Source organism: Rhinoraja longicauda, chromosome 14 (genome assembly GCF_053455715.1).
Source record: "Rhinoraja longicauda isolate Sanriku21f chromosome 14, sRhiLon1.1, whole genome shotgun sequence".
Lineage (NCBI taxonomy): Eukaryota > Metazoa > Chordata > Chondrichthyes > Rajiformes > Arhynchobatidae > Rhinoraja > Rhinoraja longicauda.
The window spans coordinates 12226634-12514991 of NC_135966.1; the positions used below are offsets into that span (position 1 = coordinate 12226634).

Sequence of the window (288358 nt, forward strand, 5' to 3'; positions counted from 1 at the left end):
CCCCCTCCTATAACCCCCCTCCCCCAACCCCCCCTCCTATAACCTCCCTCCCCCAACCCCCCCTCCTATAACCCACCTCCCCCAACCCCCCCTCCTATAACCTCCCTCCCCAACCCCCCCTCCTATAATCCCCCAACCCCCCTCCTATAATCCCCCAACCCCCCCTCCTATAATCCCCCAACCCCCCCTCCTATAACCCCCAACCCCCTCCTATACCCTCCTCCCCTAACCCCCTTCCCCTAACCCCCCTCCCCCGACTCCCCCTCCCCAACTCCCCCCGTAACTCCCCCTCCTATACCTCCTCCTCCCCCTCCTATAACCACCTCCTATAACCCCCTCCCCTCCTATAACCCACTCCCCCTCCTATATCTCCCCCTGCTATAACACCCCTCCCCCTGTTATAACAACCCTTTCCCCTCCCTTCTCCCCTCCCTCACCACCCCTCCTTCCTTCCTTCACCTCCACCCTCATTAGTGCCAAGCTTGGATGTGTGACTGGTGCCAGAACTGGGTCCCGGCCACAGTTTCTGGGAATTTCGCTCATTGCCCAATGATTGAGCCCATGTAATCACAGAGAGAGTGGGAAGAAGTGGGCTTGTCGGTGATTTTGTTTTCACTCTGAAACCTGATCAGATGATTTTTCTTTCCTCTGGAAAGGGGGAGGGGTGAATTGGGGGTGGGAATGTTGGTGTGGGGGTTAGTGGTTCGAGAACCAGATGAATGTCGAGTTCTGTCTTCAACAGGAGAAAAACAGCTGACTTTATATTGAGCGATACTAGGATCTGCCAAACTGAAACCAATTCACTTCACAGATGTTTACGTTGTTTTAAAATGTAATCAGTGCAGTCATGGGTTGAGTTCCTTTCTTGGATATAATAAAGTGAGGATATGTCGACTTTTAAATTCATTGACATACATACAGATTTATTTGATGCGCTGATATTGGAAGTCCTGTTGCATTGAGGTTTATTTTTTAAATGCAATGTAATTGTATGTAAAATGAACAGCATTTTAGAAAATGCACATGCATGTTGTAACACTATAAATGTTTAAGAAACATTTTTTTTTAAACTGCAGAGATAAATGTTGGGTTAAAATGTGAAGAGCTAGCACGATTTATCCATGGAATAATTTACGAAAGCAAAAGTATCTCAATTTTCTACTGTAAATGCAAAATAATCTACTTTTCTACTGGAATCATTTGTACATCCAAAAAAGACCCAGATTTGTGAAACGTTACTTTGCAGGGAGCATAAAAATAGAGATTGTAATATCATGTAACAAAATATGCTTTAGAATGTTCAAAGCATTAATTGCAGCTAATGTTGTTAGATTTTTAAGCATTCAGTTATAAATTATTGAGTGCTTTTATGTTTCCTTTTTTAAATTTGATTGCTCGAATACAAGAATAAGTTAATTGTCATAAGACTGGGTTTGAATGAATTCTGAGTTGCAGCTTTAAAAATACCAGCAGTAATTGACTGTAATGCTAATATCTGAAAATGTTGCATCCATTCAATGAATAATTTTAATTGCTGGAGTGGTTTTGTGGTATTTCAATCATGTTAAATTCTTTAATTTGAATAATTAAATCTTTTGCACATAAGCTCTGTATTCTAGTTCCGCAGTTATATTGTCCAGTACACCTTGATGCCACTCCACCTCCTTTGCCCATAGCTCCTTCATTCTTTTTCGCTTAATTGTTTTTATTAGGGACTTAATATTCCAAGATCTTCGGCACTTCGCTATTACCATTTTGCTAGCTCCATTTTCTTTTGCAAATTGGCTAAATTTGCTGTACAATTTATTTATAAATTTGAGTTGACCCAATCAGTACCTAATCAGTGGTCTGCATGTGTAGGAAAGAACTACAGATGCTGGTTTAAACCGAAGATAGACACAAAAATCCTGAATAACTCAGCGGGTCAGACAGCATCTCTGGTTGACGCAAGACGGCACCGATTCCTTTTCTCCAGAGATGCTGTCTCACCTGCTGAGTTGCTCCAGCTCCTTTCCATCTTCAGTGAAGTCTGCATGTTCTGTTTGTCTTGATAAACAGCTGAAATCATGGGGTATCGCGCAAATGTTTCCAATATTCTGATTCTGGGCCTGGAACAAGAGTAAACCAATCAAATGAATGAAGAATATAATTATATTTTTAACTTGCAAGAGTGACAGAAACACCATGATGCAGTGTTCCTACTCAGCGGCAAGCAAGGTTCACTATTTGTTTGCATTTTGTATGTTGCAACGAGAAGTATTCACGCAGTGAATTATTGAATAGAAATTGCACATTTTTAAACTATGATTATGCTTTCTAATCTGGAGATTTATGTCCTATCAGTGTTAACGGAGAAGAAAAACTTGAGGCACATTGGTGATTTGGTTAGTGAATATACGCATTTGCTGGAGCCCCAGCTTTTAAATCTTTATCAGAGATGTGGATGAGGGAATCATGTGTAATATATCCAGGTTTGTGGCTGATGGAAGGTTAAATGGAAGTGTGGATGGTGACGAGGATGTAAGTGACAGAGGGACTAGTTAAGTGAAGGGGGAAACACTTGACATATGCTATATGTGGAACGATGCAAGCTCGTCCACTTTGGTATAAAATAGGATCTTGGATAAATGTTGAGAGATTGGTGATGTTTAGTGGGACCCAGGTGTCTTTGTATTGAATTACTGAAAGTTAATGTGCAGTTTCAGTATGCAGTTTGAAAGCATGTTTAGGAAGGAACTGTAGATGACATCGAAGATGGTCACAATCTTCAGATAGACAAAATGCTGGAGAACTCGGCGGGTCAGGCAGCATCTGGGGAGAAAAGGAAAAGGTGATGTTTTGGGTCCAGACACTTCTTCAGATTGAGAATCGGAGCAGAAATTACTACACCAATCTGTACAATTCTGTACACAACAACTGTGGAAACTTGGTGTAGACTTGGAAATCAATATTTGCAGGTCTCAAAGTAATGGTGATAGGGGGGTTTAGTGTAGTGAAGTATGAGGTGAATAAACTTATTGAATGGCAGAACATGTATGAGTAGTTTCATAGGTTGAGACATTTGTGATGGTTTTGTCTTGTTCCAGTGATTTCACACGCAAGTTAAATTGCAGGAGTTAGCTAAAGAATCGTGCAGCACAGAAATGTGTCTTGTGGCCCAACTCATCCATGCCGACCAGATGCCCCACCGAAGCTATCCTATTTGACCCATATCCCTCTAAGCCTTTCCTATCCATGTACTTGTCCAAATATCTTTTAAAATTTGTTAATGTAACTGCCTCAACTACTACCTCTGACAGCTCATTCCAGTTGCCCACCACCCTCTTTGTGGAAAAAGTTGCCCCTCATTTTTCTATTCTATATTCTCCCTCTCACCTTATGCCTATGCCCTCTAGTTCTTGATTCCCCTACCCTGAGTAAAAGACTCTGTACATTCACCCTATCTATTCCCCTCATTATTTTCTACACATCTATATGATCCCTCACTCAGCCTCCTATGCTCCAAGAAATAAAGTCCTACAACTCAGGCCCTCTAGTCCTGGCAACATTCTCGTAAATCTTTTCTGCATTCTAACCAGCTTAATTGCATCTTTCCAAGGGCAGGGTGATCAAAACTGACCACGAGACTTCAAGTGTCGCAAGTTAGTTGTGTGATAAAGACAACATTGCTTTCCATTAGTGTATATTATTTAGTGCTGTATATGACCTAGAATTAGTAGTGATTAAATGAACCTTTTGAAAACATAATTTAACTTGTAGCTGTCTGGCATACATTATGCAAATTGAGGTTGCATGCAATTTACAAGCTGAAAGCATGAATTAAAATCCTATTATATACCTATTGTGAAATGATTCGCTTGGAGTTATCTTTGTAAAGCTTAAACATTGAAAACAACTTTCTGATACATTGTGCATCTCTATGGCACTGTAGAAAGTACATGAACATGACCTGCAGTATGCATATTAACTTCTGAAAACTCAATGTGCTTTAAACAGTTTACACAACATTTTGTTTATCTTGCCCCTTGCCATGTGAGCTATTATTGTTTTAACTGCTTTCTGTGTGCTACTTTCATCAAGTGCATTTTGAAAGATAGATAACAATTTTTTTGCCTTCAGTCCAGGGTAGTAAAGTAATTACATAAGAGGATGAATGATCCAGAGGCCTGGGTTCTGATTTGGAGACATTAGTGCAGTTTGAAGTTATTGGCTGGAGAAATTAGAATTAGCTTAATGCTCTTTAACCAGTTCTGGTCGTCCCATTACAGGAAGGATGTGGAGGCTTTGGAAAGGTAGAAGTGTACCAGAATGATGACTGGATTAAAGGGTATTAGCTGTAGAGAGAGGTTTGAAAGTATATAAAATTAAGGTATAGATAGGATTGACAGTCAGAACCTTTTTTTTCATGATGAAAACATCAAAATACTAGTTTAAGATGAGAGGGGCAAAGATAAAGGTAATGTGCAGGGCAAGTCTTATTACACAGAAGGTGTGAGTGCCTGGAACGTATTGCTAGGGGTGATGATGGAAGCAGATACGATAATGTTATTTAAGAGACTTTTGGATAGGCATATAGATGTGCAGGGAATGGATGGATATGGATTATGTGCAGGCAGATAAGAGTTGGTCTTGATATCATGTTCAGCACAGACATAGTGGGTCGAAGAACCTGTTCTTGTGCTGTTAACTTAAATTTGTAATCTATAAGATGATGATATTTCTGGGATTTATTAGGAATCCGTAATTGCCACCACCTTAAACCACTGCTTGTTTTCTATCTGGAGAGGTGTTGGGTGGAATTTATAACTAAATCTAGAATAAAAATATCTCTGGCCCTATTAGCAGAGTGTTATAAAAATATATTTGGTTAATTTCTTAAGGAAAGAAATCTGCAAGAAATCTGGAACAGTAGATGAGGTTGGAGGAGGTGCAAGTGAACCTCAGCATCACCTGAAAAGACTATCGGGGTACTTGGATGGAGTCGAGGGGGAAGGTAAAGGGACAGGTGTTGCATCTCCTGCGGTTCGGGAGAAAGTACCTGGGGAGGGGGTGGTTTGGGTGGGAAAGGACGAGTTGACCAGGGAGTTGTGGGGGGAACGGTCTCTGCGGAAAGCAGAAAGGGGTGGAGATGGGAAGATGTGGCCAGTAGTGGGATCCCATTGTAGGTGGCAAAAGTGTTGGAGGATTATATGCTGTATGCGACAGCTGATGGGATGGAAGGTGAGGACAAGGGGGACTCTGTCCTTGTTGCGAATGGGGGGGGAGGGGGAGCAAGAGCGGAGCTGCAGGATATTGAGGAGATCCTAGTGAGAGCCTCATCTATAATGGAAGAGGGGAACCCCCGTATCCTAAAGAATGAGGACATCTCTGATGATCTAGTATGGAAAACCTCATCCTGGGTGCAGCTGCAGCATAGACGTAGGAATTGTGAGTAGGGGATAGAGTCTTCTATGTCTTTTTTGTGTCTATCTTTGATTTAAACCAGCATCTGCAGTTCTTTCCTACAAATTAAGTTACCATAATTCCTTTCCAACCCAGCATAATGTTTAAATTGCAGGTGATGGTGATTGTATAATCTAGAAGTCAACGTTCTGGCAAATGTTGTTTAGAAAAACATGCATGGCATCTTGTAGATGATGCATTCTACAGCGTAGGAAAATAACTGCAGATGCTGGTACAAATCGAAGGTATCACAAAATGCTGGAGTAACTCAGCGGGCCAGGCAGCATCTCTGAAGAGAAGGAATGGGTGAAGTTTCAGGTGGAGACCCTTCTTCAGACATGATGCATTCTACAGTTATCGTCCACCCATGATGCAGAAAATGAATATTTAGCGTGGTGGATGGAATGAAAATGAATGGTTTGGTAATTACAAGTTCATAAATTATAGCAGTAGAATTAGGCCATTCGGCCCATCGAGTCTACTCCCCCATTCAATCATGGCTGATCTCCACCTCCTAATCCCATTTTCCTGCCTTCTCCCTGTAAGCCTTGACACCTGTTCCAATCAAGAATTTGATTTCCATCATTTCATGGAATGTGTTGAGCTCATTGACTGCTCTTGGAACTGCATTCAGCCGGACGTTTGAAAAAACATTCCTTCTCCCTCCTGATTTATTCCTTGTAGATGGTGGAAAGACTTTTGCGCACCAGGTGGTGAATCACTTGTCAGGATATGGCAATCTTGCTCTTGTCTGCTCTAGTTAAAGTTCAAGTCAGAGGGTCTCCTGGATGTTGTGGCATTTGATGATATAATGACATCAAGAATAGTTATTTTGCCAAGAACAGTGACAATTGCTTTGGAATTTGGTTCTGTTGACCATAATTCAGATTGGAGCTGAATGTTCTGTCAAGAGTTGAAAATGACCAATGGTTGGCTAGCTGTTGGTGGTTTAAGTGCTAGTAATTGTTGATGTTGTCTTTGGTTCTGTTGATGATTGAGAATAGGCTAGGATTTGTCCTCTGATAAGTTATACCCAGGCTAATGGTTATGTTGCCTGACAAATATTAGTGTTGTAGTTGCCCAGGGATATCTTCGCTGGCCAGTTCTAAAACATTAACCAGTATGTTGTTGTGGTATATTGCATCTAGTATGCTCAGCCTGTTGATATAATGTGGAGTGCATCAAATTGGCTACGCCAGTTGTTGTGCTGCAGTAACGTCTCGAACAGCAAGCCTATATATCTCCATTTATGTCACTTTATTATGTCTCATTAGGTATGGTCCTTAAATTTAGACGATAGACCTTTTCATAACTTTTCATCTTTTTCCCTTTATTAACCATGTTGATTGCATTTGAAGTTAAATTCACTTTCCTTCTTGCAGCATTCTGTCTTTCACAATCCAAATTGTCACACGAAGAAGGGTCTCGACCCGGAACGTCATCCATTCCTTCTCTCCAGAGATGCCGCTGAGTTGCTCCAGCATTTTGTGTTTACCTTGCACTCTACAATACATGGTATTGACTTTCCTATTTAATTTTACATTTCCCTCGCTTTTACCTCTGCTTTTGAACGTAAAGCTCTTTCAAGGCCTGCCTGAGCATTAACATTATACAATTCAATGTAAAGCCTTCCTATGCTACACTTGAAAACCTTCAGTTGCTGAGATATCACTCACCTGGCAGTGATCCAACCAAATTAACACAAATTAATGTAGTATAAGAAAATAACTGCAGATGCTGGTACAAATCAATTTATTCACAAAATGCTGGAGTAACTCAGCAGGTCAGGCAGCATCTCGGGAGAGAAGGAATGGGTGACGTTTCGGGTCGAGACCCTTCTTCAGACTGATGTCAGGGGGGCGGGACAAAGGAAGGATATAGGTGGAGACAGGAAGATAGAGGGAGATCTGGGAAGGAGGAGGGGAAGGGAGGGACAGAGGAGCTATCTGAAGTTGGAGAAGTCGACGTTCATACCACCGGGCTGCAAACTGCCCAGGCGAAATATGAGGTGCTGCTCCTCCAATTTCCGGCGGGCCTCACTATGGCACTGGAGGAGGCCCATGACAGAGAGGTCAGACTGGGAATGGGAGGGGGAGTTAAAGTGCTGGGCCACCGGGAGATCAGTTTTGTTAATGCGGACCGAGTGCAGGTGTTCAGCGAAGCGATCGCCGAGCCTGCGCTTGGTTTCGCCGATATAAATAAGTTGACATCTAGAGCAGCGGATGCAATAGATGAGGTTGGAGGAGGTGCAGGTGAACCTCTGTCTCACCTGGAAAGACTGTTTGGGTCCTTTGATGGAGTTGAGGGGGGAGGTAAAGGGACAGGTGTTGCATCTCGTGCGGTTGCTCGGGAAAGTGCCCGGGGTTGGGGTGGTTTGGGTAGGAAGGGACGAGTGGACCAGGGAGTTACGGAGGGAACGGTCTCTGCGGAACGCAGAGAGGGGAGGGGATGGGAAGATATGGCCAGTGGTGGGGTCCCGTTGTAGGTGACGGAAATGTTGGTGGATGATATGTTGGATCCGCTGGCTGGTGGGGTGGAAGGTGAGGGCGAGGGGGATCCTGTCCTTGTTGCGAGTGGGGGGAGGGGGAGCAAGAGCGGAGCTGCGGGATGTGGAAGAGACCCTAGTGAGAGCCTCATCTATAATGGAGGAGGGGAAGCCCCGTTTTCTGACGAACGAGGACATCTCGAAAGCCCTAGTGTGAAACACCTCATCCCGGGCGCAGATGCGGCGTAGACGGAGGAATTGGGAGTAGGGGATAGACTTTTTGCAGGGGACCAGGTGGGAAGAAGTGTAGTCCAGATAGCTGTGCGAGTCGGTGGGTTTGTAGTAAATGTCCGTCACTAGTCTGTCTCCTGTGATGGAGATGGTGAGGTCCAGAAACGGGAGGGAGATGTCAGAGATAGTCCAGGTATATTTAAGGGCAGGATGGAAATTGGAGGTGAAGTGCTTTAACCTCACTCAACACGTAAATTTTCCCACCCATAACCGTGGGCACATTCTGGACCTTGTCTGCTCCACTGGACTAAATCTACATCACCTCTCTGGCTCCGACCCCACCCTCTCTGATCACTTAGCCATCACCATGTCCGTCAACATTCCCACCCCAGCTCCAAAGCAAAAACGCAAAATAAACTTCCGCAAGCTGAACTCTGTTTCACCTACCTCGCTCTCATCCTCCCTCTCTGAAATAATGTCCGCCTCTCCCTTCGTTGACCTCCACAGCCCCTCTGACCTCACTGACTACTACAACCGCACTCTCTCCTCCTGCCTCGACCAGCTTGCACCTATAAAAACCAAAACAGTTTCCTTCACCCACTCTGCTCCCTGGTTTACCCCTGAACTCCGCGTGATGAAAACTCATGCCCGTCAACTTGAAAGACTCCGCAACAAAACAGGTCTCACAATTCACTCCCAAGCCTACAAAGACCACATACAGCACTATAAAGATGCCCTCTCCCATGTCCACTCCACCTACTACTCTCAAATAATTCACTCTGGCTCCGGAAACCCCAAAACACTCTTCTCTACAATAAACAAACTCCTCAGCCCCCTGGACACCATCTCCCAATCATTCACAGTTGACAAATGCACCACTTTCCTTTCATTCTTCCAAAGCAAAATAGACAACATCTACAGCACCTTAACCACCAACGCACCTGCTCCCCCTCAAACCACCTGCCCCCCCTTATCCTGTCAGCCCCTGCCTCAGTTCTCCCCAATCTCCACCACCGACCTCTCTGACCTCTTCACAGGAATAAAAACTGCCACCTGCTCTCTGGACCCCATCCCCTCCAGCTTTGTCAAGGCCTGCCTTCCTGCTCTCTCTCCACTTATCACTGCAACAATAAACTCCTCCCTGTCCACTGGCATCGTCCCGCCATCCCTCAAAATCGCTGCTGTCACCCCCATTCTGAAAAAACCTGGTCTAAACCCTGACACCCCAAACAACTTCAGACCAATCTCCAACCTACCCTTTCTGTCCAAAGTTTTGGAACGTGCTGTAGCTTCCCAACTAAAATACCACCTCTCTACCAATAACCTGTATGAAACTTTCCAATCTGGATTCCGCTCAAACCACTGTACTGAAACTGCGCTCCTCAAAATCACAAACGACATTCTCCTCTCCTCCGACGCTGGCAACCTCAACATCCTCATCCTACTTGACCTCAGCGCCGCCTTTGACACCATAAATCACTCCATTCTCCTCACCCGACTTGAAACCTCCCTTAACATCACCGGCACAGCCCTATCCTGGTTTAAATCTTACCTCTCTGACAGACACCAGTTCATCTCCATTAACAACTGTAAATCCCCCACCGCTCCCCTCCCCCAAGGTGTCCCCCAAGGCTCAGTCCTTGGCCCCCTCCTCTTCATCCTCTACCTGTTCCCCCTTGGTCAATTAATCCGCCGTCATGGTCTCAACTTCCACTGCTTCGCCGATGATATCCAGCTCCTCATCTCCACCAAGTCAATCTCCTCCACCACACACTCTACACTGACAAACTGCATTACTGAAATAAAATCTTGGCTTCAATCAAACTTCCTCAAACTCAATTGCAACAAATCTGAAATCATCATCATTGGTCCAAAAATGCTCACCAAATCCACCCAAAACTTCATCCTCAACATTGATGGTCTCCCAGTATCCACCTCACCTCGCATCCGGAATCTTGGAATCATCCTTGATCAAACCCTCTCCTTCGACAAACACATCAAACACATCACAAAAACAGCCTTCTTCCACCTCAAAAACATTGCCCGTCTCCGTCCATCCCTCTCCTCCACAGCTGCAGAAACCCTCATCCACGCCTTCATCACCTCCCGTCTGGACTACTGCAACAGCCTCCTCTATGGCGCACCCTCAAAAATCATCAATAAACTTCAATACATTCAAAACTCCGCTGCCCGTCTACTCACACACACCTCGATCCGTGACCATATCACCCCCGTCCTTTATAAACTCCACTGGCTCCCCATCCCCCAGAGAATCCAGTACAAAATCCTCCTCATAACCTACAAAGCCCTCCATAACCTGGCCCCATCCTACCTGACCGACCTCCTGCACAGGCACACTCCCACCTGCACCCTCCGCTCTGCCGCTGCCAATCTCCTATCCCCCCACATCCGGACTAAACTCAGATCCTGGGGGGACAGGGCTTTCTCCATCGCTGCTCCCACCCTATGGAACTCACTACCCCAAACCGTTAGAGACTCCCCCACACTCACCACATTCAAAACATCGCTGAAGTCTCACCTGTTCAGTACTGCCTTCAACCACTGAAGGTCACCTCACCTACTGTCTCCTTTCTCTGTTCATTTATTTATTTACTTATTTATCTATTTATTAATTTCCCTATGTTCTCAAAATCTCTGTAAAGCGTCTGAGTATATGAAAAGCGCTATATAAATAAAATGTATTATTATTATTATTATTATTAAGTGTATGAAGTCAGTGAGTTCTGCATGGGTGCAAGAGGTAGCACCAATGCAGTCGTCGATGTAGCGGAGGTAGAGTTCGGGGATGGGGCCAGTGTACGTCTGGAACAGGGATTGTTCGACGTACCCGACAAAGAGGCAGGCGTAGCTAGGGCCCATGCGAGTGCCCATAGCTACGCCTCTGGTTTGGAGGAAGTGGGAGGAGTCAAAGGAGAAGTTGTTGAGGGTAAGAACCAGCTCTGCTAGGCGGAGGAGAGTGTTGGTCGATGGGGATTGGCTGGTTCTACGGTCGAGGAAGAAACGGAGGGCTTCGAGACCATCCTTGTGGGGGATGGAAGTGTAGAGTGACTGGACATCCATGGTGAAGATGAGGGAGTGGGGGCCTGGGAACCGGAAGTTATCGAGGAGATGGAGAGCGTGTGAGGTGTCTTGGATGTAGGTTGGGAGGGATTTAACCAGGGGGGATGGGATGGAGTCGAGGTAGGTAGAGATAAGTTCGGTGGGGCATGAGCAGGCAGAGACAATGGGTCTGCCGGGACAGTTGTATTTGTGGATTTTGGGTAGGAGGTAGAATCGGGCTGTGCGGGGCCTGGGAACTATGAGATTGGAGGCACTGGGGGGTAGATCGCCGGAGATGATGAGGTCAGTGATGGTGCTGCTGATAAAGGTCTGGTGTTTATCGGTGGGGTCATGGTCCAGGGATAGGTAGGAAGAGGTGTCTGATAGTTGTCGTCTGGCCTCGGTCCGGTAGAGGTCAGCACGCCAGACTACCACAGCCCCTCCCTTGTCAGCGGGTTTAATGATTAAGTCCGGGTTGTTGCGGAGTGAATGGAGGGCTGCACGTTCAGGAGGGGAGAGGTTGGAGTTAGTCAGGGGAGTGGAGAATTTGAGGCGGCTGATGTCACGCCGGCAGTTTGAGATAAAAAGTTCTAGTGAGGGTAGTTGGCCACACAGGGGGGTCCAAGAGGAGGGGGTCCATTGGAGACGGGAGAAGGGGTCATCAGTGGGGGGTCGGGACTCCTTACCATGGTAAAAGGCTCGGAGGCGGAGGCGGCGGAAGAAGAGCTCCACGTCATGGCGGACGCGGAACTCGTTGATGTGGGGGCGGTGGGGAACAAAGGTAAGGCCTCTGCTGAGGACTGACCGTTCGGTGTCTGAAAGGGGGAGGTCAGGGGGGATGGTGAACAACCGGCAATGGTGGGGGTTGGGGTCGGATGGAGGCAGGGGGGCAGGTGGAGTGGATGTATGGTGGGGGGGTGGTGGGTTAGCAGGGCAGAGGGGGGCATGAGGACCGATGTGGGGAGTACTTGGGGTCAACTGGCTGGAGGGGGAAGGGGGAGACCCAGTGGAGCCCCTGCTGCAGTTACCTGTAGTAGGGGGTGGGCAGTAGGACCCAGCAGTGCTGAAGGGCTCTGCCTGGTGGGGGCTGTGGGCCCAGCGCGGTGTCTGTGAGCCGGGTGGAGCTGCAGCCTGTTGTTGGTCCCGGGGGCTGGGTACAGCGACGGCTGTGACCCGCTGCTGGGCAGTGGAGCGGTGTGGGTCGACACGGTCGCTGGGGGAGGCCCGCGGGTACCCGGAGCCCGGGTAAGTGGCGGTCGGCTCGGTCGGCGGACGGCCGGGGAGGGCGTGGGCGGCGGTGAAGGGGTCGGGAAGGTCGGCGGCAGCGGTGAAGGGGTCGGGAAGGACGTGGGCGGCAGCGGCGGTGCAGAGGCCTCGCTCGTCGGCGGCAGCGGCCCCGGGGAGGCGGTGGAGGTCGGCGGCGGCAGTCTCAGGTAAGCCTCGGCAATCGGCGGCCCCGGGGAGGCGGTGGAGGTCGGCGTCGGCGGCAGCGGCCCCGGGGAGGCGGTGGAGGTTGGCGGCAGCGGCCCCGGGGAGGCGGTGGAGGTCGACGGCAGCGGTGGTGGAAGCTTCAGGGGGGCCCCGGGGAGGCGGTGGAGGTCGACGGTGGTCGCAGCGGACCCGGAAAGGCGGTGGACGTCGGTGGTGACGGCCTCAGGTAGGCCTCGGCAGTCAGCGGCCCTGGGGAAGTGGTGGAGGTTGGCGGCGGCGGCCCCGGGGAGGCGGTGGGTGGTGACGGCCTCAGGTAGGCCTCGGCAGTCGGCGGTGGCGGCCCCGGGGAGGCGGTGGAGGTCGGTGGTGACGGCCTCAGGTAGGCCTCGGCAGTCGGCGGCCCCGGGGAGGCAGTGAGGAGCGGTACTGCACCTGGTGGCAGTAATGGCGCCGCGGGCCTCTGCCTCGTGGTGTTCCAGCCGGCGGTGCGGACCAGCGGTGGAGTTGCGGGCCTGCGGGCGGTCGAATCGCTGCCGAGGAGTGTCGGTGGAGGCATCCGTCTGGAGGCGGGATAGTTTGCGAGCCTTCGTGGAGTCCAGGTAGGTGAAGAATCGAGTGTTGAGGGCGTGGATCCGGCGTAGGATGAAGTATAGTTGGGGCCCGTTGCAGGTGTGGGTTAGTGAGGCCCGGAGCTAAGGGAGAGTCAGAGAGAGGGCCTGCTGGTGCCTGCGCATCCCAGCCAGGGTACAACGCAGGGCATGGAAAGAAAACTGCTCAGAGAAGTGGGAGATGGTCTGTTGGAGACGGTAGTCCGGGTTGGGTCCGAATTGGGAGGTCTGGAAACGGACCTGGAAACCACGGGGCAGAAGATGGAGGCGCAGGCAAGTCCCAAGGAAGCAGATGTGGCTGTGGTAGCGAGTCTGGGTCAAGATGTGGTCGTAGAGTAGAAGGGCAGGAGAAATCACAGAGGGGCAGCAGCGAGAGAGCATGTTGCTAAACTCGTCGAAGAGAGGAGGAGAACTTCTTCAAAGTGGACATACCTCGAAGAGAAATCGCAGTGGAGCAACCAGTAGTATAAGAAAATAACTGCAGATGCTGGTACAAATCGATTCATTCACAAAATGCTGGAGTAACTCAGCAGGTCAGGCAGCATCTCGGGAGAGAAGGAATGGGTGACGTTTTGGGTCGAGACCCTTCTTCAGACTGATGTCAGGGGGGCGGGACAAAGGAAGGATATAGGTGGAGACAGGAAGATAGAGGGAGATCTGGGAAGGAGGAGGGGAAGGGAGGGACAGAGGAGCTATCTGAAGTTGGAGAAGTCGACGTTCATACCACCGGGCTGCAAACTGCCCAGGCGAAATATGAGGTGCTGCTCCTCCAATTTCCAGCGGGCCTCACTATGGCACTGGAGGAGGCCCATGACAGAGAGGTCAGACTGGGAATGGGAGGGGGAGTTAAAGTGCTGCGCCACCGGGAGATCAGTTTTGTTAATGCGGACCGAGCGCAGGTGTTCAGCGAAGCGATCGCCGAGCCTGCGCTTGGTTTCGCCGATATAAATAAGTTGACATCTAGAGCAGCGGATGCAATAGATGTCTACAAATTAATGTAGACCAGACTGGCTGGATTGGGAGTTCTGCAGAGAAGCTCATTGGTGGGTTTGCATGTTTAGTGAGTCAAGCATCCAATTTCTGTACAGAGATATAGAACTCTGATTCACATATTTTTGCAGAGAGGTCAACTATCACTCATTAATGTACATTGCTGTATTTAAATGAATGAAAACATGTCTCTACAAAATAAGCCATTTGTGGTCATCAAACTGAAACACTCATTCTCATTTTCCACAGATATCATGTGACCTGTTGAGCACTCCCAGTTCTTTTTAGTTTTATGTCAGATGTGCAATATCCAAATTGTTGTAATCTTTTCAATTCTCTGAAGATATACAATTATTTATATCTATATAAAATATAAAATAAAGTGTAATTTTTCCCTGATGGTTTGGATATTAGGTGCATCTTTTAGAATGATCAAATCTAAGTTCACTTAAAATATTGATTAGCTGAGTTAGTGCATTTGTTCACGAATTTGCTCTCTGATTATGTTTTTCAAGCCTTTCCTGCCTACTTTTAAATATTGGTGTACATCTAGGCCTATGTTCCATATAGAGATACAGCATGGAAACAGACCCTTCAGCCCACTAAGTCCATGGTCTCCATTGATCACCCGTTAACACTAGTTCCGTATTATCCCACTTTCGCATCCACTCCCTACATACTGGGGGCAATTTGCGGCAGGCAATTGATGGTGGCCAATTAACCTACAGACCTGTATGTCTTTGGGAGGCGGGGGGGAAACTGTCTTCTGGTGCCACACCAGAAGAAATCCATGTGGGCACAGGGAGAATGCATCCCCCGCAGAAAGCAGCCGAGGCCAGGATTGAACTATATTCTGCACTCTGTAGCTTCCCCTTTGCTCTATCTATTGTACTTGAGTTTGAACTATATCCATGTATGGTATATCTGATCTGTTTAGACTCCGTGCAAAACAAACCTTTTCACTGTACCTCGGTACATGTGACAATAATAAAACTGGATCTTGAACCTGGGTCTTTGGCGCTGAGAGGCAGCAGCTCTACCAGCTGCAGCACTGTGCTTCCCTCACGTGCACCAATAAAGTCAGTTTCTTTTTTCCAAAGCACCACTTGAATGGCTTCTTAGCCATAGTCCAGAATATCTTAAGGTACCTTCGTACTTTGTGAGAGAACTTTGGTACTGATCTCTTGTGGAAATTGATAGTTGTGTCTTTGTTGTTTTTAGATAAAGTGGTTCTGTTTTGAAGTTGTCACCGTTCAAAAATCTATCAATTTTATAGCAGATGTAAGTAAATATATAGCTTGCATCTGCAGTGATCCCCTCCTTCGCATTTTCCATCACACGTCTAAATAGAAACAAAAATGGTGCAGACATTAATTATTTTACCTCTTTCATATGCTCTCCTTGCATGCCATTTTTTTGACACCTCCAAACTAAATCTTCCATTATTTGAACTTAACATAATAGCTAATGCACCATATATGTGCATGTCACTCTCTGCTCTTTACTTTCTGTGGCAAAATAAAATGTTGCCACCTGGAACATGACACTGTTAAATCTGCTTCACCATTTGTGCACTGAACAGTAGTGAAGTACATATTCTACAGTTTGAAGTACAGTGCATTCAGAAAGTATTCAGACCCCTTCCACAGTTTCCACATTGCAAAAATTTCTAAACACCTGTTTTCGATTCTTCATTCTGGTGTATTGTGTGTAGATTGATGATAAAAAAAAAGAATTTAATCCATTTTAAAATAAGGCTGTAGCGTAACAAAATGTAGAAAAATTGAAGGGGTCTGAATACTTTCAGAATGCACTGTAGATAGGGAGGGTGCAGAAATTAGTTTCATTATGGGCAAGCATCAAATAATTCAAGCATATTATGCAAATCAGTGTCATTTTAAAGGTAATAGTTGTAGTATTTATTGATTTTTTTGGTGTCTGCTGGCTTAACAGTGTAAAGTAAATAAACAGCATAGCAAATACTGTTACATTTGTCTTGCCTTCCAGCAGACCAGAACAAAAATGGTGATCTAGAGATCTTTAGATGTACATCTAACACATGCTAAAAGCCCAAATGGAGGCATAATTTAACCTTTATAAATAATGCATACATTCTCTGAATATAATCTCCCTGGAGGTCAAGTGAAAGCAAAAATATGACATTTTCTGACCTATGGAAATCGTCTATTGATTTTGCAGCAAGGGACTTGCCGGTTGGAAAATAAAACTTTGTTTCCCGTTAGTATGATTCAGGAAGTCTGATCATATTGTCCTAAGATGTCTGAATAATTCATGTGACATAGCAGAGTTCTACTTGTGTTATTGTAAAAGGAACAAATACACGTTTTAAAATTGGAGTGTGCACAAAGAAAATCTTTGTATTCCTGCCAGTGGATTCTGCTGCCAATTTTTATTAAAACGTCTTGTGCATTTTATTGCTTGAGCATCTTTTCAAATATTTATTGCACATAGATGCATCCAAAAGTAATTTGCTAAAATGAAACAATACATCAACATTGACTTCAGTTGTTATCTTCAAAATAGCTGCTCTGGACAAAACGTCAGTTTAATGGTAATGACAGCATCGTGCCTTGAATACATCATTTTAGCCGGTGATCTTGCAGTTTGCAAGTAAAATATGTTGACGTATCATTTGTTGATATCTGGCAAAATATATTTCCATATATATATAAATTGTAAGTTGCACTTGTTTATAGTTATTGCCATGGTTTTAAAACCATCTAAGTGTTCTGAATGAAATGTGAAGTTGAATGTGTAAAGAACCCTTTTGCATTTGTTACATGGGTAGGTAAATAATTTCATGGTTATTATAGGGCTGTGAATTGTAAGGATCTGTCAAGGTTGAGGGTGATTTCCTTCCTATTCCATTGTTGGTTTTGAGGTGGCTGATGCAGCAGATATGTATGGGACTAGCAGATGTTGCCACAGGTGGTGGGAATGTGCTTGATGGGATGATCATTTTGGGAGGTGATGTACCCTGCTATTTACACTAGACTTCAGTGCAAATAGTTACAATGTGTAGTGGAGTCTGTTCACACAAAGATCACATGAGTGTTCCCTAACCAGAAGCCTTGGGGCTAGGAGATCTACGATATGAAATCTACTGTGGACCAGATCAAACAAGTCAATTCAGAATCCTTCAAGAATTCCACGTATGACCTCCAGAAGGCCTTTGAGTATGCAAAGAGACACTTTTGGACTAAACAGGAGGCTCAGATGGACACTGATGACTGTGCCATCACTTCCTACAAAGTAAAACCAAAGAGCTCAACTGACAGTGATGCAATGCTCCCAGTGAAGCTCATTGCTTTTTGTACTCACTTCTAAAGGGAGAACTGATATCTTAGCAGGCCTCCATGTTCTGTAACGTCCCTGCAATTCCAGTCTCCAAGGCTGATGTCAGAAGATTATTTTTGAGGGTGAACTCTTGGAAAGCATCCGACCTTGATGGTGATTTGACCACTATCTTAAAACCTGCACAGTCAAACTGATGAGAGTTTTTGTTGACATCTTCAACCTTACTCTAAGGTCCAAGGTCCCTGCCTGCTTTAAAAGAATGCCCATTATAAAGCTGCACAAGGTGACATGCTTTGACAAGGTGGCACTCATAATCATTGTGATGGTGGTTTTGAGAAGATGGTTATGACACAACTCAACCCCTGCCTCGGTAATTGCTGGATTGCCTTCTGCCACAGTCGATTGACGGTGGATGCAATCTAGCTGACTCTGTGTTGTGTGCTGGGTCATTTGGACAGTAGAGGCATGTATGTAAGGCTGTTGTTTATCGGTGCAACTCTGCAATCAGCTCTATCATCCCTTCCAAACTCATCGTCAAACACAGCGAACATTTCCAAGACTATCTTTAAATTTGCCGATGATACCATCATCATTGGATGAATAATGAGTAACATTGAGTCATTGATTTCAGGAAGGGAAAGCCGGGGGACCATGCAACTGTCTTCACTGGCAGGTTGGCACTGGAGACTGTAATCATCTTTGTTCTGGGTCCAGCAGATGGATGCATTCACAAATAAAGTCTACCTATGCCTTTTCTTTCTCATAAGTTAGAGGAAATTTAGCCCGTTGTCCAGTACACCATCATGGTTGTATCATGTCTGGTTTGGAAATTCGAAGAACAAAGGAGACAGATAAGTGGATATTCCCTGGTGCATCATGGGGACTGACCTCTCCACCATCAAAGTGATCCACAGGAATGGCTGCCTCAAGAGGACTGCTAATATCAAAGACCCACACCTCCATAGCCATATTCTCCCTGCTTTCATTGGGAAGGAAGGTTTCAAAGGTATTTTATTGTCACATGTACCAATTAAGGTACCGTGATATGCAAATTACCATACAGCCATACGAAAAAAAAGCAACAAGACACACAGCTACATAAAAGTTAACATAAACATCCACCACAGCAGATTCCCCACATTTCTCACTGTGATGTTAAAGTCCCGCAGGCTCCCACGGTGGAGCTCTCAAAATCGGTCTCCAGCAAAGGCCGCCAACTCCTCGATGTTAGGCCGCAGTGCGGACGGAGGTACGATACAGAAAAAAAAATTGCATCTCCGTTGAGGTAAGAGATTAGAAAAAGTTTTCCCCAATCCCCCACATAAAACAAGCTAAAGAACACTAAAAACATACATATAATGCATACAATTAAAACACAAAGAAGGAAAGGACAGACACACTGTTGGCGAGGCAGCCATTGCTGGCGCCACCCAGTGGACTTGTACAGGAGCCTGAGAACCATTAGCTCCAGGTTTAAGATCAACTTCTTCCTATCAATCATCAGATTCCTGAATCATCCTGCACAACCCCACCTCAGCACTGGGCTAGCACAGACATCACACTACTATGGTTGCTTTGCATACTTTGTTTTCACAATCATGGCCAAGTTTACTTTAAATAACTGAAATTGCTGCAGCTTTTACGGTGCATGTGACAAATAATCCCTTAACTATTGAGGAGTGAACTTATTCTGAATGCTCCTCTGCAATGCTACTTGTTGGCCAGAGATTACTATATATTGGTGGGAATGTACACTTTTTAGAGGAAGCTTTAAGAACATCCTTGTTCACCATGGTAATCTCTTACTGTGACCGCTTGGAGTTGTGGCTATTTCAGGAACCTGGTGTCAGGCATGTGAACAATATGATTTGGTATAATTAGGACTGTGATACTGGAAATGTTACCTAGGTACAGTATTAGAGTTAGAAGAGGAACAGTTTTGTAGCACGTGCTATCTTTGAACCATATTATCACACCTATAGATTATTTGGTAAGTATACTTGTCTCTGCATATTCTGTTTGTTTGCCTATGAGAATGACATTTGTGTTGAAATGTTCATGAATAGTCAGCTCCAACTCCATTTAAACATTTGACTAACATGCTATTGTGTGTTAAATGGCGGCATTAAAATATCTGGGCTATCCATTTTGCCTATGATTGACCAACAAGTGTCACATTTGGATCAGATTAGTTTGTCACAAACACCACTGAAATTCCTTATCCACTGAAGCTCATAATGCAAGTCCACATGATAATGATAAATACAACAATAATTCCAAAATATATCAGACTGGTGCAAATATTGTAGTGCAAACAGTGCAGGTATAATAACAGAATAGCTGAATAAGGTAGTTAAAAGTGAGTGACAGCTCGGGGGGAAGGGTGTGTGGCAAATGTGATTGGTTCAGGAGTCTAATAGTAGTGGGGAAGAAGCAATTCTGGAGTCTGGAGTTTCAAGTTCCTGTATCTTCTCCCAGAAGGGCATCCTTGACAAAACTTCCAACTTTCCTGATGAAACACATTGCAAAGATGGACTGGATGGAAGGATGAGCCTGTGATGGACTGGGCTGTGTTTACCAATCTCTGCAGATTCAGCCTGTTAAGAGCAGAGCAGTTGTCACAACACGCTGAGATGCATCCCATCGGATTACTTCATGTATTTAATTGGTAGAAGTCTGGAAGAATCCTCATGGACATGCTGAATCTTCCCCCATCCCTAAGAAAGTAGATACACTGATACATTTTCTTGTTATGAATGAGCACTGCATGAGCGTGAATTTCCTTATTTTCATATTGTTGTATTGAATCACAAGCATATTTTTAATCACTGCATTTTAGTTTGATTTAATTCCCTGTAAAATCCACAATTTCATAAAAATAATTTAAATCCATAATTTAAAGTAATGCGAAAAGAATTTAAACTATTAAATCAGCATATTACATCTATAAGTATGTCAAAGCTTTACTTAGCTAGAATAAGCAACTTAAGCATTGATTTTGCTAAAATGCAGATCAATATGGATACTCTGAAAGATGACCTTTTTTGAAAGTGGTTGAAACTAGATCCACTGCCCTTTAGATACCTTTATAATCATTAGTTGAAAATAGAGCTTTAAAATCTATCTTTGAGGAAGAGAAATTGGGGTGCAAGAATTTTGTTGGTTAAAACAATGCTGTTAACCAATATGTTTTGCCAGTTCTTGGCAAGTAAAGCCAATTGACCAAGAAAATTAAGATATAAAAGTAGATGCTCAAAATCCTGAATTAAAAACTAAATATTGGAAACACACAAGATTAGGCAGATCTGATGGAAGGGTAGTCAACTTGAAAGTTTAACTCTGTTTCTATTTCTACCTGACCTGCTTAGTGTTTCCAGCATTTTGTTATTATTTAGAAAATAGTCTGCTTAAAGTTTGCATGAAATAAAACTTGAGAGAAACTAGAGGAGCTACTCCCAATAATAATGTTAATTTTGCCACTAAATAGACAAAAAGATACTCTTCAATCTGAATCATTTGTTTGATTTTAAAGTGGACTTACCTAAAAATTCCCACTCTGAAGAAGGGTCTCGACCCGAAACGTCACACATTCCTTCTCTCCTGAGATGTTACCTGTCCCGCTGAGTTACTCCAGCATTTTGTGTCAAATCCCCACTCCCATTTGGGAATCGTGTCATTTGTTGAAATTAATGGCAATATGTTAGTTATCATTGATGTAAGATTCTTTTGGCAGTTTCGTTTATTGTTTGCTGAGATTTTACTGTGTATTTGGCCCTACTGTGTGAAAAGGATTAATGAATAGGTTTCCAGAATGCCCGCACTGTTTTACCAATGCAGTACAGCTTGGAGAAATCAACTTCTTATGGACCATTTTTTGATAGAACCTTCGTAGGGTGTTATGAATTTGTCAGCACGTATCATTCTATTTTTTACTGTCAGTGTGTGTTTAAAATATGTGTGTTTTAAAATACTTATGCTGTTCACTTCCATGTATAATTTCATTTCCTGTTTCTGGTTTGGTTATGTTTTGTCAAATTAATTGTAAATATAGCCCCATTTATAATTTTTTTTTGTCCACATAACCGATGATTTTTGAAATGATAGTTCCAAACTTTTTGAATTTACGTAACCTTTTCCCAGTAACGGAATTCTAGTATCTAGATTCTGTTTTGAGTATGTGCAGTGCACATTATTTCTCAGCATGCATCAATATTCTGTCAACTCATATTTTTGTAGGCTATACTTGAAATATCCTCTTTTACAAGATTAATAATTTTAAATGTCTCTGGACTACAGTTGCAGGCTTAGTGTTCACGCAGGAGTGAAATATGTCCTTATTTATATAAATACTCTGAAGTATATAGATCTACTTATTTTAACATGTACACGTGAGACATGGCTCCAGTAACATTGTGTTCCCTAAGACACAACCCTCCTCTTCATATTGAACTTGCTGCAAACTTCAGTGATATTTTAGCACAGCCCTAGAAAGGATGTCAAACCAAAGCTTTTTTGGTCTATTTGGACCTCTCATGTTGGTGAATTTTCTGGTTCCCGGGCCAGCATTTGTACCTTTTCATTAACACCCTAGCAGAAACTGATTATATACTATTACAGTGCTGACAGCATGATGTATAAAAAGCGGAATTGGGCCATTCAGCTTCACAACACTCGTGTGACCCTCATCCTATCCTTTATCTAATCTCAGCTCTATTTGTTTCTCCTTCCCGTTTATCTGGCTTCCCTTTGAATTATCCATGCAAATGGCATCAGTTATTCCTTGTGGTACCAAGTTCTGGATAAAGGAGTTTCCCTAATAGTGACTTTTGTATTAATGACCTCTAGTTCCAGTCTCCTTGCAAGTGAAACTATCTATCTCCTTTTCATTAAGAATGCCAGATCTGTCTACAGTACTCCAATAGTAGATTTGCTCCTGTTCTTCAACTTTCACATTTCATTATTTATTCAGTGTTGATGAAAGGATACACATGGTCAGGAAGTGTTAACCTATTTTTAGTGAGTTGTGCTTTATACACCCTACACCTTCCTTCCCCACCACTCCCTCTGTTCACCCACCCTCTGGTCTGGTACCCCATTTACATGCATTCTATCAGAAGAATATCAACTGAGTCATGCTGACCTGGAGCTGCAATACAGGAAACTGCTAGCTAATAGCTATTCCTGCCTCACAACGTCCCTGATACAAACACACTGTCTGACTGACAGAGGTTAGATAATACTGCATGTGATTGTCCTTTCCATCACTGGACGTTCGCCAGAGATGGAACAGTAATTTGATTAAAGGGTTTAGATGGACTTAACATTCCACCCTCAGTTTTTCAATGGCCAACCAGTTTAAAAACAAAATGGTAGGCACAGACAAGTTTTTGGCTTTACTCTCTTAAATAAAATAGAACGTAGAACAGTATGGACACAAAGTGCTGGAGTAACTGAGCGGGTCAGGCAGCATCGCTAGTAAAAAGGATGGGTGACATTTTGGGTCAGAACCCTTCTTCAGATGTCAGTCATCCTTTTTCTCCAGAGATGTAGCCTGACCCACTGAGTTACACCAGCATTGTGTGTCTATCTTTGGTATAAACCAGCATCTATAGTTCCTTGTTTCTACTCTATAGAACAGTATGGCACCAGTACCCTCCAGTGAGTCCTGAGTGTCGAAGTGACAGTCTCCCTAATCTGTAGTGCAACTCCTTTTGGCTCCATCTCAAACACATCTAAGGCATCGAAACCCTGGAATATTTGAGCAGCCGGTTGTTCCCGTAATGTTTCCGTTATGGCTGCAGCATCACAGTCCCAACACACTAGGCTCTAGGTTCATCTGCTTTCTCCTTTTATTGAAATAAACACACTTCAACCCATCAGGTTCACCATATTCCTTCATCTCTCCCTGCCTGTGCATTCCTTTGAGTCTTGCTGGTGCTAACAACTACCTTCCCATCACTCCTTCCAATTTCTGACCTACTCTGGACATTTAAGTTTCTGAAATGTTGGCCAGCTGTCAAGATGTTATTGTTTTACAACTTCAGGGTATGAAAGTAGCAGTGGCCAGAGCAAGCTTCACCTTCTGGAATGCCCCTTTGCGTGTGTGGCGATGCTCGGTGTTGGGCCTCGTACATCTGGAAAAAGTAAACGAGGGAAGGTGAAAGGACTGGCAATAGGTTGGAACTCTGGGACTGGTTCACCTCTTTGCACAATAATGCTCACAACACCAAATTCCCCTTTGCCAGCTTGATTCTACTAGTGTTCCCGTTTTGTGGTTATTCTGTGTCTTATTAAAGCCTTTTTGGAGAATCTAAATGATTATGACACAGTTTCTTCTTTGTTACTTTGTTCAAACAAATTGAATATGTTGGTTATATGTATGATGTTTAAATTTGTTAATCGTGATTACTAGGTTAATTCCCGGAATGGCGGGACTATCATATGTTGAAAGACTGGAGAGACTAGGCTTGTATACACTGGAATTTAGAAGGATGAGAGGAGATCTTATCGAAACGTATAAGATTATTAAGGGGTTGGACACATTAGAGGCAGGAAACATGTTCCCAATGTTGGGGGAGTCCAGAACAAGGGGCCACAATTTAAGAATAAGGGGTAGGCCATTTAGAACTGAGATGAGGAAAAACGTTTTCAGTCAGAGAGTTGTGAATCTGTGGAATTCTCTGCGTCAGAAGGCAGTGGAGGCCAATTCTCTGAATGCATTCAAGAGAGAGCTAGATAGAGTTCTTAAGGATAGCGGAGTCAGGGGGTATGGGGAGAAGGCAGGAACGGGGTACTGATTGAGAATGATCAGCCATGATCACATTGAATGGCGGTGCTGGCTCGAAGGGCCGAATGGCCTCCTCCTGCACCTATTGTCTATTGTGATCATATTTTTAGTTACATGTACGATTTTCTTGTACCTGTTTTGAATAAGGATTCTCATGATTCTTAACATCTTTAAAACTTTCATTTGTCAGATCTTGCCGTGTGTAATTTTATTAGTAGTGACAAAATCAATGTTTGGGCAGCCACTTATTTGAAGCATTCTAGAAATGTGAAAGGCTTGATCAATTTTGGGTCTTTCTGATAAAGGAGAGAACTTGAGGAAAATTATTTGTGCTACTGAATTCTGGCCAACTTTAAAGCTCAGCCATGTTATGTTAAATATTTTATATTTGTTGATATAACTAGATTTACAAGATGGTGTGAAATCCTAAAAATAGTAAGATCCTAGTTCATCAAGTAACACAGCTGTTGTTTGGAACATTATCACACGCTTTTAAAGTTGTTCACTTGTTCTGGTGAAAAACAAGAATGTAAATTCATGACTAATTATTTGAGTCGAAACAATGCCTGTCAGCCCTGCAACAACAAAGGAAACATCTTTATAGAAGACATCCTCTTGCCAAGTTTCATATGTACCTCTGCCAGTTTTAATTGTTCATACTTGCTGATGCAGTCGTTCATAAGGGAATCTGGATCAGACATTGCCATTGCTTCTTAACACAGTGGCAGAGCGCAATGCTTCTGTCTTATCACCATACAATCTGAAGAAGGTTTTCGACCCGAAACGTCACCCATTCCTTCTCTCTTGAGATGCTGCCTGACCTGCTGAGTTACTCCAGCATTTTGTGAATAAATACCTTCGATTTGTACCAGCATCTGCAGTTATTTTCTTATACCATACAGTCTACTTAAACTAGGGCTGTTTGGGTACATACCAATAATTATTTCTTGAAAATGTGTTCAGAAGAGCACATCCATTGAAAAGTATTCAACTTGTATTTTGGATCCTATGATGAATAAATAGGTTCACCTAATTTCAGAAGTTTCCAACTAACTTGGTTTCTTTATTGTCACATTAACTAGTTAATGAGTTGTTGTATAATCCTTTTCATAGCATTTGGTTATTCTGTTTAATTTCCATACATCAACATAGATGTGAATGCTGTATTGAAAGAGTGATCTGAGGGAAAGAAAATGATTGACAGTCACATCCTATTTCTGAACCACAATTTATTTTTATCTGCAAATATTATTGAATTATGATCAAACAAAAACATTTAGACAGGGAGAGTGTTGCCACAAAAATCTTCATGGCATGGTGTTGGCATGGAAAATTAAAAATCTTCCTGTTTAGAAACCTCACCTGAATTATTTCGAGGATGAATTCTACCTTGTCATTGCCATTGAACCAAGAGGGCTATGTTACCGAGATAATTAACTGACCATGCTGAATTGAATGTCTTCCTGAGAAATCCAGGTTGCCTGTGGAAAGGTTGGCATCCACATACAACCATCAGAAAGGTTGAGAGAACCAACCAGCATGAGCATGTGCTGATGTTGCACAACAGTCATTCCAGCTGTATTCTCACATGGAGTGCCATAATTCTTCTAGTATTCTCACAGAAAAGTTTGCCACTGATTAGACCTAGTACAGAGTTAGCGTCATAGTATTTGGTGAAGAGGAACTGCTGCAGGATGAAAAACGTTTCAAATTAACTTGGAGTGTTGAGCATTGATGGGATAGGTGGCCATTGTACTGGATGCATATTTGGAGCAGATTATTTACATTCTTTTGCTCTGTTTTTAAATCTGACAGAATGGAATTGTGGTTTTTGCAAGGGACTTAGGAAGGCAAATGCAATGTTAGCATTTATTTCGAGAGGACTAGAACATAAAAATGGATATAATACTGGGGCTTTATAAGGCACTAGTCAGACCGTATTTGTAGACTTGTGAGCAGTTTTGGGCCCCATATCTGAGGAGGGATGTGCTTGCGTTGGAGAGAATTCAGAGAAGGTTAACAAGAATGATCCCGGGAATGATTGGGTAAACGCCAGATGAGCATTGGACAGCACTGTGCCTGTACTTGTTGCAGTTTAGAAAGATGATGGGGGCACTCATTGAAACTTATCAAATAGTGAAAGGCCTGGATAGAGTGGACGTGGGGAGGATGTTTCCATTAGTGGGAGTGTCCAAGATCAGAGGAGACTGCCTCAGAATAAAAGGATGAACCTTTAGAAAGAAGATGAGGAGGAATTTCTTTAGTCAGAAGTTGGTGAATCTAAAATTCATTGCCACAGATGACTGTGGTCAAGTCATTTGATATTTTCAAAGCAGAGATTGACATTTTCGTGATTAGTAAGGGTGTCAAAGGTTATGGGGAGAAGGCAGGAGAATAGGGACGAGAGGGAATGATAGATCAACTATGATTGAATAGTGGAGTATACTCGATGGGCCGGATTGACTAATTCTGCTCCTATGTCTTATGAACTTCTATCTAGAGAATCGTGCAGTCTTGTGAAATTGTGTGGCCATCATCCTTGGCTTGGCCAAATAGAGGCCCAAACGATTGTTCATTAGCGTCTTCAATCCTTTCACTTTTTTATAGTAAGAACACTTTTTTGAAGCTTGCTTTCATTCTTCCTGTTTGGAGCCTTTTCCCTCATCACTAATGCTTCAGGTTTCATTTCTTTCTTTCACTTCTCCCTGTCAAAGTCTCTTGGGTGGCTCACATTTAGATCAAGAGAGGTATCACTCCTTGAGAGATTCATGATGGGTTTGGAATTACAGTTGCTTGCTTTTTGAAAATAAGCACTGTGGCGGCATGGTGGCGCAGTGGTAGAGTTGCTGCCTTACAGCGAATGCAGCGCCGGAGACTCAGGTTCGATCCTGACTACGGGCGCCGTCTGTACGGAGTTTGTATGTTCTCCCCGTGGCCTGCGTGGGTTTTCTCCGAGATCTTCGGTTTCCTCCCACACTCCAAAGACGTACAGGTATGTAGGTTAATTGGCTGGGCAAATGTAAAAATTGTCCCTAGTGGGTGTAGGATAGTGTTAGTGTGCGGGGATCGCTGGGCGGCGCGGACCCGGTGGGCCGAAGGGCCTGTTTCTGCGCTGTATCTCTAAATCTAAAAAATCTAAAATTGTGAAATGGCATTTCAGTCATTGGAGGAAGTGAGGCTTCAGATTTTCTTCTTTTAAAAACAATGATCCAGAGAATTTATTGCAAATGGTAATGACTAACATTTTTGGAGGCTAGGTAGTTCAAGGTCAGCTTTTCTTTTTCTCCAAGGAATAATTTTAAACTACTTCCTGTTGTATGAAATTAGGAAGGTTAAATGTTCAAAGATGGATTAGGAATGACGATGGATTCTTCACTTTTCAGGCTATATTCCTGCATAAGAAGAATAGTAAATCATTTTGTTGTGCTTTGCTTATTGATGATATAGCATATGTTTCTTTATCAAATGCCATTCTTGTGATGTCTGATAACTTTCTGATATAGCCCTGTGTTGCAAGGGGAATTTATCTGTAGTGATGCAGAGGAATCCATAACATAGATACAATTACTTGAGAAGAAAATACAAGTTTGCATAAATTTTGCCGAGTCAAATATTTTATTGTCATGTGCACCAGGACCAGAACAATGAAATTCTTGCTTGCTGCAGCTTTACAGGCACATTAACCGCAACAACACAACAAATAAATACACTAAATGATCAATTATGAGGTAAACCAAACCATAAGAATTCTTGTTGGAGTTCTTAGTGGTACAAAGTAGTCAATGCTGAAGTAAGTTGGCAGTTATTAGGGTTGCTCAATGTAGCTCAAGAGCCTCATGGTTGATGGGAAGAAGCCATTCGTGGATATGGGGGGTGGGGGGGGGGGACGGTTCTTAGGCTCTTGTGCCATTATCCTGATAGTATTGAGATGAGAGAGTGGCTAGGGTGATATGGGTCTTTGATATTATCTGCCTTTTTGAGGCTGCACCTTCTGTAGACACCATAGAGATCAGTACCCAAGAAGGACAGGGATCTATACACCACTTTCTGCAGCCTCTTTCGTTCTTGGACCTTCAAATTTCTAAATTGGGGCACAACAAATTAGTCAGTTCAAGTCAAGAGCGTTTAACTATGTTCCGAAATCCATATATCTATATACTAAAACGCTTGTTTGTTTGTTTGTTCCTGAACTACAGCCAAAACGGTTCACGATAGCGCGACAATTATAAGCCCACCTTACTCACCGTCATCCCTTGGGTGCTAATGGAAGAAGTTTCATTGAAATCAGTGTTAAAGTTATTCACATTTTAAAGCTTAAATCTATCTCCTAGGGAGGGTGGGGAGGAGGGAGGATAAGGGGGGTTGAGGGGGATGGAGTGGGGGGGGGGGGGATGGGGGGAGAGGGAGAGAGAGGAGGGGGAGGAGAGGGTACTGCACCAATGCAGGAGAGGTTTGGGCCCAACGGGTACACATGATCTAGTATATTACTAAAACTGTTATCTTGCATGTGTGTTTGTGGATATATTTGTTCTGGAAAGACAGCCAATACGGTTCACAATAGCGTAACAATTTCAGGCCCACCCTACTCACCATTCCCCTGCGGTCTCAATAAATCAAGTTTTGTTACTTTTTAAAAACAATTCACTTAAATTCACTTGGTGTCAAGTTAGGAAAAGGGGAAGTACAAAGAAATTGGGTATCCTTGTTCATCAGTCACTGAAAGTAAGCATGCAGGTACAGCAGGCAGTGAAGAAAGCTAATGACATGTTGGCCTTCATGACAAGAGGAGTTGAGTATTGTAGCAAAGAGGTCCTTCTGCAGTTGTACAGGGCTCTAGTGAGACCGCACCTGGAGTACTGTGTGCAGTTTTGGTCTCCAAATTTGAGGAAAGACATGCTTGCTATTGAGGGAATGCAGCGTAGGTTCAATAGGTTCATTCCTGGAATGGCGGGCCTGTCGTATTTTGAAAGACTGGAGCGACTAGGCTTGTATACGCTGGAATTTAGGATGAGCGGGGATCTTATTGAAACATATAAGATTATTAAGGGATTGGACACGCTAGAGGCAGGAAACATGTTCCCAATGTTGGGCGATTCCAGAACCAGAGGCCACAGTTTAAGAATGATGGGTAGGCCATTTAGAACGGAGATGAGGAAAAACCTTTTGACTCAGAGAGTTGTGAAGCTGTGGAACTCTGACTCAGAAGGCAGTGGAGGCCAATTCTCTGGATGCTTTCAAGAGAGAGTTGGATAGAGCTCTTAAAGTTAGCAGAGTCAGGGGATATGGGGAGAGGGCAGGAACGGGAACGGGGTACTGATTGTGGATGATCAGCCATGATCACAATGAATGGCGGTGCTGGCTCGACGGGCAGAATAGCCTACTCCTGCACCTATTGTCTATTGTCTATAATAAACTTTAATAAATGCGCTGCCCCCCTCCCCCGGCCGGGAGGACCCGGTGTGCCCCGTGCCTAACTTTCCGTGGTGCAGCGTGGCAACAGCGGGTCAAACAAGATGGCCATCGCCGCCGTTCACCGCCGAGCTGCAGGAGACGTTTTGGGTCCACGGCTCGCTCTGGCAGCAACGCTGGCCTGACGGGGCCGAGGTGAGTGGCTCCCTCTCCCCTTCCCTGTCCTCCCTCGCTCGCCCACGGCCCCGGGGGACTCTTCCCCGTCCAGCAGCAGGTCCATGGATTGTCAGTTGGGGGAGATTTGGCCCCAATGTCCGTCTAGTGGAACAATTCCTGCAGCAGCACAACCGGTTTGTGAACGCAGTAGTTGGGAAATGCTGAAACTCATCAAACCTCTGAGGAAGTGGAGGTCTTAATGGTTTTTTTTTTTGTGATAGCATCAATAGTTGGGCCCGGTACGGATCATTAGAGATGTGCATGTCCAGCTATTTGAGGCAGTTGCTCCTCTCCATTGCTGATGACAATCGGTTCTTGGTTCCTTAGCTTTACCTTCCTGAAGTCAATAATTTTGTCTTGCTAACTTTGAGCACAATATTGTTCTGGTACCACTCAACCAGATTATGGATCTCTCTTATTCTCGGACTCTGGATTTTAAGTGGAAAAATTGCTTTACTTGTTTGTTTACCCACTTGCTGCTAACCAATTATTTTTCTAATCGTAGTCCTAAATAGCCATCCCTTTACTAGTTTCCCAGAATTTGGAACTATTTGGTTACAAAGGTGGCTCAGTCCCTAAAGCAGAATTTGTCTTTTTTTTTCATAAATCCTTACAAATGTTTTCTTTTTCGTCCCAGGTCGTGTTTGCTGAAGAAGCCAAGACGTGGATGCCAGATTTCAATTTTGTAAATCAGATAAGAGATAATTAAAGAGGCCGAAGAGAGAATACTTCTTCACTTTGCATAGACTTGAGGAAAAAACAAAGTCGCCATTTTAATCGGTGTATTACTGCTCACAGCTGCTGACTTTGCCGTGGGAACATTTCTTGTGTGTTTTGATACCATTTAATCTTTTCACAATGACGATGGCAAGCCTATTCTCATTTACCAGCCCAGCTGTAAAACGTCTTTTGGGCTGGAAACAAGGGGACGAAGAGGAGAAATGGGCAGAAAAAGCAGTTGATGCTCTGGTAAAAAAGTTGAAGAAGAAAAAGGGAGCCATGGAAGATTTGGAGAAGGCATTGAGCAGTCCTGGTCAGCCCAGCAAATGTGTCACCATCCCACGATCTTTAGATGGCCGTCTTCAGGTATCGCACAGGAAAGGCTTGCCGCACGTTATTTACTGCCGTGTATGGCGCTGGCCAGATCTTCAAAGTCACCATGAGTTGAAGCCGTTAGATATCTGTGAATTTCCATTTGGATCTAAACAAAAGGAGGTTTGCATCAATCCGTATCATTATAAGCGAGTGGAAAGTCCAGGTATGTTCTCAGCCACATGGCCTTTGATGGATATATATTTTTGTAATTGTGATATTTTAAGCTTGAAATAAAACTATGGTTATTTGCAGTGGAATGAAATTATAACTTGGAAGGCCATGTTAGAGCGGGATAATTCTACAAAAAATGCTTTTAAATTTAAAAAAATGGAGACAACAGTGTTAATAGCACTAGTTTAAATTAAAAAATACCTACCAGCCATTGTTTCCTGAGTCAGTCCCTCCTTCTCCCCAGCTCCATCTGCCCATCATATCCTTCCTCACCTGCCAGCTCCAACTCACTCCTCCCACTCACCTCTTTAGACTGCTCATCTATCCACTCTACTTTCAGACCTGATAGCAGAGTCCCAATCAGAAATGTTGCCCATCCCTTTGCCTCCACAGATGTTGCTTCATCCACTGAGATCCTCCAGCAGTTTTATTTTTGCCATCACATGTATGTTTGCTCAAATGTTTGTTTCAGATTTTTGCAGAGCTCCAGAAGAAAAATGGTAAATGTAGCTTTAGTCCAGATCTTTAGTATGGTTTCATCTTAAATTCTGATTTGCGCTGAATTGGCTCACAATCTAGGGCATTTCCAGTAATTTCTGTTGGTGGCATTAACAATATTTGACTAATTTCGATGTTGGAGCTTTATCTGGACACTTGGGAAAAGAATGCATGTTTTTGAACATCTGATTGGGGTTGACTGTGATGAAATTGGACCCTATTCCATAAGTTGAAGCATAGCCACTAAGTGTTGATACTGGAGGACCATTGGTAGCTTTTGAAATCTTACCAAAATGCAGGGTGCTTTGGAACAGTGTGGGATAAAACCGTGGAACAAGTCTCTTCAGTTTATTTAAGTCTCTCATTCTCCATCTGAAGTTGCAACACTTTTATATGACACCATAGTAAAGGGGGGAAAAGTAAAATTGAATTTGTGATTTGGCTTCAGGAAATGGGTAAAAACATTAGATGAATTAGCCTGCTTGAATGGTTTGGTCTCTCTACCTGTGGAAGGAACAAATTTACCTGATCAATTCCTGATGTTCTTTAGAGGGGGTAGGAGGGCTGTTTGGGATGAGGGAATTGTTCTGCATGGAGACATTAATCAGACTGGTTATGAAGAAGGAAAGCTTTGGAAAAACTAGTCTTGCAAGGCTTGGATTGGATGAGTAAATGTCGGATGGGGTTTCCCTGGCTGAAGTGTGTGAAACTGCGACACAGTCTCAATAAACGGGTGGTTATTCAGGACTGAGACAAGAAATCTCTTCACCCAGTGGATAGTGAATCAATGGAATTCTCTGCAAAAGTGTTTTAGAAGCTTAGTTACTGAGGGGTCATGTGATATTGGGTTAGTGCAGAAAAGTGGAGCAAAGGTCATTGATCAGCCATGCCCTAAGTGAATGGATGAGCAGGCTGGAGGCCTTTCCTGCTGGGTGGGAAGAATAAGTTGTAGAGACAGTTTAGTGGGGAAAGTGGATAGATTGATGAGCTGAATAACCTGTTACATTGTACTGATGCAGGGAACATTATAGTTTGTTTTTAAATGATTTGTCTTTGAATCAAAGCTCAATGGTCTATTGTTCTGGGAGTTAAATGCAGTGATTTATTGAAACGGGAAAATCTCCAAGCCATTTTTCCTTGCCAAAAGATCTAGTAAAGTATCTGAAAAAAGTAATCTGTAATCTGTCTGGTCAACTTAGTTTCTTTGAACATGGCAAAATCGCATGTCGGCTGTCATCTGGATGCACTGTAGGTCAGCAGCTTATCTTTATTTTGCTGCAAAATATGTTCTGTTTCAGTCTGCAGTCTTGGGTTTTTCTTAGATCTGGATCTTGGCATTGTGATATATTTGGTAACTGTGACCATTAAGCTCTAATCTTTGTAGGAAAGAACTGCAGATGCTGGTTTAAATCGAAGGTAGACACTACTGCAGATGCTGCCTGTCCCGCTGAGTTACTCCAGCATTTTGTGTCTAAGCTCTAATCTCTGTTTTTTTTTTAATAGGCCCTAGTTTATGAAATTGAATGGGTTAAGCAATTTCATTTTTAACATTGAAATTTACCTTTTTCCTCCCCAATAAATAACTGCATGCAGGGCACATACTAATTAACAATGTACAGTACTGTTAGGACAATCAGGCAGAAACACTTCAATATAATTTAAAGAGATACAATTTTTTTTATGGTATGTCGAGTTTTGAGAATGGCTGTGGATGCATAGCAGACGAACAATGGAAATCTTTTAGTTAAAAGTCCTCTTTACAATTAGTATGTAGTATGTCTCCCTTTAATTTTTTTTGAGAAATTATTATTGACAAACATCTTTATTGTAAATCAGATATTGCATCCTCTGCAAGGTCAACTATTATCTGTACAGACCATGTTGTTCAAGTGCACATAGCCACTTGAAATTTTATGCTGATGTTAAAAAAAACTCTAGCAACATTTCAACAAAGGCTGTCCTTTGTGTACACTCAGCAAATCTATGGCATTTCAATTCTTGCAGGGACATGTTTGAAATTGATGGTATTCTGTTAATTTATAACTTTTGAAAGGAAATAGAATGTCCTGTCTAAATACTGCTGCATATTGTTTTGATGGAGGTAAGAGGAGAGGTGCTCCTGAACATTGCGGACAAAATAATGTGCCCAATATACCTAGAGAATACTGATTATTGAATAATGCTTAAATGTGCACTGCTGAAAAATTATACAAAAATGCTTTCCAGTGTCTGCAGTTCCCTGTGTTGCCAGATATACTCTATCCACTTGCTTGTTTCTTAATGCTGTTCTTCATTAATTTAATCAAACACATTTTTATATTTGCACATTTTCCCCCTTGTTTTGCAATGTTAAATCTTATTTTATCTCGGTAAATAACATGCTATGTTTGAATTAGAGTGTCTACATTTGTGGAAGTAGAGGAAAAGCAGAGTTAGTGGCAAAGTACCAACTTTACATTTTAAGTGAGTTTCATCATTTCTGGGCCTATATATAATCAAAAACACTCCCTGACTTGCTTGAACATATTCCCTTTTTCTACTTTAGATTTGTACCAAGTGCAAAACATTTTTTTTTGTGCTTTATTTAAAGCCATAATTATTTCAATGTGATTTATATAATTATAATCAAGATTAGGCAATAGACATTAGGTGCAGGATTAGGCAATTTAGCAATTTGAGCCAGCCCCGCCATTCACTGTGATCATGGCTGATCATCCACAATCAGTACCCCGTTCCTGCCTTCTCCCCATATCCCTTGACACCATTATCTTTAAGAACTCTATCTAACTCTCTCTTGAAAGCATCCAGAGAGTTGGCCTCTGAGGTAAAGAATTCCACAGATTTACAACTCTCTGAGTAAAAAAGTTTTTCTTCATCTCCGTTCTAAATGGCCTACCCCTTATTCTTAAACTGTGGCCGCTGGTTCTGGACATGTCCCCCAACATCAGTGACATGTTTCCTGCCTCTAGCATGTCCAATCCCTTAATAATCTTATATGTTTCAATAAAATCCCCTCTCATCCTTCTAAATTCCAGTGTATACAAGCCCAGTTCTGATGCCCCATTCTGTGGCATACATAATTAGATTGGAGGTCTTGGAGAAATTACAGAAAATAGGAAATAGAGGAGCTAGCAGGCGAGCTAATGCTTGAACTGAAGTGTCTAATAAAAGTACAGCGGCTGTTTAAATAGAATCATTTGTGGTTGTGAAACTGTTTGATTGGTTTGGTCATTGATTTTTATTGTTAAATATAATTTTAAAATTACAGACGACCAAATGAGTTGGTATTTTGTATTTAAACATTTAAAATGAAGTCCAATCGATAATCAAATGTTCATTTTTCCAGGATAAAGCAAACTTTTTTCTACAGTCAGCACTTGATTATTAAGATGTCCACCTCTTTGTTTTTGTGTTCTAGTTCTGCCTCCAGTTTTGGTTCCAAGACATAGCGAGTTTAACCCACAACACAGCCTCCTTGTCCAGTTTCGGAATTTGAGTCACAACGAACCACATATGCCGCACAATGCCACGTTTCCAGATTCTTTCCAGCAACCGAATAATAATCCATTTCCAATTTCACCAAATAGCCCATATCCTCCATCACCAGCCAGCAGCACCTATCCCAGCTCTCCTGCCAGTTCTGGGCCAAGTAGTCCTTTCCAGCTGCCAGGTAATACGACTTTGCATGTACTCTTGTAATATATTCCTCAAAAACATCTGTTATGGAATAGTAATTCTTCTTTAAACTTTGCAGTTAATTTAAGAAAAGGCGAGGTTGATAGAGGTACAAAAGATGTTATGGATTCTCTCTGAATAGTTTGCATATAGATATTTTTATTTTTAAATATTAAATATATATACAACCCAATATTAAACTTGTATCACACCAGCTTTGTTATTCAATGGAACTGCTTACGACTAACTTGAATTTCAAATGCTTTTGAAGTTTGAAACTATTGAGAAATGTTTTCAGTATTTTTCCAGGCATCATAGTATTTAAAAATAGATTGAAGCTGTTTTATGAAATGTGTGTTTTACTATTATAACTCAATTTGAAATATTTCTTTGTTAACAAATGTATCTAAGGTGGGATAATGCATGCTGCTTACAATTCCTGCAGCTTAAAAATTGCTGGAGTTTGTAAAAGAATGTTAGTTTAACAGAATTAGGCTCTAAACACTTTTTCCACCTGTTGTCTAATTAAGTCAGATGTTTAAATTCAGCATTGCCACATTTGACAAATTTTGCTTATTTGTTTTTGTGACCAACATGTTTATTTTATCAGCATTTTTCTGATTTTTGGTTTTAGGTTTCCATACCAAGATTTAAACCATTAGTGAACCCAATAAGATGGAATCTGTTTTTTAAACTAAAAACATTAAATGTCATGGCATGGTATAAAAACATTTTTTTTTCCAGTCAATACAATACAACAGATTGACCATACAGTTGTGAAAGTTAAATACTATGAAATCATTGTATCAAAAATAAAACAATATAATCACACATGATATTTTCTGACAGAACAAAAAAAAGTGTAGGCAGAAGCCAAAGCTTACTGTGCCTACTACCCTTAATACTTAACAAAATATAATTTTAAAAAACAGCATCATAAGTCAGAAGCAGATAAACAAAACATAGAACGAAACACAAATATAGTCAAGAACTATCATTTCTGTCATGTCAGTCATGCAACTTTGCGGCTGTTCTGGAGGTTCAAAGTTCTATGACTCATTTGTTTCTGACTTATAACTTCAAATGGTGAAGATGTTTGAGCTGGGAGTTGAGCTGTTTGCTTAAGAAAACACAGCATTAGATTCACATCAGTAACCATGGCACTTTCTAGTCCATTGAGTTTCTTTGACAGTGGACATGGAATGTTGATAGTGGAGTTGAAGATCATGATTTCAGTGAATTTTACGTCCGTGTTCTTGCTAGGGAAAGTCAAATCAGGCAATTGCAAAGAAAATATCTTATCAGCCTAAGCATGCATATTGTTCACATTTTATCAGTTTTTCCATGGGTGTGCTTCAAATCTGAGAAATGTATGAATGAGGCAGAACACAACAGAATGATCAGTTCATAACCCTATTTCTGACTTTAATGACAGGTGTATGGTCATTTATGAAGCAACTGAAGTCAAGTGATATTAAAAAATGCTCCCTAGGAAGTTCCTAACATAATATCCTCTGGTTATTGGTTTTTTGTTAAGTTGTTCTCATGTACCAGATTTGTTCCCAGATACTGAAGTTTCTAGGTGATTTTAGTTCCATGTTCACTAGCATAAAGGTTATTAAATAATGGCAGTCCAAACAAATTACAAGATTAAATCCTCAAATTGTAATTTCCTGGAACAAAATATAACATTTCTTCTTTGTCTTCAGTTTTTACAAGAGTGTAAACTTTTGTTACAATTCACAAGTGAATCTTCTGTGGTTTTGGATATTTGCTTGGACATTTCAGTTTCAAATTCCAAGTCAAGAATCTGGGCAAATAACTTTGATCTTTCTTTTCGACGATTATCAGTGATGCTGATGGCTCGACTGTCACAGATTTGATATGCAAGAAGATTTGATCAATCACTGGTTGTGACGAGTGATCCTAATGCTCATTTTGAACTCTGGTATATGGTCTTGATTTTAACTTGTTCTCCTACACACAGCTGACACCCCTCCACCTGCTTACATGCCACCAGAAGAGCAGTTAAATCAAGATAGTACGCAACCTATGGATACAGGGAATGTCATGATGACCTCTAGCATTCCCACTCTTCCTATTATCTCTGCTAGAGGTAAGATTCCAAAACCGAGGCTTACTTTGGTACTATTGAACAATTGGTTGACGTGTTTAAATTTACATTAGAACTGTAGATTTTTGACATGTTTGTGTTGCACAATATGTAAAATAGAAACTTGCCACGTGAATGCTGAGACCTTTAGGATCGTATTAATTGTGTTGTGCATTGCAATGTGTCAAATGTTTGCAGAAAGTAAATTGAATTTGAATATTAATGGTACAGATGATTCATTCAAATTTCTCAGTAGTATCATGACAAAGAATGTGAGCTGGGGAGGAGTTGGTGGGCATGTGTATTTTGGTAATAAATAGAGGACTGATAGGGATCCTTGGACCTGTACAAATGGCCTTCTGTCTGCTCGTCACCATAGAAGAAGTGTTGGCAGTCAATGTAGTGCTCAACCCAAGTTTGCACTTGACTTGCAGTTAGCTCCACAACTCTTCATCTACAAGGTACTTTTTAGGAGGGAGACATTCTGCAACACCTTCTATTACCAGGCAAGGAAAAGACTTGCAGCTCAGACTTTCATCTCTGGTGAAAGAAGCAACAAAAGTGCAGATGTTAAAAGTAGGGGTGAGAATTATGAAGGGATTAGTCATAATCTTCTGCTCATTTAAAGATATGAGAATAGTGCTCAAGGACTGTATAATTACATTTGGTACATCCCTGTTCAAACGGGGTGAAAGGAAAGTTTCAGCCAGTTAATTTAACCTTGTTTGTAGGGCAGTTTTTGGAAACTCTTATTGGGGATATTTGGTAATTGGACAAGTGTGGATTGATTGGGGGAATGCCTGCATGGATTTGTAAAAGACAAATTGGGTTTAACTTCCTTTGGTAACTTTTTGACAATGTAACAAATACTGTTGTTGATGTGATATCAATGGGCTTTCACAAGCACTTCTTAGAGTTCCATAATTCTGCCTTCACAAAGGCAATAAAATGATTGCAGCATGCATAGAAAATTGGTTAAGTGACATGAAAAGGGGACTGGTAATGAACTGTTATATCTCTACAAGACCACCCCTGAATGCAATGAACCAAGTGTGGCCAACTGTAGTGTCCCATCTTGTATACTCAATTCCGTGACAGAAGGCAAGCATGCCTAAAGCCTTTTCACCATCCTATCTACCTGCGATTCCACTTTAAGGAAACAATGTACTTGTACTCCAAGATCCCTCTTGGATATTTCAACAGATTTACTTCTGGTGTTCAAAAGAATTTGTACCAATATTAGAAAAAAAGTTTGCAGGACCCTTGGAAGAGACAAGGCAGGTGTATGGGACTAGCGTGATTGTAGAGCTAGCGTATATATGATGGGCTAGATAGCTTGTCTATTAACCTTTTATTACAAATGTTACTAAACGTAAAAATATTTTTAAAATTATTTTGTTCAATATAAATATGCAATATTTCAAAGAGATTTTTAAAATTGTCCTGTAGATTGGAATGTTCTCAGAAGTGCAAAACACTTCATACCCACAAGTTTGATGTGAATATAGTTTATTATACTTACGATAATTAGAGGAGTAACTATACTTCAAAAATATTTCCACTTATTTTATCTGGTACACCCATTTCATCGTCATAGGCTAAAGTTAGTAAATTATAAAACAGGTAAATTTTAAGCAATCTCTGGTTCATTGTTTTTTTTATTCAGTATTTTTCTCGTCTGCATTGAGACTTAACTAACTGACCAATTTTTTGAAAAGATTGTCATAAACAATTGAAATTTCAACAATAAATGGCAATACCACATTGAGGTCATACTGCCAGCCAAGTGGGGCTACACTATGGGACTATATTAGCCAGAGATTTGACTGGAACAGAACACGAGTACCATGACTATAAGAGCAGCACAGGCTGGATATCCTGCAGTGTGACTCACCTCCTGGATACCCAGGCCTTTCCACCTTCTGCAAGGTGCAAAGTCGGGAGTGTGGTGGAATGTCTTGCAGATGTCTGGGTAAATGCAGTTCCAGCCTGCCCTCAAGAAGATTGACATCCAAAGCTAAGCAATCCGTTTACCACTCCAGATCTTCAGTCCCTCAAGTACAGATGCAGTGGCTGCAATGTCTCTGTAAAATGCACTGCAGTTACTTATCCATCCTACTCTCACAGCATCTCCTAAACCTGTGGTCACCGCAACCTAAAAGTAAGAATGGGAGACCCATCAGCTGCAGATTGCTCTCCAAGTTGCACATCATCCTGTTGTTGTTACTATGTCTAATATTCCTAATTTCCTAATATTCCCTACAAAACCGCACTGTGGGAGTATCTTAATGAGAGACAATACTACGTTTTAGGAAGCTGACTCATGGGCAGTAAGTTTCATTGAGTGGGAAGAGGTTGTGAGAAGAATAAATCTTTACATGTGATGCAAAATATGTCCATTTTAATCTGCTGCTCCTTGGTATATTTCAGATGTGCAACCTGTTGCTTATGAAGAACCAAAGCACTGGTGTTCCATTGTTTACTATGAGCTAAATAATCGAGTTGGAGAGGCCTTCCATGCTTCCTCCACCAGTGTTTTAGTAGATGGATTTACCGATCCATCCAACAACAAAAACAGATTCTGTCTTGGTCTTCTTTCCAATGTAAACCGCAACTCCACCATTGAGAACACCAGGCGGCACATTGGTAAAGGTATGCTTAATGTTCAAACTAGCTGGACCAGTACAGGATCAACGTGTTGTAAAAGGTCGGAATTGTTCTTAGTTCCTGATTGAGAGCTTAAAATTATCATTTGGCCATTTGTATACATCACCTATTGTGAATTTGATTTGATGCTTATTGCAGAAAATTATAGTTTAAATATTTTAAGACTCAAATACTTCTGTTTTCTGTTTGCTCCTTGCAAGGCAACACCACCATAATTATTTGAAGTGATGTGGGAATGCGTGTAAAACAAATGGTTACCTTCAAATTTGTCTTTCAGAACAATTTAGATGCTTTGGCAAAGTGGCATTGCTTGCTTCAGAAGTTTAGAATAAATAACATTTGCCCTTATGCATTCATTATTCATCTTTCTTTCACAGTAAAATCGTTGGTCGTAGACATATTGAATTAAAATGTCTTCATTAGAAATAAATTGTTGTTATGAATGAAGCAGAACACAACAGAATGATCAGCTGATAACCCTATTTCTGACTTTAATGACAGAGGTGTGTGGTCATTAATGAAGCAACTGAAGTCAAGTGATACATGGAAGTTCCTAACATAACATCCTCTGGTTATTGGCTTTTAAAATAAGTTGTTCTCATGTACCAAGTTTGTTCCCAGACACTGAAGCTTCTAGGTGAATTTAGTTCCATATTCACTGGCATAAAGGTAATTAAATAATGGCATTCCAAACAAATTCCAAGATTAAATCCTCAAATTGTAATTTCCTGGAACATAGGAACTATGGAACAGAACTAATCAACCTGCCCTTTGAGAGAAATATCCTGTTTTTCTTTGTCTTGTCTTTTCTTTCTTTTCATTCTCCACCCCCTCTCGCCTAACTTTCACTCATACTTTTGCCCCTGCTCCTCTCGCTCAAGAAACTGAGAATTTATGTGCAGAAGCTGGTAATGCAATAAAATGACTGCTATAATAAATATTATATTTATTTTGCAGGTGTCCACTTGTACTATGTGGGAGGTGAAGTCTATGCCGAATGTCTCAGTGACAGCAGCATTTTTGTACAGAGTAGAAATTGCAACTATCACCACGGCTTCCATCCTACCACCGTCTGTAAGATACCAAGTGGTTGCAGCCTGAAGATATTCAACAACCAGGAGTTTGCTCAGCTTTTAGCTCAATCTGTCAATCATGGCTTTGAAGCAGTTTATGAACTGACCAAGATGTGCACCATTCGCATGAGTTTTGTTAAGGTGAGGAAAAACACATGAAATATAGTTTAAAGCTTTTGACATTCAAACTAACTTCTCAATGTTTTTTAGTAGAACTGATCACAATGTAATTGAGCACTTTGCAAAAGGTAAAATTTAAGTCAGATATCACCTCCCAACTGCAAAGGATCTTGATCTTTTATAATGTACTAATTGGTTGATACCTAGTTGCTCACTAAAATAATTTATTGAAAAAATATTTTTCTCCCAACTACTCAATTTGTTTTTTCAACAAAGATAGACACAAAGTGCTGGAGTATTTCAGCAGGTCAGGCAGCACCTCTGGAGAAAAAGGATATGTGATGTTTCGGGTTGGGAGTCTTCTTCGGTTTCACTCCTCTTTCATGGTGCACCTCCATCATCTGGTCAAATGTGGCATGCTGCTTTTGCCCCTTGAAGTTTCCCCACTTTTGAAGAACATATCCCCTAAAGGTTCTTAGTGAACTAGTTTCCCATAAACTACTCCCAAGGCAGACCAGGGAGTCATCTTTACTCCAGCACAGTATCAAGGAGATAGTGGGGTGGGAGTTGTCAATGCACTGATTATTTTCTGTCTTCTTCTACTGTTTTGGAGATGGTGCAGAAACCATTGAATGTTAGTTGGTAAAAAATATTAGAAAGGAAAGAGTTGATGAGAATTTTGAATGAAAAATCAAGATGATAGAAAAGGACAAGCTGAATAAATTGGGTCGTGTAATCAAAATGTAGGCAGGCTTTTGCGGGGGGACATGGAATTATTTGCAGGTAGTTTTGTTTGCTAAGTGGTTGGATTGACTGGTTTTGCCTTGGTGCTTGGTACGTAATGGAAAAAATGGGTGCATCTTAAACTCAAGAGTTTAGTGGTCTGTGAAGCAAATAGTATAGGGGTGCAAATTTTGTTGACAAGCATATCATTATAGTTGCTTCTCATCTGAATCCTAAAAGTTGCACAAAAAATGTCAAAGCTCTCTGGATTTTGTTTATAACTAATTTGTCCTCCGGGACCAATAACATCCTTTTGTCAGTCCAGTAATTGTTTTTTTTTGTATTTTTCCTCATTTCCACAGGGCTGGGGTGCAGAATACCACCGCCAAGATGTAACCAGCACACCATGTTGGATAGAAATACATCTTCATGGTCCATTACAGTGGCTGGACAAAGTTCTTACCCAGATGGGCTCTCCTCATAATCCAATCTCATCTGTATCTTAACAGTGAAATATGATCAACAGGGTTGTGGAAAACACCAGTGGGATGAAACCTTATTTAACTGGACACTGTGAAAGATTACTGGAAGAACAATAAGAAAAACTCAAATGGCAATCTTTAAGATTTTATGACCAATCATTGATTGCTTTGCCATACTAATACTTTCAGTGGTATTTATAGTTTATTACCATCTGCTTAATGCAGCTGTTAATGTTAAATACTGTTGATGGATGACATTAGAACTTTTGTGATACTTTAAATCTGAATGCTTCAACATATTGCTTTGCTGTGAAGTCCAACTGTATTGAATGAGTTGTACATACATTTTAGGTGGTTAATTATGGGCAGTAAAAGTAGATCTTGAGTTGTAGCATGATGATGCTAATAACATGTTTTTTTCAATTATGTTAGCATCTTATGAAAATTGATTTTTTTTAAAGCGGTGGTTATTACAATTCTAGGGAAATTAACTATCAAATGGGATTCTGATCAGCTGTGAGGTTTCTCCATTTGGAACACGATTTCTTGCATTTGCCAAAATGAATATGGTAATTTCTCAGAAATGCAGCAAAATGCAAGCCTGTTCTGAGCATTGTTTTTTGAAACATTGAGCTGCCTGTAGAAAAGCATTTCCATTTGTCATCTTATAGATGACATTTATTACATCTAGTGTTGGGACGAGTCTTAAATTTTGTATTATATATTCACGAGCTTGGAGTTGTATCATAGTATGTAGAACTCTTTAGTCCAGCAGGCATTGTAGTGAGCTTTTACATAACTAATGAAGATGGTCTTTGTTGGACGGCTATAAGCATTACTGATCCTTAATACTAGGGAATGTGCTGGTGACCCTAAGTTTGTAGTGCAGCATGTAGTCATTGCAGCAGGACCATACTTCCATAACTGCAAGTATTTCTGTTGCTATCTAGATGGAGACAACTAACAAATTTGCAAGCATTAAAACATTGCATATTTTAATTCATTCTTGCCTATCTATTCCTAACAATAGATGCTGTAAGAGAGCATTAAAATAATTTGTCGAGTTCCTCTCTGTCTTAAATTGATTGAACAACAGCCTGGTTTGGAATTTATGTATCAAATAAGCTAGAATTTATCTCTCGGCAATGCCTTTCTGATATCACGCTATTTACACAAATGTAGGTTAGGAACGTGGATTGTTATCAGGCATGCTTCTGTTAATTTCATCTGCAACTATACTTCATCTGCTCGTCACTTTGACATTGCATTAAAGAGCAGCGCAAACAAAAAAAATGAAGAAAATCTTCATAATACAGGTAATGTAACTATTTATTTTTTTGGGGGGGAGGGAGATCTGGGTGTCATTGGCAAGGCCAACATTTATAGCCCGTCCCTAATTGGCCTTGATGGTAAACTGTTGTCTTGAACTGCTGCTATCCTTCTGCTGAAGGAACTTCCACAGCGTTATTGGGCAGTAAGTTACAGGATTTAAACCTCGAGATGGACTGACGAAGTATGGTGCTCAGCCTAGAGAGAGACCTACAGGTGGTGTTTCTCCCTGTGTGCTGCCCTGAACCATATCGGTGATAGAGAGCGAGGATTTGGGCATTTACGTCACGTGATATTTTCCACAGTAGATGAATGCTGCAGGCAGGAACTCGGCATAAGATGTTTCCTTCAGGTGCTAGGTCTTTATAAAGCCACATGAAACTCTCACTAACTTGTCTGGTGATTTGCTGTTATTGGAGCTTGATCTGCTTGAGATATCAGCAGTATTGGCAGTGAATCCTCTCGATAGTATAAATTGTTAGATCCTGCATTATGTGCTCATTAATTCATTGTACTTGTTCAAAATGTATTTTTGTCATTATTTTACATCTGTTTAGTGTGTGATCAGAAATCAGTGTTTTTTTTTAAAGCTACCATTCATTGACAAAATTGTTGAGGAGGGCGTTAGTAAGTTTTAAACAAGAATTGTCTGTAGAAAACGGTACTGTTCTATGTTCCATGTTTGTGCATCATAAGATGTTCTCCATTTCTCTAGCGACCCCCATTTATAAAACAAATGCTGAATAGGACATGAGTGCTGATGTAAAAGTGGTGGTTGATAAACTGGATGAGACATTCGACTCTTGTAAAGTTAGCTCTTTTTAAAGAAAAAGGAAACTGGGAAAAATATAGGCCATTGGACAGTTGTTTTCCTAAAGCACCTTCAGCTCATCAGCACCATTCTCTTTACCTCCCCCAGTCCCTACAAAAAATAACCTATATTTAGAGCTGGTCCGGGTTCAGAGGTAGGTTTATAAATGGGATTGACCATATCCTAATTAAAATCTGGCCATTGGCTTCTGGTATTCTTCACTGTCTTTCACTTTTGATCTCAATTTTCTGGCAGTACAAATTGCTTTGGTGCTGATAAACATTTTGCATTTTAAAATATGCAAATCTGTCTCGAGCTTTATTTTACATACACGCAGTGGGAAGATTTGAACAGGTTTGAGTCCACACAGCATAACAATTTGTGTACTGTCAGAATTCCTTAAATAAAGACAATGCATTTGCCTGTAATTGGTGTTTCATTCTGTGAAGTGTGGGTTGTTTTGAAATTTCAGCATGACATTTTAAAGTTGGATAATTTAATGTCTATCGGTATGCTGAATATCGGGGGGGGGGGGGGGGGAATGGTGGTCCAGTGGTAAATTTGCTGCCTTACAGCGCCGAATACCCGGTTTCGATCCTGATAAAGGATGCTGTTTGTACGGATTTTATACATTTTATACATTCTCCCTGTTAACGTAGGTTTTACATAGATACATAGACAATGAGTAGGAGTAGGCCATTCGGCCCTACGAGTCAGCACCGCCATTCAATGTGATCATGGGTGATCATTCACAATCGGTACACCGTTCCTGCCTTCTCCCCATACCCATTGATTCCGCTAGCCCTAAGAGCTCTATCTAACTCTCTACTCAGACCATTGGTTTTCCTAATTCAGATCGCTGACTTGGAATTGACTACATTTTCAAATCTGCAGGTGACATAAAACTGGAAACTGGTAAAGTGTTTCATGCACCCTCTAAGCTTGTTAGCCCATCAGTTAGATCACAGCTGTCCTGTAGCTACCTGCTTTGACCCTCTAAGCTTGTTAGCCCATCAGTTAGATCACAGCTGTCCTGTAGCTACCTGCTTTGGATCCACAACACTTAATACCCACCAAAAAACATTTCAATTTGTTTTTTTATTTTCAGCTTTATTCTGCCTCAATTGCTTTTTTCTGAGAGTTGGGGATGGTGGTCTAGAGGAGGGAAATAACAACTTCTGACTTTTGGTATTTGTTGCAAAGAATTACCTTTTAAATTTTATTTGGGGGGGGGGAAGTATTATTGTGGTTGTCAGCATATCAATCGGTTACCAGGTTGAACTAAAAAATGCATGTTAACCCATTGCAAATAGATCATGTCAACATCATATTACAGATTGGGGAGTATCAGATGAAACTACTATTATGATTAGATTTTTTATCAACTTCACTGATATTAGTTACGTGTAGAATCAGAGCACCCGTCTGATTCATTTTGTGACACTTTCAGTTTTCATTCTTAACTGTTAAGTTTCTATTTCGCAAGAAGACAAATCTGCTGGAGGAACTCGAGGGTCAGGCAGCATCTGTGGAGGGAAATGGATATATAACGTCCCCGGATTGAGACCCTGCAGTGCAAAGGTTAAACTGACAATTTAATCTAAAATGTGGAATGGAGTCATCAGCTAAATTAGCAGCCCTACATTCCATATTCTCCAGCCAAGTTTCCAGACGCGTTATCTCCTCGCACATGTGATCATTGCCTGTGAACGTAGCCTTTCCCATATCATTCTAAGGCTGCGTTGTCCAACTCAACACAACAGCAATAGTTGGGTAGATCACTCGCTCCCCCTGCCGCTAGTAGCACAGAAACGTTGCAGACAGGGAGGGGGCTTATGATTGATTTGGGGAGGGGGCAGTGGCGTGGTCTGCTCTGATAAGAAATGCCATAATGATTGGTGTTGGGCGCCCTTTCGGGGAGAGAACCTCAGCCTTGGACCGTGTCGCGAACGCTGCCAGGTGATCAAGAACGAAACATCCTGTGGCGGCAGTCGCCTTAAAAAACGCCTAACTGGGAACAGAGCCTTTAGTCTGACAATGGGTCCCACTTTACCGGAATCAAAGTACAACAGTGGGCAGCTGATAATGGGGTGCAGTGGACTCTCCATATCCCGTATTACCCGCAGCAGCAGCAGGGCAGGTGGAGCGTATGAATGGTCTACTAAAAGAGCAGATACGTACACTACACGCTCAAGGGGTGAGCCCTTGTGTTACAGCAAGCAGCAAACAACTTGAACCAACCGTGGAAGGGGGGTAGACCCATGAGCCGACATCTGCCTGTTGCAGTCGAGTCAGTTGACGCCACACTGATGAAAGAGATGCCCTGGAGGTGTGGGTTTCGGACCCCGGCGGGGGGGGGGGGGGGGCAGCCTCGCAAGGGGGAAGTTATTGCAGCTATACGCGGTGGCTTATGGTGACCAGGGAGGACCTCTACAGCACTTAATCAGGCGAGAGTGAGTGAGCCTGCTCCGTCCTCTCTCCAGAGTAACCGTGAGGCGCATCATGTATACCGGATAATGACGTGGGCTGATACTTCTGACAGCGCTCCTGCTGCACAGAATCAGGCCCCTGTCTCTCACTTCTGCATCCGTACCTGTGTAAACTGAGTGTGAACACCTCACGCTGGGTTTGTGCACATGTCCCACATCACAGACAATAGGACCACTCTGGGGCTTGTAGAGGCAGGGCAAGCTATCCAAGTGCCGAAATGGTGGCAATACGAACTGTCGCCTTGCAGAATCGCATGGCCCTGGTCTTCCTACTAGCCGAAAAAGGGGGGACTTTGTGCCATCATAGGGAGAGAAAGTAGCGGGACTTTGTGCCATCATAGGGAGAGAATGCTACACTTACATGCCAATGAAAACATTACATATCTGATGGCACATGGAAACATTACAGGTTGAGGCCTTGAATAAAGTTGGTAAGCAGTTGCACGATGAGGCCAGGGAGAGCGCATGGTGGTATTAGGGGTTTAGAGGTTGGGGGCATATTATTATGCAATGGCTGGTGACTGAGCTTTTTTTTGGTGGTGGTTGGCATAATATTCTGCTATTGTGTGGTTCCCCACTGCCGCGTGAGGAGTGCCAAGAGGGTGGTATTGAGCATGTGGGCCGAATGTAACGGGATTTGGGGTGTATGGGGTTAATACGAAGTTAATTTGTGTTCAAAACACCACTTTGCGTGCTTGGGCTGATTAAAAGGGGCCAGTAAACAACAGGGATGCTTGCAAGGCCATTGAGATAAGCTTTGCTTTTACAGAGACATCCAAGACTAGCTTGGTGTCTGATAGAACACATAACTCACGCCAGTAGGGCATGGATAGTTAGCTCGACGCATAAGCACCTCACATTCACAGAGATATAATTATTATACTGCACTTTTGATTATTATTGTTTGTATACTCAGTAACATGCAGTTAGATGGGCGCTAATGTAGACTGATGACTCCAAGGGGTGTAGTGTAAGGGTTAAACTGACAATTTCAGCTAAAATATTTCAGCTAAAATATTTCAGCTAAGTTAGCAGCCCTACATTCCATATTCTCTCGAAGACAAGTTTCCAGACGCGTTACCTCCTCTCGCCTGGGAACGCAGTCTTTCCCATGTCATTCTATGGGGGGAAGGCTGCGTTGGCGAACACAACACAAAGTTGGGTAGTTCACTCGCGCACCCTGTCGCTAGTGGCGCAGAAACGTTGCAGACAAGTGGGAGTGGGGAGTGGGGCTTATGAATGGCTCATGGAGGGGGCAGTGGCGTGGTCTGCTCTGATAAGAAATGTCATAAAGATTGGTGTTGGGCGCCCTTTTCGGGGAGAGAACCTCACTCAGCCTTAGACCGTGTCGCCAGGTGATCAGGAACGAAACATCCTGCAGCGTGCTCTGATGAGTTTGCCAGTGTGTATGGGTTTACGTGAGTGTTTGTAGAGACACTCTGCGATGCGCTCTGCTGTGTACTCGGGGTTTGCGAGTGCGTGCGGGGATACGCGAGTGTATGTGCCTTATTTAGTAGTGCAATCAATTACTGAGTGAATCAAAACTGTTATCCGAACCCAGTAATTTATCGAACACAATAGATCCTTTGGAGTGGAGGGGAGAAAACCAGTGTACTGAGGAGGGCCGTGGGCAAGAGATGGTATACGATAGTTTCTCTTTGCCTGCTTAAAGGGCCTTATGATTTTTAGACATTGTTATTTGCTGCAGGTGCAAAGTTGCAAGACTGGAAGAAAAGCCACCAGCCTTTCCAAAGTAAATGTAATATTAGCATATGTGCATGTTAAAAGTGATTTGATTTGATACTACGTGATCAAACCACCAGGAATAGCTCCGATAGGTCTGGCAAATATATTCCTGGATTGCAACTGCGAAGCATTTGCAGCCTACGTTTTGACCCCATGCAATTGAGGAATACTGGAGGGAGCCGGCAACGACAGTCTCGTGCAAGGAGCAAGGCCAGGAGGAACGTGAGCCGGGGTCTTACTTCCAGCACCCTCAAGGTCAGCTGTGGGAGGCATCCCAGGGGGCACAAAGGTGGCCAGGCAAGAAGAGGAATGTCGGAACGCTGAACAACCCAGGGGCCTGGATCAAGTGCCGCTCCACAAGACCTGGCTCGCAAACTGGACTTTGGAAATGACGCCAAATCTGATGACTCAAAAAGAATTTCACGGTGCTTTGCACATGTGACAATAAAACATTATTGAACTCTGGACTGTGCAAACAAGATGTGGGAATATTTTGAAATATTGGATAGAATTGCTCTCATTTGTAATTTGGTTTACTTGTGGATCAGATGTCTATCTAAATTGTTAAATAGCAATGTTGAGAAAATACAAAGGGTCCCGAGTCAAAACATTTCCTGTCCATTGCCTCCCCAGATGCTGCCTGAACAACTGAGTTCCCCCAGAACTTTGTATTATTCTCAAGATTCCAGCATCTGCTGTCTCTTGTGTGTCTTTGTAATATTGGGAAAGTGTGAATTTCATGGTTTCTGGAAATGAACGTGGGTTCTTGTGACGTAAAATGCTTTAAATATTGTAAGTTTAAATTGATCTTTTTACAGGATTTCTGGGTTTTCACATGCTCTGCACAAAGTGTTCAATGACATTAAAAAATCACTCCAAAGGCTACTTTTATTTGGTTTAAAAACAATACAATATACAAGAGACTTTCAACATTAACAGTTAAATATTGGTATACTCAAACAATGTTTTAAACGGTGCTAGCTACGGACAACTTTTGTATTTGTGGCCACAGCTGTAAAGGTTGGCACAGTGTTACAGCTAATGGAGCTGCTGCCTCACAACGCCGGAGACCCAGGTTCAATCCTGACCTCAGCGGTCTCGATGGTGTTTGCTGCATGGATGTTCTCATGGTTTCCACTTTCCACCCACTTCCAAAAGATCTGGGGGTTAGTGGGTTAATTGGCCACTGCCATTGGCGAGTGGTAGAATGTGGAGGGAACTGAGAATGTAGGCACAATGGGATTAATGCTGGATCAGTGCAAAAGTGTGGTTGATAGTTGCTGCGGACTCTGGTCTGAAGGGCCTTTATCTCTGCTTTGTATCTCTTATGACTCTAAATTTAAAGAAAAGCAGACTTGCTCCTGCTTGTTACTATCTACCTCATTGGAGACCCTCAGACTACCTTTGATCGGACTTTACTGGCATTATCTTGCACTAAACATCATTTATGTTATTCCCTTTAACTTGTATCTGTACACTGTGGATGGCTTGATTGTAATCCTGTATTGTATTTCCGCTGACTGGTTAGCACGCAACAAAAACTTTACACTGAACCTTGGTAAACGTGACAATTAACTAAACTCAGAAATAACAATGTTCTATTTATATTTTGCTTTCTGAGGAGTAATGTTCTTAAATAACTTGTAAATTAAGAGTTAAACAGTTTCAGAAGAATAAAAATAAACAGAGACCTCAAATCCAAGTTAATAGTATGACCCAAACAATTATGAAAACACAGACTACAAAGGGAGGAGTGTCAGTTATCCTTTTTCTTAATCCAAAACTGAACAAAGTAACTAAGAATAAAATGCAAAGATGTAAGACAAAAAAATGATTTCATAGCTTGTGTTCTGGTATTTACTTTGTTGATGAAAGTTAGTTGGAAGTCTTGATAGCTTTTTCCATATCACAATCCTCAAAAGTGGTTTAAAAGATGGATGGATGTTTTTAATTTGAGAGTTTTCATATTTAGTAGTATTTTTGATGTGTCCACAGTAGGATCCAAACCAGGATTGATAGTCTTAAATACCAAGAAAAGTAATTGATTTTCTACCAGTTTCCAGTGAACCCTAGTATATTAGGAGCGTTCAGTTACTCCAGAACTTTGTGTCCTTTTATGTAAACCAGCATCAACAGTTCCTTGTCTCTATATATATTAGGGACACGCTCCTTTTGTGATTTAAAATAAAATGTTGTGACCTATTATGCAACCTGCTGCTACAAGCCCCATGTTTTTCTGGAATGGATACATTTCGGAGCAGGAGACAGTCAGCAGTTACGGAGCAGGTACCTGGTGTACATGATTACTCATTGCTACTGAGTGCACAATTCAGCTAGAGATACCACCAATACACTCTCCACTTCCTTAATGCTGATACCATCTCATCCTTCCCTCTTGAAGTTCAACCTATTTTCATTCTTTCCCTCTTTGCTGCCTTCTCGTAAGAAGGCGATCTAATTGTGCACAGCTAAAAAAAACTGATTTCAAAAATACCAATGTACAAATTGACCCACTTCGTTGCATTGTCCCCGCCAATTCCTTTTAACCAAAGATCCAATTTCTTTCAAAGTGCACTGCGATTGACGTTCCATTAATCTCAATTATATTTTCATGTTTTTGCCAAATTTGTCACCTAGTTGCTGAATGAGCTGTGCTAAATCTCCTGTTGCTTGCGACTTTTCCTCCAGGAGTTCGTAGCGAAGACTAGAAATGTCCTGTTTGATCTCCTTAAGTTCTCCTGAAATACAAACAGAACATTTGGATGCTGTTTCTGTAAATGCAGGTATAATCAAAATGTATGACGTCCATCTTCTTGAAAACATGATGAAATACACTGATCATTATTTTCTATATCAATGAATGATCCCTTGCTCTCTTGCTATACACTTTGCTGCTGTAACACTGTAAATTTCCCCGGTGTGGGACGAATAAAGGAATATATATATATCAGCTGTGAAGGCTCGCCACTTGTTGTTCATCTCAAGTAAACAACAATAAACAAAATTGTTTTGGAGCGGGTGCAGAAGATGTTTACCACAATGCTGTCTGCATTAGAAGGCATATTAACTATGGGTAGAGGTTGGACAAAGTTGGATTGTTTTCTCTGGAACATCAGAGGTTGAGGGGAGAACTGATAGAATTATGTAACACTATGAGAGGCATAGATGGAGTAGATATTTGGATCCTTTTTCTCAGGGTGGAAAGTCCAAGATTAAAGGGCATAGCTTTAAATTGAGAGGGTCAAAGTTTAAAGGAGATTTGCGAGGCAATTTCTTACACAAGGGGTCTGGAACGGTGATGGTGGTGGAGGTTGATACAATAGTGGTGTTCAAGGGAGATTTTTAGATAGGCACTTGTATATGCAGGGATACGGAGGCAAATTACTGTAATTTGGCATCATGTTCCACATGGACATTGTGGGCCAAAGGGCCTGTTTCTGTATTGTACCATTCTTTGTTCAAATGTACTGCCGGGGGGGTGGTGAAAGCAGACACAATAGTGACATTTAATAGGCATTTAGATAGGTAGATGAATAGGCATGGAATAGAGAGAAATGGATAATTTGTAGACAGATGGGGGTAGGTTAAGTTGGCATCATAATTAGCACAGATATCATGGACCGAAGGGCTTGTTCTTATTCTGTTCAATTTTCGAAGGCTGGAAAGCTCTATGTTTCCTTCTGGCACAAAAATAGGTCTTTTGTCCCACTGAGTCCATGTCAATGCTTTGATGTACAATCCATTTAGTCCCAATGTCTGGCTGTAATCCTGTAGTCCTGTTTTTTTGTTTCCTGTGTGACTGTCCAAGTCGTTTCTATCACTCCTTTGTGGAGCAAGGTCATTACCTCTTTCTGCATTAAAAAGACCATTCTCTGTCCTATTCCCCTTTAGATCCTGACTGAAATCTTAAACCTGTATCTCCCTGTCCATGTAAAATCTGTTAATGGCCACAGCTATTTTTTCTCTACCTTGTACACATTTATTATATCTGCCCTCAAATCACCTCTGCTCCAACAACCCCAGCATCTCCACCTGGTAGCTGAACCATGATGGTTGCCCTGCACCTCTATTTATCCGAGTGCTCTTTTTCACTTGCACAATCTTAATAGGAAATTTAGAATAGGTATATGAAGTATGCATTTGAGCATTTAGAGTCCATTTATTCCAGGAAGGACGTGCAAGTGCCAGTCACATGTAATATTTGCAAAAAGCTTGGCAGTGCACTCAAGAATCAAATAATTATCCTATAGAGCTTGAAATTCACAAAAACAGTAAATTGTTATATTTTCCAATTGCTTTCTTCTGGGGTAGCTATTTGAACAGGATTGAACCTTGCCAATTGTCCAAGTACAAACATTCAGGTGCCCCTTTATAACTCCCTTTAAGCCTAGATTCACAAGAGGAAACCATTCAGCCCATCATGTGCAGGAAGGAACCACAGATGCTGGTTTAAATCGAAGCTAGACACAAAAAGCTGGAGTAACTCAGCGGGACAGGCAGCATCTCTGGAGAGAAGGAATGGGCAACGTTTTGGGTTGAGACCCTTCTCTCCAGAGATGCTGCCTGTCCCGCTGAGTTACTCCAGCTTTTTGTGTCTATATTCAGCCCATCATGTCAGCTCGTTATGGAGTAATCCAGTTAGTTCCATTCATGCTGTGGCCCTGCATATTACATGTGATCGAGTAGGTGTCCAATACTCTTTCAAATGTCCTAATTGAAACTTCTTCCATCATCATCACTGTCATCAAATTTTGAGCTTTAGTTTTGCTAACCAGCCTTAACCAGTGCAACACGAGAAGAGGCCTTTCAGCCCACAATGGTCTGTGCTGAACATGATGCCAAGACCACTTCTTATCTACCTGCACATAATCTATATCCTACATTCCCTGTATATCCATATGCCTATCCACGAGTCTCTTAAATGCCATTATCGTACCTGCCTGAACTGTTACCCCGGAAGCACGTTCTGCACTTACTGTGATGCATGATTAATTTTAAAAATAAAATTCATTTGTGAATGTGAGCTTCAATGGCAGAGTTGATTGAGCTGGGTGCAGAGGCAACCACATATTACTCTCTGGGTTAGGATTTGCATCAGATTGGGTAAAAACTGTTGTGAACCAATTTCCTAAGTGGCTATAATGAACAATCCAGTGGACACACAGTCACCACTATTGAGATTAACAATTAAAAAAAATCATTGACAATCCTGCACCTATTGTCTATTGTCTATAGTCCAATAAATGACCCCCCACAGCATACTTGCCTTCATTAACTTCATCATTTTCTCTATCAACCTGTGCTTTCAGCACGTATCGCTTTATTAACCGCTTCATAATTCTCTGAAAATAATTAAAACAAAATGTAGTTAATTTCTTATGCTGTATAGTTCCATGTCCCACAACATATGGAAATGCTCCCATAGATCTGTGAAAGCTTATGACATTTTAACACAAGGATATGTTATTCTTGATGTATACTCATTTATAACTCCTGTAATGCTAATCTACATTCTTTGTTTACAATTCTAAGATGGATTATTTGCTTGTGATATCACTCTCAGAGAATCTTAGACAAGACAACTTATTCCAAACCCTAGACAAGATCCTCTCGGCAAATATCCTATGATTCACCAACAAGGCCCTTCATAAAATAAAATTCAAAGCAACATTTTTTAACTCTGTCTGAATTCAGAATGAGTTTTTGTCTTTAATGCCCAGGTTTGACTGGAAGGAGGCCCTAGCAGGGAAGACGGTAGAACAGCAATGGCAGGTATTCCTGGGAATAATGCAGAGGTTGCAGGATCAATTTATTCCAAAGAGGTGGAAAGACTCTAAGGGGAGTAAGAGACACCTGTGGCTGACAAGGGAAGTCAGGGACAGCATAAAAATTAAGGGGAGGAAGTATAACATAGCAAAGAAGAGTGGGAAGACAGAGGATTGGGACTCTTTTAAAGAGCAACAAAAGTTAACTAAAAAGGCAATACGGGAGAAAAGATGAGGTACGAGGGTAAACTAGCCAATAATATAAAGGAGGATAGCAAAAGTTTTTTTAGGTACGTGAAGAGGAAAAAAATAGTCAAGGCAAATGTGGGTCCCTTGAAGACAGAAGCAGGGGAATTTATTATGGGGAACAAAGAAATGGCAGACGAGTTAAACCGTTACTTTGGATCTGTCTTCACTGAGGAAGATACACACAATCTCCCAAATGTTCTAGGGGCCGGAGAACCTAGGGTGATGGAGGAACTGAAGGAAATCCACATTAGGCAGGAAATGGTTTTGGGTAGACTGATGGGACTGAAGGCTGATAAATCCCAAGGGCCTGATGGTCTGCATCCCAGGGTACTTAAGGAGGTGGCTCTAGAAATAGTGGAAGCATTGGAGATCATTTTTCAATGTTCTATAGATTCAGGATCGGTTCCTGTGGATTGGAGGATAGCAAATGTTATCCCACTTTTTAAGAAAGGAGGGAGAGAGAAAACGGGTAATTATAGACCAGTTAGTCTGACATCAGTGGTGGGGAAGATGCTGGAGTCAATTATAAAAGACGAAATTGCTGAGCATTTGGATAGCAGTAACAGGATCATTCCGAGTCAGCATGGATTTACGAAGGGGAACTCATGCTTGACAAATCTACTGGAATTTTTTGAGGATGTAACTAGGAAAATTGACAGGGGAGAGTCAGTGGATGTGGTGTACCTTGACTTTCAGAAAGCCTTCAACAAGGTCCCACATAGGAGATTAGTGGGCAAAATTAGGGCACATGGTATTGGGGGTAGGGTACTGACATGGATAGAAAATTGGTTGACAGACAGAAAGCAAAGAGTGGGGATAAATGGGTCCCTTTCGGAATGGCAGGCAGTGACCAGTGGGGTACCGCAAGGTTCGGTGCTGGGACCCCAGCTATTTACGATATACATTAATGACTTAGACGAAGGGATTAAAAGTACCATTAGCAAATTTGCAGATTATACTAAGCTGGGGGGTAGTGTGAATTGTGAGGAAGATGCAATAAGGCTGCAGGGTGACTTGGACAGGTTGTGTGAGTGGGCGGATACATGGCAGATGCAGTTTAATGTAGATAAGTATGAGGTTATTCACTTTGGAAGTAAGAATAGAAAGGCAGATTATTATCTGAATGGTGTCAAGTTAGGAGGAGGGGGAGTTCAACGAGATCTGGGTGTCCTAGTGCATCAGTCAATGAAAGGAAGCATGCAGGTAAAGCAGGCAGTGAAGAAAGCCAATGGAATGTTGGCCTTCATAACAAGAGGAGTTGAGTATAGGAGCAAAGAGGTCCTTCTACAGTTGTACCGGGCCCTGTTGAGACCGCACCTGGAGTACTGTGTGCAGTTTTGGTCTCCAAATTTGAGGAAGGATATTCTTGCTATGGAGGGCGTGCAGCGTAGGTTCACTAGGTTAATTCCCGGAATGGCGGGACTGTCGTATGTCGAAAGGCTGGAGCGATTGGGCTTGTATACACTGGAATTTAGAAGGATGAGGGGGGGATCTTATTGAAACATATAAGATAATTAGGGGATTGGACACATTAGAGGCAGGAAACATGTTCCCAATGTTGGGGGAGTCCAGAACAAGGGGCCACAGTTTAAGAATAAGGGGTAGGCCATTTAGAACGGAGATGAGGAAGAACTTTTTCAGTCAGAGAGTGGTGAAGGTGTGGAATTCTCTGCCTCAGAAGGCAGTGGAGGCCAGTTCGTTGGATGCTTTCAAGAGAGAGCTGGATAGAGCTCTTAAGGATAGCGGAGTGAGGGGGTTTGGGGAGAAGGCAGGAACGGGGTACTGATTGAGAGTGATCAGCCATGATCGCATTGAATGGCGGTGCTGGCTCGAAGGGTTGAATGGCCTACTCCTGCACCTATTGTCTATTGTCTATTGTCTATTGTCAAATTGAGAGGATGAAAATAATTTCAGATCAACTGTACAACTACCTGCCAAACACAGTTGATTAACCAAAGAGTCCTGGTAACTTCACCCGTCCACTCACCCACACATCCAAAATGTCACCCATCCTTTTTCTCCAGAGATGTTGCCTAGCCCATTAGTTACTCCAGCACTTTGTGTCTATCCCAGTAACTTAAATCAATTAAAAAAATACAGATTGTGAGTCATAGAGTGATACATTGTGGAAACAGGCTCTTCGGCCCAACTTGCCCACATCGGCCAACATGTTCCAGCTACACTAGTCCCATTTGCCTGTGCTTGGTCCATATCCCTCCAAACCTGTCCTATCCATGTACCTGTCTAACTGTTTCTTAAATGTTGGGATAGTCCCAGCCTCAACTACCTCCTCTGGCAGCTTGTTCCATTCACCCACCGCCCTTTGTGTAGAAAAAGTTACCCCTCAGATTCCTATTAAAACACAGTTGGAAAATGTATATGAAAGATTAAAAATATAAACTAAAGATTTATTTTTGGAAAGTAAAATAATAATGTAATGGGAAGTATCTTTTGAATTTGGGCAAAGAAAATGGAAGCTTCTGGAGAAACTGACCTGTTGCAGCATATTTGAGGGTGCTTTTTTACTGTTTAAGTAGGCAGCGAAAATGGGGAAAAAAATCTCTCCCATTTCCCACTCACTATACCTCCTGCCACAATGAGTAACAATCTTCAAAATAATTCTTTTTCAAACTGTAATAATCAATTTAGTGAAGAGATGACATCGCATTTTGGGGGAGAAATGGACCTGAAGGTAATTAGTTTCATGGGTGGATTTAGTCACATTAAATATTTTAATTTTATTATCGTTGATTCTGTGGCAGACCAAGGAGAGACTTCTCTATCCTATATTACGACAGGATAATGCCCTGGAGAATGCTTCCTACAATATTTATTTTTCAAGCTTTTGGCGACCTGCCAAATCAACAAAATTGAGAAACTGCTCGTCTTTTTAGGCTAAACTCACAGCCCTGAATTTTGTTGGGAGTTTTGGCAGTCACTGGCTAGGCTTAGAGGAGACATTGGTGGTATCCTCACATAACTGCAGGGCCTATGTCTGTGTAGTAATCAAATAATGTCATTGTAAGATGCAGATGAAAGCGCTCTCGTCTTTTGTGAGTCGAAGTGGCAAATTCATGCTTCACTGCCATGCTTAATCGTACAATATTAGGGACACATTTCAGCGCCAAACTGAGAGTGTGCCTTCTTGTCAGGACTGCTCTACTTTTAGTGAGACACTAAACCAAGATTCCCCTCGGCGAATGGTAAAGATCCTACAGAGAGAAGTTTTCTCTCCCTTTACCTTCGCCATTATTCCTCAAGATCATAACAAAATAAATTAATCCGTCATTCAACTGAGTTCAATTTGTAGAATCTTGTTTTGTCATAGGATTTTGTCTCTGCAAGCACCATTACTCAAAAGTAATCATGTGTTTATGAAACCCTTTCGGGGCAATGTGTTAATATAATATGGCATTGAATAAATGCAAGCTTCTTGTAAAATATCAGGATAAACTGATTATAGAAATATTCATGTAAGATCATTGTATTTAATTATTCTTTTTTTGTTTGAAATGCCAATGACCATGTGTTTAATTCAATACGATGGAGAAAGAGGATTGTTTACCATTTGATATTGGTGCGATCCTCTTAGCTCCAATAAATTTAAATAAAAAAACATATGGAGGTAATCCCATTATATACAGTGTTATCCGTACCTGGAAACAATTAAATCTTACTTTAAAATTGAGTAAATTATCTGTTTTCCTTCCTATTGCGAATAACCCTTCTTTTAAACCGTCTGTCTTAGATAGAGGATTTGCTCAATGGAAAAGTTATGGAATTAAAAGGGTGGGAGATCTTTATCATAAGGGAACTTTTCTTTCTTTTCAGGATTTACAGCAGAAGTACGGATTACATGTTAATAATTATTTTAGATATTTACAACTTAGAGACTATGTAAAATTACACATGCAAGAATATAAGTTTAGAGGTCCAGAAACACTTGATGTATGCCTGAATCGACATTATAATTCAAATAAATTAATATCCTTTATTTATAATACTCTCCTAGACACTGACATTCCGTCATCAGAATCTTATAGACGAGCATGGGAGGACGAATTGAATCAACTCATAATGCAAGATATATGGGATGAAAGTTTACAACATATACACCAATGTTCATTAAATACTAGACATTCCTTAATACAATTTAAAATAATACATAGATTACATTATTCGAAGACGAAATTAAATAGGATTTTTCCTAGTATCTCTCCTATTTGTGATAAATGTCAATTTCAAGAAGCTAATTTAACTCATATTTTCGTAACTTGTATAAAAATGCAAAACTTCTGGTTGGAGATTTTTTAAATAGTTTCTAAAGTTATCAACAAGCAATTGGATATAGATCCAAAATTAATTATATTAGGATTATCAGAACATACTACAAACTTTACAACAAGTCAGGTACATTTTCTTGATTACAGTCTAATAACTGCGAAAAAATTAATACTTAAATTTTGGAAAAAACCAATAACCCCCACAATTAAAATGTGGACTGCGGAAATGACAGAGACCCTGCATTTGGAAAAAATAAGATTTGCCTTAATTGACAAACCTATTTTTAAAAATATGGTCTCCATTTATTGAATTTTTAGAAAAGTAAATGGGTTTGGCACAGGACTAAAATAAAAATTTAAAATTAAAAGTTGAAACTTGAGTTAAGGGTTGGATGTACAACTGTGGTTATTGTCTCCCGGATCTACTCCCTTTAATTTTTATAGTTATATCTTTTTTTTAATCCTTTTATTCTCTCTTCCCAATAGTTTATAGTTTTTTCCTTTCTTCTTTATTTTTTATTTTCTCTCTTTAAAAATTTAAAAATTGAAGCTATGTAAGAACTTTGTAACAAATGTGTCTTTTATTTCTATTTGTACATATGCTTTTCAAAACAAAAATAAATAAATAATAATAATTCAATACGATTGATTTTTATACATTGCAATCACTACATCTTTCACATTGAATTATATGAAAGCCAGCCTGATGTCTCCCTCTTGAGGTAAGTACAAGCAACTTAATGTAATTGATGGAGTAGGTGGGTGTATGGAAAGAGGTGCCAGAGGAGGTAGTTGAGGCAGGGACTGCAATGTTTAAGAAACAATTAGACAGGTACATGGAAAGGACAGGTTTGGTGGGATTTGGGCCAAACGCAGGCAGGCGGGACTAGCGAAGATGAGACATGTTGGTGGGTTTGGGCAAGTTGGGCCAAAGGGCCTGTTTCCACACAGTATGATTATGACTCTGAGAATACAATGCAATTTACTCAGTTAACTAACCTGATATCTTGTTGGATTGCTAATCGGCTTTTTTAGACCATATCCCTCTGCATGTCCAGGGTTTGATTGATAATGTTGGCCTGGCTGGAATGAAATCAAATGTAGATTTATCTTGTAATAAAGATACGCTGATTACAAAACCAATGTGGCTCATTTAAAAAAATATTATTTCATTTTCAAAATTAATCTTACTTTTTTGCATATCTTTTATTCATTTAGGTCATAAGGTCACAAGAGATAGGAGCAGAATTAGGCCATTCGGCCCATCAAGTCTACTCCGCCATTCTATCATGGCAGATCTAACCCTTCCTAACCCCATTCTCCTGCCTTCTCCCCCTAAACCGTGATACCTGAATGTTCTATATCTCTCTATCACCGTCTATATCTCTGATTTCCCTTTCTCCTGACTCTCAGGCTGAAGAAGGGTCTCAACCCGAAACGTCACCTTTTCCTTTTCTCCAGAGATGCTGTCTGTCCTGCTGAGTTACTCCAGCATTTTGTGTCTATCTTCAAAAAAACAACTAGGCGAATGTGAAAACGTGTGAGATTTGTTTCATGGTATGAAAAGGATCAATACAGATCCTTAAATTATCAATTTAATTAGAGGAAAGCACTAGGAATAGAGTTAGAATTAAAATATTTTAAAACTAATTTGAATTTGTGATCATGGTTCCATATAGAAAATGCATAATTGTGTACTTTACCTTGGAATTCAGCATACCCATTTCAAAGTCGGCTTCTGATTTTTGCACATTAGATTTGCACAAATGAATAAGGCAGATTTTAATTTTTAACATCAAGTAGTAAACTGACTTTGGGCTTGGCACAAGGTTAAATGGAGTGGGCAGAGTTCTTCCTTCATCGAAGTAAGAAAGCCAGAGCTTAGCACGAGCAAATTTCCACTCAACATCTGCATCCTCCTGTGTGAATATAAAGGGAGATGGATCTTTTTTTTTCAATCAGAACCACTTTGAAAAGAGACCACCCATGCACTACTGCTCACCCCCCCCCCTGAACCCCCACCATCCCCTCATGTTACCTCACCTAAACCTCCATCTGCTCCCCTGACCCCAACTCCCACCCTTGTTGAGTTTTCACCATTCCCCCTGACCTCCCCCTTTCCGACGCAGAATGGTCTGTCCCCTCCACACCCACCTCAACAAGTGCCTGGCTGCCATGATGTAGGAAGGGTTCCAACCCGAAATGTCACCTGTTGCTTTTCAACAGAGATGTTGCTTGACCTGCTGAGTTGCTCCAGTACTTTGTGTCAATCTTTGGTATAAAACAGCATCTGCATTTTCATACACACTTTAGTCAGGGTGGCTAAATTGTGCTATCCTGTGTCTTCCCACTTCCCAACTCTTGGTCTGTAGCATGGTAGGTTGCAGTCTATCAATCACTCTTCTCAGTGCCTTCCCAATGTGATTGTGTTTTTCCCTGTACTAGCCTTTCAGCCAGCGAGTTTATTTTTCCTTAAATCCCTTCTACATCTTCTATCAATTACCTAGGTCATTGTGCCTTATATATCAAAAGAGGGAGATTGCTACATGTAGAAACAAGGAACTGCAAATGCTGGTTTACCAAAGAAAGACACAAAATGCTGGAGTAACTTAGTGGTTCAAGCAGAATCCCTGGAGAACATGGAATAAGTGATGTTTCATGTTGGGAAGCTTCTTCAGGATTGCTGCATAATCCTTTTCATCATGTAAAGGCTCTCTTGATTTTGTATATCGCAATATAACAGGGGAATGGTTGATGGAATTTAATACAGAGAAATGTGAGGTTTTGGTTTTGGGAAGTCTAACATGGGCAGGACCTACACTGAATGATGGGGTTCTGAGGAGTATTGTAGAGCAGAGGGATCTAGGAGTGCAGGTACATGGAAAGGACAGGTTTGGTGGGATTTGGGCTAAGCTCAAGTTAAGTATTTTACTTGAGTTTATTTTCTAAAGAGAAACATTAAACATACCTCAATTTCTTGATATGAGCTATTGATCATAGCTATCAGCATATTGAGTAACACCACCACCATCATAACATTGTACACTCCATACAGAATGTACCCTATGTTCTCAATGAACTTGTGATCGTATTTGAGGACAACGGATATCACCTCTGACAAGCCAAATATTGACCAGAATAACGTTTTGAAACTCTCCTCCACACTAAAACAATAGAAAAGCACACTGAACACACAATAACATCATCATTTCAATCATTTCAAAGACTGAAAAAACAGCTTTCCATATATCTCTATCTTTAAAAGCAATGATTGAAAGCACAGAATTGGGCATTTGAACAAAATTGGCGCTCATTTGAAACAGCGGAACAACGGTAGTGGACATCAACACATCGCCTGGCCAAGCCAACCCCTGCAACCCCACCGCCAGGGCAACAGGCCTTTATGACTAACGTAAGACTCTAACATTTTTTTAAACATTGACCTTGAAGGTCAAGGTGGTGCATAAAGTGCGGCGACCCTTGTATATTGATTAAGTGTGGTCTATGATCTTACACTCTTGTATTTAGTATGTTTGTGGCTAATATATAGGATTGTTACTGAACTGTATGCAAAATAAAAATCACTGTGACAATAAAGTAACATTGTAGCTCATTGAAATGGAGTTCTTAAGTATAATCGGTCCAGTCAGTATCAGAAATCCAATTGATGATATTTAAGTGGGATTGAAACCCGGCATTAAAACTAGTCCACTGGAAGTTCTGGGATGTGCTTATTCAGGGCTTTTGCCATTTACTCTGTCAATACCTCGGGACAACGTGAAAAGTCTCTTAAATACTACCTTGTCCACCTAAAGTGGAGGCTGGTCTTATTATTCCACACGCAGTAGGAAGTCAGGGGTCTGAGAAGAACGAGAAGATCTGGATTCCCACATGACCCATTAACACCAACATACAGAATTTCGAAGTATCCAGAATGAGGAAACTGAAATATATTTCTCATAATCAGTATATAACCTTGCTTCTATCTGGATATCCATATTTTTCACTGTAACAACTCCAGACCCTCAACCACCTGCATTTAATCAATCTCACTGACTTATTTTGTTTTTTGCTGAGGGAAGAGGCTTTTACTAACTTTTAACAAACCAAAAGTCAGGCAAAACATATCACTGCACTTTCCCAATTGGGAAGAACTTAATTCCATTACTGAAAAAGTACAGAATTTGTAATCACATTTTACCAGGCTTCAGAGATTACAGTTGGGTTTTCTCCAACTGCTCCGTTTTCCTCCTACATCCCGGAGACTTGTGGGTTGTAGGTATAATTACCGCTAGTGTGTAGGGCGGATGTGAAAGGGGGATAACATAGAAGTACTGTGAATGGGTGATCAACGGTCAGCACAGACTCGGTGGGCCAAAGGGCCTGTTTTCATACTGTATCTCTCTCTAAACTAAACTTCTCGATGGACTGATTAACATTTTCTTGCTCTACGTTTTTCTATTCCTAATAGATACTCCAGCCATGCTTTTCTCCAACAAGAAATGTTGAATCCACTCTGGACTCTGATCCTAACGGCTTTCGAGTCATTTCGTCTTCAAGGCAGTGCTTTAAATGTGCAGCAATTAATCTTTTTGGGACATTATTTTAGTTTTAGTTTAGTTTAGAGATACAGCAAGGAGACAGGACCTTTATCCTACAGAGTCCGTGCAGACAAATGATCATCCATAGACTAGTTCTATCCTACATATCAGGGACAACATACACCAGACAATTAATCTACAAACCTGCATGTCTTTGGGGTGTGGGAAGAAACCGGAGCACCTGGAGAAATCCCACACGGTCACGGGGAAAACGTTCAAACTCTATACAGACAGCACCCGTGGTCAGGATCTAACCTGGGCCTCTTGGCCCTCTGAGGTAGCCACTCAACCTTAGTTGCTACCTTAGCTGCGCCACCATGCCACCCCATTTTCTTGATGTTACGGTGCAGGGAACTCTCTGCATTTATTAACTTTGGCTGTGGACAAGTACTGTTCACACATAGTTGTTCATACCACACATAACAAACAAAATATGTGGTGCAATCAATAAGTGACAATAATGGCCATATTTTTATTTTTAAATGAGGAAAATTGGATTTTCATTTGCATTTTACAAATATATGCCACATAGTTAGAGAAAAAGAATTAGGTAGAATTCAGCCACACATGTTTATGACATTGCATAAAGTCTTTTCCTACAGTTCAAAATTAGATATTATTTTCTGCATCACAAATTGGAAACTGTGCATTTACTTACGTTGTAAAGGCTGGGTTATACTTTGCGCCTAAATAGTAGGAATAAAGGTTGAACATTCCAATCATGAAAGCAACAAAGACCATGATGAATATAACCATGAACTTGAAAATGTCTTTCACTGTCCTTCCCAGGGATATCTGCAGAGGACCAAAGCTTTCATTTGCTGGTAGAATGTAAGCAATCCGAGAGAAACTTAACACCACAGCAATTGCATAAAGTCCTTCTGATATGATTTGTGGATCAGATGGAAGCCATTTATTCCTAGCTGGGAAAAGTGAAAGAGAAAACACATTTCTGATGAGACTTACTGGCTACTGAGAAAGAAAGAGATATTCGAGTTCAGTTTAGTTTATTGTCACATGTACCGCGGTACAGTGAATAGCTTTTGTTGCGTGCTAACCAATCAGCGGAAAGACAATACCTGATTACAATCGAGCCATTTACAGTGTTTAGATACATGATAATGGAATAACATTTAGTGCAAGGTTAGTAAAGCAATACTACTTTGTATATTGTTTTTCATTTTCATATTTATTGTGGAAAATATTATAACTCTGACAGCATCATAAGTGTACCTTTTCACTTATTTTGCATTTTCGTAAAATTATATTGAAACTGGATCAATATCTTTACACTTGAGGTTTGAGGGAGATTTTCTTATTTTTGAAAGGAGGTCATCCATTTTGGTACATAAAAGGAAAAAGCAGAATATATTTTGAATGGTGGGAGACAGATGATATCTACACATTTAAGGGCGGCACTGTGGCGCAGCGGTAGAGTTGCTGCCTTACAGTGCCAGAGGCTTGGGTTTTCTCTGGGTTGAAGGGCCTCAACCCATAACATCACCCATTCCTTCTCTCCAGAGATGCTGCCTGTCCTGCTGAGTTACTCCAGCATTTTGTGTCCATCTTTGATTTTGAAGAAACATAGAAAATAGGTGCAGGAGGAGGCCATCCAGCTCCGCCATTCATTGTGATCATGGCTGATTGTCCCCAATCAATAACCCGTGCCTGCCTTCTCCCCATATCCCTTGATTCCACTAGTCCCTAGAGCTCTATCTAACCCTCTCTTAAATTCATCCAGTGATTTGGCTTCCACTGCCCTCTGTGGCAGAGAATTCCACAAATTCACAACTCTGGATGAAAAAGTTTTTTCTCACCTCAGATTTAAATGGCCTCCCCTTTATTCTAAGACTGTGGCCTCTGGTTCTGGACTCCCCCAACATTGGGAACATTTTTCCTGCAACCAACATCTGCAGTTTCTTCCTACACTTTTCTCCGGGATCTGTGGTTTCCTCCCACACTATAAAGACCTACAGATTTGTAGGTTAATTGGCTTTGCTATAATTGTAAATTGTCCCCAGTGTATGTAGGATAGTGTAAGTGTGCGGGATCATTGGCCAGCGCGGACTCAGTGGGCTGAAGGGCCTGTTTCCGCGCTGTATCTCTAAATTAAACTAAACTAAACTAAAAATTTAGTCCGGGCTTCATGAATGCGAGTCTGGTAACAGGACCACAATGCTATCAACCCTCCCTGTGAAATGTGGAGTATGTGTGGTATCACTCCAAAGAAAGAGTAGGTGTTATAAATCATAAATGAGGTCAATTAAAACATTAATTTGTAATATTTTTGCCAAATGCCACTCTGAGAAGCTATAAAAGTACGATTGCCTTGAGGGGGATGAGACAAAGCAGTTCATTCTACAAATATAGGGGACAACCAGTGCCTGTTGCTCGGCAAAGCGGAAGGAGGAATTGAACCAGACTGTCTGATCTGTGCCCTGGGGAGCTGCGTACTATTCTTTTCAAAATCTGACGTTCTCTTTGTCCCTGTGGTGCCATGTAACACTGTGAGAGTGGTGCAGTGAAACTTGGTCTATAACGTGGAGACAACTCTCTCCCTGCTTTCTCTTTCTCATCAGTTCCAGTCATTGGTTTACATTTTAGTTTAGTTTAGAGATACAGCCTGGAAACAGGCTCTTCGGCCCATCGATTCTGTGCCGACCCTCGCTCACCCGTACACTTGTTCTAGGTTATCCCAGTTGTGCATCCAGCACACTAGGGGCAATTTACAGAAGCCAATTAACCCACAAACCAGCACGGCTTTGAGATTTGGGCGGGATTTCTTTAGTCAGAGAATGGTGAATCTGTGGAATGCATCGCCACAGAAGCCTGTGGAAGCCAAGTCAATGGATAATTTAAAGGTAGAGATTGATAGATTCCTGATTAGTACGGGTGTCAGGGGTTATGGGGAGAAGGCAGGAGAATGGGGTTTGGAGGGAAAGATAGATCAGCTATGAATGAATGGCAGAGTAGATGTGATGGGCCAAATGGCCTAATTCTGTTCCTATCACTTATCAACTTATGAAACCGGAGCACCTGGAGGAAACCACCGCGGTCACAGGAAGTTGCATAGTTGCAAACTGGGAAGCTAGTTAATGGACATTTAGTGGAGGGAGGGGGAGGGGGGGGAGGGGAGAAACTGTTGCAAGATCAGCCAGGGTTCAGGAGAAGGAAGTGGGAAGGAAGGATTTGTCCTGCCTCTTTTTGCTTCCAGTTTTCCGCACGCCCCCTGCCACAATCAATCTGAAGAAGGGTCCCAACCCGAAAAATCACCTGTCGATGTTCTCCAGAGATGCTGTCTGACATATTCCAGGAATTTGTGTCTATCTTTGATCTGCAGTTCCTTATCATTACATTCTTCCTCTTTACTAGTTTGTCCCCTATCCCTTGATTGAAAGTAGTAATTTCAGATTTACAATTGCCACTCCATTTACTATTCCAGACCATTCTATAATTCACCTGCTGAGGTCTCCCTTCTGCCTTGAAAGGGCAGCGTGTGTGCATTACTGTATGTGTACGGTACCGAGCCGGCACAAGCTTGGAGAACCTGGCGACTGTGGCCTGGAAGGGGGGAGCCCGCCGAGCTGCCTGTCCCCCGAAGACCAGATGATGCGAGAGGAGAAGGGAGATAATATAGAACATGTGTGAACAGGTTGTGTAGGAAAATAACTGCAGATGCTGGTACAAATCGAAGGTATCTCAAAATGCTGGAGTAACTCAGCGGGTCAGGCATGTGTGAACGGGTGATCGATGGTCGGTATGGACGTTGGACCTGTTTCAATGCTGTGTCTCAAAACTAAACTAAGCATGTTATATTCAAGACACAAAGCACTGGGTTTCACTCACTAAGTTACTGCAGCACTTTGTGTCTTTTTATGTAAAGCAGCTTTTGCAGTTCCTTGTTTCGCCAAGTTAAATTCAATCTTCCATGAATTGTTGAGTTCAGCAGGAAATTTGCAAACATCAAATGAATCACTGATTGGACGAAGAGTTTCTAAGGATGGTGATGAGGGTGGAGGATTAGTTTATGACACTGGGAATGAATAGTGCTCTGCATTCTTTTATATTTACTGAATGGTTAGTATGGCGGAGATTGATAGACCCTTGATTAGTAAGGGTGTCAAGGGTTATGGGGAGAAGGCAGGAGAATGGGGTCAAGAGGGAAAGATAGATCAGCCATGATTGAATGGTGGAGGAGACTTGGTGGGCCGAATGGCCTAATTCTGCTCCGATAGCGTACGAAGTTCATTGGACTTTAGTTTAACGTTTTATTGCAATGATGGATTCTACCACAGGGTGGCGACCTAAGCATTATAGAAACATAGAAAAACATAGAAACATAGAAAATAGGTGCAGGAGTAGGCCATTCGGCCCTTCGAGCCTGCACCGCCATTCAATATGATCATGGCTGATCATCCAGCTCAGTAGCCTGTACCTGCCTTCTCTCCATACCCCCTGATCCCTTTAGCAAAAAGGGCCACATCTAACTCCCTCTTAAATATAGCCAATGAACTGGCCTCAACTACCTTCTGTGGCAGAGAATTTCACAGACTCACCACTCTCTGTGTGAAGAAATGTTTTCTCATCTCGGTCCTAAAAGACTTCCCCCTTATCCTTAAGCTGTGACCCCTGGTTCTGGACTCCCCCAACATCGGGAACAATCTTCCCGCATCTATTGTAAGGGAACAGTTTTGACTCGGTTACTATTGTGGCACCAAGCTGTTTACTATTAAATTAATTCAACCCAAATCAAAGAAAACATTACTTTTCACAACTTTCAACTTCATGAAAGACAAAATGTTTGAAGTGGAGCATTTTATTACACCTCCTGCCAGTGTAGTGCGGTAAATAACAACCAGAGCGGGCACAGTGCCAGATACCCGGGTTCGATCCTGACCTCGGGTGCTGTCTGTGTGGAATTTGCAACTTCTCCCTGTGACTACATTAGTTTCCTCCCATATTCCAAAGATGTGTGGGTGTGTAGGTTAATTGTCTTCTGTAAAATTGCCCCTGGTGTGCAGGGAGTGGATGAGAAAGTGGGATAACTTAAAACTAGTGTGAACGAGTGATCGAAGGTTGGCATGGACTCGGTAGGCTGAAGGTAGACAAAGTGCTGGAGTAACTCAGCCGGTCAGGCAGCATCTCTGGAGAAAAAGGATGGGTGACGTTTCAGGTCAGGACCCTTCTTCAGACTCGGGCTGAAGGACCCTGGTGTATCTCTAAAACTAAAACTGAAACACAAAAGTTGAACTTACCATAAGTGAAGTACGCAACTTCTGGAGGCAGCAATACCTTGGAGAGATCACTGGCGTTGATGCGCAAATCCACATAGCGTTGAGCCTCAGTGGCCTTCAGAAATGCCAAAAACCTTGCAGTGAATGAGGCAACAAAGATGGACAACATCCCAAAGTCTAAAATGTTCCACAGATGCATGACATACTCTTTGGGCCCTTCTGCCCATATTTCTTTGCATTCTGTCCATATCATACCTGAGGACAAGAAATATATGACTGTATTGAGAGAAGTCTAACAAAAATGTGACTAACTCAAATCTAAATCAACCTTGAATGCTTAGATTGGAAAATAGAAGTTAGTTTGTACACATTTAAATAAACATTCCAGTGGTTTGTTCCAATTGTGGGATGGTTGCAACAGGATAATGCCGATTGTAAAAGCATATTGTGTGTTCAATTGCTCCTTGACCAAAGTTACCTGAAAAATACTAGACTGGAAATCTACTGGGTTGTTTCTCAGGTTTTCATGAAAACTAAATGGTAATTTACTACTGCACATGAAGAAGGAAGTCAACAACTGTATCAGGTGCTGCTCTGGAAAGCAGATGAATTCTTCAGCCACCCACCCATACTCACCCACCACTCTTGCTTGCTCTAAGACTTCAAATGGAACTCAGATCAGAATCAATGGTGGCTAGTCCAATTAAAAACATTAAAACGTGCCCATCCATTCCTTACACATCCAAATGTCTATCCAAAAGCCTCTTGAATGCCACTATCGTATCTGCCTCAACCACCAACCCTGGCAGCCTGTTCCAGGCACTCACCACCCTCTCTATAAAAAGGTTGCTCTGCACATCTCCTTTAAACTTTGCCTCTCTCATTCAAAGCTATGCCCTCTAGTCTTTAACATTTCCACCCTGTACATAATCCATATACCTCCATTCCCTGCATATCCATGTGCCTATCCAAAAGCCTCTTAAATGCAACCATCATATCTGCCTCAACCACCAACCCTGGCAGTGCGTTCCACCCTCTACGTAAAAAAAAAGTAGTCTCGCACATCTCCTTTAAACTATACTAACAATGTCATAGAGTCATACAGTGTGGAAACAGGCCCTTCGGCAAACTTGCCCACACCAATCAACATGCCCCATCTACACTATTCCCATCTGGCCCATATCCCTCTAAACCTGTCCTATCCATGTACCTGCCAAATGTTTCTTAAAAGTTGCAATAGTACCCACCTCAACTACCACCTCTGGCAGCTCGTTCCATACACCCACCACCCTTTGTGTAAAAAAGTTACCCCTCAGGTTTCTATTGTCTTTCCCCTCTCACCTTAAACCTATGTCCTCTGGTTCTCGATTCCCCCACTCTGGGCAAAAGACTGTGCTTTCTATTCCTCTCATGATTTTGTACACCTCGAAAAAGATTACCCATCATCCTCCTGTGCTCCGAGGAATAAAGTCCCAGCTTGCTCAACATCTCCCTATAGCTAAGGCCCTTGAGTCCGGGCAACATCCTTGTAAAATTCAAGTTCTTGTACTTGCATAAGAATTATTGAAAATTAATATGCAGATATACCAATCAATTAAAAAGGCAAGCAGTACGTTGGGTTTTATTGCTAAAGGATTTAAGTACAAGAGGCGTCAGACTCCAATTTTATAGGACTCGGTTGTGACCATAGTTGTATTATCTACAGATCTGGTATTGATGCAACAGAGAGAGTGCAATGAAGATTCACCAGATCGATCACCTGGAATATCAATTGAGCAGAGATTCAGCAGATGGGACCTATACTCCCTGAAGTTCGGAAGAATGATCAGTGAACTCAATGAAACATACAAAATTCTTACAGGGTTCAATATCCCCCCTCCCCCCCAACCGGGGTGCCTAGAGCCAATAGTCACAGCATCAAAATATGTGGTTTGCTATACAGGACTGAGATAAGATCAAATTTCTTCACACCAGAGGGATCCTCCACCCAAGAGAGATCTGGAAATGTATGTCCCTATCGCTCAGGCCATTGACTCCTGGCACTTGCCACTCCTTACAGGGGTGGCACGGCGGCGCAGCGGTAGAGTTACTGCCTTACAGCGTTTACAGCACCAGAGACCCGCGTTCGATCCCGACTACAGGTGCTGTCTGCACGGAGTTTGTATTTTCTCCCCGTGACCGCGTGGGTTCTCGCCTAGATCTTCGGATTCCTCCCACACTCCAAAGATGTACAGATTTGTAGGTTAACTGGCTTGGTATAAATGTAAATTGTTCCTAGTGATGCAGGATAGTTGTTAGTGTGAGGGGATTGGTGGGCCGAAGGGCCTGTTTCCGTGCTGTATCTCTAAAAACTAAAGTCATAGGAGCAGAATTAGGCCATCAGATCTACTAAGCCATTCAATCATGGCTGATCTTTCTTCCCCTCTCAACCCCATTCTCCTGCCTTCTCCCCATGACCCTTGACGCCCTCACTGATCAATCTCCGCCTTAAAAATACCCAGTAGCTCAGTCTCTGAGTAGAGTCAAGCCAGAGGTTGGTAGAATTTTGGATACACAGGATATCAAGAAAAGTGTTGTAAAGTAGAACTGAGGTAAATGAGGAACTGATCTTTTAGAATGGGGCATAAGCAACCAAATAACCTACTTCCATTTCTGTTCCTTTTGCTCCTAGTGAAAAAACAACGGCAAAATTAATTGTAAAGGACAAATGAAAATATTTCAAATGGTTTTCATTTAGATTGATTATACTTTACCTAAAATCCACTTCATTATTAATAATTCAGTCCAGGTAAACCTCGTCGTTTTCACCCTGAACACCTGTCTCGGGTTGTCTGTGTCAGTTTCATTGGGCAAATTCTTAACACCTTCAAATCTGTCCGATGCATTTAACACCAGAAGTCCTAGAAAGATGGTGAATGATACTGCATGTGCTACAAACTTCATAAAAGGACTTCTTAAAATTTGTCCCAGCTGAAAACAAAGAAGCAGCAAGAAATATATTATGATAAGCAACGCAAGATTAAATTCTTTACGCTATTTGTATATGTGGCTGTGATTTCAGTCATAGGTGTTATTCTACACTTGTTCTAAACAACACAAAAAGGATGTACACACGAGCAAGATGATTCTTGGAGCCACAAGAAACTGCAGATGCTGTAATCTGAGCAAAAAGTACCCGCAGGAGGAAGTGGGGGAACAAGGAACTGCAGATGCAGGTTTATAAGAGAAAACACAAAGTGCTGGAGTAATTTAGCGGGTCAGGCAGCATATCTGGAGAACATGAATAGGTGATGTTTCGGGACAGGACCCTTCTTCGGACTCTCTGGTGAACAAATTCAGACTGGCTAGAGTCCATAGAAAGGTCACCTATCGATGTTCTCCAGGGATTTTGGTGGCAAGATGGTACAGGGGTAGAGTTGCTGCCTTACAGCGCCTGAGACCCGGGTTTGCTCCGGACTATGGGTGCTGTCTGCACGGAGTTTGTACGTTCTCCGCGTGAACTGCTTGGGTTTAATCTGGGAGCTCTGGTTTGCTCCCACACAGCCCAAAGACATACAGGTATGTAGGTTAATTGGCTTGGTAAAATTGTAAATTGTCATAGTGTGTGTAGGATAGTGTTAGCTGGTCGGCATGGCTGGTCAGCGCGGACTCGGTGTTTCCATGCTGTATTTCTAAACTAAACTAGACTAAAAAAGATGCTGCCTGACTTTGTGTCTTTTTTTGCTGGAGGAATTGAGTGGGTCACTGAGGAGTGAAATGGACAGAGGAGGTTTGAAGAAAGGTCCCAAACCAGAAGGTTGACTGTTCATTTCGCTCCATGGATGCTGCCTGACCCACTGAGTACCTCCAGCAGTTTGCTTTATACAAAAAAAGTGATTTAATAGAGTCATAGAATCATACAGCGTGGAAACAGGCCTTTCAGCCCAACTTCCCACGCCGTCCAACATGTCCCACCCGCCTGCGTTTGGCCCATATCCCTCTAAAACTATCCCATCCATGTCTAAATGTTTCTTAAACATTGTGATAGTCCCTGCCTCAACTACCTCATCTGGCAGCTCGTTCCATACACCCACCATCCTTTGTAGAAAGAAGTTATCCCTCGGGTTCTTATTAAATCTTTCCCCCCTCACCTCAAACCTGTGTCCTCTGGTTCTTGATTCTTCTACTCTGGGCATGGGTCCCTGTGCATTTACACGATCTTTTCCTCTCATGATTTTGTATACATCCAGCTAAATATAAATGGATGAGGCACCAGGGGGAGTCATAGGGTTATTGTCATGCAGCACAGAAACGGGCTCTTCTGTTCAACTCGTTCATGCTGATCAAGATACCCTGTCTAAGCTAGTCCCATTGGCCTGCGTTTGGAATATATCTGTCTAAACCTTTAATATTCGTGAACCTGTCCATGTCTGAAGAAGGGTCTCGCCCCGAAATGTCACCCATTCCTTCTCTCCAGAGATGCTGCCTGTCCCGCTGAGTTACTCCAGCATTTTGTGTCTACCAATCAATGATCACCCATTTTATCCTACACACTAGGGACAATTTACAGAAGCCAATTAATCTACAAACCTGTACATCTTTGGAATTATGGGAGGAAACGCGAGCACCTGAAAAACCCCCATGTGATCCCAGGGAGAACGTACAAAGTCCGTACAGACGGCACCCATAGTCAGGATCGGACCCTTGTGCTGTAAGGCAGCAACTCTACCGCTGGGTCACTGTGCCACCGTGCAGATATTGAACCTGTGCAGATATTGAATGCACACATCAGCTAAACATTTATTCAAGCAAACACCTGAAAAAAAAATCTTACCTTGCTGCATGGAGCAAACCAGTATCCAATGGCAAGAAATGGAAGTCCTAGGGTGACACCAAATACAGCCAGGCACTTCATTCCCATTGACTGTTGACGTAAGCCTGAGAGGTTTTCATACCAAATTGTAAGCAATTGCTGCTGGCAGTTCGGATGAGCAACAAACTGGTGTGGTCAAAGGGAATATTACAGTTAGCTCCACGTAACATAGAAACATAGAAAGTAGGCCATTCATCCCTTTGAGCTAAATATCATGATCATTCAATATGATCATGGCTGATCATCCAAAATCAGTACCCTGTTCCTGCTTTTTCCCCATATCCCTTGATTCCGTTAGCACTAAGAGCTAAATCTAACTCTCTCTTGAAAACGTAGGTGCTTCCAATTGTGCAACAGGCCTTTTTAATAAACCCAACTTTTCAAATTATGTGAATAAGATCATTAAATGCATTTTAACTATTTTGACCACTAACTTCAATGTTATATCTTGCACTGAATATTGTACCCTTTATCTGTGCATAGTGGACGGCTTGATTTTATTCATGTATAGACTTTTTCTCTGACTGCCTAGCACGCAAAAAAAGGCATTTCACATGTGACAATAATAAACTAAACGTCAGCAGAATGTCTGGAGAAAAGGAATAGATGACGTTCTGGGACGAGGCCCTTCTTCAGACTGAAAGTCAGGGGAGAGGAAAACGAGAAGTAAATAGAATTACCTTTAGTTTCCCTCTCCCCTGACTTTCAGTCTGAAGAAGGGTCTCGACCCAAAACATTACCTATAACTTTTGATTGTGTTCTTCAGTGCACATAGCCAGTGTACACATGACACTGGGCATGGAATAATGATGGCAATCATCAATCAATGCATGTTGGATGTCAGTGTTGTGCATTACATGAATAAGCAGTAAACATCATGAACAGGAAACCAGGCAATGTAAAAATAAACTGGCCTAGCTCTACATTTCCTTACATCCTGTCAAGATAATTCTTTACAGAGAACAAATGCAATAACTGACTGGATTTCTGAGCATTATTAAGTTACGGGCTTCACAAGTTTGTTCTTGTTTATGTTTTATTTCAAACATGTAAAACAAAAAAGTTCCCAAGTTTTGGATTGCCCTGAGAAATCCACTCCTCTCCCAGTGTTCACCCCCTATATCCCAACATCTGAATTCTATTACCCCTGATAAGTTCATGGGTTCATAAGTGATAGGAGCAGAATTAGGCCATTCAGCCCATCAAGTCCACCCCACCATTCAGGCACATTTGATCTATCTTCCCCTCTTCACCTCATTCTACTGCTTTCTCCTCATAATGCCAGAGACCTTACTAATTAAGAATCTATCTATCTCTGCCTTAAATACATCAATTGACTTGGTCTCCACAGCCTCCTAGGGGAATCCACTCTGGTTCACCAAACCTGCCCTAATTTTCCCTGCATCAGTTCTTGTTGAGCGTTACTGCTTAAGAGCTGAGACATCACCCAAATTGGTTTGCAGTTTGCGTATGACGCCTGAAATGGATGAGGACAATCATGAAAAAGACCGTGAAAGATGCCACTTATGTGCACAATGCCTTGGCCAACCTGGTGCCAAGTCTTGTACGCAACTCCATTTCTGCGTAGGTTTTGAGATAAGTTTACTTTAATTTAGTTTTGAGATACAACGTGGAAACACCGAGTTCGCACCAACCAGCGATCCCTGCACACCAAAATTACCCTACACACACTAGGGACAATTTTTACATTTATACAAAGCCATTTAACCTACAAACCTGTACGTCTTTGGAGTGTGGGAGGAAACCGAAGATCTCAGGGAAACCCCACTCAGGTCACGGTGAGAACGTACAAACTCCACACAGACAGCACCTGTAGTCAAGATGGAACCTGGGTCTCTGGCGCTGTGAGGCAGTAGCCACCATTGAATAAGGTTAAATTTCAAGGCTAGATTGTGTGACTTTCCATTTCAGTGCCATCATTGGAAAGGTAAAATAACCAATGGTTGACGTACAATTGCCTGGAAATTTATCTCTACGGGTAATACTGAAAACTCTACCTTGCAGCAGTTGCACACACGGCTCCATTTTGAAATTTGGCTTGTCTGAACTTCGTGGAGCCAAATTCTGGAAGTGAAATAGGATCACGGATACCTTTAACACAACTAATGCTTCCAATGGGATGGTTTATACATTAGCTGAACTTGAAAAACAGGAGGAGCTAATTATAGTTATAGAGTCATACAATATGGATACAGGCCCTATGGCCCAGCTTGTCCACACCGGCCAACATATCCTAGCTACATTATTCCCACTTGCATGCATTTGGCCTATATCCAAACCTGTTCTATCCATGTACCTATCTAACTGTTTCTTAAATGTTAGGATAGTCCCTGCCTCAACTACCTCCTCTGGCAGCTCGTTCCATACATCCACCACCCTTTGTATGAAAAAATTACCCTTGAGATTCCTATTAAATCTTTTCCCCTTCATCTTAAGCCTATGTCCTCTGGTCCTTGATTCCCCTACTCTGGGCGAGACTGTGCATCTTCCCGATCTATTCCTCTAATGATTTTATACATCTCTATAAGATCACCCCACATGCTCCTGCACTCCAAGGAATAGAGTCCCAGCCTTCTCCTCGTAAAGTTCTTTATTTCTACTGGTGAAAAGTCCCATTATCTCGACTAACTGCTGTGGAAAATGTTTTAGTGTAATAATTATCTGTTAGCGGGAACAGTAAAAGCATTGATAGCCACAATAAAATAACAGGTACTACAGGTATTTCTACGATAACAAGTGTTTCCACAACACGAATCGGATATAACATGAGTGATAAATTAAGGACCACTGGTTGCATATGTGGCCAAATTGATTATAACACAATTTCGGTCAGGATATAGAGAACCACTTAAAAGGTACTTTGAAAATTAATAGGCAGGAAAAACAACAGTCTGATGAAGAATTAATTCTTGGGGGAAAAAAACCCTCTTTTCCTGTAACCTCCCCACAGCAATCAAACAAAATTGTTTCTTCAGAACACAATTGCTAATTTGACCCCAGGTGACAATTGAAGTTGACAAGCAATATAGAAGAATATTTGAATTAAAGCTGCTCTAGAATTTTTTTATCAAATTAACTGGGTCTCCTGCCCTTTGGTGAATTCCAGACCCACTGTGCTCTCTGCACATCACAACGTTAAATGCCACCCATCCCGTAATAAATCAAGCAATAAGAACAAATGAAGCACCTCATATTTCGCTTGGGAAGCTTACAGGTGTGAACGGTGGTGTCTCTCATTTCAAATACCTCCTGCATATATATATATATATATATATATATATATATATATATATATATATATATATATATATTCTCTCTCTCTCTCTCTCTCTCTCTCTCTCTCTCTCTCTCTCTCTCTCTCTCTCTCTCTCTCTCTCTCTCTCTCTCTCTCTCTCTCTCTCTCTCTCTCTCTCTCTCTCTCTCTCTGCTTCTTCACTGTATCTCTAAACTAAACTAAACTAAACTAAGGTATTGGTATAATTGTACAGGGTACAGATGAGGCCACCTGTTTTGGTTCCTTTCTACTCCAGAGTCTCCAAGTCTCTACTCCAGAGGCTAGATCTTTGGAGGAATTTAAAGAGGAAAAGGATATGCTGACAACTGAGGCAGTCCAAAACAGATTTACTATGCTAACTGGGATGAGAGTGTTGTCCTATCATAAGCTGCTAAAAAAATAGATCGATATTCTTTGGAGTTTAAAAGAATGAGGTGTGATCTCATTGAAATTTAATATCCGGGAGCGGGGGTGGGTTCCAAGAAGATGTTGAGATGTTTCTATTTTTGCGAGAGTCTTGAATCAGAGAATATATCCACAAGATTAAGAGTCATTTAGTTTAATCTAGAGGTACAACATGGAAACAGGCCCTTCGGCCCACCGAGTCCATGCTGATCATCGATCACCCATTTACAATAGTTCTATGTTATCGTACTTTCTCATCCACTCCCTAAACATCAGGAGAAACTTTTCAGATGCCAATTAACCCACAAGCTCACACATCTTTGGGACGTGGGAGCAAACTATTGCACCCGGAGGAAACTCACATGGTTACAGGGAGAATGTGCAAACTCCACACAGGCAGCAGCCGAGATCGGGATCAAACATGGGTCTCTGGCGCGGTGAGGCCGCAGCTCCACCAGCTGCCCCACTTTGCCACCCTGAAATGTGAGTTGCGTAGGAAATTCTCAGAAGGCTCAAACCTCAGGAAGTCTCTACTCCAGAGTGTTACAGAGGCTACATCTTTGTAGGAATTTAAAAGAGGAAATAGATACATTTTTGGAAGATCATGAGTTTCAGGGGATGGGAACTGGGAAAGAGATGAAGCCCGGAAAAGATCAGCCATGATCATACTGAAGGGTCTCGACCTGAAACGTCACCCATTCCTTCTCTCCTGAGATGCTGCTTGACCTGCTGAATTACTCCAGCATTTTGTGAATAAATACCTTTGATTTGTACCAGCATCTGCAGTTATTTTCCTACACGAGACTGAACAGCAGGGCTGGGCTGGCCTGCGGGGCCAATTACCCTATTCCTCGTCCTTTAAAAAAAAATCTTCTTAGCGTTATATTGCAGAGCCTTCCTAATTTCATTGACAGACTATAATTTCTTTGTTGGGTGAGCCTTCCATTATTTTTTAAATATGAAGTTTAATGATGCATTTTGGGCTAGAAATATCCAATCATGAGAACGTGGTCATGTTGTTTGAGCCTGACATATTCTTGCAGAATATTTGAACATTTGAATCTTTTCATTCATTTGGATATGATAGTCCATATATGATGGATAGTTGGATAGTCATATGGACATGCAAGGAATGGAGGGATTTGGATTATGAGCTGGTAGATAAGGTAAGAGTTGGTATGGCATCATGTTCGGCACAGACTTTGTGGGCCAAAGGACCTGTTCTTGTTCTGTACTGGTTCATTCTCTAACAAGGAAGAGGCTGTCAAAGATGTCCAAGTTGTCCAAGATGTCCAAGAACAGAGCTGGGACTAATCGCAAAGCGGGGCAGGTAACAAGGAGGATTTAAAATAATTTGATTGGGGTACGGCACCAATATCCAGTTTTCAAGAGAAGCAACTAGTTCAAAGACCGCAGCAGAAAGACAATCAGAGTTTAATCAGAGTTTAAAATAATAAATTAGGCAGCTCTCCCACCCATTCCAACGTGAGCAAATGCTTGCCATCACAAAAGACAGTGCAGCAATCCTACATCCCAACTAATAGAGCACTTCAGACAGGCCACACCACAGGTGCAGTCTTTGAATTACATTTTGTGCATTGAGACCTAAGGCAGCAGGGTGGCGGAGCGATAGAGTTGCTGCCTTACAGTGTCAGAGACCTGTGTTCGATCCCCACTACAGGTGCTTGTCTATACGGAGCTTGTACATTCTCCCCGTGACCTGCGTGGGTTTTCTCCTGGAGCTGCGGTTTCCTCCCAAACCAATGACGTACAGGTTTGTAGGCTAGTTGGCTTGGTAAAATTGTCAATTGTCCCTAGTGTGTGTAGGATAGTGTTAGTGTGCAGGGATTGCTGGTCGGTGTGGACTCAGTGGGCCGCAGGGCCTGTTTCCGTGCTGTATCTCTAAACTAAACCTCAAACAACCTTTATCAGAATATAGAAGAAATTCGACATGCTACATCAATAAAGCATAATTCAAAATGGTATTAGAAGACTTAGTGAATCGCGTTTCAGAATTCAACTTCAGTGTGCAGTTGATTATTTGATCCTTTAACAATTTCAAACAGTAAAGACGTTACCTTCTTAACTTCATACTTAATGGAAAGTTTCACTCTGCTGAGAGAAGGCCGGTGATGATCTCCCTGTGGCTGGGAATCCACATCGCCGTTTAGAATGGCCACCACCTCCTCTGTGTCCCGGCAAAGGTCTAGTACGCCGACAGCAAAGTCCTTGCATTGCATAGATAACTTCCTGTAGTCGTTCTAAACAGAAGAAAGCAGCACCCGCTGAGAATTATTGCAACAATAATGCATCTTATTTAAAACCAAGAAGTGGAGCAAAACCTAAAATGCAGTGAGGAACAAGTAAGAACTTTGAGGGTGCTGTCGGAGTTCAGGTAATTAATTTGAATCTTCAGGATCACTCAGTTTTTGGGTTAATTAAACAGTCCCTTAGATTAACAATAGTTTGTTGGTTTACTGTCAAAGAGATCAACTGGAGGTGCTGCATCAAAAAGTCAGCTAATATCATCAAACCCACCCTGGTCAAGCTCTCATCTCGCTACTACCATCGGCAAGGAAGTACAGGAGCCTGAGAAAAGTAACTACAGGTTCAAGAACAGCTGCTTCTCATCAACTGTCAGTCTCTGGTCTTTGGGGCAAGCACGGTGGCACAGCGGTAGAGTTGCTGCCTTACAGCGCCTGAGACCTGGGTTCGATCCTGTGTGCTGTCTGAACGGAGTTTGCACGGTCTCCTTGTGACCACGGGGGTTTTCACCGGGTGCTCCGGTTTCCTCCCACATTCCAAAGACATACAGGTCTGTAGGTTAATTGGCTTTGGTAAAAATTGTAAATCGATCCTAGTGTGTAGAATAGTGCTAGTGTGTGGGGTGATCGCTGATTGGATTGGACTCAGTGGGCCGAAGGGACTGTTTCCGCACTATCTCTAAACTAAACCACTGTCAAAGGGATCGACAGGAGGCCCTGTGTCAAAAAGGCGAATAATTTTATCTAAGATCCACCCTGCCATGGCCACACTCTCATCTCACCACTACCATCAGGAAGGAGGTACAGGAGCCTGAGAACAGTAAATCCAGTTTCAAAATCAGCCTCTCCACATCAACCATCAGGCTCGAACACTACACAACACTAACCACAACCCTACCTCAACAACTGTATATTTATCTGGGCTAATGGGCCAATAGACAATAGACAATAGACAATAGGTGCAGGAGTAGGCCATTCGGCCCTTCGAGCCAGCACCGCCATTCAATGAGATCATGGCTGATCATTCTCAATCAGTACCCCGTTCCTGCTTTCTCCTCATACCCCCTGACTCCGCTATCCTTAAGAGTTCTATCTAGCTCTCTCTTGAACGTATTCAGAGAATTGGCCTCCACTGCCCTCTGAGGCAGAGAATTCCACAGATTCACAACTCTCTGACTGAAAAGGTTTTTCCTCATCTCTGTTCTAAATGGCCTACCCCTTATTCTTAAACTGTGGCCCCTGGTTCTGGACTCCCCCAACATTGGGAACATGTTTCCTGCCTCTAACGTGTCCAACCCCTTAATAATCTTATACGTTTCGATAAGATCCCCTCTCATCCTTCTAAATTCCAGTGTATACAAGCCTAGTCGCTCCAGTCTTTCAACATATGACAGTCCCGCCATTCCGGGAATTAACCTAGTAAACCTACGCTGCACTCCCTCAATAGTAAGAATAGAGCTGTAGAGCTGTAGCAAGTAATAATTTTATTGTTCTGTTGCAAGTACATATGACTATTATAAACTCGTGACTTGAGGAAACTAGACATCTTTTAGCTGTTTGTTTAGACTCAAGCTTATTTTCACCTTGACTTTTAAGGAAGCTCGAGATGCTAAGGCCACATGGGGAAAAAAATACAATTCAATTCAATGATTCAACGATACTTTATTGTCACATGTGCCTGGGTAGAGTGAAATGCTTTGCTTTGCATTCAACCCGGTAAAATCATACAGCAGACCTCAGCTAGGCAGTATACACGGTCCACCTCTCTTGCTGGTCCCACCTCACTCTTGGCAGCGTGGGTCTCATTGACATTGTAGGTTCAGGGCTGAGTTTGGACTCTGCCGTGGGCTAGCCAGGCCAACCCAGCGGGTCCTCCGTCTTCGTCCACAGTGACTGTGTCCTCGGTCCACCACGGGCAGGTGGGCCAGGCCGACTGAGCAGGTGCTCTGTCTTTGGTCTGAGGCAGGTGGGCCAGGCCTACTGAGCAGGGCCTCTGTCTTTGGTCTGCGGTGGGCCAGGCCTACAGAGAAGGTCCTCTGTCTTCGGTCTGTGGCAGGTGGGCCAGCTCTACTGAGCAGGTCATCTGTCTTCGGTCCGCGGTGAGCCAGGCCTATTGGGCAGGTCCTCTGTCTTTGGTCCACGCCAGGTGAGCCAGGCCTACTGGGCAGGTCCTCTGTCTTTGGTCCGCGTTAGGTGAGCCAGGCCTACCGGGCAGGTCGTCCGTTGTCGGTCCACGGTGGGCGAGCAGGACCTGCTTGCCAGGACCTGCCTTTTCTCAACATCAAACATAATAAAGCAGTCCAAACTATCAAAATGTCTACATAGGGAGTGCTAACTGATGATTCAGTAATAACGTTTGATGAGATAGTGTCATGGGAAATAAAAGAGGAAAGACAAGCATATATATTGTGCTTTTCATGACCACAGAATATCCCAAAACTCTACATTCAATCAAGTGCTTTTTAGGTGTAGTTGCTGTTGCAATACAAGAACTGTAGCTGGAATCTATGCGCACTGGTGGCAATGCATCATTTGATATCATCTGTGTGAGTGATGTTGGTTGTGTGAAAACTATTGTTCAGGGTGCTGTGGATATCTCTTTGACTTTTCTTTGACTAGGATCTCATGCGCAGTGGTAGAGTCGTTGCCTTACAGCGCCAGAGACACGGGTTCGATCCTGACTACGGGTGCTATCTGTACGGAGTTTGTACGTTCTCCGCCTGACCTGCTTGGGTTTTCTCCAGGTGCTCCAGTTTCCTCTGGTGTGATTTCCAGAAACGTGGCAAGCAAGTACAAGTTTGTAGGCTAATTGGCTTGGTATAATTGTGTAACTGTGTGTGTGTGTAGGTTAGTGTTAGTGTGCGGAGATCGCTGGTCGGCGAGGACTCGGTGGGCTGAAGGGCTTGTTTCGGCGCTGTATCGCTAAACTAAACTAAACCTATGATCACTTTGTGACCACCTTCAGAAGGAAGATGGAGCCTCAAGTACAATGACTTCACTGAAAGATGGGACCTTCATCAAAGTAACACAATCTGTAGTGCATCAGAGTGACTTAAATTTAATTAACCTCTGCACACTAGTGTTATTCCCAACGATTTGCTGACTAATCTGAATATCCAACAAACAGGTTCTTCATAACTGCAAATCGTTAATCACACTAATCAGTTAATATTAAGTAAATAACAAATATTACTAATCTCCTTCCTTGAGCTTGGGTAACCGTGACAAAGAATAATGTTCAAACATTAACACCATATTTTATACTGAGCTTTATTCTGATGTATACGACCAATTAATCTTCAGTAAATGTGCCTTGAAAATGACAGGTTTGTACTGAGACCTAATGTGATAATCTTTTCAGTATTCAACTCCATATAGCTGGATTAATAGCACTGACCCTGCATAGTGTTGGATATCAGTGGGTGAGATTCATACATATTGCAAACCATTAATGTGAATGCAAATACCAAAAACTGAATGCACGTTAGCTTTTACGTGCAATTCATCAGTCTGCGCTATTTCATCCTCTTTCTTAAGGATGTGGGAATATTTATGAGCAGTAATAGTTGGTTGAATGTAAAATATAAAATGAGATACCAGGTCATAGAGTTATACAGTATGGAAACAGGCCCCTCAGCCCAACTTCCCATGCCGATCAAGATGCCCAATTAATGCCACTCCCATCTGCCCATAACCCTCTAAGCCTTTCTGATCCATGTAACCCGTCCAATTGTCTTTTAAATGTCATTATAGTGCCTGCCTCAACCACCTATTCTGGTAGCTCATTCCACATACCCACCACCCTCGGTGTGAAAAACGTTTAACCTCCAGTTTCCGATAAATCTTTCCCCTCTCACCTTAAACTAATGTCATCCGATTCTTCTCTGGCCCACTCTGGGGAAAAGACTGTGCATTCACCATATCTATCCCCCTTGTAATTGTATACAGGAATTACTTACAACCACTAACACTTGATACTGACAATCACTTGGAAATTCTGAATAAACACCATCTTAACAATGCATCTGTCAATTAAAACTATTTCCAAATAGAATTCATATTATTTCCTAGAGCACAAGGGTGGAAGCAAAAGAAAAGTAACATTATACCATAAATGACCCTCAAAGTTCCTCAGTGGTAACAGTAATAGTAGCCAGGAATAAATACATCCAATAAAAAACAGAAAAGCTACCACGCTGACATCAATAGCTCTTTCTTTCCTTGTCATGATATGTATTTTAGATGTTTCAAGGGAAAGCAAAGCAATCAGGAATTTATGAATTCTGAAGAAGGGTCTCGACCCGAAAAGTCACCCATTCCTTATATCCAGTGATGCTGCCTGACCCACGGAGTTACTCCAGCATTTTGTGTCTATCTTCGGTGTAAACCAGCATCTGCAGTTCCTTCTTACACAGGAATTGATAGTGATGACTTTCCTCTCACACATCAAAAAAATGTGGGAGAGCCTGTGGCTTCAAATGAGACGTGTAGAAAGGAAATGCAGATGTTGGTTCAAACTGAAGATAGACACAAAAAGCTGGGGTAACTCAACAGGTCAGGCAGCATCTCTGGAGAAAAGGAAACTTTCCTCTGACTCTCAGTCTGAAGAAGGGTCTCGACCTGAAACGTCACCTATTCCTTTTCTCTAGAGATGCTGCCTGACCTGCTGAGTTACTCCAGCATTTTGTGTCTATCTTCCCTTTAAATGAGACTGCAGTTTGGTGAAATTCCCAGGAATATGACAATAGACAATAGGTGCAGGAGGAGGCCATTTCACCCTTTGAGCCAGCACCGCCATTCAATGTGATCATGGCTGATCATCCACAATCAGTACCCCGTTCCTGCCCTCTCCCCATACCCCCTGACTCCGCTATAATGAAGAGCTCTATCTAACTCTCTCTTGAAAGCATCCAGAGAATTGGCCTCCACTGCTTTCTGAAGCAGAGAATTCCACAGATTTCCATCTCTCTGAATGAAAAAGTTTTTCCTCATCTCCGTTCTAAATGGCCTACCCCTTATTCTTAAACTGTGGCCCTTGGTTCTGCTTTCTTAAATTATATATGTTTTGATTTTCTGCTGACTCCTGGGCATACTAGGGAGTTATAGGATCCACAGATTCTCATTAGGACGAAGCACTGAACTCATCTAACATGAAGGTTGTATTTGGCCCATTAAGCACAATCAGCTGCAACGTGGCTCCAAAGCATTCTTCACATGAGACCTCACTAATGTAGCTGTTCCCTCCATCATTTTGTTTCACAACCTTTTACAATCTTTTGTCTACTGCTTTCCGAATGGAAGTACGGAGATGGTATAGATGCTATTTTTGTCCTAAATGCATGAATTTTAACTGTCCTTGTTTGTACAGGAGCCTGAAAACTGTAACGTCCAGGTTCAGGAACACCTTCTTCCCAACAGCCATCAGGCTATTAAACATACAACATTACAAGCTAAATAAGCTCTGAACTACATAGACTTGAGTGCATTGGATATGGAGATATGGATGTGTGTGTCCATGTATATTCCTTGTTTATTATTTTGTTTACAGTACAATGTTTACATATTCTGTTGTGGTGCTGCAAGTAAGAATTTCATTGTTCTATCTGGGACATTTGACAATAAAACACTCTTGACGACTCTTGTGATTGTCAGCTAGATGCCTAGTTGTATTTGTCCTGCAACAGCTTGGCTAGAGATGCTGGAGGCACAGGAGACTGCAGATGCTGGCACCTTGAGTAAAAAGCAAGATTGATCAGTTTGAAGAAGGGTCCCGAACGGAAACGTTGTCTGTCCATTTTTCTCCACAGATGCAGCTTGGTCCACTCTGGTAGAGTTCTTCCAGCAGTTATTTGTTTATCCAGGGGTACTGCTGGTTTTGAAGGACAGATCTTCTGCACTACGGCTGAGATGCTGTGTGGTTCCATGGTCTTTGCTGTAACCAGTGCCCTAGACCATCACTTTATTTCATTTGAAGTGAATCATTCATGTTCGGGCAGCACGGTGGAACAGCCATAGAGGAGCTGCCTTACAACGCCAGAGACTCAGGTTCGATCCTGACTGTGGGTGCCGTTTATACGGAGTTTGTACTTTTTCCCCATGACAGCATGGGTTTTCTCCGAGTGCTCTGGTTTCCTCCCACATGCCGATGGTGTACAGGTTTGTCGGTTAACTGGCTCCTGTAAAAATTGTAAATTGTCCCTAGTGTGCAGGATAGTGCTAGTGTCCGGGGTGATCGCTGGTCGTTGTGGATTCGGTGGGCCGAAGGGCCTGTTTCCACGCTCTATTTCTAAAGTCTGAAGTTGGCTGAAGATATTTCATATTTGTATATGTGCTGGATGTTAATTAAAAATTCACCAACTTAAATTATCTATAAATTATCCGGCTTAAATTTTCTGAAATGATTAAGAATAACCATGAAATTGCAATCTTACAGTCATTTCAACAACGAGCTGCTGGATGTGATACTGCTGTAATACAACTTTCAAAGAAAAGCAACATCCAGATTAACTATGCTGTGGATGGTCTGATTCAGTCCACTCTGACAGTGAACACTGATAGCTCTGTCCTTGTCATGTGTGTAAACCCCATGTCTTTATTTGAGTAAAATAATTTCACTGTGCTGTGCATATGTGACAATAAAGAGCCATTGGCCATTGCATGAGGAAAAGCTTTTTCACCCAGAGAGTTGTGAATCTATGGAATTCTCTGTCACAGAAGGCAGTGGAGGCCAATTCACTGGATGTTTTCAAGAGAGAGTTAGCTATAGCTCTTAGGGCTAAAAGAATCAATGGGTATGGGGAAAAAGCAGGAACGGGGTACTGATTTTGGATGATCAGCCATGATCTTATTGAATGGCGGTGCCGGCTCGAAGAGCCGAATGGCCTACGTCTGCACTTATTTTCTATGTTTCTATGAATTGAATAGATCATCATAAGTCATAAGAGCAGAATTAGGCCATTCGGCCCACTGAGTCTGCTCCACCATTTGATCGTGACCGATCTATTTTTCCCTCCCTCAGAGGTCACTCTGATCCCTGTCACTGGCTAACAGGCCAGGAGTGGCCAAACCCCAGCATCATTGGTAACAGCTGGGTCCAATTAGCTGAAACTCGTCAGCCTAGTCCTCATAAACAGGCATTTTATGCCTGAGGGAGAGAAGATGAGAAAGTGGGAGAGAGGATGATTCCCCTCCCCACCTCTCCCCACCCCTCCCCACCCCTCCACACCCCTCCACACCCCTCCCCACCCCTCCCCACCCCTCCCCACCCCTCCCCACCCCATCCCTCCCCATCCCTCCCCATCACTCCCCATCACTCCCCACCCCTCCCCATGCCTCCCCATGCCTTCTCCTTCGAAGACTAGGACTGAGCTGCTGGGGCAAACCCAAGATTGTCCTGATGGTGAGGGACAGTGCCCCCATGTGGTCTTGGACTTTCTTACCTCTGTAAGTAAAATATATCTCATGAATTCACCTTAATGTGAGTCTTGGTGTGATCACTGATGTCATCCCTGAAGCCACACACCTTTTCTAAAATCTTAATGTATAAGCCTGAGTTTTGTTCCTCATTGAACTAATTAACAAGTAAGTTCAGTGTGGTTTCAGTGAGATCAATATGTTGTGTCATTAATTACTGACCACAAGAATTTACAAACAAATGTATCTGGGTTATAAATATTTTCTAGTAACTTGGGTTTATAATCAGTTTTTAAGGTAAGGTACTTGTAGTGGCTTGCAGAGATGGGGACAGTTTATTTTTAGAAAAAGACTTGACTGCTTGGGGACAGGTTTGCTAAACATGGTGGCAAAGAGAAACTTGGGAGCTCGAGGTTACAACTGATTGGAACCCGGACAGAACTGTGAACAATGGTCCCTTCATTGTGCCAGGGCGATGTATCTCTTGATGTAGATAAAGAAGCCTGTTTATTTCTGATTTGTATACAAGGGGAACTATTTTAATCAACGTATTTTTTATCCAATTAATATGGAGGTTGGGTAAATTCTGATTGTAGGAAATAAAATTATTTTAGTGGGTTGTTATGCAATGGGAGTTCCCCTCATATTCAGTTTAATTATGGAACGAGATCACAAAATATTAAAAATGCTCAACTGGGAATAGTTCATTTTGGTACTTTAAAGGGATCCAGTACAGGAAGACTGGGAAATCCAGTTCAAATTGGAGGAATAACACCTCATATCTCACTTGGGCAGTTTACACCCCAGTGGTTTGAACATTGACTTCTCGCACTTCAGGTAGTCCCTGCTTCCCCTCTCTATCCCCTCCCCCTTCCCAGTTCTCCTACTAGTCTTTCTGTCTCCGTCTACATCCTATCTTTGTCCCTCCTCTGACATCAATCTGAAGAAGTGTCTCGACTGGAAACGTCACCCATTCCTTTTCTCCTGAGATGCTGCCTGACCCGCTGAGTTACTCCAGCAATTTGTGTCTACCTTGGATTATCAGGATAATGTGTTTTTATTACAGAAGCTGATATTTGACAGACAAATATCAATGATAAATGTGAACAGCAAAATTATACAAGATTACACACCAATCAACTAACTGTTAACGAAGTTACCTATTTATTGATTTTTAAGACCATTTTGTTTATTATAAATCGTGCATCAGCATTTGTCAAGACTCTCAAATAACCAGCGAGATTAGCAGTAAGATTAGCACGGCTGTAAACTATAATTCACCGGATAAAGGAAATCTTTTGCTAATACTTTTTTCATTAGACTATTACTTGCATGAAAAATTAAAATTTATATAATTGTTTCAATTAACCTGACATGATCTTTGTCCAATTCAAAAGTAAATCCATGTTGTAGAACATGCACATTCTGTCTTTAGCATTGTCTCACTATGCTTGGTATGAAGAAGGGTCCCAACTCAAAATGTCACCTATCCATGTTGTTGCTCATGTTATCGACCTCCCCGTGGTGAGCCCTGTCAACTGACCTCAGTCAGGCGAACGACACCAAACAGAGACAGCAGAAGCAGCTTCATAACTTCTGTTGCCTCAAACGCAAGAAGAAGACCTATCTGTGTACTCCAGGGATGCTGCCTGACCTGCTCACTTACAACAGCACTTTGTGTCCTTTTTTTGTAGACCAGCATGTAGTTCCATGTTTTCTGGTCATTGCACTGTTAGGGTGGACCTTCAGTCCAACTTGCCCATGGTGACCAACATGCCCCATCTACACTAGTCCCCCACCTGCTTGCACTTGGTCCACAACCCTCTGTGCCAACTTATCTATGACAATAGACAATAGACAATAGGTGCAGGAGTAGGCCATTCAGCCCTTCGAGCCAGCACCGCCATTCAATGCGATCATGGCTGATCACTCTCAATCAGTATCCCGTTCCTGCCTTCTCCCCATACCCCCTCACTCCGCTATCCTTAAGAGCTCTATCCAGCTCTCTCTTGAAAGCATCCAACGAACTGGCCTCCACTGCCTTCTGAGGCAGAGAATTCCACACCTTCACCACTCTCTGACTAAAAAAGTTCTTCCTCATCTCCGTTCTAAATGGCCTACCCCTTATTCTTAAACTGTGGCCCCTTGTTCTGGACTCCCCCAACATTGGGAACATGTTTCCTGCCTCTAATGTGTCCAATCCCCTAATTATCTTATATGTTTCAATAAGATCCCCCCTCATCCTTCTAAATTCCGGTGTATACAAGCTCAATCGCTCCAGCCTTTCAACATACGACAGTCCCGCCATTCCGGGAATTAACCTAGTGAACCTACGCTGCAGGCCCTCCATAGCAAGAATATCCTTCCTCAAATTTGGAGACCAAAACTGCACACAGTACTCCAGGTGCGGTCTCACCAGGGCCCGGTACAACTGTAGAAGGACCTCTTTGCTCCTATACTCAACTCCTCTTGTTATGAAGGCCAACATTCCATTGGCTTTCTTCACTGCCTGCTGTACCTGCATGTTTCCTTTCATTGACTGATGCACTAGGACACCCAGATCTCGTTGAACTCCCCCTCCTCCTAACTTGACACCATTCAGATAATAATCTGCCTTTCTATTCTTACTTCCAAAGTGAATAACCTCACACTTATCTACATTAAACTGCATCTGCCAGGTATCCGCCCACTCACACAACCTGTCCAAGTCACCCTGCAGCCTTATTGCATCTTCCTCACAATTCACACTACCCCCCAGCTTAGTATCATCTGCAAATTTGCTAATGGTACTTTCAATCCCTTCGTCTAAGTCATTAATGTATATTGTAAATAGCTGGGGTCCCAGCACCGAACCTTGCGGTACCCCACTGGTCACTGCCTGCCATTCCGAAAGGGCCCCATTTATCCCTACTCTTTGCTTTCTGTCTGTCAACCAATTTTCTATCCATGTCAGTACCCTACCCCCAATACCATGTGCCCTAATTTTGCCCACTAATCTCCTATGTGGGACCTTGTCGAAGGCTTTCTGAAAGTCGAGGTACACCACATCCACTGACTCTCCCCTGTCAATTTTCCTAGTTACATCCTCAAAAAATTCCAGTAGATTTGTCAAGCATGATTTCCCCTTCGTAAATCCATGCTGACTCGGAATGATCCCGTTACTGCTATCCAAATGCTCAGCAATTTCGTCTTTTATAATTGACTCCAGCATCTTCCCCACCCCTGATGTCAGACTAACTGGTCTATAATTACCCGTTTTCTCTCTCCCTCCTTTCTTAAAAAGTGGGATAACATTTGCTATCCTCCAATCCACAGGAACTGATCCTGAATCTATAGAACATTGAAAAATGATCTCCAATGCTTCCACTATTTCTAGAGCCACCTCCTTAAGTACCCTGGGATGCAGACCATCAGGCCCTGGGGATTTATCAGCCTTCAGTCCCATCAGTCTACCCAAAACCATTTCCTGCCTAATGTGGATTTCCTTCAGTTCCTCCATCACCCTAGGTTCTCCGGCCCCTAGAACATTTGGGAGATTGTGTGTATCTTCCTCAGTGAAGACAGATCCAAAGTAACGGTTTAACTCATCTGCCATTTCTTTGTTCCCCATAATAAATTCCCCTGTTTCTGTCTTCAAGGGACCCACATTTGCCTTGACTATTTTTTTCCTCTTCACGTACCTAAAAAAACTTTTGCTATCCTCCTTTATATTATTGGCTAGTTTACCCTCGTACCTCATCTTTTCTCCCCGTATTGCCTTTTTAGTTAACTTTTGTTGCTCTTTAAAAGAGTCCCAATCCTCTGTCTTCCCACTCTTCTTTGCTATGTTATACTTCCTCTCCTTAATTTTTATGCTGTCCCTGACTTCCCTTGTCAGCCACAGGTGTCTCTTACTCCCCTTAGAGTCTTTCCACCTCTTTGGAATAAATTGATCCTGCAACCTCTGCATTATTCCCAGGAATACCTGCCATTGCTGTTCTACCGTCTTCCCTGCTAGGGCCTCCTTCCAGTCAATTTTGGCCAGCTCCTGCCTCATGCCTCTGTAATCCCCTTTGCTATTCTGTAATCCCCTTTGCTATACTGTAATACTGACACTTCCGATTTTCCCTTCTGCCTTTCCATTTGCAGAGTAAAACTTATCATGTTGTGATCACTGCCTCCTAATGGCTCTTTTACCTCTAGTCCCCTTATCAGATCAGGATCATTACACAACTCTAAATCCAGAATTGCCTTCTCCCTGGTAGGCTCCAGTACAAGCTGTTCTAAGAATCCATCTCGAAGGCACTCTACAAACTCTCTTTCCTGGGGTCCATTTCCAACCTGATTTTCCCAGTCTACCTGCATGTTGAAATCTCCCATAACCACCGTAGCATTACATTTTTGACACGCCAATTTTATCTCCTGATTCAACTTGCACCCTATGTCGAGGCTACTGTTTGGGGGCCTATAGATAACTCCCATTAGGGTCTTTTTACCCTTACAATTTCTCATTTCTATCCATACTGATTCAACATCTCCTGATTCTATGTCACCCCTTGCAAGGGAATGAATATCATTCCTTACCATCAGAGCAACCCCACCCCCTCTGCCCACCTGTCTGTCTTTTCTATACGTTGTGTACCCCTGAAAATTCAGTTCCCAGCCCTGGTCCTCTTGTAGCCATGTCTCAGTGATCCCTACAACATCATACTTGCCCATGACTAACTGAGCCTCAAGCTCATCCACTTTATTTTTTATACTACGCGCATTTAAGTACAACACTTTAACTTCTGTATTCACCTCCCCTCTCACATCGGTCACAATTGGCCCTGCCCTTAATTTATTTTCCCCTCTAGAACTTCTGTTCCCATTCTTCCGAGAGTCTTTTGCAATATCTCCTGTATTCCCTTTTTTTTTACCTCATCTTCATATTCACAATTTGTCAACCCCTCCCCCCCACTACTTAGTTTAAAGCCACAGGTGTCACACTAGCAAACCTGCCTGCCAGAATGTTTGTCCCCCTGCTGTTAAGATGTAACCCGTCCCTTTTGTACAAGTCACCCCTAGCACACCTATCCAAATGTCTCTTAAACGTTATGATAGTACCTGCCTCAACTACCTCCTCTGGCAGTTCGTTCCATACACCCACCACCTCTTATGCAATAATTTTTTTTTAAAGTTACCCCTCTGGTTCCTATTAAATCTTTCCCCCTTCACCTTAAACCTATGTCCTCTTGTTCTCTATTTCCCTACTCTGGGCAAAAGACTGTGCATTTATCTGTTCTATTCCTCTCATGCTCTTGTACACTTGTGTGTTTGTGTCTGCATTATAAATGAGGGAGCTCACAACAAATTCAACAAATTGGCATCATGTTATCCTTTCCCCAAGTCAAAGTTTCAGTCTTGTGACAATTATCGTCATACACAGAACAATACATTAGAACAATTATGCCTATCTCTCTTCTGAACAACCATCTACCAGCAGGGGGCGCCGCACGATGGCTGCCTCGCCTACAGTCTGTCCTTTTCAAACTCTTTTGTTATTTTTAGTAAGTTTTAAAAGTTTGTGTAAATGTTCTCTGGTTTGTTTTATGTGGGGGGTGGGAGAGGGAGTTGGGGGAAAATGTTTTTCAATCCCTTATCTTGCCGGAGATGCGATTGTTTTCCGGATCGTATCTCTGCTCGCTCTGCGGCCTACATCACGGAGCTGGAGGTCTTGCCTGGGACTGACCTTGAGTCCCCGCGGGGGCATGGACTTATCACCTGAGCCTGCGATCCCTTGCCTGGGATCGACGCTCCAATGCAGCCTGCGGACTTTAACATCAGGAGCTGGCAGTCTCGGGTTGAGACCGGTCGGGAGCTCCAAAAGCTGCACGAGGTTCGACTGGTCCCGACTCGGGGTAGATCGCCGGCGCGGGGGAGCTGAGATCCCCCCCCCTGATGAAGGAGCTTGATCGCCCCGACGAGGAAGGCTCGCCGCCGGCTACGGGAGTCAAGATCATCCTGTCAACGGAAGGTTAGAGCCCCCGACCGCTGGAGGACAAAGAAGGGAGAGATTGAACTGTTTTTTCACCTTCTATCACAGTGAGGAATGTGGAGGAGTCACTGTGGTGGATGTTCATGTTAAAATGTATTTGTGTGTCCTGTTGCTTTTTATTGTTATGACTGTACGGCAAATGAAGTTCCTCGTATGTTGCAAAACATACGTGGCTAATAAAGTTTTATTGTGATTGTGTGATTGTGATATCTGTTGTGCATTGTACTTGACTGGCATGCAGGTCAAGAAGTAAAAATTGCATATGCAAGGTTGAACTAAACTATTGATGCAACAATTCTTCAGCAGAGATGTGGCTCCAGTGTTTGTTCATTGTAAAGCTCTTAACATCATTGCATTTTGCAGCTGGTCTCAGTGCTAATGATATCCTGCAACAGGTTTCCTTTTTTTGGCTGAGATAATTAGGCCGGTCTTTCATCATTGATCTAAATCGTGGAAGTCCAATGCCAACAGCACTGTGGGAGTAACTTTACCAGAAGGACAAGTGCCTGTGTGTGCGTGCGTCAGACTGCTCACAGTTGCTGTTTAATGTTTTATTCACTATTCACATCAGAATAGCACAGATGGAAAGAGACTGACCTCTGATTTGATGGCATTGGTTCAAGTTGATTAGCATTGTAGTCAATCAGTCTGGTTGGTGCAGCTGTTATACTTGGTATAATCTGTGCAAAGGCCCCAGCTTGTAACACAATCACCAGAACAAAAATGTGGATAAAGATTAGATTAAGTTATCGATGTTTGAAAGCATTGGTTGGTCAATCGCAGATATTAAAGGACAGAGATGCCTCCATGCTCTCAAGTTGGGCAGGACCGCGGCTTCAACTTTATCCAAATTCAATGATACTTTATTGTCACATGTGCCTAGGTACAGTGAAATGTTTTGTTTTGCACACTACCTGGTTAAAGTCGTACAGCAGATCTCACAAGTGTGACCATATTTCTGGCGCATGGTGACACTTATAACTTCTGACAAAGTTATAAAAGTTCACCGAACAGTCCTGTCTACTGCATGTGGCAGCAGGACTCCCTCTGCCGGGACCCCCTTTGTTGTCGGCAGTCCACCTAGGCTATCGATGGCCCGTAGAAAGGGCTTTAAGTTCAAACGTTCAAAGTAAGCCACATGTGTTTGGATTATATGAAGCAAAGTTTGTATGAAGCCAATAAAAGTGATGGAATGTTGCTGTTTTTTTTCCGAAACTAACCTTCAATAGATTGGGATAAGCTTAACTGAAAGACAAATATCACAGCAGCCCCTTCCACTTGACCAGTCAGGATGTGAATAAAAAGTGAACGTCAACTGGAATGGTGCCCATCTGACTCAAAGAAAAATAGACGACTGAAGCGATTCTCTCTCACGCACATGCGAGGTGTGATACTGTCTTGCCCATCAGAGGCAAGAGATGGGATACAACAACTACTTGTAAATTCAAAATGGCAGGGAAGTGTCGGCACACCTTCCCTGCCTAGAACTCCATACTTGCCCTGTGACTCCTTTGCTGAAAATAGCTGCACTCTACAGGATGATCTGTCCCTGCTAATAAAAGGGCGGCACGGTGGCGTAGCGGTAGAGCTACTGCCTTACAGTGCCAAAGACCCGGGGTCGATCCTGATTACGGGTGCTTGTTTGTACATTCTCCCCATAGGCTCAGACTATGCAACTACATTGTTCAATCTCACCTGTGTGGGATTTGTCCAAAATCTTTGGTTTTCTCCCACCCTCCAAAGACGCACAGGTTTGTAAGCTAATTGGCATGGTATCAATATAAAATTGTCCCTAGTGTGTGTAGGGGATAGTGTTAATGTGTGGGAATCACTGGTCGGTGCAGAATCGGTGGGCCGAAGTGCCTGTTTCCATGCTGTATCTCTAAACTAAACAAACAAATCAACTAATGGTGCCCATCTCACTCACAAACGCAGATGTCTTTGAAATGATCCTAATCCACGCATGCATGCGTACACACACTCCCTCTCTCACACACATTCACACAGTTGTATTGAGAAGATAATAAACAAATCGGTGCTCAAACAATGGCATTTGGAAACTTGAATTCAAAATGGCAGGGAGATGTCGACACGCTTTCCCTGCCTAGAACTTCCATTGTTGCCTTGTGACTCCACGGGGAAACTGCAGAGAATGCTAAGCACCCTCTAAATGGTCACGCTGCTACAGGCATGCAGAATCTCCCCCCTGAAAACTCGGGTAGTCGTTGCTACTACTATGATCACCATAAACAGCTATGGCCAGCACACTTCCGATGCTTGTGTGTGCAAGCCATAACTGTGTGGAGAGCAGTCAGTGAAGGCAGAGGTGAAATGGACCATCTGGAACCTTAATGTCTCGGTATCCAAATCAGCTGGTCAAAAGTCTTTATCGTGAAACGAGGATGAGCCAAAATAAATGCAGCCTGTGCTTACGGCCAGAAGCAGAAAGTTCCTAACAGTAATTTTTTTTTTTACGGCAGAACATGCTGCTTTAGTTCTGCCATTGATCCAGGCCTTGCATATTTGTGTTAAGGTCAATCTGCAAGCTTTACAATGTGCCCACAATGGAAAGATATCTGACATTGATTGTCAGACACAAGAAAATAAAACTTAAATCTGCCAGTGTAAATTGATCTGGAGACACACGAGACTGCAAATGCTGAGAGCTTGAGCAAAAACAAAACAAACTGCTGGAGGAATTCAGTGGATCAGGCAGCATCTGTGAAAGGCAATGGACAAACGCCATTTTGAGTTGGGACCCTTCTTCAGACTGATCATATTAGATGCACATAGTTTCCGTTAATATACAATTGTATAATAGAACTATCTATCAGCATTGACTGTGGTTATGTAACGAGGAAAGTTATTTTAGCTTGGTCTACTAACTTTCCAATGCAAATATTGAAGGACTTGGAACATTTGTTACTGGTTCCCTCTTCTGCCAACAACCCCCACTGTTCGTTTCACTCTGGGTACATCAAGTGTCAAATCTTTGAAGATTCAAAACTAATACCTGTAACTTGTACATAATGATTCTTAATGTGCCACTGTACATCAGCTGGAATGTCATTAACTAAAGTCTGCTCTGCACAAATGTGTATAGCAATTTGGATGCAGAGAGACATCATGGTAGATCTTTGTGATATTAAAGCATTTAAATGCAGTGAAGTATTTACAGAAAAATGCCACATTGTACAGTTCCATACACCGAACAAGATGATACTTTGTAGAAACAAAGAACTGCAGATACTGGTTAATACCAATGCAAGACACAACGTGTTGGAGTATCTCAGCGGGTCAGGCAGTATCTCTGGAGAAAAAAGATAGATGACATTTCAGGTCAGGGCCCTTCCAAAGCTGAAGAAGGGTCCTGACCAAAAATGACATCTACTGGGTGGCAGGGGTTATGTGGAGAACGCAGGAGAATGGGGTTAGGAAGGTGATAGATCAGCCATGTTTGAATGGTGGAGTGGGCCAAATGGCCTAATTCTGCTCATCACTTATGAACACCCACCCTTTTTCTGCAGAGATGTTGCTGAGTTACTCTAGCACTTTGTATATAAAGATGATGCTTTGTTGTATTAGAAAGGTTGGTGGGCAGGACGTGTGCATTTCAGCCAAGTGTCCTCTAACCAGTGAGTCGTGTTCAAAATCTTTCCCCATGTTAGATGGGCTCGGACCATGCAACTGCATTGTTCAAGACCACTTCCCTGCATGCGTGTGTATTTTGCTCTTTATTTTAGGTATGATCACATGCTTCAGGTTATCTAACACTCCAAGACATGGACTCCTATTATGTTGTCTCCAAGGGTGGAAATATTATCTGTGGAGACATGAGGGGGAAAAGAAGCTGTTGAACAAATACCCATCTATATACTAAACCTCTCGTTTGTTTGTACCTGAACTACAGCCAAATGGGTTTCTTCCCAGCTGTTATCAGGCAACTGTTCATCCTTCCACAACCATCGGCCAGTCCTGAACTACGATTTACCTCTTTGGTGACCCTCAGACTTTGCTGGCTTTACCTTGCACTAAACATTATTCCCTTAAATGTATCTGCACACTGTAAATGGCTCAATTGTAATCAAATATTGTCTTTCTGCTGACTGGATAGTACACAACAAAAGCTTTTCTCTGTACCTCTGTACACGTGACAATAAACTGAACTGATGTTGAATCAATGGACTAAAGACTGTAGGATTTAGCTTGGGAGGGAACAGAATGCATTGGCATCACTATGTTAAGGAATACATGACACCCAGTGTTGTTTCAGTAGAAATAGACACAATGCTGGAGTAACTCAGCAGGTCAGGCAGCATCCCTGGAGAAAAGGAATAGGTGACGTTTTGGGTCAAAACCCTACTTCAGACTGAGTTAGGGGGGAGGGAAACTAGAGGTATGAATAGTGATCTTGGGCGCTGACTCCAAGGGAATCGAGGTTCTGAAATACACTGAATAAATGGCAACGTAATAAATTTATGTCTCATATAGTTCAGAATTCGGGGTTTGGGAGGAGGGGAGTGATACAGCTCCACATTGTATCAGGATTTCACATGGGGTTTGCAGGCCATTCTGTCTAAGCTTGGTGCTCCACGATGGTTTAAGTCACATGAATGCCGTAACTGGTTGTGGGCCAGTGCTGAGAAAGGCTTCTGCGGCACCACTTTGCATTTGCACTCTATTCTCATGCAGTGTGAGAAGATTATGGGGATATTGGGTACAGGCACTGTGAGGATGATGTGGTGACATTTTCCTCCCCAACCACTAAATTCCTCATTTATGCCATCCCAGAGAAGTAGAAGGCTTAAACCATGTTCTCAATACCCATAAGTACTCTGACTGCTGTCAGTCTTCTGAACTCTGTAATCTTCAATGTACAAGGTTAAAACCAACTGGGTTACACAATAGAAAAAACTAGGAAAAGTAAAAAAATAGGCATGGAATGATATTAAGATTTCAGAGTTTTTAAAATTCTGTGATGGTTATTGAAGTGAATATTTTTATTCATCGATCACCTCGTACCATTGCGTCCACAAGAGACAATTTAACAGTTTTTACTGAAGCCAATTAACCTACAAACCTGTATGTCTTGTGTGGGAGGAAACCGGAGCACCCGGAGAAAACCCATGCTGTCACAGGGAGAACGTAAAAATTCCATACAGACAACACCCGTAGTCAGGATCAAAACCGGGATTCGGATGCTGTAAGGCAGCAACTCTACTGTTGAGGTGCACCACACTTCTGACTGGACAATGCCATATTCTCGCCACCCACCGTGGCTTCCACATGTCACTTCTATGTTCTTTTGCAAGTCTTTCTTCTTTGGGCTCTTGTCCCTTTCATCAAGGTGAACAAACCTCTCCTTAGTTACCTCGACCCTTCCATTTTAATTATATTTGTTCCAAAAAACAACAAATTTTTCCGATCCATCCATTCAAATAAAGATAGACACAAAAAGATAGAGTAAACTCAGCTGGGACAGGCAGCATCTCTGGAGGGAAGGAATGGGTGACGTTCTGGGTCGAGGTTGTGAGAGACAGAATGCTGCAGGAAGGAAAGTGAATTTAACTTCAAATGCAGCCAACATGGTCAATAAAGGGAAAAAGATGAAAAGATCTATCGTCCAAATGAAAGGGCCATACATAATGAGACCTAATAAAGTGACACAAATGGAGTTAAGGGTCTCAACCCGAAAAGCCACTGTATTCCTTCTCTCCAGAAATGTTGCCTGTCCTGCTGAGTTACTCCACCTTTGTGTCTATCTTCGATTTAAACCAGCATCTGCACTTCCTTCCTACACATTCAAATAAAGCCTCTCCTGAGTGCAATCACTGCAATAAAACTTTTGTGCACCAAGTAAAATGCTTTCCCAAAGGGCAGTGCCCTGAAATGAACACAATACTTGAGTTGTGGCCAAATCATTGTTTTGTAAAGTCCATCATACTCTGTCATCGTCAGCCTCATCGCGGGCGACGAGGACAGGGCGTACAGAGAACTGATCAAGGAGTTTGTGGACTGGTGCCAGCGGAACTGCCTCCGGATCAACACGGGGAAAACCAGGGGGATGGTGGTAGATTTCCGCAGGCGCAGCCAGGTCCCCCCGACACCGGTGAACATCCAAGGAATGGACATCGAGAGGGTGGATTCTTATAAGTACCTGGGTGTCTACCTCAACAATAAACTGGACTGGACTGAAAACACTGATGCACTATACAGAAAGGGCCAGAGCAGACTTTATCTGCTAAGGAGACTCCGGTCCTTTGGAGTGCAGGGGGCACTCCTAAGGACCTTCTACAACACGGTGGTTGCATCGGCCATTTTCTATGGAGTGGTCTGCTGGAGCAGCAGCATCTCAGCGGCGGAAGGTAAGAGACTCGACAAGCTGGTCAGGAAGGCCAGCTCTGTCCTGGGTTGCCCCCTTGACTCAGTGCAGGCGGTGGGAGAGAGGAGGATGATGGCAAAGTTAACATCGCTGCTGGACAACGACTCCCACCCCATGCAGGACACTGTCACTGCACTGAGTAGCTCCTTCAGTGACAGACTCCTTCACCCCAAGTGCGTGAAGGAGAGATAGAGGAGGTCCTTCCTTCCCGCTGCTGTGAGACTGCACAACCAGCACTGCTCCCAGCAGACGAGTCAACAATAACAGCTAAGAACACACAGAAAACTGATGACAATTTATGTATCTTTTATTTGTAATGAATGATCTCTTGCTCTCCAACTTTGCTGCTGTAACACTGTAAATTTCCCCGGTGTGGGACGAATAAAGGAATATATATATTATATTATTATCATGACTTCCCTGATCTTGAACTCCCTGGCTCTATTTATAATGTGTAGGATCATGAATATTTATGCTTTAAAAAATAATTCTCAACTTGCCTAACTAATTTATGCACAAGTACCCCAAATATTTTTCTTCTACGCTTTTTTTAGAATTATGCTCTCTAGTTTACAATGCCTCTCTACATTCTTCCTAATAAAATTGAAACGTTGACATTTCCCTGCAATGATTTAATCTGACCCATATTCACTCATTTTAGTCTGTCCAAATCATCTTGAACTATTCTCCTCACAGTTCCCTATATTTTCAAATTTTGTCATTTACAGTTTTGAAAGCTGTGCCCTATTCAACCGTCAATAACATTATCACGAGTACAAGTTTCCTAATAAAAATCACCGGTCTAAAAAAACAATCCCTCACCATTGCTCTTAGTTCCCAGTCATTTAACCAATTTTCTTATCCGTACTGTTATTATTCTTCCCGAGGTTCCAGTCTCGTGATAAGCCTATTATGCAGTACTTTTTAAAATCAAACATAATTTAATTTATATATATTACAGAAACCCTTTCTGTCACACATCAATAAACCTTTTTCTGGGTTAGTTGCACACAATTAGGATAGACGGTGTTTATTTTCCCTGGAGCAAAGAAGGCTGAGTGCTGACTTGATAGAAGTTTATAAGACTGAGAGAAGTACAGATAGAGCTGAAAATCAAAACAACTTTCCTTGCAGTGAGACGATGCTTGGAATATTGTGTGCAGTTGGTGAGATAGCATTTGAAGTAGTGTGTGCACTTGTGATGCCCAGCTGTACGAAGCTTGCCGTTAAGCTGGAAAATGGTGCAGTAAAGATTGACAAGGATGTTACCAGGACTGGACAGGTTGAGTTACAAGGAGAGACAAGAGAGTTTGGGGCCTTTTCCCTGGAATGTGGGAGGCTGAGAGGTGACCTTTATAGAGGTATATAACATAATGAGGGGCATAGGTGACATGTATAGTCAGTATTTTTCCAGGGTAGGAGTCTAAAACTGGAGGGCATAGATTTAAGGTGGGAGGGGAAAGATTTAAAGGGGCAGATTTTTCCACTGAAGGTGGTGGCTATATGGAATGAGCACCAGAGGAAGTGGTATAAGTGTGTATAATTACAATATTTAAGACATTTGGACATGTCCTTGGATAGAAATGATTTAGAGGAAGATGGGACTAGCTCAGGTTTAGTTGAGTTGGGCTAAAAGGCCTGTTTCCATGCTATATAACTATCATCCAAGACAACATAAACAAGAGTACATTAGGTTTAAGATGAGAGTGTTGAGTTTTAAAGGTGAATTGAGGGTTGTTATTAATTACACAGCAAGTGGTTGATATTAGGAACTCTCTGCCAGAGGAGGTGCCAGATAAATTGACTATGTTTGAAGTATTTAGATGTAGTTATAGCATGGAGAATCCGGTCCTAATGTAGACAAGTGACGCATCAGCAAAATGGTCAGCATGGGTGTGGTGGCTGAAGGGTGTGCTGCATCACAATGACTAGGACAATTTGCCTTTAACAAATTCATGGTAGTTTTCCTTAATCAATCCACATTTGTGAAAGCAACTAAATGATCAGCTTCCCTGCTACCAAGGTTAAACTCACAGGTTTATATTTTTAGTTTGTCCTTCAACAAAAATAAATCTGTCTTTCCCCTTTGTTCTACCAACTATACTTGACTTTGAGTTGATTGTACCTGTGGTATATCTAATCTGTTTGGATAGCACGCGAAACAAAGCTATTCGCTGTACCTTGGCACATGGGACAAACATAAACCTAAACCTAATGAACACGTACAATTCTTCAGTTGTCAAATACCACTCTCAGTTTACAGATGTTTGAAATATTACTGTCAATACTACTGCAATTTCTTCCTCATCTGGACAGAATAATTTATTCACCTTTTTCTAACATAGCTCACACAGTTATTAAAACAAGACTTTATTGCCTTCCATCACAGTGAGGAATGTGGGGGAGCCGCTGGGGGGGATGTTTGTTAACTTTTATGTAGTTGTGTGCTTTGTTGCTTTTTTCTGGTATGACTGGTAAATCAAATTTCATTGTACCTTACATGGTACATGTGACAATAAAGGACCATTGAACAGTATCTGTGACATCATTCTTTGTCAAGGGTTCAGCATTGACTTTTCATATTTTACAGCTGATGTGAAATGCTTGGCTGGCACTTTAGCTGGGCTCCCTGCCTCAAAGAAGATTAGTTTAGTATGGAGATACTGCATGGAAGCAAGCCCTTTGGCCCATGGGGGAAACTTATGCAGTCACAAGGGAGAACGTATGAACTCCATATAGATAGCACTCTTAGTCGGGATCAAACCCGGGTTTCTGGCACTGTAAGGCAGTAGTAGCTCTACCGCTGTGCCATTGGGCTGTCCATAGATCTCTGTTTTGGTTCCTGTTCTATTCTATTCTCTTTATCTGTTTACGTTCCTATAGTGGATTTTTTGTTTCCTTTTAACAACTTCAGGTAACTTCTCATATTCTCTTCTCGCCCCTTATTTCCATTTTTACTTCCCCTTTGAAATTTGTAAAATGATCTTGGTTATCAATCTAACACACCAAATGCTGATTTTTTTCTGCTTTATTTTTATATTCTGGACATCCAGGATATTCGGCCTTTGGCCTTTTCTCTCACCCTCATGGGAAAATAACTAGGCTGCACCTGGATCATCTCCTTTTGAAAAGGCTAGCAATGCTCAAATCAAAGTTTGGCAAGCAAATCTGTGCAAACCACCAAGACCTGGCTTGGCTGGCAGTGAAGGGAGCTCTCCCAGTCAGATCCTTCCTGCACCGCTGGAACCTCACCACCAGCGCACGCTGCCCTCGGGACGGCTGCTATGGAGAGGAGACGGTTTCCCACCTTTTTGCAGAGTGTGGATTTGCAAAGAGAGTCTGGAAAGGTTTGTAAGAGTCCCTGTCGCAATTATTTCCGAACAGCCCCGTCACAGAGGACTCTGTGATTTACGGACTGTTCCCAGGGATGCATTCAGAGACTGACATTGAGTGCTGCTGGAAGGTCATCAACTCGGTGAAAGACGCTCTTTGGTCTACCCGAGCTTTGTTGACCTCCCAGCGGAGCGAGCTGTCCGTCGGGGAATGTTGCCGACTGGCCCGCTGCAAACTGCAGTACGTGCTGAGGGACGCACTGAAGCTTGGTGCAGCCAACGCCAAGGCTCTGTGGAGGAGGACCACAGTCTATGGTCCTACCGCTGCTGGACATTGGGGGCAGAGTGTGGGGGAGACGCTCCTCAAAATAAGGGCCACATGAGTGACAAGGGTGGGGGTTAATTTTATGTAATTTTATGAATTTCGTCCAATTTGGATGACAAATTGGATGACAAATAAAGCTATCTTGAATCTTGAATGTATTGAATGTATGTATAGCCTTCGAGAATGTTGGATGGAGTTTTGGAAGGAACATGTTTTGTATATATTTATTTCTTGAATAAAGTTTTCTTTGATTTAAAAAAAAAAGATTTACCAGAATCACATCTGCTCTAGTCCCATTGAAATTCGTTCTCCTCCATTTGACTTTTCTAAAAATAACTAGATTCAATTTGTATGCCTACTGGTATGCACAATGCATGACTGAAATATGATGGTAAAGAAAGTTTGAAGACTGTCGAGAGGTTGCTTATGTGTAGCAGGTAGGAGAGGAAGTATGACTACCATACAAAGGTTGGTGCAGAAAGAGCCGCTGGTGGCTTCTGCTAATCATCTATCTATATACTAAAACTCTCGTTTGTTATCTTGTTTGTGACTGAACTTCAGCCAAAACGGTACACGATAGCGCGACAATTTTAGGCCCACCTTACTCACCATTTTCACTTTAGTGATAATGCAAGTACTTTTATTGAAATCGGTGTTATATTTTTAAAGTTATTCACATTTTAAAGTTTAAAAGGGGAGGGGAGGAGGGAGGAGGGAGGGGGAAGGGGGGAGTGGAGGAGAAGGGAGGAGGGAGGGGGGAGTGGAGGAGAAGGGAGAGGGGGGGGTTGAGGAGAGAGGGGAGGGGGGGAGGACAGGGTGCTGCACCAATGCAGGAGAGGTTTGGGCCCAACGGGTCCACTTTGTCTAGTTTAAATTAAAAATGTTAAAACTTTATTCAGGATTAAAATTATGTACAAAACAAGAAATATGCAAAATTCCTTTGACATTCTCCATGGCCATACATCCATTAGTTAGTGTTATATTTGGCAGTGTTCCCAAAAACCATAATTATACCCGGCACCCTTGCCACTCAAGTGGCCCCCTGGTGTGATATAGACAATAGACAATAGGTGCAGAAGAGGCCATTCGGCCCTTCGAGCCAGCACCGCCATTCAATGTGATCATGGCTGATCATTCTCAATCAGTGCACCGTTCCTGCCTTCTCCCCATACCCCCTGACTCCGCTATCCATATGTTTGCAAACTGTATAAAAATTAAAAAATTCTGGGTAAATATTTTTAGCATAATATCTAAAGTAACCAGCACACAATTGGACCCAGATCCAAAATTAATTATACTCGGAATATTAGAATTAAATCAAACATTTAGAACAACACAAAGAAACTTTATGGATTATAGTTTAATAACAGGAAAAAAATTAATTCTAAAATTTTGGAAAGGCCCTACGGCCCCCACAATCAAAATGTGGATTATAGAAATGACGGAGACCTTAAACGTGGAAAGAATCAGATTTTCCCTGTTGGATAAACAGGAATTATTCATTGGAATATGGTCTCCTTTTATTGATTACTTAAAGGGTCAGAATGGTTCAGCACAGGAACCTGACTAGCACTCGGACTAAAGAATGGATGAAATGCTATACTTTGAAATGTACGAATATATCTCGAATGAAGTTTTTGTTATTTTAATAAATTTCTCCACTCTTCTTTAACTAACTTTTTCCTTATCTTTATAATCTGTTTTTGTTTTTGTTTTTATTTTTCTTCTCTCTCTTTTCTTTCTTTACTTCATCTATTTCTTTAGTTCTATCTAGTTTAAAAAAAAAAAAGGGGCAAAAGGTATTGGAGACAATATAATAATAATTGACAATATTATCAATTTAAAAATGTATGACTGTAAAGATGTAAACAGGTTATGTACCTATCTCCAATAAAAAATTTATCTGAAAAAAAAAAATAAAAGGGGAGGGGAGGAGGGAGGAGGGAGGGGGAAGGGGGGAGTGGAGGAGAAGGGAGGAGGGAGGGGGGAGTGGAGGAGAAGGGAGAGGGGGGGGTTGAGGAGAGAGGGGAGGGGGGGAGGACAGGGTGCTGCACCAATGCAGGAGAGGTTTGGGCCCAACGGGTCCACTTTGTCTAGTTTAAATTAAAAATGTTAAAACTTTATTCAGGATTAAAATTATGTACAAAACAAGAAATATGCAAAATTCCTTTGACATTCTCCATGGCCATACATCCATTAGTTAGTGTTATATTTGGCAGTGTTCCCAAAAACCATAATTATACCCGGCACCCTTGCCACTCAAGTGGCCCCCTGGTGTGATATAGACAATAGACAATAGGTGCAGAAGAGGCCATTCGGCCCTTCGAGCCAGCACCGCCATTCAATGTGATCATGGCTGATCATTCTCAATCAGTGCACCGTTCCTGCCTTCTCCCCATACCCCCTGACTCCGCTATCCTTAAGAGCTCTATCTAGCTCTCTCTTGAATGCATTCAGAGAATTGGCCTCCACTGCCTTCTGAGGCAGAGAATTCCACAGATTCACAACTCTTTGACTGAAAAAGTTTTTCCTCATCTCAGTTCTAAATGGCCTACCCCTTATTCTTAAACTGTGGCCCCTTGTTCTGGGATATCCCCTCCCTCGTTTGAGGGGCGTCTCCACCACACTCTCATCCGCAATGTCCAGCAGCGGAAGGACCCTAGACTGCGGTCCTCCCCCACAGAGCCTTGGCATTGGTTGCACAGAGCCTCAGTGCATCCCTCCGCAAGCACTCCTACAGTCTGGAGTGGGCCAGTCGGCAAGATTCCCCGATGGACATCTCGCCCAGCTGTGAGGTCAACAAGGTTCGGGCTGTCTTTCACCAAGTTGATGACCTTCCAGCAGCACTTGACATCAGGCTCCTGCTCATCATTGTATAAAGATAGTCATGCAGCACAGAAACATCGCTCCAACTTGCCCAGGCTGACCAACCAACTGTGCTGAGTAAAACCTCTGTAGCCTCTTGTTTTCCTTTGCATGAAATAGCTATGACTTGTAATGTCAACAAACTTTCTAGAGTACATCAGTAGATGTTTTAAAAGTATTTGGTGGCATGCTGAATCTATTTGCACTTCTAAGAAAGTAAATGTTCTGGTTTACCTCCTATGTTTCCTATATGAAGTCTCCATCTTCTTTTGACTTTATCCATTGGTCCTTGCTGCTCAGCTATTCCACAACCAGACCTGCCCATGATTGAGGTGAAATGCTTTCAAAAGACAGAACTACATCTTTGAAAGTGGCAGGATATTGAGGTCACTCCCTCTTCACCCCTCTCCCATCAGGCAAGAGGTACAGTAATTTGAACCTCCAGATTCAGCGACAGTCTTTTCCCAGCTGTAATCAGGCAACTGAACCATCCTGTCACCAACTAGAGATGGTCCTGACCCACCATCTGCAAAGGTCATTGGAGAGGTTTTTAATCGGACTTTATTTTGCACTAAACGTTATTCCCTTTATCCTGTGTCTGAACTCTGTGGACGGCTTGATTGTAATCATGTACAGTTTTCTTGTTGACTGGATAACACGCAACAAAACTTTTTACTGCACCTCGGTACGCATAACAATAAGAAACTAAACTAAAAGTTAGGTTCAGAATTTCAGACCCCATATATTTTCCTAATGTAGCAAGGACTGTGGCAACCTGAATTCACAAAACATTACATTGGATCTTTAATATTAATATTATTTTATTTTGCTGTGCACACTGCATACACAAAGGCCATCCAACTAACATGGAACGTGCACAGAGAACACCAATGAGTTTCGGGAGGCAATGTTTAAAGGTAAGAAAATTAATAAAACATGAGAATCGGTAGGAAATGCAAAACCATGTTGACTATGCTATTTTTCATTAAAGTACACTCAAAGCCATGATTTGATGCTTTCAAAATACATCAAATTGCAATTTATCAAGGTATTTCTTTTAGTGTTACAGGTTTGTTTAAAGTTAAAAAAACACAGACGGCAGGCTGGGCAAGACTGCCCAGTGATATGCAGAGCTTAATATTCCACAGCCATAAACCTGTAATTGATAGATGGACAGAGGGCAACATCCATCAGCTGCACCCTAGGGAGATGATGTCGAGGAATGACAATCATGTTGGATTGTTGAGAATTTATTTTGGACACTCAGCATATTTAAACCGAGCCTTGTTATATTATATTTTTACAACAGATCGAATAGATGCAGAGTCTCTTTCCCAGAGGAGGGGAAATCTCGGACCAGAGGACATAGGTTTAAGGTGAAGGGGAAAAGATTTAATGGGGAAACTGAGGGGTGACTTTTTCACACAAAGGGTGGTAAGTGTTTGGAACAAGCTGCCAGAGGAGGTAGTTGAGGCTGCGACTATCGCAATGGTTTAGAAACATAGAGGTACGCACAGGACTGGTTTGAGGGATATGGGCCAAACGCAGGCAAGTGGGACTAGTGTAGATGGGACATGTTGGCCGATGTGGCAGTTAGGTGGTTCTACATTTCCATGAAGTCTGAGGTGGGAAAGATTTCCAACCACCTCTGTTGGTTTGTACCAGCAACCCAAATCATGATTTCTGGACCATCATTGTCTATTATATGGCACAGTTAGTGTCTTTCATGGGCACTCCATATCACCTTGAACAATATGGTCCCAAATATTTATCTGTATGTAGGATGCCACCATTTCCCAGGAAGGGGGCAATACAAGAACCATTTAAATGGCATTGCTCAAGATTCCTTGCTTGATGTTAGTACCCTGAAATTCTGTGCAAGCTTAAGAATTGAGGTAGGCAAAAGACATATCGCTTGGGAAATTAGATCCTATTGTTACTATGATCAGAGTTGATTCTCATTGTTCTGCAAATGACCAAGTTTTTAAATTCCCTCACCCCTCTCCCATCATAGTCGTAGTGATACAACATGGAAACAAGCCCTTCGGCCCAACTTGTCCACACCAGCCAACATGTCCCAGTTACAATAGACCCACCTGCCTGTGTTTGGTCCATATCCCTCCCAAGCTGTCCTATCCTGTAACTGTTTCTTAAATGTTGGAATAGTCCCAGCCTCAACTATCTCCTCTGTCAGCTTGTTACATGCACCCACCACCCTTTGTGTGAAGGGAAGAGGTACAGATGTGTGAAAACTCACACCTCCAGATTCAGGGACAGTTTCTTCCCAGCTGTTATCAGGCAATTGAACATCCTATTAACAAATAGAGAGCGGTCCTGAGCTGCTATCTACCTCATGGGAGACCCTCAGACTAACCAGATTTTATTGGGCTTTATCTTGCACTATAGGTTATTCCCATTATCCTGTATCTCTACACTGTGGACGGCTTGATTGTAGTCATGTACAGTCTTTCCGCTGACTGGTTAGCATGCAACAAAAAGCTTTTCACTGTATATCGGTGCACATGACATTAAACTAAACTAAATAATGCTGCTGCTCATTCGTGAAGATAGTCATAGCACAATGTGCTGAATCTGACCCACATGGAAAGTGCTGTATAACATGGAAGTAGGCTTTTCAGCCTAAGCCATCCATGATGCCTATTTACACCAGTCCCAATTGCCTGCATCTCTCTACTCCCTTCGTACACAAGCACTTGTCCAAATTCCTTTTAAACATTGTATTTTCTTTGTGGTTGTACCAACATCTCTGGAGACAGCTTGTTCTGTCCAACTGTGTACCACTCTCTGTGTGGAAAAGCCTGTCCCCTCAAATCTCCTTTAAATTTCTCCCTTATCACCTAAAGTTCTGCCCATTAGTTTTATCATATCATATCATATATATACAGCCGGAAACAGGCCTTTTCGGCCCACCAAGTCCGTGCCGCCCAACGATCCCCGTACATTAACACTATCCTACACCCACTAGGGACAATTTAAAAAAAAACATTTACCCAGCCAATTAACCTACATACCTGTACGTCTTTGGAGTGTGGGAGGAAACCGAAGATCTCGGAGAAAACCCACGCAGGTCACGGGGAGAACGTACAAACTCCTTACAGTGCAGCACCCATAGTCAGGATCGAACCTGAGTCTCCGGCGCTGCATTCGCTGTAAAGCAGCAACTCTACCGCTGCGCTACCGTGCTACTCTCTTAATCTGGGGAAACAAACTATGTACCTTATATGTGCCCCTTACTGTTATGAATCTCCAGGAGGTCACTTCTCAACCTAGTCCTCCAGTGAGGACAACCCCAGTCTCGTCAACCTTGTCTTGTAACCAAAGCCATCCTAGTGAATCTCTTCTATTATGGCGGTCCCGGGGGATCAGGCCACTCCTTGGGTCAGCCCCCTCGTTACGTGACGGACAGGCGTAAGGGGTTAAAAGCCAGCCCGTGGGGAGGCGTGGCTCATCCCTAGGTGGACTACGCTGTGAGCAGGAGCTCACAGCCTAATAAAGAACCTTACCTTAAACTGCCTGGCGTCTTGCCCTTTCTCTGGCCTCCGCCAGGCCACTACACTATGCTCTTTCAAGTGTTTCTACATCCTTCCTGTAGTGTGGTAGCTAAACCTGTACACACAGGTCCAACTTTTTTTTTTAAGCCACACCTTGCGTTCAAACGTGGTTTGTGTTCATCTTCATATTCTCCACTTTGCTCAATGATTTGGATCCTAACACAAGCTCATGCACCAAATTCTCCCCATCCCAAAGCACCCATTTTACAATGTCCCATCTCAGTTTCAAATCTTGAACACTCTCCTTGTCCCACACACTCTCCTGGTATGATCTCATTCCAAAGGCTCTAATCCATGCTTCCAAGCTCCGATCTTCAGATCCTGTTCCACCACTTTCACCCCCCCCCCCGTCCCGAATAGCCCAAAATTCTGAATCTCATCGGCCCTCTACATGCTGGTTGGTACCTTTCCTGCTGAGCTGTTCTCATACTCATCAACTTTCCTTGGTGTGCTGCTCAGTGTGTAAAAGAAAATAAAGCATCCAAACGTTGGTGTCGAACCTTTCAGTGGCAGACTCATGAGGGCAATGGTTATTTTCATGCTTTCAATTGCACCAGGTTTCTAGGCTTGGAAGAAAGTGGCCCTTCCCCACCATGTCTGTGACAACCATCATGCCCATGCATACTAATCCCATTTACCTGCATTATTTCCATATTCTTGTTCTAGGAGCAGAATTAGGCCATATGGCCCATCAAGTTTATTTTGCCACTCAATCATGGCTGTACTATCTTTCCCCTAACTCCATTCTCCTGCCTTCTTCCCATAACCCCTGACACCCTTACTAATCAAGAATCTGTTAATGTCCACCATAATATTCATTGACTCGGCCTCCTCATTGTGGCAATGAATTCCACAGATTCGCCATCCTCTCACTAAAGAAATTCCTCCTCATCTCCTTTCTAAGGGTATGTCCTTTTATTCTGAGGCTATGGCCTCTGGTCCTAGATTCTCCCACTAGTGGAAACATCTCTCCAGATTGACTCTATCCAGGCCTTTCACTATTCCTCTGTTCATTCAAGTACCCATTTTAAATGTTAGCCTCTTGTTGACGTAAATTTAGAAAATGATCGGGAAGTTGAGTAGTTTGTGATTGTTTTAACCCAAGAGTTTACATACTGGGGACGCATGATGGGTACAATGGTCCACATCGGGAATCTAAGGATGAAAGTGAAGCAATAAATAGAGTTGTCATGGGTGTTTAGGTTCCACAGCATAGCTAGTTTGGTTAAAGCTAAGCTGAAAATAATAAAACTGTCTAGGAAATGGGTCGTTTGCCCATTTGTTAGTTATGTGAGAGAGGTTTTCAAAATAACAGGAAACACAAGGTTAATGATTAATCTGAGGGAAAGACAGAAAAAAAGTTAGAGACCTGGATCAATGATGAATTATTTCAAAAATGTAGAATTCACAAGTAACAATTGTGCTGTGAGAATATAAAATGCTGGGTGTGCTGTGAATCTTTGAAACACTTTGGGTTTTCTCAGCACACTGTTCAGGCCTTCAATAAACTGACTTGCTCAAGAGACTCTCCACTGATCTACAAGATGTTTTATTTTGTGTCTGTTCCTATCTGAACAGGGCCCCAAGTAAAGCTAAATTCAGGGTACGGTATAACACAAAATTCCCTCCTACATCTCTTAAATGTTGTTATGGTTCCTGCCTCTATCTCTGGCAGCACATTTCAAAGATACCAGATACCCTTTGCATGAAAATAATAACCCTTTGATCATCTTTAAACCTCTTCTTTCTCACCTTAAACGTTTGCTCTCTAGTTTCAGAGACTCCCCCATGGGGGGGAAACAGTCATTGCCTATCTAAGACTTAACTTATCCAATCCTGATAACTCAAGACTTCCAATCCAGATAACCTCCTTCTGCATCCTCTCTAGCTTAATTATATCCTGCCTATAATGTAGTGACTAGAAATGCAAGTGTCTAGCATGCTCCAAGTGAGGCCGAACTAATGTTTTGTACGAATGTAAAATGGCATCCCAACTTTTATACTAAATACATCTGTTGATGGAGAGCATGCAATACACCTTCCTCATTGCCCTGTCTACCCATGTCCCATTTTCACGAAACCGTTCTTCATTTGCATTAAACGTTATTCGCTTTTACTCAGTATCTGTACACTGTGGATGGCTTAAGTTTGTATAATTGATCATGTATCGTTCTTCCGCTGACTGGATACATGTACCTCAGTACATGTGATAACAGTAATAAACTAAATACACTAAATTTCCTATACTTGCTAGCACGTGGCAGTGGGTAATGCCGAGATTCCAAGATTGAAGGTTCTGTTTTTTAATCTGCTACATCGCACCTTGCATTTACCTTGTGGAACGTCATCTCTCTGTCTTTATTACAATATGGACCATTACCTTTAACAGAGAGAAGAACTGTAAAGTACAGAAGTAGGCCCACCTGCCCAGGCTGCCTATTTAGACCAAGCCCACCAGCTTGGACATAGCCCATACCCCTCCATTCTTATGCCTGTTCACATACCTGTCGGAACTTCTCTTAAAAGTCGCCTTTGTATCCACCTTCCCTGGCATATGTTCCAGGGCACCCACTGATCTTATAGTGGGGCTATTGTACCAGCAGAAGATAACTTTCTAAAGTCAATTTAAATTTGCAGCATTTTGGGAAAGTGGCCTTTGTAAATGTCAGAGTTTGGATCTCTTCCACAACCAGGCCTAGGCAAGTAATTAGATCTACAAATATAGATTGTGATAGAGAAAAATAGGTGGTCAGAGGGAATGAGTGATGTGATTTCAATAGTTTTTACAGACATCTGTATTTAATACCCAAAGTGCAAAAGTTTTTAAACCCATACGCAAAGGGATTTAAAAACCTTCAGAGGATCAAAGCCTTGTGGTAACTGCGCCATATTCCATCTGTTTGGCCTCTCAACAAGCTAATGTGTACAGCAAGCTAACAGGGCTGTGGGATTTAAAACCTCACTCTATTTGCAAATGAAATTTTAAGATGGGTTCAATTAAATACTCTGGCTTTGTACTTTTGAACGAGTAAAGCCAAAGCATGATAAATGTTGTGAATCAGTTTTACACTTTATTATGGACTGCATTTTCTTGGACTTTGAATGGCAACATTTTTGCACAGTAATTATGGATTCATAATTATGGATACCTGCCTAATATGTTGCAAATCCATATCAAGAATTAACCCTTTCATTTTTCTCACACCAGCTTTCACCACAGTGCTCAGCAAGGCAACTTGTTAAGAAAGGACAATTGTTGCCCATGTGCACATTTCAATTACCATGTTCTGTCCTTGCATCAAGCAGCAAAATGATAGTAAAAGAATAAAAGCGTTTTACCTTAAACTCTGTTTCCATATTGGCTAACCGAGCCAGTTCATTACTTAGCTCCAAAGACGTATGGACTGGGTCTTCACTGGACAGAGCCAAATGGGCGGCATTTGCTAATCCCTTGTAGGCATTCATCCTGGACCTGGAATGGCTAAAAGAATCTCGTTTCTGTTTCTCGACACATTCACTACACTTGCAAAAATAGTCGTGCGGCTTCTCAATCCGTGCGCCCTTCAGAAGCAGTATATGTACAATCTCGTATTCCTGGCAATGAGAAGCGAGAATAACGGGCGTGATATCTTGGGAGAAACGTGTGCCGTCTTCATCGTAAGCGTAGAAATCGTCGTCACGAAGTTCCTGTTCAAGGGGGCTGATGGCCAGTCGATGTCCCTGTGCAAAAGCCGGATGATTTAAAATTGCTTCTACTATCCTCACGTAACCTTTGCTAATTGCCAGAAGTAGTCCATCACCAATCCGCGCAAGATTTTCTTTTTTTAATAGAAGCTCTGTCACTTCTAAATGTTCGTTTCCCACTGCAAGTTGCAAAGCATTCTGCCCCATGTAATCAACACAGTTGAAATTCAAAGTCTTTGACTCCTCCAGCATTTTACGTACCACTGGTATATTCCCATATTCTGCTGCGTCCAGGAAGCGTTCTTCTTCAGGCGTCAAGCTTTTACCCCTCTCATTGAACATATAGGCTGGACCTCGGATGGCCTGTCTCCTCCCTTTCTCACGAAGGGTGGTGTGTCTCCGGTGCATGGCCTGAATGTCACTACTTTCCAAACTACAACAAGAGAAAGGACACATTATAAACCAGGTACTGCAATGGGATGAGCAATATCATGCAAATGAGATGCCAAACCAACATTTAATATTTTGCAATTCAAAAAAATAGTTGAATGAATGATACTCTATTGCACATATACCTACGTACAGTGGAAAGATTTGCTTTGCATACAACCTAGGCAGTGCACAAGTCTCGCCACGTGTCAGCAACAAAAAGGTTAAGTACCGAACAGTCCTATCTAATAGTTTTGCAGTGTCTAAAGAAACTTAACTGTCCGATTCAATCATGGCCAAATTATTGGGACAACACCTGCGATGAATTTACTGGGTGGAGCAAGGGCCAAAACCATAGCCCTAGAGGATAACTTCAGATTACCTACCAGAACTGTAGTGGAGTGTGGGCTGATGATTATGGTGTTGATACTTTTCACAGCACTAAAACCTGCTCCCCATTAAGCTTTTGGATTTTGCCAATTCCCGAAGCCTGGAGAATGGTTTCCAAACCTCTTCAAATGGACACTGGAGTAAGTTAGTGGGTCAGGTAGCATCTCTGGACTGGAGCAGGTTATTTGAGGAGGAATGAACATCGGCCAAGTGGGATGTTTTTAAAAGTGTGCTGATGAAAGCTCAGGATATGTACATCCCCGTTAGAGTGAAGGACAAAGCAGGCAAATGTAAGGAAGCTTGGCTGAAGAGGGAAATTGAGGCGTTGGTCAAAAACAAGAAGGATGCATGGGACAGATATAGGCAGCTGGGATCATGGGCATCCCTAGAGAAGTTTCAGGAACTAAGGAGTAAACTGAAAAAGGAGATCAGAAGGGCAACAAGGGGCCAGGAGATAGCTCTGGCGGGTAGCATTAAGAACAATCCCAAAAGATTTTATAAATACATAAGGAGGAAAAGGGTAAATAGAGAGTGAGTGTGGGACCTCTCAGGAATCAAGGCAGTCACCTCTGTGTGGAGCCACAGGAGATGGACAAGGTCCTCAATGAGTATTTCTCCTCTGTATTTACCGAGGAGAAAGACAGTAGGATGGAGGAACTTGGGGCAGTCAGTGGAAGTGTCTTGAGAGCAGTCAGTGTTACTGTCGAAGAAGTACTGAAAGTACTGTCATGTATGAAGGTAGACAAATCTCCAGGGCTTGATCAGATATATCCGAGGACACTGCGGGATATGGAGAGGAAATTGCGGGAACCCTGGTTGAAATTTATGAGTCGTCCTTAAATACAGGAGAGATGCCGGAGGACTGGAGGGTGGCAAATGTTGTGCCACTTTTCAAGAAGGGCTGCAGGGAAAATGCTGGGAACTATAGGCTGGTGAACTTAACATCTGTAGTTGGAAAGTCATTAGAGTATTCTGAGGGATAGGTTATACAGGCATTTGGATGGGCAAGGGCTGATTAGGGATTGTCAGCATGGTTTTGTACGTGGGAGGTCGTGTCTCACAAATCTGATTTTTTTTTAAGACATGACCAAAAAGAGTTGATGAGGGCAGAGCTGTGGATGTGGTGTACATGGAGTTCAGTAAGGCATTGGACAAGATTCCGCATGGTAGGCTGCTCTGGAAGGTTAGATCGCATGGGATCCAAGAAGAGATGGCTGAATGGAGAGCAAATTGGTTCCATGGAAGGAAGCAGAGGGTGATGGTAGAAGGCTGCTTCTCTGACTAAAGGCCTGTGACTAGTGGTGTGCCTCATTCTTTGGTCAATGATTTGGATGAGAACATACAGGGCAAGATTAGCAAGTTTGCTGATGATACAAAAGTGAGTGGTTTTGCAGATAGTGAAGATGGTTGTGAAAGATTGCAACAGGATCTGGATCGATTGGCCAGGGGGGGGTGGTGGAATGGTTGATGGAATTTAATACAGAGAAGTGTGAGGTGTTACATTTTGGGACATCAAACAAGGGCAGGACCTACACAGTAAATGGTAGGCCTCTGGGTAGTGTTGTAGAGCAGAGGGATCTAGGAGTACAGGTGCATGGTTCATTGAAGGTTGAGTCGCAGGTAGATAAGGTGGTCAAAAAGGCTTTTGGCACTTTGGCCTTCATCAGTCAGAGTATTGAGTATAGAAGTTGGGAGGTCATGTTGCATTTGTATAAGACGTTGGTGAGACTGCATTTAGAATATTGTGTTCAGTTCTGGGCACCATGTTATAGGAAAGATATTGTCAAGCTTGAAAGGGTTCAGAAAAGATTTACGAGGATGCTACCAGGACTAGAGGGTGTGAGCTACAGGGAGAGGTTGAGTAGGCTGGATCTCTATTCCATGGAGTGCAGGAAGATGAGAGGGGGATCTTGTAGAGGTGTATAAAATCATGACAGGAATAGATCGGGTTGATACCCAGAGTAGGGGAATCGAGGACCGGAGGACATAGGTTCAAGGTGAAGAGGAAAAGATTTAGTAGGAATCTGAGGGGTAATTTTTTTCACACAAAGGGTGGTGGGTATATGGAACAAGCTGCCAGAGGAGGTATTTGAGGCTGGGACTATCCTATCGTTTAAGAAACAGTTAGACAGGTACATCGATGGACAGGTTGGCGGGATATGGACTAAGCACAGACAAGTGGGACTAGTGTAGCTGGGACATTGTTGGCCAGTGTGGGCACGTTGGGCCAAAGGGCCTGTTTCCACACTGTATCACTCTGACTCTGTGACTCTGGAGGAAAACGTAAGCGATGTTTCAGGCCAGGACCTTTCACTGTATATTCTTACTGGCTACACAATAGGCTTCCAACTCCAGTTATATTTATGCAAAATCATTATCTTCCCATCAAGTATTTTTATATTCTTAGCTCGATCCTTTCCATTTATCCTAAAGTGAAACCTTGCTGTTTAATGCATGCACATTTTCTATTCAATGTAGGACTTATTTTCAGCAGTAGCTTAAAAAAAGTCAAGCACAATTAAAATTAAACTGACTAAAATGAGTATAATTCGCATTGAATAAAATGCACAAAAGTAATCTGAAATTTTAACTGACCAAGTTTTTTTTGTTTTGTTATCAACCGTGTACAGCTCTCAGAATAACTCTATTTCTTACTCTGACACAAAGAAATATCAAAGCTACATCAATGTACATTTCCTAACAAGTTAACTTTCATATTGATTTTGGATATGCATCAATCTACATCATCATAATTGATGTCCAAACCCATTTCTCAATGATAATTCAATCTTTTGTTGAATGGTCAAGGCTGGGCAATATTTTGATCAAAGGAAATATAGTACAAAATAACCTCGGAATCCATTTCAAAAGGCCAGACTTCAATATTATATTTTATCCCAAGGATATTGAAGATATGTCTCACTTAAATAGGCTCTCAGGATCAAGGAGTCATGTCCACTAGTTATGAGTGTATGGTCATGCAAAGTTTTTGTTTTAACTTGAAGTGACGTAAATTCGCAACCTCCACATTTCCTGAGTTTTCTTTACTTTCTTTCCCTCTGAGAAAGGCTTGGCAACATGTAGAAGTTTTAATTTAATTTGGGCAAATTTCCTATTTAAAATGTTGACACTTTCTAATTGTGAGCTACTTGGATTTTTAACCAGTCTTGTGATTAGCAATAGTTGTGTTTCTTTGCAATCATTTGGAAGAAAAGCAATGGCATTTACTTGAGACTTTATTCACAATGAAAACATTAAGATTTCTTTTTCAGTGATTTCTATATGTGGGAAGCTTCTGATTAGCTGGTATTCATTTCATTCAATTCAAACTCTGTGAATTTAATGCATTTTTCCAAAATGGTTCATCCATTTCTTTCATGGAAAAAAAGACTTGAAATACTAATTTAAAAAAAACATATTTCTGTTTGAATTACTTTAAATTTAAAAAAAAAGAACTTTCAAGTATGATATTGGCTAATTTTGGTTTCAGGCTGTAATTCTTTTGAGTGCAAGACTTATATTTTAGAAGGAAATAGCTGATGAAGTGAAATTGATAAAGGGGGGGAACTGGAGATGCGTGGAGCTGGAGGGCTGACAGACAAGTTCAAAGGATTAAAACGCAATGGGCTGGAGTAACTCAGCAGGTCAGGCAGCATCCCTGGAGAAAAAGAATGGGTGACATTTCGGGTCAGGACCCTTTAGGCCCGAAACCTCTCCCATCCATTTTATCCAGAGGTGCTGCCTGATTCATTGAGTTACTCCAGCACTTTGTGTCTATCTTCAGTGTATTCCAGCAGCCAGAGTTCCTTTCTACAACATCTGTGGAAGCAATGGCTAGGCGATGTTTCATATCAGGGGACTTCTTCGGACTCTATATTCTTGTAATATTTGTTCGTACAATGTTCAATTTTTGAGAAAAAAATAGAAATGATTACATTTTATTTATTGTAAGAGTTTATTCCCAGCTGACCTGTCTTGAATTAATTGGGGAGATGCATTTTTCTTAAGTAGGAAAATAACTGCAGATGCTGGTACAAATCGAAGGTATTACAGAATGCTGGAGTAACTCAGCAGGTCAGGCAGCATCTCTGGAGAGACTGAGTCTGAAGAAGGGTCTCGACCCGAAACGTCACCTATTCCTTCTCTCCAGAGATGCTGCCTGACCTGCTGAGTTACTCCAGCATTTTGTGATACCTGCATTTTCCTTAATATGTATTTCAATCAATGCCGCAGGAACAAAGCTCCCGTGTAATCTAGGGAGTGTCTACTTTTCTCATTACATCGCTTGTAACTAAATTAATTTGATCATTTTTGTGTAAGATTATTTGGCTCATTTTTTGGACCTCATTATCTAGCAATGTATTTACCATGCTAGATTTGGAATCCAGAGTATTTATCATCTGCAAACTCATTCGATTCAAGCATCCTCCGATTTTGCCCTTTCTGAGGCACCAAAGAAATGGGGATGATGCAATGGTGCAGCTGGTAATGTTGCCATCTCACAGCACCAGTGATCTGGGTTGAATCTTGACCCCGTTCTGTCGATTTGGAGTTTGCACATTTTCCTAAGACAGCATGGAGAAAAGGAATAGGTGACATCCTGGGTTGAGATTCTTCTTCAGACTGAGAGTCAGGGGAGGGGGAAACTAGAGGTCTCAGCTAAATTTCTGCACACAGTCCACTTTGGCCGATGTAATCTCCCAGTTGCCAAACATTTTGAGTCCCTTCCCATTCCCGTACTGACCTTTCCGTCCTGAGCCTCATCCGGTGTCAGAGGCCACACGCAAATTGAAAGAACAACACCTCATATTTAGCTTGAGCAGTTGACAATCCAGCGGTATGATTATTGTTTGCTCTAATTGCAAGTAAACCCCTCTCCCTCTCCCTCGTACCCTTTCATTATCAGCTCAACAGCCACCAATGGACCATTGTGGGCTCTACCTTTAATTTGTCATCGGTGCTGGCTTTGATTTGTTCCGCCCCTTTTCATACCTCTAGTTTCCCTCTCCCCGACTCTCAGTCTGAAGAAGGGTCTCCATTTCCTTTTCTCCTGAGATGCTACCTGACGCACCTACACCCTGCTCCTGCCGCTGCCAGCGGCCTCTCACACTCCCAATCTGCCTCAATAAGCCACTCCCACCGCCCCCCTCACACACCCTCTGCTCGGCCGGCATGAGGTTAAACCGTAAGTATTAAAACCCAGTGATCCAACTCCAGTTTAAATTCCACTTGGAATATTTTGGAGGACCAGGAATCCAAGAACCAAGAACCCGCTGAGTTGCTCAAGCATCTTGTGTCTATGCCAGATCTTCTCTTCTATTCACAACTTGCTTTTACTATTCATCTTTGAGATGTCAGCAAAAAACTACACCTTTGGTACTTCCATCCAAGGCAGTTATATAAATTGTGATAGATCGTGGCTCCAGCACTGAGACACATCATTCATTATATCTCATCAATCAGAAAACTATTCATTTGTGGTAACCATTTCTTATTTTGGAAACTGTTTGCTCTAGCTTGGTCCAGAATCCCCATTAGACACCTTGATGGATGTGCAAAGGCCATACATTGATTTCCTGTATTGCGTGGGATCGTTTGACTTGAATGTTGCGGACTTGGTCTTCTCTCTGGAGAGGACCTCCATTATATCCCAGTCTCTTTATCCAAAATAATGCACTTTTTCCAATTGCTTTGTTACAACATCTTTAACAATAGTCCCAAACTTTTTTTCTCTGCTAAATGTTAAACTAAGTAGCCTGCATTTCTTGCTTTGTTTCCCTCCCTTCATAGAATCAAGGGTCCCACACCTCAACTGGGACCAAGAAGCCACTGTGGAATTTCCTATGGTGGAATAGGACATTGCATGGTATAGTGATGAATAATACAATTCTATAATTATGGCACGTCTCTGGATTATGCAGGAGAAATGCCACAGAAACAGACCATTTGATCCAAGGAATCCATGCCAGATCTATTCTGACCATCCTATTGAGCACAGGGGGAGAACCACATAGTAGAATGCAAAGACACGAGGCTGTAGGGACACAGGGATTGGTCCAGGCCATCGAACCCTCTGATTGGTAGACCAGGTGAGGTGGTACGCAGGTAAAGGGAACGAAGGAGTCTCGTTTAGTCCTCCAGCGGAGACAGTAAGATTTATGGTTGTCTGTCGTTTGATGCAATAGACAATAGACAATAGACAATAGGTGCAGGAGTAGGCCATTCAGCCCTTCGAGCCAGCACCGCCATTCAATGCGATCATGGCTGATCACTCTCAATCAGTACCCCGTTCCTGCCTTCTCCCCATACCCCCTCACTCCGCTATCCTTAAGAGCTCTATCCAGCTCTCTCTTGAAAGCATCCAACGAACTGGCCTCCACTGCCTTCTGAGGCAGAGAATTCCACACCTTCACCACTCTCTGACTGAAAAAGTTCTTCCTCATCTCCGTTCTAAATGGCCTACCCCTTATTCTTAAACTGTGGCCCCTTGTTCTGGACTCCCCCAACATTGAGAACATGTTTCCTGCCTCTAATGTGTCCAATCCCCTAATTATCTTATATGTTTCAATAAGATCCCCCCTCATCCTTCTAAATTCCAGTGTATACAAGCCCAATCGCTCAAGCCTTTCAACATACGACAGTCCCGCCATTCCGGGAATTAACCTAGTGAACCTACGTTGCACGCCCTCCATAGCAAGAATATCCTTCCTCAAATTTGGAAACCAAAACTGCACACAGTACTCCAGGTGCGGTTTCACCAGGGCCCGGTACAACTGTAGAAGGACCTCTTTGCTCCTATACTCAACTCCTCTTGTTACGAAGGCCAACATTCCATTGGCTTTCTTCACTGCCTGCTGTACCTGCATGCTTCCTTTCATTGACTGATGCACTAGGACACCCAGATCTCGTTGAACTCCCCCTCCTCCTAACTTGACACCATTCAGATAATAATCTGCCTTTCTATTCTTACTTCCAAAGTGAATAACCTCACACTTATCTACATTAAACTGCATCTGCCATGTATCCGCCCACTCACACAACCTGTTCAAGTCACCCTGCAGCCTTATTGCATCTTCCTCACAATTCACACTACCCCCCAGCTTAGTATCATCTGCAAATTTGCTAATGGTACTTTGAATCCCTTCGTCTAAGTCATTAATGTATATCGTAAATAGCTGGGGTCCCAGCACCGAACCTTGCGGTACCCCACTGGTCACTGCCTGCCATTCCGAAAGGGCCCCATTTATCCCCACTCTTTGCTTTCTGTCTGTCAACCAATTTTCGATCCATGTCAGTACCCTACCCCCAATACCATGTGCCCTAATTTTGCCCACTAATCTCCTATGTGGGACCTTGTCGAAGGTTTTCTGAAAGTAGAGGTACACCACATCCACTGACTCTCCCCTGTCAATTTTCCTAGTTACATCCTCAAAAAATTCCAGTTGATTTGTCAAGCATGATTTCCCCTTCGTAAATCCATGCTGACTCGGAATGATCCTGTTACTGCTATCCAAATGCTCAGCAATTTCGTCTTTTATAATTGACTCCAGCATCTTCCCACCACTGATGTCAGACTAACTGGTCTATAATTACCCGTTTTCTCTCTCCCTCCTTTCTTAAAAAGTGGGATAACATTTGCTATCCTCCAATCCACAGGAACTGATCCTGAATTTATAGAACATTGAAAAATGATCTCCAATGCTTCCACTATTTCTAGAGCCACCTCCTTAAGTACCCTGGGATGCAGACCATCAGGCCCTGGGGATTTATCAGCCTTCAGTCCCATCAGTCTACCCAAAACCATTTCCTGCCTAATGTGGATTTCCTTCAGTTCCTCCATCACCCTAGGTTCTCCGGCCCCTAGAACATTTGGGAGATTGTGTGTATCTTTCTCAGTGAAGACAGATCCAAAGTAATGGTTTAACTCGTCTGCCATTTCTTTGTTCCCCATAATAAATTCCCCTGTTTCTGTCTTCAAGGGACCCACATTTGCCTTGACTATTTTTTTCCTCTTCACGTACCTAAAAAAACTTTTGCTATCCTCCTTTATATTATTGGCTAGTTTATCCTCGTACCTCATCTTTTCTCCCCGTATTGCCTTTTTAGTTAACTTTTGTTGCTCTTTAAAAGAGTCCCAATCCTCTGTCTTCCCACTCTTCTTTGCTGTGTTATACTTCCTCTCCTTAATTTTTATGCTGTCCCTGACTTCCCTTGTCAGCCACAGGTATCTCTTACTCCCCTTAGAGTCTTTCCACCTCTTTGGAATAAATTGATTCTGCAACCTCTGCATTATTCCCAGGAATACCTGCCATTGCTGTTCTACCGTCTTCCCTGCTAGGGCCTCCTTCCAGTCAATTTTGGCCAGCTCCTGCCTCATGCCTCTGTAATCCCCTTTGCTATACTGTAATACCGACACTTCCGATTTTCCCTTCTGCCTTTCCATTTGCAGAGTAAAACTTATCATGTTGTGATCACTGCCTCATAATGGCTCTTTTACCTCTAGTCCCCTTATCAGATCAGGATCATTACACAACACTAAATCCAGAATTGCCTTCTCCCTGGTAGGCTCCAGTACAAGCTGTTCTAAGAATCCATCTCGAAGGCACTCTACAAACTCTCTTTCCTGGGGTGCGTTGATTGTCACGGTTGTTAATGTTATAATAAACGTCTACCTCAACGTACTTCGCCTACGACTCGCCATAGTGGTGACCCCGACGTGATCACAGATCACCATGATGTCCCAACGGGAGGCATCGACGCCAAACGCAGTCGGCGTTCATCTGCCCCCGTTCTGGGCCCACCAACCACGCCTGTGGTTCGCTCAAGCGGAGGCACAGTTCCACCTCCGGGGAATACGGGAGGACACGACCCGGTTCTACCACCTACTGAGCGTCCTGCCGTCGGAAACGTCCGCACGGGTCGCACAGTACGTCACCGACCCGCCAGAAACCGATAAGTATGCGGGCCTCAAGTCGCTGCTGCTGAAAACCTTCGGGCGCAGCCAACAACAGCGGGCCAGCACACTCCTGCACTTACCTGAGCTCGGGGACCGACCGCCGTCGGTCCTCATGACGGAGATGATGACTCTAGCGGGAGAACACACCAAATGCCTCATGTTCGAAGAGGCATTCCACGAAAAGATGCAAGAGGACGTCCGCGTAGTCCTAGCAGACGTTACTTTCGGGGACTCGATGGATTTTGCAGAAAAGGCGGACGCACTGGTCGCGGCAAAGGCGAGGTGCCCCGGGTCAGTAAATCGGGTTTCAACACAGGTGAGCGACCGACCGCGCGGCCAAGATGGCGCCCATCCGCCCGCCACTTTTCAAAAAGCCCGCCAAGCTGCTACGTCGACCATTTTGAAGCAGGCCCGCGACACAGAAACACACCAGCGTGGCTGGTGTTTCTTTCATAGAAGATGGGGAGCAGCGGCACGCAACTGTAGAAGCCCCTGCACGTTCTCGGGAAATGCCTCGGCCGATCAAATGTAGAGGCAATCTCGATCGGCCAGAACCATTGCCTCTACCTGGCGGAGCAACATACGGGTACCGTTTTCCTCGTGGACACCGGGGCGATCGTCAGCATTGTGCCTCCATCCTGCCAAGAAGCGCAATCAGGTAAGACCGGCCCCCCACTCATTGCGGTCAACGGCAGCCCTGTCCGTACCTATGGAACACGGGACATGTCCCTGTCCTTTGGTTCCAGGACCTACAACTGGACTTTCATCATCGCAGATGTAGGCCAGGCAATCCTGGGCGCGGATTTCCTTTGGGCTTTCGCGTTAATCCCTGACGTCCGCAGGAAGACCCTGCAGCCGTCGTCCAGTAGCGTTGACCCCCCCGCTCCTTCAGTTTCCGTGTTATCCACCCCGACCGTCCAGGCCGTCACTACGACCTCCGACCCGTTTGCTGCGATACTCGCTGATTTCCCGGAGCTCCTAGTCCAGCGATTCGACACACCTGCTGCCAAGCACGGAGTCGTACACTTCATCCCCATGGAGGGACCGCCTGTTTTCGCCCAAGCCCGACGCCTACCTCCCGATAAGCTGGCAGTCGCTCGCGAAGAGTTCCTCACTTTGGAACGACTGGGGATCATACGCCCGTCAGACAGCCCGTGGGCCTCACCGTTACACATGGTCCCAAAAGCATCTGGGGGGTGGAGACCATGTGGCGATTACCGACGCCTGAACGCCATCACCACGGCTGACCGATACCTGATCCCGCATATTCAGGATTTTTCAGCGAGCCTAGAGGGTGCCACGGTTTTCTCAAAACTGGACTTAATCCGAGGGTATCACCAGATCCCGGTTCGCCCCGCAGACATTCCTAAGACCGCCACAATCACCCCGTTCGGGCTTTTCGAGTGGCTGTGGATGCCTTTCGGCCTCACAAACGCCGCCCAGGCGCTTGTTCTAACGCCTTGTGGATCATGTGGGTCGGGGTATGCCTTTTGTATTCATATATCTGGACGATATTCTCTTGGCAAGTCGGTCGGCTCACGAACACCGGTCCCACCTGCGCTCCATATTCCAAAGGATGCTGGACCACGGTCTGATCCTACACCCGTCCAAATGCCAATTCGGACTATCCTCAGTAGATTTCCTGGGCCATCGGATCACACAGGCAGGTGCCGTTCCCTTGCCCGAGAAGGTGGCTGCTATGCGCTCCTTCCCCCGCCCCGTCACTATCAAAGGGTTACAAGAGTTTGTAGGGATGGTAAACTTTTAACACCGCTTCGTCCCGGCTGCAGCCCGGATCATGCGCCCCCTTTTCCAATGCCTCGCGAGTAACCCCACCGAGCTCGTGTGGTCCCCTGCTGCCGACGCGGCTTTCGCAGCAGCCAAGCTGGCCCTCGCGAACGCCACCATGCTCGTCCACCCGCGCTCCTCTGCCCCCACTGCCCTCACCGTCGATGCCTCCGGCGTGGCGGTGGGGGGCGTCTTAGAACAGCAGGTTAACGGCCTCTGGCACCCTTTGGCCTTTTTCAGCCGCCAGCTTACTCGCCCCGAGATAGCTTACAGTGCCTTTGATCGAGAGCTCCTGGCCCTCTACCTGGCGATCCGTCATTTTCGCTATTTTTTAGAGGGTCGCTTTTTCGTGGCTTTCACTGACCACAAGCCACTGACGTTTGCTTTTTCGAAGGTTTCCGACCCGTGGTCGGCCCGCCAGCAGCGACACCTCACTTACGTTTCGGAATTTACCACCGACGTTCTGCACATTGCGGGAAAACTAAACGCCGTCGCGGATGCCCTGTCCAGACCGGCGGTTTCCCCGGTTGCCGAGGTAAGTTCCGGGGTGGATTTCCAGGAGCTCGCGGAGGCTCAGCGCCTGGAAGACACCCCCTCCCTGTACCCCCACACCACCTCGGGGTTGCGGTTGGCACAGGTAGCCTGTGGTCCCACGCGTACTAAACTCTGGTGCGACATTTCCTTGCCGCGCACCCGCCCGGTAGTACCCACTTCCATGCGGCGCCAGGTTTTCGACACTATTCATGGCCTGGCACACCCGTCCATACGGGCCACTTCGGCTCTGATTGCGGCTCGATTTGTCTGGCACGGGCTGCGGAAGCAGGTGGCCTCCTGGGCCCGCTCCTGCATTCCGTGCCAAACCTCCAAGGTCCACCGACACACTCGGCCCCCCATCCAGCAGTTCACGATCCCCGCAGTCCGATTCCTCCACATCCATGTAGATCTCGTCGGCCCGTTACCCCACTCCAGGGGCTACACCCACTTCCTCACGGTAGTCGAGCGGTTCACCCGGTGGCCAGAGGCGCTCCCGTTGTCCGACATCTCAGCAGCCTCCTGCATGCGGGCTCTGGCGCTAAATTGGATTGCCCGTTTCGGCGTCCCGGACGTCATCACTACCGACCGGGGCGCCCAATTCACCTCATCCCTGTGGGTGGCTCTGACCCAGCTGTGCGGGTCCCGGTTACAACAAACCACCACCTATCACCCCCAGGCCAACGGGATGGTGGAACGGTTCCACAGGCAGCTTAAAGCCTCACTCACTGCCCGCCTGTCCGGCCCCGACTCGGCCGACCAGCTCCCATGGGTTCTCCTGGGTATCCACACGGCTCCAAAGCACGATCTCGGAGCTTCCTCGGCAGACCTGGTCTATGGCTCGCCCCTGCGAGTACCAGGCGACGTTCTCCCCCAGTGTTCCACCCCCCCTCCCTCCATGACAGCACTCTTAGCTGCACTCCGAGCATGGGTGGGGTCCCTGGCCCCGGTCCCTGCTTCTCATCGTGGGGATCCCCCTTCACACGTCCCGCCGGCTTTGGGCGACTGCGAGTTCGTTTTCCGGCGCATAGATGCCCACCGCCCCCCTTTCCGACCAGTTTACCAGGGTCCGTTCAGGGTAGTGAAGAGAGGCACAGTCACCTTCACGTTAGAAGTGGGTACAAGACAAGAGGTCGTCTCGGTGTCCCGCCTTAAGCCTGCCTATTTGGACCCAGACCAGCCCGTCACAGTGGCTCAACCTCCTCGCAGAGGCCGCCCTCCGGCCGCGGCTCCTGTACAGCAGTTTTCCCCCTCGCTGCCCCCGTTCGGGACCCCGCTTCCCCCGGTCTCCTTGCCACTGCCCCCTCTGGCTCCGGCAGTTTCCCCTCCTCCCGCGGTGCCGGTTTCCCTGTCCCCACCCCCGGCAGGGCCCCCCTCCCCTCTCCGCACCCGCTCCGGTCGGGTGGTCCGGGCACCTGCCCGGTACCGCACCGAGGGTTCTGGGGGGGGGGGGTCATGTAGGGACACAGGGATTGGTCCAGGCCATCGAACCCTCTGATTGGTAGACCAGGTGAGGTGGTACGCAGGTAAAGGGAACGAAGGAGTCTCGTTTAGTCCTCCAGCGGAGACAGTAAGATTTATGGTTGTCTGTCGTTTGATGCGTTGATTGTCACGGTTGTTAATGTTATAATAAACGTCTACCTCAACGTACTTCGCCTACGACTCGCCATAAGGCGATCTTATTGATGGAATGATTGTCATAGTGGCAGATGAGGTTTCTTGTCCCACTGTGCAAAGTCTTGTTACTCTGCATCATTCTAGTGGTGCTCTTGATGAGTAGGCAGCCATTTATATATATTTTAACAGAATTGTAACAACCTAGTCTTTGTATTTCCTTAGAAATATTGTATTTCTTGTAGGAGCGTTTAGCTTCTCCAGACTCCATTGACTATCTTTTTATTGTTGGAAATGCATTCACTAGTTTACACTACAGATGAAATATAACCGTGAACTTCATACCGAAAATGAAGTGCCATTTTACAAATTAATTCACCCCAAATAAATCATCCACTGTATACTTTAAAAAACGGGTCACAAGTTATGAAGTTTAATTAGCATAATAATGAGAAACTGAAGTAAGGTTTAATGTGACAAATAATGAGAAACCGAAGTAAGGTTGAATCTTGTGACAAATATATTCTGGAGTTGCATTACCGGTACGTAATAATAAATTCTATAATTGTAAATCATTTTAAGCTGTTTTACTTTTGGTCTATCTGTTTCACTGCAATATTCATTAGTAATTGTGCCGACATAAAAATGGCTTCTGGTTAAGCATATTAATTATTTATAGTAATGTTCCTACTTGGAACTTAATTAAACTTCAACATCAAAGTTTGGGTCGCCATTAAATACATTTCTAGTTGATATTAAAGTGCTACAAGCCACAAATGTGACTTGGACAGACTGTTAGATTGATGTCAGTTTCTGCAGCACAGATCTAGGAGATTAGAAAACAAGAAATGAGAGGCGGACACCTAGTTTCTCAAAGCTAATCTCCATTCTAAAAAAGATCACTGTTGATCAGACCTCAATCTGTTGAACGGCTGGCTGACTCAGTGAATGTTGTACAGAATTTCCTGCACAACACCTTATTCTTTTGCTCGAATTTATAAACTGGTTCAAACAAAACTAGGGTTAATAGCAAGGCAGCTTGTATATATTAATCACAGCAGCTCCTCAGAGCCTTTCCTGTTCCACCCTTTTTAAGGAGGAATATGCATATTGTGAAGGCATTCTCACCTGTTTCATCCTGCAAGTGTGGCCAGGAGGACAGTTTGATCTAAACAATTGTTTGGGTGCTTTAAGAAGGAATTTGTTCAATTACAGGACAAAACTAACCATAAACATAATTACCAGGAAACTTTTGAAATTGTATTCATGACCTTGTGCTATGCCACCACCAAATAGCTATTTTAATTATCCGTACGATTATGTGGAGACCCAGGTTCAATTCTGACTACGGGTGCTGTCTATACAGGTTTGTGCGTTCTCCCCGTGAACTGCGTGGGTTTTCTAAGGGATCTCTGGTTTCCTCCAACATTCCAAAGACCTACAGGTTTGTAGGTTAATTGGCTTATTATAATTGTGAATTGTCCCTAGTGTGTGTAAGATAGTGTATGTGTGCGGGGGATCACTAGTCAACACGAACTTGGTGGGCCGAAGGGCTTGTTTCCAAGCTGTATCTCTAAACTAAACTAAACTGCAGTCTATTTGGTGTGCACTCGTACACTGATGTCCGAAGATGTTCTGGAATTATCCAGCAACTGAAAGACAACACCAATCCATGTCTGGGTCAGGATGGTATGTAACTTGGAGAATGACTTGGTTACATCTTGATGTGCCGACTGCTTCTAGGTGAAAGTGGTTGTGATTTTCCCATTTTCATTCCGATGTTTCAAAGATCGGGCAGCATGGTGGAGCAGCGGTAGAGTTGCTGCCTTACAGTGCCAGAGACCCGGGTTCGATCCTGACCACAGGCGCTATCTGTATGGCGTTTGTATGTTCTCCCCGTGACCGTATGGGTTTTCACTGGGTACTCCGGTTTCCTCCCACGCTCAAGACGAACAAGGTTAAGCGGCTTTGGTAAAGATTGTAAATTGTCCCCGGTGTGTAGGATAGTGCATGTGTATGGGGATTGCTGGTCAGCAGGATCACGGTGGGCCGAAGGGCCTGTTTCCCTACTGTATCTCCAAACTAAACTATGTCTCTATTCGTGTGTGCGGAACATGTTATAGTTGGCGTGTGCTGTAGCCAAGGTATATTGATGGCACAGGAAGAGAATGTTTAAAGGATCAACTTAGCAGGTTAGACAGCATTTCTGGACGACATGGATAGGTGATGATTCAGGGGTTGGATCCTTTAGAAATTCAAAAAGGGTCCAGACCTAGAACATTGTCTGCCCATGTCCTCCAGAGATGCTGCCTGAACCCATTGAGTTACTCCAGCGTTGTCTTTGTAAACCAGCATCTGCAGTTCCTTGTGCCTAAGTCAATGTTTAAAGTGGTCTCAGTCAATTCATCATTGAACAAATTCAGGAAACTTTCGTTAACTCGCAGTAGTGCAAAAGAAATATAAATATGTTACGCAATGTGCTGGGGAGGAGCATCCCTTAACAGCCACATAATTTCAACGAAGTTCATGACGCAATCCTGTTACTTGCAGGTTTCCTTGGGATACAAATGGCGCTTGCACTGAAGTGAAGGCAGAGGTTTGCAATAAATTCTAGATAGTGTGATATTGCTGTGAAGGAAAAATATTGAAGAACTTTTTTTGAAATGAATGCTAACTTCAGAACTGGTGCATGAACGATCAGTAGATTTTAATTTCCTCTGCTATTCTTGTGCCGGTTTTAAAGCACATTAAATAATTTAATGTTGCCCTGACAGTACTGGAAAGTAACATCTGGCAAATGTTAGTTGTATATGCCACAGCTGAATTTTTAGGGTTCTGTTGTGCTACTCCTTTTAGATCATCAAGTAATCGAAGGACTTTAGAAATCCAGTCATGCATGTCTCAAAACAAAGCAACTAAAAGATCTGTATGTATTTTCTAACTGAGTCTGAAGGCCTCATCTACGCAAGCACAGAATTTTAGATGAATTTTTGAAGACTTCCAAATGTACACAGGTCATTGCTAAAGATAAACTAATTAAAACACAATTGACAGTCTGGCACTTTAGAACGTTTTTCACTGCTTATTCATCAAGGACTCACTCGAATATTAGGAAGACGTGTGTGGGACGGAACTGCAGATGCTGGTTTACACCAAAGATAGACATAAAATGCTGGAGTAACTCTGGGTCTCTGGATTGCAGCATCTCTGGAGAAAAGGAATAGGTTTGAGGAAGGGTCTCAACCCAAAACATCGCCTATTCCTTTTCTGCCTGAGAGATGCAGCCTGACCTGCTGAGTTACTCCAGCATTTTGTGTCTACATTAGGATGATGTGTTTGATTAAAGAATTTTCTGACCAAATGGGACAAATTTTATTCCTAAATAATGAGTCAATCTTTTTGGTTCCCAATGAGATTTACATGGTTAAGTGTCAACAGGGGCCTGGAGGAGAAGAGGTCTAACTTGGACATCAAATTGTTAATCTTCGCTGAGTAAGAACTGGCCCAATCTCCGTCTTCCATGTCACCTTGAAGGGCAGTAGATCACATGTCCAATAATTGGTTATTTGACAACTGCACATTGATCCTGGATTCAGAAGACAGCCAGAATTTCATGAACAAACTAGCAAGTAGCACAACTCACCATGAAATATGTTGCAAGCTTCTCATAATATGCATACAGACAATATCCCAATCAAATAACAGTTCAACCAATTTGAAGTGCAGTATTTCAACAGAAGCCACTTGCTTCACTGCAACAGAGTCAAGGAGAAGCCAATCTGGACTTGCACAAATGGCCTTTGTCTAATACCTTTCCAATATTTGTGACATAAGTCATTTGCCTTTAGCAGAGTGAGAATCTATTTATCAAACTACTAGATCAAGGGGACCCATTGGGCCCAAACCTGCACTGCTCCCCCTCCCCTCCTCCCCCTCCCCCTCCCCTTCATCCCCCTTCCCCTCCTCCCCCTCCCCCTCCCCTCCCCTTCCCCTCCTCCACCTACCCCTCCCCTGCTCCCCCTCCCCTCCTCCCCCTTCCCCTCCTCCCCTTCCTTCCCCTTCCCCTCCTCCTCTTCCTTCCCCTTCTCCCCCTCCCTTCCCCCCCTCCCCATCCCTTCCCCTTCCGATCCTCCCCCTCCCTTCCCCTTCCCCTTCTCCCCCTCCCTTTCCCTTCCCCTCCTCCCCCTCCCTTCCCCTCCTCCTTCTCCCTTCCCCTCCCCCTCCCTTCCCCTCCTCCCATCCCTTCCCCTTCCCCTCCTCCCTTCCCTTCCCCTCCTCCCCCTCCCTTCCCCTTCCCCTCCTCCCCCTCCCTTCCCCTCATCCCCGTCCCTTCATCGCCTTCCCCTCCTCCCCTTCCCCTCCTCCCTCCCCTTCCCTTCCCCCCTCACTTCCCCTTCCCCTCCTCCCCCTCCCTTCCCCTTCCCCTCCCCCTCCTCCCCTTCCCTCGCTCTTCCCCTTCTCCTCCTCCCCCTCCCTTCCCCTCCTCCCCTCCCTTCCCCTTCCCCGGTCCCATTTCGTGTTGAGACCCTTCTTTCAGACTGAGTTCCAGACTCAGCACCAGTCAAAACGTCACCCATTCCTTCTCTCCAGAGATGCTGCCTGTCCCGCTGAGTTACTCCAGCATTTTGTGCCTATCTTCGATTTAAACCTGCATCTGCAGTTCCTTCCTGCACTTAACAGGAGCGGGGAAAGTTCTCTAATTCTCCCAGTTACAGATAAATGTGCGGCAATCGAGCTCAGATCTCCTTGTGCCTACCTACCTGCTGCACTATCGATGATGGGTGGGGGGGGGACAAAGGAAACCGATCGGCTCCTGATCAAGTTGATCGAACGGCTGGTGGCCGGCAGGTGGCAGCTCTGGCTTGACTCTCCCACCCACCCCCAAAACTGAACCTGAATATGAAGGATTCGCCTTTTGAAAACCCGTTCCAATACCGTCTGAACCAGATTATTTTCAACCAAACACATTTAGGCGGAAAGCCTGTGCGTTTAGATAGGACGAAAATGAATCACGAGTTGTTTTCTTCAGCAGTTAAGACAGGTCAGTGATTTTGATTTTGATGGCTTCTCTTCACATTCGGGTTGATATATAAATGTCCTTGGTACTGAAGAAGGGTCTCGACCCGAAACGTCACCCATCCCTTCTCTCCCGAGATGCTGCCTGACCCGCTGAGTTACTCCAGTATTTTGTGAATAAATGTCCTTGGTACCTCAGTCCGAAGAAGGGTCTCAACCCCAAACGTCACCTATTTATTCCTCTACCTCCAGAGATGCTGCCTGACCTGCTGAGTTACTCCAGCATTTTGTGAATAAATGTCCTTGGTACCTCAGTCTGAAGAAGGGTCTCAACCCCAAACGTCACCTATTTATTCCTCTACCTCCAGAGATGCCGTCTGACCCGCTCAGTCACTCCAGCTTTTTGTATCTACACTTTTGGTATCTTAATTCGATTTTTTTTCCCCCTCTCAAAAAAATCAAAAAATGCCAAATAGACTTATCGAATAAGTTTTTGTCTCCTGTTTGAAAAAAATCATTGCACCCAAGTCTTTCAAAATTGTAAAGTTCGTTTAATAATGGTCTACGATTTGTTTTTGTGCTGCGTTTCTAGCGTTAAAACAAGCGGGGAAACAAAGTTTGGTGAGTGGGGAGAGTCCTGGGGGCTCGGACACTCACTCACCTGCGTTGTTGTTGTTGTTGTGGTTGTTGTTGCTGCTCCTGCTGTTGCTCCTGCTCTGAGTTGGCGCCATCGCCGCCGCCGCCGCCGCCGTCTCCCTGCTCCATCTCCACGTCAGCCTCTTCGTTGGGTTGTTGTCGTGGTCCCGACACGTTGAGTTGGCTTCTCCGCACCACATTGTTCCTCGCCGCCTTCACCGACATGGACATGGCCGGCTCTGGTCCCGCCTTCACATGTCCTGGACTTCTGATGGCTTCTCTTCACATTCGGGGTTGATATATAAACGCCCTTGGTACCTCAGTCTGGAAGAAGGGTCTCAACCCCCAAAACGTCACCTATCCCCTCTACCACCAGAGACGCCGTCTGACCCACTCAGTCACCGCTTGGAGCAACTTGGCTGCAGCTTGTTCTCCTCCTCTCTCCTCCCCCTCTCTCCTCCTCTCTCCTCCTCTTCTCTCCTCTCTCCCCCTCTCTCCTCCTCTTCTCTCCTCCTCTTCTCTCCTCCTCTCTCCCCCTCTTTCCTCCTCCTCTCTCCCCCTCTCTCCTCCTCTCTCCTCCTCTTCTCTCCTCTCTCCCCCTCTCTCCCCCTCTCTCCTCCTCTTCTCTCCTCCTCTCTCCTCCTCCTCTCTCCCCCTCTCTCCTCCTCTCTCCTCCCCCTCTCTCCTCCTCCTCTCTCCCCCTCTCTCCCCCTCTCTCCTCCTCTCTCCCCCTCTCTCCTCCCCTCTCCTCCTCTCTCCTCCTCTCTCCTCCTCTCTCCTCCTCCTCTCTCCCTCTCTCCCCCTCTCTCCTCCTCTTCTCTCCTCCTCCACCTCCTCCTCTCTCCCTCCTCTCTCGCCGGCGGCAACAGGGTCCCCCACTCATGACATCGTGGACAAGTTCCGAGGAGCTTCTGCCGGGGCTCCTGACGTCACCCGGCCGAACCACTAAACCCATCGGAGTTTCTGATCAGATGACATTTTAAATAGTCAAATGAATCCCCGATAGAAGCCTAATTCCGAGCCGTGAAAGGGGACGTTTGCATTGAGTGCAACAACCTGGTTGCATTTCTGACACTTGGTAATAAGTCAAATCTAATAATCGATGCAGTGGTCTCATTATATATTTGCAACTGCAAGCAGAAAAGCAATCGGGTTGGCATTATAAATGCAAAGGTTATAGGCGCCTGTCAGTACCATCAGCCTTAAATCTCCCACTATTAGTCGGAGGGCGTCCAAGTGCAAGCTGAGGTTCAGATCAGTTTGGATTTAATTGAGTGACCCGAGCTGCATGTCGCTGGCGACACGCGAGAAATTCTTTACATTGGTCTCAGCTGCGCGATCTGACTTGGAAGAAATGCTTGATTCGTCAGGGAGGAACGAATGCCCCGTGATAAAAAGATTGGTGTTTAAAGCTGAAATGTATCAGAAAAAAATTGGGATAGATGAGAATCAGTGTGGTGTAAGGTGAAGGGGCACCTCATCTACACCTGCCGTGTACAAAAATGGCAAGTCACTGTGACTGTCGACTTGTTTAGGAACAAGGGATAGAAGCGGGAAAGGCCGTTCCATCATTCTTAGAGTCGTACAATGTGGAAACTTGGCCCTTCGGCCCAACTTGCGCACACTGACCAACATGTCCCATCTACACTAGTCCCACCTCCTTTTGACCCATCTCCCTTTGACCCATCTCCCTCTAAACCTGTCCGACCCATGTACCTGTCTAAATGTTTGTTACTCAAGCAATAGTCCCTGCCTCAACTACCTCACCCGGCAGCTCGTTCCATACACCTTCCACCCTTTGCGTGAAAAGGTTACCCCTCGGGTTCCTCTTAACGCTTTCCACCCTCGCCGGTAGCCTGGGTCCTATTAAATAGGATCTGTTGCTTCCTTGCCTATTTCCTGCACTTAACTTCTATGCCTTGAGTCTCTTGCTATCCAAAATGTGTTCAATGTCTCTATATATCTCCCATTCACGCAGTCCAGTGAATGAGCCAAAGCAGCCTTCCTCTGCTCTTTGGTTGAAGAAATTTATTCTCATCTCAGTCTTGAATGGCTAACCCCTTATTTGCAACTTTGACCTTTGGTTCTGGACACCCCTGTCTGGGAAATATCACCCTGCGAGGTATATGGAAAATTACTTCTCTTCAAAACTAATACAAGCAAAGACCCAATCCGCATCATTTAGATTTAGATTTAGATTTAGAAATACAGTGGGGAAACAGGCCCTTCGGCCCACCGAGTCCGCGCCGCCCAGCGATCCCCGCACATTAACACTATCCTACACACACTAGGGACAATTTTTTACATTTACCCAGTCAATTAACCTACATACCTGTACGTCTTTGGAGTGTGGGAGGAAACCGAAGATCTCGGAGAAAACCCACGCAGGTCACGTACAAACTCCGTACAGACAGCACCCGTAGTCAGGATCGAACCCGTGTCTCCGGCGCTGCATTCACTGTAAGGCAGCAACTCTACCGCTGCGCCACCATGCCGCAGTCATCTCTTCACCCTTCTTCACCCAAAATCCCAGGAGTCAGTCTGGTGAATCTTGCTTGCATTCCTCCATCTCAAGGATGTCTTCCTTAAATTGGGAGACCAGGTGTATGTATACACACTATTTATGGCGTGGTCATGAAGATGCAGTATAATGCATCTTTACCTATAAACTCGAATTATCTTATGACAAATGCTGACATATAATTTACTTTCCTAATTGCTTGCTGTTCCCACGCATTATCTGCTAGTAATTCGTCCACAAGGACACCAAGGTCCCTGTGAACACCAACACCTTTAAATCTCTCACCACTTAAAATATTTTCTTGCATTTTTCCTCTCAAAGTGGACAAATTTACATTTTCTACATTATATTCAATTTGTCAAGTCCTCACTCACTCATTGGGCTTGTCTATATCTCTCTGTATCTTCATCTCACTCCCTTAATTCCACTCAGCTTTAACTGGGAAACCTGGGTACATGATCACCTTACACATTGTGAAGAGCTGGGATCCTCCACTGATCCCAGTGGCACACCAATACACAACTTTCCATTGGGGGGGGGGGGGGGGGGAGTGTATTTTTATTCTCTATTTCCTTCCATTAATCTAGCTTTAATTAATATGCTCAATTCTGTTTAATAGCCTACGTCACGGCACTTTGAGGACCTTCTGAAAGTCCAATTACAATTGCAACATGGGTCTGTCTTTTAATAGTTCCGTGGGTTACAACCTCAAAGCTCCAACAACTTTGTCAAACATGATTTCCCATTCTGAGTACCCATTTACTGTTTTCTTCATTTTCTTAATTTTCCCAATTACTGATGTCAGAGTAAACTTATCATTTTTCTCTTTTTCATGAACAGTGGGGTTACTTTTATTGGCTTCCATTCATACCACTTTTATTGGTAACCCTTCTAGAGTCTGGAATTTTGGAAGATGATAATCATTAATTTTCTCGTAACATTAATAATTCCTGTAACAATCATATCATATCATATATATACAGCGCGGAAACAGGCCTTTTCGGCCCACCAAGTCCGCGCCGCCCAGCGATCCCAGCACATTAATACTATCCTACACCCACTAGGGACAATTTTTTACATTTACCCAGTCAATTAACCTACATACCTGTACGTCTTTGGAGTGTGGGAGGAAACCGAAGATCTCGGAGAAAATACTAATTGTATTTTAAGTTCCTCATTCTCTCTAGACATATTGCTCTTCACAATTTCCAAAGTTTTCATGGCAGCATCTCTGGAGAGCTTTCCATGAAAACCTTCACAAAAGTGGTGTTACAATTCTCTGCTACCTCCCTACTTACTCAATATAACTTTCTTCTAACTGAGCACAAGAGACCTTTATTAGCCTTTCCTATTTTTTACCTTTCACATATATTTAGAAGCTTTTGCTGGCTAATTTTATATTTCTTAACAATGCATGGTTCCTCTTTACTGAATTCTGAAATGTTTCCAAATCTTCAGGCTGATTGCAGGTTTTGGCAATGTTATAGGCCCTTTTCCTTTGATCTAACACCATAGTTAAATTCCCATGTTAGCGATGTATGAACTACTTTTCTGCTTGGTTGAAATATTTGTTGTAAATATGTATTTTAAAAATATTAGCCATTGCTTATTTACTGTTACATATTTATGTTATACGGATTCTTTTGCCACCCAGTCAATAAGCAGATAACAATCCTCCGCCATTATTGCATTACTTTTGTTATGCGCATCTTTAATGTCCCGATTTATATTATTTCTTTGTAATTCACCTTGTTTCAATTTCTGACCCTGGTCTCAGATTAAACCAGATTCCTTTTAATCTTTATATTAAATCATATATTATGAACACTCTTCCTGACAGGCCCACCCAACTATATGATTATTAACTAACACGTTCCCATTGATATGTTATTTAAAATATCCTGACAATTCTTCAGCATTGTGATCTAAGAAGCCATTCCTCAATCATTACATTAATTCAACTTCCAATCTATCACTACTTATTTGGCTTTCCTGGTCTACATGTAGATTCGTTGTTCATGATTATTGTATGATACTTGTTACGTGGACCTCTACTTTCCCCATTTATATTATACTCCTTGCCACAACTGTTAAAAATTCCCATTGATCATTCCTGTCTTTGATGTTTCTTGCCTCCATCCAAACTGATCCTACTTTTTGACTTTCTGATCTACAAACCTTTCTTACACACCTACAGCGCCATAGGTGGCTGCTATTTGTATACATTGTGTATGCAAGCAAAGAATTTCACTGTGCCTAGTCACATGTGACAAAGTATTCCTATTCCTATTCTTTGCACTGAATCTGATTACTTGTCACTAGCTTCACCTTCCTTTTCTAGTTTGGCACTGTCTTCTAACTGTTAACCATATAGGGATATTTGTAAGTTCATGAGTTCTAGGAGCAGAATGAGACCATTTGGCCCATCAAGTTAACTCTGTCATTTAATGTGTACGAAGGAAATGCAGATGCTGGTTTAAACCGAAGATAGACACAAAAAGCTGGAGTAACTCATCAGGACAGGCAGCATCTCTGGAGAGCTTTTGGGTTGAGACCCTTCATGTCATTTAATCATGGCTGATCTATCTTTTCCCCTCAATCCCATTCTCCTGCCTTCTCCCCATAACCCCAACACCCTTACTAAACAAAAATCTGCCAATCTCCCATTTTAACTCGCATTACTGGCCAACGATAATTTGGTCATCTTGTGTACTTATGGTAAAAAGAAATGTAAACGATTCAACATGGAATGAATTCCAGCCAGTAATTGCAGGGGACTATTTCCAATCATGACAGGTACTATTGAACTATTTCAACTCTTCCACAAATGAAATACAATTCAAATTATAGTTGATATTCTGTTCATGCCAGAGATGTTAAATGTATTTTAAATTATTCGATTTCATACAGAGCGATTCAAATTGGCTGTATTCTGGCTTCAGTAACTGCGTGGATCATAGGAAAAGGGCAGAAATTGATGATTCCCTTGGCACTTCTAGCTGAGGATGGCTGCCAACACTGCATCCTTGTTGCCTGTTTGAATCCACATTAGCAGGAATGGAGATAATCCCAGAACAACTCACATCTGTTGTTGTAGAAAAAAGGAACTGCAGCTGTTGGTTTACAAAAAAAGATGTAAAGTTCTGGGGTAACTACAGTAACTCAGTAGGTCAGGCAGCATCTCTAGAGGACATCGATAGGTGACATGTTCGCTATAGTTGCTGCCTGAGCTGCTGAGTTACTCCACACTTTGTGTCTGCTCCTGTTGTTGTTCAAATGTGCATGAGCATTCATGGCAGGATCTCAGGGCTTTGATTGGTGTGTTGGTAGCGAGACCGTTTAACATTGTCTATTTCATTTGGTTGCAAACCCGCTCGATTGTAATCATGTATTGTCTTTCCGCTGACTGGTTGGCACGCAACAAAAGCTTTTCACTGTACCTCAGTACACATGACAATAAATTAAACTGAACCTTCTGCTTCTGCTGTTCAGCACACATGTAGTTCTCAATGGTGCCTGCATCAGGTTAGCACCTTAGTTATAGGTGTTGCTCTTCGGCATTCCATACTGAATGAGTGTAAGCCTCCTAGATTGATGGCTGTGGCAGAGTGAGGGATGAGGTAGACAATGAGTCTCTATGTGGTGGTGGATGGAACACAGTTCTGGAAGCCAACACTGATAGGTGCAGGCCCACTGCTAAATGCGTTCTGAATTTAGACAATAGACAATAGGTGCAGGAGGAGGCCATTCGGCCCTTCGAGCCAGCACCGCCATTCTATGTGATCATGGCTGATCATTCTCAATCAGTACCCCGTTCCTGCCTTCTCCCCATACCCCCATCCATTAAACATGATGGTGGTGTCACAACACACAATGGAGAGCGTGAAGATGGGACGTAGTCATCACTCTGGTCAGTTATATTCTAATGGACAAATGCACTGATGAGGATGAGGTCAAGCAGCGTTTTCCCTGTGTTGATTCTCTCTTCATCTGCCTTAAGCCTAATCAGCCTAGTATGACCGGTGTTAGTATCATCGCATCTTCTAAAATAAGTTTAACAAGAAACGGGTTTAATTTCTCAGATGAGGGAAAGAAATGGTGTTAATCAGCATAAAGTTTCTTTGTTGTACATGCCTAGAGTCACTAGTATGAATTCTCAGGATCCCAACTACTACGGGGCCAGGACATATCACGAGATAGTAGAAGCATAATTCAGAAAGGGGGCTGAAATATCATGTCACCACCCGAAGAACCCGGTGATTCAAATGCTCCTGTGGAGGCAAAAGGATGGTCAACATTTTGGACAGAGACCCTGCATCAGCTCTGAGATCATAGGGAAGGTAACCCTCCATCTCTCCCCTCCCCATCCACAACTTGGTTCCATCTGTCCATTGTAGAAATAAGGAACTGCAGATTCAGACTGAAGAAGGGTCTCGGCACCCATTCCTGTCCTTCAGAAATGCTGCCTGACCTGCGGAGTTACTCCAGCATTTTGTGTCCTTTTCCCATCTGTCCATTGCTCCCTTCTCCATCTGGTTCCTATCACCTTCCAGCCCCTGACTCGCCCCTTGTTCTCACTTCTACATGGTGTTCTATTTCTTATGCCTCCATGAATGTTCCTTGTCCTATTGAGCTTCCAACAGCTTGTACTTGTCTTGGAATTAGCTAAAAGCATGGCTGTTTGCTGACCAGACAGTGGGACAGATTTACCAAGTTGTTGCTTAACTTTTAACTTTTCAAATTAGACTTGACTATTATTGTTTATTGTATATTTATTTGTAGTGTAATTGCATTAATGTGCCTCTAAAGCTGCAGCAAGTAAGAATTTCATTGTTTCGGCTTGTTGTATACAATGTTATCATTCTTGACTCTAGAATCTAGCTTTGTTGAAACCATTATATAGCGTTGTCATCCTGGACCGGTTGTAATGTTAACTTGAACATGTATGATACGGTAATGAGGTGTGAAAGCTGCATGGAGATACCAATTGACAGTTACTATAATGCTGCCAACTTGTTTTATGCCATGTTTTCATAACCTCTTGCAGGTGTTTTCTTTGTATCTATGCCAGGAATTGGGTGATGTCAAGATACGAAAGTGTCCTTTTACAATTCATTAATGAAGTTAAATGCGCAAATCTATCAATATACTGAAATAAAATCATATTTATAATTCCTTTTTGTTTCGCTTTATATCGTGTCTTGTATCCAATATCTAGGGCAGCGCAGTGGCATAGCGGTAGAGTTGCTGCCTCACAGCGCCAGAGACTCTGGTTTGATCCTGACTACAGGTGCTGTCTGTACGGAGTTCTCCCTGTTCTCCCTGTTACCTTGTGGGTTTTCTCCGGGTGCTCCGGTTTCCTCCCACATTCCAAAGACTTAGAGGTTTGTAGGTTAATTGGGTTCTATCTATTGTCTAGAGCCTAGTGTGTAGGATAGGTGTGTTGATGGGTGATTGCTAGTCGGCGCAGACTCAATGGGCCGAAGGGCCTGTTTACACCCTGTAGTTTTAAAACTAAAAACGAAACCAGTTCTTTATTTGTAGATAAAAAGGTGCCAGTACATACCTTTAATAAACATATATTGCATGTAGCCAAAAATAGGTGCCGGTACGTTGTATCAATGCATTGCTTGTTCTTTCAACATTGAAGTAAACAGTCATAGTAATCATCTAACTTTCTGCCTATACTATGTATCTGATAAAACGTGTATATACTGATTGTAAATAATTGTGGAGTGAACATAATCAAATTTACAGAATCGGGTTGATTTCACAGTCAAATCTGCATTAACATTGAACACCAGCAAAGAGAAAGATCTCATTATAATGGGTGTCTCCACAGATATTTTAGTCATACAGTTGCACAACACAGAAATGAGCCCTTTGGACCACTGAGTCAATGCTAATCCTATTGCCCATCTACATTAGGCACGGAACTCTTCTTCACACTCCTCACCTATTCGTTTTCTCCAGAGACGCAGCCTGACCTGCTGAGTTACTCCAGCATTTTGTGTTGCATATCCCCAGCCTTTCTACACAGTACAGGCACCTTGTGTTTTATGCAGGGGTTACATGCTTGAAAAGCAGCGCCTAATTCAAAAACGCGTAAATAAAACATATGTGACTATGGTGTCAGCTGTAAATTTTAGCGTGTTATTCCGAAAATATGAGGTCGTAAATCAGGGTTTGGTATTAAAGGAACAAGTGCTTTATTTCAAAAATGCATAAATCAAACATGTGTAAAACGCAAGGCATTTGTAAACCTATTTACCCACATTAGGTTTATATCTTTCTATGCCTATGCCTTCTATGTCTATTAAAAAGCTATTTAATGCCTCTGGAAGGTTATGACTCCATCACACCCTCTGGCAATGTGTTCCAGATAAGAACCACACTGCAAAAACAAAAATTACCTTCAAATCTCCTTCCTCTCACCTGAAACCTATGACCTCTTGGTTTTGATAGCCCTATCATGGGAAGGATTCTGACTATCTTCCCTGTCAATGCCTCTTACAATTTTATGAAGTCACCCCTTAGCTCCAGGGAAAACAAACTCAGCCTATCCAACCTCTGCCCATAACTGACAAAGGTTCTCCAGTGCAAGCATCATCCATCTCCTCTGCACTCTGTGCAGCGCACCACATCCTTGCGACTGTGTGGCGACCAGAACAGAACACTGTACTTTTTTGCATACTAGTTCAGTAAATTATTACCATACATACACACAATCCCAGATTAAGTACAAAGTGTATGGAAATAGACCATTTACAAGAGTCGGCAGGATTTGGCGCCATTTTGAAAGTCCAATCTGCAGCTGTCCATACAGGCCCATTGCAGCTGTCGCCTCGATCCAGATCGTCCAGCAAACCGTCGTCCCTCTCCTCACCCGGCCACCATTCGGCCTTTGTACCCATGGGGCACCACCCACAGCCGACCTCGAGGGCGTGGAGGAATGACCCCGTTCTTCTTACCGGCCCTTTGTTCTTGCGTTCACCGTCGTCGACTGCATCCCACCCTCCTCTCCATGCGCATCATTTTATTTGGAATGATTTATTTTTTGTATTCTTCTGTATCTTTTTTTGTTAACCATAAAGAGACCACTGCACAGTCATTAATGTGCCACAAGTGACCAATACAATTACCTTATCAGACACCCATAACTGCACGACCAAAGCATCTCAGCTTTATAACATCTTTATGACTTTAATGTCAGGAATCTTTTATTGGTCATTATGAGCCTTTTCAGAGAACTTTGTGAAAGTAATTCAGTTTTGTTATTTGTAATGCCAATGTTCTCCAAGTTTCACATGCACCAAACAAGGTCATCTGATGAGCATCTTCCGCAGGCTGATGTCTCATCCTCAGCCACTGCCCACACCTCGTCTCCCCCTCAACCTGCTCATTTACTGAAATTAATTAGTGTTGTATTGTATGATTTGTGTAAGAAGGAACTGGTTTACACCAAAGATAGACACAAAATGCTGGAGTAACTCAATGGGTCAGGCAGCATCTCTGAAGTAAAGGAATAGGTGACATTTCGGATCGAGACCCTTCATCAGACCAAGAGTCAGGGAGGATGACACTGGAGACATGGGAACGTACAGAACCACGCAGAGGGTATGAGAAGGTAATAATATATTCCTTTATTTGTCCCACACCGGGGAAATTTGTCCCACACCAGAACAACAGAAGTTTTTTTTGTACCTTCCCATACCTCCAGTGTCCCTTTCTCTGACTCGGTCTGATGAAGGGTCTAGACTCGAAATGCCACCTATTGCTTTTTTTCAGAGATGCTGCCTGACCTTCTGAGTTACTCCAGCATTTTGTGTCTATGTATTGTATGATTGTTCTTTTTAGTCTGAAGATCTGATAGCCACGTTAAATTGTAGACCAAATGTTGCAAGATTATTTGCATGTTATTATTCCAGGAGCCAACCATAAGGCCACCATTGGCAGTAAATAGGATTTAAGCAAAGACTCTCAGCACCATTTTACTGTTCTCTGCTGCAGAATTGATGCATATCCCTTCTGAATCTTATCTTGACTAATATTGCAAGCACTGCCAGAAACACGGCATGCAAGAATGTATTATGTGCCATTGCACTGTTAAACTAATAACTTTTGCACAAATAAGTTCTGGTTTAGGCTGCTTAAAATGATTATCAGACCCTGAACCAGTGATTAGATGAATCAAACTGCTTGTGATATTAACCACACAGTGACAGTACTTCTGAAGATCAGGGAGTCTTCATTGAATTAGAGCATGTTGCTAATAACATTTTTAGTTGATGCAATTGTAAGGAATAGAGTTAGAAATACATCAAAATAGTGGTCAAATTATTGATGGGAATTATATGAACATAAAGTACAGGCCTGATATTTAAAAAGACCAAGTGGACCCATTGGGCCCAAACCTCTCCAGCATTGGTGCAGCACCCTCTCCTCCCCCCCTCTCCCCCCCTCTCCCCCCTCTCCCCCCTCTCCACCTCGCCCCTCTTCCCCTCCCCCCACTCCACCCCCACTCCTCCTCCCTCCCCCTCCCTCCCTCCCCCTCCTTCCCCCTCCTCCCTCCCTTCTTCCCCCTTCTTTCCCTCCTCCCCCTCCCTCCCTCCTCCCCCTCCCTCCCTCCGCCCCCCTCCTGCCTCCCTTCCCCCCTCCCCCTCCCCCCTCCCTTCCCCTCCTCCCTCCCTTCCCCCTCCCTCCACCCCTACCCCTCCCCCCCCCCACTCCATCCCCCTCAACCCCCTTATCCTCCTCCTCCCTCTCTAGGAGATAGATTTAAACCTTAAAATGTGAATAACTTAAAAAATAATAACACCGATTTCAATGAAACTTCTTCCATTGGCACCAAAGGGACGACGGTGAGCAAGGTGGGCCTAAAATTGTCGCGCCATCGTGTACCGTTTTGGCTGTAGTTCAGGAACAAAGAAACAACCAAACGAGAGTTTTAGTATATAGATATTGCACATGGAGATGAACCTGTTCCAATACCAGGGACGTGTAGAAAGGAACTGCAGATGCTGGTTGCTACCGAAGATAGACACAGAATGCTGGAGTAACTCGGTGGGCCAAGCGGCATCTCTGGGTGAAAATGGATGGGTGATGTTTTGGGACGGGTCCCTTCAATCTAAAAAAGGGTCCCGACCTGAAAAGTCACCTTCAGCCTGAAGAAAGGTCCTGACCCATCTTTCAGAGATGCTGTCTGACCCACTGAGTTACTACAGTTACTTCAATCTGAAGAAGGGTCCCAACCCAAAATGTCACCCATCCTTTTTCTATAGAGATGCTGCCTGACCCACTGAGTTACTCCAGCATTTTGTGTCTATCTCCAGTACTAGGGAGGCCTTTTCCCCAGCATGTATTAGCTCATCCTAGAGTAACGTTTGTGGGGAAATGCAAGATGAAATTACAGCAAATATATATTTTTTAAACTGATGCTATGAATCTGAAATGAAAAAAAAATGTTGGTATTATTTAGCAGGCAAGTAACATTTGTGAAGAGGTAAACAGTTAATGTTTCATTTTGCAAGTACAAAGGCAGGGAGAAGGGAGGAAAGATAAAATCTGTGATAGAATGAAAGGAAGATGAGATTGAGTAATAAAGGACATGATGGTGCAAAGCAAGAGGGGAAGTCAATGGAGCCAGAAATGAAACCAAAGATGGCTCCAGATGAGGTGAAAACAGCAATAAAGATGGCCTGATCAACAGAGCAGACACAAAGAAATGCAGGTGCTAGATTACAAAAAAATACATGAAGTGTTGGATAACTGGGTCAGGCAGCATCTCGAGAAAATGTGGATAGGTGATATTGAGGAAGGGTCCTGACCTAAAACATCTCCTATCCATGTTCTCCAGTGATGCTGCATGACCTGTTGAGTTACCCCAGCACTTTGTGTCCTTCTTGGGCTTTATCAACAGCTGTTTTCAACAGGAATCATAGCATTAATAGTGTTCTGAAGTTTTGGATTGGAGGATACCTGTTCATTTGCACATAAATGCAGAAATCACAGTTTTGCAGTTCCTGGCAATGGGGTGTGCAGTTGAAGTTTCCCTCACTGGAGCCAGTGCAGAGGTTTTTCTGTTTCCGCTTTAATCCCAATACCAATGTATTGGGAGTACATATATTGTAATCCCAATACATGTATTAATACATTATCGGAAACTTTGATTTTTCTCAGGTAAAGATTAGATGGATTACGCAGTTAGGTACATTGTGACAACATTTTTCTACAATCTCTGCCTTGAAATTATTTGATAAAATATTCACTGTTTTTCCAGTACAATCTTCGATGATACGCATTGAATATTTTGCTTGCTGCAATAGTTCTTGTGACTTCCTTTATGCACATTGTAAAATTAGGTGTGATAGAATCAGGAATAACATAAGTTTATGACAACAGAGGAAGTGGTGATTATCACCGAACAACCTTTCCTGATCTTACAAAGAGTTGTCTGGCAGGAAAATTAAAAATAAGGATGAGGTTCAAGAGGTTTTCCTGTATTTTTCAGGACAGTGCACAGGGGCGGCACAGTTGGTGGAGCTGCTGCCTCACAGTGTCAGAGACCCACATTGGATCCTGATTTCAGGTGCTATCTGTGTGGAGTTTGCACGTTCTCCCTGTGACACCATGGACACTTTCTGGGTGCTCCAGTGTCCTCCCACATCCCATAGATGTGCTGGTTTGTAGGTTAATTAATCTTTGTAAACTTCCATAAGTGTAGGAAATGGATGGGAAAGTGAGATAACACAGAACTAGTGTGAAGGGGCGATCGTGGGTGCCGTGGTCACGTTAGGCTGAAGGGCCTGGTTCCATTTTAAAACTTTCAATCAATCATATATCCAGAGATAATGAATATATATCCAAAACAGGATAGTGTATAATTAGGAGGAACCCGCTCTCCATACTGATGGTAGAGATTATGTATTTGTGAGATGCCATTGAAGTTGTCTTTTGTTTAATTGCCTGTGTAAGCACCAATTACATATTGGTAGAAGGCTTAAGAAGTTTGGTATGTCCCCAACAACTCTCATCAACTTCTAGCGATGCGTCGTAGAAATAATTTTATTGGGATGCATCACAACCCAATGGCTTGGGAACAGCTCCATCCAAGACTGCAAAAAATTGCAGAGAATTGTTAATGCAGCCCAGACCGTCACACAAATCAACCTCCTTTCCAATGAGTCTGAAGAAGGGTCTCAACCCGAAAGGTCACACATTCCGTCTCTCCATAGATGCTACCTGTCCCGCTGAGTTACTCCAGCATTTTGTGTCTACCTTTGATTTAAATCAGCATCTGCAGTTCTTTCCTACGTCTTTCCAATGACTCCATTTATACCTCACGCTGCATTGGCAAGGCCACCAGCATAACTAAAGATTAGTTGCACCCTGGCCACTCCAGCTTCTTCCCCCACCCATCAGAAGACTCGTACCTCCAGATACAGAGATAATTTGTTTCTAGCTGCTATCAGGCAACTGAACTATCCTTCCAATGACAAGAGAGCACTCCTGAGCAACTATCTACCTCGCTGGAGACCCTTAGACTATCTTTGATCGGACATTACCGGACTTTATCTTGCACTAAGCATTATTCATGTTATTCCCTTTATCATGCACCTGTACACTGCGGATGGCCTAATTGTAATCATTGTCTTTCAGCTGACTGGTTAGCTCGCAACATAACCTTTTCACTGTACCTTGGTACACGTGACAATAAACCCAACTCAAGCTCATTATTATTTTATTTCCATATATAATTCTATAATGTACAATATGTAATTTAAATTTATTTATTTTCTGTGTTTTCTACTTCCTGCTTTACAATCTGGGAATTTGTTTTCAGTGTGGTTTTTGAACCTCATTGTTCTCTTGGGAACAGAACTGTGGTGTCACATTCAAACAGAATCTGACTGGAAGGCTGTACTGGCGAAACGTAAACGTTTGTGTATGGATAACTGATGTTAAGCTGAATGGTGGAATCTGCCACTCACAGAAAAATGCAATGCTGTGGTGATATTCAGAAATCTGTAAAATATTCAGATGGATATAAGCTGCTGTTTTTGAGCTCCTCTTCAACTTCATTAGAAGAGTCAAGAGTCAAATGAATCTAATTGTGTATTAAATATTCCAGAGAAATGTTTTGGGCTATTCCTCCACCTTTTAAATTCGATAGAGGATCCCATTCAAAACCTGCTTTGAGAAGTGAACTCAAAGAGGGATTGTAAGAAAATAACTGTAGATGCTGGTACAAATCGAAGTTATTTATTCCACAAAATGCTGGAGTAACTCAGCAGGTCAGGCAGCATCTCAGGAGAGAAGGATTAAATCAAAGAGGGATTAGTTTCTTGAATTTGTGATTCAGGATGTGAATGTAATTAGATTGTATCCGGAATACGATCAGAAACGGAGAGATGTAAATGTCTGGCACCAAACTACTCTGACGCCAGACACAGTATTAAAAAAAACACATTAGGAAGCCTTTCACTTCAGTGTGGTGAGTTATCGCACACCAAGCAGATATATTAGCAGATTGAAGGAATTCATTGCCACAGACGGCTGTGGAGGCCAAGTCAATGATATTTTTAAGGCAGAGATTGACAGATTTTAGATTAGCAAGGGTGTCAGGGGTCGTGGAGCGAAGGCAGGAGAAAGGGGTTGAGAGGGAAAGATAGATCAGCCATGATTGAATGGTGGTGTAGATTTGATGGGCCGAATGGCCTATTGCTGCTCCTAGAACTTGCATATCCAGTCTGAACTTTCCTATTCTTTTCTATTTTGACGCCAAAATATCTTCTCATCCAACCCAGAGAATGCATTATTGAATCATACTTATTTTCAATGCGATAATTAATAAACAACGGCATATTCTAGCATGCCGATATTTTCCCACACGGGTTACAATGAGTGCAAGTTTTAAGGCTAAGATGGTCGATATTAAACGTGATTAGTTGAGTTTGCTGCTTGTTACCACGTTGCTCACCGGAGTGCTGCTTCTCCATCTGTTTTTCGACCTGCTCAGTACTTCAAATCGCAGTCAAGGAAATGTGCTTCGAGTGGATCCGGTATAATTATCTTTTTGAACAATCAACTGGGACTTGCGTCAAATGGAATCGAAATGTGATGTGTGTCGTAAATAACATTTGGGAAGATTAGATTCTGCGGTTCCCCCTCCCGCTGGATCTGGCAGCACTGTGTAGCTTGACGTGTTAACGCACCCCTGACTCAATGCATGAAACATTCGCTGTGGTCCCTCTTGCAGCTTGATCGATTTTTGGCATCATAACTAACCAGCATCTATCGGGCAACAGAGCCGCCGGCTGATTTCACGTTGGAAACATTTGCCATAACTTGGTCTGCACGTTCCTACCTTTCTTTCCTTTATGGGGCCCGAAAAGATTGTTCAGTGATTCTACTGCCACTCTGCTGTAGAAATAATTAAATAGACAATAGACAATAGGTGCAGGAGTAGGCCATTCGGCCCTTCGAGCCAGCACCACCATTCAATGTGATCATGGCTGATCATTCTCAATCAGTACCCTGTTCCTGCCTTCTCCCCATACCCCCTGACTCCGCTATCCTTAAGAGCTCTATCTAGCTCTCTCTTGAATGTATTCAGAGAATTGGCCTCCACTGCCTTCTGAGGCAGAGAATTCCACGTCTGCACGTTCCTACCTTTCTTCCCTTTATAGGGCCCGAAAAGATTGTTCAGTGATCACTGCCACTCTGCTGTATGGACATACGTAGAAATAATTCCTGTTTCCATCGGACTTCATTTTGCGACATGCACTAAAAAAAATCACAAGGACCGTTGGGACAAACAAAATAATCGAGAGAAATAAAGGACACGAAGTGCTGGGGTCACTCAGCGGGTCAGGCAGCATCTCTGTGGGACATGGACAGGTGATGTAGTTAGGGTTGCCCATACGTGTTCTCCTGAGATGCTGCCTGACCCACTGAGTTACCCCAGCACTTCGTGTCCTTTATTTCTCTCGATTATTTATGTTTGTCCCAACGGTCCTTGTGATTTTTTTAATGCATGTTGCAAAATTAAGTCCGATGGAAACAGGAATTATTTTTACGTATGTCCATACAGCAGAGTGGCAGAGTATTCACTGAACAATCTTTCCGGGCCCTATAAAGGAAAGAAAGGTAGGAACGTGCAGACGTGCTCCAGCACTTTGTGTCCATCTAAGAATGCCATTGTTTTGTTTGGGACATATGACAATAAAACACCATTGACTCTTCTAATGAAGTTGAAGAGGAGCTCAAAAACAGCAGCTTATATCCCATTTGGATATTTTTCAGATTTCTGAAAATCACCACAGCACTGGGCTTTTCTGTGAGTGGCAAGGATACAGATTCCGCCATTCAGCTCAACATCAGTTACCCACGAACGTTCATGAACCTCACCAGTACAACCTCCCAGTTAGATTCTGCTTGAATGTGACACTCACCACAGGCGATCTGTTCCCAAGAGAACAACGGTTCAAAAACATCAGCCAGAGATGCTGCCTGTCCCGTGGAGTTACTCCAGCATAATCTTTAACTTGGCATCATGTTTGGCACAGACATTATAGGCCGAATGGCCCATTCCTGTCCGATACTGCTCTGTGCTCTATGTTCAATGATGATGTATGGGGCCACGCGGGGAAAACCAGGGGGATGGTGGTAGATTTCCGCAGGCGCAGCCAGGCCCCCCCCCGATGAACATCCAGGGAATGGACATCGAGAGGGTGGATTGTTATAAGTACCTGGGTGTCCACCTCAACAATAAACTGGACTGGACTGAAAACACTGATGCGCTATACAGAAAGGGCCAGAGCAGACTTTTTCTGCTAAGGAGACTCAGGTCCTTTGGAGTGCAGGGGGCACTCCTAAGGACCTTTTACAACACGGTGGTTGCATCGGCCATTTTCTATGGAGTGGTCTGCTGGAGCAGCAGCATCTCAGCGGTGGAAGGGAAGAGACTCGACAAGCTGGTCAGGAAGGCCAGCTCTGTCCTGGGTTGCCCCTTCGACGGTGCAGGTGGCGGGAGAGAGGAGGATAATGGCTATGCTAACAGTGCTGCTGGACTCCCACCCCATGCAGGACACTGTCACTGCACTGAGTAGCTCCTTCAGTGACAGACTCCTTTACCCCAAGTGCGTGAAGGAGAGATATAGGAGGTCCTTCCTTCCCGCTGCTGTGAGACTGCATAACCAGCACTGCTCCCAGCAGACGAGTCAACAATAACAGCTAAGAACACACAGAAAGCGGAGTGAGGGGGTATGGGGAGAAGGCAGGAACGGGGTACTGATTGATAGTGATCAGCCATGATCGCATTGAATGGCGGTGCTGGCTCGAAGGGCTGAATGGCCTACTCCTGCACCTATTGTCTATTGTCTATTGAAAACTAACGACAATTTATGTATTTTTTATTTATTTATAATGAATGATCTCTTGCTATCCACTTTGCTGCTGTAACACTGTAAATTTCCTCGGTGTGGGATGAATTAAGGAATATATTAAATCCAAATAGTGTGTGTCTTGGAAGAGAACCCAATGGTGATTTAATGCATCTGTTATCCTAGGCCTTATTGATAATTGATGTCATGGGATTGGGAGGTGCTGATAGAATATCTTAGGTTTACAGATGCATTTTGTCGATGGTGCATACTGGTGGTGCCAACAATGAATGATTACAGTGCTTGATGTAGTGGTGATCAAATGGAATACTGAGTCCCACATGGTTGAGAGCTTACACTGCTGTCATTTTGGTCACATATTCTTCAGTGATCTGGCACCAAAAATACTTTTATCCATCACCATGAACTCAGGATCTAAATTATGTTGAAGAAAGACATAAAGACAATAGACAATAGACAATAGGTGCAGGAGTAGGCCATTCGGCCCTTCGAGCCAGCACCACCATTCAATGTGATCATGGCTGATCATTCTCAATCAGTACCCCCTTCCTGCCTTCTCCCCATACCCCCTGACTCCGCTATCCTTAAGAGCTCTATCTAGCTCTCTCTTGAATGCACTCAGAGAATTGGCCTCCACTGCCCTCTGAGGCAGAGAATTCCACAGATTCACAACTCTCTGACTGAAAAAGTTTTTCCTCATCTCCGTTCTAAATGGCCTACCCCTTATTCTTAAACTGTGGCCCCTTGTTCTGGACTCCCCCAACATTGGGAACATGTTTCCTGCCTCTAACATGTCCAACACCTTAATAATCTTATACGTTTCGATAAGATCCCCTCTCATCCTTTTAAATTCCAGTGTATACAAGCCTAGTCGCTCCAGTCTTTCAACATATGACAATCCCGCCATTCCAGGAATTAACCTAGTAAAGCTACGCTGCACGCCCTCAATAGCAAGAATATCCTTCTTCAAATTTGGAGACCAAAACTGCACACAGTACTCCAGGTGTGGTCTCACTAGGGCCCTGTACAACTGCAGAAGGACCTCTTTGCTCCTATAAAATGCTGGAGTAACTCAGCGGGTCAGGCAGCATCTCTGGAGAAAAGGAATAGGTGATGTTTTAGGTCAGAACCCTTCATATGTCCCCAAAATCATCATCTCAATGAGAACAGTAGGTGGTAACAAGAGGCGCATTCCCTGCCTTTACCTGATCTGATGTTGTAAGATCAGATGAGAATTTAATTCAAGATGTCCAAGCCTCGCTTCTGCCCATGAAAGATTTATCCTGAAGAACAAGACATACACTTCCATGACTGATAGCAATTGAAGAGTCCAGACCCATTGACAATAGATAGTGCTGTGTTCTCATGACTTTGCAAGCCTGTTGCTTAACTTTGTGGGATAGTTATCCCAAGTTGTGACGCAGCCGAGGAGAAGGTTTTGGGGTTGATTGCAATGGATGTACTTTCATCACATCTGAATCCGGTGCAGAGGTCAACACTGGGTTGTCTATCCCGATTTATTGACTGTTTTGTACAATTGAAAGGCTTGCTTGGTTGGTTCAGAGGCAATGAGTTTGCTTCAGTTCTCTCATCTCCTGTGGGCAAGAATGGGAAAAGTCATCAGATTTTCTTCGTAGTGGAAATGAACGAACCAGATGGGGTTTCATAACATTCTGGTCGATTTGTGGTTACCATTAATGTAACCTGATTTTCTACCATTTATATTACTTGATTAGATTATTTAATTAAAAACTTTAAAATTATTCAGCAATCATTGCGGGATTTGTAATCATCCCTTTGAAACATTAGACAAAGAGAGTAAACTGGTAAAAATTCTTCCTAATTTTATTCATTTTCTTATCTGTTCTCAACTTTATTTTTCTAATGGTATAATTGAAAGCAGTAGTCACCAGAGACGTTGTTACTTTTTGGGAAGGACTTTGAGTTACATTTCATTGAAAGGGTAAGCTTTAAATTAAATTAAATCATAGATGTTGAAATTCTAAGTCAGAGGGTGATGAATCTGTGGAATTCATTGCCACAGAAGGCTGTCGAGGCCGTCAATGGATATTTTTAAGGCAGAGATAGATTCTTGATTAGTATGGGTGACAGGGGTTGTAGGGAGAAGGCAGGAGAATGGGGCTAAGAGGGCAAGATAGATCAGCCATGATTGAATGGTAGAGTAGATTTGATGGGCTGAATGGCCTTATTCTGCTCCGAATAAAACATGAAATACAGGTCAGAAGCTGCACAACTACCATATTTGGAGACAACCTTAATTATTTGCAGGCTTGCTGGGCAGAAGATTTGCAGAAGAGCTCATTGTGTTCTACAGGGCAGCAATGTGGAGCAACCATGGTCACTCATTCCATCTCTTCCAATTAATACAGTGAAGGCTGAAGTCAAGATACATGGAAGGTGGTCCCATCAAACCTCCAGAATCACGAGATCGAGGAGAAGCATAAAAGACATGCTTTTCTTTGCAGAGGAGGTTAAAAGGGATCCTGCCCTATTACCCCACCCCAAAATGTCACGAGGGAGCTGTGCTCCCAACCCACGTGCAGTGAACAGTGCGGCCAGAGATCAAGATTTTCAAACTAAATGGTCACTGAGTTCCAACCTCCGGTGCAGGTGAAGATACATATCCTTGTCTAGTTATAGACTCAAAATGCTTGAGTAACTCAGCGGGTCGGGCAGCATCTCTGGAGAAAAGGAATAGGCGACGTTTCGGGTCGGAACCCTTCAGACCGACTGGACTTACTATCTTTGTCTGGACTGGTCTTGCTGTGAGGGTACAGATCGCAGCTATCATACCCTTCTTGCAGTTTTGCAGCCCATTCCTGCATTCTCAGTGTGGCCGAGGCTTTGCACTGGGGACTCCCTAAAGATTCAAGTAGTAATTGACCAGACTCGTACAGAACTGACGGCTGTACATATACATCAGCAGAATAGTCTGTCTCTTCCAGGCAATGTCCTGGTAAATCTCTGCATCTTCTCCAGTACAATCACTGTCAGTGATTATACTGGGGGATGCAAAGGAGATTCACCTAGGATATTGCCTGGAATGGAGTATTTCAATTATAAAGAGACCAGATAGGCTGCCCACACTTTTGCTGGTTGTGATGGGAATTGAATGGTATTTTTTAAATGCATCTGACATCAGAAAGCTAAAACTATTAAACTGGGGTAAAGTGTAAAAAAAAAATCCTAAATTTTTTTTTGATTAAAAAGTGAAATATAAAACCCCATAAACCCTAATTATTTTCACTAATTAATATTGAAAACAAAATAAAAAATAGAACTAAATGAAAACAAGGAACTTGCCTTCCTTCACCTTTGCCTCTTCATCTACACTCCTCCACTCCCTGTTGAAATCAATGAGTTGTCAGATCTTGCATTACATTTACCCTACACGTAACCTGAGAGATAACCTCCGCAGTATGAAACCATGAATCAGCAAAGCTGGACTTCACTGCTGGGCTCCCATGTTATTGCTGCTTAAAAGATCAAATGCAGTTCCATTGGCATCATCCAGCAAGATCCATTATCTTCAAATAATAAGGGTGCATTTTTTTTTCCACCATGCAAAATGATGAGGACAATGATGACTGGAGTGGGTTTCCTCCTCGTGCTCCACTTTCCTCTCGCATCCCAAAGGTATACAGGTTTGTAGGTTAATTGGCTTCGGTAAAGATTGCAAGTTATTACTATTGTGTAAGCTAGTGTTGGTGTACAGGGTGATCGCTGGTCGGCATGGTCTTGGTGGGCTGAAGGGCCTCTTTCAGCACCGTATCTCTAAACTAATACTAAACTAAACATCCTCACAGTTTTCTCATGGAAACTTTCAGGCAGATTGAACAATGCCTTATTTATCCAGTGCCTTTACTTTAGCCGCTATAAATAGGTTGCCCCGTCGTTTATCTTATTTGAGTCCTTCCAGAAGTCAAGAGTCCAGAGTGTTTAATTGTGAGGCAGAGGTTCACTTGCACCTCCTCCAACCTCATCTACTGTATCTGCTGATCCAGATCTGGACCCCTCTATATCAGCACCTGATATACAGTTCCCGAAGAACAGCTCCTCACACTTTGTTTGGACAGCTTACAACCCAGTGGTGAATATTGATTTCTCTAACTTCAAGTAACCCTTGCTTTCTCTCTCTCTCTCTCCGTCCCTCCCTCACCCGATAAGATGTCCTTTATCTCCAGCTCCAACCTGGTCAGATGACATTTCCTAAGTATCTGAATAAGAAAGGTAGAAGAGTGTTTATAGTCCTGGTGAAGGGAGGAGCATGCTTACACAACTCAATCTGAGATGACATGAAATATTGTGTTGTGGGGACAGAGGGATATGAACAGCAAAGTTTAGTAAGAACGCCATCTGCTTCAGAGATCTGTGATTGCCAGCACTTTCTCCTCTACACAACTTAATCACTTGGTCCAGTAAAGTGTAGCAGTCTGAAGAAGGGTCTCGACCTGAAACCTCACCTATTCCTTCTCCCAGAGATGCTGCCTGACCCGCTGAGTTACACCAGTTTTTTGTGACTATCTTCGGTGTAAACCAGCATCTGCATTTCTTTCCTGCACATTCCCGCAATCTTCTGCTGCATGTTCTTACTGGCTACCAACTGAAATAAGTTAGTAAGTGCCTTGCTACATGTTTGAGTGATTTGCCTGTCAGGGCAAGATGTGTAGAATGTGCAAATCTTAGGCTCATGGACAGTGTTTGCGTGTTGATGCACATTAGGTAGGAATGATGATTGATTGATGTTGTGGTTCGCTTGACTGCATGGCTCTGCCAGTGTCGTCTTCTATTTGTCAGTTCATGAAGTCATTAAGCTTCTGTTTGTTCTACGAGTTCCCCATGCTTTGTGATAAGTTCCATTATTAGGCAGCAAGCACCCCCCCACCCCATCCCCACCCTCCTTTTGAGAGGTGAACTCATAGCTACAATTTCTCAATCGTAAAATCTGTTCCGTAGATTTTAACAGCACAGAAGCAGGCTGTTTGGCTTTGCTGTCTTTTCGAATGAATCATCAAATCAACACCATTCCCCTGGTCTTTCCCTTGGCTTTAAAGTTCACTGCCAGTGAATTTACTGAAGAATCTGCTTCCACTAACATTTCACCCATGTGTATACCAGATCAAACCAAGTTGAAAATCCTTGTCTTATTTCTGATGTTTTTGGCAATTATCCTATATCTGAGTCCTCTGCTTACTGCCAGTGAGAAGAAATAAAGTGAAATGTCGGGAGTAGTTTCTGTCTTACGCTTTGAACATTTCTTTTACCATTTTAATTAACTTTTTCTTTATTCCCCTTATTTTGTCTGTCAAAAATCATGCTTCTGATTGCCTTCATTAACCTCCTCGGGTCTAAAGGGCACAAAATAATAGACACAAAAGCTGGAGTAACTCAGTGAGACAGGTTGCTGTCTGAGATACTCCAGCTTTTTGTGCCTATCTTCAGTTTAAAACAGCATCTGCAGTTCCTGCCTACACATAAAGGAAAACAATATCAGCCTCTCAGGAGTCTCCAGTTAATTTAAATCTCATCTTGTGACTATTACCAATTTATAACATCGTAATGATCTTTGCATTGAGACCAGCATGGGACATCTTTCAAGAAGCCATTCTTGTGGGGGAGGTGCCCATTTTATTGCCATGTTTAAAATCAATAACGTTTGAAGTAGAGACCAATCCTTTCTGTAGTTTGAAAAAGTATATGTTTTAGGATAGCAACTTTAACATTTCTGAGATGTTTTACCACAAATGAACATGTATTTGCCCAATAGATGTTAGCTTATTGCTCTCGAAATAAGGATTCACTTCTCTGCTGAAATTTAAATGCTGTCATAAGAACAGGCAGATAGGGTTTAATGTCTGACAGTTCTCTGTAAACCAGACCTCTCTTCCAATGATTTTGAACCAGTTCTAATGGTCTTAAAATTGCCAGGAATTGATGCCATAATTAGAGGAAATTATAAGGGTGTTATCGTTACTGCACCACTGCCTCTGGAATAATATTTAATTTGGCTGCAGATTTGATGGTGGGTAGAATTGATGCTCATTTTATTGTAGAGGGTGGATAATGTGATTCATTGCTAAACACATCAGCGGTCTGATTACTACCAAAGTCAGTAATACATGTATTTTAACTAAAATTGAAAGCTAATTATTTTCTCCCTTTAATCTTGGTTCTCGTAGATGGGAAAATTGGCCAAATCTCTGGAGTCCTGGCCATGTGATTTATTTTAACCTACCTCTTAAAGGTGACTGCAAGGCCATTACTTTCGTCATAGCAACATCTGATAATGCCGATTTGAAAGTTGGGGAGGCGCACTCAATATAAGGATTTTTTTTTAAACCTTATTAATTTGACAAATGAGAACCGCTTTCAGTTGTAAAGTTGGTTATAAACCTTCTTGTAAGAAAGGATATTAATTGTGCAACAGCAGAATTAGCTAAGGATCATCTATTGATGACCAGTGACCTACTTGAACTATTTCCCCAAAGTTTCGACTGTGAGAACAGAGAAACAGACTGAGAAAACATGCATTTTCAAGGGCATGAAATACCAGATGTGAGTTATTAGATGGGAGATGCAATGTGGGTTCAGGAGCAGGTAATTAATAAACAATGAATGAGATGATACCAGAAGATACTGCAGTTGCATCTAATATTAGGTGTTCTAAATAATTAATTGGCAGCTACACAAAATAATTTAAATTCTTATCAGTTATAGATTTCAATTATTCTACTTTAAGACGTGTATATTTAATAGCTATTTTTTTTAATCACCTCTATTGAGCTCTAATCAGGAACTAAAATGCTTTTAAAAATGTACGTTTTCATCTTTTATGATTGTGAGTATTTTATCCAGATCACAGGATCTTGAGGTGCCATAAATTAATCTGAATCCTTTGTCCACTTGCACATTGTCACAGCTGCAGCCAATCCTATCGGTGTCTCTAAAGGTGTTTTATGGTTTCAACTTGCGCACCTTAGTTTCTTTTGCCATCTTCTATTTGCGTTTCTATTTATCTTGTGCGGAAAAAAAATATTTTCCTGAAATCTGCAAAACATTTATTAGTGAATCAGAGCTTCGTTCTCCACTTCTGTTTTCTGCGTGCCTAGGCAGTGATTACGTATATGAGAAAATTCAACATAAGACTGGTGCTAATGAGAAGTATGATTTGAAATTTTATTCTGCCAAGTATCTTTTATTTCCACATTTATTTAAGCCCCTGAATACCATGTTTGTAGCAGGATCAGACAGAAGCCCAAAACATAAAATCCACTCGCTCATTAAAAAAGTAGAGGTATTTGTTCATTTAATTGTAAGTGAGTTATATTCGATGATCTGGGTTTCCATTTCCCTTGAATTTTTTTTGCTACTTCAATTTTTAATTTGCCCAGAGCAGGCCTTGAACTCACAGGTGTAAAGCATATAGATAGGAATTGCACTTCTACCATGCCTGTAAAATGAGGCTCCCCAAATTTTGCTTTTTAAATGAGATCAGGCTGCACTTGACTAGGTCATAGTCACACAGCATGGAAACATGTCCTTCTGCCAAAATCGTCCATGCCGACCAAGTTGTTCCATCTAAGCCAGTCCCATTTGCCTGCATTTGGTCCATATCCCTCTAACCGTATTGCATCCATGTTTTTTTTTTTATTGGTCCCAATGATAGCCCTGTGGGTACCTGCTACCTATTGCACTCCCAACATTAGTGCTGTGGTCATGCCAACAGTACCCTGGGAGTGTTCTGGAGTAGAAGAATCAAGGAGTGCAGGTACATAATTCCTTGAACATGGTGCCACAGGTTGATAAGGTGGTGGTACATAGACCTTCATCAGTCAGGGTATTGAGTATAGAACTTAGGAGGTCATGTTAATGTTGTGCAAGAATGGATGAGGCCGCACTTGGAGTATTGTGTTCAATTTTGGCCACCGTGCTATCGGAAAGATGTTATTAAGCTGAAAATAGTGCAGGGAAGATATACAAGGACATTGCCAGGATCGAGAGCCTGAGCTATAGGTCGAGGACAGGCAGGCTACGACCTCATTCCTTGGAGCGCAGGAGGCTGAGGGTGATCTTATAGAGGTGTGTAAAATCATGAGTGGAATAGAAAGGGTGAATGCACAAAGTATTTTACCTAGAGTACAGGAATCAAGAACCACAGAATATGGATTTAAGGGGAGAGAGAGGACAGATTTAATAGGAATCTGGGGGACAACGTTTTCACACCCAGGGTGGTGTGTATATGGAACAAGCTGCCAGAGGAGATGGTTGAGGCAGGCACTATAAACAACATTCAAAAGATATTTGGACAGGTACATGGATAGGAAAGGTTTAGAGAATATGAGCCATATGTGGGCAGGTGACTAGTGTAGGTGGGACATCTTGGTCGGCGTGGGCCAGTTGGGACGAAGAGCCTGTTCCTGTTTCCGTATCGTATGAGTCCAATTTTGGTGTCATTGGCAAATTTACTACCACGTTAACTGCATTGTCAATGTTAGAATTCAAACAACAGTGGACTGAGCACCAAGGACCAATAATCCTTGTCACAGTCCTGTGACCAGAAAAACAAGCCTCCACTTCCATCCTCTGACTCCTTCTACCTAAACTTTAAGTAATAGTAAACTTTGAATGTGACAGGAACGTCTGGTGACAGAGGGAGATGTAAAGGTTGGAAATAAAGGATAATCCCAGGATATATAAATGAAAACATGGGGTCAGTAATGTTCCTTAAAGGCCTCCTTAAACAGAAACATAATGCCAGATGCATGTTGTACTCCACTCCCAAAATGTTGTTCCATTGTAAATCAAAGGAACTAAATTTCAGAGGCATCATACAATTTAGTTTATTATTGTCACATGTATTGAGGTACAGTGAAAAGTTTTGTTTGCATATCCAGTCAAAGAAAAGACTGTACATTAAATTAATACAGTCAGGCTGTCCACAGTGCGCAGATAAAGGATCAAGGGTGCAATGTTTAGTGAAAAGATATAACTTTGAAGTCTGATAAAGTCCGATTAAATATAGTTCTAATGAGTTTGGTGGGAGTTCAGGACAGCACTCTAGCTGATGAGAGCTATCAGTTGCCTGATACCATACATCTGAATGTAGTGCAAATCACCAAGGATGGATATCCTTGGTAAATTATAATGGACCTTTCATGAATTACAGATTAGGCCACAATTCAGCAGAGTATGTAATTCTAGGGAACACACTTAAGGAACAAGATCAAAGCCTTGGACAGGATGCAAAGGGAATAGGATGGCACCAGAGATGAATAATTACGATAACACAAACTAGAGAAAATGGGATTCGTCCCCATGGGTTAGAGGAGGTCAAATGGAAATTTAATATTGAAATTCAAAATTATCAGCGGTAGTTAGAGATGCAAGGCTTTTGCTGGTGGGAAAGTTGCATTTAAAACGATGGGTATAAAATGGAGATGAGAAGAATTATTTAATTCAAAGGTTTCATATCGTTTGAAAGTCACTAGTAGCGGATGGTATAGTTGCAACAAAAGGAATTGGGTGGGTACGTGAAGAGAAAAAAAAGATACAAAGTTCTGGAGTAACTCAGTGGGTCAGGCAGCAGCCAGGCAGATCCAAAACATCACCTATCCATGTTCTCCAGGGGTGCTGCCAGACCCACTAACTTACTGAGTTTTTACTGCAATGTATTGGTGGTAAAATTCTGTTGGAATTTGCTGATTCTTTTTTAAATGAGTGAATATTCTATGTTCGGCACTGATTTTCAATATTAATGAAAAACACTCAATGTAAAGAACATAAACACCTGCCTGTGTAACACCCTCAGAAAAAGCATCTTAAGAAAACTAAGAAAGCTGAGTTCTTCTAGAACTTTGTGTTTTACCCAAACAATAAGTTTGGCTGTCTTCAAGAAAAATAAATCTGAATCAAAATTGACATTTTTTGATGTGTGAGAGTTGTACACATGACTCATTTTACAGATGGATGGATACCATTTAAAATTGCTAAATTACTTTTTATTTAATTAATGGATAAGCATACATTGAAAATATCTGATGCAACAAATGGAGAGTTTCAACGTCTACACAGTTTTTCACTCTTCTCACTGGTCACTCCGTTGTCCCAAGGGTCAAGATTGTTTAATTGTCATATGCACCTAAACGGAACAAAATTCTTACTTGCAGCAGCATAAAGGGTCTGTAAACACAGTACTCAATGGATCAAGTCAAGTCAAGTTAAGTTTATTTGTCACATACACATAAATGTGCAGTGAAATGAAAGATTACCCACAGTCCAACAACAAGAGCAATAAAAATAAGCAATAACACACAATCAAACAATAGACAATAGACAATAGGTGCAGGAGGAGGCCATTCGGCCCTTCGAGCCAACACCGCCATTCAATGTGATCATGGCTGATCATTCTCAATCAGTACCCCGTTCCTGCCTTCTCCGGACCCCCTGACTCCGCTATCCTTAAGAGCTCTATCTAGCTCTCTCTTGAACGCAAAAAGAATAACCAATCAAAAAAATGTTCAGTAAGCAAAAAATCCCAATATTAGTGTGAAACAAGACAAAAGCCCCAGTGCAATGAAGATAGTTTGTAGTTTGAAGAATAGTTGATGTTTGCAGTGTTCAATAGCCTGATTGTTGTTGCGAAGAAGCTGTTCCTGAATCTGGAGATCATAGGTTTCAGACCTCTATGCCTTCTTCCTGATGGCAGAAGTGAAATGAGAACGTGATCAGGGTGGTGTGAGTCCTTGATGGTTGCTGCCTTTTTGTTGCAGCGCCTCCTACAGATCTCGTTGATGGTGGGGAAGTCTGCACCCTTGATGAACTGGGCAGTGTTCACCACTTTTTGTTATCTCCTTCACTCTTGGGGATTTGAGTTGCTGAACCAGGCGGTGATGCAACCAGTCGATATGCTCTCTACCGCACACTTATAGAAGTTTGAGAGTATTCATTGACATACTGAATCTCCTCGATCTTCTCGGGAAATGGAGGCATTGATGGGCATTCTTTATGATTGCATCAATGTGCTGGGACCAGGACAGAATTTTGGAGATATACATGCCCAGGAACTTGAAGTTGTTGACTCTCTCCTTCGACCCGTTGATGAAAACAGGTTTGTGGATCATCTGCCTTTCTCTTCTAAAGTCCACATGCAGCTCCTTGGTCTTACTGACATTGAGAGCAAGGTTGTTGTTCTGGCACCATTCATTCAGTCAATCGACCTTCCTCCTATATTCTGACTCATCATTATTCATAATTTGTCCAACATTGGTGATGTGGATGGCATATTTAAAGATGGAGTTCGAACTGTGTCTGCCAAGTGATGGGTATAGTAGAGCCGGGAGCTAAGCACGGAGCCTTGAGGTGTTCCAGTGCTGATGGTTATCGAGGAGGAAGTGTTGTCGCCAATTCACCCCTATTATGTTCTGTTGATGAAGTCGGGGATCCAGGTGCAAAAGGATGCGCAGAGACCCAGAGTCCCTGAGCTTGGTAACAAGTTTGGAGGGGATGATGATGTTGAATGCCGAGCAGTAGTCTATGAACACCAGCCTGATGAGTGTGTTTTTATGGTCTAAATGGTCTAGTGCCAAGGGGAGATCCAGCTAGGTCACATCCCTTGTTAATATATTGTGGTGGTAGGCAACTTGTTGTGAGCCCAGGTTCTTGCTAAGTTAGGACTTCATATGTACCATAACCGACCTCTCAAAACACTCCGTCTCCACGGACATTCGTGCCACCGGTCGGTAGTCATTGTGGCATGTCACCTTACTCTTAAGCGCTGAATACCCTTTTTAAAGTAGGTGGGAACCTCTGACCTTTGTAAGATTGATGTCTGCAAGAACTCCAGCCAGTTGGTCCGTGCAGTTTTGAGAAAGTAACCAGCTACACCATCTGGTTCAGATGTCTACCCGAGGGTTCTCCTCCCTGAAGGATCTTCTGACGTCGGTCTCGGTGACTGAGATTACAGTACTATGGAGGCCTGAGAAGGCACATCATTGTTCTCCCAATCAAAGCATGCGTAGAATGCATTCTCGTCTGGGCGTGATGCCTCGCTGTCATTGAGCTATCACTTGGTTTCACCTTGTAGGAAGTGATGGCTGCAAGCCCTGCCACAGCTGCCAAAAGTCTGTCTCATTCTTCAATTTAGAAGGATAGTCCCTTTTGGCCTTTTTGATGGCCTGATCAAGGTTGTCCCTGCACTTCTAGTATGAATCACTGTGGCCAGACAATTACTCGAGATCTGATCTTCAGAGGATTGCAGACCTCTTGGTTCATCTAAGATTTCTGATTGTGGAACGCTCAGATGGTTTTGGTGGGAACACACTTCTCCACACATTTCCTTATGAAGTCGGTAACAGCTGTGGCTTCTTCATTCAGGTTCGTTGCCGAGTCCTTGAACATCTACTGACTCCAATAGATCACTTTGAGTGGCCACAGTCACTCTGTAGATCACAGTGCCCTTGACTGTTATCTTTAAAAACTTTAATATCCTAATTTGCAATAATATCAATGAAGGACACTTTATTTTGAATTTTGTATGCTGAAAATTAACTTTGAATGATGCAGTTTTTTAAAGATGTCATTTAGCTGTGAAGCAAAAAGAGGCAAATCATTATCATTGCGAAATGAAACCATGAAAGACTTAATTTACATTATAATCAATCTTCTGAATCGTCCACAGATCAAATAGTTGCAATTTGAAATTAAGGCAATTGTTGGTAATTTAGGTTACATCCGTTTCATTGGTCTTTTGCAGAGATTAGTTGGAGAGAAGTAGTGTCTCTGAAGAATTAATGTTCTCTAAAATGATCCATATTCATTTTGGTGCATTTTTAAAATCTAATTTATTTGTAATTTATGTTATACACTTGCTCATAAAGTCTACTTGTTTGTGTCCTTACGGTCACCATGTAAATTAATCCATGTTATAATAGAAATGATAAGTTCCCTGTCTCTCAGAATAGCACAAATTTAAAGTGATTTGCCATGCAGAATCTAAGTTCATAGGTGATAGGAGCAGAAGTAGGCCATTCATCCCATTGTCCACTCTGCCATTCAATCATGGCTCGAAGGGCCGGATGGCCTACTCCTGCACCTATTTTCTATGTTTCTATGTTTCTATCCCTCTTAACCCCATTCTCCTGCCTTCTCCCCATAACCCCTGACACCCATATTAATTGAGAATCTATCTATCTATCTCTGCCTGAAAAATATTCATAGACTTGGCCTCCACAACCTTCTATGGCAATGAATTCTACAGATTTACCACCCTCTGACTGAAGAAATTCCTCCTCATCTCCTTCCTAAAGGAACGTCCTTTAATTCTGAGGCTATGGCTTCTGGTCCTAGACTCTCCAACTAGTGGAAACATCCTCTCCACATCTACTCTATTCAGGCCTTTCACTATTTAGTAAGTTTCAATAAGGTCCCCCCTCATTCTACTAAACATCAGTGAGTTGAGGCCCAGTGCTGTCAAACGTTCATTATATGTTATATCGCAGTGCAGTGGCACCATATTGGTACCAATTTATGTGGTCCTTTATCTCAACATACAGTTTTCTAGCTCTGTGAAACGCACTAGTATAAAGAAACCTTAAAATTAATCACATTTAAACCTTGTTCATTAATGGCATGGTATTTAATGATCTCTATTTAAATTATTTTTGAATACATTGTATGTTTACATTCAATTAATACCCTAAATGTTTATCACGAGGAATAGATGAGATAAAAGCACAGAGACTCTTGCCCAGAGTAGGGTTATCAAGAACCAGAGAACATAGGTTTAAAGTGAGGTGGGAGATATTTAATAGGAACCTGAGGGGTAACTTTTTCCACCCAAAGGGTGGTGAGTTTATGGAGCAAGCTGATGGAGGAGGTAACTGAGGTAACTATCACAATGTTTAAGAATCATTTCGACAGATACATGGATAGGATAGGGTTAGAGGGATGTGGGCCAAACGTAGGTAGGTGGGACTAGTGTACTTGGGACATGTACGTTGGTGTCGGCAAGTTGGGTTGTAGGGCCTGTTTCCATGCTGCATGACCCTATGACTATGTCGATATCATCATACATTTCCCACTGGTTGCCAAAATGAATATGTATTTGCACTCACCACTGACGGCGCCCTCATTATTAGTAACCAGTGGAATCCATACTAAATTACTTTTTATCTTAATTAAATTATAACATGCATTGTCACCACAATGACTAAACTGGTGTCAAGTTAGGAGGAGGGGGAGTTCAACGAGATCTGGGTGTCCTAGTGCATCAGTCAATGAAAGGAAGCATGCAGGTACAGCAGGCAGTGAAGAAAGCCAATGGAATGTTGGCCTTCGTAACAAGAGGAGTGGAGTATAGGAGCAAAGAGGTCCTTCTACAGTTGTACCGGGCCCTGGTGAGACCGCACCTGGAGTACTGTGTGCAGTTTTGGTCTCCAAATTTGAGGAAGGATATTCTTGCTATGGAGGGCGTGCAGCGTAGGTTCACTAGGTTAATTCCCGGAATGGCGGGACTGTCGTATGTTGAAAGGCTGGAGCGATTGGGCTTGTATACACTGGAATTTAGAAGGATGAGGGGGGATCTTATTGAAACATATAAGATAATTAGGGGATTGGACACATTAGAGGCAGATAATATGTTCCCAATGTTGGGGGAGTCCAGAACAAGGGGCCACAGTTTAAGAATAAGGGGTAGGCCATTTAGAACGGAGATGAGGAAGAACTTTTTCAGTCAGAGGGTGGTGAAGTTGTGGAATTCTCTGCCTCAGAAGGCAGTGGAGGCCAGTTCGTTGGATGCTTTCAAGAGAGAGCTGGATAGAGCTCTTAAGGATAGCGGAGTGAGGGGATATGGGGAGAAGGCAGGAACGGGGTACTGATTGAGAGTGATCAGCCATGATCGCATTGAATGGCGGTGCTGGCTCGAAGGGCTGAATGGCCTACTCCTGCACCTATTGTCTATTGTCTATTGTCTATTGTCTAAATCGATATTCTCTGAAACAGAAAATATATGTCACTATCGATGAGCTTTCACCCTAAATAATTCTAAATTAGAATTCAGGCTTGATTCCCCTTCAAACCAATGAGAGCTAATGAGAGAACAATGCAACTGGAATTCAAAAACATTTTAGTTGTTCAATTAATGTTGGTGTGAAGGAGGTTAGATGTCTACACATAACAAGATAGATTTTATAAGGCTGCACTTTCAGCGGAGAGCAGTGTATAAGTAATGTGCACTGGGATTGCAGATGGGAGGAGGTCAGGGAACCTGTGCAAGATTTTCCATCCATTATCCAAGTCTGTAAAATCTACCTTGCCCCGTTGGAAGTTAATGCTAATGTGATCTGGTTTTATTAAAACATAGAACTTGAGTGAACTACTGGTAATTTCCAGGGAACTTCATTTAGTTGTCTCATTTTACTGATCAATGTTTAACCCTTGACTAACGTTAAATAAATAATCAAATCATCTATTTAAATGCTGCATGTGGGACCTTACACCGACCGGGCACATAGGCTACCAAGTTTGCTACTTTACCACACCACACTTCAAAAATACATCATTGGTTGCAAGGCGCTTTAGTCCTGAAGCATTGAAATTAATGGTACTTAATGTGATCTTGGGATTTGTGGGTTGTGTGAGCAGTACCCTTCCTTGGTTTTTCAGCACTTTTGGCCTGATTTGTTGTTTTTCTGGGGCCCCCTTCTTCAGAAAAGGTGTTGGAGAAAGGCCGCATCGGACCAAAGTTCAAATACAAGCAAATTTATTTGCCAGCAATTTTGAACATATCTGATTTCACTAACATTCTTCAGCGGCATAAGAAGGGCTGTCTCAAAGAAAAAAATAGGTAATTCACCTTTGATCAACAGAATAGTTTCAATAAATAGAGAGACTCGTTGACAAACTATTTGAACACACCATGAGTAATGCTCGTATTTAAACTGAGTAATTTGCCCACCCTCCGTCGCTAATAATCAAGCCAACAATTATAATATTTTCATCATGGGAATGTAAATTTGGGATTTAACCTTCAAGTGACTTAATGGAAAGAAATGAACAACTTTAGGCAAAAGAAGTATTTGTTTTCTGATCGCAGTGTAAACTTTTATGTGAATAAAGCATCTTGCAGATTTTGGTGGCATTTTATGAGGAAATGCATAGCATGCAGTATTTGATACAGAAAATATTAATTATATATGCAATACAACACTTACAAATAACAATATTGACATTTAAAAAGAAAGTTTACATCTCACTTAATTTTTTTTTAAACCTTGCCTCTGAATTTTACCATAGCAACAAATGCTAAAGGAATTCAAATTGCAGCTGGAAATGGGACGAAATGGGAAAGATTTCCACAACTGCACTAATGAGGAAGTCTTTAGAAATACGCATTTGCATGCGGGGAAGTTTGTATGTAAAGCTTTTTTGTTAAAATGGTCTTGATTTAGAAATAAAAGATATGTTAATTTTTTATGATATTGGCTTTAATTTATTTCCATTTCCATTTGAATACTTTTTCTAAGAAGTTTAACATAGAAGGGTTTTCTTAGATGGAATAAATATACATAAATTAAAAATAAATTGTAGAAATTAATATGACAAATTTCTTCAATGGAAATGAACTGTAAACCATTCAAATATTCTTGTCCTTGCAATATCCCCTATTCGGCATCTTTCACAAGTCAAAATCTACCCCATTTTCTTTGGTGGATCATTAAAAATAAATGTTGTGGTTAGTAAGTGGAAATGAAAAAATCTGATATTTCATGCTTATTTTTGACATTCATGCAATTCCCTTGGATAAATTGAAAACTGTATTTGGCAAAACAAAAATATTTAATTGTTTCTTTATTTTATGGTATCATCTTTTGACCTTTTATGTTTATATTTTCTTAAGCAACATGTTTAGTGATGGAGCCTCTTTATCTAACTTCCTAGGAGTTGGTCTCAACCAATCATTTTTCATATTCACAATTATACACAAAGTTTATACACAACTAATTTATACATAATTTATATACAAAGTTTATTCACATCACTAAAATAACATTTTTCTATTAGTTTATTGTCATGTGTACAGAGGTACAGTGAAAAGCTTTTGTCGCGTGCTAACCAGTCTGTGGGAAGACTGAACATGATTACAATCGACCCATCTACGGTGTACAGACACACAATAAAGGGACTAGCATATGATAAGCGTTCGGCAGCACTGGGCATCAACTTGCTGGAGTTTAGAAGGTTGAGGGGGGGCCTCATTGAAACACAGAATAATGAAAGGCACAGATAGAATGGATGTGGAAAGGATATTTTCACTGTTGGAAGAGTCTAGGTCCAGGGGTTATAGGCTCAGAATTAAAGGGCGCTCTTTTAGAAAGGATGTGAGGAGGAACTTCTTTAGTCAGAGGGTAGTTAATCTGTGGAACTCATTGCCACAGAGGGCTGTGGAGGCCAAGTCAGTGGATATTTTTAAGGCGGAGATAGACAAATTCTTGATTAGAATGGGCGTCAAGATTTACGAGGAGAAGACTGGAAAATGGGATTGGGAGGCAGAGATCAGCCATGATTGAATGGCAGAGTAGACTCGAATGGCCTAATTCTACTATAACTTGTGAACTTGTGAATAATGTTTAGTGCAAGGTAAAGTCCGATTAGAAATAGTCCGAGGGTCTCCAGTGAGGTTGACAGTAGCTCAGGAATACTGCTGATAGGATGGTTCAGTTGCCTGCTCACAGCTGGGAAGAAACTGTTCTATTACTAAGAAACTCTATTGGCGTGTAAGGAGAGGTTGAATATCTACATCTAATAAGAGTAGAGATAGGAGCAAAATGCTGGAGTAACTCAGCGGGTCAAGCAGCATCTTTGGATAAAATGGATAGGTGACATTTCGGGTCGGAACCCTTCTTTAGACTAGCAAAGATAGACACAAAATGCTGGAGTAACTCAGCGGGTCAGGCAGCATCTCTGGAAAAAATGGATAGGTGATGTTTCGAGTCTGGATCCTTCTTCAGACTTCTCCGGAAAGAGTGGCGTTGCAAGGTCATAGGATGCAACAGCACAGCAGTATTGAGCATTAACTCTCCATGGGCACTCTGATTACTCCAGCTGTATCAATCTGTTCAAAGGCGGGATAAAACACTCCCTTGATTCGAGTAAATGGAAGTGCATTGCTGCCTGATTGTCATTGATTTGTATGCTCCTTCAGTGTTATTAAAGCTGGTAGATTGGTCGAGGTTACACTGAGGAACAACAGTGTGCCATGCATTAGTCTGTTTCCAATGAGTTAAATTGTAGTTACATAGGGAACCATTGTCAGGTTTCCCACCACCAGACTGCCTGAACCGAATGACATCAATGTGCAACGTAAACATTAATTGTGACATCAAATGAGACATTGCAAACCAAATTTCCTTTTACGTACGCAACGGTGCTAATCCTTTGTGCTGAATAGTTTGCTTTGAACAGTGGGCTTGCAGGGAGGGTGTTGCTCCTAGAACAAGGGGTCACAATCTCAAAGGTTTATTTTATACTGAGATGAGAAATGTCTTCACAAATAAAGTCAATGAATTCATTCAAAAATCGAAATCAATGAATTTCTTGATGTCAGAGGATGTGGGGGTTGCGCAAGAAAACGGCATTCTGGTCGTACGAGAAAGGCGGCACAGTGATGCAGCGGTGGGAAGCAGTAATCCCCTCCTTTCCCTCGCCTCGCCCTCCACCAGAAGTTAAAAGTGGCACAGCGGTAGAGTTGCTGCCTTACAGTGCCAAAGACCAGAGTTTGATCCTGACTACGGGTACTGTCTGTGTGGAGTTTGCACGTTCTCCCTGCGACCGCATGGGTTTTCTCCAGGTTTCATCCCACATTCTGGAGACGTGCAGGTTTGTAGGTTAATTGGCTTCTGTAAGATAGAACTAGTGTACAGGTGATCGTTGGTCAGCGCAGACTAGGTGGGCCAATGGCCTGTTTCCACGCTGCATCAATAAACGAAACTCAACGGGCCAATGGTTTACTCATGCTGTATCTAACCTTTGGTTCATCTGAATGTCCTTCATTATACATGTCTATCGCTTAACAGGTCATTTTCAGATGAATCAGTCAGTCTGAAGAAGGGTCTGCACCTGAAATGTCATCCATTCAGAGATGCTGCCTGTCCCACTGAGTTACTCCAGCATTTTATGTCTATCTTTGGTTTAAACCAGCATCTGCAGTTCCTTCTACATTTATCATGGTTGTTTACTACTTCATCTTCTCGTCATCAGTTAGTGCAACATAGTATTAGGATAAATTGTTTTGGTTTGGTGTTGAATCATATCATTTTTATCTGACAATTTTGTTACATTTTGAAATTTTACTCTGAACATAAATTCTTGCCTAGAAAATCATTCCTATTGACAAGCAGGGTAAGAAGAATCTTCAAATGCACTGTTTCTGAACTTTTGACTTCAATGGAGCGAATTTCAGAGGTGGAATACAAAGTAAAGATGCAGCTGAATGGCACATTTAGCACTGCCAAATGGACAAATTTCAAAGCATCTGTGTTGATAGATGTGTGAATGTGATACTGAGATGCAACTAGGCATAAATATTTTATAAGGTTAAAGACGTAACCATTGGCACCAACAAAGTAAAGGAGATCCCATAATTGTACAATTAATCTTACTTTCTCTTGACATTCCAAACACTTGAATAAATTACTTTTATTAAATACTAATCATTGTTAAAATGCAGAAAAATATGATAGCAACTTGCAGATACCAAGTTGGTCCTACAACATATGTAAGTAATGAAATGGTTGTGACCTATTGCTATAAAAAAAATATTGGTCGACATAATTGTCATATATCTTCACTGAGATGTCAAAAATTATGGGGAGAAGGCAGGAGAATGGGATTAGGAGGGAGAGACAGATCAGCCATGATTGAATGGCAGAGGAGACTTGATGGGCCGAATAGCCTAATTCTGCTCCTATCACTTATGATCATTGAATCTTTCCAAACATTTGAGCGGTAGAGTTGCTGCCTTCCAGTGCCAGAAACCGTGGTTCGATCCTGACCTTGGGTGTTTGGCTGTACGGAGTTTGCACGTTCTCTCCATGACCTGCATGGGTTTTATCTGGGATCTCCGGTTTCCTCTCACACTCCAAAGACTAGCAGGTTTGTAGGCTAATATGTTTGGTATAATTGAAAATTGTCCCCAGTGTGTGTAGGATAGTGTAAGTGTGTGGGGATCGTTGGTTGGCACAGACTCGTTAGGCCGAAGGACCTGTTTCCAAGCTATATCTCTAAATGAAATTAAACTAAATTTGTTAGAGCAGATGCAACTTTAGTTCCATCTTATCACAGAGGTACTGCCTTGGTCCTGTTTTAGAAAGTTCCACTGGGTGGTCTAGGCTTCACATCTGGTTAAAGTTAGTTTGCATAATAAACAAAAAAAAGTACTCCATTAATCCACACAGCTGGAAATTATGCTCAAACATTCCAGTTAAAATGTTCATGTATTTAAGAGCAGATGTTCGGAGCAATTATTGAGATTTCCAAATGGGAGTTATCAGCAAAATACACATTTATCCTTGGCCGAAGATAGACACCAAATGCTGGAGTAACTCACCGGGCCAGGCAGTATCTTTGGTGAGTAAGAATGGGTGACGTTTCGGGTCGAGACTCTTCTGAAGAAGGATCTCGACCCAAAATGTCACCCATCCCTTGGTATGTTGGCATTCATAGCAAGAGGATTTGAGTTTAGGAGCAGGGAGGTTCTACTGCAGTTGTAGAGGGCATTGGTGAGACCGCACCTGGAGTATTGTGTGCAGTTTTGGTCTCCTAATCTGAGGAAAGACGTTCTTGCCTTAGAAGGAGTACAGAGAAGGTTCACCAGATTGATCCCTGGGATGGCGGGACTTTCAGATGAAGAAAGACTGGATAGACTAGGCTTGTACTCGCTGGAATTTAGAAGACTGAGGGGGGATCTTATAGAAACATATACATTTTTTAAGGGGTTGGAGAGGCTAGATGCGGGAAGATTGTTCCCGATGTTGGAGTCCAGAACCAGGGGTCACAGCTTAAGGATAAGGGGGAAGTCTTTTAGGACCGAGATGAGAAAACATTTCTTCACACAGAGAATGGTGAGTCTGTGGAATTCTCTGCCACAGAAGGTAGTTGAGGCCAGTTCATTGGCTATATTTAAGAGGGAGTTAGATGTGGCCCTTGTGGCTAAAGGGATCGGGGGGTATGGAGAGAAGGCAGGTACAGGTTATTGAGCTGGATGATCAGCCATGATCATATTGAATGGCGGTGCAGGCTCGAAGGGCCGAATGGCCTACTCCTGCACCTATTTTCTATGTTTCTATGTTTCTAGTCCAGATAGCTGTGCGAGTCAGTGGATTTATAGTAAATGTCCGTCACTAGTCTTCTGATGAAGGGTCTTTGACCTGAAACATGAACTCTGTTCCTACTTCCTATTTGGCCTGATCTTTTGAGCATTTCCAGCATTATTTGCCTTTTGCAAAAACCAAGCTGCTGGAGAAAGTCAGCAGATCAGGCAGTGTCCATGGGATGAAGCAGACAGATGACCTCATGGGTCAAGACTCTTCTTCGGACTCATTTGTGTGTCTCTATTTTTTATTTTCTTTAGCTTCCACCATTTAGATATGGTAAAGATTTAAAGGAGAATCAATAAGAATAAGGGAGAGAGATTTATATGGCACGCTTGCGTTCATTAGTTGGGGCATTGCATATAAGAGTCAGGAAATCGTGATGCAGCTTTATAGCACTTTAGTTAGGCCACATTTGGAGCATTGCGTGCGGTTCTGATTGACCCATTATATGAAGGATGTAGAGACTTTTGGATAGGGGTATGGATATGCAGGGAATGGAAGGATATGGATTATGTGGGATCATGTCTGGAACAGACATTGTGGGCAGAATGGCCTGTTGCTGTGCTCCATTGTTCTATCTTCTATGTTCTATGTTAGAACTTGGGGCCTTGTCTGTGGTTAAAAGTGGAGTTGTGCAGTCAACCAAAATTGAAGGAACACAAAGATCTTAGTGGGTTGGAGGAGCTTGTTGAAAAACGCATACCTCCAGTTTCAGGGACAGTTTCTACCCAGCTATTATCACCAACTTGAGAGCAGTCCTCACCAAACATCTACCTCATTGGAGGCCCTCAGATTATCTTTAATCAGACTTTACTGGGCTTTACATTGCATTAAATGTAATTCCCTTTGTCCTGTATCTGTACACTGTGGGTGGCTCGTTGTAATTGTGTATAGTCTTTCCACTGATTGGATAGCACTTAACAATAAAGCTTTAATCTGTCCCTCAATACTCGTGACAATAAACTAAGCTAAACTTGTTCAGAAGGAGAAGTCTAGCAATGGAGTAATTTGAGGACAAGAAGTAAAATGTAAAAACTGAGGTATTGAAAGACCAGGGGCAATTGGAGCTCAATAAAGACAGGAGTGGATTAAAACAGATGCAAGTAAAGGTTTTTTGTTAATAACTTTAAAAAAAATGATTTAAGGAGTTAGATATTCTTTCAAGGACCACACCAGCTTAATGTGCTATTCATGAAGAAATATATCGACACCCAATCAATAAATGTAGTCAGGCACACAACACTTGTAGAAATTTGCTTCTGCCTCTTTGTGTAAGATATCAAAGAGAAACCGGACGAAGGAAACTGAGTTGCGGCAATTAGTGAGGACTCTTGCAGTAATTAGTATTTTAAATAGATGTTGTCTATCATTCCAGAAATTTTAATGAGCTAGTGGGGTGTGCAGAATGGATTTTGCTGTAGCAATAAATCCTCAGCAATTTTTGTCGCGGACATTATTGTGTGGACGGCAGAAGTATATTTTTTGCCGGTTTATAATGGACAATGCAGAGCCAAAAATGTAGTCATTTAGATGATTATGGGTTTATCTTCATGATGCAGAGTGCAGAAAGAGGCATGTGCCACTTTGCAATAATCTAACGACAAATGTAACAATAAAATACAAAGCATTTACAAAGCTGAGTGTCAAGCAGAAACAGAGAGCAGTGCTGAACTACTATCTACCTCATTGGTGACCAGACTTTGCTGGCTTTACCTTGCACTAAACGTTATTCCCCTACCATGTAAATCTATACACAGTAAATGGCTCGATTGCAATCATGCATTGTCTTTCTGCTGACTGGTTAGCACGCAACAAAAGCTTTTCACTGTACCTCGGTACACGTGACAATAAACTAAACTCAAATGAAAACCCCCATGACAAGTACTGCAATTGATTTTGATGGCAGATCATTGTTGGCTGATATAATTTTTATTAAGATTCTTTTATATATTCACTATGATATTATAACTGTTAAATGTGGTGAATCATTTACAATGTTCTCCTTAAGTATCTCAAGTTACAGCTATAAGATAATTTTATTTCATTTTAATTGCTTATTTCCACACCGCTTTGTCATTTAAGTACGTAAGAAAAATGCTGGAAATCTGAAATAAGGCAAGAGAACGGGACAAGTGCTTAGCAGATTAGACAACAAATGTGGGGAGAAACGGATTTGTTGGTTTAGGACATTAATCTTTTGTTGGTGTGGGAAAGCTGCACAATCCAGTAAGAGTTAGGAGAGGAGAAGGAAAGGAAAGATTTGTGACAGAGTAGATTGGTGGAGAAGGAGATAATGCAAGGTGAAGGTGGTTGCCAATGGGACAAGCAAAGGGAAGAGGAATAAATGGGAAAAGAAAAATCATCTGAAATGATAAAAGTAAACCATGAATATTGGCTGGTGACATATCTGTGGAACACATAGATTGAATCCTGGGCTTCCAGTCGTTTGTCATGTTAATTATTTGTCTTTTGTCCACTCTGACCTTGGGCACATACATTGTTCAAGTACATCAGTGCAAGTTTGAGGACCAACAACTCATCTTCCAAACACACATTGTAGCCTGATGGAATTGACACTGAGATAACGAACTTTAATAATCGGAATATTTACCCTCTTTCACTTCATCATAGTCCTACAGCATGGAAACAGGCCCTTCAGCCCAACTTGTCCATACTGATCAGCCCCATCTGAGCTAGTCCCATTTGCCTGCATTTGTCCCATATCTCTTTAAACCTTTCCTATCCATGTATCTGTCCAAGTGTATTTTAAATGGTGTTACAGTATCTGCCTCAACCACCTCCTCTGGCAGCTCATTCCATATACCCACCAGTGAAAAAGTTGCCTCTCAGGTTCCTATTAAATCTTTCACCCTCACATAAAACCTACATTTTCTGGTTCTTGCTTCCAGAAACCGGAGCGCCTGGAGAAAAACCACACGGTCACAGGAAGTACATACAAATTCCGTAAAACAGCATCCAAAGTCAGGATTGAACCCGGGACTCTGGCGCTGTATGGCAGCAACTCTACCGCTGCACTGCTGTGCTCCCCTGATATCTTCCCTCTCACCTTCTTATCCACTTCCATTGTCCTTTTCCTGCAACACACTGTTTCACACTCCTTGTTCTGCAGTCCCTGTTGCCGTTTTCCAATTCTGAAGAAAGACAATAGACAATAGGTGCAGGAGTAGGCCATTCGACCCTTCGAGCCAGCACCGCCATTCAATGTGATCATGGCTGATCATTCTCAATCAGTACCCCGTTCCTGCCTTCTCCCCATACCCCCTGACTCCGCTACCCTTAAGAGCTCTATCTAGCTCTCTCTTGAATGCATTCAGAGAATTGGCCTCCACTGCCTTCTGAGGCAGAGAATTCCACTTTAGATCACCAAATTAAAACATGAGCTCTTTCTCTCTCTTCAGTTTCTGCCTCATTTCCAGCATTTTTTCTTTTCATTATTGATCTTTAATTACTTGATCAAAATAACTCGGTCATTATTAATGTTGATTGATTTTCCTGTAACTTTGCAAACCATGGCCTAGAAAAGTGTAAGGATAATTGATTTCAGCTGAATTGATTACTTTAGCCTTTGAGCATTCAGTGTTGTTTTCCCATTTCCTCTACGATGATCAAAATAAATATGCTTAGTTTCTGGAGATGCTGGAGTGAAAAACAAACTGGTGGAGGAATTTGACCAGGCAATATCTATTAAGGGAAATGGCCAGACGGTGTTTCATCAAACATGGAACATAATGCTGTACAGCACAGGAATAGGTCTTTCTGCCCACCATTTTCTTCCAAATGGGAGTAAATCTTATCCAGAAAAATCCTCTTTTTTTCTTACTTCAAATTGATTCATTGGTAAAGTGTTTGTTCCAGAATCTGGGACACTCACTATGTAGTTCCTGCAAGAATGATGATAGAATTTGTTGTTAAAGCTATGGACACCCTGAGTACATCTGCCAAATGCGGCCTTTCACAACTAGAAACATGCATCTCCTGCAAACTGAAGGAGTACTGCACGGTTTGGTTTGTAAACCTTAAGATGTACTCTCTCAGTGAATGCAAAAGATCCCTTGGTATTATTTTGGTTAGAAGCAAATGTGATTTTCAATATGGTCATTAATTTTCCTCAGTCACCATCATCAAAACAGCTTATTTGTAAATGCATCACTGATGTTTGTGGAGCTTCCCAGGTTCACATTGGCTCGGCATTTCTTGTAGTAGAACGGTGGTGGCATGATGGCGCAGCGGTAGAGTTGCTGCCTTACAGCGCCAGAGACCCAGATCATGACTACAGGTGTTGTCTGTGTGGAGTTAGTACGTTCTCTCCTTGACCTTGTGGGTTTTCCATGGGAGTTTCCTCCCACATTTCAAAGACGTACAGGTTTGTAGGCTTTGTTGAAAAATGTAAATTGTCCCTAGTGTGTAGGGCCGATAGTACTAGTGTGCTGGGATCGCTGGTCGGCATGGACTTGGTGAGCCAAAGGGCCTGTTTCCATGCTGTATCGCTAAAACAAAAAACAGTGATTCCTCTTCACTCTTCAAGGGAGATGCTGTAAAGGACATTTCTTCTGGTGGGAAATTATAGAAATAAGTGATATAGTTTCAGAAAAAGACATTGCCCATTTACAACAGAACTGAGGAAGATTTATTTTTCTGAGGATAGTGCACCTTTGAAATTTTCTTACGCCAGAGACCTGAGCTGAACCATTGAATATGTTCAAGACTGAGAGAGCAAGGTTTTGGTCTTTTGGGGTGCCAAAGATTATGGGGAATTGTTCAGCTGAGCCCAAGATCAGATCAGCCACAATCTTCCTGGATGGTGGACTAGACACAATGATCGATTTTTGATTTTATTTCTTATCTCCATATCCATGCACTTTATTGGTCCTAATGCGTCTTGCTGAAACATCTTGAGGTTATGAAGACAAGTTATTTAATGTGTCTCAAAAAAATAACTGGAAGTGTAAAAGAGAATGGCATCAAGTATATAATTCCTTGAAGATAGACACAAAATGCTGGAGTAACTCAGCGGGACAAGCAGCATCTCTGGAGAGAAGGAATAGGTGACGTTTCAGGTCGAGACCCCATCTGAAGAAAGGTGTTTACCTGAGACATTACCCATTCCTTCTCTCCAGAGGATCTGCTTGTCCCACGGAGTTACTCCAGCATTTTGTGCCTATTTTCGGTGTAAACCAGCATCTGCAGCTCCTTCCTACACATGTATCATTCCTTGCATTAGTTAGCATTCACGTATTTGTGGTGAGTCATTGAAGCAAAAAGATTCCTGCACACCAATAATTCATAGCAAATATTTTCAGATGTGGGATTCGTTTCTTCACCTAGTTCTAACTTTCACCATTCTAATAAACATATAAATTGCTGCAAACCACGACCAACCTAGATGTAGCACGTGATTCAAGCTTTTCCCCAAGTGATTTTTGTGTGATTGATGGGATGAACAAAGCAGATGGTAGTTTTCAGGAATTTTAATCCCAAGTGGTAAAACTATTATATTGTTTGTTATTTTTCTGACAGTTGTGAGAGTCAACTTGGAATGCCTTGACATAGAGAAACTGAACTTCTGTTACATCTTCCATTCCACTGCCTTTCTTGTCAACTGTAAATAATACAAGACACTGTGTAATAAAAAGCAAACATTGCTGCAAACTCCCAGCATATAAGGCAGGCAACTGAATCATCCAACCACAACCAGAGAGCAGTGCTGAACTACTTACTATCTACCTCAATGGTGACCCTCACACTATCATTGATTGGACGTTGCTGGTTTTACCTTGCACTGAATCTTATGCTTCTGCACACTGTAATGGCTCAATTGTGATCATGTTTTGGCTTTCTGCACGTGACAATAAACTAAACTAAATCTGAGCCTCCCTGGAAAGAGAAATAGAGTTAATGTTTTGGTTGTAAGAGTTTTTTGTTATAACTGGGAAAGAGAGAAAACAAGTTAGTTTTAAGCTGCAGGGAGGGAGGAGCAGAGGAGAAAAGTACCACCTGTGAGAAAGATGTGCCATATCTCGTGGTGATAATTTGTTGATGATTGATCGGCTGTTGTGGGAAGCTGGAAGGAGCAAGAAAACAAAAAGGAACACGTAAAAGCTGCAAAATATGGCGATATTAGAAAATGTCCAGCAGATCAGACAGCATTTTGTGGACAACTACAGCAGAAATAGCCAATTCTGATACATACATTGAAATTAAATCAGCTGAAAGATTGGGCGGCACGGTAGCGCAGCGGTAGAGTTGCTGCTTTACAGCGAATGCAGCGCCGGAGACTCAGGTTCGATCCTGACTACGGGTGCTGTACTGTAAGGAGTTTGTACGTTCTCCCCATGGGTTTTCTCCGAGATCTTCGGTTTCCTCCCACACTCCAAAGACGTACAGGTATGTAGGTTAATTGGCTGGGTAAATGTAAAAATTGTCCCTAGTGGGTGTAGGATAGTGTTAATGTACGGGGATCGCTGGGCGGCACGGACTTGGAGGGCCGAAAAGGCCTGTTTCCGGTTGTATATATATGATATGAAATTGCTGAATTTGATATTGGGTTTGTAATGCTGTGACATGCCCTGATGGGAGATAACGTTGGGCCTTGTTACAAAAGTGCACGAGGTCACAGATACAGTGTGTGTGGGTTGGAGAATGAAAGTGATTAAGCACGCTGCAGTATCCGAGACGGCCTCCTTGAAATATCGTGGGAATATGATTAAGATTAATAATAATTATTTAGGCAGTTCATCATAATAGCTGTCCTCAATGTTCTTTCTGTATATGAAAAAAAAATGAGCAAGACCCGCCTCAGAATGCAGATACTTGGTGTTTCGCACGTTAAGGATTTCTGGTAAAACGAGGAACATTGCTACCATTTCAGAGGTTCCATGAGGTTACAAAGAACAGCAATGCTCAACAATGGAGAAAGAAGCTGGCTCTTCTGATGAAGGTCCGTGCCTGAAATGTTCACTTGAATTCTTTTTCCTCAATTGATGCCTGGCCTTCTGTGTATTTCAAGCATGTGGTTTTTATGTCAGAAAGAACAGTGATGATGTTCGGAATTTGAAATTTACAGATGGAATAAGGGAACCTAATCCATTACATTTGTAAATGGTAATGGAGCAGTGATATTATATTAATGATGAATTTTAAAATATATTGTAATTATTATTATACAGTAAGTTATATCAGATAGTTCTCTATTTTGCTCATAAATCCTCCAATATCTAATGCCTGGTTATTTGCACATTTCTAATGGATAGTGAGACCGTTCTGTCAGAGAAAATAGCGTTTTCATGTGGACTACTTTAGTTATTAGGAATAAATCATAGCAGAAAATAGAACAATTTAACAAAATTAAACTTGGTCTTTTGAAAATCATTGGTCAGAACAGGAAGAATCATTCGGAGAAATGAGGAACTGCAGATGCTGGAATCGTGAGCCCAACACAAAGTGCTGGAGTAACCCAGCGGGTCAGCACTTTGTGTGTGGCTCACGAACTGTTCGAACGTTGGTGTGAAGTTCTTGTAATCTCCATCTCCACACTGCTGCTGGTAGTTTCTGCATTTAGTTTGCCCTACCAAACTCCCTCTCTCACTAGAATGTTTTAGCGACTCATTACACAGCCTGTACATTTCCAAGGCAGCCAAATTGGACTAATTTTTGGCGTTTCTCATGAACCATTAACAAGAGCCTCTGGCAATCGAAATGTAGCTGGTGTATTAATAGTTATGTTATCCTGTCTCATAAATGCACAATTCCTAATTGAAATAATTAATTTGTTCTTATCAAGACCATAGCGGGAGTTTACAACCATTAAACTACATTTGAAATGTAATTACTTGAACATAGAGCATCATCATCATTAATAATTTGTTTACAATTTCTCCAATCAGTCATGAATTAAATGGTTGGGTCAATTAGTTTTACTCTTTTGTTTAACAGGAGGCTGGGTGTACTCTCTGGTCATTGAAAATTTCATCCTCTTTTTTGTTTAGTTGAGAGATGCAGTGTGGAAACAGGCCCTTCAGTCCACCGTGTCCACGCCGACCAGCGATACCTGTGTACTACCAATATCCGACACACTCTAGGGACAATTTGCAGCTTTTACCGAGGCCAATTAACCTGCAAACCTGTACGTCTTTGGACTGTGGGAGGAAACCGGAGCAATCGGGGAACACCCACTGTGGTCACGGGGAGAACGTACAAACTCCATACAGACAGCACCCATAGTCAGGACGGAGCCCCAGTCTCTGGTGCTGTAGGGCAGCAACTCTACCGCAGCGCCACTGTGCCACTCTTGAAATGGCATTCTTGGCTTTAGATTGCATTTGAATGATATTCCCTTTGATACAATAGCACTCCCTCAGTACTGCAGTAAAATGTCAGATTTGACTGAACATTCAGGCTGGAGAGGGTTTGATTTTAAAGTAGTTTAAACATGCAAGGACACTGTTGTATAAATTCCCCATTGTAGCACAGGCAGCAGCAGAGAACAAAATCCCAGTGCTCACGTTGTATGGCAATGTCTCACCATACATGGATAAAGAGATCAATTTCTCCCATAAATCTTCCTGTGCTGTCCTCGTCGTCTAAACTCCCAGGCGACAGTCAATACTTGACGAAATACTTGTTTAGTTTAAATTACACAGCGTCAGAAATCGCAATGGACCTCTCCTGGGCATGGTAAAATTTAAAGGACATTCAGAAAGAATACTCAGCATCTAAAAATATTGATCATGGTCAAACAAATAGGGAAGAAAAGATCATCTACCTATCATTTACTATCTACCTTATTTGGGACCCTCTGATTATCCTTGATCAGACTTCACTGGCTTTATCTTGCACTAAATGCTATTCATTATTATTCCTTTTTATCATGTATCTGTACATTATGGATGGCTTGATTGTAATCATGTATTGTCTTTCCTCTGAGTGGTTCGCACGTAACAAAAGCTTTTCACTGTACCTCAGCACACGGGACAATAAACTAAACTCAAACTCATCAATTAAATCTGGTTGGGGTGGATTCCCTCAGTTCCATCTGCACAGAAGTATAGACGTTGAAGAGTATAGAAGTTGGGAGTTCATGTTCTATTTATATAAGATGTTGGTGAGGCTGCATTTAGAGTATTGTTCAATTCTAAGCACAATGTTATAGGAAAGATGTTGTCAAGTTGGAATGGGTGCAGAGAGGCCTTCTCTCCAGAGATGCTGCCTGTCCCGCTGAGTTACTCCAACTTTTTGTATCTATCAAGGGTGCAGAGAAGATTTACACGGATGTTGCCAGGATTTGTGGGCCTGAGCGACAAGGAGAGGTTGAACAGGCTAGGACTCTATTCCTTGGAGTGCAGAAAGATGAGGGGCGATCTTAGAGAGGTGTACAAAATCATGAGAGGAACCGATCGGGTAGATGTACAGATTCTCTTGCCCAGAGTAGGGAAATTGAGAAGCAGGCAACATAGGTTTAAGGTGGGGGAGGAGGGAGGGGGGGGGGGGGGGGAAGATTTATCGGAACCTGAAGGGTAGCTTTTTCACACAAAGGGTGGTGGGTGTATGGAACGAGTTGCCGGAGGAGGTGGTTGAGGCCAATACTATCTGAACGTTAAGAAACATTTAGACATTTAGATTTACATGGATAGGACAGGTTTAGAGTGATATGTGCCAAACACAGGCAGGTGGGACCAATGTGGATGGGACGTGTTGTTCAGTGTAAGCAGGTTGGGCTGAAGGGCCTGTTTCCACGCTGTGGGGCTCTTTAAATTACATGGCAATAGTTCATTAATTCCAACCGGTTTTTAAGTGTTAATTACAATGTTTTAATGTGGGCTGGACCAAACAGGTGTATTTTACTGTCCAACACTTTCAATGGGTGAAGAGACATTTTGAAAGAGGATGGTTTTCCATTTGTCCAAGGTGACTCTATTTGGCTACAGCCCCAACAGTAACACTGTTCTCTGGGCGGACAGATTGGTTGATTCGTTGGTCTCTGTTGACATTGTCCCTCAAAACCAAACTAGTAGCCAGCTGCAACTATACAGAGGAAACTGTCAGAACAAATCAGCAGATTGGTGGGTGTCATGGCCTCTTTTCCAACTTTCTTCAACCTCCCACCCCCACAGTCAGTCTGCAGAAGGGTCTTGTCTCAAAACGTTACCTATCAATGTTCTCCAGAGGTGCTGCCTGACCAGCTGAGTTACTCCAGCGCTTTGTGTCCTTTTGTGTAAGCCAGCATCTGCAGTTTATTGTCTCTTCATTTTATTATGAATGGAATTGACTTCCAACTTCAGGTTATGAGCAGTATCTTCAGTTCAGTTGGAGCTGGGGTTTTCCATGCTCTAGAACATAATGTGGATGTTTTGCTAGGCTTCCCAAAACCATTTCTTGGCAGATGCGATGAATCTTCTTTGTAATTTGAATTAATCATCTGGGCGTCAATGTTCAAAATGCTGCATTAATTTAAAGACAACCACTCTCAAATGCTGTTTTCAAATGCTCACCATTTTCGGTCCAAGTGGATGGTGCGGCACAGTGGTGCAGTGGCAGAGTTGCTGTCTGACAGTGCCAGAAACCCGGGTTTGATCCTGACCACAAGTGCTGTCTGTATGGAGTTTGTATGTTCTCCCCATGACCTGCGTGGGTTTTCCCCGGGAGCTTCGGTTTCCTCCCACACTCTGACAACGTACTGGTTTGTAGGTTAGTTGGCTTCTGTAAAATTATAAATTGTGCTTGGTGTGTGTAGGATAGTGTTAGTGTGCAGGGCATCTCTGGTCGGCAGGGAATCGGTGGGCCGAAGGGCCTGTTTCCACGCTGTATCTCTAAACTAAACTAAAGTCTGCACCATTACCACTGTCATTAGGAGACAAGTGGTTTTGTAGTAATGTGAGGTAAAGTTTTGAATATTAGTAGTTGATTGTTAGCACTATCGATGAGCTCTGTCATCAATTACTAATGATTGAGAACAGGCTGATAAAATAGTTATTAGCCAAGATATATCTCCATGCAAATCATTGATGTGCAATTGAACTGGTCCTGGAGCAATTTTACATTAGCAATAATTACTTTTTCATGTTCATTGTAATAATTTGTATCCAAAGAGGTCATAGAACTACACATAAATTGTATAAAATGTTGATTTTTTTTTGTTACTGACTCTTCCAATTTACTTTTTTTAAAGACCTCACCTACATGTGCCACTGCCTTGAGGGGTTCTTAGATTCTTATGTGGAATGTCATCAAGATGTGGTGATGATATTCTGTACAAATAATTTGGTGCAAATCAACTCAGCAGGTATCTCTATTTTAGTGACATCCTGCCTATTGATGTACAAATTGTAGGTACTTGCTTTAAAAATAAATGCAAGATTCATTATGCGTTTTGATAAATTTATAAGTTGTCGCTCATGATTGTTCCATAGAGCAAAGAACAGTCAAAGATGATTACTAAAATATCTTGTTAAATTGGGCGTAGAGTTAATATTGCAGGTGCTGATTTCAGCAGGTTTTGAGTTGTCTCATGGTTTATTATTAAGCAAAGCTATTAATTAAACAAATTGTGTAGCGGGCATTAATAACTAAAAGTGATATGGCTGATAAAGTGATAAAGTGATAGAGATTTAACATCTCTAGGTTCAAATATTCCTGGCAATATACCCAGAGGAGCAGTCAATGGCTAGTATGATTACTGTCCATTAATTAAACAGAGGCATAGAGCATAGAAATGGGCCCACTGTGTGTGTGTCAGACATCAAACACCGATTTATACTAATCCCAGTTCCCAGCACTTGGCCCGTCCTTGCTATGCCATTGTATTTCAGGTTGTGAGAGAACAGCCTTTAAATCTTAAACTCCTGAACTTAAAATCTGTGCTCCCTGGTTATAGACACATCTGCTTCGGGGAAATGTTTCTCACATCCATCTCAACTGTATACCTCAATCTGGGCTCCCACACAAGCTTTTCCATTCCAAAGAAACAGACCCAGCCTCTCACAATGAAAACTCTCAACTCAAGGCAACACCTCCTCTGTACCGTCTCCAGTCCAATTATATTCTTCCTACAATATGGTGACCAGAATTGCACACTGTACACAGCTGTGATTCAATGACACACCGAGTTCCTCCAAAAATTTGTTTTTTGCTTTATCCTCTCTATCCCCCCAAAGGAAATCCCCATCACTGTGAGCATATTACTGAATTATGTCAACTCGACACCAATGCAGGGAGCAACTGGAAAGTGGGTAGAAAGTGTCAAATAGTTTTTGAAATGGCAAGCCAGATCTGAAATGGTGATATGCTACAGATAATTTGGATTGAAATAGGGTTACTTATTTTCCTTTTATCTCATTTCAGCTGAATAGTTTTGGCCTCTTGTTTTTCCAAGTTGTCAGACAATAGCAACTGCTGCAAATGATTACAAAAGCATGCCAATGCTTCTACTTCCTCAGAAGACTAAGGTAATTTGGCATGTCTCCAACGACTCTTACCAATTTCTATAGATGCACTCTTGAAACCATCCGATCGGGATGCATCACAACTTGGTTTGGCAACAAGACAGCAAGAAATTAGAGTTGTGGATGCAGTCCAGGGCATCACACAAACCTGCCCCCCCCTCCCCATTTACTCTATCAATACTTTGCAGCAAACCTAATAAAAGACCATTCCCTCTTCTCCCCTCTCTCATCGGACAGTAGATTCAAAAACATGAAAGCACATATCACCAGATTCAGAAACCGCTGTTGTCAGACTGCTGATGAGCAATGTATTCTAATAAGCAATGTAACCTCTCATAAGCAATGGGTGTAATCCTAATCTCCCAACCTACCTCATTGCTGTCCTTGCACTTTTTCTCTTTCTCTGCATTTTCTTTGTATCTGCAACACTGCATGATATTCTACACCCCAGTCATTTTTCTTTTTGCACTACCTGGTGTGTGTGGTTTGATTGAACCCATGTCTGGTATAATCTGCCTGGATAGCATGTAAAACATAGTTTTTGACAGTATCTCGGTACGCGATAATAATAATAAGTGATTACCAATACCAATAACCTTTAGAGAGAAATGTAATGATTTCTACAGAAGTTAACTGATATAGTGTTATCAGTCCTGTAGTCAGAATACTCCATGATCAATCCTACAGGATCATTCTTGTAGAATTAATAACTCAATCATCTTCCAATCATGATCCCGTATTGCATTTATTTTTTTATTAGTTTAGACATATGTGATCTTGATTACCATTATAACAACCTTCCGTAGGTTTCTGGCAACCTGCCTACTTACAAACTCACATTCTGCCCACTAATTTTATTCTCTGCCAGGCCTTATGCCATTGCTTATTTAAATTTAATTCACAGTCAAATTGCTTACTCTGGGGCAATATGCCAGCTATTGAAATGGTAAAATTGTTGTTGGGAAGATGAAGGGCAAATAGTACCTAACAAAAAGGCAGAACCTAGCAGATTGGCAGCCTTCTTGAAATGTGTCACCAAATTCTTACAATATACATTTTGGCTTTCAACCAAAGTTGAAATCTGTACTCATGGCCTAATTTGGGTTTTTTACTCTTCTCCTGACCTCATTACACGTTCATTCATGGGCCAAGAAGGTGAATATAGGAATTGAGATGAGGACTACACCTAACGTCAAGATTACAGTGTGTACCATTTACAAATTACATCACAATAGCTTGCCCAGGCTTCTTTGATGCCATCTCACAAATCCATGTCCTTTACCACAATGAAGGACAAAACAGTAGACATGGAGGCACATTAACGTCTGTCTCAATTACTTTATTAAGCTAATCAAGTCTGCAAGTTTTTTTAATACGATACACAAAATGCTGGAGTAACTCAGCAGGTCAGGCAGCATCTCTGGAGAAAAGGAACAAGCGACGTTCTTGGTCGGAACCCTTCTTCAGAGTCCGAACAAGTGTTCCGACCTGAAAAGTCGCCAGATGCTGCCTGACCCGCTGAGTTACTCCAGCATTTTGTGTCTGTCATCGGTATAAACCAGCATCTGCACTTCCTTCCTACACAGTTCTTTAAGTAAATTTGAATCCAATGCCACAGCTTCCTAAAAGACCATTATTTTTTGCTCAACTGTTATTGCAGTACATTTCATATACTAAATGATTGTCAGTGTAAAGAAATTTTTCCCAACCCCATTTCTTTGTACAGTCGGTAATGATTTTAAGTTGCTGCCTTCTCCCTTAACTGCAGCAAATTTTCATCTCAACAAAACCTCAAAATTATAATTTTCGAAGATGTATTAAGTCTCCTCTTTGACTTTTTATTCCAGCGAAAATGGTCTTTTCAAACACGGCTTTCCCAATACTGGACATAATGTTCTTACGCTGGTATTTACAAATGCTTATCTTCGCTCATCCACAATATGCTCACCACTGATATGGCTATTAAATCACATCACATGCTTTCTCTGGATTCAAGCAGAAGGTAATAATTAGATATTACAAAAAATATATAGTCCAACTTCGTTATCACAATTTGAGCATCATCAAAGACGTTGTCCTTATCAATTTGAACTCCACTTCTTACAGTAGTGAAGCTTCGCCTGCTTATTTTGAATTTTGAGGTAGAATAAAACATAATCACTGAATTAGCTCAAAACACAGTCATTGAATTAGCTCAAAGGCTTTAAAAAAAATCACAATTTAAAGATTAGTTGAGTACGTGTGTGTGTATATATATACACATGTTATTTTTTATACTTGTGAATAATTGAACTAAGAAGTACAATGAATAACTGTGTTGAAAAATGAATCTGAAAGAAATTTATAAATATTTCAGTAAAAATATCTAAGCAGTAAAACATCTCTGAAGTTGCGAGAGGTTATCCTTCATATCCATTTTTTCCCTTTATTACGTTATTAAATAATGAAGTACTTTATTCACATGACTGTTATTCTTTCTTTAAGTTATGAATTTTGTGATGATTATTATTGCAAGTTGATACTACCAAATACTCACTTTCATAACATCATTGCACTTTATTGATTAAAATTGTAGACTTGCTCTGTAATGAATTAATAATGTTCCTTCTTACTTCTCTGATGCCCATTCATGATCAGCCTATTAATATCAGCGGTATAAACTGGTGTACTACTTTAGTGCTAATATATTTCTAGCAAATACTGTACTCACAATGAATTTATAAAAGGGTACAAATGTCTGCCTAGTTTGAGTGATTAAAGTCCTCGTGCATTAAAACAGTTTTCTTGGTTCTTGTTACTTTCAATCACATGTTTAGACCTTTCTCAGCCGCTGGGGAAATCAGCCTTGGAAAAAGCATTTTCAAACCTAACGCAACACAACAGTGGAGAAAAATGTAGAAAAAGGTCACTTGCAGTATTTCTTATTCTACTCCATTAATTTTCTTGTTTGTTATTTATTAATACATCATTGCATTTTTCCTCCAAGGCATATTTATTAACTGACACCAGAAACATTCTCAATTATTGCATTTTTTAATGAAAAAATGGATAATTATTGATCATTGTATTTTTTATTTATCGGTTCAATGGTTCAATGGTACTGTATTGTCACGTGTACCTGAATACGGTGAAATTCCTTTTTGCGCACAGTTCAATGACAATCCTGCCATAAATTAGGAACAATCGTACGAGGTACAAGAGTGTAAGACAGTAGACTAAACTGAGTCAGTACACAATAGTCAGGCACCACCCTGAACACTTCAAGTCCAAAGTTTATAAAAACTGTTTGAGTTGTAACATGGCCATAAAGGCCTGTTGAGCTGCCGGTGGCACTGGGTCAGAGTTGTAGGAGTCATCCTGGCCGGGCGATGTGTTGACGTTCTCCACCGATGCCTGCTGTTCAGTGCCACTGTAAGCTGCATCCGTTCCGCACGCTCAGCCATTTGGAACGACGTCCCATTGATTTATATATATTAACAAAATCACTTGTCATTATAAATTTCCTTCCCCATTGATATTATTTATTAGCATTGGATACGAGATTGAATATCTAGATGGCAGACGTGGACTTCCTGAAGTTTGCTTCGTTTAAGCAATGTATAAATCTGTTGTCTTCGAGGCAATGTCTCTTGAAACAAAAGTTAATATGAGCAATCTGTTCTTACCTGGCAGCTTCTTCAATTCTGTACACTTGCAGAGCAATTTCCCCCCACTTACGTTTATAGGACCATAAGACATGAGAATAAAATTAGGCCATTCAGTCCATCATTCGATCATGGCTGATCTATTTTTCCCTCTCAATCCCATTCTCCTGCTTTCTCCCTGTAACCTTTGACCACCTTACTAATCAAGAACCTATCAATCTCTGCTTTAAAAGTACCCAATGAATTAGGGTCCACCACCATCTTTGGCAATGAATTCCACAGATTCACCACCTTCTGGATAAAGAAATTTCTCCTCATTTCCTTTCTAAAGGTATGTCCTTTTATACTAATGCTATGCATTCAGGTTCTCGACACTCCCATTACTGGAAACATCCTTTCCATGTTTACTTGTTTCCTAAATTATTGGATGAGTGAAAGTTCAGAGCAGTCTTTTCAGAAATCTATAAGCACTCAATCCTAAGTGTTAACCATTCTTTGGTCAGTTGTTTGTATGAATTCTTATATTCAATGGGGAGTCGTGGTACTGTGGGAGTTGTGAAAAGGCCACTTTTCCGAGTTTCGTCTGATATATTTATAACTTTTTAAGTAGCAGAAATGTCTACATGATTTCACAAACTGAAGAGATTTTTAGAGATGCTCAACATGGCTACGTGAAAGGTGCTGTCTCAACAATTTGGTAAAATAAAAATCATTAAGTTAATTCATGCAAGTTGTCCAGTTGATATTTCAATATTTTACTTTATTGTGGAATCATAAGATAGGCGAGAGACTGTAAGACTGAAATCTTGTGGATTTGCAAAGCAGTTTCTAATATAGATAATTAACTGGTGGTCAGGGAATTAGGGCAGCACAGTAGTGCAGTTGTAGAGCTGCTGCCTTGCAGCGCCAGTGACCCGGGTACAATCTTGGCCAGGGGTGCTGTTTGTACATTCTCCCTGTGACCGTGTGGGTTTTCTCCGGGTGTGCCAGTTTCCCCCCACACTCCAGCGGTGCACAGGTTTGTAGGTTAATTGGCTTTTGTAAAATTGTAAATTGTCCCTCGTGTGTAGGATAGTGTTAATATATAATAATAATAATAATAATGCATTTTATTTATATAGCGCTTTTCATATACTCAAAGAAGCTTTACAGAGATTTTGAGAACATAGGGAAATGAATAAATAGATAAATAAGTAAATAAATAAATGAACAGAGAAAGGAGACCTTCAGTGGTTGAAGGCAGTACTGAACAGGTGAGACTTCAGCGATGTTTTGAATGTGGTAAGTGTGGAGGAGTCTCTAACGGTTTGGGGTAGTGAGTTCCATAGGGTGGGAGCAGCGATGGAGAAAGCCCTGTCCCCCCAGGATCTGAGTTTGGTCCGGATGTGGGGGGATAGGAGATTGGCAGCGGCAGAGCGGAGGGTGCAGGTGGGAGTGTGCCTGTGGAGGAGGTCGGTCAGGTAGGATGGGGCCAGGTTATGGAGGGCTTTGTAGGTTATGAGGAGGATTTTGTACTGGATTCTCTGGGGGATGGGGAGCCAGTGGAGTTTATAAAGGACGGGGGTGATATGGTCACGGATCGAGGTGTGTGTGAGTAGACGGGCAGCGGAGTTTTGAATGTATTGAAGTTTATTGATGATTTTTGAGGGTGCGCCATAGAGGAGGCTGTTGCAGTAGTCCAGACGGGAGGTGATGAAGGCGTGGATGAGGGTTTCTGCAGCTGTGGAGGAGAGGGATGGACGGAGACGGGCAATGTTTTTGAGGTGGAAGAAGGCTGTCTTTGTGATGTGTTTGATGTGTTTGTCGAAGGAGAGGGTTTGATCAAGGATGATTCCAAGATTCCGGATGTGAGGTGAGGTGGATACTGGGAGACCATCAATGTTGAGGATGAAGTTTAGGATGGATTTGGTGAGCGTTTTTGGACCAATGATGATGATTTCAGATTTGTTGCAATTGAGTTTGAGGAAGTTTGATTGAAGCCAAGATTTTATTTCAGTGATGCAGTTTGTCAGTGTAGAGTGTGTGGTGGGGGAGATTGACTTGGTGGACATGAGGAGCTGGATATCATCGGCGAAGCAGTGGAAGTTGAGACCATGACGGCGGATTAATTGACCAAGGGGGAACAGGTAGAGGATGAAGAGGAGGGGGCCAAGGGCTGAGCCTTGGGGGACACCTTGGGGGAGGGGAGCGGTGGGGGATTTACAGTTGTTAATGGAGATGAACTGGTGTCTGTCAGAGAGGTAAGATTTGAACCAGGATAGGGCTGTGCCGGTGATGTTAAGGGAGGTTTCAAGTCGGGTGAGGAGAATGGAGTGATTTATGGTGTCAAAGGCGGCGCTGAGGTCAAGTAGGATGAGGATGTTGAGGTTGCCAGCGTCGGAGGAGAGGAGAATGTCGTTTGTGATTTTGAGGAGCGCAGTTTCAGTACAGTGGTTTGAGCGGAATCCGGATTGGAAAGTTTCATACAGGTTATTGGTAGAGAGGTGGTATTTGAGTTGGGAAGCTACAGCACGTTCCAAAACATTGGACAGTTATGGGGTAATTACTGGTCGGCGCAGCCTCGGTGGGCTGAAGGACTTGTTTCTGCTCTGTCTAAAATCTAAATTATTGATGGGAACAATTCTGTACAGATGCCAAAGTAGTCCCATGATGAACAGTGTTAGCAGCTGCAATTAACAATCTGGATGAGGAAACCCTTCACAAATTTGCTTATGGCTTATCCTTGTGGCTTGAACAGTAACTTGACGTTGCCAATTGCCTGCACACAGTGAATCCCACCCAGTTTTGATTGCATTTGCTTGTTTCTCGCTCAAGGTGAAGATCGTAGATTTGACAGATATTGTTCTTTAAATAATCTTAAATGGACCGTCAATTTCCTATCACTTGCGAAATACCTCCCAATAAAGAGGTAGTAATGTAACCCAAGAAGAAGAACTTAAAATTATCAGGCCTCTTTAGTGGTTTAAGTATATTATTGTCACATGTATGGATGTATAGTGAAAAGCTTTGCTTTGCATGTTATCCACAGATCAGATAAGAAAGGTGCTAGAAAATAGACATAAAATGCTGGAGTAACTCAGCGGGAACGTCACCCATTCGTTCTCTCCAGATATGCTGCTTGTCCCGCTGAGTTACTCCAGCATTTTATGTCTATTTTCTAGTTCCGTGGACAACATCCAATGTCCTCAATGGGGTCGAGGGAGAATCGAACAGTACTATAGCTTATGGAAGTAGCATTCAGAAGCCTGATAACAGAGGGGAAGATTCTTTTTACAGCAGCAAAGTACGTTAGAAGCTAGGTCACTCTTGCAGTCTTGCAAACCGAGCACAGAATTAGCATGCAACAACTAATAACCAACAAATCAATTTTTTAAATTAAGTTGCTTGAGAATAAATATTAATCAAGACAAGACACTCCCTGAACTTCTAAATTAGTTTAGTTTAGTTGTGGGTCCTATTGCATTCACTTGAGAGAGCAGACAGAATATTAGTTTAATCCCTTTCCAAAAAGATAGCAAATTTGACAATGCAATAGTAATTCACTGGAGTGTCGAGCTAGGAGCTCTCGTTTCTCGAATGCAAATTGAATCCGCAACTGTCTGACTTGGTGCTCACAATACTTCCTCGGTTCTTACACTCAAACATAAAGTAAAAACTACTTTTTAAGAAATGGGAGAAAGAGGCTGAAGCAACAAATGCATTGCAGTAACAATTTAATACATCATAAATCTCTGTCCTCTGTACAAATTTGTCCTTCATGTTTAAGTATTCTATCATTGTGTTTTTTTTTGCTAGGATCTTGCATTTTTTATAGGATCGTTTTCAACTTTTATTCCAGACATAAAAACCATTGCAAATTTGCAACGATTGAGCTTTTCACAGCATTAGCATGTCTGGTGGAACATCCTCTGAAGTTGTCTTTCTGTGTAATAAGTACCCGCTAAATGATGGCAATTCCAATCACTGGCTATTCAAAGCTCCTCTTGATCCAAGGCTCTATTGTACATCACATCTAGTGACTATAATGAGTGTGCTAATATGCACTTTTAATTTTCCTGTTTCTCATGGTTGACGTGATTGAATCTCTGAAGTTTGTCTTTGTTCGATGTAGAATTTCTGAACAAGTGACTTGAGATAAACCAGCTTCTCAGTAGCCTGTTTATTCAGAATTGAAAGCATTACAAAATGTCCATAAAGCAGCAGCATGAAATAGGCTAGTGACAAGTCTCCTGAACAAACCACGTGAACCATATTTAATAATACAGAAAATACCAGCCAGTTACCAGTTACATCACAAAATAATTGTTAATGAAGGGAAGGCGAAAAACAATCAAGTGCTACATTAGTGAATATTTCACGAGAAGATCTTCAGATAAAGAACGTAGAACATAGAAAAGTGCAGCACAAGAACAAGTCCTTCGGCCCACAATATTTGTGTCAAGCATGATGCCAAGATAAACGCATTTTCATTTGCAGGTAGGGGAGATAAGAATTTCATTGTTCTGTCTGGGACACATGACAATAAAACACTCTCGACTCATGATCCATATCACTAAAAGCCTCAAATGCCAGTATCACATCAGCCTCCACCACCATAAGGTTAATGCTATGAATAGTTTAATAGTCACAATGCTGTTTCTGACTACAAGCAGATTGATATTAGTCTCAAACATGGTTAAAATGTTCACTGACTGCAAAATGTTAATCTTAGTAATATTTTTCAATTGTTAACTAACCTGCACTCTTATTCTGGCATTTTCTACTTTTTTTTCATTTTAAACAGTATTTGACATTATTCTGATATTGTGGTTACAAAATATCAAAAGAACATCCCATTAACTACCGCCCCCCACCTGTCGAGAATTTGTCAGAAATAGTAACAAGACTGTTTGAGATAATGAATCTTGAGGCTGGTAAATAGGACTGTCACATTGGCCAAGAGATATTTCAGAACAGATTATGTTGACAAATTTAGATCTGCATAGTGTGATGATTGGTGTTAGTCTAGCGGCCCGGGTTACGTTGGTAAATGATACAGGAATATTTATCTGAAGTTGTCTACCCCTCCTGGCATAATCAAAGATGTTTTTATGTTGGAATCCAACGAGGTGAACTGATAATCTGAGGTTACCAAATGGCTTAATCTGTTTTTGCTAAACTTAGTAATAAAAAGTAAAATATATAGTCAAGAGAATCAATGGTATTTAATTGTCATCTGCATTAACAACAGATCACCTATATTCTTTTCTCTGGCTTCACAATTCGCACTTCTATCTTCATCTCACCTTTTGTCTTTTCATCTCTGGCCTTTGTCCAACCTATCAAAATCACTCCTCACCTGTATCCACCTATCACTTGCCTGGCTTTGTCCTGCTCTTCCAGCTTTCTCCTCGCCCCCACCACGATCAGTCTGAAGAAGGGTCCTGACCCAAAACATCATCTATCCATGTTCTCTAGAGATGTAGCCTGACCTCTGAGATACTCCAACACTTTGCCTTTTTTTTTGTAAACCAGCATCTGCAGTTCCTTGTTTCTCCACAATTATATTTTTACTTGTTGCAGCTTAACAGTTTTAATACAATACACACTGATGATATATAATCAAAAATACAATAAAATAATAACTGTAATACTAGATATCCATAATAGTGCAAAATCTAAAAGCTGCAGTGTAATCAAGAGGACAGTAAATAGAAGATTAGACTTGCTCAGGTTAGTTTTGAACCTGGGGGTCATGGTTTTCAGGCCCTTGTTTTCATCTTCCTGATGGTGGTAGTGAAATGAGAATGCGGCCAGGATAGTGAAGGTGTTTGATGATATTAGCTGCCTCTTTGAGTCTGCACTTCCTATAAATCCCTTGCGTGTGGAGGTCATTACTTGTGATGGACAGACATTGTCTACCGCTCTCTGTAATCTCCATTGTTCCTGAGCGTTTGTGTTGCCAAGCCAGGCCATGATGCAACCAGTCAATATGCTCTCCGCCGTAGAAGCTCAAGAGAGTATCCGTTGACATACCAAATCTTCTCAGGAAGTAAAGGACATTCTTTGTAATTGCATTGATGTGCTGGACTGATCTTCATAGATATACACGTTCAGGAACTTGAAGCTGTTGATTGTCTCCTTTGTTGTCCCGTCAATGATCCCTGGTTTTCTCCTCCTGAAGTCCACAATCACCCCTTTGGTCTACTAACGTTGAGAGCAAGATTGTTGTTCTTTCTGGCAGCATTTAGTCAGATTTTCAATTTCCGTCCTGCACTCTGACACATTGTCTTTGGATATGGGGCAATGTTCTCTTTCTCAATACATGACTCAGAGTTACAAAGCATCTACAAATGTGTGGGGGGGGGGGGGGGGGCAGTAGTTTAGCTTTTCATTGTCCCGGAGAAGCTGTCAGATTGGAAACATTGCCAGAAAACCACAAAACTGATCAAACATTAATCACTCAGATTTAGAATAAGCTACAAAGTGGCTACTGTTGTTTGTCCAAAAGATTACTTCTGCAAACTGTTCTTGCCAAAGACTGAAAAAGGTAATCGGTTTTTAAAATATATGCGACAATGCAAAATAACCTGCCAAAAACCAGCGTGCACGAATTTTTAGCAGGAATAGGAGCAATGATTAAATTTTCCTAAATCAGTTGGCAATCTCAGAATTTAACTGTGAAAAGTAACAATGGCTGGGTCAATCATCTTATTAGCATTGGCGGAATTACGACAAAGTTTGCATGTCATTATTTCCTGAGCCATCCAACTGGCAGCAAAAAATGTCCAAAGTTGTGAATTACCAAAGCACAAAGTTCCAGAATTTTTGAATAGTGGTGGAGTGGGTGTACTGTATGTGAAAACTCCTTCCCCATTAATATTGAGAGAACGTTGTGGGTGCACATTTCCCCTTAAAACATTGCTATTTTCTCTCTGGCACCATCTATCAGGTTCAATGAATCCATACTCTCTTGCAAACAAAAAAAGAAATGCATTTTTTCATAACGAATGGCACTTCACAATTGTAAAATCAGGTTTTCATTGCAATAGAAACATAGAAACAGAAAATACGTGCAGGAGGAGGCTATTTGGCCCTTTGAGCAAGCACCACCATCACTGTTGATCATGGCTGATCATCCACAATCAGTAACCTGTGCCTGCCTTCTCCCTATATCCCTTGATTCCACTAGCCCCTAGAGCTCTATCTAACTCTCTTTTAAATTCATCCAGTGAATTGGCCTCCACTGCCTTCTGTGGCAGAGAATTCCACAAATTCACAACTCTCTGGGTGAAAAAGTTTCTTCTCACCTCAGTTTTAAATGGCCTCCCTTTTAGTCTTAGACTGTGGCCCCTGGTTCTGGACTCCCCCAACATTGGGAACATTTTTCCTGCATCTAGCTTGTCCAGTCCTTTTATAATTTTATACATCTCTATAACAGTCCCGTCATCCCATGGATTAACCTCGTGAACCTACGCTGCACTGCCTCAATAGCAAGGATATCCCTCCACAAATCAGGAGACCAAAACTGCACACAATACTCCAGATGTGGTCTCACCAAGGCCCTATGCAACTGCAGAAGGACCTCTTTACTCCTATACTCAAAGCCTCTCGTTATGAAGGCCAACATGCCATTAGCTGTCTTCACTGCCTGCTGTACCTGCACACTTAATTCCAGTGACTGGTGTACAAGGCCACCCAGGTTTCATTGCACTTCCTCTTTACCTAATCTGACACCATTGAGATAATAATCTGCTTCCTTGTTTTTGCCGCCAAAGTGGATAACCTCACATTTATCTACATTATACTGCATCTGCCCACTCACTCAACCTGTCCAAGTCACCCTGCAACCTCCTAACATCCTCTTCGCAGTTCACACTGCCACCAGCTTTCTGTCATCTGCAAACTTGCTAGTGTTACTTCTAATTCCATCATCCAAATCATTAATATATATTGTAAATAGTTGCGGCCCCAGCACCGAGCCTTGCAGCACTCCACTCGCCACTGCCTGCCATTCTGAGAAGGACCCGTTTATTCGTACTCTTTGCTTCCTGTCTGCCAACCAATTCTCTATCCATGTCAATATCCTACCCCCAAAACCATGTGCTCTAATTTTGCTCACTAATCTCCCGTGTGGGACCTTATCAAAGGCTTTCTGAAAGTCTAGATACACTACATCCACTGGCTCCCCTTCATCCATTGTCACTTGTCACATTCTCAAAAAATTCCAGAAGATTAGTCAAGCAGAATTTCCCCTTCATAAATCTATGTTGACTTAGACCAATCCTTTTACTGCTATCCAAATGCGCCATTATTACCTCTTTAATAATTAACTCCAGCATCTTCCCCACCACCGATGTCAGGCTAACTGGTCTGTAATTCCCCGTTTTCTCTCTCACTACTTTCTTGAAAAGTGGGATAACATTAGCTACCCTCCAATCCACAGGAACTGATCCTGAATCTATAGAACATTGGAAAATGATCACCAGTGCATCCACAATTTCTAGAGCCACCTCCTTGAGAACCCTGGGATGCAGACCATCAGGCCCTGTGGATTTATCAGCCTTCAGTCCTGGTTGGGAGTTATTATGACTTTATTGATTACTCAGCCAACTGTGATCTTCTCAGCCAACATCACCGTTAATGATTATTACAGTGGCAATAGCTTTTATACAAACCACATCAAATAATTGATGATGTATTGATTACATCTGCTTGCAATACCACATTCTGTGGAGGAGCAGAGCATCACTGACCGCATTGTCTGACATTGTGCTTTTTATAGTTGCAAGTTGGAAATTGATGATGTCTAAAGCGATCACAATATTCATTACACATATCAGTGAAAGATAATAATATGCAGGTGCTGCAAGCAATTAAGAAGACAAGTGGTATGGTGGCATTTATTAGGAGAGAATTTGAGGATTGGAGTGAAAATGCCTCACTACATTTATCATGACCCTTGGTGAGACCAGACTTCAGTTCAATTTAGTTTATTGCCACGATTACCGAGGTACAATGAAAAGCTTTGTAGTACTCTGCTTAGAGTACGCTGCAGAATTGTTCTCTTTAACTAAAAGAAGAATGTATTTGATCTGAAGGGAAGGCAGTAAAGATTCACCAGACTGATTTTTGAAATGGCAAATTTGCCATATGAGAAGAGAGTTGACCTGTTTTTTCCCGCCAGAGTTTAAAATAAAAAGAGGCAATTGCTTTGAAAATTACAAGATTCTTCCAGCATTCAGTAGGATGGATACAGGGAAGAATTTTCTCCTGGATGGGGAGTCGGGACCAAGGGTCACAGTCTCGGGCTAAGGTTTATGCCATTTAGGAATTAGATGCTAACAAAATATCTTCATTCTACAGATGGGGAATTGCATAGAATAGTGCAGCACAAGAACGGGCCCTTGTGCTGCACAATATGATGTTAAACTGATCTCATCTGCCTGTACATGATCCCTATTCCCTGCACGTCCATATACCTATCTAAAAGCCTCTTAAAAGCCATATCTGACCACCACCACTCTTGGCAATGCGTTCCAGGCCCCCTCTACTCATTGTGTATAAAAACCCTTGCCCTGCACCATTACATTTCCCCCCTCTCACCTTTTCCCTATTCCCTCTCGTGTTGGACGTTCCAACCTGGGAAAATGCTTTTACTGTCTGCCCTATCTGTGCCTTTCATAATTTTATATACTTCTATCAAGTCTCCCCTCAACCTCCGACATGCCAGAGAAAATAATCTGTCTATCCAGCCTCTCCCTGTAGCTGAAACCTTCTGACCCGGTCAGCATTCTTGGTTGACCTTCTCTTCATGGGGCGACCAGAACTCCAAAAGTGGCCTCACCGAAGTCCTATGGAGCTGCATCATGACTTCCTGTCTCTCATACTCAATGCCCCTAGCAACAAAGGCAAGCATACCATGTGCCTTCTTTACCACCCCATCTACTTGTGCTGCTAACTTCAGTGAGCAATGAACTTGGACTTCAGGAATTCTCTACCCTGGACTGCTGAGGAGGCACAGTCACTGACTTCATTCAAAACAGAATGATAGATGGATATTAAGGGACACAAGGGTTATGACGCTAGTACAAGAAGTGGAGTTGGCGTAGAGGACGAGCCGTGAGTTTGATGGATGGCTTAGCAAACTCAAATGCCCAGATATCCTTCACTTACTCTTAATTGTTTTAGTTTAGTTTAGAGATACAAACGTGGAAACATGTCCTTTGGCCCACCGAGTCTGCGCCGACCAGCGATTACTGCACACTATCACTTTCCTACACACACCAGGGACAATTTACAATCAAACCAAGTCAATTAGCCTATTGTGGCGGTGCCCGGGGGTTAGGCCACTCCCTGGGTCATCCCCCTCGGCACTGAGTGGACAGGGGGGATTAGGCCACTCCCTGGGTCATCCCCCTCGGCACTGAGTGGACAGGGGGAGGGATTAGGCCACTCCCTGGGTCATTCCCCTCGGCACTGAGTGGACAGGGGGGAGGGATTAGGCCACTCCCTGGGTCATTCCCCTCGGCACTGAGTGGACAGGGGGGAGGGATTAGGCCACTCCCTGGGTCATCCCCCTCCGCACTGAGTGGACAGGGGGGAGGGATTAGGCCACTCCCTGGGTCATCCCCCTCCGCACTGAGTGGACAGGGCTGTAGAGGGGTCTGGTGCTACGGGGTTTGCCTCAAGGGGCTAGAGTTGACTCGTGCGGGAGACTGAAGAGAGTGGATGTTCTGATGCTGCATTAAAGTTATTATTAATTCTTACCTGGCGTCTTGCCTGATTCCTGCCGCGTCCAGACCCACTACACTATAAACCTGTATGACTTTGGAGTGTGGGAGGAAACCGGAGAAAACCCGCGTGGTCACAGGGGGAATGTACAAACCCCATATGGACAGCACGCACAGTCAGGATCTGACCCTGGGTCTCTGGCACCGTGAGGCAGTAACTCTACCGCTGCACCACCATGCTGCCCCCTGCTCATAATTGTTTTGATCTTATATTCTTAACTCCAAACGTGCAGGTTGCTTTGAGTTTTACTCCAAAATGATGATAACGTTTCATGGTGATAACGCGTTACAAGTATGCTGAAGGATCTTGGGGACATGGTGTGGTAGACTATGATTGCTATCCCGGTAAAAGGCTTTTGTTCCCAGAGCTACTGGTACACATCAGCAGAGATGCCGATACCAGTTGAGGTTTTCTTTTCCTGTTCAGGGAGATTATGATTTCACTGCTCCGCTCTTGATATTCTTAAATTGCATCAATGCCTTTTACATTTTTGCTGGTAATTTAATACATGAAAAGGAATAGATTGTCTTTAACTTTACTTTGCACAAAAATTAAAAAGATTCAAGTTCAGAATACCAATTTTCCTCCAAAATAAGAAGGGAAGTTTATCCTTTAGTAGTTTTAGACCTCGTTTTAAGCAATCGAAATTTAATGTGCATTATTTACAGGTAATTAGGCAAAACGGTGCACTCGGGCTGATATTGTTAGGTTGGTAAATTTTATTTTGTAGAGTGGTAATGAATATCAGTCTTCAATACCTCAGCAGTCATACCAGCACAAACTCAAAATATCATATCTCTTTTTAAAATAAGATAAACATTTAGATGCCAATTTTTTCTTGTTCTTCTGTATCTTTATTCAAGTCGGTGTTTGTATGGTTCAATTGCATTTTGGCACATCTTTCCCCCAACTTTTTAACAAAAAAATTCTCTGACTTGTTCTCGAAAGGAAATAAAAATATATACTATGAGGTAAAACAAAGAAGATTATTTTTAAAAATCAGGTACGATTATCCTCTGTAGTCATATCGGCAACAAGATTGTCTAACTATGCATGTCCCACACATCGAGGAATAAACCCAAAGGTCAATATCTCAACATGACATTGGCCAACAAGGCTCTGTAACTGCACAAGTTATGTGAACGGAGAAGAATTTTAAAGAGCTGCAAAAGTTTGACCATGTCTGATTGACCTTCTCTAATTGAATTTGGTTTTAGCTATTCATCTGTCTATATACTAAAACTCTTGTTTGTTTGTTTGTTCCTGAACTACAGCCAAAACGGTACACGATAGCACGACAATTTTAGGCCCACCTTACTCACCGTTGTCTCTTTGGTGCTAATGGGAGAGGTTTCATCGAAATCGGTGTTATATCTTTAGTTATTCACATTTTAAAGGTTAAATCTATCTCCTAGTAAGGGGAGGGAGAGGGGGAGGAGAAGGGTGGAGTGGGGAGGAGGGAAGGGAGGGGGAGGGGAGGGAGGGGAGGGAGGGAGGGGGGAGGGGGAGGGAAAGGAGGGGGGAGGGGGAGAGGCGAGGGTGTTGCACCAATGCAGGAGAGGTTTGGGTCCAACGGGTCCACTTGGTCTAGTAATACTATAAATTCACAATGCAATCATATTTACAGGCACTGTAGTGAAAAGGTATTGAGTTGAAGACTATAGGGGAAAAAATCCTTCAGTGTAGTAAACAGATAATTGGACCCGCTCTCCCAATCCTGCCACAGCAAACCTCCCAGTCACAAGAACACCGTGGACAGGGAAGGGTATCCTGAACGGTCACACACTGAGCCACTGAGACAGGAGAATAATGCAGTCCATCATCAGAAGTCATCCCTCATCAGATTGACTCCCAAGATAGTCAACTGACAGCACTAAGAGGAAGGGAGAGGAGATAGGGCACCATTGTGTGGGCTGTCATATGAAGTTTATGGTAACCTTAGCCACTGGTAAAAATAATTGACTGCAGAGTGAGAAATTCTGGTCTTTTACTATTTATTAACATCCATATTCAAGAGTTCCACGCAACTGGTGGTTAATCCATTGAATGACTTATTATTGGCTTGGACAGACAGGGGAATCAACCAGTTCAACACCTCTTAAACTTTTCTCTTCTTGATCACTGAACTTAAACTAAGTGGAGAAGATGGCGGGCTTGCACATCTTGTTGGGTGGAAGTTGGCAGGAGCAGAGATAGAAATCTAAGAACTTTAATTAAATTAAATTGTTCTGTTCACTTAGTCTGTTTAAATAACTCACATAACTCTAACCACCATGTGGCGCCAGCAATGGCTGCCTCACCATCAGTCTATCTGTCCCTTTGTGTTTTAATAGTATGTGTTAAATGCATGTTTTTTTTAGTGTTCTTTAGCTTGTTTCATGTGGGGGGTGGGGTGGGGGTGTTGGGGGAAACTTTTTCTAATCTCTTACCTCGATGGAAATGCGATTTTTTCCCGTATCGTATCTCTGTCCACACTGCGGCCTAACATTGAGGAGTTGGCAGCTTTTGCTGGAGACCGACTTTTGAGAGCTCCACTGTGGGAGCCTGCAGGACTTTAACATCGTGGAGCGTGCAATCCCTTTGCCAGGGATCGACCACAGAGCTCCAACCGTGGGTGCTTGCGGACTTAACATCACGGAGTTCACGGTCTCTGGTCAGAGACCGACTTCAGGAACTCCAAACCGTGGGAACTCTGCACGCCCCAACGTGGGAGCTTTGCTCGCCCCAACGTGGGAACTTCACTTGCAACTGACCCTCCCCCACCCCCCCCCCTCCTGGCTCCGCTCGCCCCGACGCGGGAGCTTCACCTGCAACTGACGCGGGGGCCGCGATCGCCACCGACGCGGGGGCTCCGATCTCCCCGACACGGGAGCATAACGAGGAAGAAGTTTGGACTTTTTTGCCTTCCATCACAGTGAGGAATGTGGGGAATCTGCTGTGGTGGATGTTTATGTTAACTTTTATGTAGTTGTGTGTATTGTTGCTTTTTTTGTATGGATGTATGGTAATTCGCATATCACTGTAGCTTAATTGGTACATGTGACAATAAAGGACCTTTGAAACCTGTGAGCCAGGATGTTGAGTTGAAGGGCTACTTTTCCTAAGATTTTCCTAACAAGTTTTAGATTGTTTCATATGAAGATGAAGGTACCATTTTATAAGTAAGATCATTATGATGGTGGGTGCATACTATGATTAAGTTGGTGGGTGCATAATTTTAAACCAGGGATGTTGAAGAAAGTGGCCCGGCCAGGATGGTATGCCACTTGAAGGGTATCTGCAAACCTGTTGCTTTTGTCTTTCTTGGAACAGCCCCTTATGTGGAATTTGCTCTTCTCGTGATGTAGGTGCAGAGTTGCAGTGCTGCGCTGTGCAACCACTCACCCACCATTCACTCCGTCTACACTTCATACTGCCTCTGCAAAGCAGCCAACGTGATTATGTCTGATCTGCTAGATAGCATGCAAAACAAAGCTTTCCACTGCACAAAGTACATGTGACAATAATACATTTAAACCTGCATGGTGTGGGGAGGGGGGTAGCAGTTAACTATATTTTCTCTCTTAAAGAGCGTGAGGTTTCATTGAGTCTCGTAGCAATAAAAACAATTGATGAGTGAGGGGATTATCAAATTTCTTGGATAACGCCTTGGAAATGATAATTATGTGACACCCTGGCATTTGGGTCCGATGTTCAGTTCATTGAGAAACATTCATTGATTGTAATCATTGGTTGCCAGGGGGCAGCATTAGGACATTACACTCATTGATTATTATTTTAACATCCTGGACTTGGGTAAATACCCAACTACAAAGCATGTAGACAATATAAAATTTGAAATATAATAAACAATGTTTCAGAGTAACATTGTGTCAAAGGTCTAGTGAAGGAGGCAGGCAGACAGGTGTAATTTAGTGGGCATAGTTAAGACGAGTGGGAGAAAGTCTAGAGGCATCAGAAAAGCTTTTTTCACACATTGACGTCATTGTTTTAAGGTAGGTAATGCAGATAAAATAGAAAACTAGATACAATATGAAAATGAAAGTAATTACAGAGCTGAGGGCAAAGATTCAGAGTTTAATTGATTGGGTAATTTTACAAAGGAGCCAGCATAAGTGCAATAGACTCATCAGCCTTCTTTTCTGCATCACTTTATGAAGCAAGTCAAATGTAACCAAATGTAACCAATTTATTTTTATCTTTATTTAAAAGTAGCAGAATAAATCCAGCCCGTCCTGTTAACGGTCATCGACAAATTGATAGAAGGGATCATAGAAACTGAGAATAAATGGTGCTTGCTCATCAGTAACTTGCCAAACAATACTCAGCTAGCAACAATCTACTAGGAACATCAAGCTCCATGCTATATTTCAGCTCGGGTACAAATATGGAAGAGCAGAATACCACCGAGGAGGTGAAAACAACTGCGCTCATTGATCAAATCATTCCAAGTATAACTTCAAACGTCAAACTATAAAAGTTAAATTGTTGGGGATTGGAGAAACTGTTTAGTGCCGCCGAACAGAGCAGTCACTGGCTGTGGCTGAAAAGAAGAGATACTATCTGGGCTGTCACGTGACCATCTAGAGGCTAACCATAAGACACACACCCAGGGCTGATCACCCTGTGGTGGGCCTGCCTCGACTGAGGGTGTCTTGTGATAAAAGGCCGAAACACCCAGTGACGTTGAGGTACACAACTGAAGATGTGTCTGAATGGTAGCAACATCACCTAGTGGTCACCCGCAAGAACAACACCAGTCAATTGTAGTGCAAACCTTAGGGATTGTAACATCTAGTCCTACTAATCAATCAGAGATATAATGTGGAAACAGGCCCTTTGGACCAACGAGTCCGTGACGAGCAGTGATCCCCTTTACGCTAGCACTATCCTACACGCACTAGGGACAATTTACAATTATACCAAGTCAATTAACCTACAAACCTGCACGTCTTTGGAATGTGGGAGGAAACCGGAGCTCCCGGAGAAAAACCTAGCAGGTCACGGGGAGAACGTACAAACTCTGTACAGACAGTACCCGTAGTCAGGATCAAACCCGGGTCTCTGACGCTGGAAGGCAGTAACTCTACCGCTGCGCCACCGTCCCACCCTTTGGTGAACAAACCAAACAAACTGATCAATGTCCTAACATGAAAGCTGGTTGTAGTATGTCAGTCACTTCAGCTTCAGGACATTGCTGTGGTTGTTCCTCAGGGCAGAGTCCTGGATCTCGGTAACTTCAGCTGTGTTTATCAAAAAGAGGAAATACACTGATGATGCTCAGCGCTTGCTTCTTGTAACTTGGGTTGAAAGTGGTAAGTAAATTGATGTATAGGCATTGACTACGTATAGACAATAGACAATAGACAACCGTTGCAGGAGGAGGCCATTCGGCCCTTCGTGTCAGCACCGCCATTCAATGTGATCATGGCTGATCTTTCTCAATCAGTACCCCGTTCCTGCCTTCTCCCCATACCCCCTGACTCCGCTATCCTTAGAGCTCTATCTAGCTCTCTCTTGAATGCATTCAGAGAATTGGCCTCCACTGCCTTCTGAGGCAGAGAATTCCACAGATTTACAACTCTCTGACTGAAAAAGTTTTTCCTCATCTCAGTTCTAAATGGCCTATCCCTTATTCTTAAACTGTGGCCCCTTGTTCTGGACTCCCCCAACATTGGGAACATGTTTCCTGCCTCTAACGTGTCCAACCCCTTAATAATCTTATAAGTTTCGATAAGATCTCCTCTCATCCTTCTAAATTCCAGTGTATACAAGCCTCGTCGATCCAGTCTTTCAACATACGACAGTCCCACCATTCCGGGAATTAACCTAGTAAATCTACGCTGCACGCCCTCAATAGCAAGAATATCCTTCCTCAAATTTGGAGACCAAAACTGCACACAGTACTCCAGGTGCGGTCTCACTAGGGCCCTGTACAACTGCAGAAGGACCTCTTTGCTCCTATACTCAACTCCTCTTCCACCAAGGTCCAGCATATCGCAAAGCTGAGACATCAATCATGTGCAAGGATATGAGCAGAAGGAATGTTTTAACAGCTGCAGATTAGCTTCCAAATCATGCACAGTTCTACATTTTAAATTTGTTTCGCTATATTGCTGTTCCTTCATCTTTGCTTGGTCAATATCCTGGAACTTCCTATCTTATATCACAGTGGGCTGCAGTAATTCAAAGTGGCAGCTCATCACCAATACCTCAAGGACAATTAGTGATAAAGAGTAAATGTTGTCCTTGGCCATTGCTCGGCAAGTTCCACACATGCATGATGAATTGAGATTATTGAAACAGCGAGCAAATATTGTCACCATATGTATAAGAAAATAACTGCAGATGTTGGTACAAATCGATTTATTCACAAAATGCTGGAGTAACTCAGCAGGTCAGGCAGCATCTCGGGAGAGAAGGAATGGGTGACGTTTCGGGTCGAGACCCTTCACATATAGCAGATATTCCTGAAATTGTTATCAATCTACTTGCATATATGATTACAAACAACATTAAACTCTGCTCAAACTTTTATATCATTTACAGTGCACTATTCTGAACAACATTAGAAGCTCATGGCCTTTCAGTATAATATATATTGTTGTAGAGAGGTTCAGTTATTTAGCACCAAACTGAATTAGTTTTGCATTGGAAACACCATACATTACCTTGAATAAAATAAAAATAAACATTAATGTCTATACACGAGGTTATGACAAATATTCTATGCTACCTTCTATGCGAAAGGCTTTTTAAAATATGTATTATCGTAGAATGTCCTCTGATTATATGAATGCCCGACTTGTGCATATTGAAAAAAAAACTCCCAAAATATTAGTAAATTCAAAAGACCGATGTACATACATACATTTACAAACTACAAATGACAGAACTAGTTTCCCCTCTCTCACTTTTAGTGATTGTTCTTTCTTAATCGCCTGATGTGCTTTTGATGCCACTCATTACAATTCACATCGTGCTTTTGGCTTATTTTCCAACTTATGGACAAAATCAACTGAAGGATATCTGTGAAAACAGAACCCATTTGTTACCTGAGGATGGCTTGCATTGTCCAGAATTCAATTGCAATGCAATTGAGGATTGTTTCTATCACTCTGACTGAACATTTACTGGAATGTGATCTTCCGGTTGCCAAACACTTTAACTCCCCTTCCCATTCCCATACTCTGTCCCGGGCCTCCTTCAGTGTCAGAGTGAGGCCCAATGGAAATTGGAGAAACAGCACCTCATAATTTGCTTGGGCAGCTTACAACCCAGTGGTATGAATATTGATTTCTCTAACTTCAAGTAACCCTTGCATCCCCTCTTTCTCTGTCCCTCCCCAATCCTAGTCTTCATACTAGTTTTACTGTCATCCTGTTGAATTCCACTATCTGGATTAACACGTTATCACCGATCCCACAGCCAACAATGCACCATTGTGGGCTCCACAATTCTTTGATTATCATTGCTTTCTGCATATCTTCCATTCATTTGTCCTAAGTACCGTCTACATCTCTCGTCCCCCTTTCCCCTGACTCTCAGTCTGAAGAAGGGTCTCAACCCGAAAAGTCACCTATTCCTTTTTTGCGGAGATGCTGCCTGACCTGCTGAGTTACTTCAGCTTTTTGTGTCTTCGGTTTAAACCAGCATCTGCAGTTCCTCCCTACACATCTCCTGGAATGAGTTCCCTTGTGTCCCTGTCGTGATTTCTGGATCAGAGATTCTGGAAATTTCTATTCTCCATGCCATATTGGGACACAGCAGACGCATTTGGACTACGTTGTCCCAGAAGTCCTTTCATTGAATTTTCCCGGAACAGCCTGGTCTATCGAGCAGAGTTTTGGACCGCGATATGTGTAACAAGTCCTACTCCAGAAAGAAAGTAACCAACAACAGGGTGTACTGTATCAATGAAAATGTGCTCTTGGTAAACACTTCTACATGGGCATTGTGATGGGATTTAGAATGACTGACTACCACAGTTAGTTAGTGGGTTCAGGGGTGCATGGTTGCAACCATAGCCTCTTCCAAAGATGGGGCAGTTGGTGGGTGATAGGACAGACAAATGGTCTGCTCCTTCTGGTGGTTTCTGCAGGATTTCTGTGTGCTCCTGATGCATGAACCTAAATATCCAGAATGACCTTCTCACTGTGAGCACTGATGCGTCAGAGATTCCGAAGCATCAGTGAGGCTGTTGCATTTCTTCAACGAGGCTTTCAGCACATCCTTGAATTTTCTGCTCTGTCTACCCAATAATCTCTTCATTTGACGGACCTTGGAATATAGTATCTCTCTTGGGAGTCTGGTGTTGGTCTTGGAAACAATGTCACCTGCCCAACCAGCAATTGAGGCTTCAATAATGGGAATAGTTCATTTTTCCTTCCAGTGAATTTTGCCGATGCAGTGTTGGTATTTTTCCAGCACCTTAAGATGCCTGCTCTGGTAGCACATGTCCTAACAACACAGAGGATGGCAGGGGTCATAGCTTCCCAATTGACCAGAAATTCTGGCCCAGTCTGAGGTCTTGCTATTAAATTCCCTTTTTGGCACAGTGGAGCAAGCAATTGTATCAAAGCAGTTATGACCCAAGTAACTGGGAAGGCACTAATTGCACTTAAAAAAGGACTTGACAAAAAATAAGAAATTGGACATTCTCCTTATATCCCTAAACATACAACTTTTTAAAATAAAAAATGAAAAGTGTTTGCAAGTTAAAGCTCACAGCTAACAATTATAAATCAGTCATGAGCATTTTATATCCTCTGCAACATTCTGATAATCCAGTTATTTCAATTTGTTGCGTGAAGGCACAATAGTCTGGGATGATCTAATATCCATCTTACTGTGGGCAGTGACCAATGCTCTGAATTCCTAGGGCCATTCCTTCCACAATGTTACAAGTTCCGATGACCCCTTCTACCATTGGGACTGTCCTGGAGATTATAATGAAGGAACCTGTGACATCGAGTGAAGATAATTAGTTTTAGTTTTTAGTTTTAGAGATACAATGCAGAAATGGGCTTTTTGGCCATTGTAATTTGTCCCTTGTGTGTGTAGGACAGTGTTAGTGAGCTAGTGTGCTTGTGTTAGTGTTAGTGTTAGTGTGCGGGTGTTAGTGTGCGAGGATCCATGCCAACCAGCGATCCCCGCACACTAACACTGTCCTACACACACAAGGGACAATTTACAATTACACCAAGCCAATGAACCTACAAACCTGTACAGATTTGGAGTGTGGGAGGAAATCGATCCAAGAGTAAACCCACGCTGGTCATGGGGAGAATGTACAAACTCCGTACAGACAGCACCCGTAGTCAGGATCGAACCCGGGTCTCTGGCGCTGTAAGGCAGCAACTCTACCGCTGCGCCACCGTGCCACCCTTATTAATTCCTTGAGTGTGTGATTGTCACAGACTGGGAACAATTTTGGGCCTTCCCCAGTGTTAGTGAGGATGACCTTGCAGGCTTTGTTATACCTGAATACCTACTTTCTCCCCAAACAAGTGTAAACAGATAATAGGATTCATGCATGAATGTAGATGAGCTCAACCTCGTGGCCAAGCACTGGCAGATGTTTCAAGGCTACATATATCTGACGTTAGACCCTGCATGTTCAGTTGGAGATCTGAACCTATTAAGTTTTCCGCAGTGCAAACCCTGCAGAATCTGTGGATTGAACCGATGCAAGGCTTTATGGAGAGGAGCAACAGTGAGGAAGAAGGTAGCATTACAATGTTAATTAATTATGAATGCTTCAAAGTTTTAAATTATTTAAAAGCATTTAAGTTTTAAGTATTTATTTTAATTTTTAATACATATTACATTAAAAAATGATTTAATTGACTGTTAATGGTTTTTAAATGCTCTGGAACTATCAAAGATTTTCAGAAGGTTTCAAAAGCCTGGCAGTTATAATAGATGGCAATGCTGGAGGTGTGCTTTTGCCTTTCGGGATCCAGTTCAAGACGCCACAGTCTCTTTACCATCACAGGCTGCAAGCTGCACTGCGGGAGACCACTAAAATTGACAAGCAATTGCTTTGATTGACACTTGTGGAGTGATACTCTATTAAACAATGAAGCAAACAGCCTTTAGTATTTTCAGCTTGCAGTATCAAAAGCACATTTTTGCCTGTTAAAATTGACTTTGTAATTGAAAACAGCTCCTTGTTTCACAGAATGGTCGCTAGATGGTTGGAGCAAATCCCTTACTCGGTTGTAGTGGACAATCGGCAATAACAGACACCATTTCCCCCACTCCCTCTATGGCCATATTATCCATTATAACGAGGATTATCGCATTCACTTTTTGGGACATGGGAATCACTGGCTAGGCCAACACTTATTGTTTGTCACTCATTTTCCTTGAAAAAGTAACCGTTCAGAAACCTGATAACAGAGGAAAGAAGTTCTTCCTGAGCTTGGTGGAGGGAGTTCTCAAGCTTCTGTACCTTCTGCTGGACAGCAGCAGGGAGAAGGTGGAATGACCGATACAGGTTACAGGTACTTGTTTGATTCCTTTAATTAGAACTTGATGGAGACCCTTTTTAGCTGCTGTATGCTGGATTCACAGTGAAAGCTGAAAGCCGAACATAGAATCAATTGCAGCACTGAATCCCAATTTTCACAGCATTGATTCTAGAGAGCAGATTGCATCTTAATGAGCCTACTTATTTCTGACTTGTGGAAGCATTCTACGCTTTGAGCTTTACCAATATTCCTGCAAGTCATACTAGATATTAGTGTACATGTATCATCTATAAAATTAAAAAACAATCGATTCCTTAGCAGGGCAGAATTTCATGGCTAATGTATTTCCATTTGTCAACTTTGTACAAAAAAACCCATTTTGCTCCTGATTGAAAACATAAGACCGATAAAGCAAATGGCAGAATATCTGGTGCCCCAGGAGAACTCAATGGAGCTAAAAATTATTAAAAACAAAGGGCAAAAAAGAGATAGATTTGTCCAGTTAATATCATGGACCCTGAAGTGCTTTGCTAAAATATGCAGACTCTAGGCAATTGGATAATATAACATTATTGTTACAACAAATGACTTAAATTTACGAAGACTCTAAATATTTACTAACATAAAAATAAAGTTATGGTACAGTTAACATTCGGATTATCTTTCCCTGAGGCAGCAAGTCCAGTGCACACTTATCATATTGTTTCATATTTTTAATTAGTTGTGTTAGTAAGAGACGAGGAATAATCTTTCAAGTAAATTGTATCCTGCTTAGCGAGCTGCTGGGAGCATGGAACAACGTACTCCATTTTAAATGATTAGTGACAATGAGATTTGATATGTAGCATCCTTTTATTTGATCTATTTTTGTTGATTTATTGTCCAATATTTTAGTACAACATTGAACATTGATTACATTATCAAGAAAACTGGCTTATAAGTTTGGTGATGTGAGGGAACAGGTTACCATCAAATGAGATACAACTCAGCAGTAGAGTTGCTGCCTTACAGCGCTAGGAACCCAGGTTCAATCCTGACTATGGTTGCTGACTGGATGGGGTTTGCACGTACTCCTCGTGACCGCATGGGTTTCCCCCCAGGTGCTCCGGTTCCTCCCGCACTCCAAAGACATTTGTAGTTCTTCCCACTTTGCTTCCTGCAAAGACTCTATCCCCTACTCCCAATTCCTCCATCTGCACCGCATCTGCGCCCAAGATGAACTGTTCCATACCTCATTCTTTAGGGAATGGGGTTTCCCCTCTCCCATCATAGATGAGGCCCTCACATGTGTCTCCACGGTTCCGCACAGCTCTGCCCTTGCTCCCCCTCCCCCTAGACGCAACAGAGTCCCCCTAGTCCTTACCTTTCACCCCATCAGCCGTCACATACAACATATAATCCTCCAACATTTTAGCCACCTCCAACGGGATCCCACCACTAGACACATCTTCCCATCTCCACCTCTTTTCGCCTTCAGCAAAGACTGTTCCCTCCACAACTTCCTGGTTAACTCATCTCTTCCCACCAAAACCACCCCCTCCCCAGGTACCTTCCCCTGCAACCGCAGGAGATGCAACACCTGTCCCTATACCTCATCCCTTGACTCTGTCAGAGACCCCGACAGTCTTTCAGGTTAGGCAGAGGTTCACTTGCACCTTCTCCAACCTCATCTACTGTAACCGTGATTCAAGATGTGGACTCTTATACATCGGCGAAACCAAACGTAGACTGGGCAATTGTTTTGCTGAACACCTTCGCTCAGTCTGCCTGGACCTACATGATCCCTGGTCACGAAACACTTTAATTCTCCTTCCCATACCCACACTGACCTTTCTGTTCTTGGTCTCCTCCATTGTCAGAGTGAGTCTAAACTCAAATTGGAGGAACAGCATTTTGTATTTCACTGAGGCAGCTCACAGCCCCAATGAATATTAATTTCTCTAACTTCAAGTAACCTCTCCCTCTATCCCTCCCCATCCAAGTCTCGTTCATCTTCTCGTTTCCACCCAACAAACAGCCAACAATGGCCTGTTTCCTTTATCATCGTTACTTTTTTGCATATCTTTCATTCATTGTTCTATATCTCTCTACATCATCGTCTATATTTCTCATTTCCCTTTCCCATGACTTTCAGTCTGAAGAAGGGTCTCGACCCGCAACATCACCCATTCCTTCTCTCCAGAGATGCTGCCTGTCCCGCTGAGTTACTCTAGCTTTTTGCGTCTATGCTACTGCATGACATTTGGTTGTATTTTACATTACATCATCTTGGTAGCTTCTTGTGATATTTTATTTCATGTGATTTGTAGCACATGTGTTTGTGTTACTTTGTTTGTGGTACTGCACAGCTCAGTGAGCCTTGACTGGTTATATCCCAGCTGGATGAGTTCAGCCAAACTCTAGGAATAGGTTTAGGAGCAACTACTTGTGCCATCCTTGATTGTAGAGCATGATGGAGAAGCTTCTCAACGTGGAGAAGGATGGCAAAAGAACGGATTAATTTGTGATATCGGATTGGACGTCTCAGTATTGTGTCCACCATGTCTCCCTCAAATGGAACTGGCAAGGAACTGCGTATTAACTGGCTATTCGTGCCATTGGCTATTGGTGCTAACTTGTGCGCAGAGGGTTGTGTTTAACACCAAACCCCAGTGATCACATTTCAAAAGCCATAAGAAGTTGTTGACCTAGAAATGCGAAAAGTGGTTTTGAGTTTGTTTCAGCATTATACAGCAGGAAATTAATTATTTGCAGAGCAGAATGTGATTAAAAAAAATTCGCAGTCAAATCACACCTCTGATAATTTAATCAGGTTGTGGCAGTGACTTGATGATATCTGAACCAATCTTGCTTGGAATGATGTGTAGGAAGGAACTGCAGATGCTGGTTTATACCGAAGGTAGACACAAAATGCTGGAGTAACTCAGCGAGTCGGGCAGCATCTCTGGAGAAAACGAATAGGTGACGTTTTGGGTCAGAACCAGTCTGAAGAAGGGTTCCAACCCGAAACGTCACCTTTTCCTTTTCTCAAGAGATGCTGCCTGATCCGCTGGGTTACTCCAGCGTTTTGTGTCCATGCTTTGGAATGATGTCATTCCCCCTGCAGCTCCACCATAGATGATTGTCTGGGAAAAGTTGGTCCATTGTTAGAAATGCCTTCCATGTTACCATGTGTAACCAAAATAACCACGTGTTTGTAAACTGGTCCAGCTGGAGCAGTCTGAGCTGGAAATCCCACATAGAGTGGCCCCTTTTTAACTTATCCGTTCTCTTCAGGTCCCTTTCCGCCTCCATTGTTACAAGACGGGCTTAATGCTTAATGCTTTCACGCTACAGACCTCAAACTCCAGCTGGTCCTTAGCTAACCCAAAGGTTTCCATTCACTGTAGTCCCTCGATTGTTGTACTTGGACTTTGCAATGGATATCTTGTAGAATTCAAGCCCTGAGACATCAAATCAGTGGCACAGTTGGTGGAGCTGCTGCCTCACAGTGGCAGGGACCCGAGTTCCCTGGGTGCTGTGAGTATGGAGTTTGCACACTCTCCCTGTAACCGCATGGGTTTCCTTGCACATCCCAAAGACGTATGGATTTGTAGGTTCATAGGCCTCTGTAAATTGCCCCGAGTGTGTAGCGAGTGGATGAAAAGTGGGATAACAGAGCTAATGTGAACAGGTGGTTAGTGATCAGCGTGGGCTCAGTGGGTCAAAGGGCCTGTTTCCATCGTGTATGTTTCAATCATTTCAATCAATCAGACGACACAGGAAGCTGCAGGGGGAGTCTTTAGAATATTTATTGGTGCAGAACGATACCGAGGCCGATGCTTGAGGAGGTGGTTGAGGCAGGTACTATTGCAATATTTAAGAAATATTTACACGGGTACATGGATAGGATGGGTTTATAGGGGTATGGGCTGGGCAGGTGGGGCGGGTGTAGCTGGGACATGCTGGTCAGCGTGGGCAAGTTGGGTTGTAGGGCCTGTTTCCACGCTGTACGACTCCATGCCTTTATGACTATCACTGCAGCTTCTTCCTTGCAGAACATCCATTATGCCCCCATTTACGACAATGTTCCTTTTTGAAAGATATTATCAGGGACACATAACACCAATTACAACAATTGTACTTACGTTGTTTTTTTAATCTCGTAAAATGTTCCATTCATAGTAGCATTATCAAACAAAATGTCATAAAATCAGAGTTTACAGCCATGCCAGCTACTGCAAACCAGACATTAAACAACAGATTTGTTACGGGGAACATTTGATAAACTACACTTTTAATAACTTTTTTTAAAGCAAGCTGCTATATTTCCATATTAATGAATGATAATCTACCCAGATTTTATTTCAACAATATTAACAAATTTCTCACTGTGAAATAACACCCGTTAATCTTCCATGCACTGGGCAAGATGATTGAAGTTCCTTATATTCTATATTTTTATCAAGCCACATCAAATATGACTTAGCTTTGATTCCGGAGAATTTGTATGTTATGATTCTGCATCATTTTCTCAAACTGCATTTTTAATTTGGCGACACAGCTGGTAGAGTTGCTGACTCACAGCTCTAGAGACCCGAGTTCATTCCTGACTTTGGGTGCTGTCTGTGTGAAGTTTGCACGTTCTCCCTGTAACTGTGTGGGTTTCCTCCTGGTGAACCCATTTTCTCCCACATCCCAAATACGTGTGGGTTTGTAGGTTAATTGACCTCTATAAAATCGACCCTAATGTGTAAGGAGTGGATTTGAAATTGGGATAACAGAACTAGTGTGATTATTTGATTGATGGTCGGCGTGGACTTGGTGGGTGGAGGGGCCTGTTTCCATACTGTATCGCTAAACTAAACTGAACACTGGGAAAGCATCAGCTTACATGGATGAATATGGGCAAAACAATTAAAATATGTCTTGCTGCAGTTTTATTTTAAAGGCATATCGATGCATTGCGAGAAAATGCAAATTCTTTCTTATACCAAATTGAAAGGCCTCTATTTGTAATTAGATACATTATGTTTAGGGCTAGAATTTTATAGTTTTAACCAATGTAAAGACAAATGAACAAATAAATATTCACTGCCTGGTAATGCTGCCTACATGAAAAACTCATTTTCATTTTCACTGATGGAACTTCCTGCTGGCAACAAAATGTTAACTACATTTTCACATTTTAACTACATTTCACTACACATTTATGTGTATGTGACAAATAAACGACTATTGACTATTGACTATTGATATAATATTTACATTTTGCTTTTAAAATGCTGTGCGAAGGTTTGAAAACATAGTTGGAACAAATGTTGACTAGTCTCCTTCCTCAGTGGCTCAGTGATGGGAAAAAAAGCAATAGGAATATGGACAGATGTGGGACAAAATAAAACCTATCTGTCAGCTATATTTGTTCCCAGGTGTATTCCAGGTGAGCAGAGAGCCGAGAATGAAGGGGGACCTCTCGGTGGGGGCTGCTGAGAACAAAGGGGGGACGCAGCGGAGTGGTGGGGGGGGCACCAGGAACGAAGGGGGACGAGCGTGGGGACGAGCGTGGGGGCTGCTGCCTTGTGTGGCAGCAGACAGCAATAGATAGGACTGTGTTCGGTGAACATTTGTAATTTTGTCGCCGCCAGAACGTGGCAACTCTTGTGTACTGCCGAGGTGAGGTCTGCTACATGATTTTACCGGGTTGTATGCAAAACAAAGCATTTCACTCCACCTCGGTACATGTGACATCACAGTATTATTTTAATCAGTGAATCAATGAATGATGTGCAAGAAAATACGGGTTGGACCGTTTCTGTGCTATCTGACATTTTTTGTGAAGAAATAATTATGGAAAAACCTGGACCAGTCTCAGAAGTATACTTAAGTTCATAAGTTCACAATTAGGCAACTCGGTCCATCGAGTCAATTCAACCATTCAATCATGGTTGATCTATCTTTTTCACCTCAACCCCATTCTCCCACCTTCCCCCCATAACCTACGACACCCATACTAATCAAGAACCTGTCAATCTCCGCTTTAAAGATACCCAATGACTTGGTCTCCACAGCTGTCCGTGGCAATGAATTCCACAGATTCATCACCCTCTGGCTAAATAAATTCCTTCTCATGTCCTTTCTATTCTGAGGCAGTGCCCTCCGGCCCAAGACTCACAAGTTTTTATTTCTGCTAAACTGTTACCAGATTTCAGAGCAGCTACATAGTGCATCACACAAAAAAAAATCTTATCTCAATTCTGGAGAAGTTCAGATATCATTAACAGAAGCTGTAACTAAAATGGAAAGAAAGCAATTGGAAGGGGAAGATGTTATGAATGTGTTTTGCGTACTGGTGTAATCAGAGGCTGCATTGAATCAAGTACAAGGGGCACTTGGTGAGCTGTTTAGCGAAATAGCTCCTGCAGAGTGGTCTTTACCACACACACACACATCAGCTTTACAGCAAGTGTTTGGCAGAGGATTTTGATAATGATTTGTAACACATTCTAAGCCAGGCAATTCATAAAAGATAAAAGAACAAATTCACCCTCGAATAAGGAGAAGGCAGGAAGGGGGTACTGATTGTGGATGATCAGCCATGATCACATTGAATGACGGTGCTGGCTCGAAGGGCCAAATGGCCTACTCCTGCACCTATTGTCTATTGTCTATTGTCTATTAACACATTGAGAAATAGGAATCCTGTTGTACGTCATTCTCATTCTACGAAGCCAGGAGAGGAGAGCAATGCTGTCATGACCAGCATGAAAGTTCCATCCCTCTCACACCATTGCTTGGAAAAGTTCTCTCTTTCTGTCTTCCTGTCTCCAACTACATCCTATCTTTGTGTCTTCCTGTCTCCAACTACATCTTATCTTTGTGTCTTCCTGTCTCCAACTACATCCTATCTTTGTGTCTTCCTGTCTCCAACTACATCCTATCTTTGTGTCTTCCTGTCTCCAACTACATCCTATCTTTGTGTCTTCCTGTCTCCAACTACATCCTATCTTTGTGTCTTCCTGTCTCCAACTACATCCTATCTTTGTGTCTTCCTGTCTCCAACTACATCCTATCTTTGTGTCTTCCTGTCTCCAACTACATCCTATCTTTGTGTCTTCCTGTCTCCAACAACATCCTATCTTTGTGTCTTCCTGTCTCCAACAACATCCTATCTTTGTCCCGCCCCCTCCCCTGACATCAGTCTGAAAAAGGGTCTCGACCCGAAAAGTCGCCCATTCTTTTTCTCCTGAGATGCTGCCTGACCTGCTGAGTTACTCCAGCATTTCGTGATGTTGTGCACAGATTCAGCAACACATGCACAGATACACATGTGTCTTCCTCCAAAATGAAGATCGATGATATATGTTTCGATACGATAGAACTTTATTTATCCCAGTAGGGAAATTGGTCTGTCAATAGTCAGAAAACACAACAAGACACATGAAAGTGAAATTAAAGTGACAAGTAGAAAGTCCAGGATTGGGGATGTGCAAAGATTGGGGAGGGATGGGTATAAAATGTATCTTAATTTTGGAAGGATGCACATGTGAGATCCCCACACTAGTGGTCAACACTGACCTTGAGTTTTCAGATGGTAGTGGATTTCCATAAGATCATAAGACATAGGAGCAGAATTAAGCCATTCAGCCCATCGAGTCTGTTCGGCCATTCGATCATGGCTGATGTATTTTTCCCCTCTCAATCCCTTCTCCTGCCTTCTCCCCATGACATTGATGCCTTTACTAATCGAGAATCTATCATTCTCTGCTTTATAAATTCCCAATGACTTGGCTTCCACCACCGTCTGTGGCAATGAATTCACCACCCTCTAGCTAAAGAACTTCCAGCATATCCTTCCTCGGATATGGGGCTAAGAACCAGTATCTGCAGTTCCTTGCTACACAATATCGCAAATGGAGTCTTGGCATTACATCCTTGTCTCATCCTTGTTAACTTAACCAATGTGAGTGGGCAAATACTTGTCAGGTGTAGTAAGCATGATAAATACAAAAGGATAAAATTCAGTATGAAAAACATAAGACAATATTATCTAAATGATGATCTACAAAAACAGACAAATAAATAGACAAACGTCGTGCAAAGTCAAAAATAATATTCCCAAGTCCATATAGTTTGGAGCTAATTTGGAGGTTGGAGTGTTTAATACCCTAAAGGTTGTTGGGAAGAAGCTGCTCCTGAACCTGGACGTTACAGTTTTCAGGCTTCTATACCTTCTTCCCGATGGCAGGAGTGAAATAAGTATGTGGCCAGGGTGGTGTGGGTCTCTGATGATGCTGTATGCCTTTTGTGAGGGAGCGACTCTTGTAGATCCCTTCGATAGTGGGGAGGTCAGTACCCATGATGGACCGGGCAGTGTTCACTTTTTTTTATAGGATGTGAGTGGAATGAAGTGGAATAGAGTGAGTGGAATGAAGATTTTTACAGGCTGATTCCTTTTTGGTGGCAGCTCTATCATCTGGTGGCAGCTCTAGATAGAGCTCTTAAGGATAGCGGAGTCAGGGGGTATGGGGAGAAGGCAGGAACGGGGTACTGATTGAGAATGATCAGCCATGATCACATTGAATGGCGGTGCTGGTTCGAAGGGCCGAATGGCCTACTCCCAAATCTATTGTCTATTGTCTATCTGAGGTGAAGTTGTGTCAATTAGGCATGTATTCAGAAGAGTGTAGAAGAATGAAAGGAAATCTCATTGTAACATACACAATTCTGACAGGGCTGGACAGCTGGATTCAGATTGTAATAAAATTCGACAAAGAGTTTAGTGATTACGGGTTCCTCAATGAAACACTGCAACTTCAGGGGAAATATTGCGGGTCAATGTGCAAGTCATAAATCCTCCATTTCAGGGTCAATTTCCCTGAACCACTGAAGATTACTGTTTAACCTTGAATTGCTTTGAGTGGGGAGGAAGGTCAAGAGGTGCTGAAGAATTCGTTCATGGAATATATGCTTATTCCAGCCCTTACAAAACCATTTGTAACAGCCGGAAACAGCCAAGATTTTTCTGATGTTGTTGGCTGTGGCTATGGAGTGTTTCTTCTGTCAGAATTGCGTCATCATAACTGCAAAAAGAGCATCCGTGCTTTTGCAAACTTATTAAAAATGTCTGGCATGATTTACAACGATGGATTTTCCAAATCTTAATCTTAAAATGGATATCAACTTCGATCTTGCCATAAACGTAATCCCAGATGTATTTGCTTTAATTAAGTTTTTCGATAGGAAAAAGCTGACAGGACACAAGTAATAATTTGAACATGTTTTAGTACATTTGAACATGTTTTTCAAAGTGCACAAATTATTATGGAAGTGTTATGGGCAGCATGGCGGTGCAACGGTAGAGTTGCTGCCTTACAGCGCCAGAGACCCAGCTTCGATCCTGACTACAGGCGCTGTCTGTACAGAATTTGTACGTTCTCCCTGTGACCTGCGTGGGTTTTTTTTTCCAGGTGCTCCGGTTTCCTCCCACACTCCAAACACGTACAGGTTTGCAGGCTAATTGGTTTGGTAAAATTGTAAATTGTCCCAAGTGTGTGCAGGATAGTGTTAGTGTGCGGGGATCGCTGGTCGGCGTGGGCCAAAGGGCCTGTTTTTGCACTGTATCTCTAAACTACATTAAACTAAAATGGATTGAATGTTGGTGCAAGTGATTGAATGTTGGTGCATCTCATCGAACGAAGCTCCTCAATTGCTGAAATTATTCTATTTTGCTGAACAGAAGTAAACCCCACCCCCAAACTGAACGAAAAATAAAGCCCCAAAAGCTCAAGCTATAATTAGACTGGATGAATTGATTGGGTAGGAACATATTGTAGATTCTGAAAACGGATGGTACAAAAATATGATTGCATATTCATTGTAGAAAATGAAGTCCATGTGCAGTTCTTGTTGGTAGTTCTGATCATTACGGGAAGGATGTGGAGGCATTGGTCAGGGTACAGAAGAAGCTCACCAGAATTCAACCTGCATTAAACAATATTAGCTATAAGGAGAGGTTAGACAAACATGGATTGCTTTCTCTAGAGCATCAGAGGTTGAGGGAAGACTTGTTAGAAGTATATAAAATTGTGAGAGGCATAGATAGGATAGACTGTCAAAAACCTTTTCGCAGGGTGGAAAGATCAAAGACAATAGACAATAGACAAAAGACAATAGGTGCAGGAATAGGCCATTCGGCCCTTCGAGCCAGCACCACCATTCAATGTGATCATGGCTGATCATTCTCAATCAGTACCCCGTTCCTGCTTTCTCCCCATACCCCCTGACTCCGCTATCCTTAAGAGCTCTATCTAGCTCTCTCTTGAATGCATTCAGAGAATTGGCCTCCACTGCCCTCTGAGGCAGAGAATTCCACAGATTCACAACTCTCTGACTGAAAAAGTTTTTCCTCATCTCTGTTCTAAATGGCCTACCCCTTATTCTTAAACTGTGGCCCCTGGTTCTGGACTCCCCCAACATTGGGAACATGTTTCCTGCCTCCAACGTGTCCAACCCCTTAATAATCTTATACGTTTCGATAAGATCCCCTCTTATCCGGAGAGCTTAGTATTTTAAGTGAGGGGGGGATATGTGGGGCGGGTTTTTTTCACACAGAGAATGGTAGGTGCCTGGAACACACTGCTGGGGAGGGGGGGGGGGGGGGGGGGTGGAGGCAGATATGATTGTGGCATTTAAGGGACTTTCATTCATATAGGCACATGGATATGCAGGAAATAAGATAGGATATGGATCATGTGCAGGCAGAGAAGATTAGCTTAATTTGGCATGATGTTTGCCATGGACATTGTGGGCTGAAGGGCCTGTTCCTGTGATGTACAATTTTCTATGTGGTTACCAAGTCCATTGAATGAAAACATTGAAACAGTCAAATAATGAAACGGTAAGAAAGCGAATTTTTGAAATAATGCAAAAATGTTAATTATGCATGCTGATATATACTTGTAAAAATAATGTACGTGACTGAAACAAAGTAAAACAGTTTAAAAAAACCTCTTGCATGTGGGTAAGCATGTAGACAATGATCAGATTATGCTTTGATTTGCGAAACAATTGGATAATATTGAATGAATGCATTTAAATCAGTCTGCTGATCTCAAGGCTAATTTAAGTAATTTGGTAAATGGGAATTGTCTTCATGAATCACTGCAACAGATAAGTGAAATTACTCTCTATGCTACAATGACAGAGGTGATCCCACTGGCAGAATAGCCACTGCATCAAGAGTCAAGAGTATTTTATTATCAAAGATAGACACAAAAACCTGGAGCAACTCAGCGGGACAGACAGCATCTCTGGAGAGAAGGAATGGGTGACGATTCAGGTCGAGACCCTTCCTCAGAGCCTTCCTACGTATTTTATTATCATATATGTCCCAAACGGAACAATGAAACTGTTACTTGCAGCAGCACAATAGAATATGTAGACATAGTAGATAAACCCAGAATGTTGGAGTAACCCAGCGGGACAGCAGCATCTCTGGAGAGAAGGAATGGATGACGTTTCAGGTTGAGACCCTTCTTCAGACCCCGCCTGAGTGACTCCAGCATTTTGTGTCTATCTTCGGTGTAAACCATCTGCAGTTCCTTCCTACGCATGTAAACATAGCACTGTGAACAATATAACAATACAGCTTTTCACTAGTGCAAAAAGGCAAAACTAAATGCCCCCAAGTCTACGTAGTTCGGAGCTTACTTGGCGGTAGTAGTTTTAATAGCGTGATGACTGTAGGGAAGAAGGTGTTCCTGAATCTGGATAATACAGATGTCAGGCTCCTATTTCTTCTTCCCGATGGCAGGAGTAGAATGAATGTGTGGCCAGGGTGGTGTGAGTCAACGGAATGCAACAGAAGTTCTGGGTCAGAACATGGTCAAGCAGCAGGACATTAGAGGGGGAGCAGCGAGTGGGACTTTCACCGACTTCCAGTTAAAGAGACATTTCTGCACGGGACCTGGTCGTAGCCCAATTGTAGTAGGGGGGAGAAAGCTGGAAAAGAGTGGGAGTCAGAAAGCTGGAAAAGAGTGGGAGTCAGAAAGCTGGAAAATTAGTCTTTTCCAGTTTTCACACTCCTACTATAGTCAGAGGAAGGGTCTCAACCCGAAATGTTGCCTGTCCATTCCCACCACAGATTCTGCCTGACCCACTGAGTTCCTCCAGCTCTTAACGTTTTGCTCAAGATTCCAGCGTCTGCTGTTCCCTGTCTCTCTATTTTCTGCTGGCAACTTCAAGATAATTCCAAGGAACAGGTATTAACAACTCATGTTGAAAAAGTAATGCGTTTACTCATTAGGCCCAGCAAAAGCAGACTTGCTTGAATGTGTGTTTGTATTTTGGGAATTCATTCGAAATAATTCAAAAATTGTAAATTTTCAACTTTGCATATAATAGTGGATTGTTCTTAAAACATGCCTTTAGCTAATCCAGTACAGTAGCAACCATAACATCTACCAAAATGTGTAAAATGCCCAAGATTGGCTTGCTCACAAAAAGCAAAACAAATTCAATCCAGCTAATTAGTGCTAGAAAAAGACATAAAGTGCTGGAGTCACTCAGCGGGTCAGACAGCGTTTTTGAAGAACATAGATACGCGATGTTTTTGGTCAGGACCATCCAGATTGAAAGAGGTCCCAACCTGAAACGGCACAGTGGTGTAGCAGTAGAGGCTGCCTTACAGCACAAGAGACCCAGATTCGTTACAGACTACCGGTGCTGTCTGTATGGAGTTTGTGCGTTCTCCCTGTGACCACGTGGGTTTTCTCTGGGTGCTCTGGTTTCCTCCCACACTCCAAAGACATACAGGTTTGTAGTTTAATTGGCTTCTGTAAATTGTTGCTAGTGTGCAGGATTGTGCTAGAGTATGGGGTGACCACTGCTCGGCACGGACTCGGTGGGCTGAAGGGCCAGTTTCCAAATGTATCTCTAAAGTCACTTATCCATGCTATAGAAACGAAACATTGGCCTTCGAGGATTTACCCAAACGATACCTGGTTTCCATGGATCAGATTATGATGAGAGATAGGGTTTTATTCCTTGGAATTTGGAGCATTAATGATAATTTGATTGATCTTGTAATAATATTAAGGGAAACTGAAAAAAGGATTTGGAGAAACTGTTTGTTTGTATAAAATCATGAGAGGAATAGTTCGGGTAGACAATAGACAATAGACAATAGGTGCAGGAGTAGGCCATTCACCCCTTCGAGCCAGCACTGCCATTCAATGCGATCATGGCTGATCACTCTCAATCAGTACCCCGTTCCTGCCTTCTCCCCATACCCCCTCACTCCGCTATCCTTAAGAGCTCTATCCAGCTCTCTCTTGAAAGCATCCAACGAACTGGCCTCCACTGCCTTCTGAGGCAGAGAATTCCACACCTTCACCACTCTCTGACTGAAAAAGTTCTTCCTCATCTCCGTTCTAAATGGCCTACCCCTTATTCTTAAACTGTGGCCCCTTGTTCTGGACTCCCCCAACATTGGGAACATGTTTCCTGCCTCTAATGTGTCCAATCCCCTAATTATCTTATATGTTTCAATAAGATCCCCCCTCATCCTTCTAAATTCCAGTGTATACAAGCCCAATCGCTCCAGCCTTTCAACACAAGAGTTTCTTGCCCAGAGTAGGTGAATCGAGAACCAGAGGGCATAGTTTTAAGGTGCAGGGGGAAAGATTTCATAGGAATCTGAGAGGTGACCTTTTCACACAAAGGTTGGTGACTGTATGGAACGAGCTGCAGGAGGAGGTATTTGAGGCAGGGACCATCACAACGTTTAACAAGCAATAGATAGGTACATGGATAGGACAGGTTTAGAGGGATATGGGCCAAACACAAGCAATTGGGGCTGGTATAGATGGGACATGTTGGTCAGTGTGGGCAAGTTGGACCAAAGAGCCTATTTCCCCGCTGCATGACTCTATGACTCTGGTATCTAGGACCAGAGGACATAGTTAAAAACATTATAACCAGACCTTTCACAAATGATTTAAAAAGTCAGAATCCTCTTCAACAAACAGCTATTGATGTTGGGCCTGTTGTTAATTACATCTGCAATGAAGGCTTTTTGTTAATTTAAAGAAATTAAGGAACTGGGGAAAAGTCAGGAACAGAGAATTAGGTCACATAAGCAGAAGATCAAAGTGATAACGTGCCTGCTCTTGTTCCTGTGTCCCTCTGACAACTCCATAAACAAATGTCATTTGAAAATGCAACAAGATTAGGCACTATGGTAGTTGGAAAGAAAAATTAGATTAGTTATGAAAGAATAGCGAGCTTGCTATTTTCCTTTTTCTACCAAGTGAGAACATTGACTATTAGGGGATAAATGTAAGATTAGTGTAATTAGGTAGTTGATGGTCAGCATCATGCCGTATGCTTCTATGACTATAGATGTAATTGATCACTGATAAGTATAAGATAAGTGGTCCCTGAAGAAGCATCTCGACCCAAAGCATCACCTATTCCTTTTCTCCAGAGATGCTCCCTGACCTGCTGAGTTACTCCAGCATTTTGTGTCTCTCTTCACAGATACGTAAGTTTAGTTTAATTTAGTTTAGAGATGCAGCGTGGAAACAGGCCCGTTGGCCCACCAAGCCCGTGCCGTCCAGCAATCCCTGCACATTAACATAATCCCACACACACCAGGGACAATTTCACAATTTTACCAAGCCAATTAGCCTACAAGCCTGTAGGGCTTTGGAGTATGGGAGGAAACCGGAGCTCCCGGGGAAAATGCAGGCGGGTCACAGTGAGAACGTACAAACTCTGTACAGACAAGCACCCGTAGTCATGATTGGACCCGGGTCTCTGGCGCTGTAAGGCAGCAACTCTACCGCTGGGCCACCGTGCTGCCCTAAGCTTCGGGCTCAGGATAGAAACCTGTTAATCATTATGGAAAGATCTCCCATTCAAAGAAAGGCAGTTTTAAATTTCAGCCACAGTTACAAAGCTCCGTCTGTTTATGATGCTTATGGAAAGGGAAAAAGCTGAAATGAATGCAACAGATTCAATAAATGTGTTGGCCAAAAGGTGGGAGCTTGTTACAAGTAAAAATTGCAATTTGCATTCATCATGTGAAGATGTTTAGCAAAGAATCGTTGAATTAGGTTCAGTGTGTACAGAGATTACTCTCAGCTGCAGTGTATTTTGGAGGTGACTTCAGCGGGCCTAATCCTGCTGATGTTTCTCAGTGTATTTTACAATTGATGAATCTTTAATTGCCCAAATCTCCATCAAAACCTTGAGCCGACTTAAGCTGTAGCTAAATAATGAAGCAGTGAAGACAGTGAAAACCTGAAGATAATAGAGTTGCCTCTGAACTGTTGAATCCAGCGTGCAGTTGTAAGATGCTCATTGGTTTTCTATATTATGCCGAGACCCCCTTTGCTCTCTGTGACCCCCCCCCCCCCCCCCCCCCCCCCATACACTGGAATTTAGAAGGATGAGGGGGGATCTTATTGAAACATATAAGATAATTAGGGGATTGGACACATTAGAGGCAGATAACATGTTCCCAATGTTGGGGGAGTCCAGAACAAGGGGCCACAGTTTAAGAATAAGGGGTAGGCCATTTAGAACGGAGATGAGGAAGAACTTTTTCAGTCAGAGGGTGGTGAAGGTGTGGAATTCTCTGCCTCAGAAGGCAGTGGAGGCCAGTTCGTTGGATGCTTTCAAGAGAGAGCTGGATAGAGCTCTTAAGGATAGCGGAGTTAGGGGGTATGGGGAGAAGGCAGGAACGGGGTACTGATTGAGAGTGATCAGCCATGATCGCATTGAATGGCGGTGCTGGCTCGAAGGGCTGAATGGCCTACTCCTGCACCTATTGTCTATTGTCTATTGTCTATCCCACGCCGGGTCCCTTTCTGCAACTTTGTTCTTTAGATTTCGATTTTTTAGATTTAGAGATACAGCGCAGAAACAGGCCCTTCGGCCCACCGGGTCCGCGCCGCCCAGCGATCCCCGCACATTAACACTATCCTACACCCACTAGGGACAATTTTTTTATTTTACATTTGCCCATCCAATTAACCTACAAACCTGTACGTCTTTGGAGTGTGGGAGGAAACCGAAGATCTCGGAGAAAACCCACGCAGGTCACGGGGAGAACGTACAAACTCCGTACAGTCAGCACCCGTAGTCAGGATCGAACCTGAGTGTCCGGCGCTGCATTCGCTGTAAGGCAGCAACTCTACCGCTGCGCCACCGTACCGCCAACTCCCCCCTCTCTCAACGACTCCCCCCTCTTTGTTCTCTCGACCAACCTTCAGCACCAACCGCAGGCTCTCAAATGTTTACTTTTAGAAATGTTACATGGACTGATAAAAAGACAATTCATTGTGGTTCAATGACAAAAAGAACACTTTACAAAACAACTGATTTTTGTTTTTTTATGTAATAGATCTTAATTAAAATGTTGAATATTACTGTTTGAAAGATACAGCATAGAAATGAACCCTTTGATCAAGCAAGTCCACACCCACCATTGAACACCCGTTTACACTAGTTCTATGTTAGTCTACTTTTGCATCCGCTCCCTACACACGGGGGGAAATTTACATTCTCCAATTAAACTACGTCTGCACGTCTTGTGGAAAAACTAGAACAGGTAGAAAACCATGCAGTCACAGGGAGAACTTGCAAACTCCACACAGACAGCACCCAAGGTCAGGATCGAATCTGGGTCACCCATGTTTCAAGACAGCTGGTCTATATTTGCCCCACTGTGCCCCCCAAATCATAATGGAAACTGCAGACACAAGAAACTGCAGATGCAGAGTCAAAAAAAAGACTCAAGTTGCTGGAGTAACTCAATGGGTCAGGCAGCATCGCTGATGAACATGGATAGGTGACATTTCCGGTCAGGATCCTTCTTCAGAGTCTAAAGGAGGGTCCCGACCCAAAACGTCACCTATCCATGTTCCTCAGAGATGTTGCCTGACCCACTGAGTTACTCCAAAATGTTATGTGTTTTTTCTATAGTGGAAAATGTTTGCTGTCTCTCTAACCATACTGACGTGTCTATCTGTTATACGTATCTCCATTTCTCTTAAATACATCTACAACACTCATCTCTGGTAGGTTATTTCAAGTCCTTTGGCAAAAGAAGTTTCCCCTGAATTTGCTATTAAATATTAATCGCAACCTTCAGCAAGCTCGACTCGAATAATATCTTGCTTCCAATCTTTCAGGGGTGTCATGTTTAAAACTCCTTTCATAAAGCAGAAGCATTTAGACACAGTTACCATCACCGCAGTGTGGTTTCAATGAGAAGCAGTCATCTCTTTGGTTTAGGTTGTTAAGTTTCATCAGTTTGCTTTGAAGCTCATTTTTAGGACAAAAAAGCTACTGCATCATAAATATGAGCATTGACACTCCCAATTTTCCTCTCACAACACCAGGGTCTGATTTTCATCACCATTACAAATCAGTCTGACTCTTCATTCCTGTTGAGCACCTTTTCAGCAGCTTTCTTGATGGGCACAGTCAGTGTTAGTGACAGCCAGCACTGATTACTTGCTGCACACCAGTTGTCCTTCTTGCTCAGCCATGCATATTTTGGTGAAGGGAAAAGAGACAGAGATGGAAGGTTTAGGTTTATTGTTGTCATGAGTAGGGCGGCATAGTGGCGCGGCGGTAGAACTGCTGCCTTACAGAGCCAGAGGCTCGGGTTCGATCCCGACTGTGCGTACAGAGTTTGTACGTTCTCCCCATGACCGTGTGGATTTTCTCCGAGATCTTCGGTTTCCTCCCAAAGACATACAGGTTTGTAGGTTAATTGGCTCGGTATAAAAATATAAATTGTCCTTTGTGTGTGTGGGATGGTGTTAATGTGCAGGGATCGCTAGCCGGTATGGCCTCGTTGTGCCGAAGGGCCTGTTTCCGCATTGTATCTTTAAACTAAACAAAACTAATCTAAGGTACAGTGAAAAGCTTTGCTTTGCATGCTATCCAGCATATCAGATAATACCATACATGAATACAATCAAGTCAAACTCAAGTATAATGGATAGAGCAAAGGGGAAATACAGAGTGCAGGATATAGTTCTTATATTTTGAAGCTCTTATTTTTAAGAGTACAGTTCTTTCGCCAGTTGCAGAAAATCAATAAAACATAAAATATTTAAGTAAACATATAAATTTCAGCAAATGTAAATAAGGCTTCTGACTATAATATGATATTTGCTTCTAGGCGCTAATAGGTAACGACAATTATAATAACTGAGTAAAATTCCTCAATTTGAAAACGTGATCCAAATTAATTTTAATTTTGAGTCCATGGTGAGAAGGAATTAGCCCTTCGATATCTTTGCCATCCTCCTGCCAATGATTGGCCACTTTTGCTACATTGTGATCAACATTTATATACATGTCCACCACTGATTTTCCATCACCCTTGGTTCCAGAGCCTTGCTGGATTCTCCATTTTGCCAAACCAGCAGAGGTCATGTAATAAAAATTCAACAACACACTTCCGACCCACTAATTATACCCTTCCCATGTCTCTAAAGCACCATGTTGGAGACTTAAATAAAACAAATATTAAACGCATGGAAACAGCATGGTTGAGTTGTTTCCACGGTTCGACCTCATCTTGTATCATATAATGCTATCTATGGCCGCCCAGTCAACTAGTCTGGCAGTCACAGGAATTTCAAGTGCACTCTGGTAATTTTGGCCAGATTAAAGGAGGTGCCAGACCATCAGTTGCTGGAAAATCGGTGGTACTTAACAGTTGTATCATTTTAAAGTGGCCAATTCTATTAATTCATATATATGCGGCATCAAACTTTATGCATTGTTTTTTTTCCCCCAAAGTCTGCATAGAATGTGAATCCTCAAACCATTTCCAATAAATACGAAAGAAAGTTAATTGGAACAATGGTTGAATTGAGGAGAAAATCATTTATGTTTTCATGCCCCTTGAGAGAAAATGGAATTTAAATCTGGAAGACCAGATTTAAATGCAAGGCCACACATTTGTACATAGTGCTGTTCAGAGCTGACACATTAGCCTAGAGATATTAACATTTTACTCCAGTGTATGCACTGATCTTGATTTCCCATTTATGTCTAAAAGAACTTTGATTTTGACATTCATACGGTGCTGGTGTAAGTTATTAACTGTGAATTGCTGGAGTAAAAAATGCCAGGGTTTTCCTATGGAGGGTACACAATTTCTGCTGTTTAAACCTGGCCAGATTCAGTGAAGGCACTGAAAATGTGTCAGAAATATGAAATATGCTTTGATTGAAAATACATTTCAAATGAGGATTCTCATTAAAAAACCTAAATGGATGTCTTGAATACGTCAAAGTGTAAAATATAGGCATTGGCAAATTGGAACCAGTTTTATGAGTGATGTTAATGTTAATTAAGCATGCGTCTGCTTTAAGCTTCCGGCTTACTGATATCATGCTCTCCCTTCACAGGCAGCCTGGATCGTTATGGAGTGGGAACAGTGTGGATTTAGGGAGATATTGAGAGGTGGCTGTAAAGTCCAATAATCTCCCTATCACTGCTGTTATATTCATTGGCCTGTAATTTCCTGGCTTATCCCCACTGCTCTTCTTGATCAAAGGTACAACATTCATTATCCTTCAGGCATCTTTCAGACATCAGGCAGCATCATAAAAAAAATTTAAATCACCTATAGCCCCAAAAATCTCTGCTATGTCCTCCCATAGTAATGTTAGATATACCCTATCACGTCTTTCAATTGATCTATCTTTAAGCGGGCAAAATGCATCCAATACCTACTCCACTTTAATGACAACACGTTCGAGGATTTCACTACCCCTGACCTGAAGACAATATCCTTTTCCTTTATTATAGAAGAGGTTCATTCAGTTGAATTTCACCCATATACTCTGATGCTATGCGCAGATTGGCAACACTGGACAATAATGTCTCTTTATTATATGACTTTATTATCTTATTATATTTTTTCTCCGGTTATCACCCTTGCCTTTAATATAAGCTTTGGAATGTTTCATATCTTTGTCCATCAGTGCCACCTCCTCACTTTCCTAATTATTTTTTTAAGGACTCTGCAACACTTTCTATATTTTTATAGGCTCTCACTCATTTTAAATTCTGCAATAAGCTATATATTTTTTCTTTTATCCATTCCCGTAATATCCCTTAAGGACGCAAAGTGCTGGAGTAACTCAGCGGGTCAGGCTGCATCTCTGGAGAGCAGGGAGAGGTAACATTTTGGGTCAGGACCCTTCTACTGACCCAGCCAGATATGCTGCCTGACCCGCAGAGTTGCTCCAGCACTTTGTGTGGAGCGATAGAGTCATAGAGTGATACAGTGTGGAAACAGGCCCTTTGGCCCAACTTACCCACACCGGCCAACATGTCCCAGCTACACTAGTCCCACCTGCCTGCGCTTGGTCCATATCCCTCCAAACCTGCTCTATCCACGTACCTGTCTAACTGTTTCTTAAATGATGGGATAGTCCCAGCCTCAACTATTTCCTCTGGCAACTTGTTCCATACACCCACCACCCTCTGTGTGAAAAAAATTATCCCTCTGATCCCTATTAAATCTTTTCCCCTTCACCTTAAATCTATATCCTCTGGTCCTCGATTCCCCTACTCTGGGCAAGATACTCTGTGCATCTAACCAATCTATTCCTCTCAAGATTTTGTACACTGATTTTGTATCTGCAGATCCTTGTTTCTACCCTAATATCCCTTGACACCTTGGGTTCCTTGGACTTGTTGGGCTCACCTTTGACCATTACAGCCAACATTTAATTGATCCTGAAATCGCTTTTAGTAGTAATAAAAATTATATTGGGATGTCATATCTGCCAGTTATATAGAGTATTATGATCCCATTGATTATGAGATGAATTTGAGTGTTATTAGTATTATTGTGTAGGAAGGAATTGCAGATGCTGGGATATACCAAAGATAGACTCAAAGTGCTGGAGTAACTCAGTGAGTTTGGCAGCATCTCTGGAGAAAAAGTATGGGTGACGTTTTGGGTCGGGACCCCTTCTTTAGATTGACTTGGTGATTCACTGTTAGGTACTAGTAAACTCTAGAGCCCGAACTGAGCAAGCATTTTTGAACCTAGAAAGAATACTGGGAGAGGAATGCTACACTTCATTGTGAAGACAGCATTGTGTGTAAAATAAATTAGTTTATTGATTTGCAGTCACACCTTGGCACAATAAATGGCTACTGTCAGATGCGATGAGCGCTGATACCATGAGCGTGATTAAAGTTGCTGGTGTTTGTCACACTCACGGTGACGACATTGTTCAACTCCTCACACAGTCATCTTGACAGACAAGCACCTGTAGTCAGGATCGAACTCGGGTCTCTGGCGCTGGAAGGCAGTAGGTCTACTGCTACGCCACCATGCCGCCCAGTTCGTGCAGTAACTGCCGAGGCAAAATAGGGAAGAATAATAATGCCATCTTTATATTTAAAAGGTAAATGAAATTTTGGTTGTGGACATCTAACAGTTGGTTATCGCATGGCCATTCCTCCACGATGTCAGAACAAGTAATGATGAAACATTATCAACCTGAATGTTAACTCTGTTTCTCTCTTCACTCACTGCCTTACCTCCACTAACTGTTTTTAATTTCACATTATGAGCATCTGAGTATTTTGTATTTGGACCTCTAACCCTTTTGGAAACAAAGTTAGAGGTCAAATAATATCTTGAAGTCTAACTTTCCAAAACTACGCATTAAGAATACTTGTGTAGGAAGGAACTGCTGATGCTGGTTTATACCGAAGATAGACACAAAATGCTGGAGGAACTCAGCGGGACAGGCAGCATCTCTGGATAGAAGGAATGGGCAACGCTTCGGGTCGGGACCCTTCTTCAGACTTTGTCCCCCATTCTTTCTCTCCAGAGATGCTGTCTGTCCCGCTTAGTTACTCCAGCATTTTGTGTCTATTTTTAAGATTACTTTCCATTTCACTTTTACCATGTTTGTGGACATAAGTGAGATTGCGAACATTTGTTTAGTTTCCTTGAGAGATACAGTGCAGAAACAGGCCTTTGGCCCACCGAGACCACACCGATCTGCGATCACCCCATACTCCAGCACTATCCTACACACTAGGCACAGTTTACAATTATTTTTACAGAAGGCATATAACCTACAAACCTGTATGGAGGCAACCGGAGCAACCGGACAAAACCCAGATGATCATGGGGAGAATGTACAAACTCCACAGCCGTAGTCAAGATTGAACCTGTGTCCCTGGCGCAGCAAGGCGGCAACTCTACCGCTACACTACCGTGCCGCCCCATTTGTGTTTTCAAAATACAGGCAATACAAAATATAGATATTTTATACAGAGTGTCCGGAAGACACTCACATGGCAATCGATCCCTCTGAGAAACTCCCAACAGGTTCCGACCAACCGTGGATAACCTGGCGCAGTCTCAACAAACTGCGGACAGGCATGGGGAGGAGCAAATCGAACATGCTAAAGTGGGGATGTACTGAAGATGTGGCAGACTGCAAGTGTGGATGGGGCTTCCAGACTATGGAACATCTCCTGAGCTGTGACATGCTGCACGACACATGCACTGTAAAGGATCCTGCAGAGGCCAACGATGTGACACTAAAATTTGCTCGCTATTGGCAAACAGCTGTGTGATGACAGGAATAAATAAATAGATTATTTATGTACACATATATATCGAAGTTCCACCTTGCGTGACAAAGTGAGTAGAGCAAACTATTGGACATAAAATGATTAACTGAGCTCTTTAAAAATTAATTTATTTGAAAATGCAAGTGTGTTTAATGATGTGGATCTGCCCTGGTGAATTTTCAAAGATAATTGATTGTGGTTTATAAAGTCTGAATAATTATCTCTTATTTTAACCAACTCTTTTCTTCCATTCATTTAAGATACCTGTGGAATGTTATTGATGAAAACTAGAATGCAAATATCTTTTGGGCATTCGTCACTATTGTTACATAAAATATAAGTTAATCAGATTGTTGCAGTTGAAAAAAATATTCATACTATATATGATAATATTTTTAAATTTGTCTCAAATACATAATTAAATAATCTTTCAACTTTTTGGAAGCTAATGTATTGATTTTTCAAAATTGAATTTTGTTTGCAGGTATAAATCTGACCTGATATGTTTTTACTGCTTCAATCATTATCCAAATCTTGAATGCTAATAGGATTCATTTTTTGTTCGAACCTTATTTGCATAATTATTCATAATGAAAACTGTATGCGTCAAATTTCAAGAGATAAATGCAATTAACAAACCATCAAACCATATCCAGAAGTTTAGAAGGTCCCCAGATACCTTTGAAAGAACACCTCAATATTTCAGGGATTATTGCCAAGGCACAGAGCCAGAGATTTATAAAGGTGAGGAACTGAGGAAATTCAGAGTGTCGCTGAAGATCCTTCATTGCTTCTACTCTGGGGCTGTAGAGAGCATCCTGTCCGGCAACATTACAGTCTGGTTTGGGAACAGCTCTGCCCAGGACAGGATGGCCCTGCAGAGAGTAGTGCGTTCGGCAGAACGCACCATGGGAACTACACTCATCCCCCTGCAGGACCTATACATCAGGAGGTGCAGATCCAGAGCAAGCAAGATCATGAGGGACCCCTGCCACCCCAGTAACGGACTGTTCCAGATGCTACGGTCAGGCAAACGCCTCCGCTGTCACGCTGTGAAAACGGAGAGGATGAGACGGAGCTTCTTCCCACAGGCCATCAGGACTGTCAACTTTGATAACCCCAGAGACTAAATTTTTGTCGACACTTTTTGTGCTATGTTTAGTAACTTATTAACTTTATTTATATGCTGTAACTGTAATTCTTTTTGTGCACAACCCGCAGGCATTGCCACTTTCATTTCACTGCACATCGAGTATGTGTATGTGACAAATAAATTTGACTTGACTTGACTTGAGGTGACAAGTTAGTAAAAAGGATAGAGCACCAAGAGGGAAGGGTACAGTGATAGTCTGCCCACCAAGACCCCTATAAATATGATAGGTCTGCCTGAAACCTGTTGACCTCCCAGCAGAGCGAGATGTCCATCAGGGAATGTTGCCGACTGGCCCGCTCCAGACTGTAGGAGTACGTGCTGAGGGACGCACTGAAGCTCGGTGCTGCCAACGTCCACGCTCTGTGGGGGAGGACCACAGTCTAGGGTCCTTCCACTACCGGACATTGGGGGGGGGGGCAGAGTGTGGTGGAGACGCCCCTCAAACGAGGGAAGGGATATCACCCCAGAGGACCACATGAGTAGCAAGGATGCCGGGTGTAAGGTTATTTCTGTGAACACTACCAAAGACAACACGTCTCGACCCGAAATCTCACCCATTCCTTCTCTCCAGAGATGCTGCCTGTCCCACTGAGTCCCTCCAGCTTTTTGTGTCTATCAATGCTAATTAATGTATGTATAGCCTCTGAAAATGTTGGAAGAAGTTTTATTCAGTTCTTGTTTTGTATAAAACTTTAATTCTGAATAAAGTTTATTTTGATTTTTTTTTAAGTTGGCACATGAGGATTAGACAGACCACCTGGGCACACTATTTGAAGTGTAATACAATGTGGAATAGATAAGGTGAATGCCCAGTCTTTTACCCAGAGTTGGGGAATCAAGGATCCGAGGACAAGGTGAGAGGAAAAAGATTTAATAGGAACCTGAGGGGCAACTTTTTTGCACAGCGGGTGGTGGGTATGTGGAACGAGCTGCCAGAAGAAGTTAAGGCTTATCACCTTCCACCCCACCAGCCAGCGGATCCAACATATCATCCACCAACATTTCCGTCACCTACAACGGGACCCCACCACTGGCCATATCTTCCCATCCCCTCCCCTCTCTGCGTTCCGCAGAGACCGTTCCCTCCGTAACTCCCTGGTCCACTCGTCCCTCCCTACCCAAACCACCACATCCCCGGGCACTTTCCCCTGCAACCGCACGAGATGCAACACCTGTCCCTTTACCTCCCCCCTCAACTCCATCCAAGGACCCAAACAGTCTTTCCAGGTGAGACAAAGGTTCACCTGCATCTCCTCCAACCTCATCTATTGCATCCGCTGCTCTAGATGTCAACTTATTTACATCGGCGAAACCAAGCGCAGGCTCGGCGATCGCTTCGCTGAACACCTGCACTCGGTCCGCATTAACAAAACTGATCTCCTGGTGGCCGAGCACTTTAACTCCCCCTCCCATTCCCAGTCTGACCTTTCTGTCATGGGCCTCCTCCAGTGCCATAGTGAGGCCTGCCGGAAATTGGAGGAGCAGCACCTCATATTTCGCCTGGGCAGTTTGCAGCCCGGTGGTATGAACGTCGACTTCTCCAACTTCAGATAGTTCCTCTATCCCTCCCTTCCCCTCCTCCTTCCCAGATCTCCCTCTATCTTCCTGTCTCCACCTATATCCTTCCTTTGTCCCGCCCCCCTGACATCAGTCTGAAGAAGGGTCTCGACCCGAAACGTCACCCATTCCTTCTCTCCCGAGATGCTGCCTGACCTGCTGAGTTACTCCAGCATTTTGTGAATAAAAAGGCTTATATGTAACAGATATGTTGAAAGACTGGAGCGACTAGGCTTGTATGCACTGGAATTTAGAAGGATGAGAGGGGATCTTATCGAAACGTATAAGATTATTAAGGGGTTGGACACATTAGAGGCAGGAAACATGTTCCCAATGTTGGGGGGGGGGGGGGGGGCAGAACCAGGGTCCACAGTTTAACAATAAGGGATAGGCCATTTAGAACGGAGATGAGGAAAAACTTTTACAGTCAGAGAGTTGTGAATCTATGGAATTCTCTGCCTCAGAAGGCAGTGGAGGCCAATTCTCTGAACGCATTCAAGAGAGAGCTAGATAGAGCTCTTAAGGATAGTGGAGTCAGGGGGTTTGGGGAGAAGGCAGGAACGGGGTAATGATTGAGAATGATCAGCCATGATCACATTCAATGGCGGTGCTGGCTTGAAGGGCCGAATGGCCTACCCCTGCACCTATTGTCTATTGTCTAAGGCAGGTCCCATAACACCATTTAGAAGACATTTGGACTGATCATGGATAGGAAAAGTTTAGAAGGATATGGGCCAAATGCATGCAAATGGGATGAGTGTAGATGGGGCATCTTGGTTGGCATGGGAAAGTTGGGCCAAAGGGCCTGTTACCATTCTGTATGACTCCGTGATGCTGTACTGTGATTAGGATGCCTCAGCAGAAATGTAGCTTAGCAATTAACACATTATTAATATTTCACAGCTATCTATGGGAAGAGAATCCTCAAGGTAAAAGATATGTCAAAGTGAGGTAAGCTGACTCTCTTCCTCTCTCTTGGATGTGTGGCCATTTGGAGGGTACATACCATCTTACGGACTCATTATTACTTCATACTGTCGTAGGTTCCTGTGTCAGGTTGATTGCCATAAATGGAGCTTGAGGCAAAGAGTATAAGCAGAAATTAGAACAAGGAAAATTATTTATAGGTACGGGGCAACTTTCAAAAGGCTCATTTTAATTAGTTTTAAAATCTGCGTCTTTTAAATGCACACTCACCTGTATGTTTGCCTTAAGCCTGCTTCACAACGTGTTTGACAGATACACTAGGCATTTATCATCTAGCAGGCGCATATATAAAAGAACCAGCATGGTGCCTTCCCTGCACCATTTTAATCCATGCAAAGCCCAGGGTGGTGCAGCGGTAGAGTTGCTGCCTTACAGCGCCAGAAACCCGGGTTCAATCCTGTCTACGGGTGCTTGCCTGTACGGAATTTGCACGTTCCCCCCGTGACCTGTGTGGGCTTTCTCCGAGATCGGTTTCCTCTCACACTCCAAAGAAGTAGGTTAATTGGCGAGGTATAAATGTAAATTGTCCCTAGTGTGTGAAGGATCGTGTTAATGTGCGGGGATCGTTGGTCGGTGCAGATTCTACACGGTTTCTCTAAACTAAACTAAAGATGCTCCCATGTGCTTCAGGCTGGAATTTGTTGTGCCTGTACCACACATGATTAATATTCATGGAAGTAAACTCCTGACCATGTCATATTGTATTCACTCTTCAGCACAATGAATGACTTAACCTCATCATACTTATTTTAAAAACTCAGTATTCATAAACCTAACATTAACAGAATATGATATTGGCTAAAACACATGTCCAAAAATGACTACCCAGATTTTATGTTTACAAAGGTTTTAGTTTTTATTGTGGATATTTGTTGCAATTGTTAACTGTATGTCTGTGTTGTCATTTGTGAGCGGAGAACCAAGGCACATTCCTTGTATATGCATACTTGGCCAATAAACCTATTCATTCATTCATTCATTCATTCATATAGTCACTAAATACTGGCATAAATATGTTATTAAAGTTAATAAAGATTTTAACATCTAAATTGTCAATTTGAAATGTTAGAAAACCAAACATACTGAAGTAAAATACTGTGCTTGCAGTAAATATGAAATAATATAATATCAATAAAATAATAAAATATACCTAGCATCCATGTTGGAAAGAGAATGTTTTGTACATGGGATAAATTAAATAGTTCAGTTTTGAAATTGTTATTGACTGACTTCAAGATTGCAAGGATTGGTTCTCTGCACGTACAAAATTAGGGTACTGAAAGTGTAACAATTACAAGCACAATTAAAATCAAATTTTAAATGAACTTGTTGAGATCTAGTGACATTTCGGGTTGGGACCCTTCTTCACAAAAAAAAGAAGAAGAAAAATGTGTTTGAAGAAGGGTTCTGCCCTGAAAAGTCACCTATCCGCGTTCTTCAGAGATGCTGCCTGACCAGTTGCGTTACTCCAGCAGTTTGTGTATTTTTTTGTAAACTAGCACCTGCAGATCCTGGTGTCTGTGGAGATTTAGTGCTGCCTTGTAATCTATACTGTTGCCTCTGATTTATGGCTTATAATCAGAGTACACTTAGTCCTTGTTGCCTGCTGATTTGCTACCTGTGGATCTGAATGCTTGTAAATTTGGTCTCAAATTCCATCTCAAATTTTGTCTAACAAATGTAGTTGTAAATATACATATAAGTATTTAGGAACCAATCATTTTCTGTCAAGTACAATGATCTGTCTTTGGACCATTTGTCAAGTTGTTCAATTACATGTGGTCTATGTTTACTCTGTGCAAAAAACAACTTGCCATAAACATCTCCTTTAAATCTTTCTCCTCTGACCATCACGATATGCCCTCTAGTCTTTGTCATTTCACATGGGGAAAAAGGTTCTGACTGTTTGCGTATCTCAAAATTTGATATACTCCGATCAGGTTTCGCCCTCAACCACCGACACTCCAGAGACTACAATCCAAGTTTGACCAACCTCTCCTTAGAGCTCTGCCTGTTATAAGGGGGAAGTCGCCATCTCAATCCCTTATCGATTACAAAGACTAAATGTGCTGATATAATGATCACTATCTCTGTTACTGAGTGTCATCATATATCCAAAACCTAAAAATACTATATGATGATGATGACACTTTATTGTCACTTGTTCCTCGCAAGGCACAGTGAAAATCTTTGTTTTTACATACAAATTATACAAAAGAGTCACCACAAAGGTGCTGACCTTTGTGGTGACTCTTTTGTGTAATTTGTATGCAAAAACAAAGATTTTCACTGTGCCTTGCTGACAAAGTTACAAAAAGTACTCATCCCTTCTTCGCCCCCCCCCCCAACCTCACAGGGTCCCCCCTTTATTCTCAGCATCCCCCCCCGCCCAAGCTGGGCCTTTGTTCTTGGGGTCCCTCCACGCAGGGACCCCCTTTATTTTCGGCGGCTCCCCGACGCTGGGTCAGCATGGAAACACACTGAAAATGGAATAAAATCAAAGATTTCTTTCTTGTTAATGATAGATTCAAAAGAATGAATTAATTGCTTTGCGAAATATCGTGCAGAAGTGATAGCTACAAACCATCCACGTACTCCTCTGATAAATTGCGCTGCCATTTGAACATATTTGCTTATTTTGCAGCCTTTAAACTAATTCCAGAAGTCTATGATTAATGCGCAGTTCAGTAATGTATCACTGCAGTTTTAAATACCAATTTGCAGAGATTTTATTCATTCCCATCAAATCTAACATTGAAACAACTTTGGATTTAGCTAGTTGGAAGATAATAATAATAATAATAATACATTTTATTTATATAGCGCTTTTCATATACTCAAAGACACTTTACAGAGATTTTGAGAACATAGGGAAATGAATAAATAGACAAATAAGTAAATAAATAAATGAACAGAGAAAGGAGACAGAAGGTGAGGTGACCTTCAGTGGTTGAAGGCAGTACTGAACAGGTGAGACTTCAGCGATGTTTTGAATGTGGTGAGTGTGGAGGAGTCTCTAACGGTTTGGGGTAGTGAGTTCCATAGGGTGGGAGCAGCGATGGAGAAAGCCCTGTCCCCCCAGGATCTGAGTTTGGTCCGGATGTGGGGGGATAGGAGATTTGCAGCGGCAGAGCGGAGGGTGCAGGTGGGAGTGTGCCTGTGGAGGAGGTCGGTCAGGTAGGATGGGGCCAGGTTATGGAGGGCTTTGTAGGTTATGAGGAGGATTTTGTACTGGATTCTCTGGGGGATGGGGAGCCAGTGGAGTTTATAAAGGACGGGGGTGATATGGTCACGGATCGAGGTGTGTGTGAGTAGACGGGCAGCGGAGTTTTGAATGTATTGAAGTTTATTGATGATTTTTGAGGGTGCGCCATAGAGGAGGCTGTTGCAGTAGTCCAGACGGGAGGTGATGAAGGCGTGGATGAGGGTTTCTGCAGCTGTGGAGGAGAGGGATGGACGGAGACGGGCAATGTTTTTGAGGTGGAAGAAGGCTGTCTTTGTGATGTGTTTGATGTGTTTGTCGAAGGAGAGGGTTTGATCAAGGATGATTCCAAGATTTCGGATGTGAGGTGAGGTGGATACTGGGAGACCATCAATGTTGAGGATGAAGTTTTGGGTGGATTTGGTGAGCGTTTTTGGACCAATGATGATGATTTCAGATTTGTTGCAATTGAGTTTGAGGAAGTTTGATTGAAGCCAAGATTTTATTTCAGTGATGCAGTTTGTCAGTGTAGAGTGTGTGATACATAAGATAGGATACATAAAGAATTCCAGTCACATTTCTCATGAACAGAATTAATGAAGGCGGTCATTTAGTAACAAAGAAAGAATTTGGGATCCAGCAGGAAAAGCACAAACATATTTATCCTGATCACATCATTTTAATTCAATAATGAGGAATCTACATTTTTGGCATCTGGCTCAGAATGAACATTTTAACTGTATATTGGTGGAGGTTTATGTTATATTCACAAACACCAAAAGATTAAGAGGGCAACACAGTGGCACAGTGGTAGAGTTGCTGCCTTATAGCACCAGAGACCCGGGTTCAATCCTGACTATGGATGCTGTCTCTACGGAGTTTGCATGTTCTCCCCGTGACCACGTGGGTTTCTCCGGGTGCTCCGGTTTCCTCCCACATTCAAAAGCCATGCAGGTTTGTACGTTAATTGGCTTCTACAAATTGTCCCTAGTGCGTAGCATAGAACTAGTGTTCAGGTGATCATTGGTTGGCGCGGACTCGGTGGGCCAAAGGGCCTATTTCCACGCTGTATCTCTAAACTAAACCTCGTAAGATTTTTCACTTTGGATAAATCAGGAGGGATATAAAGCAGATAGTTCATTAATCTATTTGAAGGCCATGAAATCAAAGGCTGTAGAATTTCTGACAACAGAGGTTTGGTCAAATGTATATAGTAATCACGATACTTACTATATTTCCAGCATAAAGTAACCAATTAAACCTTATTAATAACATTGCAAATGTGGTTTAAATTAGAGAAAATGGTATGTAATATTGGAGATTGTTAATTTAAGAGAGGAAAGTTGATGTTTCCAACTGCAATGTAAATATTGAACCACATTAAACTACATTTGGGTGGAAATTAAAATTTAATTTAATAATTAAATTAATAAATGTAACAATTTATTTAACGGAAGGGGCATCAAGAATTGGCTGACCTGTGTACACGATGAAATACAAACTCTTATCCTGCATATCAGTTGTTGTGAACCAGCTACCTAACCAGCTATTGAGGTGACGAAGGTGATCGATGAGGGTAGGGTGGTGGATGTGGTACACATAGATTTTAGTAAGGCTTTTGATAAAGTTCCCCATGTTAGGCTGATCCAGAAGATTAAGAAGCTGGGGATTCATGATGACTTGGTCTTATGGATTCAGAACTGCCTTACTCATAGAAGGCAGAGGGTTGTGGTAGAAGAGGGATATTCTGTTTGGACCTGTAGAGTTCCACAGGGATCTACTTTGGGCCCTGTAAGGTTTGTATATCTTGAACATAAATGTAGATGCGTTGGTAAGTAAGTTTGCGGATGACACCGAGATTGCTGGAATTGGGGACAATGATAAAAGCTATCAAAGTATAGAATGGAATATAGATCAGCTGTAGAAATGGGCAGAGAGATTGCAGATGGATTGAGATACATAAGATTTCTATTTCACTTTTAATATTTAAAACATTACTCTTTAAGCAAGTTTTCACATAATTATATGGTGTGTCTAAATGTAAAGCATGGTAGGTTGAGAGGTCTCGCAATACAGAAACCTTGATGGCTTCATTCACAAAATGCTGGAGTAACTCAGCAGGTCAGGCAGCATCTCGGGAGAGAAGGAATGGGTGACGTTTCGGTCGAGACCCTTCTTCAGACTGTTTTGTCCGTATTAACCAAACTGATCTCCCGGTGGCCGAGCACTTCAACTCCCCCTCCCATTCCCAGTCTGACCTTTCTGTCATGGGCCTCCTCCAGTGCCATAGTGAGGCCCACTGGAAATTGGAGGAACAGCACCTCATATTTCGCCTGGGCAGATTGCAGCCCGGTGGTATGAACGTCGACTTCTCCAACTTTAGATAGCTCCTCTGTCCCTCCCTTCCCCTCCTCCTTCCCAGATCTCCCTCTATCTTCCTGTCTCCACCTATATCCTTCCTTTGTCCCGCCTCCCTGACATCAGTCTGAAGAAGGGTCTCGACCCGAAATGTCACCCATTCCTTCTCTCCCGAGATGCTGCCTGACCTGCTGAGTTACTCCAGCATTTTGTGAATAAATCGATTTGTACCGGCATCTGCAGTTATTTTCTTATATAACCTTGATGGCTTACTTGATTCTCCCAACTTTCAATGTTTGAACTTTATATTTTGAGGATTCAAGTTTTGAATTATTTACATGATAATTCTGAGCCTATGTAATGAGACTTTACTTTAGACTTTAACGATACACCACAGAAGCAAGCCCACCGAGTCCACACCGACCAGCGATCACCCCGCACACTAACACTATCCTACACACTAGGGACAATTTATAATTTTTTACCAAAGTCAATTAATCTACAGACCTATTTGTCTTTGGAGTGTGGGAGGAAACCAGAGCACCCGGAGAAAACCCACGCAGTCACAGGGAGAAGGTAGAAACTCCACACGGACAGCACCCATAGTCAGGATCGAACCCGGGTATCTAGTGCTGTAAGGCAGCAACTCTACCACTGCCATGACACAGTGGGCAGCACAGTGGAGCAGCTGGTAGAGCAGCTGCCTCACAGTGCCAGAGACCTGGGTTTGAATCTGACCTAAGCTGCTGTCTGTGAGGAGTTTGCACGTTCTCCCTGTGACCGCGGGGTTTTCCTCCGGGTGCCTCCGGTTTCCTCCCACACCCCAAAAACGTATGAGTTGGTGAGTTAATTGGCCTCTGTAAACTGGCCCTCTTGTGTAGGGAGTGGGTGAGAAAGTAGGGTAACATAGAATTGATGCCAAAGGGTGATCGATGATCGGTGTGGACTCGGTGGGCCATATTGTGTCGCTAAACCATGATAAAACCTGGAGTGACCATTTATTATGATTTAGCATTTTATTAATATTTCAAAAGTCAAAGATTTTTTTTTGATGATCAGTTGACTAACTCGATTGCATTGCAGTTTAATACAAGTGTCCTTGGCTGTCTAAAGGTATTGAGATTCTCAAGGTACAGAATAAGCACCAAACTCTAACTGACTTCTCTCATCCTCTCATCCAAATTATTTATACGATAGGAGGCACAGCATGGGATTTACTATTTTAAACATAACTGATTCTATTTACATACAAGAAATGATAAGTGTTAAGTCCCATGTTTTATTCATTCCATCAATATGAAGTTGTTTGAGCTATCACCTTAATACAAGCACTATGCTTATGTCACCAACAACAGCCACAATGCTTGCATTATGTAAAACCTTTAAATTAGTAGGGCATTCTAAGGGTTGTCACAGGAGTTTCGTTTTTAGTTTAGTGATACAGCGTAGAAACAGGCCCTTTGGTCCATCGAGTCCGTACCGACTATTGATCACCATGTAAGATACACTAGTTCTATCCTACGCACTAAATGGTATTACCAAGGTAAGTTAATTGGTTACTTTATGCTGGAAAAATAATACGTTTTGTGATTACTCTATACATTTGACTCCAACCTTCTGTTGTTGGAAATAATGCAGCATTTGATTTCATGGCCTTCAAATAGATTAATGAACAATCTGCTATATATCACTCTTGATTTAACCTACAGCCTAAAGTGAAATTTTTAACTACGTTTAGTTTCGGGATACAGCGTGGAAACCGGCCCTTCGGCCCACCGAGTCCAGGCTGACCAACGATCACCATGTAAGATACACCAGTTCTATCCTGCACACTGGGGCCAATTTACAGGAGCCAATTAACTAACAAACCTGCACGTCTTTGGAATGTGGGAGGAACCTGGAGCACCCGGAGAAAACCCACACTGTCACAGGGAGAGTGTACAAACTCCACACAGACAGCACCCGTGGTCAGGATTGAACCCAGGTCTCTGGCACTGTGAGGCAGCAACTCTACCGCTGCACCACTGTGCCGTCTCAATTCTCAGGAAAAATATGATGTCAGCCGATGGAATGTCGAGACAGAGACTAAAAAGGTAAGATTTAAGGAACTTAATGGGAAGAAGTAAGAAATGGGGAGATTTATGGAGGAAGTTCATGATCTCAGGATCTCAGCTGTGCCTTGTTCATCAATGGTAAGCAATAAAATCATTATGTCCAAGGTACAAGAACTGGGAGGAGTTGGAAACATTGTCCTGTTGGGGGAGGTCAACCAGAGAGGGTGGAGTGGACTAATGAATAGGCTTGAAAGGAAGGCTGAGATCTTAAAAAATGGAGACACTTTTATAACAGGAACCATGCTGATCAGCAACACAAGGATAAATGTGATTCTAATACTTGTAAATAGAAGACTAACTCTCTCCACGCAAGTGTAATTAACTTCCACAGCATGAGTCCAGCAATTTATTGACACTCGCACAACAAATGTCAGCCAGCGCCAACATTTGCAAGTAAAAAAACAAAGTGCTGCAGGAACTCAGTGGGCAGGCAGCATCGGTGGAGAGAAATGGTCACACAACGTTTCAGATCAGATTGATCACGATCTGGCCATTTCCCTCCATTGACCACACCTGGAGTTCCTCCAGCACTTTGTTTATTTTGCTCTAGATTCCAGCATCTGCAGTTTCCAGCGTCTTCAATTTTTGCAAGCCTCTCCTCAAAATTAATTACCTAGTAATTTGTGGAACCGTTGACTAGAAGCGTAACTGAACCAGCTACGTCAATGTGTAGGAAGGAACTGCAGATGCTGGATAACACCGAAGATAGACACAAAATGCTGGAGTAACTCAACGGGCAGGCAGCATCTCCTGAGAGAAGGAATGGGTGACGTTTCGGGTGGGGAGGGAAATATTATGGAGCGGGTCAGAAGTTGGAGGTCCTGCAGTTACTCACCAGCCACACACCAACCACACACCAGCCACACACCAACCACACACCAGCCACACACCAACCACACACCAGCCACACACCAACCACACACCAGCCACACCACCCCTGGCCATTCAATGACACTGAATTAACCGAGTGGCACAAGTTCTTAAGTTAGTATTAACCTGGCCAACATTAAAGTTATAATTGCATATACATGTGCCGCACTGCAAACCCCAAGTGATAACCTTTCAACTTACGTGACGGCAGGGAAAAGTACTTCACCATTTCGATTCGATTGGAACCAAGTTTTTATTCCTACCCTTGTAACATTTTTATTGCACAGACACTTGTTTCACCATTTGAATGTCTTGCTTTGACCTGTTGAGAGTAATTATATGAACAAAACATGAAAAAGCTCAATTGCATAATATTCTCGCACAATGTTGTAGGAAATAAAGTCCAACTCAGTTTTAAATAATGAAGAATTAATTGGTAATACACAGATAGAAATAACCTTGACAAAGAGTTTGAAGAAGTTAGGATTCCCCGATCAATTTAATTTTAAATTATTTAAGCAATCAATACTCAACTTGGTTATCTTTCATATTTGTCTTCAGAACTGAGGTCCTATTTTTTAAAAAAGTATTTAGAGTATCTGCCCTTGATAGGCTGTGCCTGCTGAGTGTATACATTCAAAAATTCCAGGCACGATCTGCAATTTCTGTCCATGAAATTATTAAATGATAAGGAGCCGAATGGTGTTGGGGGAGTGAGGAATGGAGTGGGAGGAATGCTTGTCTGTGTTTTTCGAATACATGCTCCTGACAGGGAAGTCTCCCTGCTGCGACTATGCATTTGTAGATTGTGTAACGTATTCAGACAATGAAGCAGCTCAGAAAGAAGCTTCTAGGAAATCTGTTAGTCTCCCCCTCCCTGTAATCTCCCCATGGCTCTGAAATGTTATCAACAAGTATTTCTTCAATTCTCTCCTGAACGTTATTGAATCTGCTTCCACCACCTATTCAGGTAGCGTGTCACAGATGATACGAACATACTGCGTATTTTTCTCTCTCCACACGTGTCACCTCTCCTTTTGCTATTTACTTTCAGGTCTGTCAGGTTTTCTGCCATTTCAAAACAGTTTATCCTTGTTTCATCTATCAAAACCTTCTGCGCTAAATTCCTTGAAGTACATGGATGTGTGGCGGTGCTTGCCTCAGGCTGAATGTGAGATATCACCCACTGTGAAGTGTTTGGGTTCTGACTGCAGCAACAGCCTGAGCTTCATGTCAATGTGATTGACACGGTGCCCACCGGAGTGTTTCAGGAAACAGGCAGTCTGCCCATTTTCTCAGCATAATTTCAGGCTGGCTGCCTGAGAACTTGTTACGGTGGGAATTAAACTGCAAACTCCTAGAGTTAGCGTACATTATCCTGCTGCTTGACTTCAGTGTCAGAACACGGCAAGAAGGATTGTAGGGATAGAGGTCATTCATTGATCTTTACTTTAGACTATAGCCTTTAGAGATACAGCGCAGAAACAGGCCCTTCAGCCCACCGAGTCCGCGCCAATCAGCAATCACCCCATACACAAACCTACACACTTGGGACAATTTTACTACGTGCCAAAGCCAATTAACCTACAAACTTGTTTGTCTTTGCAATGTGGGAGGAAACCAGAGCACCCGGAGAAAACCCACGCGGTCACAGGAAGAACGTGGAAACTCCATATAGACAGCAGCCGTAGTCAGGATTGAACTCGGGGTCTCTGGCACTGTAAGGCAGCAACTCTACCGCTGCACCACTGTGCCACTTTTAAATAGCTTCTGGTGGAGAAAGAGGTGAGGGAAAGGAGGGGGTTACTGCTTCCCATCATGGTGCTGAGCTGGACTGAGGTGCTTGAGAAGGCCTGTGTCAGAGATGAAACTTGTGTTCTGAAATTAATAGTATATATTTAGAGGGTCACTGACAAGAATGAGTGCAACACTTCAGTTTCTCATCTGTCCTCTCTCAAAACCACCACTCCTCACCATTTTCATCCGTCCCTTCTCCTTGAGAACATGCAACCACAGAAGGCCCACATTATTTCTTATCTGAATTTGAAAAGCAATCTCCCCTCCCCTCCCCTCCCCTCCCCTCCCCTCCCCTCCCCTCCCCTCCCCTGTGCCTCAGACAAAACAAACCCAAACAGAGCATTTGGATATACTTTGTAACTTCTCATCCACATCCGAAATTTTTCAATCACCTTCACAGTTCCAAGTTGCATTCTGAACATCACCCACTAACGCTATTTGTTCACCCTCTGTGCCTGTTATGAAATATTTAATGTCTTTGATTTCTCTCATCATGACTCATTTTGTCATCTGATAATATCACACCCGCTATTTAATTATAGACAGACGCAAAGAGCTGGAGTGAGTCGATGGGTCAGGCAGCATCTCTGGAGAGAAGGAATATGGTGACTTTTTCCGAAACATTACCTATTCCTTTTCTCCAGAGATGCTGCCTGACCCACTGAGCCACTCCAGCTTTTTGTGTCTATCTTCAGTGTAAACCAGCATCTGCAGTTCCTTCCGACACATTTTGTCTGTTATATCATTATGTTCTGTACCCACCCAACCACTACCAAATCATTCTAATTCTTTTTCTGTGCATTAGTCTTCCTGTCTATGTTTTTTGGCATTCCCATTTCATTTTAAATGCTATTCATACGTAATATCTCCAGGTGTTTAACAGTGTGCTTTTCCATGGACGTTGCCCGACTATGGGTTCAGCAGTTTCCAGTGTCACATCTTCCACAGTACCGTTTCTGTTTAATCAGTCTTACTGAGAAAATAAAGAGTGACAATCTTTTTAATATGTTGCTGTTCATTCAACCATATTATCAAGGCTCTGAGAAATATTGAACTTGGCAGGTGTTTCGCTATTGATACTCAGTTAATATTACTCAGTAAGCTCAGTTAATATTGATCGTTAAGATGTCACACTGAAGCAACAATCATTAGCACTTCAGTATGAATTTCTGGCGCCTACGTAACCCGTCTCCCTTTTTGTCTAGAACATTACTTGTCATTAATTTATAAATGCTGTCTTTGACAATTAATTCATCTTATTAACCCAAAGAAGTTACAGACTAGAAACAATCTCAGATTAATGGTTAAGTAATTATCTTTTATGTTTTTACTTTTAGAGATGCAGGGCAGAAACAGGCACCTTGGCCCACCAAGTCCGCACCACCCAGTAAACCCACCACCCAGTAATCCCTGCATACTAACACGATCCGGCACACGCACGGGACAATTTACAATAACACCAAGCCAATTAACCTACAAACATATACGCCTTTGGAGTGTGGGTGGAAACCAGAGATACCGGAGAAAACCCACGCAGGTCACAGGGAGAATGTACAAATTCCGTACAGGCAAACACCCGTAGTCGGAATTGAACCCAGATTTCTGGTGCTGGAAGGCAGCCACTCAATCGCTATGCCACCGTGCTGCCTTAATAAAAGATGTGCAGGTTTTTAGGTTACTTGGTTTCTGTAAATTTCCCCTAGTGTATAGTATGTTGAAGTGACATTACATGGAACTAGTGTGTGGGTGATCAATGGTCGGCGTGGACTCGGTGGGCCAAATGGCCTGTTTCCGCACAATATTTCTAAAACCTTAACTCTGAAACGAAAGAAAAATTGCACTAAATGGGCCATATGGACATGTTAAATATTATGCTTGCCTCGATATCTTAATCCACAAGGAGCATTTGATGTTTGAGATGCCAGGAAAGCTATAATCATTGTGCTGGTCAATAACCTTTCAAAGGTTGAAGCCTTGTTGAGTGGCGCAGCTGGTAGAACAGAGCCGGAGATCTGGGTTCGATCCTGACCTCGGGTGTTGTCTGCGCAGAGTTTGCAAGTTCTCTCTGTGAGCACTTGGGTTTCCTCCGGTGCTACGGTTTCTTCCCACATTTTGTGTCTGTGCTTGGAATTATATCATTCCCCATGCAGCGCTACCATAGATGATTGTCTGGGAAAATTGGTCAATTGTTAGAAATGTCCTCCATGTTATCACTTGTAAAATAACCACATGTTTGTAAACTGGTCCAGATGGGGGAGGTCAGCTGGGAATCCCCCTTGAGGAGGCCCCATTTTAGCTTACCGGCTCTCTTCAGGTCCCTTTCAACTTCTCCTACTCCTAGACAGGCTTAGATTTCATCTTCCTGCTCCAGAACTCAAACTCCAGCTGCCTGCCCACTGGTCCTTACCTGGCCCATAGGTTTCCACTTCCCGTAGCTCAACATCCCTGTCCCTTGATTATTGCTTGTGGAGTTTGCGATGGATATCGTAGTATCCAAACCCTTAGACATCAAATGGTTGGCAGAGTGCTGCAGCTGGCAGAGCTGCCGCCTCACAGTGGCAGAAACCCAGGTTCGACCCTGACCCCGGGTGCTGTCAGTAAGGAGTTTGCATGTTCTCCCTGTAACCGCATGGGTTTCCTCACGGTGCTCCAATTTCTACCCACGTCATAAAGATGTGCGGGTTTGTAAGTTAATTGGCATCTGTAAAGTGCCCCTCGCATGTAAGCAGTGAATGAGAAAGTCGGATAAAGTGTGAACGGGTGATTGATGGTCAGCGTGTACTCAGTGGGTCAAAGGGTCTGTTTCCATGCGGTATCTCAAAACTAAGAAGCAAATTTTATCTTGCATGTAAGGTACGATGTATCAAACAATTGGTTAATCTTGGTAGAAGCTGGAAACTTCCTTGAAACTGGAAGCTAAGCAGAATTTACCCATGAATAACAGAATATTTTTCATTATCAGTCATTTCCACGGCCGCTGTGGGCTTTGACAAGCAAAAGTACAGCAAAAGACGAAGGCCACTTGACCTTGGAAAAGGACATTATTTGGTAAATGTCCACTTATGCTTGGTTTGTTCGGTTTGTTCGGTTTTCAATGGGTTCTACTGCCTGACTATAATTTCAGTAAAATAATTGGAAACCGTAGGAACATATAGTGATAGAAATATTACCGCCGTAGTTTACTGCCATTTGTTCTATCTAAACCATATCTGCTCTTTATAAGAATAATCCAGTTAGTATTATCCATGGCATTTCCATGGAAGTAGCCTTTTCTTGAAGCTCTCAGCCAAGTCCTTTGTAAAGCTACAATTAGAGCCACTTTCACCTTGTTAAATGTAATCCATGAAACTCCGTACAGACTATAACCATAGTCAGGATCGAACCCAACGTTATAAGGCAGCAACTCTACCGCTGCGCCACTGTACCTAGTGATCAGATTAGTCTTGGTTCTATAGTGGCTGTAGTGGCAAATTATTGTGTTAATTATCTCCTTGTAGAGGAAAGGTGTACATGGTGTTGTATAGAGTGGTTTTTCTTCCATACCTACTGCTGTACATAACATTTGTTTCAACTTCATGAAAGTCATTCGCTCTATGTTTGAGGAGAGAGAAGCACTCGATCCTTCTTTTGCTTCATGATGCCATGCAAACCAAGATCTTAGCCAACTTGTCTTTGACAGAGGTAATCTCAAGAAAACTCACTTCAAACAAGGCTTCGTCATTGCCATGACAGTTCTCAATGCTTCTTTTTGCAATGCTACACCCCACCACCAAGGAACTACCCATGGGAGTGGAACTAATCCTCAGAATTAATGGGAAACTATTCAATCCATAGCAACTACACACTTAGAACCTAGGTCAATCCCACCTCAACGGTTGAAATGTGGGATACAGACATTGCTTGCATTTATCTGTGTTCAGAGGTTCTAAGCTATCTTCAAGTCAAACACTGAAGCAGATTGGAGGATTACATTATTAGCATTACATCTTTGGCATTATTCAAATTGCCTCAAAGGATATGCTGTTTATAATAACGTATCAACATTGTTATTAAGGTTATTGATTTGCAGGGACAGAATGTGAAATTATGAACTTGAAATTTCTTCATATTATTGTTTGGTTCTGCTGATCTCGACTATGTTTCACAGTTTGCTGCTAACTGCTGCACTGAAAAAGTCACTGAAACTCCAAACTCAAGGAAAGAAGACTTCACCTACCTTTCCTTTATCCCACAGGAACAGGCAATCTAACAGTATCAACATTGAGGGTAGGAAGGAACTGCAGATGATGGTTTACTCCGAAGATAGACACAAAAATCTGGAGTAGCTCAGCGGGTCAGGCAGCATCTCTGGAGAAGGGTCTCGACCCGAAACGTCACCTATTCCTTTTCTCCAGAGATGCTTCCTGACCCACTGAGTTACTCCAGCTTTTTGTATGAACATTGAATTGGCAGCAAGTGAGAGGGTATCATCATCATCAAGATCAAGATCAAGATCAAGATAGCTTTATTTGTCATCCAATATTGGACGAAATTCGGTCACCCACAGTCCAACAATAAAAGCATTAAATAGGCATCCAAATTACACAACCCCAAAACCCCCAAATCATATCATCATATCATATATATACAGCCGGAAACAGGCCTTTTCGGCCCACCAAGTCCGTGCCGCCCAGCGATCCCCGTACATTAACACTATCCTACACCCACTAGGGACAATTTTTTTTTAACATTTACCCAGCCAATTAACCTACATACCTGTACGTCTTTGGAGTGTGGGAGGAAACCGAAGATCTCGGAGAAAACCCACGCAGGTCACGGGGAGAACGTACAAACTCCTTACAGTGCAGCACCCGTAGTCAGGATCGAACCTGAGTCTCCGGCGCTGCATTCGCTGTAAAGCAGCAACTCTACCGCTGCGCTACCGTGTATGTTTAAGGTGGAGATTGACAGGTTCTTGATTAGTACAGGTGTTGGGGGTTATGGGGAGAAGGCAAGAGAATGAGGTTGAGTGGGAAAGATTGATCAGCCACGATTGAATGGCAGAGTAGACGGTGGGCAGAATGGCTTAACTCTGCTCCTATGACTTATGAACTTGCATGTTAAATTCTCCAGGAGGAGACTGAACCAATAATCTTTTGAGTTTTAGGCAACAGGACACAGTTGATATTTAAGGTCCATCATTTATAAAGAGTCAATCTGCATTAAGAACGGAATCTAATTATAAGGCATGATGGCTCAATAATGGCCTACAAATCTAACATCATTAGCTGAGCAAAGCTTTGATGTATGTATAAGAAAATAACTGCAGATGCTGGTACAAATCGATTTATTCACAAAATGCTGGAGTAACTCAGCAGGTCAAGCAGCATCTTGGGAGAGAAGGAATGGGTGACGTTTTGGGTCGAGACCCTTCTTCAGACTGATGTATGTATGCTTTTTCTCAGCAAATTCGTTATTATCTAGTAATGTGATATATCTTTTTTTTTCGCAATAAGCTATCTTGAAGTAACAGTAATAACTGCAATGAAGACAGGACATTGTGTTTCAGTTTGCCACAAAATTACAGGCAAAGCCATCCAAAGCCACATTAACAATAAGACTTTCGACTTTTTATTGTAGGTTTGTGCAAAAAAAAGTGGCTGGAGTTTAATAACAGACCTTTCACAGTTATACATTAATAATGGACGTTACAAAGTGGTTAATACTTCAAGAAGGAAATACATTCTTTTAATATATTATTTTAAATGAATTTTCGGTATAGAAATTCGCTCTCTGTGTTTGAATTCCTTTCCTGAATTCCCAGGTGCCATAAATGATTTTTATGAATTCTGCTCCATTTCCATTTCTCAAACAATAATGCAGCCGCACTTGAAATATATTTTAGTTGCTCTGCTCATAACTCAAATTGAGAAATGATGCTGGTTTGAAAAATTACTATTCTGTCCCATCAATATGTGCGAGGACCTACACAAAAGGAAACATAGTCTGAGGAATATAGTAGAGGTTAGCCTAACATCGGTAGTGGGGAAAATGCTAGAGTCAGTTATTAAAGATGTGATAGCATCACATTTGGAAAGTGGTGAAATCATCGGACAAAGTCAGCATGGATTTATGAAAGGCAAATCATGCCTGACGAATCTTATAGAATTTTTCGAGGATGTAACTAGTAGAGTGGATAAGGGAGAACCAGTCGATGTGTTATATCTGGACTTTCAGAAGGCCTTCGACAAGGTCCCACATAGGAGATTGGGGTACAAACTTAAAGCACATGGTATTGGGGGTTCAGTGTAGAGGTGGATAGAGAATTGGTTGGCGGACAGGAAGCAAAGAGTAGGAATAAACGGGTCCTTTTCGGAATGGCAGGCAGTGACTAGTGGGGTACCGCAAGGCTCAGTGCTGGGACTCCAGTTATTTACAATATATATTAATGATTTGGACGAGGGAATTGAATGCAATATCTCTAAGTTTGCGGATGACACGAAGCTGGGTGGCAGTGTTAGCTGCGAGTAGGATGCTAGGAGGCTGCAGAGTGACTTGGATAGATTAGGAGAGTGGGCAAATGCATGGCAGATGCAATATAATGTGGATAAATGTGAGGTTATCCACTTTGGCGGCAAGAACAGGAAAGCAGAGTATTACCTGAATGGTGGCCAATTAGGAAAAGGGGAGATGCAACGTGACCTGGGTGTCATGGTGCACCAGTCATTGAAAGCAAGCGTGCAGGTGCAGCAGGCAGTGAAGAAAGCGAATGGTATGTTAGCATTCATAGCAAGAGGATTTGAGTATAGGAGCAGGGAGGTTCTGCTGCAGTTGTACAGGGCCTTGGTGAGACCGCATCTGGAGCATTGTGTACAGTTTTGGTCTCCTAATCTGAGGAAAGACATTCTAGCCTTAGAGGGAGTACAGAGAAGGTTCACCAGATTGATCCCTGGGATGGCGGGACTTTCATATGAAGAAAGACTGGATAGACTAGGCTTATACTCGCAGGAATTTAGAAGACTGAGGGGGGATCTTATAGAAACATATAAAATTCTTAAGGGGTTGGAGAGGCTAGATGCGGGAAGATTGTTCCCTTTGTTGGGGAAGTCCAGAACCAGGGGTCACAGCTTAAGGATAAGGGGCCGAGATGAGAAAACATTTCTTCACACAGAGAGTGGTGAGTCTGTGGAATTCTCTGCCACAGAAGGTAGTTGAGGCCAGTTCATTGGCTATATTTAAGAGGGAGTTAGATGTGGCCTTTGTGGCTAAAGGGATCAGGGGGTATGGAGAGAAGGCAGGTACAGGTTACTGAGCTGGATGATCAGCCATGATCATATTGAATGGCGGTGCAGGCTCGAAGGGCCGAATGGCCTACTCCTGCACCTATTTTCTATGTTTCTAGGTACCAAGTCACACAATTCAGACAGAGACTGTGACTAGCAGGAAGAATCTTTTGTTTGTCTGCACGCAAAGAATTTTAATGGCAATATATAAAATAAAATATTGCGATTTTTATAGAATATCATAACTCATAAAATGTCCGATTGTAACTTTCAGTTACAAGCTGAAAATTAGATATTGATTACCTCACTGGATGGTTGATGCATAATGAATGAATGTATTCTGAACCATCTGGTAGGCTGTGAGTATGTATGGGCTTGCGCCTTGGAAGAATGTAGAGGTTTTGCTGTTAAAATGTGAATTTGTATTTGTGATATGTTGTATTGTGAACACATCAGCTGCCAAGGGGTGTCCAGGGAGGGTGGGTGAGAGTTATTTTGTTGTTATATATAAAAACAAAAATGGAGGGGAATGTAATGCACAACGCCAGCCGTAATGTATCTTTCCTTCAATAAAAAAATTAAATATAGATGAGCACACAATCTGTTTTTGCAGCTTTATATAATGAACTTTATATAATACAGCTTTATATAATGAGCACGCCTAACAAATCCATATTGTGAAGTCATATCGTGATAGTAAACACGCATTAACCAGAATGCTGCCTGGATTAGAGGGTATTTACAATAAGGAGAGCTTGGACAAGCTTGGATTGTTTGTTCTGGAACGTCAGGTAAGAGAGGAGACCCAATAAAAGTATATAAAATTGTGAGAGGCATGGACAAGTCAGAACAATTTTCCCAGGGTGAAAATGTCAAATACTAGAGGGCATAGCATTGAGGTCAGAGGGGCAATGTTTCTTTTTACACACAGGCAGTGGTAGCTGCCTGGAAAATGTTAACAGGGATGATAGTGGAGGCAGACATGTTTGGAGTATTTAAGAGCCTTTAAGATAGGTACACAGATATGCAGGGAATGGATCATGTGCAGGTCGAGATTATGTTAACTTAACCATGTTCAGCACGGATACTGAAGGCCAAAGGGCCTGTTCCTGTGCTGTACTGATTTATGTTATAGGTCCTATGTTCCTATGAAACAATTTCAGTTCAATCCAAAGATGCAGGATATGTTTCCCTAGAAATTCCATTTTCCCTACATTTCTGTGTGCTGAAACATCGTTGTATTTATCATTGGTTCCAAATCGGAACGCATTCAAGATATCTCAAAGCTGATTACGTAACAAAGTGCTAAACCCAGGACCTATGCCGTTCCTGGCAGTGGCACAATCAATCCTGTGCATCTGCCAACACGTTTTGGTGCAGCAGTACAGAGGGCTTTCAGCTCTGAAAGGTGCACTCCTGGTGGCAACCAGACGGCAAGAACACACGGAAGATCAACACAAAGTACTGGAGTAACACAGCGGGTCATGCAACATCTCTGGAGAAAAAAGGATGGGTGACATTTGGGGTCGGGACCAGTTTGAAGAAGGATCTCGACCCGAAACGTCACCCATCCTTTTTCTTCAGACATGCTGCCTGACCCGCTGAGTTACTCCAGCACTTTGTGTCTATCTTGGGTACAAACCAGCATCTGCAGTTCCTTTCTACACAGCATGAAAGCATAATTGTGACTGTTACCGAAGAGAGAGCAGGTAAGAGGGAGCGTGCTCCACAATATGCACTAAAGGATCTTGAAATCCTTGATTGGTGAAATTAATAACAGGAGGATGGTTTTTGATTGATTATAAGATTCACCATAGAAATAGGTCCTTTGCCACAGCAACTCCACACTGACCATAAGTCACCCATTCACACTAATTCAATGTTATTCCACTTTCACATCTACTGTCTACACATTATGGGCAAATTACCCAGGCCAATTAAACTATAAACCTCCACATCTTTGGGATGTGGGAGGAAACCAGAGTACCCACAAGATCATAGTGAGAATGAGCAAACTTCGCACAGACAGCACCCGAGGTCAGGATCGAACCCGGGTCTCTGGCACTGTGAGGCAGCAACTCTACCAGTTGTGCTGTGCCACCCTTGTATGAACCTATCATCTTATACGGTGGACTTGTATGCCAGAGAGGGGGGCCACCACCAATGAGTCATATGCAGTTTAGCTTAAAGAGACAGCATGGAAACAGGCCCTTCGGCCCACCGTGTCCACACTGACCATCATCATATTATATTCATTTATATATATATATATATATATATATATATATAAATGAATATAATATATATTATATATATTATATAATATATAATTATTATATAATATATAATATTATATATTATATATTAATAGTTGGTGGCTCGTTTGCTGGTGAAGCATATATATAAATGCATAAAATGGCAGTATTGCTCTCTCTTGACTTCATCCACTGGTTCCAACAAGTGTCAGTCTCAGTACAAATGTAGCACACCCATCTTTGCCTGAGAAAGTTATGGTTTCACCCTTTGCTCCAGAGACTTAAGCATGCAAAATAGTTGAATGCAAAACTGAGCATTTGCTGTATTGTAATTAAGCAGATAACTTATTTGTCCTTTTGAATAGATGCATAAGCTTTAATTGCTCTGTTCGAACAAATGCAGCAGGCAGTGAAGAAAGCGAATGGTATGTTGGCATTCATAGCAAGAGGATTTGAATTTAGGAGCAGGGAGGTTCTGCTGCAGTTGTACAGCGCCTTGGTGAGACCGCACCTGGAGTATTGTGTGCAGTTTTGGTCTCCTAACCTGAGGAAAGACGTTCTTGCCTTAGAGGGAGTACAGAGAAGGTTCACCAGATTGATCCCTGGGATGGCGGGACTTACATATGAGGAAAGACTGGATAGACTGGGCTTGTACTCGCTGGAATTTAGAAGACTGAGGGGGGATCTTATAGAAACATATAAAATTCTTAAGGGGTTGGAGAGGCTAGATGCGGGAAGATTGTTCACGATGTTGGGGGAGTCCAGAACCAGGGGTCACAGCTTAAGGATAAGGGGGAAGTCTTTTAGGACCGAGATGAGAAAACATTTCTTCACACAGAGTGGTGAGTCTGTGGAATTCTCAGCCACAGAAGGTAGTTGAGGCCAGTTCATTGGCTATATTTAAGAGGGAGTTAGATGTGGCCCTTTTTGCTAAAGGGATCAGGGGGTATGGAGAGAAGGCAGGTACAGGCTACTGAGCTGGATGATCAGCCATGGTCATATTGAATGGCGGTGCAGGCTCGAAGGGCCGAATGGCCTACTCCTGCACCTATTTTCTATGTTTCTATGTTTCTATGTTTCTAAGGCCATCTCTCCAATGTCTATGCCGATCTTTATTTAAAACATCTTCACACTTTGCTGTGTGAATTGGTTGCCAGCTGGCCAAAGCAGCCATGTAAATCGTTCTTTCTGTTCTACACCTTCTTCCTTTGTCAGCATCAGGACCCTGGAGATTGGTTTTATCACCTTTCGCACTTCATTGCTTTTGCACTTCATTGCTGATCTAATCTAATCCGTTTATTTGGTAAAGATCTATCATGCTTGACGAAAGCAGTATGTAAAAATGAATATTTACCGTATAACTTAGGGATAATTTTCTCATTTGTGCATTCATATGAGGTTCAATGTCTAAGGCAATTAGAATTCACACTCATAGAAATTCACATTCTTATATTTATCTGCAAATCGGTCATGATCTTCAGAAATCACTGACTTTTTCTGTTGCTGTCTCAGTTTATTACATAGTGCTCATAAAATCGAACATTGAAGTACATAACGTGTTGACAAACTAAACATTGCAACAGCACAGGAGCACAAGGGCAAGCAATCACTCCGGCAGTAATGCAATTTCTTTTAATACATTCCACTTGTCTCAGCTCACACTCTTCATGACAGCAGGCAAATCCTCCACTTCTAAAACAAAATAAACCTTGTCGCGAGTCGACAGGCCTCAGTGCCTTACAATGAAGCATGGTCCTCTGATCATCAGATTATTGAATTGGGCATCCTACTCCTGACTGAGCAAGGCGAGTCAATGTCCACGTTGTAAAGATTGTATCTCTGCGAAATTTAACTTGTAAACCACACAAAAGTGCAAGGATCGTCCAATATTATTTCCAAAGTTCTAACTAATATATTCACAAATTGGAATATCCACCATAATGCAGCATTTCACATGAATTTTAAATAAAGTGGCAACCACGCAGCCACCTGCTTCAGAATTGCTTGCATGAGATCCTCTGTCAACTCTTGTACAGGAGCTCCCATTACATACAGTGTACTCTTGTTTTAACGGACCCCTTTATCACCGATACACTGGAATTTAGAAGGATGAGAGGGGATCTTATCGAAACGTATAAGATTATTAAGGGGTTGGACACGTTAGAGGCAGGAAACATGTTCCCAATGTTGGGGGAGTCCAGAACAAGGGGCCACAGTTTAAGAATAAGGGGTAGGCCATTTAGAACTGAGATGAGGAAAAACTTTTTCAGTCAGAGAGTTGTGAATCTTTGGAATTCTCTGCCTCAGAAGGCAATGGAGGCCAATTCTCTGAATGCATTCAAGAGAGAGCTGGATAGAGCTCTTAAGGATAGCGGAGTCAGGGGGTATGGGGAGAGGCAGGAACGGGGTACTGATTGAGAATGATCAGCCATGATCACATTGAATGGCGGTGCTGGCTCGAAGGGCCGAATGGCCTCCTCCTGCACCTATTGTCTATTGTCTATTGATTTCAGTTATAGCGGATGGTCCTGCCGACCCACCCCAGGCTCGCACCATCTTTCCATCCCTGGCTTCCAACGTCATTCCCACCATCAAGGTGAACCAGAGAGCCCTTCTTCATCCAGGCCTGGCTTGCCCGCCGCGGAACTGGGAGAGGGGAGCCACCGAGCCTAGCCCCCTGGTCACCCCGAAGACCAGAGAGGAGGTGGGGAAATTCGGTGACGACGGTGGATGCTGGACAAGGAAGAACCGGGGAGGGTCTTACCTTCCGCACCCTCAAGATCAGCTGCGGGGGGCGCCTCCAGGGAATGAAGGCCGGGGCAAGGAGAAGGACGACGGTTCACGGGACACCTGGATGGAGGCGATGGCTGTCTTTATAGCCAGCTGCAGTTGGAATTATGAAATGGCACCAAAACCTTACTTCAGGAACTTTACAATCATTTTTTAGATTTATCCCAGGAATTGCCAAGTTATTTCCTCCATCTCTACTGCTGCATTTGATCCATTTCTGAGGACTGGACTTTCCCTATCCTAGGCTTTACTGTTGGTGCTATTCATTAACTTGCTAAACGTTTGCCACCCAATTCTCGATACGCTGTTACATCTCTAGGATTTCCAAATCCTTTACAAAACCCTTCAGTCCGCCCCAAACTCTATCTCTACTTTCCTTTTGAGTTGATATCTCTAAATGCCAGCACTTTCAGACAAGGTGTATTGAAATAAAAAGGTGTAACTCAGCGGTTAGGCAGCATCTCCAGAAGACATGAATAAATGATGTTTCTGCTCATGACTGACCCGAAACGTCACCCATCCATGTTCTCCGGAGATGCTGCCTGACCCGAAGAGTTACTTTAGCACATTTTCTTGTATTATGTTGTTACAGTCAATCGTTCCGCAGCCTGTCACTTTTGTCACATCCAGTTTAATGCCAAATACAAGTAAGAACAGCAAAAATATATTCATAAAGAATGCTCCATGTTTCAGTTGGGTACCTTAAAAGATTGAGACAATTGTAGCTTCAGTACAGTGCCGTCTCTGAGGAGCTGCTATTCTGCATTTAATAATCTCTGTCATGGAACCAAGTTCCAGTTACGCCTCATGTGCAATTGCTTTGAGTGGATTTCGCGTCACAGTTTCAGTCACTTCAGAACACACAAAAATAAAATGAAAGCATTTTTGACTCATGGGGCTATCTCAGATGGAGTCAATTGACAGAAATCAGTGAAGATGTTTTCACAATCTCGAAGTGACAAACGTGTCAGTGTTCACGTTTTAATCGTGAATCCCATCCCGTTGCACACTTTACGGTCAATGAAAGTGCAACTGTCAGGAACTTGGGGTACGATACTTTTGTGATGAAAATATTACACCTTTTTTCCTGCATGTTAAGTTGCTGAAAGTACAAGCTGATATCATTGTAGACGTGGATTAAGGAACTAGGCTTCAGTTTACTGAGCAAATAATTCAGTTCTCCTTAAACAATCAGGCTGAAAGATTGTAAACTGCACAAGGGTTTGGTAAAGAAAGTATAAACTTCTTAAGTATAAGCAAGTGAGCTCAATTTTAATCAGATACAGGAAGAGCCACAATACAGAAAATAAGATAGACACAAAGTGCTGGAGTAACTCAATGGGTCAGGCAGCAGGTCGTGAGTTTGAAGACGTCTTGTAGCCTTTTTTTCCAGAGATGCTGCCTGACCCACAGAATTACTCCAGCACTTTGTGTCTATCTTTGGTATGAACCAGCATTTGCAGTTCTTTATTTATATAGAAAATACGATCAGATTATAAGTGAAAGGAGGAAGTACTAGAAAGAATAAGAACAAATATTGGTAAACATTCACAATGCAGCCAAATTTTAAAAAACCTTCTCAGTCTTATGCATAACTGCAGTTTGTTTAAATGTTTGCTCTGTTCTCTAGTTTTCTCTTATTTTATCTGATGTTGAATCATACCTCAATAAAATAAATATCGGCATCAGTTGTCGCTTAGTTTCTTGCTCAACTTCCATTCTGTGTGCAGTCAGAAGACGTTTTGTTTCAGTTTGGTACAGGCAGAACCATCCAAAGCCACATCAATAATAACACGACATGGCTTTGGACTTTTTAGTTTTTAGTTTAGCTTAGAGATACAGCACGGAAACAGGCCCTTCGGCCCATTAAGTCTGCACCGACCGGCGATCCCCACACATTAACACTATCCTACACACACCAAGGAAAATTTTACACATACATCAAGCCAATTAACCTACATAACTGCACGTGTTTGGTGCGTGGGAGGAAACCGAAGATCTCGGAGAAAACCCACATGGTCACGGGGAAACGTACAAACACGGCACAGACACCACCCATAGTCAGGATTGAACCCGGGTCTCCGGCGCTGCAAGCGCTGTAAGGCAACAACTCTACCGCTGCGCCACCGTGGCCACTTTATTGTATTTTTGCACAAAAAAAGTGGCTGGAGTTTAATAACAGACCTATCACATTTATATATTATTTACGGACCTCAGCAATACTTCAAGAAGAAAATACTTGCTCTTTTTATATATTATTTAAAACATGTTCTGTGTGCACCATTGGAAGACTAGTTTTTGGATACTATTTGATCATCGATACATCACATCTGCATAGTTTTATCTTTCTATAATGTCCATGCATGACAACTTTCTCACACAGGCTTTCAGATAGCAGCAAGATACAGGAACCTTGCTCAATATTTGTCCTTCGTAGTCCAAGACACTGAGGCTAATTGTTATTGTCCTCTCTGATGTCAACTGGCATAAATTAAGAAGTTTAAGAAGTCTCCGTGACAATGCAAAATTTGACTTCTAGAGAACAATCTTGGTTTTCAAAATATAAATTAATAACATCATTTGAAAACTATGTAATGATTAGATTATTTCTGTCAACTCCTCATTGAATAACAATGAAAACACCAAGTACCTGCTTTAACACCAGGATAAATGCTCAACTAAGAAAACCCAAGCCCAAAGCCAAAGTACTATCTAACTAAACATACCAACTTATGCTAAGGTCAATAACTAACTCCATATGCATTAAACAGCTACCTACAAGTTAACAAGCTCATTAAAAAAAAACCTGATCATTTAGATGCAAGTGTATCATTAGGAAATCAAGTGGGCATTTCTCTTAACTCGTGTTTTGTTGAGTTAGGCCCATGACAACGCAGGAAGGCTCAACGGTTAGTTCTGGCATCCCACAACAACCCCCCTCAATACCTGCTTTCACCACCTATGCCATCAGTATCTACTAAATAAAGGAAACTGCATCAATATTAAGTTTATCATCACTTAAAGTATTTGTCGATATTGATGCATGTTGTTTATTGTAGATACTGGTGTATTTGTTTGGCATTTAATGAACAGTTTGTCACCTTATTAACAATAAAGACAATTAAATAGTTTGTATTTAGTATATTTACGTTCTGTCTTATGAGTAAATGACTGCAAACATTCAAATTAAGTATCACAATGGAAATGACATGGAAGTCCATAGCCAAAATTGATGAAAAAAGTAACCAAAACTTATGAATGATGTTGAAGGTAATTAAAGTTTCTAATTAAATTGGTTCTGTTTCTAATCAAAAAACGTTCTAAAAGCTGTTGGTTTTCTTAATTAACCACGTAAATTAATTAATGGCTATGCTCGTCTTAGATACTAAATGGTATGGAATTCACATTATACTTTCTTGTTAACTTTACTATTTAAAATAAAGTAAATGTTACAACTATAACAGAATACATCAACATCCCCGCTGTTATCAGCTTCCGCATTATGACAAGGCAGTGCCAAGCAGTGGAATGGCAGGAATGAGATGTCTGTCAGGGTGAATCACAACTATAAAATCTCACCGTTCCACTGAGAGTTGCTGCCTTACAGCGCCAGAGACACGGGTTCGATCCTGATTACGAGTGTTGGCTGTACCAAATTTGTACTTTCTCCCTGTGACCGTCTGGGTTTTCTCTGGGTGCTCCCGCACTCCAATGGCATACAGATTTGTAGGTTAATTGGCTTCAGTAAAATTGTAAATTGTTCCTAATGTGTAAGATAGTGCTTGCTGGTCGACGTGGACCCGATGGGCCGAATGGCCTGTTTTCATGCTGTATCTCTCAAGTCTAAAGTAAAGTCTAAAATTTTCTTCCATGAGTGCAAGGTGTTATTGTCTACCTTTTTCTTCAAGTCTTGGTAATGTACTTCAAATGTTAACTGAATCGAGCAGCCTCTTTACCTGTCGCGTTTGCAGTTCCAGGCCTGAAAGTCCTGCAGTTTCACGGTAGTCAATGAAAAACTGGAATCCAAAAATAAACTTTCGCCAAAGCCAATGACCAAGACAAAGTTTACAATTTGATATGCCTTAACTACGTGGAGTCAAGAGAAAGATAACTCCAATTATAGCAGTATTACATTTAATTATTTTTACTTTAGTTGAGAGATACGGTGTAGAAACTGGCCAATCTACCCACTTGGGACAATTTACAATCTTACCGAAGCCAATTTATCGACAAACCTGTACGTCTTTGAAATGTGGGAGAAAACTGAAGTACCTGGAGAAAACTCATGCGGTCACGGGGAGAACTTCCAAACTCCATACAGACAGCACCTGTAGTCAGGATCAAACCCGGGTCTCTGGCGCTGTAAGGCAACAACTCTACCGCTGTACCACCGTGCCACTCCCAATTATTAATACTTGGTTTTATATTTTACTTGTTTAATGAAAATGTGCTTTAATTTGATGCGTATTTAGTTCATTCAAATATGCAAACGTTTGCATAATGACAGACATGTGAATGTTGGACCTTTCAATGACTGACCGGTGACCCAAGCTTGCCAGTTGCCTGCCTGTGGACCATGGGCTCTGCTCCAGCATTGTCCCAGGCAATATCTTCCTCCATCTGGTCAGTGAGACCCAGTGGCTACAGGGATACTCATGGCGCAAGCAGCTGGGTATGCTCTCAGAATGGCTCTGATAAGGTGCAGAAGAGGATATTATCTGGACATATGGGCTTATGTTATAGGGAGAGGTTGGCTAGGCTGGGACGTTTCTCTTTGGAGCATAGGAGGTTGAGGGGCAACCTTTTTGAGTAAACAGGATCACAAGGGACATGAATGAAGTGAATGCTCACAGTCTCTTTCACAATGTAGAGGGTTTTAAAACTAGAGGGCAAAGGCATAATGTGGGAGGGGAGAGATTTAAGAGGGACATCAGGGGCAACTTTTATATTCAAGGGTAGTCTGCATCTGGAAGAGGAAGCTTTCGAAGAAGATACAATTACGACTAACAAAATACATTTTGGAGAGCTATATGGATAGGAAGGGTTTAGAGGGCTATGGGCCAAATGCTGGCAAATGGGACTAGCCCAGAATGCCAACTTGGCCAGCAAGACTGGCACAAGATGGGTTGAAGGGCCTGTTTCAGTGCTGTACAGCTCTATGGCTCTATGCAATTGGATGAAGCTCCAACCCCAGGAGTGATAAGGAATAAAACTAAAAAAAGTGAAATTGTTGGCCTCTTTAAAATAACATATTTCTATGCACTTACATGCAAATACATATTAAATGAAATGCCCTTCAGTAGATCAAGTGGATCTGTTAGTTTTTAAATGGAAGATTTCCCTTCATAATTTATTAACAGCCCCATCATGAACCACATTGGGGATGCTAGAAACCCCCCCCCAGGCCCGTGTATGGAATAATTCTGAACATTTTTTCTCCAAACAATCTGGCAATTCAATCCTGTCCAGCAGATCGCTTACATTGGATTAGAAATTGCCTATTAAAAAATCCCTCCATCCCAACTAGTAAGAAATGGAAAAGATAGACACAAAAAGCTGGAGTAACTCAGCAGGACAGGCAGCATCTCTGGAGAGAAGGAATGGGCGATGATCCTTCTCTCCAGAGAAGCTGACTGACCTGCTGAGTCACTCCAGCTTTTTGTGCCTATCTTCGGTTTAAACCAGCATCTGCAGTTCCTTCCCTTACTTAGAAAGAAATACAATCCTTTCTTGATGAATTATGACACTGCGTGTGATGGCAGTCTGTCGAGGGAAAAGAACTCTACGTTTACACGCTGCAACAGTCCCCCTGGATCTATTTATTTGAAGTAAACAGTTGACATGAGAACAGTATTTCTCTTTGTTGCTTTGTAAACCTCTATCGCTGCTGCATTAAAACCAGAGAGTGTGGTGCCACATTTTTACGCAGCTAATCTATACTTCTCTGAAATGTCGGCTCCCAGTACTTCCGATGAATGGTCATCTTGGTTAAGAGTAACTAAGCCTTGTCCTAACTAAGGTGGCGCGGCGGCGCGGTGGTAGAGCTGCTGCCTTACCGCGCCGGAGACCCGGGTTCGATCCAGACTCCGGGTGCTGTCTCTACACCCTGGGCCATTATTTCAAGAGGCTTTCCCTTGGTTAAGGATAATTTGGCGTAGCTCCATTGCCTGAGGCCCGCAACCAAACTAGTCACCGGAGCACCATGCAGCAACCGTTTAACGCACCTAGATTTACATCTAGTGTAAGAAAATAACTGCGGATGCTGGTACAAATCGAAGGTATTTATTTCACAAAATGCTGGAGTAACTCAGCAGGTCAGGCAGCATCTCAGGAGAGAAGGAATGGGTGACGTTTCGGGTCGAGACCCTTCTTCAGACTGATGTCAGGGGGGCGGGGCAAAGGAAGGATATAGGTGGAGACAGGAAGATAGAGGGAGAACTGGGAAGAGGGAGGGGAAGAGAAGGACAGAGGAACTATCTAAAGTTGGAGAAGTCAATGTTCATACCACTGGGCTGCAAGCTGCCCATGCGAAATATGAGGTGCTGTTCCTCCAATTTCCGGTGGGCCTCACTATGGACCCGAAACGTCACCCATTCCTTCTCTCCTGAGATGCTGCCTGACCTGCTGAGTTACTCCAGCATTTTGTGAAATAGATTTACATGTAAATGCAAGCATACCAATGCCAACCTCAGTGTGTAACTGTGTGGCTGTGGGACATTCGTCTCATTATCGATCAGGGGAAAAGATAGCAATTGCATGAATTCACGCAGGATGTGGAAAACAATGCTGACATAAATGTGAATTGCCACATCAACGATATTGATTGTTCAGATGTAAAACACAAGCTGAACAAGCAGGCAATGGACAGGTTTCCCGTTGGAACTCTTCAGTTCGAGATTTCTAATCAGCTCCATTTTGTGTACCTGTCACATTCTTCCAAGAGCACATTTACAAGAATATGTGGTAAGTTCTCCAGCTTTTTCATTAAATCTCCTTTTTTACTTTCAATTAGAAATAATCCTTGTTTATTTTACAGTACCATTTTGTGGTTTTTCTTTTTATTAATAAACCATACATTTCTGAAATACTTATGAAATTGCAATATCAATTTTGTGCTCCAATATGTGCACTCAGCAGACAAGGTGCATGCCTTGCACACTCAGCAGGCAAGGTGCATGCCTTGCACACTCAGCAGGCAAGGTGCATGCCTTGCACACTCAGCAGGCAAGGTGCATGCCTTGCACACTCAGCAGGCAAGGTGCATGCCTTGCACACTCAGCAGGCAAGGTGCATGCCTTGCACACTCAGCAGGCAAGGTGCATGCCTTGCACACTCAGCAGGCAAGGTGCATGCCTTGCACACTCAGCAGGCAAGGTGCATGCCTTGCACACTCAGCAGGCAAGGTGCATGCTGCAGGGATGTAAATTCATTCATTTATCCATTTTAGATTTCTATTTTTTTCAGCTAACTCCCAGACAGGTACACTCAATGAGGCTTTGGTGTAAAAAAATTGAAAGAAGCACATACGGAAAAGAATTCCCACAGTATAGACTTCCACAACGGTTTAGGCAACCTCAGGGTTGAAGGTTAATGTTGCTGTCATTTTGAAATGTCTTTAAATGCATTATTTCCTGGCAGAACACAAAAGCTAATATGGTTTGATCAGAACAAGTGTGGGCCATTTAAACTATTGAGCCTATTCCGCTGTTTAATAAGATCGTGGCTCGTCAATGCCCAACAAATATATTAATACGGTAAAGTTCCTGTCTTGCTTAGCAAAATTAATTAGCCTCAGATTTGTTTGGTTTAGATTAGAGTCACAGCGCGGGAACCCCATCAAATCCGCGCCGACCAGCATATCCCTGCATATTAACACTATCCTACACACTAGGGACAATTTATTATTTTACAAAGCCAATCAACCGACAAGCCTGTACGTCTTTGGAGTGTGGGAGGAAAGCGGAGATCCCGGGGGGGGGGGGGGGGAAACCCACGCAGGTGACGGGGAGAACGTACAAACTCCGTTCAGACAAGCACCAGTCGTCAGGATCGAACCCGGGTCCCTGGCGCTGAAAGCCAACAACTCTTCCGCTGCGCCACCGTGCCTCCCCGATTATGTCGGTGCATCTCGTATATGAGCAGGCTCTGTGAAACGCAGCCAATGTTTTCTTATAAAATATTAAAAGTTTCTTCCTTCCAATCATCCCATCTTACTTATATTTTCTGATTTTTTGTTTAATGCACTTGGCTGCGGTCCACGTGTCCCCCATCACAAATTCTCCACGAGAATAATTCCTCCCATGTGAGCCTTTTTAGACAGATAGGCAGTGGTTGGAGCTGCAGCCAGTTAACCTGGCATTTGCTCAGCCCGTATTTGCATTGTTGGCACGAGTGTTGCCAATGATTGCGAACAGTTGGTTGTCTCTGTAGCTTCTGTGTCAACAGAGCACCCGTTACCACATCTTAATATTTATTGCAGAACATGCCTTCTGCAAGCTGGAACATGGAGACGACACGGCCTGTGACAGTCAATGTCCCTGATCAGGGGCAGCTGTCACAGTCTGTCCTGTTCACTCACCACGTTGCCAGCCACACCCACCACGTTAAGCCAACTCCCCTCACCTGTTCACTCACCTGCTCCAGATCACCAATCAATCAGGTATGTAGGTTAATTGGCTGGGTAAATGTAAAAATTGTCCCTAGTGGGTGTAGGATAGTATTAATGTACGGGGATCGCTGGGCGGCACGGACTTGGTGGGCCGAAAAGGCCTGTTTCCGGCTGTATATATATGATATGATATGATGATAAGCCAGCATATAAACCCTTCCTGCCCACACACTCTTTGCCAGATTGTTCTTAGCCCTCATGCAAGACTGTCCAGCATTCTCTCTTGGACTGAGTTCCCGTTGCCGACCCTGCCTGCTCCCGACAGGGTGCTGCACCAATGCAGGAGAAATTTGGGCCCAATGGGTCCACTTGGTCTAGTATCCCTCTAAACCTTTCCTATCCATGTCTCCCATATCCAAATGTTATAAATAAATAATAACATTTAAAAGAGATTACAAATCTCTTTCAAATGTTATTATTGTACCTGCCTCAACTATTTCCCCTGAGGGCTCGTTCCATATATCCATAAAAATGTTGCCCCTCAGGCTCCTATTAAATCTTACCCCTCTTGCCTTACTTTTTATTTCCATCTATCCATCCAGTAAAAGAGACATCAACAGCATTGCGATCAAGGTGATTAACCAATGTTCCCTCAATTTTCCAACATCTGTAGTCATGGATGTGTGTAAGGAGTACCGTGAGATACAATTTTAACGAGATAGAATTTGGCTACTCTACTTTGAAATACAAGTGAGACTGAGGAAAGGATTTAAAAATAAGTTTTAAGATAAACATCAGAAGAATATGTTTAAACTAGCAAGGGAGCTGAAAAAAATCATCAAAATAACTGCCTGGACTGGAGGGCAGTATTTATCAGGAGAAAATGGATAGGCTGAGACTTTTTTCCTCAGAAGAAACAAGGCTGAGGGGTGACCTTTTATACACAATTATATTATATACTAAAACTCTTGTTTGTTTGTTTGTTTGTTCCTAAACTACAGCCAAAATGGTACACGATAGAGCGACAACGTTAGGCCCACCTTACTCACCGTCGTCCCTTTGGTGGTAATGAAAGAAATTTCATTGAAATTGGTGTTATATTTTTAAAGTTATTCACATTTTAAAGTTTAAATCTATCTCCACGGGAGGGAGGGAGGGGGGTGGAGGGAGGGGGGAGGAGAGAGGATAAGGGGGATGGAGTGGGGGGGAAGGGAGGGGGGAAGGGTGGAGGGGAGGGAGGGGGAGGGAGGGGGAGGAGGAGGGAGGGGGAGGGGGGGGAGGGGGTGAGGGAGGGGGAGAGGGAGGGGGAGGGAGAGGAGAGGGGAGGGGGGGAGGAGAGGGTGTTGCGCCAATGCAGGAGAGGTTTGGGCCCAACGGGTCCACGGTCTAGTATACCTATAAAATTAAGAGGGGTGGATAGGGTAGTTAGTCAGTCTTTTCCCAAGGATAGGGGAGTCTAAAATGAGAGAGCATAGGTTCAAGCTGAGAGTGGAAAGGTTTGAAGGGGATCTTAGGAATACAGAGGGTATTGCTAAATGGAATGAACTGCCAGAGGAGGCGGTGGAGGCAATTACAACATTTACAAGGCATTTGGACAATGCATATCTGAAGAAGGGTCCCGACCCGAAACATCACCCATTCTTTTTCTCCAGAGATGCTGCCTGACCCGCTGAGTTACTCCAGCATTTTGTGTCTATCTTTTGAACAATACATGGATAAGAGAAGGATATGTGCCAAATACAGGTAAATAAAATAGTTAAGACAGGTATTTTAGACATTATGGATTATTTGGGCCAAATTACCTGTTTCGGTGCTGTATAACTCTGTGAATCTATGAACTATGAACTATTGTGGGACACTATTGTGGGATTAAGGCTGTTCCACTGGCGCCCAGAACAATATTGCTACTTTCCACCTTGTAATCAGATGCCTTCCACCAAGGCGACTGTGCTTGTGTAAGAAGAAACTGTAGATGCTGGTTTATACCGAAGATAGACTCATAGTGCTGGAGCAACTCAGCGGGTCAGGCAGCACCTCTGGAGCAAAGGAATAGGTGACATTTTGGGTTGAGACCCTTCTTCAGTCTGCTTACTGGATATATGTCTTGGGATACATGTTTTGTTTATATATACTGGATATACAGTATATCCAGCACATGACTTACTGGATATTGTACGTTTTCCCCGTGACCTGCGTGGGTTTTCTCCGAGATCTTCGGTTTCCTCCCACACTTCAAAGACGTACAGGTTTGTAGGTTAATTGGCTTGGTAAAATGTAAAAATTGTCCCTAGTGGATAGTGTTAATGTACGGGGATCGCTGGGCGGCGCGGACTTGGTGGGCCGAAAAGGCCTGTTTCCGCGCTGTATATATATGATATGATATGATATCCTTGTCTTTGAAAGTAAATCGGGGATTATGTGGCTAACCTATCTGAGAGTTAAAATCTCCCCAATCTTCCATCTTTACTATTTTAGTGTGGATGTGAGGTTTCAGAAGCAGGCAGCTGCGTTGTTGCCTCTCCCCCTGTTTGAAATTGGACAAGTTCTTTATCATTATCCGAACGCTTTCTGAATACAGAAAAGAAAGGAATCCTTCTACTCAGCCTCATTAAGGGACTGTCAAATTGATTCAGATAGTCTTCCCTTGGCAGACACAACCATCTGCTTGCAAAAGAAACAGCACCTGAGGTATTACAGATTATGTCTGCATGCTAAGTTGTTATTTGAAGGGATCGATAAGACGAGATGTCCATAAATCCTTCTGAAGAAGAATATCATCACTTCAAAATACCAAAAGTATGTTAAATTACACACATGTAGAAGAAAGCAAATTAAAAATGTTTTATCATGCAATCCAGTAATCTGTAAACACATTGTAAAGCCACCAAGGAAGTTTACTGTAACAGTTGTGAAACCTACACTAGATTCTGAGGAAACAGTGGTTTGAAATTTGGGATTCAGGGATTAATTCCTGTACTGGTCTTTATTATTCAAGCAGAAGAACTAATTCCAAATCCCTCATGTAAATAACTGAAATGAATTAGAAAGTAAGTCATTTTAAGGTGGGAGAGGGGGGGGGGGGGGGGGGGGAGATTTAATAGGAACCCGAGGGGCAACTTTTTCACACAAAGGGTGGTGAGTGTATGGAACGAGCTGTCAGAGGAGGTAGTTGAGGCAGGCACTATCACATTTGGACAGGTACATGGATAAGAGCACCCGTATAGTTGAAGGATTTTGGCCAAATGCAGGCAGGCAGGACTAGTGTAGATGAGACATGTTGGTTGGCGTGGACAAATTGGGCCAAGGGGCTTGTCTCCATGCTGTATGACTCTATGACTCTAAGTAACCTTGAGAGATCAGATCTAGTAATGGACGTGTATGTTTGTGTCTGTGTCTGTGTTTGTGTGAGGGGACCGGAGAGGGGGATAGAGTTGAAGAAGAAATTGAGGCTGAAGCAAGAGTGGAGAGTTAGCGATACTAAAAGGTTTTTGTTTGCTTTGATCTCGGTTAGGGAAATAGAGCATAAATAAATAGCTCTTTATTTATTTTTATTGTAATTGGCTATCAGATGGTACCGAACCCCATTCCCCCACCTCGGTTTATTAACAAAACCATTATTCCACATTTATCCAGTAATGGTTTTCACAATGTTAACCAATCTTTCAACCTGATTATTCTTCTCTAGTACAGTAGATACATCCTCTCAGTTCTGGTCGCATCCCACTACAACTCTACTAAATCATCGTACCTCCCACAGTGCTTCAATATTTTTTTGTGCATTAGAAGATCAGAACTGTACACAGTGATCCAAGCGAAATTATATATTCAACATTACTTTCCTGCGTTTATATTCCAATCTCAACACTTTGTTTGCCCTGCGTATTAGTCAATCAATTATCACTTGTAGATGATAATGGGTAATTGATCCATCAATATATATTTGTTTCTAGAAGATGGACCTAAAATGCTGGAGTAACTCAGCGGGTCAGGCAGCATCTCTGGAGAAAAGCAATAGGTGACGTTTCAGGTCGGGATCTTTCTTCAGACTCATTACCATTTCCAGATCTCTTTATTCCACATCCAATTATTCCGCCAGACTTTCAAGGAATAACTAACTTCTCCCATCCAACTAAAATTAATCCCCTTCAATTTGCGATGTTGAATTTTATTTTTCAATTCTCCACCCACTTTCTACAAGCTTGGTTATTTTTTCCTGTATTTTACTTTCATGTTATTTACTATGTTCTCTGATTTGGGGATCAGCAGCAAATTTCAACAAAATTACCCATTTTCCTGTAAACAAAGTGCATTCAGCACAGATGTTGGGGCCAACATCTCCCATTTCCCATTAAATCTCTGAAGCTTCATATGTTATAGGGGCAGAATTAAATCATTCATCCCATCAAGTCTACTCTGTCATTCAATCATGGCTTATCTATCTCTCCCTCACCCCCATTATCCTGCTTTCTCCCCTTAACCCCCTTCACCCTTACTAATCAAGAATCTCAATCTCCCCTGTAAAAGTACCCAATGACGGCCTCCACAGCCGTCTGTGCAATAAATTCCACAGATTCACCACCCTCTGCCTAAAGAAATTCTTCCTCATCTCCTATCTAAAGCTATGTCCTTTTATTCTGAGGCTATAGCTTCTGGTCCGAGTCTAGACTCCCCCACTAGTGGAAACATCCTCTCCACATCCACGAGACCTTTCACTATTCGGTAAGTTTCAATGAGGTCCCCCTCATCCTCCAAAAGTCCAGTGAGTACAGGCCCAGTGTCTACAAACGCTCATCATATGTTAACCCAATCATTCTGGTGTAGCGACCATAGAGAATGGTCCGGGTCGTCGAACCCTCAGATTGGCCAGCGAGGTCACGTGTGAACGCGACCATGGGGATTGGTCCAGAGAGCGACATCGCTGATTGGCCAGCGTGGTCATGTGCGCTTTTGGCGCCCGAAATGTTCAGTTCGGCGAAGTCTTCGAAGAAGACAGTAAGTTTTTGATGGTTGTCCTTTACCTTGTTGTTTAACTCTGTATTCGAATATTGCGGCTGCAATAAACTTCTTCTACAACCAACAAGTTTTCGGACTCGCCATATTGGTGACCCCGACGTGATGTGGACGATCACCGACTATGCAGGGACACGACGCCTCGTTGTTGATTGCCGCGCCTGGCACACTGGAGTTAAGTGCGGTAAGCGTTCACCTACCGTTGTTTTGGACACATTCACCGCAATCTTGGTTTGTCCACACCGAAGCTCAATTTCATATAAAGAAGATATCGGACGACTCGACGATGTATTACTACCTCGTCAGCGCTCTATCACCGGAGACGACCACACGCGTGATGCGGTTCATCGTTAATCCGCCTGCGGAAAGCAAGTACGAGGCCATGAAGAAAGTGTTACTGCTAACCTTCGGGTTTAATAGGCATGATTGCGCTGCAAGACTTCTGCACCTACCAGACCTCGGAGATCGACGGCCTTCCGTTCTCATGGCCGAAATGATGATGCTAGCCGGTGAGCATACGGATTGCCTTATGTTCGAACAGGCATTCCGAGAGAAGCTTCCTGAGGATGTCCGACTGCTGCTCACGGATTGTTCTTTTAAGGACCCCGAAGCATATGCAGCGAAAGCGGACGCGTTCATAGCGGCTAAAAACAAGGCAAGCGGTTCGATCAACAAGGTCTCGACATCAGTGACCACGCCACAGCGACATCAAGATGGCGCCGCATCTCCCGCCAGTTCTCCGAAAGCCCGCCAAAAAGATCCGCACAAGCGCGGCTGGTGCTATTATCACCTACGATGGGGTAGCGAATCCCGCAACTGCCGCTCACCTTGTATCTTCGCGGGAAATGCCTCGGCCGATCGTACATAGGGGCAGTTACGATTGGCCAGAACCGACGCCTCTACGTCCACGATCGATTCACGGACACAGAATTTTTGGTGGACACGGGAGCCATCGTCAGTATAGTGCCGCGAAGATGTCCCTTGTGTTAGGCCTCCACACGTACGAATGGCCATTCATCATAGCAGACGTCAGACAAGCGATCCTGGGTGCAGATTTTCTCTGGGCTTTTTCACTGGTCCCTGATGTCCGCGGTAACGACCTCCGACCCACCGCTGGCGAGGAGCCCGTCGCTCCGACAATCGCCTCCCCGCCCAGCCCTACTGTCCAGGCCGTTGTCGCGGCCCCTGACTCGTATACTGAGATCCTGGCGGAGTTTCCAGAGCTGCTCATCCAACGTTTTGACACGCCTTCGGCCAAGCACGGCGTGGTCCATCACATCCGCACCGAGGGCCCTCCCGTTTTCGCTCGGGCCAGGAGACTACCGCCAGACAAACTGGTGGTGGCACGGGCGTAATTTAGGAAGATGGAGGAAATGGGAATTGTCCGTCAGTCCGACAGCATGTGGGCCTCGCCGTTGCATATGGTCTCCAAGGCATCTGGGGGGTGGAGACCATGTGGCGATTATCGGCGTCTCAATGCTGTCACCACGGCTGATCGCTACCCCATACCGCACCTACAGGACTTTTCGTCTGGAAGGAGCGGTGGTGTTCTCCAAAATCGATTTGGTGCGAGGATACCACCAGATTCCGGTGCGTCCGGAGGACATACAAAAAACTGCAACGATTACTCCGTTCGGGTTGTTTGAATGGTTGCGTATGCCTTTCGGTTTAAAGAACGCGGCACAGGCTTTCCAACGACTGATGGACCGTGTGGGTCGGGGTTTACCCTTTTTGTTTATTTATTTAGACGACATCCTGGTCGCCAGCCCCTCAGTGCAGGAACACCAGGTCCACTTGCGGACTGTGTTCCAGCGGCTCCAAGACCACGGGCTCATTATCCAACCCTCCAAGTGTCAATTCGGCCTCCCTTCTCTTGATTTTCTAGGGCACAGAATTATCCCTGCCGGCGCCTCCCCTTTGCCCGAGAAGGTGGAGGCTATCCGGGCATTTCCCAGGCCCACCACAGTAAAAGGACTACAGGAGTTCGTAGGCATGGTTAACTTCTACCATAGGTTCGTTCCGGCAGCTGCGCGGGTCATGCGCCCGCTTTTCCAGTGCCTTGCGGGAAAACCGGTAGAGTTGATATGGTCCCCGGCCGCAGAGTCGGCTTTTACAGCAGCTAAGGCAGCATTAGCAGACGCCACCATGTTGGTCCACCCGAGCCCCTCCGCCCCCACGGCCCTGACGGTTGACGCCTCTGAAGTGGCGGTGGGCGGGGTCTTGGAGCAGCAGGTCGGTGGCCGTTGGCAGCCCTTGGCGTTTTTCAGCCGGCAACTAAATTCGGCTGAGCTGAAGTATAGCGCATTTGACCGAGAGCTTCTGGCCCTCTAATTAGCTGTTCGTCATTTCAGGTATTTCGTTGAGGGCCGCCCATTTGTGGCCTTTACGGACCACAAACCATTAACATTTGCATTTTTCAAATTGTCTGACCCATGGTCGGCCCGCCAGCAGCGGCACCTGACTGCTATCTCCGAATTTACCACCGATGTCCGTCATGTCGCGGGTAAGCTTAATGCCGTTGCTGACGCCCTGTCTAGACCTGCTTTTTCCCCTATTTCGGCGGTGGACTGCGAGGTGGATCCCCAAGAGCTTGCGGAGGCACAGCTTCTAGCGGATACCGCTTCGGCATACCAGTCCACCACTTCGGGATTGAAGTTGGCTCAGGTAGCCTGCGGGTCGGAAGGCACGAAAGTCTGGTGTGATGTTTCTCTTCCCCGTCCCAGGCCGGTAGTACCGCCCTCCCTTCAGCGCCGGGTTTTTGATGCCATTCATGGGCTGGCGCACCCGTCCATCCGCTCCACCTCTGCTTTGGTAGCAGCTCGGTTTGTCTGGCATGGCCTACGGAAACAGGTAGCGGGTTGGGCGCGTTCCCTGTCAGACCGCTAAAGTCCAGCGCCATGTCCAGCCCCCCGTACAGGAGTTCGAGGTCCCAGCAGTTCGTTTTTTCCACATCCACGTGGATTTAGTCGGGCCTTTGCCTTCCTCCCGGGGCTACACCCACCTCCTCACGGTGGTGGATCGGTTCACCCGGTGGCCAGAGGCTTTCCCATTGTCTGATATTTCGTCAGCGTCTTGTGGCAGGACTTTGGCCCTCCATTGGGTAGCTCGTTTCGGGGTCCCGGCAGTTATTACCACTGACAGGGGGCCGCAGTTCACTTCGTCCCTCTGGGCCGCGCTCGCAGAACTGTACGGTTCCAAGTTACAACCCACTACTGCATATCACCCCCAGGCAAATGGACTTGTAGAAAGGTTCCACCGTCAACTTAAGGCGTCCCTCAGTGCAAGGCTTGAAGGCCCGGACTGGGTAGACCAGCTCCCCTGGGTTTTTCTGGGCATCCGGACTGCTCCTAAGCTAGATCTCGGTGCGTCGTCCGCGGAGCTAGTATATGGCTCGACACTTCGAGTACCCGGAGATTTGTTTCCGGACCCTTCAGACCAGCTGCCTACAGTCCCATGAGTGTTAGCATCTCTCCGGGCACGGGTGGGTTCCCTGGCTCCAGTTCCGACTTCACGTCATGGGTGTCCCATGGTACATGAACCGCCTTCCCTGAAGGACTGTGAGTTTGTGTTTCTGCGAAAAGATTCCCATCGCGCCCCGTTGCAGAGGGTCTATCAAGGGCCGTTCCGGGTTTTGCGTAAGGGAACGGCTACCTTCACCTTAGACATGTGCGGCAAGAGTGAGCACGTCTCGGTGTCCCGGCTCAAACCTGCACACTTGGATCCGGATCAACCAGTCCTGGTCGGCCAAACCCCTAGGAGAGGCCGACCTCCGTTAGTTCCGCTCAGTCCAGGACCCCCCGTTCCGGCAGTTCCTCCAGGACCCCCCGTTCCGGCAGTTCCTCCAGGACCCCCCGTTCCGGCAGTTCCTCCAAGTCCGGAACCCCCGGCTCCTGTGGTTCAGGCTGCCCCTCTCCGTACTCGTTATGGTCGCGAAATCCGGCTCCCTGCTAGGTTCCGTACCTCGGGTTCTGGGGGGGGTCATGTAGCGACCATAGAGAATGGTCCGGGTCGTCGAACCCTCAGATTGGCCAGCGAGGTCACGTGTGAACGCGACCATGGGGATTGGTCCAGAGAGCGACATCGCTGATTGGCCAGCGTGGTCATGTGCGCTTTTGGCGCCCGAAATGTTCAGTTCGACGAAGTCTTCGAAGAAGACAGTAAGTTTTTGATGGTTGTCCTTTACCTTGTTGTTTAACTCTGTATTCGAATATTGCGGCTGCAATAAACTTCTTCTACAACCAACAAGTTTTCGGACTCGCCATACTGGGATTATTCTCGTAAACCACCCCTGGACCCTCTCCAATGCCAGCACATCCTTCCTCAGATATGGGGCCCAAAACAGCTCACAATACTCCAAATGAGGCCTGACCAGTGTCTTATAAAGCCTCAGCATTACATCCAGAAACTTCTCTGAATCCAATTTTCAGTGACATTCTGCATCCAGCTGCTGACTCAAATTTATTCAGTCTTGGAATTACATGAATAACCAAGTGACAAATTTTATTCAAGGGAAATTTATATTTTATATTTCTATGCAGTGATTAAAAATGTAGGTGCGTGTGTTTAATAGAGTGTAGAGGCAGATGAGAAGATTAAATGTTCCGAATAAATGTCTGCCTCAGCTCTTATATTTATCAACTTATTAAAAACATGTTAAGCAGAGAGCAAATATACTTTTCTTCATACTGAGATTCAGTATTGAAAATGCTGAGCTTTGCAGCCACGCAATTATCCAGTCTAACTTGATATGTATTAGGAAGGATATAAGCAAATTCCTAATGTTGCCAAATTTAGGATCTAATTGTTAATCCAGTACCAGGTGCAGAGTGAAGGAAATAAAAACACGACCATAATGCATAGGCAATAATGTCTTTCACAATTTTAATGCATTAATTAAGTTTAGTTGATTTTAGTTTAGAGATACAGCGCGGAAATGGCCTCTTTGGCCCACTGTGTCCGTGTCGACCATTGATCCCCGCACATTAACATTATCCTACACACACTAGGGACAATTTACAATTTTACCAAGCCAGTTAACCTGTAAACCTATACGTCTTTGGAGAGTGGGAGGAAACTGGAGCACCCGGAGAAAACCCATGCAGGTCACAGAGAGAACGTACAAACTCCGTGCAGACAGCACCTGTAGTCAGGATTGAACAAGGGCCTCTAGCACTGTAAGACAGCAACTCTACCGCTGCACCACCATGATCCACATTTAATGCAATATATAATCACTTCCTGTTTATAAATCTTTATTTTCCATTACCTTCATTTGTCACAATTTTACTTCAGCTATTCCTCATTTTGCTGTCACCTTCAGCAGTAGGAGATGTGCCCTTAGCCCTGTGTCACATTCTAGCTCCTCAGCTATGCATCTGCCATGTCCTGTACTGATCTGCAAAGCAACAGCCGTTTCTGCTTCTCATTTTGCTTTATAGACTGTTGTTTAATTATGGATGACAATATTAAATTCACACAGGGGGTTGCAGGTACATGGAACGAGCTGCCAGAGGAGGTCCTATAACAACATTTAAAAGACACTTTGATAGGTACATGGTAGGAAAGGTTTAGAGGGGTATGGGCTAAACACAGGCAGGTGAGACGTGTAGATGGGGGATCTTGAACAGCATGGGCAAATTAAACTGAAGGGTTTATTTCCATGCCGTTTGACTCTATGGCTTAAACTTAAGGACATATATGTGAGGATTCCAAGTGTGTGGCAGCATTGGTGGTCACCATAGTTCTCAAAGTTACTTTGGCTGTTTTGAGAAAAGTCTGGGTGTTATTTTTTTTCAACATTTTAAGACCTCAGAAAAATGCATAAAGTGTGTGAAAGGAGGCAGACCAAAATAACAGCAGCCAAATTCCAGCTCATGTCAGCTCAGAGGTGGTTTCAGAACTTTGTTATCGGCAGCAAGACAACTTGTGGGCAGACTGTAATCTACCACTGCCAGAGCTCATTCATACCCTTAACCACAGTCCCTGAGACCTGTTGATAAAATTAGTATTGAAGTATGCTTGTCCATGTGTCAGACAGATGAGCGATTTATCCATCAACATAACCATCATTTTCACCTCCTTCAGTATTGAACCTGCTCTCCACATGCAAGAGATCAATGAGTTCTGTCACCTATCCATTCTGTAGCACATTGCTAATGTTGGTAAGCAGCCATATTTGTGATCCAAAGATCAGTCATAGTCATACAGCGTGGAAACAGGCCCTTCAGCCCGACTTGCCCATGCCGACCAACTTGCCCCCTCTATGCTTGTCCCATTTACTATATCCCTCCAAACCTTGTCCAAATGTAACTTAAAAGTTGCGATAGTACCTGCCTCAACTACCTCCTCCGGCAGCCATATACCCACCACCCCTTGTGTAATAAGTTGTACCTCAGTTACCTATGATGTCTTTCTCCCATCATCTTAAATCTATGGTTCTTGATTCCCCTACTCTGGCTAAAATTGTGCATTTACATTTTAATCCTCTCATGATCTTATACACCTCTATGAGATCCCCCTGCACTCCAAGGAATAAAGTCCTGGAGGAAAGAACTCAGTGGGTCAGGCAGTATCGGTGGATGGAATGGACAGGCAATGTTTTGGGTCGGGACCTTTCTTCAGACTGACCTGCTGAAGTCCTCCAGCCCTTTGTGTTTTGCTCAAGATTCCGGCATCTGCAATTCCTCGTGTCTTGATGTTTTGATCCATTGGTTAGATCGATGGAAACGTGGAAGATCCAGTTGTAAGTTGTGATGGAAAAGTGAACGGGATTAGGATTAGTGGAAAAACCTGGAGAGTCTTCAAATTCACCACCAAACAGATAAGCGTAATGCCCCATGGAAATTCATATCCATGCAAGAAAATCAGTTTCCTTTTATGTCACAAGCATTCAGTATTTCCTAAATTTATCTGTTTAATTTTGAGCTTCAGAACAAATTTGAAGTATAAATAATGCATTTGCTTAAATCTTACTGTGATATTTGCTATTTACATTGATGTTATTTTTCTAAACTAGTTTCGTAATTTCACACATTTATGTTACTGAAATTATATTAGAAATATAATTTGCTCCCCACCATTCCTCGTAACATTTATCTTCAATGCAGAATTGTATTTAAGCAGAAGCATGTTCACAGTTCGTTCGCTCATGTGTCAGATGACGTTCTGCCATCGCTTTGCCACAGCCAGTGCCACATCTGTGCCTCTGTGGAGATCGTCCGCAGTGCATGCCTCTCCCCTGCAAGTCAGTAGGTGGGCCAACTGTCTCCACAGTTGCATTTGTCAGAGTCCGAGAAGCCCCACATCTTCAGGTTGAGTCCACAACGTCCCACTCCAGTGCGGAGGCGGTTTAGGGCGTCCCAGGTAGTATAAGGCAGGTGGTGTCCTGGTGCCATCTGTTTGGTTTTTCTACCTGGCACGGTTGGCTCTAGTTCCATGAAGTTGTTCCAACTCTTCAAGCGTTTCTTGGCATGTTGGTGATTGTGCAAGGGATGACGGGGGTCTGGGTCCGCATTGAAGCGTTCTCCTGCAGCTGCCCGATCATGTCTTTGAGATGGTTCGTCGATGCCAGCCAGCTCGTACAGATGTTCAACCTTTGTCGGCTTCAGGCATCCTGTGATTTTCCTGCAGGCAGTGTTCAATGCGGATTCCACATGGAATGTACATGTATGCTCATGTAATGTACATGGAATGCAAATAATAAGAAATATGAATCAGAAAATGTTTCAGAGTAGCATTAAATGATTGCAGATAATGCTGATGCAATTCATTGGACCATTACAAATAAGATGCAGCCTAACAACATATCAAATGCCTCCATTCCACACTCATTGATCCCTTGCTATGGGCATTTCTTGCATTATCCTGCATGGTGCCAAGGGTGACTTAGTGGCACAGCTGGTGGAGCCACTGCCTCACAGCACCAGAGACCTGAGATTCGATCCTGACCTTGGGTGCTGACTGTGTGGAGTTCGCACGTTCTTCCTGTGACTGAGTTTCCTCCGGGTGCTCCGGTTTCCTCCCACATCGCAAAGACATGCGGGTTTGTAGGTTAATTGGCCTCTGTAAATTGTACCAAGTGTGTAGGATAGAACAAGTGTCAGGGATCACTGGTCGGTGTGGACTCGGTGGGCCGAAGGGCATGGTTTCCATGCTGTATCTCTAAACTAAATTAAACCAAACTAAACTAAACTCAAACTCTGTAAATTGTCCCGAGTGTGTCAGGAGTGGATGAGAAAATGGGATAACATAGAACTAGTGTTTTTGGGTGTTCGAGGGTTGGCATGCACTCGGTGAGCCGAGCGGCCAATTTCCATGTTTAGCGCTAAACTCAACAGTAAAAATGTTCACTTTAGGCTATAGGGTAAATCAGGAGAGATATAAAGCAGATTGTTCATTAATCTAATTGATACAATCACACAGTGCCACAACTTCTTGCTTTGGCAGCAAGATAACCAGTAAAGCTTTAATGTAAAATTAATGTGGAAGTGATCGTAGCAAGACGCTAGTTTTGGAAGCCACAGTGCAGTAAAGAAGGTGTGTTGATAAGAATAATTTTAATCTACAGAGGATACAGCACTAGAAATAGATCAGAATATTGATACACCGCCAATAATCTCTGTGGGATTTGGTGCTTTGTCATTAAATGGACAATCTCCTTTTACCCACTATGTTTAGGGAAATTAACAGTGAGAAAAATCAGCCCAAACATACTCTTGTTATAATGTACAACTATATCTTAATGGAGAGGTCAAACAAAAAGTATAAATCAAGGGGTCCATTAAATCATTGATTTCAAAGGATCATAAGATGATGTGATAGGAGCAGAATTAGGCCATTTGGCCCATCAAGTCTGCTCCACCATTCAATTATGGCTGATCTATCTCTCCCTTCTAACCCAATTTTCCTGCCTTCAATGAATTTCCATGGGGCATCACAGTTATTTCAACGGAACAAAAACTTAAATAGCACACGGTGCACAAAGAAGTTACTTTGAAAACTGATAATGAAAGTCTTCACAATGAAATGAATGCTATACCCACAACAATTTCTGGTTTGGTTATGGAGTGGAAGTATCAGGTCAACTGCCTCTAGTTGCAACCTGTCTTGAGACTGAGCAAAATGGTGGCTTCAACTTAGCTCTGTCAGTACCCGAAAATGAGAGGAATAGACTGTTTTGCACCTCTCCCTGTCAGCCAGTCAACGTTACCATCTCTGTTTGAGAATTAGATCAAGAATTTACACAATTTTAGAGAATTAAGGCAGCAGGTAGAGATATTAGGAGCTTGACTGTCGCCTGATCTCACATCAGTGCCTTAAGTAGGCCCATGCCTATTCCCAATGTGAGCTCCAGCTACCTTTAATGAAAGTCAAAACAAAAATTGGAACGTGTGGATCTCCAGCAGTTAGTTAACTAGATATTTTTGGCACACTGCATCTTGCTAATTCCCAATTATCAATGTAAACAGGACAAATCTCCACAGAAATTCCAAGTTAATCTTTTTAGATCTGAATTGATTTGCATCTTTGAGAAAATGGCATGGTTGAAAAGGATTGGAAGGTTTAGAGGAATATGGGCCAAACGCAGGCACTAGCTTAGATGGGGCATCTTGGTCGGTATGGACAAGTTGGGCTGAGCGGCCTGTTTCTGTGCTGTATGACTTTGTGTCTATTTAATGATTCAATTATATTTTATTGCCTCACCTAGTTCAGTTTAGTTTATTGTCACGTGTACCGAAGTACTACAGTGAAAAGTTTTTTGGTGCGTGATAACCAGTCAATGGAAAGATAATACATAATTACAATCAAGCCATTTACAGTATATAGATGCATGATAAAGGAATAACATGCAAGGTAAAGCCAGTAAAGTCTGATCAAAGATAGTCTGAGGGGCACCAATGAGATAGATAGTAGTTCAGGACTGCTCGTTAGTTGTGGTATGATGGTTCAGTCGCCTGATAACAGCTGGGAAGAAACTGTCCCTGAATCTGGAGGAGTCTGTTTTCACACTTCTATACCTTTTGCCTGATGGAGAGGGGAGAAAAGGGAGTGGCCAGGGTGCGACTCGTCCTTGATTATGCTGCTGGCCTTGCTGAGGCAACGTGTGATACAAATGGAGTCAATGGAAGGGAGGTTGGTTTGTGTGATGGTCTGGGCTGCGTCCACAATTCGCTGCAATTTCTTGTGGTCTTGGATGGAGCTGTTCCCAAACCAAGCTGTGATCATCTCATGTACAGTGAAATACTTTGTTTTGCATACAACCCGGTAAAATTGTACAGCAGACCTCACCTAGGCAGTACATATGACTCTAAATCGGAGTAGTTTATCTAAAATTAGCACTTGTTGCCTGAAATAAAGGCTGGTATTTACATGGTGTCTTTCACACAGAATATCTCAACAAAGTATTTTTGAAGTGCAGTTGCTGTTGAAATTCAATGCTTTGTCAGAATCGTTAATATAATTGCTCTTAAATACAGAAGCTGACGCATTAATTTAAAATGGATTTTTTAAGGTTAGTCCAAATACCATAAAGCTTTTGGTTATGCAAATTAAGTTAAATATAAGATGTACAATCTTACTAGCTACTGAAAATGAACATTAAGCCTAGAGTGTCGATTTTAATTAATTAGATTCTTCATATAATATAGAACATTCAGATTCATATCACAATATTAATTTTGTTCCACAAACTTATTTGAAACCTATTTCTTAATTACTAATGGGAATATTGTGCAAGTATTGCTGGCCTTCGCCAGTGCTCTTTAAGCAGTCTGTTACTGTGTGGATATTCATGCAGAAAACATTCAGTAATTAAATAGCTTTTTGTTCCGTGCAGATATTTGAAAGCACAGATATTACTTTCAACAAAGGCCTTCTCTTTTGCTTTAAAGTGCGAACAATCTCATTTAGAAAGATTTGCTATGACATAGAATCAATGAGCAGGGTATTTCTTCACGTACACTGGAGGCACCAAACTAATATTTTCACAATGTTTTGAACTAATGATTAGTATTCCCATGATCTAAGATCTTGCCTGGCAGCATCCTCCAAAAATATAATCTCGTTCCTATGTTTTGAAGTGAAAATTAGAAAGCTGATTTAGGTTTACACACACAAATATAATTAATTGGATCTGACCAACAAAGCCATTGGAAGAAAAGAAAACACGAGGGAAGTAAACCATCATGGGTAGCACAGTGGCACAGCTGGCAGAGCTGAACATGATCATGACCTCGGGTACTGTCTGTGTGGAGTTTGCACCCTCTCACTGTGACCGTGTGGCTTTCCTCTGGATGCTCCGGTTTTCTGCCACATCATTAGGGGGATGTATGGATTCGTAGGTTAATTGGCCTCTGTAAATTGTCCCCAGTTTGTAGAGAATGGATGAGGAAGTGGGATAGCATAGAACTAGTGTGAACAATAGACAATAGGTGCAGGAGGAGGCCATTCGGCCCTTCGAGCCAGCACCGCCATTCAATGTGATCATGGCTGATCATTCTCAATCAGTACCCCGTTCCTGCCTTCTCCCCATACCCCCTGACTCCGCTATCCTTAAGAGCTCTATCCAGCTCTCTCTTGAATGCATTCAGAGAATTGGCCTCCACTGCCTTCTGAGGCAGAGAATTCCACAGAACAGGTGATTAATGGTCGGATATCGACCCTGTGGGTCAAAGGGCCTGTTTCTATGCTGAACCTTGCATTGTTTTCCAAATATAGCCTTAACTCAGCCAGATATAAATATCCCCCAATCACATCCGTAGATCGGAGTGGTAAGTGAACATACTGTCCACACCACCACAATAAATTAACCAATCATTCTTCATATTGTTTGACAATGGACACAAAAAGCTGGAGTAACTCTGTGGGTCAGACAGCACCTCTGGAGAAAAGGAATAGATTACTTTTCGGGTCGAGGCCCTTCCACTTCATATTGTTTGAAATGGCCGCAGTGTTTTCTTAGAAAATAACAATGACAATGCAGCTAAAATCATTACTGGACGTGATAACATTTATTTTATCCTCCTTTGGTGATCAGAACATGCTTCTAGTAACCTGAAAAACCATGAATAGATTATGAAGCGTTGGAGAAGTCATTGCAGCCCATCCCTGCCAGCAGTGTTTACAAAATGGAAGGGATTTGCCTTTGATGAGATGCACTCGAGCTGGATTCAGAATAGGATAGTCAACAGGAGGTTGACCGATAGGCAACTTGCTGGTCAATATAATATCTTCGGCCAGCAAGTTGATTTATTGAGTTGCTTTCTATCGGCCAGGTATCCCAACATATTTATTTCCTAATGCATAAAGAAACTTCAACTCCTCGGTGGCGCAGCAGTAGAGTTGCTGCCTTACAATTCTTCCAGTGCTGGAGACCCGGGTTCGATCCCGACTACGGGTGCTGTCTGTACAGAGTTTAGACATTCTCCCCATGACCGCATGGGTTTTCTCCGAGATCATCGATTTCCTCCCACACTCCAAAGATGTACAGGTTTGTAGGTTAATTGGCTTGATATAAACGTGAAATTGACCCTAGTGTGTGGGATAGTGTTACTGTGCAGGTAGCGCTGGTCGGTGCAAACTCGATGGGCCGAAGGGCCTGTTTCCAGGCTGTACCTCTAAACTAAACTCTATCCACATCCACCTTGTCAAACCACACAAAAAGTTTGTACATTTTCAGAGAGAACATCTGTCATTCTTCTAAACCCAAGGGATCAGAAATTGAAGCTGCATAATTTCTGCTGAAGTTTCAAACCACTCATCCCATGAAACAATCTGGTGAGCCTTTACAGCACTCCATCTTTATCTTGCCTTCGGTAGGGAAACATGACTTGTACACAGTGCTCCAGATGTGGTTTTACCACAGCTCTATACAATTGGAGCAAGATACCTTTGCATTGTACTGAAATCCTTTTGCATTACAGACCAGCATATTGTTTACCTTTGTAATTGCTTGCTGAATATGCATAGTAACTTCCAGTGACTTATGTACAAGGGCACCAACTCCTCTGAGTATCATCATCTTTCAATCTGTTCCTATTTAAAACCTATTCTGCATTTTTTGCTTTCTATCAGATCCCCCATCACCTATGTTATTCTTGTTTTAATAATTTGATGCGATATTATACATCTGCACACAGCTGCTGTAAATTATTTATTTACTTTTTAAAAAAAATGATTTTTGTAAATTATTTGCATTTTGCTGAGAATAAGCTTCATATTTGCTGTCCTAAAATCATTAACTTTGGAGGGCATGATCAGTGGAAAAGACCTCTCTCTAAATCTAAAATTTCCAGAGTTTTGCATTGCACTTTTTAAAATTCTATCAGTTCTGATCAATTTTCCTCTTAATGTTATTCTTTGCTGTGCCTTCTTCCCATGGACAGACACTGAAGAAACACATACAAAAAGCCACTCACAGTTAAATGAGTGAGGTTAGATCTTCAACAACTGCCTGTGAATGAAAGGCAATCTGGGCCATTGTTCTCGGCTTCAGTTCCTGTTGTCATGGTGATACACTGTGAGATGTAATAGCTCTCGAACCTCGTGTCTTTGGTGAGAATGATTTTCTTCTAAGGTCGTATTTCTAACCCTCCTGATGACGTCATGCAGTCTCCTAGTTGAGACACTGGTCCTATTTCTTTATGACTTCCAGTAAAACATGGAAAGGCACAGAGTGCTGGAGTAACTCAGCGGGTCAGGCAGCATCTCTAGAGAATATGGATAGGTGACGTTTCGGGTCAGGACCCTTCTTGACCGGTTGAAATACTCAAGCATTTTTTGTCCTTCCTTGGATAAACCAGCATCTGCAATTAAACATTCTCTTTCATAAATTTGCCTTAGATGTTGGGACAGAGACAAAATAATTTTGTTTTTGAGTTTTAGAGAGGATGGAGAGAGATGGAAAAAATAGGATAGGTTGTCCAGGTCACCCAGGGTATAGGTTAAATCGAGGCAGTTAAAGAAAGTAGATGAAAAAAAGTTATGAAGTGCGGGCAGTTAGAGTGTGATACAAAAGTGCAGTTATATAACGAGCAACACAATGATAGTGCTTATTAATCTGTAGATCTCGGCATCGCCCTTCCTAACACTCGTTGTATCCCACTAAGATATAACCTTATTTTTATCCAATTCCTCTGAAAATTGTGGTTGAATTTATTTTATACACTTTCAGCTTGTGCAACTCAAACATTGCTTCTGTTTCCCTGTCAACTTAAATCAGGGTCTCCACTGCTTTCCAAGCCTTCTATTGCTGAAAACTGTTTCTCTTTATTTATTCTTTCCCAATTTATCTTGTTTTTGAAAGTTATTCCTCAAACTTCTGTTAACTTTCTCTGCTATTGCAGGAAAAGTCACGCTTTTTTCCATCTCCACATAGAGCAGCCGTTGGTTTTTTAATTTATTTTCTTTCTTGTAATGAAGCTAAGGATCTGAAATGCTTTTCAATAGTTTTCTTCGAAGGTAGACACAAAATGCTGGAGTAACTCAGCGGATCAGGCAGCATCTCAGGAGAGAAGGAATGGGTGACGTTTTAGGTCGAGACCCTTCTTCAATAGTTTTCTTGTTCTGCCACCTTCAAAGAACTGAGGGTATATATATATATATATATATATATATATATATATATATATCCCTGGGTCTCCCTTTTGATTGATTGAAAGAATGAATACGGAAACTCGGCCTACTGATTCCACGCTGACCATCGATCATCTGTTCACACTAGTTCCATGTTATCCCACTTTCGCAACCACTCCCAACATGCTAGGGGCAATTTTACAGAGGACAGTTAGCCCACAAACCAACGTGTCTTTGGGATATGGAAGAAAAACAGAAAACCCGGAGAAAACTCATGTGCAAACTCCAGACAGAGAGCACCCGATGTCAGGATCGAAACCAGGTCTCTGGCGCTGTGAGGCAGCGGTTCTACCAGCTGGGTCACTCTTTTTCTTGCAGCCTTTGGGGCATTGTGCCATTCTGTTTATGCTCCGTCTCAATATTCCTCCCCCCCAAAAAAGTATGATTTCACACTCATCTGCCACTTCTTTGTCCACTTATAAGTTTGTGTATGTCCTTCTGCGAAGTCAGGTACGAACCCTTCATCATTTTCGACATTTCTGAATTTCATCTCATACACAAAACTTGAAATGATGAGAGTATATAGTAATGATTTATGCCCCAGTACAGATCATTAATACAGATTTAAAAAGATCAATGGACTTAGTAACATTTCCTGAGGGGTCCCTCCCATCAGAACTAACATTTACTGCAACTCTCTGCTATCAATGTTTAACCCAAGTCGGTATCATCTTGTGGGAAGTGGAGCAGGTCGTAGAGACGGAGAGTGAAGAAGTGTCTCGACCCGAAGTGTCACCCATTCCTTCTCTTCAGAGATGCTGCCTGTCCCGCTGAGTTACTCCACCATTTTGTGTCTATCTTCCATCACCATCACGGTGGCGCAGCGGTAGAGTTGCTGACTTACAGCGAATGCAGCGCCGGAGACTCAGGTTCGATCCTGACTACGGGTGCTGTACTGTGCGGAGTTTGTACGTTCTCTCCGTGACCTGCGTGGGTTTATTCCGAGATCTTCGGTTTCCTTCCACACTCCAAAGACGTACAGGTTTGTAGGTTAATTGGCTGGACAAATGTTTTTTTTTTAAATCGTCCCTAGTGGGTGTAGGATAGTAATGTGCGGGGATCGCTGGGCGGCGCGGACCCGGTGGGTCGAAGGGCCTGTTTCTGCGCTGTATCTCTCAATCTAAAAAATCTTACTTATTTATCTTCAATCCCTTTGTTTTTATTTTTCTAACCAGCGCACTGGTTCATATAGTAAAATGTATTGCTGTCCAAGAGAGACCACAGTGCAGTGGTTAAGATACTGGGCCAGCATCCAAGGTTCTGGACCAAAGACATGGATTAAAATCCCACCATAGCATCAGGCAAATTATAAGTAAATTAGAAATTAAATGTTGTAACTTGTCTCAGTAAATGAAATCTGGTTAACTGCTGTTCTTCTAATGAGGGTGATTCTTTAGTGCTTCCTCAGGTCAGTGAAAATAGTTGGCATTGCTAGTGATATCCTGTGAATAAAAAATATAAATCTATGTGACCTACAACAGTGTTGGGAATTTTACACAAACGTAATTAGTGCAAGTATTGCCAAGTTACTGTTAATGATGCACCTTCTTCACGGCCTTCAGTTCTTGTAATCTTCACCACCATAATCAAGGGCCTTCACAGTGGCGCAGC

The 288358-nt window shown here is 42.7% G+C and overlaps 2 protein-coding genes across 3 annotated transcripts; one reads left to right on the plus strand and one right to left on the minus strand.

The window, feature by feature from the left end:
- Positions 1–4935: 4935 nt before the first annotated feature.
- On the plus strand, positions 4936–45153 carry smad5 (SMAD family member 5). The gene is made up of 7 exons (XM_078411424.1): positions 4936–4993; positions 30615–31235; positions 35160–35411; positions 37404–37532; positions 39960–40181; positions 41154–41410; positions 42475–45153. The coding sequence occupies exons 2-7, from the start codon at positions 30836–30838 to the stop codon at positions 42616–42618; spliced, it is 1404 nt and encodes a 467-aa protein (XP_078267550.1). The 5' UTR covers positions 4936–4993; positions 30615–30835; the 3' UTR covers positions 42619–45153.
- A 4702-nt stretch (positions 45154–49855) lies between these two features.
- Positions 49856–133293, minus strand: LOC144600059 (short transient receptor potential channel 7-like). Of its 2 annotated transcripts, XM_078411425.1 has the most exons (12): positions 132892–133293; positions 113162–113939; positions 79732–79914; positions 73915–74079; positions 71855–72071; positions 69123–69356; positions 64526–64790; positions 62235–62430; positions 60970–61185; positions 60266–60349; positions 54236–54311; positions 49856–51707 (listed from the first exon to the last, which is right to left on the minus strand). In XM_078411425.1, exons 1-12 carry the CDS (start codon positions 133095–133097, stop codon positions 51571–51573), a joined length of 2757 nt encoding a protein of 918 aa, XP_078267551.1. In that variant the 5' UTR covers positions 133098–133293; the 3' UTR covers positions 49856–51570. The 2 variants fall into 2 exon arrangements, with proteins under 2 accessions (XP_078267551.1, XP_078267552.1); XM_078411426.1 differs by lacking the exon at positions 79732–79914.
- Between the last annotated feature and the right edge of the window lie 155065 nt (positions 133294–288358).

What these genes read in the sequence shown, in the direction of transcription:
- smad5 (XM_078411424.1), top strand. Translation starts at nt 30,836, where the DNA reads ATGACGATGGCAAGCCTATTCTCATTTACCAGCCCAGCTGTAAAACGT. An exon ending in TAGTCCTTTCCAGCTGCCAG is followed by an intron (nt 35,412 to 37,403) that starts GTAATACGACTT and finishes TCCTACACACAG; the next exon opens with CTGACACCCCTCCACCTGCT. An exon ending in CAGGCGGCACATTGGTAAAG is followed by an intron (nt 40,182 to 41,153) that starts GTATGCTTAATG and finishes TTTATTTTGCAG; the next exon opens with GTGTCCACTTGTACTATGTG.
- LOC144600059 (XM_078411425.1), bottom strand. Translation starts at nt 133,097, where the DNA reads ATGTCCATGTCGGTGAAGGCGGCGAGGAACAATGTGGTGCGGAGAAGC. An exon ending in ATATGGAAACAGAGTTTAAG is followed by an intron (nt 79,915 to 113,161) that starts GTAAAACGCTTT and finishes TCTTCTGTTTAG; the next exon opens with AACGACTACAGGAAGTTATC. An exon ending in AAATGATGAAGTTAATGAAG is followed by an intron (nt 51,708 to 54,235) that starts GCAAGTATGCTG and finishes TTTGTATTTCAG; the next exon opens with GAGAACTTAAGGAGATCAAA.